At 36.8% G+C, this 241,773-nt stretch overlaps 1 protein-coding gene across 1 annotated transcript; it reads right to left on the bottom strand.

The window, feature by feature from the left end:
- Positions 1-2,678: 2,678 nt before the first annotated feature.
- Positions 2,679-226,970, bottom strand: LOC150084233 (intraflagellar transport protein 81 homolog). The gene is made up of 15 exons (XM_090375125.1): positions 226,849-226,970; positions 196,739-196,888; positions 175,836-175,936; positions 157,094-157,274; positions 154,494-154,649; positions 134,784-134,894; positions 126,821-126,905; positions 115,148-115,311; positions 111,827-111,922; positions 98,170-98,316; positions 87,801-87,950; positions 62,563-62,781; positions 45,150-45,236; positions 19,384-19,541; positions 2,679-2,952 (listed from the first exon to the last, which is right to left on the bottom strand). Exons 2-15 carry the CDS (start codon positions 196,880-196,882, stop codon positions 2,727-2,729), a joined length of 2,025 nt encoding a protein of 674 aa, XP_090231251.1. The 5' UTR covers positions 196,883-196,888; positions 226,849-226,970; the 3' UTR covers positions 2,679-2,726.
- Between the last annotated feature and the right edge of the window lie 14,803 nt (positions 226,971-241,773).

Here is a 241,773-nt window from a genome sequence, read left to right as displayed (position 1 = left end):
AAAAAGGGTGACAAATCCCTCCCATCTAATTATCATCCCATTGCAATTACCTCTACTCTTTCTCAAGTAATGCAGAAATAAATTAACTGCCAACTCTTAAACTACCTAGAAACCTTCTGTCCGATCAAATATCTCCAGTATGGATGCCATCAGTGTTGATTCACTGGTGATATTTTGGCTTATGTTACCCATTTATGGACAATTTCAACGGAAAAGTTCGGTGAAACATAAGCAGTTGCTCTTGATATCTCAAAGGCTTTTGATAGTGTTTGGCATAAAGGTCTTCTAAACTAGCTTCCATCTTATGGTTTGCCAACTGTTTTTTGTAATTGGTTATCCAGTTTTCTGTCTGATCGCTCACTGAGGGTAATGGTAGATGACTCTCTGTCTTCTAACTTCTCCACTAATGCCGGTGTCCTCCAAGGTCCAGTTCTTTCCCCCACTCTTTTCCTCTTGTATATTAATGACCTTCTTCCATTGACTGGAAATCCTATCCATAGTTTTGCCGATGATAGCACATTGCATTCTACTTTCCATTTTGAGAAACCTTGCCCTGCTGAATCAGCTTCGACTTCTCGAAAATCTGCTACCAATTCCTTAAATGCCGATCTCCAGATAATTCTCCAGTTGGGCAAAGACAACTTAGTTGATTTCAATCCTTCTAAAACTCAGTCTTGTCTTATATCTTGCAAAAAGGATTCTTCTGCTCCTATGCTTATCTTTAGTGACACTCCGATTTCTAGGCAAAATGTTATATCTCTTTTGGGGATTACCCTGACTTGTAATCTCTCTTGGCACAAGCACACTGCAAATATTGCTTCCTCTGCATCTAAAAAACTTGGTTTTCTCTTTCGCTCTTGGTGTTACTTTTCTTCCAAACAGCTGTTCACTCTGTACAAATCGCAAATCTGCCCTACCATGGAATATTGTTCCCACATCTGGGGCAGTGTCCCCAAAACCTCTCTCAGGCTTCTAGATTCCATTCAGAAGAGGACAGTTAGGTTAATGACTCCTCTCTAACAGAGTCTCTCCACTCTGTCTCATAGATGTACTGTTTCTGCTGCATGCCTTTTCTACAGATACTTCCATGGGCACTGTTTTTCTGAATTGGCTTCTTCTATAATTACCGCTCTCTCTTTCAAAACAGTCCAAACATGTGCTGCCAACATCCATTTACTGTCCAACTTCAAACTCACAGAACCAACTTTTCATCTTCTTCGTTTATTCATTCAACTGCCATTTTCTGGAAAAACCTTCTTTAATACATATTTCCTGAAAATTAGTCTACAGAAGTTCAAGTCTAATGTCAACAAATATCTTCTTTCGTCTTCTCAACCTGCAACCCAAGCACTGTACTAAGTATTATAGGTTCTAATAACTCTCGTGTTTGCGGTTTTCATAAAAAAATAAAATAATAAAATAAAACATCTGTGAAATATATGACTGTTAGACTTTCAATAAATAGATTCTAAGCTGTATACAAGTAAAATGCTTTCATGTCAAGTAATTTGATCGAACAACTGTGGTTACTAGGGCACACCATCATGTCAGGTAAACATGCTAGTCCAACTCACAAGTTCCATTTAATATCTGGAAATTTAAAATCCCCCAAGATAAGACCTGATTTGCTTGCCCACTCAATTTTTCAGTATAGTTATTCATTATACTCATCACAATCATTTGGCCTATATTTTTTTGAAAATGCCAGTGCACACTCACAGATAGGTGGATGAATAATTCTTGGTGATTGCTTTTTCTTTGATTACATTAACATTTCATTTTTATGAGGAAAAAAGTAACAGCACTTTCCAAACACACAGTACACATCCCCATAACATGTACATTACATCTATAACTTAAAAGAAATCATCTGTTTATTGAAAATACCAGTACAATTGAATTTATTTATAAGGAATCTCATCCATTTTGAAAAGAAATTTTGGAATCAGAAGGAATAACTAAAAATGGCTGGCTTCAAAATTCAAATGGTTTCATCCATAAATATTTGGGTTCCTTTCTTTTTTTTTTTTTTTTTAATAAAAAGTGATAAAACACTAAACTTTAGTTAAACACAGCCCCAAAGGTGTGAATTAAACAGAAAACTTATTCAGTTTACAAATCGCTTTTATTCTGCAATACCTGATTTATTCCACCATCCCCATGACTGTTATAGTATGTTATATGAGTCTGATATCCAAAATGCCAATACTGATATTAAATCACTTCAAAAGTTTGATGGTCTGACAATTTAAGATGTGCAGTCACAAATCATATTATTTACAAAGTAAAATATACATTGCACTTGCTGACTGTACTATTAGCCAATGAAATGTATATTTTCTTTTATGAAAAGTACTGCATACTACAATATTTTTCTTTCCTTTTTCCAGTATAAGCATATCCATTGTTCATACAACTTTTTTAACATTATAAAAGATGGAAACAATATACCAGTACTCTTATTCCATATCAATATAAAGCAATATCCCTACTGTTTTTTACAGCTGAAAGGTACCAAACTCATGGGAATGGCATACTGGTCATATAAGAAAATGAAAAATTTTCTCTACTAAAAAACCTCTCTCTACAGTATAAAATATTAATTCAGGTTTTTAGGCTAAAAGCTGCCCTTGCAAATCTGAATATTTTATAAATAAACTATAGAGTTAGAATTAGAACTGATGTATTGCCAATACTACTTATGAATGACAAGATTCTGAATCATATTAGAGAACAAGTCTCTCAGAGCTAGATGAAGTGGCTGGTGCATCTCTATTATTTGCATGTTGCTGTTGCCAGCAGTGCCATTTACAGTCCAGAAGCTGCTGCATGTCACTCCACATCTTCATCTGGTGCTGGTTAGATATATGACCCTCTTTTGCTTCTTTCTGTTGTTCTCGTAGTACCTTAGCATAACTTTCTTGTTCTTGGATTCTCTTATTATACTGCTCTCTGTAAGAGAGAAAAAAAATCGTCTTCATAATCCTAAGTTTCTGTAATAACAAATTATTTTATTTACAGTCCAATTTTTCAATCATTTTAAACTAGAATAAAAACCCTATAGAAAACAAGTATATAATTTGGGGTAGCTCTCTTCATCTGGAATTCCTTTTCCTAGTCTTTTTGAGAAATGCCAATTAAAATTGACAGGAGGTGAGAGTAACATTAAATAAAATGTATAGCCAGTTTACTGTATATTGCCTAATTTGTTTTATTTGTTTTATAGCATGGATATTTAACCTGAAATCTTCCCAATATTTTTATTGATTTTATTCTATAGGGAGTGATTACAAAGAAATGAGTTAGAATGCATGCGATCACTTTTATCTCTACCTACAAACGGGTTATGATTCTGCAGCTTGGGGCAATATCACTATCATGATTCTGCAACTATTTATGCACAACAGGTATCCAATGATAAGCCATCATCCTGCTAGAAGTTACTGTCACCATAAAAGGCCATTTGGTCTGTGAATAAATTTAAGTATTGTCCAAAGCTATCAATTAATATCAGAAATCGGTGTGTCCTCCAGTATGAAATGTTTTTGCCAAGCATGATGAGTCGGGGTTAAATATTTTTGCCATACCCTGGTCCTATCCTTTAGTACTCCAGAATCACATCACATCAGATTTTCTCAAAAAGCACATATGAACTAACTACACTAATGTATTATGGGCCTTCAACTTTTCTCCTTTAAATACTTCTCATGATCAGCTGTAAATGACTTCCGAAAGTCATCCATTCTAACTACTGATTTTAACTCTTTCTATTTTTATATTCACCAACATTGATAAATAAACACAAAAAGTGTGAACTTTTCCCTAAGGGATATCATTTAATTTTCATTCCATTTTAGCACTTCAGTTTGTCACGCAATATGAATTAAAGAGGTGAGCCTCAAATTGGCGAACTTCAATGTCTACTGGATGTCTGAGCATTTCAGAGAGAAAGCATGTCTTGTGGACATCTTGGGAAAGGGACCCTTTGCTTGTTAAGCATGTTCCTGTTGTCTGCACACTGTTATTTTTAGAGCTGATAGAGATCACAATTATGATATGCTGCTACAATTTAGTTTTGGTAATTGATTGCAATTCTTACAGATGTTAATACTAGAGATGTGCAAGAATTGCAGCTGACTGAGATGATATTTAGTTTCATGATGAAAGATTATGTAGCTCCTTTTTATGAACTGCAGCTTAGAGTTCCTCTGGGTGTCCTTTCAGTCACCACTTTAGTTGCTAGTATGACTGCCCTTTTTGTAACCTTATCAACCAGTCAACCTAGTAAGTCGTGTTATGAACTCATTTGGTGTGTGGAGGGGAAAGCTCTCTAGATTTGTTTAGCTTCTTGTTACCAGGGCAGAATAGCATAACACTTGTTTTGTTTTCTGATCTTGTGATCTCCTTTCCAATTCTGGGATGAGAAGTGAATGCAAAGGAGTAATATGTCACGTTCATACCTTTGTTCAAGATTAATGTAGCAACAGAGTGTAATACAGGTTCTTTCATAAAACTTTAGAGGTTAGCCATTCTTCTTTAAATTGTTGATGTGAAGGCCATTTTGCTCTCTCACTTTTTTTGTTCTTTTTCTCTGACCACTAGAAAGCCATTCCATTAACTCTGGAACAACTCACAATGGCAAGACAATTTTTTCCACAGTTTCTCTATTCAAAATTTGAAGTGTCTCTATTGAATGTGGTTAAAATATATTAAAATATGGTAATAACTTGTATTTTACTTCGCTGATTGCCAGTGGATTAATATCTAATGGTAAACACTTCATCTTCCAGGAGTCTGGCTTTAGTTCCAGAGGACCAAGCCTTTGGAGCACTATATGATGCTGTTGAAGAGCTTAATGTTGTTGAAGTAGTTAGTCAAAATGCAGCATGGTGCCTCTGCCCTTGACAACTGTTGTTACCAAGCCTAACAAGCATAGCTGTTCTCCACTTTCCGGGTGAAGTTGATGTTAGTGTCTATGTTGTTAACACAAGAGTAAAAGTTTCCTAATTTCTACCTCCTAAGACTAGACCATTCAGATATTATCAACGTATTGATGTCATCTTAGATGCATACAGGAAGTCCTCATTCATCACCTCATTGATCACTGGTGTTAATCATTGCCACTTGTCTATCTCATGCACACCATGGTTGTGATAGCTCAAATAAGGTGAGCTATCACAGACCATGATGAAATTTGTTATAAATTTCATTGGACCTTTAGCATTACTTTCAGTTATTTAAATATCAGTATTAGTAGTAGCCATATAGTTCAAGGAAGCCAAAGGCTTTTGATATACCAGCTAACAAAAAAAAAATAAAGTAGATAAGAAAATAGACAAATTATGTGCTTTTCCCCTCACATAAGTAACTATCCAGCAAATCTTTGAATATTTTCAAACTGTCAGCCTCAACTACCTGGAAAGCAACTTGTTTCGCTAATAAACTCGCTAACTAAAAGAAAACTTTCTACAATGTAGTCTAAACCTCTCTACCAGGAATTTCAATTTATGGCCTCTAGTTCTAAATTTCTTTATAACAGTGAAAATTATGCCTTCAATTCAATTTTACTAATTGCTCTCAGAGCAATTAGTAAACCTTGATCAGGTCCCTTATGGTTGCCAAGCAATGTAGTCCACATAATCAAAATCTTTCATCATTAAAAATATCTTCAGGCGTTTTAATACACTTCTTACTATTATTAACAAAGTTAATATAAATTTTCTAATAAAGTTCACAAGTAAGTGTGAAAACTACACCCTGCTTAATTATGACATCTAAAACAACCTGCAACAGCAACTGATAATTTTGTGTTAGAAAAGAAAGACAAAAAGCATGACTTAACTGAAGCAAAAGCTGAATATTATTTGTAGGTTTTAACCTGTTAGATACTGCATAAGATTTATCCATACCAAAACTCTGATGAGGTCTGGTTGCAAAAAAAAAAAAAGAAAAAAAAAAAAAAAGAACAAGCCATTTAAAGGTACACAGTATGTTACATTTCAGGTGCATTAGCAAATGGGAATAATTCATGATATGGTAATAATTCATGATTTATAACAGAGTAAGTCAACCCATTTACATGAAAATTTGTTACAAAGTTTCCCAAAATATTCTAAGTAAGCATTGAAATTCTGAAATGGATCAGAGCTCTTGTTCCAAATTTATAGTAATATTTCAATAGGAGAAACTGGGAATGGAATACTATGAAATCAGAATTGAACTTAGAACTATCCCAGAGGCCAACAGAATATATGTTGAACATTTGGTGGCAATCCACATTTTTCCTGTCAGGAGATAAAGGCTGTAAAATCATAACTGAACCTGAAATATCCCAATGACCAACAGAACACTTGTTGAAAATTTGGCCTCAATAAGACTTTTTGTTACAGAATAATATGTGAAATAATACACTTTCATTTATGTAGTTTGGGTGGGTTATGATTGAACTTTTAAGTCACTTTTCACTCTGTATATTTCACTATCTCTTCAGAAGCAATATACACCAATGATAGGAGCACAGTAAATAAATTTGATGAATTTGAAATCCTGGTCAAGACATCAAATGCGAACATTGTTGGGATATCAGAGCCTTGGTGTCACTCAAATATGCAGAATTTGAATATGTGGAGTACAATGTGCACAGAATGGACAAAGTATTTTTGTTTTTCAGGTGGTCTCCAGGGTTTCCCCTATATGCCGCAGTTTCGACTGTAAGGCCTATGTGTGGGCGATATGTGTGGGTGTGTTGTGTGTGTGGTTCTGTTGAACGTTGAGTGCTGGCACCTGGGGAATTTGTGGCCAGGGGACACCTGGTCCCCCGGCTCCATCCCTTGCCATGTGGAGGCATGCCAAGGACTACACCAGACTCGTATTGGAGCTTTCAGGAATTACCTGAAAAACCCCGAGGGTACTTTTGCGAACTGAAACAGGAATAAGTGGGAGAAGTAGGGGAGAAAGGGAGAGGAAAGTAAACAGAGGATAGAAAGTTGAGAAAAAGGAAGAGACTCCCCAGAAAATGAAAATTAGATGTTTAGGAAAGGTAACAGAAAAGAGGACAACCAGGAAACTAATCACATTAAACAAACTTAGTATTCATAACAAAACTCATGTTATGGATAAAAAAAAGTATGTTAAATCACGAATAACATACAATAAAAAATTCTTTTCTATTTCAAAGCATTTAAAATATTAGCTAAATAGTTAAGAATCTTATAGAAAAGCATCATAATGACTATAGTCAAATGTGAAAGTATATACAATTTAATTAGTAACGAGAAGAGACAATTGGAGGAAACCAACACAACTGTCATTGGCCCTTATGACAAAATATATAATCAGATAGTTAAATAACTAAGACCAACTCAGATGTCAAGTTATGATCACACACCATGCTATTGCAGTGGCAGAGATACATTTTTTAATGGTCTTAACAAAACATTAAAATGGCTATAATAGCACTCACTGCGAACGAAGTGGCAGGCTTGACATTTTTAAAAAAGTCTTAGTTAAAATTATCACCAATCAGTACAAGAAATTGGTAGTACAACTACACTCAGTATCAGTTCTTATTTTAGATAGTATACAGTCATTTTCTATAAACATCAATGATAGGTCAAAGTACAATTCTGTTTGATATAAGTCTCAACCAAAACTCCAAACCAGGAAAGGTAAGGAAGTCACGTGCTGACGACTGCAATGGGAATAAAGTCCAATTAGTCACAGTCCATTATAAAACCATGCATTAGAAGCTGAGGGAACAATATCACTTAAATGCAGTTCTTGAGAGACAAACCAACAATAACTTAGACATCAAACAGTTTTCAAGTCAATGTAGTAGAGACCAGCACCAGTGAACAGCCTGTAGCAATGTGAAACAAGCACAAATCAATATATTTGTGTTTCTGAACCATAAGACACAACATTGGATCTTACAAGTATATAATCTGATCTTGGCGGTAAAGCTGCCACCTAATTTATAGGTAACAACTGACAGTCTTATATACATGCCAGCCGTGAGCAAATAGTGTACAGCCAGGAAACGAAAATTGCTACCTTACAATTTCATTTAATTATCAACTAAATTACAGTAATTACCATAAAAGTTGCAACAATTCAAAACAAGTAATCAAACTCAGCAAATCCATGATGCCGAGAAACTTTTTCCATACAGAAGAGTTTAGCTATTAGACTAAATATCTAATTATTACTCAAAATAAGTTTTCTCCTTTTAAATAGTTGATCAGCATAATGGGCTAGAGCAAGACTCTTTATTTTCCACTAATTGATACATATTCTCAGGGCTATATACCTCAGTAATAATTTGCATTTGATTCCTCAAGCCAACATAAAAATTACACTCGAAAAGCATATGTTTCATCTAGGCCACACAGGCACAAAGGAGAGGCTTGCCAAAGCATGTAATTTATGATTAACTCTCCCATGTCTATCAGTAAGAATAAGGTGTTGAGTCCAGGACAGAGCCAATTAGTTTGTTTACAACTTCCAAAGACATGGGGAAAATATTTATAAGTTACTCTCCCCAAAGGGATGTAAAGAAAGGACAAAATGTCAAAATGTGCTTATGTTTCATGGCGATCTCCAGGGTTCTCCCCATTAGCTGCTGTAGCATCTGCATAAGACGTGCCAATGCGGGCAGTGTGCTAAGTGTGGATGTGTAGGGTGTGTGTTTGTTCTGTTGAGTGCTTGCTGGCTCCTGGCATCTTTGCAGGCATGGAGTATAGAATGAGTTTGTTCACTGCCCCCTGCCTCCCATCCTTCACCACGTGGAGGGGCATACCGTCAGTGCAATGTGGAGGTGCACATTGCACTGATGGTATGCTCAGGAAGAGGAGCCTCCCCCTGGGTCCCAAAAAAAAAAAGTGTGAAAGTGAAAGGAAGATTGTAAGTCAATGGGAGAAGTCAGGTTGCAGAGAGGGGAGGAGTAAAGTTTTAAGCAGTAGGGGATGGAGAAGAGTCATCCCTTGAGAAAAGTAAAGTTAGGATTGTGGAATCCTTTGGTTGCGATCAGGATTCTTCAGCTTGATATCATGCTGTAGTCTTCGTCATTGTTAGCGAGCATCCAATTCGGTGTCCATCTGCATCTGGGTTCTGTTTAGAGTAGTAAAGATTCTTCTCCTGCATTTGAAGATGCTGTCTGCTGTCTGCCCGCTCCCTTTTCCATTAATTTGTCATTTCTTCAATTATTCTCTTGTCTTCTTTAATTGACATGTTCAGGTTTACTGCATAGTCTCCGTTTCTTGCAGGGAGGCTCTGCATACAGAAAGGACAGACAGGATGGGAGGGGTTATGTTCTTAGTTAAGATGCACATAAAATCTAAGGTAGAGCATCCAGTTGACTTTGGTGGCCAATGCAATGTTAGTCAGCTTAGGGTGACATAAGCACTGGGAAAACAAAAATGAGAGTAGGGGTGTATTATAAGCCTAATGCCACTGATGAGTCCAATGAACAAATGCACAGAGAAATAGAGTGGGCAAATAAATCAGAATGTTGTATAATGGGAGATTTTAACTTCCCAGATATTGACTGGTACTTGTGGGTTGGACACACACAGTAGCATCTTTTGTGGATTTATTACTACTCATGATCTGATAATCAGCAGTGATTATTCATGCATTAAGAATCTGCAGATGAAAGAACCACTAAGTGCTAATGATCACAGAGTATTGATGTGGGATTTACTTAAAGATGTAAATACCAACAAGATTAAAGGGAAGGGTCAGTTTTGAAATTCTATACAGTGGAACCAACTGATAACTTCAGCAAATTCTAAATGGGAAGCATTCAAGGAATTAATCATTTCATACCAAATAAGATGAAAGAAAGGTTGGCAAGGTGGTTAATGACAGTAATCAGGGTAACCTGCTGGAAGAGAAAAAGAAATAATTGTAGACTACATGAGGTTGACTTCTGTGATGGGGAAGATCATGGAGTTTGTGATTATGGACACAATAAAGAACCATCTCAATAAGAATGGAATCTCAAAGTAATCTCAGAATGTAAGCTTGATGGGGCAGTCTTGCTCAATTAATCTAGTAAATTACTATGTTGAAATATTAGAGATGGACACAAGAAAGAACTAATACATTATATACCAAGATTAAATTAAACTTTTGATATGGTGTCCCACAACAGGTTACTGTATAAATTGGAGTAAGATGAAATCACAGGGAAGATGCTTAGTGAATCAGGGACTGATCCACTAAGCACCACTGTCAGGAACTTTATGCTCAGCAGGTGAGATTTTTCCTCCAAGGACAGGCTCTGTGGTGTGAGTCTCTTCACTGAATTTAAAAATTTTGTAAAAAAATAAAAATTTGTATATAAATTCATTAAATATTAATATGCTCTTATTTTTGAAATGACCAACATTACAGTGGAATTATTCTCAAAATTAATAAATTTATTTAAAAGATATTTAAAAAAAATGTATAAATACTTATTGTTATTTCTAAATAAATGAACAGGGTTTAGTTAATTGATAAAAAACTTCTTAAAGTACTGTTATTTTGAAATTCGACTTGATGAAATAATAGCAATAGCAAATGGACAGTAGTCACCTGAAATAATCCACTTAGTTGTGTGGAGTTTAAGGCGAAATTCAATTAAGTACTTAAAATAGTTCATAAAAATATTAGAAATAGTTCATTAAAAATATTAAAAATAGTTCATTAAAAATATATAAATAGAGTAGAGACTATTAAAACCTGTAATTGGAAGTTGCCCAGAGGAGGAAGAAGTGCACCGCCCCATCCCCTGGTTATCCTATATAAAATTGTTAAAACTGTGAAGAACTAATAGATGAAGCCAATAGTCATGATGAATAACTTTCGTAACAACGTCTTCGGTTGGCTATAATGAAGGAATGAGAAAGAGATCACATATTTAAAGAAATCCTAAGTTCCCATGATGCATTTCAGGACACGTTGGAAATTGACATGTGTAAGGTTCCAAATGGGGGAAAGGTTTGTTGGGAGTTTTGTGTTTAAAATGTCTAACTTGGTGTTATGGGACAATATTCTATAACAAGTGTCTCCTGTTAGAAAATTTTATAGCTTGTTCTTAATTTAATAATTGTAATAGCCTAATCAACTAGAGGATTGTAATTATCTGATTTCACATGCTGTGTAAGTTCAGTGCTGGATAAATACGGCACAACTAAAACTGCTAACACATGGGCACTCGCTTTGCAGGTGTCTAGTCTCCAGAAGCTGCAATTTGCAGAACTTTAGCCTTTCTTTATAAGAGCACCCCACTTGTTCCCTTCACCATTCTTCTTTCCCTTCTCTGTACTCATTCTAGCAACTCTACATCCTTCCTAAAATGAGGCCTCCAGACCTTTATGCAGTACTGAAGGTGTGGCTTAATCATTCCCTTATACAAGGGGATATTATTTACATGACCTACACTGGCAGCTGTCTACACTGCTCAGAAAACTTCATATCTAATTGCTACCCATATTCAGTACTTTGCATTTGCCAATGTTAAACTTCAATTGCCACTCTTCATCCCATCTACCCAACTTTTCCAGATTCTGTTGCAGCAGCATACAGTCATTACTGTTATTAACAACCCTGCCAAACTTAGTATCATCTGCAAACTTTGACAATAAACTTGATATACCTTCATCAATATCACTGATCAACAAAAAAATATACAAAACAAAAATTGGCCCAACACTGAACCCTGAGGGACACCAATAATAACATTAGTCCATGTAGAGCAGTACCCACTGACCACCACTCTCTGTCTTCTCCTACTCAACCATCCTTTTATCCATTGTAGCAACTTTTCCTTAATACTATACTCTAATTTGTATAGTAGTCTTCCATGTGTCACAGTATCAAGAGCTTTTCTGAAATCCAAGTAATGATATAAAAATTATTTTTTGCATCTACTTCCTTTGTGACCACATCACAGTATCCAATCAAACTGGTCAAACAAGACTTCCCCTTGACAAACCCAATGCTGTGTCTGAAATATTGCTGCAGTCTTGTCTAAATGATCCTGCAATGCTTCTTTAACCAGTGACTACATTATTTTCTCTGGAACAGAAGTCAAACTAACAGATCTGTAATTACTTGTGTCACCCATTTGATCCCCCTTTGTGAATTGGGGATACATTCGCACATCTCCAGTCCGTGGGGACTTTCCCTGAGTCCTAGGATACTCTCATAATTATGACTATGGGTTTGGTTACTTCCTTTGCTGCCTCCTTTAATACAACTGGATAGATCCCATCCACCCCAGTTGCCTTTCTTATGTGTAACTTCAACAATTTCCACTACACTTTGCTCTCAGTTATTACAAAATCATTCAACTCCCCATCAGAGTCTGATAAACATCTGGCCCTCTCCTCCTTGAATAACTCCTCATGTGTGAATGTAGATGCAAAATACTCATTTAGTTCGGCGGCTATATGAGAATGATCATCTACAGTCAAACCATTGATATCAAGCGGACCAATCTGATTCATCCCTTCCTTTTAAAGTTTATATAAGTAAAGAAGTCTTTGCTGTTTTTCTTTGCATCCTTTGCCAAAGATTTTTCATAATCTGCCATCACTTGCCTAACCTCCTTTGTGACTTGATTACAGACTAGCTTCTATCTACCATAGGCTTCTGTGTCACTTGACAATTTATGTGCATCTCATTTTCTCTGCCACGAGTCTCATTAGTTCATCTGACATTCATTTGAGCCTGAACTTAGAGCAGTACTTCTTAGTTTGAATAAAAAGCCTAGTAGCTTCCAAGATTACTTCCTTGAATGCTTCCAATTTTCAATTTGCTGTTGATAACATCATCAGTTGGTCCCACTGTACAGAACCTAAAAAAGTATCTGAGACCACCATAGTCACTTTGTGAAAGCAAAAACCCTTCCTTTTACCCCTGATGGTAGTTACATCTTTAAGTAAATTGCACATCAGTACACTGTGATCACTGCTACCTAGTGGTTCCTTTATCTGTAAATTCTTAATGCATGAATAATCACTGCTGATAATCAGATCAAGAGTGTTACTCCCTCTCGTTGCTTCTCTAGCTGCTACTGTAGAAAACAATCATCCAATAAATCAACAAAAGCCTTGCTAGTGTGCGAGTGACCAACCCACAAGCTCCAGTCTATATCTGGGAAATTAAAATCCCACATTATAAAACATTCTGATTTACTGGCCCACTCTATTTCTCTGTATAACTGCTTTTTTTTGTACTCATCACAGTCATTAGTCCTATAACAAACTCCTACCCTCGTTTTTGCTTTCCCAGTACTTATGTCACAACAAACTGACTCAACATTGCACTGTCCATCAATGTCAACTGGTCTATCCTTTTTGTACACATTGTACTCCCCAAATAACAATTCGGCATCCCTTATATCTGAGTGGCACCAAGTCTCTGATATCCCAACAACATCCACCTTGAATGTCTTAACCAGCACTTCAAATTCATCAAATTTGTTTACTATACTCATAGAATTGGTGTACATGCAAGTATACATATAAATGCACCTGTTCTTACTCTTAGTTACTCTAACACAGCCTGTGTATTTACTTGTTTCATGATCCCCAGCAGTTCCTGAAATCCCCCACAACTGGCTTTCTAGGCTGCTGCACATTCCAATAGAAGCAGTGCAAGAATCATTTCCACCTCTGCCTGCAGCTACTGTTAACCTATTAGTCTGTGATCCCTTCCCCAAAGCTAGCAGTTTTCCGACCCACCTATCATTGCTTCAATAGCATCAGCAAATATTCTTGCACCCTTTCTATTTAAATGTATCCCATTCCTGTAGAAGCAATCTCTCCTGTTAACAAACACGGACTTTTACACGCTGAGAAACATTCTACCCCATGAGCCCTGGACAATCTCTCCAGGGCCGAATTGACTGACAAGGCTCTCATCATATATACTCCCTCCTATTGTGTCTCTGCAGGATTGCACACACTTTCAAATTTGACCCTAACTCGCGACTTTTTTTCAGCATCGACCTGTACTTGCTTAGTAAATCCGCAGATCTCCTATACTTATTGTCATTAGTGCCAACATGTACAATGATATCTCCTTTTGTGCCCTTAAAAATGATATCTGCTCTAAAACGTCACCAACTTTTGCCCCTGGCAGACATATCCTGGTCCTATTCCATCTATCCTTTTTGCACAATATATTTCCCGTTTCCCTGACAATTAACTTGCCAACAATAACTAACTCCTGTGGAAACAGTGCATTCTGCCCTGAAGGGTGCCACTGTGTTGCGTGGTGCATAAGAGTGTGCTCTGGCGTTGAGTTGGGCAGCTGAGAACTTGATGGGCCCTCCCATTTTAATTCCTTCGAGGGCATCCACCTGACTCTTCAAGCTCTCATAGAAGCCCATCAGAACGCTGAGTTGGCACCTAATTTCTTCACATTCTCTGCACCTAGCACACATGCACACACAAAGACATCCTCCATAACTAGACCATGTGCTGTTCGAGAGAGAGATCCACAAACATGTCGCATTTTGCACATTTTTTTAGACTGTGATGCATTGGAGAATCATCCCCTACGGTTCTCCTGTGAATCACAGCACTTTCGCTACTTTGCGAAAGTTGCTTTGCTGCTCTAGTCTGGGGCATGATTTCCATTTAAATACAATTTAGTTAACAATAAAAATTAAAAGGATTTATAAATTTAATTGATTAACTGCCAATACTATATTAAGCTAACAGATAGCGTAATACACAGTCCTATGTATTATGCTATCTAGTTTTACGTTATGTCTTACGCTATCTAGTTTTACATCATGCCTTAAGCTATCAAGTTCGAGATATACGTAATGCTAGTCTGAATCAATACTACACAATTGTGGCAAGTTTTGAATGGTACAAGTTTTATCGATACTAAGTAGTAATAACCCACAAAATCTCTATCTAAGTTCAAAATAAACTAATTATTTTAACTAGTAATATAAAGCTACTTCTAGAAAATAAATTAATACGTCAATTTAGTCAATAAAATGAGAAAATATTTAAGAAAAACTTCTCTATTTGCTGGAGACATAAAAACGTCGCCTGCACCAAGCTAATCACATTCCCACTCCAAGTGTATTCCAACTTCAAGTGTTCCCACTCCAAGTGTATTATTATCTATAATAGCTTTAGTACTAATCAAGCCAGCACCGAACTCACGCAGCATGTGCAATCACATAATCACAATCCTCTAGTTGATTTGGCTATTACAATTATTAGATTAAGAACAAGCTATCAAATTTTCCAACAGGAGGCAATTGTTATAGAATAGTGTCCCATAACACCAAGTTAGACGTTTTAAACACAAAACCACCAACAAACCTTTCCCCCATTTGGAACCTTACACACGTCAAGTTCTATGTCCTGAATTGCAACATAGGAACTAACGATTTCTTTAAATATGCAATCTCTTTCTCATTCCTTCGTTATCACCAACCAAAGATGTTACCAAAGTCAATCGTCATGACTATTGGCTTCATCTATTAGTTCTTCACAGTTTTAACAATTTTATATAGGACAATCAGGGGATGGGGTAGTTCACTTCTTCCTCCTCTGGGCAACTTCTAATTACAGGTTTTAATAGTCTCTACTCTATTTATATATTTTTAAGTACTTAATTGAATTTCCTCAACTTTCACCTTAAATACCACACAACTAAGCAGATTATTTGAGGTGAGTACTGCCAATTAAGCTTTTGCTATTATTTCATTAAGTCAAAATTTAAAATAATAGTACTTTAAAAAGTTTCTATCAATTAACTAAATGTCACATAGCAAGATATTTTAAGATTACCACAACACCAGGGCATTATCGTACAAAACCAGGATAAGGGAGAAAAGGAAAATCAGGACATTATCGTACAAAAAGCTGATAAGGGAGACACTATCACGATCCTAGATAAAAATGCGTACGCAGACAAAATGCAACACATTCTCTCTGACACAAATACCTATAAAGTTTATAATACATACAATAGCACCAGATTAAAGAATAAACTTGATGGCATCTTAAAGAGGCTAAGAGCCAATAAAGAAATTAACTTACACACGTTAAAACAAATCGGTGTGTTTGTTGTTGTTTGTTATTTGGTTTTTAGGAATACAAAACTCCCTAAGGCCATATTGCTCCGGGATATGCGGTGATCATTCCCTGACCTTTCCGCATCCTCCATATTTGGTGGTGACGGGCTTGGACCCCAGTCTAATCAAGAAGCATGTGCTACGCACTGCTGCTCCTTCCCACCTGACTATGGAGGCGCCTTACAACAAATCGGTATATGGAGCAATGTTCTTCCACACGTTTGGCATTAAAAAACTTCACAAACTGGCCACCCCTTACGACTAATCATTTCTTTCAGTAAATCCGCCTTTGCTAATCTGTCAACCTTCCTAGTTAAAATTATATCACTCTTTATGAAAATTTCAAAGTTTAGAGTTTGTAACACCAGCCAGGCCTTCACATAACACATAAATACCACTACAATTTCTGGAAATGACATCTTAGCCTCTTTTGATGTCATTTCTTTATATATTAATGTACACCTAGATTTAATGTTACAAGCCTTACGGCCGACCGGGCTAGCCGGGTGGGTAAAGTACCTGCCTGGCAACTCTAAGGTCATGGGTTCGAATCCCGCCTCGGGCTTGGATCAAAGTACTGCAAAAACCTTGGGAGGTGCATTATGGCCACAGATGCCAATGCGCCAACAGCTATCAAAAAAAAAAAAAAAAAAAAACAAGCCTTACGAGACCTTTTAATGGCTGACAACACCTTAGCAAAACACACTACTCTTAACATTAACAGTATCCTAGAGATCACTTCAGTTTTACTTGATGCCAAACACTTCCGGTTTGAAGACAAAATATTTAAACAAACGTTTGGGCTTCACATGCGATTAGGAATCTCAGTCCCCTTCTCAGAAATTTACCTAGCTACTTTCGAACACCAAGTACTCCAATATTTTCCTCCAGGTGTCAAGCTTTATATGCTTTATGCTGATGATGTGCTATTAATAGCAGACAAGTCCACTATTGACAGTCTTTTTATTAAATTTAATGCAATACATGAAAGACTTAAATATACTCTTGAAATAGAAGCTGACAACCAGATCAATTTTCTCAACCTTACAATATACAAAACAGGTACTAAACTAGGAACAAAAATATATAGAAAAGATACCCATACAGGGAAATATCTACAGTTTCAATTACATCACCCACTCAGTACAAAAAAGTCTGTACTTTACAACCAGGTCTATAACACTATTAAATACAGTTCTTCACACTTAGCCACGGAATTACAATATCTCACGAAAGTTTACAGCCAGAAAATACCCTTTACAATTGATTCAGCACACAATCTCTGCTATAGAAAATAAGATCCATAATCCACGTAATCACAACACCAACCAGGACAACAGACAAAACACATTTCATCCTCCCCTATCACAGTCAACTCGCTAGACAGCTTCGTTGAGCATTCGCCAATACAGACATGACATTAATATTTTCATCATACAACAAACTTGGGACCATGTTTAACAAGTACAAAGAAACACATAAATATTCTATATGTGACAGTAATGACATCGTTTACTTGATTAAATGCCGGCCTGATTGTAATGCTTGCTATATCAGAGTACCACCACTAAATACGGCACAACTAAAACTTCTAACACACGGGCATATTATCACTATAATAGCTTTAGTACTAATCAAGTCAACACTGAACTCATGCAGCATGTACAATCACATAATCACAATCCTCTAATTGATTTGGCTATTACAATTATTAAATTAAGAACAAGCTATAAAATTTTCCAACACGAGGCGCTTGTTATAGAATGGTGTCGCCGTAACACCATGTTAGACGTTTTAAATACAAAACTCCCAACAAACCTTTCCTCCATTTGGAACCTTACACATGTCAAGTTCTCACGTCCTGAAATGCATCATGGGAATTTAGGATTTCTTTAAATATGCGATCTATTTCTCATTCCTTCATTATTGCCAACCGAAGTCATTGTTATGAAAGTCATCCATCATGACTATTGGCTTCATCTTTTAGTTCTTCACAGTTTTAACAATTTTATATAGGGCAACCAGGGGATGGGGTGGTGCATTTCCACCACCCCAACTTCTAATTACAGGTTTTAATAGTCTCTACTCTATTTATATATTTTTAATATTTTAATGAACTATTTTAAGTACTTAATTGAATTTCCCCAACTTCCGCCTTAAACACCACACAACTAAGTGGATTATTTCAGGTGAGTACTGTCAATTAAGCTTTTGCTATTATTTCATCAATGAACAGGGTTTCTGTTTCAACATAGGTGTTGACACAGTTTAATAAAAAATGCTTCATTGAGTTATATTTTTTGTCTTGTTGTTATGAGGAATAATAAAAACACAAGCTTTGATTTATTGTTAACTTTAGAAATGCCATCATTATCTGAGTCTCATTTTTTATTTAAATAACATCACCAAGGAGGTGAATCCAGTAATCAATAAAAACACAAGGCAAAAACAAAACTGTTGTGAGCCTTGGAGGACTCTCATGAGATAGTGAGCAGCAAAACCTGAAATAGCTGTAATAGTGTTGTCTCAAGTTTTTAATGAATAACAGATTCATTTCCTCCTTCTCCTTGGTGATGTTATTCAATTATAAACAATATTTTTAATTTTCAGTTGACTCATGGATAATAATGTTGTTTCTAAAGTGAGCAATAAGCCCAAGCTTGTTACACTGTTAACAGGGGAAATGTAGCTTCTTTATGGCAGCAAGACAGAAAAAAAAAAAAAAAAAAAAAAAAAAAAAAGTCTTTTTTTTTTTTTTTTTTTTTTTTTTTTTTTCAATCAAACTATTTCAGAAGTCAGATTTGCAGATCTATAGTCATCAGTTCATTACTTCATTGTGCTTTCTTCATTTTAAAACCTGTTAATTTCTTCTCTATGGCTCTCCACACAAATTCATTTAATGCTGAATAACTGTTAGCCAAACTAACAATTTTTTGTTCCTTTAAAACTGTGTTGTTGTATGAAAATAAATGCAAAGAATCTGTTCAACTACAGCTATCTGCATAGAGTCATCTATACTGATCTCCACATAACTGCCTTACATGAAGAAAGAAGCTATACTAATACAAGCAAACAAATGATGTATTAAAATGCTTTCAATTCATTTCAAATAAAAGAAAGTGAAAAATTACAGCTTTGTGCATTTACTTAATATGTGTTTGATTTGATAGTTGCAATTTAAAATATTATTTCTCTAACTATGAGCTTAATATTCTATAAAATATGCTGTAAAAGAAATTTATTAATTTCATCTTTCAAAATATGCCACTGACAATTATAGCACATACCGCAGCGATTTCTTCTTTTCTTGTGAGTCGCTAGATACATAGGACTTCATTTCATCAATTACCCTCTGATTTTGAATTTCCAAGGTTTCCACCATAGAGTTCAAATAATGGCAACGGGATTCTGAACTTGCAATTTCTTCTTTGTAGTTATTTACTTCCTGAAATAAAATAACAAAAATATTTTGCAGTGCTTTCAGATTTTGTATGGCAATAAACTGAAAAGTGAATAATAAACTGAATATTAGCATTTGAATTAAAAAATTTATCCTTCATTTACTGCAGTTACCACTTATTTGTACATAAGGATAAGAAAAAATGTCAGGTACAATTATACTGAAATGTATTGCATACTGAAATAGGGATATTCAATACAAAATTTGAGCAGCTGAAAATTCTAGAAAGTATATACAGTATACAAGGTGAATTAGACACTGCTTTTCTATAATTTAATAAGAAGCTAAACAGACAAAACATTTTGATTACTACCACTACAGGCATCCCTCAATTTACACCCTTAATTGTTTCCTTGGAAACTAGATGTTGAGTGATGAGATGCATATAAAATGGATTACTTTCCTCACAAACACAATGCTTTAAGTGGATAACTCAATCCTGGACATCCAAATCAGATCACATTTTGTTATTACTCTATTTTAAACACTTATTCACAGCATAAATATAATATTATCTACACCCTCCTCATGTCCATTAAAATGCAGTATTTATATTGTGAGAAGAGCATCAGTATTAACAATTATTACAGGGAATGGACAAATGATGCAGTTAAAGTTTTTTGACATGAATAACATGTATACTGGGGGTACCCTAGGGAACTCAGGATGTCACGAAAAGTGAAACGCCTAACTGCTGTTATATCTCCGAAACTAGTAGACAAAAGTATAATAAATTTATACTTATTTTGTCGGGTATGTAATGCTATCTACATTTTGCAATTACAAATTTAAGTTACAAATATGCAAGAAAAAATTAGAAATTTTGATATCTAATATCATTTTTTTCGAAAAAACTAAAAAGTTTACATTTTGGTCATTTGCCACTGCACCTTGGTTACTTTCACTCTCAACAGCAGTGACGCAACAAGTACAATACATGTGCCCAAGAAAACTCAATTGAGCAACAAAATTGTTGCGCCACCACAACAACACTGCTCTACAAGGATATATAAATAGATTTCAAATCGGTTTTTAGTTTTCGAGAGTTGAACGACTCATTAAAGTAGCTACTTCGTTCGGTTACTTCGCATTTGTCAAGCAGTACGATTGTGTTGTTGGCCTATCCATCTGTAACTTGTTTGAACCAGTTTCAAGCAGTATGAAGCAGACTTATCAAGTGTCAGTGAGATGATGGCATCTGTTCTGAAGATCCTTTACTCAGTTACTTTGCATTTGTTGAGCAGTGCGGTTGTGTTTCATTTAGTTAATAACGTTATGTGAAATTATCCGTGAATAACGTCGTGTGAAATGAAAAAATACAATTTAAGTTTAATAAAATCAGTTTTATTTTATTCGGTATTTTCAATTCACATGACATTATTCATGGATCCACCTTCGGCTCCATGGAGCTAACGTCGGTTTTTTTTGGCTGATGTTGAAAAAAAAATTTAACAACAAATCATTTGTCCATTCCCTGTAATAATTTGTCCAATCCTTTATTAAATTTATTCAAATTACCCATCTCTATAACACCAGACATAAGTTTGTTCTAACAGTCAATTACTCTTTGGCTGAAAGCAAATTTCCTCACATCAACCCTGCAATTATGCTCCTACAGAATTACATAAAAGAATATCAAATAGTGTTTATATTGTTCCTATATCAGCAAGTATTTTGTTGCTATGAGCACACAGCTATGGTTGCATGAATACATGACAGCTTTGTCATTGAATTTACTCCCCTCTTCTCTTCTATTTAAATATATTCCATCCCTAAAGAGAGAGAGAGAGAGAGATTGTACAAAGCTCATAGGATGGAATTTTTCCAGGAATGGCCAGCACTTGTTAATAATAGCAACAGGATTGCATTACAGAGAGCTGTTTTAACAGGAATGGAATACACTAAAATAAAAAGAGATGCAAGAATGTTTTATGATGCCATCATAGCAGCGTTAGGTGTATCAAAAAACTACTAGTTTCGCAGGATACATGGAATAATCCTTTAATAGTAAACAAGGTAGAGATGACGATTATAAGGCCCAACCCTGTTACTGGGGTTAGGTCTCATGGGATAAGCAATTAGTATTAGCATTATTAATGGCAAATGTAATCAAGCTTATAACAGCATCAGACAAAAACTACCTACATCATTTGTTCATCTCCTCTAATAATTTGTCTAATTTTTCCTTAAATTTATTAAAACCACCACAAAACCTATATTTATTTAAACAACCAACAAAACCTAAATTTATTCAAACCACCACTTCCACAAAACGATATAAAAGTTTGTTCCAACAATCAAAAACAGAAAGCTGAAAGCAAATTTAAGCACATCTATCTTGCAACCAACCATTTGCAATTTAACATAATGTCCCCTTATGTGAACTGTCAGAGAAAGAGGAAGGATGCAGTCAGCATTTAGTCTACTCAATCCATTTAAAGCATTAATACCGTAGTCAGGTCTCCATCCAGGTGCTTCATTTCCAGATGCTGAAATTTACCTAACTAAAGTTTTTTTGAATAGAGAACCCTTTTGTGCACTTGACTAATCTTCAAGGCACTCCCTCAAGACAGAATGTGCTTGTTCCACAGGAGGTAGTTATTGTAGTTGATTCTATTGTCAAGGAAACAGAAAATATACTGTACAAAAACAACAGGTGAAATAGTACCAGGGTATGTCTGCCAGGAGCAAACGTATAGACGTAGATCAGATATTGGTGATATTGCTGTACATGTGAGCACTAATGATATTATGAGTAAAAGATCTGGGGCCTTACTTAACAAGTACAGGGCAATGTTGGGGAAAGTCATCAGTTAGGATTAAATTTTAAAGGGTTTGCAATCCTGCCAAGACACGTCAAAGGTAAAGGAGGAAGTACATGTTGAGAGCCTTGTCAATCAGTTTGGTCCTGGAGAGACTGTGCAAAAATCATGGATTAGAATTTTTCACAGCATGGTCTGTGCTTGCTAACAGGAGAGTTACAGAGATGAGATGCAAGAATATTAGCTGTGCTATTGAGGCAGTAATAGGGATATAAAACTGGGGCGGGCAGGAAACTGCTAGCTTGGGGGATATACACACTAACAGATTAAGAGCCACACAAAAAGTAAAAGTGATTCTTGCACCGCTTCTATTGGGACATGCAGCAGCCTAGAAAGAAAGGTGTCAAGGATTTTAAACCCTGCTGTGGGTCATCAGGGAACAAGTAAATACATGGGCTGTATTAGGGTAACTAAGAGTAAGAACAGGTACATATATACTTGCATGTACAAATATTTATTTATTTATCTATGAACAAGTAAATATATAGGCTGTAGGCTAACTAAGAGTAAGAACAGGTACATGTACAAATATTTATTTATCTATTTTACAAATAAATAAGAGCACTGCAAATAAATTTTGTTTTTGAAGTACTGATTGAGTCATCAAATGCAGACTTTGTAAGGATATCAAAGCATGGTGTCATTCAGACATAAGCAATATAGCAGTTGAATATGGGGAATACAATGTATACAGGAAGGGCAGACAGAACAGGAGTTGGGGGAGGATTATGTTCTTAGTTAAGAAGCATATTAAATCTATGGCAGTGCAATGTTGAATCAGTCTGGTGTGACATAAGCGAAAAAATACAATGCTTGATTTCAAAGGCTATGTTTTCATTTCTTTGGATAAATAAATCATTGTTTATGCTTAAACTATTGTTTTGTTGACCTTGATTTAACATTACTATGGTCAAATTTCATTGTTATGAGTGTAACCCCTGTTTTGAACATTATGTCTATGGGAAATAAATTCCTGCTTTACGAGTTTTTGCTTTACAAGCCCACGCTAGGAACAAATTAACTCAAAGTTGGGAACTACCTGAATAAATAAATATAATTAATGAAAGAAAATAAATAAAAATAAATAATGCAAACATCATATATATATATATAAAGTGTTTTTTTTGGGATGGTACGCAATGGTACGGCGTACCGGCACCTTTATTAACAGTGACGTGTGACATTTGGATGCAGTGCACTTCGAAATTTGTAATATTCCGTAAATTTTTTTAACATTTACCTACTATTCAAATAAGCCTAATATTTGCATTTTTTACTGTCTATTGTTAAGATATTTTCTATATAAAACTGTATAACCATTTTTATAATTCTAAATTACTTAGTTGGACCCCTGTTTAACAAAATCCTTTTATAGAAAATTATTTTGAACTCCCCTAGGAAGTTACATTTAAAATAGTTTCTGTTGAAGTGAAGAAAATTTTCACATAGCGAACGGATTAGGAGAGAATTAACTTGGTACGAACTGTTCGCATTTCTGGCCTTCAGGCAATTTAGGCAAATAGTGCTGCTGCGTGAATTAAGAGAGCTAAAAGGTACCACTAAGTTGTAGAATTACCATTCTACAACTTAGTGGTACCTAGTAAAACCTATCCGACCACCTGTCACACATACAGAGAAGTCGTGCTAGTCAAGAGTGAGCAGATCAAGGTGTATTCCCAATGAGCTCTGGCCCACCTTCAATTGCATTGGTGTCCAACCTTTTCCTGTACAGGGGCCATATTCAAAAAAATTCAAAGTTCTTTAGTGTGTTACATTTTCTATATCTTGTTGCATGTAAAAGTAAAATTGAAAATATTCGAAAATTTTTAAGTACAATACATAATTACATTTACTGAAAAAAACATTTAATGAGAAAAATTTTTTTGATAATTAATGAATTTTAAAATGCTGTTTTAGTTCACTTTCCTCGCGGGCCGTAGGTTGGACACCACTGTGAATAAACCGTAAGCGCCCCGTTCAAGAATTAGAAAAGTGATTTTCTTTTACCCTGACAAATAATCACCTGTTGTTTTGCGGAAGTGCATTAGCTACATTTTCAGTTAAATTTTCCCTATCTCTGTTTACATGGTCACAGTACCTGAATATCCGAATGATACCGACATTTTGGATAGTTTCAAAAAAAAGAAAAAGAAAAGAAAAGAAAAAAAAAAAATTCAAATTTAAGAACTAGTGACAATACCGATGATGAGAGAAGGAAAACGAGGACAACAAAGGTATCAATCCTTCTAATTGTTGGCATTTGGTGAAAATGAAGTTAGAAAATTGTCAATTAGGTTTCATTTAAATGAAAGAGATGAAATTCGTGGATACCTAATTGATAAGAAGGTTTCGGAAGAATTGAAGTACAGTCGATTCCGGTTAATTGGGACACATAGGGACAGATCACTTTGGCCCAATTAAGCGAAATTTTAATGAGCTGAAAAGCACATTCTAAGCGGAGGCAAAAAGGTATGAATAAAATAAAGGGAATTGTGGTATTTAAAGAAAGCATACTGTATTTAAGTTATATTGGTGCAAACAAAATGTACTTATGTACATATAATGTACATATGTAAAATGAAGATACAGTACAGAATAATGTCCATGTCAAGCAAAGGTTACACATTAGTTAAGGGTTCTTACTTTGAAAAATATTATGAAGTGTACCCTGACGTGTTCTCTTTATGGACTGCAATTGAACAAAGTCGGCGCAGGTATCTAATGCTGATGAAGGACTGCCTTCATTGCCTTCCTGCATGAAATAACATCTCAATTCAGTGATACATTTCCTGGCATCCTGGTTAGTCACTCGCTTAGGTATATCATCGTGATAATTTTCTTGGTCTTTTGGTATCTCTGAGTGTTTGCCAGAATTTGTTCAATAATCGTTTCCTCATAATCTTCATCGTGGCATTGAAAGTTATTGTCAATCGTTAAAAATTCTTCACAATTTTGGACCTATTGCAGTTCCAAAGCCATTTCATTTTCTGTACAGCTTATCGTGTCTGAATCACAATTAGTCATGAAACCGCATTTAGCAAAACAATTCCGAATTGTTTTGCTGCTTATTCCTCACCGGCTATTGGCAATAAGTTGTACAGCTTTTAACATTCAAACTTTTGCACTAATCTCTATTGATTTCGAAGATGATGTCAGCAGATTTTCCTCAATTGCTTCAAGGATGTGATTAACCAGCTTTCCGCGATAATAGGTCTTCAATTTTTTTATAATTTCCGTGTCCATAGGCTGTATCAGGGATGTGGTGTTAGGGGGTAAAAATTCCAGTTCAATATTTTTAAACCAGCTACATTAGTGTGCGGTGCAGTTGTCCAATGTCAACAAATTTTTCTGGACTTCCATTGCAGTTCCGCATCCCAGTTCATTAGCCATTGCGTAAAAATATGTGGTCATCCACGCCTTCTTTATTGGCATAATACGAAACTGGCAAACTTCCTATTGTAAGCACCTTGAAACAAGGAGGTTTGGCACTTTTACCAATAACCAAAAGTTTGAGTTTATCATTTCCTGACATATTTGAGCAGCACAACACTGTTACACGATCCATTGCTTTCTTTGAACCGGACAGTGTTATGTATTGATAGCTGAGGGAACCATCCGGCATAGCACGATAATACAGACCTGTTTTATCGGCGTTGTAAATGTCATCCCCACTAAATTTTTTAAGCAACTCTGGCAGTTTTTCACATTTCCATTGCTCAGCACTCTTAGCATCAGCACTGTCCTTCTCGCCATGTGCTTTTTTGTAACTAAATCATGTCTATACTTCCATCGAGACAACCAACCATCCGTCGCATTGAAATTTACGTGACCTAGCTTTTTGGCCAACTCTTCTGACTTGGTTTTTAGCATACGGCCGCTTACACACACTCCTTGCTCAGATACAGTGGAAAACCATTGATTCAAAGCATCTTCGCCTTCCCTCTTTCGCTTATGAGATGTTTGCTTTAAATCCACGTGCAATGTCCACTCTTCTCTAAGTTTTTCTTGTTGCTGTAGCGGTCGTGAAATTATAGATTTTGGCACCTTTATCTCCGCTAGCTGATGATGACTGATGTTAGGAGGTTGACTTTATCTTGTCAAGAATAGCGATTTTTTCTGAAAGCGACAAATCTTTACGTGGCATCTTGACAGGGGTCTTAAATGTACTGAAAAAAAGGGGAGGGGGAACCAAAATCAGTGCACTATTTGGTACAGTTTTTAATCTATTCTAACCCACAAGATGTATACATATGTACCTAGTGTGATCGTAAACAACTGCAAGCAAAATTTCTTCAGAATCCGATTACCAAGACACAGAACAAACGTAAAACAACCACTGTACAGCACGACTTCGCAATAACTGATTCGGCTGCTGCCTGCATGATCTTTGTTACGAACCATCTAAATTAGTTTATTGTTCAATAAACTATATTTAGATGTTTGTGCGCGCCATCTAAATATAATTTATTGTTCAATCAAGACCTTCAATCAAGACTTGCCCCAATTAAGCGGTGAGTTGGCTCAAATAAGCGGAACAAATTCAGGCTAAATATTTGTTTTTTTTTCTGTTCTTCATAATTTGCCCCACATAAGCGGCTGCCCTGATTAACCGGTGCCCCAATTAACCGGAATGCACTGTATTTGATGAATGCTCTGAGTACGATAACAATTTCATTGAATGAATGTGAACGAGGATTTTCACAAATGAATCTAATCGCCAGCCCAACCAGCGCTTCATTGATGACAAAAACAGTTTCTTTACTACTGTTTCTTAAAACTGTAGGCCCACCGCTGACCCGCTTCGATCCAGCAAAATATGTCAATTCGTGGCTGTTTCAGAAAAGTCATTCAAAGAGGAAGAAAAGAAGTCAGCATAGGGTGTCGGATGAGAACTTAATAAAAATTTGGAATATTCTATAAAAACTTTATTATGAAATTATTTTTACTTATTTTACTCACATTTTACTTATTTTTTTATATACTTGAATAATAAATTTATGCTTAATAAACTGTATTAATATACTTAATTTGTTGTTCTTATTCTAAAAACATTACTATTAAAGTAACAATATCAGGAAAAAAAAAATTTTAGAGTACTTGTCATATCCTTTTAATTTTCACTTTTTCCTGATAGCAAAGAATGAGTACCGGCACCTATTTTTTTTACAAAAAAAAGCACTGTATATATATATATATATATATATATATATATATTGTTTTTGGTGTTTGCCTATAGGTATTAGGGTGTTTACGGTTCAAGTGATCAGGTTAGTCCATAAAGGCTATCTTAATTCTGTAGGGGCTATAAACATAAAAAAGTAAAGTAAAGTTCATTACAATTAGCTAATGATTTTTCATTGCCTGCAGCTACCATCTAATCAAAATTAATGATTATGTTTATAACTATTCTTATTCTAAATTACAATACAATTTTAATATTATTATGCAATTTAATTTAATACATTCCATCACGTGGTCATCAATCCCCCCACTTCTTCGGGAGCTTTGAGTGGATCGATGGCCCATTTGATGTAATGTCTCATACATACCCGTTTCTGTTGTCACTATACCAGTTTAGCTAATCTTTAGTTTAAGCATGGTTATATTAATTATATTTAAATTTTGGCTAATCTTTAGTTTAAGAATGGTTATATTAATTATATTTAAATTTTGTTAGTGTTCTATGCAGCAAACTGGGATAGTGGACACAAAGCCCTATGGGCATGTATCCGAATATGTGAAGGTTCTTACTTACCGTTACTAGTCCAGTAGAGGTTGTAGTTTAGAAAGGGGGAACTGCCCACCTTCTAAATGTTTTATATGTAGCAAAGTTTTGCCGCGCAGTTGCACTTACTGTAATCAATGGCGTGATGGTGTATTAGCTTCGGGCCCTGTTATCCTATGCTAATGCTTGGGGGCGGGTCAAGTGGTTGGGTGCAACTTTGGTGATTGGGTGGTTGTTATGTTGTTAATTCTATATGTAATATGTTAACTTTGGATTTTATACACATATCACATAATGTATTTACCTATGTATTTACATTTTCTTTTGCCATACCACGGACTGTGCTGGTATAGCTTTTCTAAGGCATAACACTATGCCTTATAAAAGCACGTATATGTCCTATGGTATGGCTATTTACATATTTACAGCCTCTTACTAAGTGATGTTTTGTCAGTATTTTAATCTGGGGGTTATTTTTTGGATTCAGGTTGTAGTGCAGTCAGACGACGAGCTTCATTTGAGTGCAATAAACCTGTTTTAAAATTTTGGAGATAAAATAATTTATTGTTTTGGCATTTCTAGGGTATTTTCAATGGATGTATGTGGGTTGACATTAGGGTGGTTTGTTCTTAGGTAAGCATGTATGGCTGTTTTTATATGATGCCTCCTGTAATGGGTGGGTATTTTGTTTATGATAAGCATTTTTGTGAGTTTTTGAATGGCTTCTTTTGTGCTATTTATATTGTTGCATATTTTTAACAACCTGTTCGTTTGATTTCTTATGGTATTTCCATGTATGTGTTTGGCTATATTGCTTTCCCAGTGTGTGAGCTTTATTGTAGTGAAGTTGAAGAGGTCTCTCTTATCATAGTGACGTGCATATACTATGTTTTGGTTGATAGTAATTTCACTGTATAAATAGACAGCTTGCTGGTTGTTATGCGGGTTGTAGAGATAAAACGAAAATTGAGATATAACTAAATTAAATATACAAGGTAAAAGCTAAGCCAAATCTTCAAGGTAAAAATTCCTTACTTATAGATATCACGGGCTAACTTATGGATAAAGAGCCTTATAAAAATTACACAACTAAATATAACCATGGACACAAAAGCAAATAAGAATAACATGCATAAGTTGCATAAATTGCACCCTGGGACTTGAAATGACCACACAGATCCCGTATTTCCTTAATAACGGTCATATTGCATCCAATGCAGCCACACCACTAGGAAACAACACTATACACAAGGAAACAAAAAACCACAATTGACCATACAACGATAAAAATGGTACATACATACACCAGCAAAGACAGCTTAAATTCAATAAATGTAATAGCAGACTATGTAAAACTTGTCCATACATGCACAATATATACCAAGCAAACACCGATAATGCACCAACATTCTGTCACACAAAGAACGTCATTTACCTAATCACATGCAAGGATTGCGGTATACAATACATAGGACAAACTAGTACAGAGCTCCACATTCGTATGAACCTTCACTGCTCTCAAATTAATAAATACAAGGAAAGCATCACGAAAGACAGTATATCAAATAAAACAGATAAATTCAACAATGAAATCGAATATAAACATTTCCAAAAACATAAATTCACCAACACATCCATTGCCGTCCTGGACATAATAGCAAATAAAGCCAAAAGAGCAATCATGGAAGACACGTTCATAATGCTATATAAATCCTTATACCCTTATGGACTAAACAATCGGTCTAACGGTAGAAACTTCACATACAATAGCCCCGGACAATGCACCTACACCGTTTTTCAGCTCAATAAAATTTGGAGTATCAATGGGATTAAGTACCAAAAAATTCTGCAAGAACATAACGAAAACCACTATAAAAAACCACAAAACATTAAAGACTTTGAAAAACTTATCACAGACACCGAACCCATAAATATAAAAAACATCCACAATACCCTATTTGCTATTAAACTAAGCAAGCTAAAAGCATTAAATAAGATTTACCAAAAGCACAAAACACAGAACAAACACCTCAACAATGCACTAGAAGACATATTTAAATTCAGAATTGGCATAGACTATGACCACAAACCCAAATTAGTATACTGCATTATCAAATTTCTAAACAAATCATACGACCATATCAAATTCAGTGACATTATCAATAAAAATAAGGATTACCTACCAATTAAAAATAGTTTACCAATTCAATAAATGTTATCCAGTTATATTAAAGGAGGCAGCAAAGGAAGTAAGCAAACCCTTAGCCATAATTATGAGAGCTTCCTTGGACTCAGGGGAGGTACCCATAGACTGGAAATGTGCAAATGTGACCCCAATTCACAAAGGAGGATCAAAGGCTGACACAAGTAATTATAGACCTGTGAGCTTAACTTCTGTTCCAGGAAAATTAATGGAGGCACTGGTTAAAGAAGCACTGCAGGATCATTTAGACAAGACTTCAGTTATAGCTCAGACACAGCATGGTTTTGTTAAGGGGAAGTCTTGCCTGACCAACTTGATTGGATATTATGATGCAGTCACAAAAGAACTGGATGCAGGGAATAACTTTGATATTATATACTTGGATCTTAGAAAGGCTTTTGATACTGTTGCACATGGAAGACTGCTACACAAATTGGAGCAGTGTGACATTGGAGGCAAATTGCTGCTATGGATAAAGGGGTGGTTGAGGGGGAGAAGACAGAGAGTGGTAATCAATGGACACTGCTCATCGTGGACTAATGTTATTAGTGGAGTCCCTCAGGGCTCAGTGTTGGGTCCATTATTGTTTTCTGTATTTATAAATGATATTGATGATGGTATATCAAGCTTAATGTCCAAGTTTGCAGATGATACAAAGGTTGGCAGGGTTGTCAAGGACACTACTGACACTATGCTGCTGCAACAGGATCTGGAAAGGTTGAGCAGATGGGCTGAGAGGTGGCAAATGAAATTTAACATTGACAAATGTAAAGTACTACACATGGGAAACAGCAACCCCAGAGCAACGTATCAACTCTGTGGTACTACACTGACAGTGGTAGAGAACGAAAGGGACTTGGGGGTGGTTGTGCAGGCAGATATGAAGTTCTCTGAGCAGTGCAGATGGGCTGCAAGAGTAGCTCATGGAGTATTGTCAATGATATACAGGAACTTTTCTAGCAGGGATAAGGAGGTGATTATTCCATTGTATAAGGCAATGGTCAGGCCACATCTAGAGTACTGTATACAGGTCTGGAGGCCTCATTTCAAGAAGGATGTAGAGCTGCTGGAACGAGTACAGAGAAGGGCAACAAGATTAGTGAATGGAACAAAGGGGTGCTCTTACGAAGAAAGGCTTATGTTTTGCAAATTACAGTGTCTGGAGACTAGGCACCAGCGAGGTGATCTGATAGAGGTGTATAAAGCCTTGAATGGTTTAAGCATGCTCAATGCTGATGGGATTCTTCCTCTAGCTCAGAAAAATCACCTGAGAGGGCATAAATTCAAATTGAGGAAAGACAGATGTAGGATAGACGTGAGGAAATTTGCCTTTAGCCAGCGGGTGGTTGGTTGGTGGAACAGACTTCCATCCCTTGTGGTGGAGGTTGATAGCCTAAATAAGTTTAAGGCTCAGCTGGACAGGTATTTGGAACGAACAGAGGGGTGAAGTGGAAGTGGGTTTTTTTTTTTTTTTTTTTTTTTGGCTGATGCTGCATAAGCTTGCTTTCTTGCATCAAATGCCTCTACTAATAATAATAATAATATCCAAATTAAAGTTAGAAACAGCTACACCAAGCCCATAGGATTAACAATATGCAACTACAAAAACACTATTAGCAATATGAATGAAGTAGACCAACCCTGTTTCTGCTAGGAAAGTAAATATAAAGACTACATAAATGTGTATTACAACCATATAATCACAGGCAACCCCAACATTATTGAAGACAGCATACTAAAAGAGACCATGAAAAAAAGTACTAAATTCAGACCCCAACGTCCCAGTCAGTTTGAAAAACATACGAAAATCAATACACACAAATCTACTACAATTCGCATTTAAAGCTGCATATAAACACAGCGAACCAATAGAATCTTTTCAAAGCTGGATTTGCACCACCACTGAAAACACCGGTTTCAGAGAAAACATAGCATTGCAAAAATATGATAAGCAAGGTAAACCTGGAAACTTCAACCGCAAAGTAAAAGAATTGCAAAATAAATTTGTGATCACAAGCACAGATAAAGCAAACAACAATTTCAGCATTATCTGTAAAAAATTCTACATAGAAACTATTAAAGAGGAATTGAATCACAATGACACATACAAATATATAAACACTAATCCAAACAGCATCAGCAAGAAAATATTGGCTATGCACAAAAAGCTCAAAATAAAAATAGACAGGACACAATACCCATACATATATTGGATACCTAAGTTTCACAAGGTACCTACCGGAAAAAGATTTATTACATCAGGCAAGAATAGTTACATAAAGTACTCTAGTAAGATAATGGAAGAAAAATTAAAAGACATAACCAAAGAAATCAAGAACTCCAGAATCATCACCGACAACAAAAACTATTTAGAATATATCAAAAACCAAAACAATAACATCAAAAGTATATACACGTACGATTTTAAAAACCTATTCACAAGCATTTCTCAAGACAACCTAACCATAGTACTCCAGCAATACTATGAAAAATATCACATAATTATTAAATGCAACAAACAATATTGGAATGACCTCATCAAACTCAGTATAAAAGGAAACTACGTACTCATGGGAGACAAAATATACATTCAATGCAGGGGGATAACTATGGGTTCTAGCAGCTCTTGCTCCATAGCTAACCTTTACCTGCACCACTATGAAAGCAGAATAAAAGATAATGTTACATTTTACAGATACAGAGATGATGTCCTAGTGATAAATAATGACAACTTTGGAAAAGTGGCACAGGAAATTTACCCAACAGACCTGGCTATCGAATGCACAAACCCACATAACAACTAACAAGCCGTCTATTTAGACAGCAAAATTACTATCAACCAAAACAAAGTATACATTTTTTCTGGGCATCCTGTATACATATGTGCAGCTAACCTGTGGATTTATTTATTTTACTGTGAGTATTATCCACAAACATAATTATATCAGTTGACTTTAGTATTCAAAAGTTCATCCAGTTGATATGAATGGCCAGTGCAATAGTATATACACATCACTATGATAAGAGAGACCTCTTCAACAGGCGTCTCCCTAGCCAGGTGGGAAGGAGCAGTACTGCATAGCACACACTTCTTGATTAGACCAGGGTTCGAGCCCGTCACCACCAAATACGGAGGATGCGGAAAGGCCAGGGAATGACCACCGCATATCCCCGGAGCAATATGGCCTTAGTTGCTAATGCTGCTAAAAACCAAATAACAAACAAACAAACAAACAACAAACCTCTTCAACTTCACTACAATAAAGCTCACACACTGGAAAAGCAATATAGCCAAACATATACATGGAAATACCATAAGAAATCAAATGAACAGGTTGTTAAAAATATGCAACAATATAAATAGCACAAAAGAAGCCATTCAAAAACTCACAAAAATGCTTATGATAAACAAAATACCCACCCATTACAGGAGGCATCATATAAAAACAGCCATACATGATTACCTAAGAACAAACCACCCTAATGTCAACCCACATACATTCATTGAAAATACCCTAGAAATGCCAAAACAATAAATTATTTTATCTCCAAAATTTTAAAACAGGTTTATTGCGCTCAAATGAAGCTCGTCGTCTGACTGCACTACAACCTGAATCCAAAAAATAACCCCCAGATTAAAATACTGACAAAACATCACTTAGTAAGAGGCTGTAAATATGTAAATAGCCATACTAGCACAGTCCGTGGTATGGCAAAAGAAAATGTAAAAAGAAAATGTAAATACATAGGTAAATACATTATGTGATATGTGTATAAAATCCAAAGTTAACATATTACATATAGAATTAACAACATAACAACCACCCAATCACCAAAGTTGCACCCAACCACTTAACCCCCCCACCCACAAGCATTAGCATAGGATAACAGGGCCCGAAGCTAATACACCATCACGCCATTGATTACAGTAAGTGCGACTACGCGGCAAAACTTTGCTACATATAAAACATTTAGAAGGTGGGCAGTTCCCCCTTTCTAAACTACAACCTCTACTGGACTAGTAACGGTAAGTAAGAACCTTCACATATTCGGATACATACCCTTAGGGCTTTGTGTCCACTATCCCAGTTTGCTGCATAGAACGCTAACAAAATTTAAATATAATTAATATAACCATTCTTAAACTAAAGATTAGCCAAAATTTAAATATAATTAATATAACCATGCTTAAACTAAAGATTAGAACTGGTATAGTGACAACAGAAACGGGTATGTATGAGACATTACAGCAAATGGGCCATCGATCTGCTCAAAGCCTCCAAAGAAGTAGGGGATGACCACGTGATGGAATGTATTAAATTAAATTGCATAATAATAAAATTGTATTGTAATTTAGAATAAGAATAGTTATAAATATAATCATTAATTTTGATTAGATGGTAGCTGCAGGTAATGAAAAATCATCAGCCAATTGTAATGAAATTTTCCTTACCATTAGGTTAAAAGCAATAAAAATAAAATATAATATGTTTATAGGCCCTACAGAATTAAGATAGCCTTTATGAACTAACCTGATCACCTGAACTGTAAACACCCTAATACCTATAGGCAAACACCATTTACCTAAAACATTCCACAAGTAATTGTACAATTAGATAATTATAATTACAGGCACGTATTACGTCCAATTGGCTTATATACAATGGCATTAACGATGCACTAATGATCACTTAAAAGAAAGAAGTTAAAATCTAACTAGATTAGCATTAAATATAAGTAACACTATGAAAAAAATAAAAATAAAATAAAAAAAAAAAAAAAAAATAAAAAAAAAAAAAAAAATATATATATATATATATATATATATAATGTGATGTAAAAGTTAGGCAAAAGTAATAAAAATAAATAAATATGAATATGAAGCTATCATTAGAGGCAGCAAATGCACATCCTCCACATGAAGCCTAATTATATCTGATAATTAAAATAAATATGATATTTAAAATAAAAAAAACATCAACCAGTAGCATTAGCATTAGTAGAGGCATATGATGCAAGAAAGCAAGCTTATTCAGCATCAGCCAAAAAAAAAAAAAAAAACCCTCTCCCATTTCACCCCTCCGTTCGTTCGAAATACCTGTCCAGTTGAGCTTTAAATTTGTTTAGGCTATCAACTTCAACAACAAGTGATGGAAGTCGGTTCCACCAACCAACCACCCACTGGCCAAAGGCAAATTTCCGCACATCTATCCGACATCCGTCCTTCCTCAATTTGAATTTATGCCCTCTGAGGCGATTATTCTGAGAAAGATGAAGAATCCCATTGGCATTGAGCATGCTCAAACCATTCAAAGCCTTATACACCTCTATCAGATCACCTCGCCGGTGCCTAGTCTCCAGACTCTGTAATTTGCAAAACTTAAGCCTTTCTTCGTAAGAGCAACCCTTTGTTCCATTTACTAATCTTGTTGCCCTTCTCTGTACCAGTTCCAGCAGCTCTACATCCTTCTTGAAATGAGGCCTCCAGACCTGTATACAGTACTCAAGATGTGGCCTAACCATTGCCTTATACAAGGGAATAATCACCTCCTTATCCCTGCTAGAAAAATTCCTGTATATCATTGACAAGACACCATGAGCTACTCTTGCAGCTCGTCTGCACTGCTCAGAGAACTTCATATCTGCCTGCACAATTACCCCCAGGTCCTTTTCATTCTCCACCACTGTCAGTGTAGTACCGCAGAGTTGATACATTGCTCTGGGGTTACTGTTACCCATATGTAGTACTTTACATTTGTCAATGTTAAACTTCATTTGCCACCTTTCAGCCCATCTGTTCAACCTTTCCAGATCCTGTTGCAGCAGCATAGCGTCAGTAGTGTCCTTAACGACCCTGCCAACCTTTGTATCATCTGCAAACTTAGACATTAAACTTGATATCCCATCATCAATATCATTCATAAACACCGAAAACAACAATGGACCCAACACTGAACCTTGAGGAACTCCACTAATAACATTAGTCCACGTTGAGCAGTGTCCATTGATTACCACTCTCTGTCTTCTGCCACTCAACCATCCCCTTATCCATAGCAGCAATTTGCCTCCAATGCCACACTGCTCCAATTTGTGCAGCAGTCTTCCATGTGCAACAGTATCAAAAGCCTTTCTAAGATCCAAATATATAATATCAAAGTTATTCCCTGCATCCAGTTCTTTTGTGACTACATCATAGTATCCAATCAAATTGGTCAGGCAAGACCTGCCCTTAACAAAACCATGCTGCGTCTGAGCTATAACTGAATTCTTGTCTAGATGATCCTGCAGTGCTTCTTTAACCAGTGCCTCCATTAATTTACCTGGAACAGAAGTTAAACTAACAGGTCTATAATTACTTGTGTCAGCCTTTGATCCTCCTTTGTGAATTGGGGTTACATTTGCACATCTCCAGTCTATGGGTACCTCCCCTGAGTCCAAAGAAGCTCTCATAATTATGGCTAGGGGTTTGCATACTTCCTTTGCTGCCTCCTTTAATATAACTGGATAGATCCCATCCACCCCAGGTGCCTTTTTTATGTTTATCCTCAACAATCTCTCCTCCACTTTCCTCTCAGTTATTACAAAATCATCCAGCTCACTGCCAATGTTTACTTTACCTACATCATTCTCCTTCCTGAATAACTCCTCATGCGTGAATGTAGATGCAAAATACTCGTTTAGATTGTTAGCCACCTGAGCAGGATCCTCAACTGTTGAACCATCAATATCCAGTGGACCAATCTGATTCATCCCTTTCCTTCTCGAGTTCAAGTATGTAAAGAACTCCTTTCTGTTTTTCTTTGCATCCTTTGCCAAGGATTTTTCATAGTCTGCCTTTGCCTGCCTAATCTCCTTTGTGACTTGGTTACAGACCAACTTATATCTATCATAGGCTTCCATGTCACCCATTAATTTGTATGTATCCCATGCATTTTTCTTCTCAGCCACATGTCTCATTAGTCCATCTGACAACCATTTAGGCCTAAACCTTGAACAATATTTCTTAGTTGGTATGTAAAGCCTGGTAGCCACCAAGATTAGTTCCTTGAATGCTTCCCATTTTGAGTTTGCTGTTGGTAACATCATCAGTTGGTCCCACTGTATAGAATTTAAATACTGTCTCAGACCATCATAGTCGCCTTTACGAAAACAAAAACCCTTCCCTTTACCTCTGATGGTAGTTACCTCCTTGAGTAAATCCCACTTCAACACACTGTGATCACTGCCACCTAGTGGTTCATTTATCTGCAGGTTCTTAATGCATGAAGAATCACTACTGATAATCAGATCAAGAGTATTGCTCCCTCTTGTTGCCTCACGAACATGCTGATGTAGAAAACAATCATCCAATAAATCCACAAAAGCCTTGCTAGTGTGCGAGTGACCAACCCACAAATTCCAGTCAATATCTGGGAAATTAAAATCCCCCATTATAAGACTCTCTGATTTACTGGCCCACTCTATTTCCCTGTACAATATATTATTATACTCATCAGAGTCATTAGGCCTATAGCACACTCCTACTCTCAATTTTGATTTCCCTATGCTTATGTCACACCAAACTGACTCGACACTGCCCTGTCCATCGATGTCAACTGGCTTCACTTCCTTTGACTTTATGTGTTTCTTAATTAATAGCATAACCCCTCCTCCCCTCCTGTCCTGTCTATCCTTTCTATATACATTGTATTCCCCAAATTCCAGTTCCGCATTACTTATATCTGTGTGACACCACGTCTCTGATATCCCAACAATATCTGCCTTTGATGTTTTGAGCAATACCTCAAATTCATCAAATTTATTTACCAAACTCCTAGCATTGGTGTACACGCAGGTATACATGCACCTGTTTCTATTCTTAGCTACCCTAACACAACCCATGTGTTTACTTGTAACGCAATGACTACCAGCAGTCTCTGAAATATCCTGCATCTTGTTTTTCAGACTTCTGCTCATTTGAATAGAAGCAGTGCAAGAATCACTTCCACCTCTGCCAGTGGCTACTGTTAATCTATTAGTCCTTGTATCCCCCCCAACTAGCAGTTTTCCGACCCACCTAACACTGCCTCGACAGCATCAGCAAAAATTCTTGCACCCTTTCTATTTAAGTGTATCCCATCCCTGTAGAAGCAATCTCTCCTGTTAACAAATACAGTCCAGGCTGAAAAAAATTCTACCCCTTGAGCCTTGCACAATCCCTCCAGGGCCGAATTGATCGACAAGGCTCTCATCATATACTCCCTCCTATCGTGTCTGGGCAGAATTGCAGACACTTTCAAGTTCAACCCTAATTCACGGCTTTTTTTCAACAGTGACCTGTACTTGCTAAGTAATTCCGCCGGTCTCCTACTCTTAATATCATTAGTGCCAACGTGTACAACTATATCACCTTTTGTGCCCTTAAAAGATGATATCCGCTCTACAACATCATCAACCTTTGCCCCTGGCAGACATACCCTGGTCCTATTCCACCTATCCTTTTTACAAAGCATGTTCCCCATTTCCCTGACAATAGAGTCACCAACAACTACTAGTTCCTGTGGGACCAGCACATTCTGCCTAGGGGGCTGCCCCTGTGTTGCCTGATGACCAAGTGCAAGCTCTGGCGTTGATGTGGGCAGCTGAGAGCTTGATGGGCCCCTCAATTTATTTCCTTCGAGGGCATCCACCCTGTCCTTCAAGGTCTCATAAAGGCCCATAACAACGCTGAGTTGTCGCCTGATTTCCTTACACTCCTTACATCGTGCACACACACAAAGACATCCCCCTTGGCAGTATCATGTCCCGTACCCGACTGCTCCGCAAACATCAAGCAAACAGTGCATTTTAATAGACTGTGATTCAGAGGGCAACTGCCCCCCTCAGTTCTCCCCTGAACCACAGCACTCCCATTAGCTTGAGCCTTTTGCTTTGCTGCTCTGGTCAGAGTCATGATTCCAATTTAATTCAATAAAATTTAAAACAAAAATTAAATCCTTAAGTTATATCCCAAAACAGTTATGTTTTATATATATATATATATATATTTTTTTTTTTTTTCGGTATCTAGTGTTCCCTTTATACAACTTCCGTATCACGTGTACCACTATAGTTATGTATTAATTATTTGTTACGATTAAGTCGTTATATATATTTATAGAGTTAAAAATACAATTTAATTGACAATAAAGTTTATCAAGATTAATAGATTTACTGATTAATTGACAATATTATATTATGCAGTATACTACACTAAGCTTATGCTATCGTGTAAAAATGGCGGGAATTCACGAACGGTATTTCTACGGACTCGTAAGTATTGATTAGCTTCGAAATCTCGCTATCTCAATTTAGAATAAACTAAGGATCCTGACTAGGTCTATAATCTACTTATAGAAGATAATTTGATATAACAATTGGTTAAAAAATCGACTAAATTTGGTTAAAAGACCTCTCAATCAATTTGTGACACGTGGATTTGATACCGTTACCGATACTAAGTAATATCTACAAAATCTCTGTCTAAGTTAAACTTTAAACTAAGTATCGTAACTAGGAATATAAAGCTACTCTAGAAAATAAGTTAATATGACAATTTAAACTAATAAAGCAGAAAATAAATCAGGAAAAACTTCTCTGTTTGAAGAGCTTTAAGGAGCAATGTCTGCACAGGCTAACCTCGCACCCAGACGACTGGCTAACCCAGTAGTACGGCAACAAAGTAGTACGGCTTCTCCATTTTTTGCCATACTACTGGTTGATGTTTTTTTATTTTAAATATCATATTTATTTTAATTATCAGATATATATATATATATATACATACATACATACATATACATACACAGGGTGTCCACAAAAAATGTATACACACTGTATCAGCCCATAACTCAGTAACCTTTTTTCTTTTTCAGTTGCAAGTTGGTGGTAGGTAATAATGGAGAAGATCAGACTTACATTTGAACAGCGGAAATTTGTGCTGAAGTGGTATTGGAAGTTGGAATATATCAACGAAGTCCAGAGAGAGTTTAGGAGTGAATACCACACTGAACCACCAACACGTCTCACAATTTTGCATATTCGTGTTAAGTTTGAAACAGATGGCACTGTGCAAAATGTAAACAGGCAACGATCAGGAAGATCTCACACATCCACGAGCCTCATGAAATCACAAGAAGTGCTGGAACTTTTCCAACAAACACCAAGGAAATCTTTCAGACAAGCTGCTTGTGAAACAGCAATCCCCAAAATCAGTGTGCATACCATTTTAAAGTGTGAAAAATGGAACAGGTACATTCCAAGATTAGTGAACCCTGATCACAGGGTTCATTTTCCGAGTGGTTTTTAAGAAAATCTGCAGAGGATGCTCTGTTTGCTAATAAGATCGTTTGGAGTGATGAGGCAACATTCAAGTTGAATGGTACAATTAATCGCCACAGTTGTTGTACTGGGCAACCGAGAATCCACACGTCACTGAGAAACAACATTTGAATTTCCTGGGCATTACAGTGTGGTGGCACCTCCGTAGCCAGGTGGGAAAGAGCAGCAGTACATAGCACGCGCTTCTTGATCAGACCGGGGTTCGAGCCCGTCACCACCAAATATGGAGGATGCAGAAAGGTCAGGGAATGACCACCGCATATCCCAGAGCAATATGGCCTTAGTTGCTAATGCTCCTAAAAACCAAATAACAAACAAACAAACATACAGTGTGGTGTGGATTATCATCCTTGGGTTTGATTGGACCATTCTTTTTTGATGCTACTATTACTGGTGCTATTTACCTTGCTTCCTCACCTTGATGTTTACCTTCCTCACCTTGCTTCAGGAATCAATTGTTCCACATTTGTGGGCTATTTAAGGATGATAATGAATTTTATTTTCAATACGATGGGGCACTCCCCATTTTCATCGCAATGTTAGTTCTTATCTTGATGAAACTTTCCCAAACAGATGGATTGGATGAAGAGGCAGTGTTGAGTTCCCTCCATGTTCTCCAGATCACCTTGGGAGTTTTATTTATGGGGATACCTCAAAGATAAAGTTTATGCCACAAAACCAGCAACAATCACTGAATTACGGCAAGCTATTGAATCAGAATCAGAATGAAGCAGAATGATATTGCAACAATATCAAGAGATATCTTAAGTGATGTACGTAATTCAGTTTCTCGACAATGTCAACAATGCCTGGATGAGAATGGAGAACAATTTGAACACTTGCTTTAATGCATATTTTTTTCTCATTTTTCTTCATTATAAGATTATAAAATTGAATTTATGAAAATAAACATAGAAGTTATTAACAATAAAAGTATGTATACATTTTTTCTGGAGACCCTGTATATATATATGTGCAGCTAACCTGTGGATTTATTTATTTTACTGTGAGTATTATCCACAAACATAATTATATCGGTTGACTTAAGTATTCAAAAGGTCATCCAGTTGATATGAGTGGCCAGTGCAATGTTGAGTCAGAAACGAGTGTTTGAAAAAAACACAGATTTGACTTAAATTCATAAAAAAATAACATTGTAGAAAATAAATATTTCTAGTAAATTTTACAAAAAAATTGTAAAAGTCAGCAAGTACGGAAAATTTTTGTTTCAAAAGGAGTATTTGCTTCATATACCTGCCATTATAATATACTGTACTTCACTACTGTGCTTATTTTCTTTCCTCCATAACAGCATAATGCTCTTGTCTGGAGAGGTCTGGTGGGTTTAATACTGTTCGAGAATGGGAAGGTCTTAAAAGCCTCTTCAATTGGAGCTTTAGTTAGCTGATCTCAGACTGGCAGGGTAGGATCTTCTCTGTGAACCCCGAGGGCCTTTTAAGGAACATGGGGGTTTCACAACTCAACTGACTCTTAAGAGTTTCCAGATTATACGATTACATACTGTTTTTTAATATATTAGGATTTCACAAAAAAACTGGGTTTACAAAAGAGTCCATGGCCCAAAACAATTATTGAAGAGCACTGCTCTAGTACAGTGGTGTCCAATCTTTTCCCATACAGGGGCCATATCCAAAGTTAAATTTGTTTTGCAGGCTCACTGAGTGATTCGAGAAAAAATTGTTACATTTTCCATATCTGGTTACATGTTAAAGAAAGTTTCTATTTTCATGTTACTGTTTTTTATTTTCAGGCTATATATAAAAAATGCAAATTCCCAACAATTTACGTGCAACAAATCTATGTCAGCATTTATTTTTTAGATTTTTTTAAAAATTAATAAAAATATGACTTACTTTTTTTTTAAATACTTTACTTTTGTTTTTTTTTTTTTTTTAAAATACTTTACTTTTTCTTTTAAATTGTCTCTTGAGAAAATTTACAACCTGAAAAGGATCACTGCTTTTCAATATTATATAATGATACACCTGAAATTGAAATTATTTGAAAATTTTATTAAGTACAATACACAATAACATTTACTGAACAAAACTTAACATTTAATGAGATCACTGAGGCCGGATATTTTTTGATAATTGTTCATAATTTGGTTGAAAATTTGTGACACCAATTCTCAATACGGAATGGAGATGCTCATCTGTTATTCTGTTTCTTTTTAAATAGTTATTTGTTTTCATGCTTGAAAAAACTTGCTCACAAAAATACGTTGATCAGAACGAAATAGCCATTTTCATTGTATTTTATTTTATTAGAGGAAAATCTTCAGATGGCAGAGCCTTGTACAATTCAAGTAGTTTATTTTCGCAGTCAATATACTGTACTTATTTTTGAACCATGCTTTGGCTTGAAGATCAATAATTTCAAGTTGCAAGCTGGGATTATATTTTTCAGCCATAGAAATAAATGGGTTCTCAAACAAGCTTATGTCTTTTTCATGGGATCTTATATCAGCAAATCGACTTTCAGATTCATCAAAAAGTAACTGTAATAACGAGAGGCAACGATTCTTTGGAAATATGTTTCTCCTTTAACTCGGTACAACATTCAAAGTGAACTAAATTGTCTTGCTCAATTTGGTATTAAAATAATAACGACTTATTCTGAAATTAAAAAATAAATCAGACCAATTTTCCTTTCCCTTGTAATTTTAAATTAAGAGCATTTAAATGACTAGAAATTTCTATATGAATTGCAAGATCAAACAGCCACTTCATATTTGATAGTTGTTTTATTGGTTTCCCTTTTTCTGTCATAAAAATATCAATTTCATGGTGTAGTTTAAAAAATTAATGTAATACTTTGCTACGACTAAGTCTAAGTCATCCCACTGCACAATATAAAATTATTGTATTCAACTCTGTATCCATCTTTGTATTCAGCTTCAATTTCTGAAAGAAACTGTTGAAACAATTGGTGATTAACGCCATGTGATCTTATAAAATTTACAGTTGAAATAACCACATTCATAACATATTCAAGATCTAATATTTTCCCATAAAGAGTTTCTTGATACACGATGCAGTGAATTCCATTGGAGTTTCAGCTCTGATATCTTTCATTTTCTTGGTTATTCTACCCATAAGCCCAATGTTTTTACCAATCATAGTTTCTGCACTGCCAGTTGAGACTCCTACCAGGTTTTTAATATTTAATCCTAACTTTTCAATAGATTGGCAAAACATTTTCACCTGCAGTTGTTCCGTGCATAGTCTATAGATCAGCTAAATCTTCAACTGGTACAAAATTATCATTAATTCCACGAATGAGGATAAGGAGTTGGGCTGTGTCATTTACATCAGTACTGTCATCCAGTGGCATACTAAAATATTTAATTTATTTTGTTTTCCAAAAGTTGTTCGAAAATTTTTTTTCCAATATCTTCTGCTCTTCACATAATTGTTTGTCGAGACAAAGTAATGTCTTGTGTCATTGTTTGTTTCTCCGTACACATTTTTCCACAACTTTTAACAAATTCATCATCGCTGAATGGTTTTCTTCCAAAAGTAATCAAATGTGCAACTTGACAACTGGCACTTGCAGCAGATAAATTTCTTGACTCATACGTTTTCAGTGTGTTTTGTTGTTTTCTTAATTCGTTTTGTAACTCCAAACACTTTTCTCTTTGCAACACTCCTTTATGTTGATCATAAGATTTATGCTTGGAATCACAGTGTCATTTTAAATTACTGTATATTCTTTAAAAACTCACACAATCTCCTTACACACCAAACATACTGCTTTTTCGTGGTAAACAATGAAGAAATAGTCTTCAGTCCACCTTTGATTAAAAACACGACACTCCAAATCGACTTTCCTCTTTTGGAAATTTCTATGATTTTTTTAATTCAATACAAATTAATAACAATTCAATACAATGAACAAGTTATATCAAAATAGTAGAATTTCATAATATAAAAAGATTGATATGTACATAACTGTATTTAGCATACATATGACTGCACTGAACCACGTGCACACGTTTTATGCAGTCAAGTTCAATGCTTGCATGCCTATACACCCAGTGATGTGACTCTAAAATGCTGTTTTAGTTCATTTTCTGCGCAGTCCATATAAAAATTATTTGCGGGCCATTGGTTGGACACCACTGCTCTAGTATGTTACTATATTTGAAAATTCCATAATTTTTGCTTTTAAATAATCCATTATTCCATATCGCCAGTTGATTTCTGGGAATATGGAGTATACATATAGATACTGCATAAATATATGTACATTTTTTCCTAGCTCTGATGACAGGTTCAAGCTCTAATAAAAATGAAGCATCGGTATGTATCTTTTTCTACTTAATTACATACCACGTATTAAACATAGGTTAATCTTCTTCTTTTTTTTAATTGTAAGAGAAAAACTGTTCCACTTACAATGTCATATTTCTTATGTCATATAAAGATCATAACAAGCCATATCTAAGACTGGTTCCTTACCTGTTCTAACTTTGACAAATTGCTTTCTAAACCAGCTGCACAAGAATCATAGGCTGACTTCTTTTGTTCATATTCAAAAGTTATATCCTGGATATTAAAGTAATAAATTATCAAATAAAGCTCACAGTGAATCTACAGATACAAATATAAGTACAATTCTGTCAATTTTCTTATAAATGCAAATTATATGATAAAAAGCCACCTGAAAAAACAAGTAAAAGCTTAACAACAAAGGGTCAGTTTTCTCAGGTATAAATAAGGGCAGAGGTAATGAAAATTTTATTTAATTCTTCTAATGTATGAAAATAAAATGAAAATAGATGACGAGACTATAAAATTCATCATCCTTTGAAAAAGAAAAGTAAATTAAATCTTCTATTAACCCTTTTGCAAGTGGGTTTGTTTCTGAAGAGTATGCATATGAAGTGGAATGAACTTTTTCAAGGAATGTGGGAGTTTTTAAAAATGGAAAAATTATGTACAGGCATACCTCGGTTAACGTTACCTCTGATAACGAAGCCTCGATATAACGAAGTCGGCAATTTCAAGCCCCATTTAACATAAAAAAATATTCCAATTTAAGACCAACGCCCGACAATCATTCGATTGGTGACTGACGGCGACTCGTTACGTATTCCCGGGCTACGGGCGTGTCTGTTATAACAGTTTTGCACGTCAATCGCATAATTTAGTTGTTGTTTACATGATTGACGTTGTTTCAGTGTGGCGCATTGCAATAATCGACGTAGGTTCTTTGTAGCATTACATAACGTAGATTTTGTAAATTTTAATAGAAATATTTTTGTTTTAGTTAATTATAATGTCAGAATCAAAGAAAAGAAAAGCAATTTCTTTGGAAACTAAACTAAATATCGTACGACGTGTTGAAAGCGGCGAAAGAAAATCCGATGTGGCACATTCTTTAGGATTAGCGCAATCAACTTTAACAACCATACTAAGTCAATCAGAAAAAATAAAACAGTCTGCTCAGAATTGTACAGATGTTACAGCGGCAAAATTAACTCGCTTAAGGAATCCAATTTTAGAAAAAAATGGAGAAAATGTTAAGTTTGTGGATAGATGATATGTCACAACGTCATATGCCTTTAAGTCAAATGGTGATTCAAGAAAAAGCATTATTTTTGTTTAATCACCCGAAATCTAAACAAACTGAAGAAATTACGGAAACCTTTAGGGCTTCTCATGGTTGGTTCGAGAAATTTAAAAAAAAAAACGGGCCAGGATTCATAGTGTAAAATTAACAGGAAAAGCTGCAAATAGGTTTCCAGAAAAACTAAAGGAAATAATTGAACGTGAAAATTTTCCACCAAATTTGGTGTTCAATGTTGACGAAAGCGGTTTGTTCTGGAAACGGCTACCAACAAAAAGCTTCATTTCTATTGAAGAAAAATCAGCTGCTGGGTTCAAAGCAGCCAAAGACCGTTTAACGTTACCCTTTGGATCAAATGCCTCTGGCGATTATAAATTAAAATTGTTATTAGTTTACCATTCAGAAAATCCGAGGGCGTTAAAAGGTAACATAAAAATGAATTTACCTGTAATATGGAAAGCAAATAGAAAAGCGTGGGTTACCAAGGAGTTATTTACTGATTGGTTTGTTAACCACTTTTGTCCTGGAGTAAAAAGGTATTGTCAAAAAAAAAACAACTTTGAAGAAAAAGCTCTTTTGTTGTTAGACAATGCTCCAGGACATCCTACTGATCTTAACACGTTGGACACATGCATTCCTGTCAAAGTTGTGTTTCTTCCAGCAAACACAACTTTCCTGATTCAACCATTGGATCAGGGAGTAATAGCATCATTTAAAGCTTATTATCTGCGTCGAATTTTAAGCAATTTACCTGAACTAGAGGATAAAGAGGAAATGACAGTTAAAACTTTTTGGAAAAACTACACCATTAAAAACGCAATTGAAAACATTGATAGTTCTTGGAAAGAAGTCACTAAGAAATGCTTAAATGGAGTTTGGCGCAAAATATGGCCAGAAGTTGTACTAGAAGAAGAAAATAACATCCAAGAAATTAGAAATGAAGTTATCCAGATGGCTCAATCAATAGGTTTCGAAAATGTCGATGAAGAGGATGTTAGAAATTTATTGAATGCAGAAGATGATGGTTTTTCAGTGGAAGATTTAGAAAACCTTGTTAGCAACGAAGACAAAGATAATGAAGGCCAAGTTAAAGAAGTTCCTGCCGAAAAAGTGTTAACAACCAAAGATTTAAAAAAAGGTGCTTAAATGACATTGAAAACGTTTTAAATTTTTTTAGTGAAAATGATCCTGATTTAGGAAGAAGTGTTATAGTTAAGCGATCAGTGTTAAATGCAATAACTCCGTATAGGCAATTGTTAAATGAAAGAGAAAAAAAGCATAAACAATCAACTTTAACCTCATATTTTAAAATGTGATTTCACTTTGTATGTAAGTTGACTGTTTATTTAATAAAACTTTTCTTTGTTCGAAAAAAAGCTTTTCATTTTCTTTAAGTAGGAACGTATCCCTATTCTGGCCATAGTATTTTTACCTCTGAAAACGAAGTTTCGCTTAACGAAGTAATTTCGTGGAACGCATCCTATTCGTTAATCGAGGTATGCCTGTATATAACTAAGTGGTAAATATTTTAAAATATTTTTTATTCCTGTGTTCAATTTGCAGCTGAACATTAGACTGGGGATTATTGTCAAAAATAAAATCAAAATCAAAACTTTGTTTAAAAAATTTAAAAAATCATAAAAAAATTATTAAATCATAAAAATATAAACTCATTACTTATTTTTTTCTTTGGAGTAATATCCTATACATTTATATATGTATTATTTAATTCAGATTCATTAATTATAGTTCAGTTTCCGAGAATTTCTACAATTTCAGCTGGTCTAAGCCAACATCATTTGTTTAAGGGTCCGCCTATGTTTTTGATAATTGCAAAAATATTGATTTTCGAAAGTATTGTAAAAATAAAAATGGCTAAGTTATTTGTAAACACAGTTGACAGATAGCAGGATATCTCTGTAGAGTTTCAAGGGAATCTGTATATATATATATATATATATATATATTTCCAAGTATAACAAAGCAAATATTAAATGTTATAATAAATATAAATATTATAATAAATATTAAGTAGTAACATAACCAATTAATGCCATCTAGGACGATTAAACATTACATCGGTCTGTATGAATATGAGTTAAGTTAATAATGGTTAGAGTTTTTTTAAAAGTAAAATATGATATACTAGCTTATCAGGTAAACCATAAACCATGGCGGGTACCCAACGTGACCTGGAAAAAATCAATCTATGCCATGACATAAGCAATAAATATATATAAAAATACCATTAAAATGTTAGCTATGGCAATAAGATACATTGCAAGGGACTTTTTCGAGGGCTAACCCTTACAATGTATCAACCATAATTAACGAGCTATCCGTTTCTGTAGTCATCGTCCAGCATAACTATGTCCTAATATACGTAGAATAGTATTAAGTTAGAGCCAAAAGTATAAATATTGTAGTAGTTAGAGCCAAAAGTATAAAATTTTGTAGTAAGTTAGACCCAAATAGTAGTAATAAAATTTGTTAATTAATCCCAAAATTTATCAGTTAACTGGCAAGATGACTGTTAGCCCGACGGATAGCCAAAATATTAAATTAAATTAAAATTATAGAAAGAGCTATAATTATTGTTAGGCATATGTGCGTAGTTGATAGTAAATGCTGCCACGGTAGTCTCATCAAATTAATAAAAATAATAACAGTGTGAGCTATAGCTAACAAAGGCGAACGGAACAAAGGTATAAGAATAGATATAGTACCTCAATCCCCCTCGAATACTCTAATAGTTCATGAGGTATGAAAAAATAGGGATAAGAAAGTGAAAGTTAAACAGCAAAGAAAAAGCAAAATAATTAACATAGGATGTACCTTATAGTAAGGTATCCTGGTTAGAATGATTTAAGATTAAAATTAGAATGCTTACCACCGTATGGCCAAGGTACTAGAAAACCACATGTATTGGCGCGTGTAGCATATATAACTACCGATCGCAGCCCACCCTAGGAAATGTAATAGTTAAGTTAAGTGATAAAATAAGTATAATTACATACAGCGCCCTCATTCTGTAGGAACTTATTCTGTAACTTACAGGAACTTATTCTGTAAACTTCTATTATTACTTCGAGATATACTTATTTGACGGCTTTTCTATGTGTAATACTATACAGTATATTAAATAACAGCAGAGGGCGCTGTATGTAATTATACTTATTTTATCACTTAACTTAACTATTACATTTCCTAGGGGGGGGCTGCGATCGGTAGTTATATATGCTACACGCGCCAATACATGTGGTTTTCTAGTACCTTGGCCATACGGCGGTAAGCATTCTAATTTTAATCTTAAATCATTCTAACCAGGATACCTTACTATAAGGTACATCCTATGTTAATTATTTTGCTTTTTCTTTGCTGTTTAACTTTCACTTTCTTATCCCTATTTTTTCATACCTCATGAACTATTAGAGTATTCGAGGGGGATTGAGGTACTATATCTATTCTTATACCTTTGTTCCGTTCGCCTTTGTTAGCTATAGCTCACACTGTTATTATTTTTATTAATTTGATGAGACTACCGTGGCAGCATTTACTATCAACTACGCACATATGCCTAACAATAATTATAGCTCTTTCTATAATTTTAATTTAATTTAATATTTTGGCTATCCGTCGGGCTAACAGTCATCTTGCCAGTTAACTGCTAAATTTTGGGATTAATTAACAAATTTTATTACTACTATTTGGCTCTAACTTACTACAAAATTTTATACTTTTGGCTCTAACTACTACAATATTTATACTTTTGGCTCTAACTTAATACTATTCTACGTATATTAGGACATAGTTATGCTGGACGATGACTACAGAAACGGATAGCTCGTTAATTATGGTTGATACATTGTAAGGGTTAGCCCTCGAAAAAGTCCCTTGCAATGTATCTTATTGCCATAACTAACATTTTAATGGTATTTTTATATATATTTATTGCTTATGTCATGGCATAGATTGATTTTTTCCAGGTCACGTTGGGTACCCGCCATGGTTTATGGTTTACCTGATAAGCTAGTATATCATATTTTACTTTTAAAAAAACTCTAACCATTATTAACTTAACTCATATATATATATATATATATTCAGGTGTAATTTGTTGAAACCATGTTGAAATAAACTTCAAAACAAATATATATATATATATATACAGCCACTCCCCGATTAACATAAGGGTTGCGCTCTGGGGAACATTATGTAAGTCGGAATTTCCCTAAATAAGCATTTAGGGAAATTCCACTCGCAACTGTGTGCTGAATTTGATAGAAGCAAAAAAGAAATGTTCGATGAACATGTAAATAGAATTATTCAATTTTTTTATCTCATGTGCAGGAAAAATTACAAAAGTGTACAAAATTACAAAAATTTCAAAATTATAAAATTACTAAAAGAGAGAGGAGACAGGCATAACGTCAGCAAGTTTACCTTTCAAGCATCGTTGCCAGAATTAACTCTCCAGCTGATAAGCACGCCTCTACGGAAGTTGAGGGCTGTGAAAATTCAGAAGGGGTTTTCTCCAACATATCACAAAATTTCTCTGCAGCTGCAAAATTGGTACTGGCTACTTCACCGCATACTTTAATGTTTAGGAAACCAGTGTGATGCTTGAACCTATTAAACCACCCATTGCTTGCCACGAACTTGGCTTGGGGTTTGTTATCTTCATAAATACTTCTTGCTTGAATGGCCATTAGATTCAGGGGCACTTGCTTCTGAATCTGATTTTCCATCCATATTATTAATAGCTTTTCCATCTTTGATATAGCACCTGAACGCTGTTTTGTGATCACTGTTGGGGTGGACTACCTCCAGTGTGAAATATGTTGATCCTTTAACACATTCTTTTATATGTGCACTGTCCCTTAAAATAGTATTCACTGTTGAAGAAGCGAGATGACAAATTTTGTCCTGCTTCATATTTCTTAATTAATCATCTTCATTTCTAAATAAATTTTGTTTCGTTTCCTGGCACTGCCACCACTTGCACTTTCCACTGGTTGCTTTCCATTCATCATTTTAATAAGTAAATAGGAATGAAGAGAAGATTCTAAAAATTTATTTAAGTTTTTTATATGATTGAAGATTTCAGTGAAGGGGGAACACATTTCACCATACTAACGTAAAAGCACACAATTCCAGCTATCAGGATTATTGCAAATGCAATAATATTGAGTTTACTATCTGTTTATAATTAGATGCACTAACAGAAAAGCCCAATAAACCAGAAAGTGCAAATTGTTTTTATTGTTTTATGGTAGTGACCTCCAGAAATGTGTTTTAGAAAAATATCACAAAGGTGTTCAAAACTGATTCTTATAATGGAACATATGATAATGATGAAAGTATAGCGCAATTTCCATTATAAAAATTACCTTTTAGAGAGATAAATAGCTTAGTTATATAGCAAAAATTTCAACTTCGAGGTCTTGAAATGATTTACCAAAAAAAAAAAAAAAACATGCTTTCGTTTATTCCTAAGGGATGCAAAATACATTTCCACGATTTTTTTAAGTTTGCACCGGCTGGCAAAAACTTACATAAAGTTGAATTTCCATAAGTCGAGTATTATGTAAGTCGGGAAGTGGCTGTATATATCAATTCATACTCTTTTGATCCCTTGAATAGTTTCTCTGGCTCTTCCTTTAATTTATTCAAACTACCCACCTCACCAACACAACAATCAATTATTCACTGGTTGAAGGCAAACTTCTGCACAACTACCTTGGAACCATCCTTCCTCAATTTGAATTTAAGCCACTTCATGTGTTTTGTCCAAGCAAGAGGAAGGATTTCACCAGCACTGAGCTTACTCAACCCATTCAAACCTTTAATGCCTCAATCAGATCTCCTTAAAAGTGCCTAGTCTCCAGAGAACTGAAGCTTAACTGGCAAGAGTGCCCTTTTGGTCCTCTCACTAATCTCATTGCTCTTCTCTATACCTGTTCCAAGAGATCCACATCCTTCCTAAAATGAGGCTTTCAGACCTGTATGCAGTACTCAAAATATAACCTAACCATTGCCTTTTACAACAGGATAATCAACTCCTTATCCCTACTAAAAAAAATTCCTGTATATCACTGAAACTGCATGAGCTGTCTTAGCAGTCCATTTGCACTACTTAGAGAACTTCATATCTGACTGCACAATTATTCACAGGTCTTTTTTGGTCCTCCACTACCCTGAGTGACCCTACACAGTTGGTATGTTTATCTGAGATTACTGCCACCCATATGCAGTATTCCTGCACTTGTCAATCTTACACTTCAATGCCACCTCTTAGCTCATCTGCATTATTTTTCTACACCTTGTTGCAATAGTATACCATGATTACTGTCATTAGCCACTCTACCTATCATCTGCAAACTTATACAATTAAGCCTGAATGTGTCTTCATCAGTATCATTAATAAATATAAAATACAACAGTGGGCCTAGAACTGAACCCTGGGGACTCCACTAATATTATCTGTCCAAGAAAAGCAGTGCCATTAGAAACAACTCTTTGTCTTCTCCCATTCAGCAATCCCTTTATCCATAGCAGCAACTTGGCCTTAATGCCACACTGATTTAATTTTTGCAGCAGTTTGTTTGTTATTTGGTTTTTAGGAGCATTAGCAACTAAGGCCATATTGCTCCAGGGATATGCGGTGGTTATTCCCTGACCTTTCCACATCCTCCGTATTTGGTGGTCACGGGCTCGAACCCTGGTCTAATCAAGAAGCGTGTGCTACACACTGCTGCTCCTGCCCACCTGGCTACGGAGGCGCTGTTTTTGCAGCAGTCTTTTATATTCTTGTTTATACTCCAGCACAACTACCACATCAGTGGAGGTTACAAAAAATCAATTAAACAATCAATATAAATGTTAATCATATTTGGCAGTCATGGGCTTGAACCCCAGTCCACTCAAAGAGCATGTGCTATCAAAAGCTTTTCTGAAATCAACATATATGATGTGAAAACTATTTTTTGCATCCAGTTCCTTTGTTAATTATAGTATTCAATTAGATTGATCAAATATTGTCCCTTCACAAACCCATGCTATTACTACAGTATAACTGTATTTCTGTCTAGAAGTAATCTACATTACTTATTTAAATTGTGATCCACTATTTTTTTCTGGAACAGAAATTAAGCTATCAGGTCTGTAATTACTTGTGTCACCTTTTGATCCCTCTTTATGAAATGGGTATAGAATTGTGGGTTGGACAGCTGGATTGGATAACTGGATTCACCCTAGGTGCGTTTTTAACATTTGGCTTCAACAATTTCTCTTCCACTTTTCTCTTGGTTATCACAAAATCATTCAATTTTAGTGATACACTTCTGGCATCCCCATCCCTAAAAAATTCCTTGTGTGAATGCGGTTACAAAATACCTATTCAGTTTGTCACGACCTGAGAAGGTTCATCAAGTGTTAAACCATTCATAGTGGACAAATGTGGGTCATTCCCTTCCTTCAATTGTTTATATGATTAAAAACGTCTTTGTAGTTTACCTTTGCATTCTTTGCCAGAGCCTTCTCATAATCTGACTTAGCTTGCCTAACCTCCTTTGTGACTTGGCTGTGGGCACCTCTGTAGCCAGGTGGGAAGGAGCAACAGTGCGTAGCACATGCTTCTTGATTAGACCGGGGTTCGAGCCCGTCACCACCAAATACAGAGGATGCGGAAAGGTCAGGGAATGACCACCGCATATTCCTGGAGCAATATGGCCTTAGTTGCTAAGGCTCCTAAAAACCAAACAACAACAACAGTGACTTGGCTGTAGACTAGTTTATATTTACTGTAGGCATCTTTATCACTCAATAATTTATATGCATCCCTCACATACTTCTCTGCAATGAGTTTCATCAGTACATCTGACATCTATTTTTTTTTTTTTTTTTTTTTATGAGAACCCCAAACACGAGAGGTATTATAACCTATAGTACTTAGTACCGTGCTTGGGTTGGAGATTGAGAAGACGAAAGAAGATATTTGTTGACATTGGACTTGAACTTCTGTCGATTGTAATTTTCAGGAAATACGTATGAAGGAAGGTTGTTCCAGAAAACGGCAGTTGAATGAATAAATGAGGAAGATGAAAAGTTAGTTCTGTGGGTTTGAAGTTGGACAGTAAATGGATGTTGCCTGGTGGCGGCACGTGTTCGGACTGTTTTGAAAGAGAGAGAGCGGGAATTATAGAAGCCAATTCAGAAGAACAGTGCCCATGGAAGTATCTGTAGAAGAGGCATGCAGCAGAAACAGTGCGTCTATGAGACAGCGAGTGGAGAGACTCTGTTAGAGATGAATCATTAATTAACCTAACTGCCCTCTTCTGAATGGAATCAAGAAGCCTGAGAGAGGTTTTGGGGGCACCACCCCAGATGTGGGAACAATATTCCATGGCAGGGCGGATTTGCGATTTATACAGAGTGAGCAGCTGTTTGGGAGAAAAGTAACGCCGAGAGCGAAAGAGAAAACCAAGTTTTTTAGATGCAGAGGAAGCAATATTTGTAATGTGCTTGTGCCAAGAGAGATTAGAAGTCAGGGTAATCCCCAAAAGAGATATATCATTTTGCCTAGAAATCGGAGTGTCACTAAAGATAAGCATAGGAGCAGAAGAATCCTTCTTGCGAGATATAAGACAAGATTGAGTTTTAGAAGGGTTGAAATCAACTAAGTTGTCTTTGTCCCACTGGAGAATTACCTGAAGATTGGCATTTAAGGAATTGGCAGCAGATTTTCGAGAACTTGAAGCTGATTTAGCTGGACAAGGTTTCTCAAAATGGAAAGTTGAATGCAATGTGCTATCATCGGCAAAACTATGGATAGGATTTCCAGTCAATGGAAGAAGGTCATTGATATACAAGAGGAAAAGAGTGGGGGAAAGAACTGAACCTTGGGGGACACCGGCATTAGTGGAGAAGTTAGAAGACACAGAGCCATCTACCATCACCCTCAGTGAGCGATCAGAGAGAAAACTGGATAACCAATTACTAAAAACAGTTGGCAAACCATAAGATGGAAGCTTGTTTAGAAGACCTTTATGCCAAACACGATCAAAAGCCTTTGAGATGTCAAGAGCAACTACTTGTGTTTCACCGAACCTTTCCATTGAATTAGTCCATAAATGGGTAACATAAGCCAGAATATCACCAGTGGATCGACACTGACGGAATCCATACTGGCGATCGTTGATCAGACGGAAGGTTTCTAGGTAGTTTAAGAGTTGGCGGTTAATTGATTTCTCCATTACTTTAGAAAGAGTAGAAGTAATTGCAATGGGACGATAATTGGATGGGAGGGATTTGTCACCCTTTTTAGGAACTGGCTGGATATGAGCAAATTTCCAAGCAGAAGGAAAAACACCTTTGGAATAAGAAAGTGAAAAAAGGTGGCAAAGAATAGGAGTAAGTTCAGGAGCACAGGTTTTGAGAACAAGTGGAGAAATACCATCAGGACCTGGAGCTTTCTTAGCATCAAGATTCATCGAAATCCTTCCGATATCCTTTTGATGGAAGACCACAGGAGGCATTGAATGGAGTGTGTTAGGAATGGTGGGAGGTGTTTTACCAAGATCATTAATACATGAGCTCAAAGAAAAATGGGATGCTAGCAGGTCAGCTTTATCCTTGGCTGAAGTGACAACAGAACCATCTGGTTTGGACAGAGGGCAAAAGTTGCGGCCAATAGCTTTGGCAAGAGACCAGAATGCTCGACTACCATTAGGGCAAGAAGCAAGTTTTCTACTCTTAGCCTGTTCAAACTCTAGTTTGGACTGATTAATAACTGCTTTACAATTGTTGCGAGCTTTGGTGTAGGCAGAAAATGAAACTGAAGAATTAGAAACAAGCCAATTACGATATGCAACGTTCTTCTCTTGGACAGCCTTATCACATTTATTGGAAAACCAAGGTTTAGATAAAGGATGAGATTTTAAAGTGGAGTGTGGGATAAAGGATTCCATTCTTGCAAGAATAATTTCACTGACACGATCTGAGCAAACGTTGACATCAGAAGTTTTGAAACAGTAATCAGACCAAGGAAAAGAAGAAAAGAAGTCTCGCAGGTCATCCCATTTTGCATTCTTGTAATGCCAAAACAACATGAGATAAAGGTTCCATTGGAGAAGAGGCAATCACCAAGTTGTGATCTGAAGTGCCTAAAGGACCTCTCACTTCAACCTTGTACTTAGAAGGGTTGTTTGTGAGAAAAAGATCAAGCGTATTGGCTGTGTGATTAGGATTTTCCGGTATTCTTGTAGGTAAATGAACAATCTGTGCTAGGTCATTAGTAATTACAAAAGCCTCAGCATCTCGACCTGCTGGGTCGGTGTGACTAGAAAACGGAAGCCAGCTGGAGTTGTGAACGTTAAAATCACCAAGGAAAATTACCTCACTGTTAGGAAAGTTGGACTGGAGAAAGTCAAGTTGCAAAGAGAGGAAGTCAAAGAGCTCCAAGTGATTAGTGGAGTTGGGAGAACGGTAGAGACAACAGATGAATTTGACACAATGAGGTAGAGAGATTTTAAGCCAGAGAAGATCAAAGAGAGGAGATTCCAAATTGCCAAGTCTCTGACAGGGAATATCAGAACGGACATATGCACAAGTACCACCTTTGAGGCGAAAGGAATCATACAGCAAATAATTTGGACATCTGAGATGAGCAGTAGTTGAATCAACTGATAACTGAGATTCAGTCAGAAAAAATACATGGGGTTTGGAAGACTGCAAGTGGAAATGGACATCGTTGAGATTAGAATTGAGACCACGTATATTTGTGAAATGAATTAGGAAGTCTTTGGGAGGTTTAGATCTTTTCGCAGATAAGCTTGCTCTATTATTTTGACAATTCATGGTGTATTCAATAGTAAGAAAAAGTGGGTGGGACATGCTGTATGAAGTAATGAAATTTTTGGATATGGCGTACATGTGGTAAGAATATACCAAGATCCTTGACATAACGTGGCCTCGACAATGCTCCCCGCATACACACTACTCGGACTCCCTCCAGTCACTATCTGGCAGAGTAGAGGTAGCAAGATTACACACTAGCTGATCCGGAAGCTTCCTAGAGAGTTACCAATAGGTTCAGTCCGGTGTACTAACTAGCGGCCGGCCTGCGAACACCGTTTTAGAGCTGTACCCTCGAAATGTAAGGAATATTGGATCTCGCCACGACATTCATCGTAACCTCAAAAATCATCAATCATACTGCATGATGGAAGAGATAGGGAAGGGTTGGCCGGAACTTAGCTCTAGAGACTAAACATGGGTTCCACCACTTCAAGCCTCCAATAAGCAAAGTGGTGGTATTTCACCGGTTGATGAGAGTCATCTACCACCTAGTACTGCCTGGGAACATAGAGGGGCGGCGTTCCTCCATGTGGTGTGGGCGCCACACCTCGACCCCTGCTTACGTTGGTTCACACCTGGGTGGTCACCCACCATGTACTTGTGCATGAAGGTTATACCCAGGATTACTAACAGTCCCACCATCGTGAAGGTGCAAGCAGAGGATTTGGCTGTCATAGACCGTCCGGACTTCGCCGAAATTGGGTCCACTTTGACTTGAGTGTAAAAATCCTGCGGAAAAATCCTTTGACAAGGATTTTTCCGCAGACATCTATTTGGGGGCTAAGATTTGAACAGTATCTCTTAATTGGTATAAAATGACTAGTGACTGCTATGATTACCTCCTGAATGCTTCCCATTTAGAATTTGTTGTTGATAATTTCATCAGTTGGTCCCACTACACAGAATTTAAAAACTCTCTGAAACCATATATTCACCTTTATCAAAGCAAAAGCCCTTCACTTTTCCTTGACAGTAGTTACAGTAGACTTTCTAAATAATGGCACCTTTGGAGATTCAAGGTGCCGTTATTTAAATTTTTCTGTTATCCAGAAAGTTTTATTTTTAAGGTATAACTTTAATGTATTTAACTGCACATAAAAAAACATAAACATATTGATGATCCAATGTTATATTCTGCCTTTAATACACATCTGCTTATGCCCTGTTCTATTTTCTTTATTATATCACGTTTAGTCTGCGCGATAGCACAGTGGTATCAACACCATCCTCCCGACACCGGGTGAAAAAGGCCCGGGTTTGAATCCCGCCAATAAAGCGAGCAACTTTTATAGGCTTTTTTCACTCTGGAGCTGAATTAATGGGTCTCAGGCATAGATGGCAAGGATTTTTCCGCAGAATCAGGGGTTTTTCGTCCAGAAAAGCATGGTAATCGAACAGAGAACAGATGCAATTTACAGACACAATACACATGGATATATGAATTAACTTTCCGGGTGACTCTAATGTAATACTTTGGATTATATCAAGTTTGTCACTAAGCTTTAATGTTGTTCTTCTCTGCATGAGGTTTATTAACTTGAGGAGCCATAGTGAGGGGCTTTTAATTTAAAATAAATGTAAAACAGCGGTATAATCCGTGATATCAGTACAGAATTTACTTTCAAAATGGCAAACATAAACAATACAGTAATCACATGACTTGCTGTTTTCCTTTTGACACTGCAAGACATCTGCGTTGTATGTATACAACAGATCTCAATGTGCTGTTATTTCAACAGTCTACTGTATATCTTTTAAATAAATCCTACCTCAATACACTATGATCACTACCCCTCTAGGTGGTAGTGATCTTTTATCTGCAGAATCTTAATACATAAAAGGTCACTGCTGATAATCACATCAAGTGTATTGCTTTTTCTCATTGCCTCTCTAACATGCTGGCTGTCAGATAGGAAATAGTCCTCCAATAAATTCGCAAATGTTTTGCTACTGTGATGTGTGTGTGTGTGTGCGTGCATGCATTCATACTCCTTTTGTCCCTTACATGAAAAACATACACTATCCAGTCAAAATATTATGACCACTCCATGTTTTAGCAATTTCCTGGCTCTCTCTCTGTCTGGTGGCACAGGTTATGCCCTGTTCTATTTTCTTTATTATATCACGTTTAGTCTGCACGATAGCACAGTGGTATCAACACCATCCTCCCGACACCGGGTGAAAAAGGCCCGGGTTTGAATCCCGCCAATAAAGCGAGCAACTTTTATAGGCTTTTTTCACTCCGGAGCTGAATTAATGGGTCTCAGGCATAGATGGCAAGGATTTTTCCGCAGAATCAGGGGTTTTTCGGGCAAATGTGATATTGTAGGTTCGGGTATGCAGTCCATACAAATTACTTGATCAATATGGGCAAGGAAGTAATCTGATGGACTTCAAAAAAAAGGGATGATCGCCAGGTACCAGCTGAAGGGTGGCAGTATTACAGAAACTGTAAATCTTTTGGGCTGTTTGCTAAGTGTTCTAGTTAAGGTGTTCCAAAAGTGGATGGATATTGGACAAAGCAGCAATCACTATGCCAATGGCAGGAGCTAACATCTCACCGATCGTCATTTTGAATGTAGGCTGTTTTGCCTCATGTGAGCTGACAGACGAAAAACAGTGGAACAGCTGACCATGGACTGTAACCAAGGGATGACCAATAGTGTTTCCAAGACAGTGATACAATGAACCCATTTCTGTATAGGCTACTGGAGTAAGCATCAGGTCAAGATACCTGTGCTTACAACCACCCATCACCAATGATGCCTAAAGCTTGCACCTCAATGGCTTTGTTAGACCACTGATGACTGGGAAAAAGTTGCCTTTTCCAATGAATCACATTTCCTGTTATTCAGCATGGACAGTAGATGGAGGGTACAGTGACAAGCTGAGGAAAAGAATCAATCTGATGTCTGCATCCAACAGAAATAGACAGGTGGCAGCAGTGTTTTGGTATGAGGGATATCTTCCTGGGAATCTCTTAGAGCCTTCATAACCCTAGACCACACTCTGAATGCTAAAAACTATTGGGACTGATTGGGTACTAATCCTCCCCTCTCGTAGTGACTGTCCTCCTGGATGGCACAAGTTTGTTCCAGCAGGATAATACGTTCTGTCACATTGCTGGAATTGTTCAAGAGTGATTTGCTGAACACAAAAAAATAACTTCCAGGTGCTATCTTGGCTAATGAATTTACCAGATATGAATCCCAAATAACATCTCTGGGATTATGTGGATCAACAGATCTGACGGTTGGATCCTCCACCACAAACTATCACCATCTACAGGATGCAATCTGGGCAACATGTTACAACATGAATCCTAATTTTTCAAGGATGTAAGGGCATTTTGTGAAAAACAGTCCAAAATGCCAATTCTATTTGAATCAATAAAGGTGCAAAATCATCAACAATAATACAAACCTTTTTTATTTCATGCATTGATTGAGAGGATTGTATACAGGCATAAATCTTTTTAACAACCTTTATAAACTTGATTAAGATACACCCATTTTTGATACAAGTCTCCTCAATGATTATTTCAGCAACAGCAATAAATGTTGATTAACATCTTGAAATTTTATTGTCACTTAGCAATGAAGGACATCCAATTCCTTTTTTCATCACAAATGCTATCTGTTTTACAAAAACAGGCCAGTAATTATGAAATAGTTGGTTTATTTTGTAGTTGTACATTCAGATATTGTTCTCAAATTAGTATTATATTGGCAACATGATGCAAGGAAGGAAAGCTTGTTTAGCAGTAGCCAAAAAAAAAAAAAAAAAGAAAAACTTTATTTTTTCCCCATTCCTTCCAATAATTTGTCCAAACTTTCCTTAAATTTATTCAAACTACCCACTACCACAACACTAGATTAAAGTTTATTCCAACAATTGATTACTCCTTGGCTGAAACAAATTTCCGCACATCTATTTACCAACTATCTTTTCTAATGTAAATTTATGCCTGATATGAGAAAGGATGCCATTAGTATTCAGTTTACCTAACCCTCTTAAAGCCTTACACACTAATGAAATATTTAGGGCTATAAGCCTCAAACAACAAAAGAAGTATACAACGATGCCCCTTATGCAGACTTTGGTTTATAATTGACTGCATACAAAAATTATGCAAAGCAGTCACTTATAATTGCTGTCTCATATTGTGTAAATAACTCATGGGTTGTTACCATTTATATCCTGGGGTACCTACCTACCTACTGATGAGGGATCAATTAGTCCCAAAACAGTTGCCTGGTGCTCACTGAGAATAAATAGCAATAAATTTCTCTATTAAAAAAGTATTACTTATTCAAAGAATAAGAGTTAGACAAATCACGAAGGATTTCCAATGAATTTCCAATTTTAACCTTGAGATGCTGTACAATGATGTCCCTTATACAGACTTCAGTTTGTAGCTAATTGCGAAATGATGCAAAGCACTAACTTATATTTCAGAGACTGTAATTTACAGATCCCTAGTTGTCCCTGGTAAGAATACTGCTTTGTGCCCCCAACAAAACTTGCTGCTCTTCTCTACACCCTTTACAACAAATCTGTGTAATTCCTAATGAGGGTTACAAACCTGTATGCAGTATTCCAGATGTGGCCTAATTACTGTCTTATGCAATGGGGTAATCACTTCTTTACCCCTACAGGCATATCTTTAATTAATTGGAACTCACAAATATGCTGACTACTTGTGAGTTACAATTGATATCTGGAAAGTTAAAATGCTCCATGGTAAGGCATTGTAATTTGCTGGTACACTCTGTCTGTGCAGCTATTCATTATACTCATCACAGTCACTTGGCCTATAAAAAACTTCAACTCCCTTTTTTTGTTATTCAAAGGTTTATGTGACAACAAACTGACTCAATATTATCAATTTGGCTTTGAGGTTCACATATGATCTTGAACAAAATATATTATTTGACTATAAACACTTGTTCACAGATGAGTCTATCATAACAAGGCATATATCATGATGGGCAGCTTGGACAAACATAGCATGATTGTCCAAGTTCATCGTGAACAAACCAATATGTTCTATAATGGTAGTGGTTACACCTGACAACCACAGTTCTACAGACAGAAATATACTGCCAATGTGGTTTTGTGAGAATTGTGTATGATTACCAAAATGAGAGAAATTATCACTTTCATTTTTGATCATGAATTTTGAATTGCCATATGTATATTCCCACTTCAGAATAATCTTTCAAAAAAGGCTATTCTAAATGCTTGTCATTATGTGTACTGTTTTCATTATTATTATCCTTAAGAAAATAACATAAAACAACTATATATTCTAAATTTACTTTCGTTAACAATATTATAATGAGTTAAGGCATTAAGCATGTTACTTGAATTTACTTGAATTTAATTATAATGAGTTAAGGCATTAAGCATGTTACTTGATTTTCAAACAATAAGAATTACAACCTGACAATGCTGCCTCAGTGGTCGAAGCTCCTTTATAATGGGTGCCAGTCTTGCTTTCTTCTCGGCTATTCGAGCATTAAGTCTCCTAACCATAGATGACATTTCTTCAAGGGTATGACCTTTCTGCTCATCTAATTCTGCTTTCATACTTGACACTTTTTCTAGTTCTTCTTGTGTAGAATGAAAACCTCCAATTCCCTTTTGTTCTTCTAAGGTAGCCTTAGATAAAAAAAAAAACATACTGTTTTTCAAACTGCATAAATATTTGCTTAAGTATTTAAAACAGATTTAAATATTAACCTTGTTTAACTCATTACAATAAAAAGTTTTCATTTAAACAGAATACAACAACTAAAAAAGTATTCATCCTGTGATAAAAATAAGTTCTAAGAACTAAATGGAGCCTACTTTCTGCTTCTTTCAAACATAGTGAATAATGAAATTTATTTGTTTCCTTTTGTTTCTCGTGGACTGATATAAAATTACCCCCAATCCAAATCACCTAGGACTCATTCTTATATACTGTAAATTTCGTGTGTATCAGATCATAAACACAAGTTATAAAAGGACTATGGCTGAGTGGCTACCATCTTGTTTCAAGATATTATACATGATCCTCCACCCCCCCCCCTCGATATACATATATAACATGACATACACAATAAATAATAACATGCATACTAATACATAACAATATAATTAGCATTAGTAGAGGCATATGATGCAAGAAAGCAAGCTTATGCAGCATCAGCCAAAAAAAAAAAAAAAAAAAAACCCCTTCCACTTCACCTCTCCGTTCATTCAAAATACCTGTCCAGCTGAGCCTTAAATTTATTTAGGCTATCAACTTCCACAACAAGGGATGGAAGTCTGTTCCACTACCAACCAACTACCTGTTGGCTAAAGGCAAATTTCCACACATCTATCTTTCCTCAATTTGAATTTATGCCCTCTCAGGTGATTATTCTGAGCAAGAGGCAGTATCCCATCAGCATTGAACATGCTCAAACCGTTCAAGGCTTTGTACACCTCTATCAGATCACCTCGCTGGTGCCTAGTCTCCAGACACTGTAATTTGCAAAACTTAACATTAGCATTAGCATTACTAGAGGCATATGATGCAAGAAAGCAAGCTTATTCAGCATCAGCCAAAAAAAAAAAAAAAAACAACCACTACTCCCATTTCACCCCTCCATTCGTTCGAAATACCTGTCCAGCTGAGCCTTAAATTTGTTTAGGCTATCAACTTCAACAACAAGCGATGGGAGTCTATTCCACAAACCAACTGCCCGCCTGCTGGCTAAAGGCAAATTTCCGCACATCTATCCGACATCTGTCCTTCCTCAATTTGAATTTATGCCCTCTCAGGTGATTATTCTGAGCAAGAGGAAGAATCCCATCGGCATTGAGCATGCTCAAGCCATTCAAAGCCTTATACACCTCTATCAGATCACCTCGCCGATACCTAGTCTCCAGGCTCTGTAATTTGCAAAACTTAAGCCTTTCTTCGTAAGAGCAACCCTTTGTTCCATTCACTAATCTTGTTGCCCTTCTCTGTACTCGTTCCAGCAGCTCTACATCCTTCTTGAAATGAGGCCTCCAGACCTGTATACAGTACTCAAGGTGTGGCCTGACCAATGCCTTATACAAGGGAATAATCACATCCCTGTCCCTGCTAGAAAAATTCCTGTATATCATTGACAAGACACAATGAGCTGAATGCTTCCCATTTTGAATTTGCTGTTGGTAACATCATCAGTTGGTCCCACTTTATAGAATTTAAATACTGTCTCAGACCATCATAGTCGCCTTTACGAAAGCAATAACCCTCCCTTTACCTCTGATGGTAGTTACCTCCTTGAGTAAATCCCACTTCAGCACACTGTGATCACTGCCACCCAGTGGTTCCTTTATCTGCAGATTCCTAATGCATGAAGAATCACTACTGATAATCAGATCAAGAGTATTACTCCCTCTAGTTGCCTCCCGAACATGCTGGTGTAGAAAACAATCATCCAATAAATCCACAAAAGCTTTGCTAGTGTGTGAGTGACCAACCCACAAATTCCAGTCAATATCTGGGAAATTAAAATCCCCCATTATAAGACTCTCTGATTTACTGGCCCACTCTATTTCCCTGTACAGTTCCTTATTATACTCATCAGAGTCATTAGGCCTATAGCACACTCCTACTCTCAATTTTGATTTACCTATGCTTATGTCACACCAAACTGACTCGACACTGCCCTGTCCATCAATGTCGACTGGCTTCACTTCCTTGGATTTTATGTGTTTTTTAACTAATAGCATAACCCCTCCTCTCCTCCTGTCCTGTCTATCCTTTCTATACACATTGTACTCCCCAAATTCCAGTTCTGCATTCCTTATATCTGTGTGACACCACGTCTCTGATATCCCAACAATATCTGCCTTTGATGTTTTGAGCAATACCTCAAATTCATCAAATTTATTTACTAAACTCCTAGCATTGGTGTACACGCAAGTATACATGCACCTGTTTCTATTCTTAGCTACCCTAACACAACCCATGTGTTTATTTGTACCGCAATGACTTCCAGCAGTCTCTGAAATATACTGCATCTTGTTTTTCAGGCTTCTGCTCATTCCAATAGAAGCAGTGCAAGAATCTCTTTCACCTCTGCCAGTGGCTACTGTTAATCCATTAGTCTTTGTCTCCCCCCAAGCTAGCAGTTTTCCGACCCACCTAACACTGCCTCGATAGCATCAGCAAATATTCTTGCACCCTTTCTATTTAAGTGTATCCTATCCCTATAGAAGCAATCTCTCCTGTTAACAAGTACATTCCAGGCTGAAAAAAATTCTACCCTTAAGCCTTTCTTCGTAAGAGCAACCCTTCATTCCGTTCACTAACCTTGTTGCCCTTCTTTGTACTCGTTCCAGCAGCTCTACATCCTTCTTGAAATGAGGCCTCCAGACCCGTATACAGTACTCAAGGTGCGGCCTGCCCATTGCCTTATACAAGGGAATAATCACCTCCCTATCCCCGCTAGAAAAATTCCTGTATATCATTGATAAGACACCATGAGCTACTCTTGCAGCACATCTGCACTGCTCAGAGAACTTAATATCTGCCTGCACAATTACCCCCAGGTTCTTTTCATTCTCTACCACTGTCAGTGTAGTACCACAGAGTTGATACGTTGCTCTGGGGTTGCTGTTTCCCATATGTAGTACTTTACATTTGTCAATGTTAAACTTCATTTGCCACCTCTCAGCCCATCTGCTCAACCTTTCCAGATCCTGTTGCAGCAGCATAGCGTCAGTAGCGTCCGTAACAACCCTGCCAACCTTTGTATTGTCTGCAAACTTGGATATTAAGCTTGATATACCATCATAAATATTATTTATAAATACAGAAAACAACAATGGATAAACTACCAACTTCCACTACTGTTTATCAGTGAAAGATAGCAGTGAAAGATAAATCATATTGTGGAGAGACTTCACCAAAAGTTACCTTGGTAGTGCACTACTGTAAATAGAAAGCACTGCTTCAATAGAAAAGTATACCGCTAATTTTTCCATTGAAGCAATGCTTTTCAGCATTAGCATTAGTAGAGGTATTTGATGCAAGAAAGCAAGCTTATGCAGCATCAGCCAAAAAAAACCACTTCCACTTCACCCCTCTGTTCGTTCGAAATACCTGTCCAACTGAGCCTTAAACTTATTTAGGCTATCAACTTCCACGACAAGGGATGGAAGTCTGTTCCGCCAACCAACCACCCGCTGGCTAAAGGCAAATTTCCTCACGTCTATCCTACATCTGTCTTTCCTCAATTTCAATTTATGCCCTCTCAGGTGATTATTCTGAGCAAGAGGAAGAATCCCATCAGCATTGAGCATGATCAAACCATTCAAGGCTTTATACACCTCTATCAGATCACCTCGCTGGTGCCTAGTCTCCAGACACTGTAATTTGCAAAACTTAAGCCTTTCTTTGTAAGAGCACCCCTTTGTTCCATTCACTAATCTTGTTGCCCTTCTATGTACTTGTTCCCGCATCTCTACATCCTTCTTGAAATGAGGCCTCCAGACCTGTATACAGTACTCTAGGTGCGGTCTGACCATTGCCTTATACAAGGGAATAATCACCTCCTTATCCCTGCTAGAAAAATTCCTATATATCATTGACAATACACCATGAGCTACTCTTGCAGCCCGTCTGCACTGTTCAGAGAACTTCATATCTGCCTGCACAACCACCCCCAGGTCCCTTTGATTCTCTACCACTGTCAGTGTAGTACCACAGAGTTGATATGTTGCTCTGGGGTTGCTGTTTAACACATGTAGTACTTTACATTTGTCAATGTTAAACTTCATTTGCCACCTCTCAGCCCATCTGCTCAGCCTTTCCAGATCCTGTTGCAGCAGCATAGTGTCAGTAGTGTCCTTGACAACCCTGCCAACCTTCGTATTGTCTGCAAACTTGGACATTAAGCTTGAAATACCATCATCAATATCATTTATAAATACAGAAAACAATAATGGACCCAATACTGAACCCTGAGGGACTCCACTAATAACATTAGTCCACGATGAGCAGTGTCCATTGATTCCCACTCTGTCTTCTCCCCCTCAACCAACCCTTTATCCATAGCAGCAATTTGCCTCCAATGCCACACTGCTCCAATTTGTGCAGCAGTCTTCCATGTGCAACAGTGTCAAAAGCCTTCTAAGATCCAAGTATATAATATCAAAGTTATTCCCTATCCAGATCTTTTGTGACTGCGTCATAGTATCCAATCAAATTGGTCAGGCAAGACTTCCCCTTAACAAAACCTGCTGTGTCCGAGCTATAACTGAAATCTTGTCTAGATGATCCTGCAGTGCTTCTTTAACCAGTGCTTCCATTAATTTTCCAGGAACAGAAGTTAAACTAATAGGTCTATAATTACTTGTGTGCCCTTTGATCCTCCTTTGTGAATTGGGGTCACCTTTGCACATCTAAAGTCCATAGGTACTTCCCCTGAGTCCAAGGAAGCTCTCATAATTATGGCTAAGGGTTTTCTTACTTCTTTTGCTGCCTCCTTTAATATAACTGGATAGATCCCATCCACCCTAGGTGCCTTTCTTGTGTTTATCTTCAACAATTTCTCCTCCACTTTACTCTCAGTTATTACAAGATTCTCTAGCTTACTGCCAGAGTTGAATACACCTCTGGCATTCCCCTCGCTGAATAACTCCTCATGTGTGAATGTCGATGCAAAATATTCATTTAGTTTGTTAGCTACCTGAGCAGGATCATCAACAGTTGACCCATCAATATCAAGTGGACCAATCTGATTCATCCCCTTCCTTCTAGAGTTTACATAAGTAAAGAACTCTTTGCTGTTTTTCTTTGCATCCCTTGCCAAAGATTTCTCGTAATCTGCCTTCGCCTGCCTAACCTCCTTTGTAACTTGGTTACAGATCAACTTGTGTCTATCATAGGCTTCTGTGTTACGTGTTAATTTGTATGTATCCCATGCATTTTTCTTCTCGGCCATATGTCTCATTAGTTCATCTGACATCCACTGAGGCCTAAACCTTGAACAATATTTCTTAGTTGGTATGTAAAGCCTCGTAGCTTCCAAGATAAGTTCTTTGAATGCTTCCCATTTTGAATTTGCTGTTGGTAACATCATCAGTTGGTCCCACTGTATAGAATTTAAATACTGTCTCAGTCCATCGTAGTCGCCTTTACGAAAGCAATAACCCTTCCCTTTACCCCTAATGGTAGTTACCTCTTTGAGTAAATCCCACTTCAGCACACTGTGATCACTGCCACCTAGTGGTTCCTTTATCTGCTGATTCTTAATGCATGAAGAATCACTACTGATAATCAAATCAAGAGTATTAATCCCTCTAGTTGACTCCCGAACATGCTGATGTAGAAAACAATCATCCAATAAATCCACAAAAGCTTTGCTAGTGTGTGAGTGACCAGCCCCCAAATTCCAGTCAATATCTGGGAAATTAAAATCCCCCATTATAAGACTCTCTGATTTACTGGCCCACTCTATTTCCCTGTACAGTTTCTTATTATACTCATTAGAGTCATTAGGCCTATAGCACACTCCTACTCTCAATTTTGATCTCCCTATGCTTATGTCACACCAAACTTACTCGACACTGCACTGTCCAGCGATGTCGACTGGCTTCACTTCCTTGGATTTTATGTATTTCTTAACTAATAGCATAACCCCTCCTCCCTTCCTATCCTGTCTATCCTTTCTGTAGACATTGTACTCCCCAAATTGTTCTGCATTCCTTATATCTGTGTGACACCACGTCTCTGAAATCCCAACAATATGTACCCTAACACAACCCATGTGTTTACTGGTACCCCAATGATTCCCAGCAGTCTCTGAAATATCCTGCATCTTATTTTCCAGGCTGCGGCTCATTCCAATAGAAGCAGTGCAAGAATCACTTTCACCTCTTCCAGTGACTACTGTTAATCTATTAGTCCTCGTAAACCCCAATCTAGCAGTTTTCCGACCCACCTAACACTGCCTCGATAGCATCAGCAAACATTCTTGCACCCTTTCTATTTAAGTGTATCCCATCCCTGTAGAAACAGTCTCTCCTGTTAACAAGTACAGACTAGGGTGAAAAAAATTCTACCCCTTGAGCCTTGCACAATCTTTCCAGGGCCGAATTGATCGACAGGGCTCTCATCATATACTCCCTCCTATCGAGTCTGGGCAGAATTGCAGACACTTTAAAATTCAACCCTAATTCACGGCTTTTTTTCAACAGTGACCTGTAATTGTTAAGTAATTCCGTCGGTCTCCTACTCTTAATATCATTAATGCCAACGTGTACATCTATATCACCTTTGGTGCCCTTAAAAGATGATATCCTCTCTACAAAGTCATCAACCTTTGCCCCTGGCAGACATACCCTGGTCCTGTTCCACCTATCCTTTTTACAAAGCATGTTTTCCGTTTCCCTGAATATAGAGTCACCAACAACTACTAGTTCCTTTGGGACCAGCGCATTCTGCCTTGGGGGCTGACGCTGTGTTGCGTGATGACCAAGAGCAAGCTCTGGCATTGGTGTGGGCAGCTGAGAGCTTGACGGGTCCTCACTTTTAATCGTTCGAGGGCATCCACCCTGTCCTTCAAGCTCTCATATAGGCCCATAACAACGCTGAGTTGTCGCCTGATTTCCTTACACTCCTTGCATCGCGCACACACAAAGACATCCCCCATGGCAATATCATGTCCCGTACCCGTCTGCTCCACAAAAATCAAGCAAGTAGTGCATTTTAATGGGCTGTGATTCAGAGGGCAACTGCCCCCCTTAGTTCTCCCCTGAGCCACAGCACTCCCATTAGCTTGAGCCTTTTGCTTTGCTGCTCTGGTCTGAGTCATGATTTCGATTTAATTTCAATAAAATTTCAATTTCAGTACAAAATTAAAACCCTAAACTTGTATCCCAACACAGTTATAATGCTATATTTATGTTTCAGTATCGAGTGTTATCTACGAAATCCCTTTATATAACTTCCGTATCAAGTTAAGTATTAATTATTTATTTTTTACTAATTATTTATGTTACGTAACCTAAGTCGTTATATGTATAGTTAAAAGTACAATTTAATTGACAATGAAGTTCAACAAGATTAATTATCTGATTAATTGACAATATTATGTACTATACTATACTATATTAAGCTTATGCTATCTAGTTCGAGATATTTTGTATCGTGTAACAATGGCGGCAATTTATGAATGGTAAACACGTGGGTTTGATACCCTTTCCGATACTAAGTAATACCTACAAAATCTCTATCTAAGTTACTTTAAACTAAGTATCGTAAATAGGAATATAAAGCTACTCTAGAAAATAAGTTAATATGCCAATTTAAGCTAATAAAACAGAAAATAAATCAGAAAAAACTTCTCTGTTCCAGGAGCGGCAAAAATCTACGTCCACCTTTTTATTTAAAGTAGTGCAATACTGAGGCAACTTGTTTGTTAAGTCCCTCCACAATGTGAATTTGATGCACTAAGTAGCAAACCTAGTTTATTTATTGCTATGTACCAAATGAAGCAATGCCACAGTTGCCCAGTAATGCTTAGCAGTTTTTGTAACATGAGGCTTTTGTTCTAAATTTTATGTTCGTTTCTTAATTCACTTAATTTGATATTGCTGCAGAGCAAAATTAAATTAATTTAATAAAAACATTTCTCTGCATGACACATCAATATTAATTCTAATAACTGCATGTTTATTTAATTATTTACATATTTTCCATTAGTTGTATAACTGAAAGATAGCTTCTTAAAAGTCCATTTTTGACAGTTGCTTGATTGCATTTGTCATATCTACTATAACTTCGGCTTCAACAGAAAATTATCATCTGTTTAATGAGTTCTTCAGTTTAGGAAATAAATATAAATCACATGGCCTGTCAGGGAATAGGGAGAATGCTATAAGACAGTAAGAATTTGTTTGGAAAGGTATGAAGAAATTATTGTTGCAAAATGAGCAGTAGTTCTATCATGGGGTAATTTCCAATTTTCTTTGCTCACAGATCAGTCTCTGTTCTGTGATCGGGTTTCTGAACTCTGAGAATCACCTTTCCAGCTGATGGAACAGAACAATTACATTGGCAGGAAAGGCAATATTCAGCAATCCTTTTAGGATTCCAAAGAAATAATAATGATGGATTATTTTCCAACAGGTCACACTGTAATAGGAGAGTACTATGCTAACCTATTACATCAGTTACATAATTATATCAAGACCAAAAAACAATGCTAACAAAAGGTCATGTTTCACCAAGATAACATACTTGCTCACACATGAGCAACTGCAATAACTCTAATGTATCAGTGGTGTTGGTATGAACTGCTGCCATATCCATGTTATTCAACACATCTGATCTTTTGTTTCCTAAATTTAAATTTTATTTGGATGGACAAATATTAAAAAAAAAAACAGCTAATATAATGTAATTTTTTATTATATTAGTTGTAGAAGTATTTTTTTTCAGACCCTGTTGAATTAATCTAGAAGAGTGGGATAACTGCATTGCAATATCATTAGAATGCGTGTGCAACTCTGAGGAAACTATACTGAAAAGTAATACACAATTACCAGTGTGAATTCACTGCTGCATAATGAGGCTATTAACTTTTCAATATGCACTCATATAACTATAAGATAAAAAATATAGTACAGTAGAAGATCATTCATCCAGAATGGTCAAAGACTGGCATTTTCAGACTGCAGCATCTGGAGACTAGACACCTGTGAGTTAACCAGATTGGGGTGTTTAAGGCTTTGAATGGATTTAGCAAGCAAAATGCTGATGGGATTCTTCCTCTTGTTCAGATCACACACATGAGTGGGCACAAATTCAAACTGAGAGAGAACGATTGCAGAATAGATGCATGCAAGTTTGCCTTTAGCTAACAGGTGGTTGATTGTTGGAACAAACTTCGATCTGTTGTGGTGGAAGTTGATAATTTAAATAAATTCAAGGAAAAACTAGATAAACTATGGAGGGAATGAACAGGTAAGATGGGAGGTGTCTTTTTTTATTTATCTAATGCTATATAAGCTTATTTTCTTGCATAATTTGCCACTGCTAATTAGTATTGGTATTAGTATTAGCAATGGCCACATGGTGCAAGGAAGCCTATGGCTTATTCTGCAAAAGCCAAAAAAAATAAATAAATAATAAGAATCAAAATAAAATAATAATAAGAAAAAATTTTAAATATAATAATAAGAAGAATTAAAAAATATTAATAAGAAGAAAATTTAAAAAATAATAAGAAGAAGAAGAAAATTTAAAAAATAGTAATACACTGATGAGCCAAAACATTATGACCACCTACCCAATATGATGGTCCTTCACGTGCAGTCAAAACTGCTCGTACCCGGTGAGGCATGGATGCTACAAGATTTCTAAATGTATCTTGTGGTATTTGGTACCAAAATGTAACCGGCAGATCCTTTAACTCCTGTAAAGTCAGTGGATGAGAAGCCGCAGATGAGTTGCTATTTCAACACAAACCACAGATGCTCGATGGGATTGATGTCTGGAGAATTTGGAGGCCAGGGAAATACCTGGAAGTCTTCCTCACGTTCCCGAACCAGCCTTGAACAATCCAGGCGGTGTGGCATGGCGCATTGTCCTGCTGAAAGATGGCACTGCCAGAGGGGAAGACCGTTGCCATGAAAGGGTGTACCTGATCAGCAATGATATTTAGGTAGGTGGTAGAAGACAGAGTGCCCAGCACATGGATGACTGGACCCAGGGTATGCTAGCAGAACATTAGCATTAGTAGAGGCATATGATGCAAAAAAGCAAGTTTATGCAGCATCAGCCAAAAATAAACGCTCCCATTTCACCCCTCCGTTCGTTCCAAATACCTGTCCTGCTGGCTAAAGGCAAACTTCCACACATCTATCCTACATCTGTTTGAATTTATGCCCTCTCAGGTGATTATTCTGAGCAAGAGGAAGAATCCCATCAGCATTCAGCTTGCTCAACCCATTCAAGGCCTTACACACCTCAATCAGGTCACCTCGCAGGTGCCTACTCTCCAGGTGCTGCAATTTGCAGAACTTAAGCCTTTCTTGGTAAGAGCACCCCTTTGTTCCCCTCACCAATCTTGTTGCTCTTCTTTGTACTCATTCTAACAACTCTACATCCTTCTTAAAATGCGGCCTCCAGATCTGTATACAGTACTCAAGGTGTGGCCTTGAGTACTCTATACAGGTCTGGCCACTGGCTTGTTTTTGTCCCACGGTGCATCCAGGCACCATCACTTCCCCAGGTAAATGACGCACACATACCCAGCTGTCCACATAGTGTAGCAGGAAATGTGATTCATCAGACCAGTCGACCTTCCAATCACTCAAGGTCCAGTTTTGATGCTTGTATGCCCATTGTAGGCGCTGTCGCCAACAAACCGTGGTTAGCATGGACACTCGGAGTGGCCTGCAGCTCCGCAGCCTCATTTTCAGCAGGGTTCAATGTACTGTGTATTGTGACACATTACTCCTGTCACCAGTATTTCAATTACTAGTGAGTTGTACCACAGTCGCCCTTCTGTTGCTACGTACAACCCAGAGAGCCTTCGCTTACCTCGAGCATCGATGAGGTGTGGTTGTCCAACACCTCGCCAGCAGTTCGTGGATTCTCCCTCCTCGGACCACTTTCAGTAGTTACTAACCACTGCTGACCATTAGCAACCCTCCAGTCATGCTGTTTTGGATATGCTCTGACCCAGTCATCTGGCCATTACAATTTGGCCTTTGTCAAACTCGCTTAAGTCCACTGCCTTTCCCATCTGAAGAATAAGAGTAACACTGATTAAGAGAGCTCAGTATCAGGTGTTTTTTATACAGTGTCCCAACCCACACACGTGTCGTAGTTTACCTGCAGTTGCTTCGATTTACAAAACAACTCTCTGGTCATAATGTTTTGGCTCATTGGTGTAAAAGAAGAAAATTTAACAAATAATAATAAGTAAATTTAAATAATAATAATTAATAAGAGAAAAGGAAATAGACAAAGTATGCATTTCCCTCCTCCCATAGGTAATTATCCAGCTGACCTTTGAATTTCCCCAAACTATCAGCCTTTACCACCCATGCTACTGCTAATATTTAAATTACTGGCTAATGCTAATCTTAATCCCTACTTTTCACACCAAACACAATTTTTTTTTTTTTTTTTGTACAAGGTATGATCAGAATAACAGAAATAAAATAAACTTAGAAAAAATTGAATTTAATGCAAAAAAAACGATGAATCATCCTATGATGTAAAGAAATATTCACTGTAACCTTGGATGGAAAATCAAGCAGTAACATTTGTGTTTATCCAGAAGTGATGAAAATAAAGTACAAAAAGCACAATAATTCTAGTAAACTAATTATTTAATAATATATCAAATGGATAATCTTATGGCATGAATGTAACAAATATATCAGAGGTTTCAATACAGTATCCACAGAAAATTAACTCATAATACATTTGTTTATGAAGGCACTAAAAAATATAATATTGTACCAATAAAAAATATGATTATTTTATTTACTGTAAAGTATTCACTCATCAGAGAAATATATAATTTTTCATCGTTATAAATAATCAGAATTAGCTGTAACCGATAATGTAAGCAAGGAGAGGATGATGCAGCAGATGTTTTCTTGAAAAAATCTATCAGCTTTGTCTCCTTACTTCAATTACTGTTCTTTCACAAAGTTGTCTTCTCTATACAGCTGCATTATTTCCTCTTCAGTCATAAATGAGTTTTTTCCATAAAATTAATCAGATCATAAAAACAGGAAATAGCATCTTCCAAGTTCATTATCTCATTTTCATCAACTGGCAACATCACTGTCATTTCCATCTTCACTGTCATTTACTGTGGAACTTTGAACAGCATTGACAATTTGAACAGTAGAACAGCACTGACAATCTGAACAGTACTGCACAGTACTGTTCTGAACAGAACAGCACTGAACAGCATTGGCCAAGATTTTTGAAGCTCTGGCGAATGCTGTTTTTATATATATTTAGTCGTTTTATTGACTTAATTGTTATACTATATTATTTTCTACAAGTAGCTTTATAGTCCTAGTCAAGCTCCTTGGTTTATTTGAATTTAGACAGAAATTCTGAAAGTTAATACTTAGTGTCCGTAGCTCTTACCAATCATAACTTGCCGGCATTGTACGATAGAGAATAGCATAACATAAATTCCGAACATAAGGTTTAACATAAAACTAAATAGCAAAAAAGTAGCACTGTGTTAGAAATCTGTTAGATTAGTATAGTATTATCAATTAATCAGTAAAATTTATTAATCTTATTAAATTTCATTGTTAATTAAATTATACTTAAATGGAATCATGACCCAGACTAGCAAGAGTGCTGTGGCTCGGGGGAGAAATGAAGGGAGCGATTCTCCAATGTATCACAGTCTAAAAAAATGTGCGAAATGTGATATGTTTGCAGACCTGTCTAGAACAGGACATGATCTAGCCAAAGGCAGATAAGAATATCTTTGTGTGCTAGGTGCAGAGACTCTGAAAAAATTAGGTGCTAATTCAGCATTCTTATGGGCATCTATGAGAGTATGAGGAATAGGGTAGATGCCCTCGAAGAAATTGATATGAAGGCCCATCAAGCCTTCAGCTGCCCAACTCAATGCCAGAGCTCGCTCACTCCTGTACATCAGGCAACACAGCAGCAATCTCCAAGACAGAATGCACTGGTCCCACAGGAAGTAGTTATTGTTGGTGACTTTATTGTCAGGGAGACGGGGGGAATATATTATGCAAAAAGGAAAGTTGGAACAGGACCAGGTATGTCTGCCAGGGGAGAAAGTTGATAACATTGAAGAGCAGATATCATCTTTTAAGGGTACAAAAGGTGATATTGTTGTACACATTGGCACTAATAACCTTAAGAGTAAGAGATCTGCAAATATACTTAACAAGTACAGGTCAATGCTCAAAAAAAGTTGGGAGTGAGGGTTAAATTTGAAAGTATCTGCAATTCTGCCTAGACACAATAGGAGGGAGTATATGATGAAAGCCTTGTCAATCAATTCGGCCCTGGGGAGAATGTGCAAAGCTTATGAGGTAGAATTTTTTTGCTAACAGGAAAGACTGCTTCTACAGGGATGGGATACACTTAAATAGAAAGGGTGCAAGAATATTCGCTGATGCTATCAAGGAATTGTCAGGTGGGTCAGAAAACTGCTAGCTTTGGGGGAGTCACAGACTAAAAGATTAACTGTAGCCACAGGCAGAGATGAAAGTGATTATTGCATTGCTTCTATTGTAATGAGCAGCAGCCTAGAGAGCAAGTTGCTGGGGATTTCAAGAGCTGCTGGGAATCATCATGGAACAAGTAAATACATGGGCTGTGTTTAGGTAACTAAGAGTAAGAACAGGTGCATGTATACTTGCATGTACACCAATGCTAGAAGTATAGTAAATAAATTTGATGAATATGAAGTGCTGATCAAGGCATTAGAGGCAGATATTGCTGGGATATCAGAGACATGGTGTCACACAGATATAACCAGTGCAGAATTTAAATTTGGGAGTACAATGTGTACAGAAAGGTTAGACAGGGTAGGAAGGGAGGAAGGGTTATGCTGTGAGTTAAGAAACATAAATCTAAGGAAGTGCATCCAGTTGACATTGGTGGATAGTGCAACATTGAGTGTGACATAAACACTGGGAAAGGGAAAATGAGAGTGGGAGTGTGTTATAGGCCTAATGACTCTGATCAGTACAATGAACAGTTGTGCAGAGAAACAGAGTGGGCCAGTATATCAGAATATCATTTAATGGGGGATTATACCTTTCTAGATATTGACAGGAACATGTGGATTTGTCACTCGTATGCTAGCAAGACTTCTGTGGATTTACTGAAGAAAATCCACATTATTTTCTACAGCAACGTGGTCGAGGGGCAACCAGAGGGAGTAATACTATTGATCTGATTATCAGCAGTGATTATTCATGCATTAGGAATTTGCAGACACTACTTGGTGACAGCGATCACAGTGTACTGATGTGGGAATTACATAAAGATGAAACTACCATCAAGGGTAAAGGGAACAGTTTTTGTTTTCATAAAGGTGACTACAGTGACTACAGTGTCTCAGGGTGTTTTTAAACTCTATACAGTGGGATCAACTGATGACATTACCAACAGTGAATTATAAATGGGAAGCCTTCATAGACTTAATCTTGGAGGCTACTAGACTTTTGATTTCAACTAAGAAATACTGTTCAAGATTCAGGTCTAAATGGATGTCAGATGAATTAATGAGGTTTGTGGCAGAGAAGAAAAATGCATGGGATGGATATAAATTATCAGGCGACACAGAAGCCTGCGGCACATATAAAATAGTCTGTAATCAAGTCAAAAAGGCAGGCAAAAGCAGATTACGAGAAATCTTTGGCAAAAGATGCAAAGAAGAACAGCAAAGGGTTCTTTACTTATGCAAACCTAGAAGGAAAGGGATGAATCAGATTGGTTCACTTAACATAGATGGTTTGACTATTGATGATCCTGCTCAAGTAGCTGATAAACTGAATGAGTATTTTGAATCTACATTCACACATGAGAAGTTATTCAAGGAGGGAATACCAGAAATTTATCAAACTCTAACAGGGAGCTAAGTGATTCTGTAATAACTGAGAGTAAAGTGGAGGAGAAATTGTTGAAGTTAAACATAAAAAAGCACCTAAAGCAGATGGAATCTATCCAGTTATATTGAAGGAGGCATCAAGGGAAGTAAACAAACCCTTAGCCATAATTATGGGAGCATTCTTAGAGTCAGGGGAGGTCCCCATGGACTGGAGATGTGCAAATGAATCACAAAATCACAAAGAGTGTGCAAAGGGTGAAACAAATAATTATAGACCTGTTAATTTAACTTCTGTTCCGGGGAAAATAATAATCGAGTCACTGGTTAAAGAGGTGATACAAGATCACCTAGATAAGACTGTAGTAATAGTTCAGACACAGCATGGGTTTGCTAAGGGCAGGTGTTGTCTGACCAATTTGACTGGACACTATAATGTGGTTGCAAAGGAACTGAAGGCAAAAAATAACTTTGATATCATATACTCAGATTTCTGGAAAGCTTTTGATAATGTTGCATATGGAAGATTGCAGTACAAATTGGAAAGGTATGGCATTTAGGGAAAGTTGCTGCAATGGATAAAGGGATGGTTGAGTGGGAGGCAGCAGAGAGTGGTAATAAATGGACACTGCTCTACATGGACTAATGTTACTGGTGGAGTCCCCCATGCTGGGGGACTCCACTAGTAACATGACAGCTCATGCTGGGCCCATTGTTGTTTTGTGTATTTATCAATGATATCCATGAATGTATATGAGGATTAAAGTTCACGTTTGCAGATGATACAAAGGTTGGCAGGGTTGTTAATGATAATAAAACAGTATGCTAGTGCAATAGGATCTAGAAAAGTTGAACAGATGGCTGAGAAATGGCAACTGAATTTTAACATTGACAAATACAAAGTAATGCATATGGGTAGCAGTAACCCAAGAGAAACATACCTACTGTGTGGTACTACACTCGGGGAGGTGGAGAATGAAAAAGACCTGGGGGTAATTGTGCAGTCAGATATGAAGTTCTCTGAGCAGTGCAGACGGGCTGCCAGAGCAGGTCATGGAGTTTTGTCAATGATATATAGGAATTTTGCTGGCAGAGACATGGAGGTGATTATCCCTTTGTATAAGGCAATGGTCAGGCCACACCTTGAGTACTGCATACAGGTCTGGAAGCCTCATTTTAGGAAGGATGTAGAGTTGCTAGAACAAGTACAGAGAAGCACAACAAATTTGTGAGAGGAACAAAGGAGTGTGCTTACCAAGAAAAGCTTAAGTTCTGCAAGTTGCAGCATCTGGAGACTAGGTACCTGCGAGGTGATCTGATTGAGTTGTATAAGGCCAAAAGTGGTTTGAGCAGGCTCAATGCTGTTGGGATACTTCTGCTTGCTCAGATTAAGAACCTGAGGGGGCATAGATTGAAACTGAGGAAAGACAGTTGTAGAATAGATGTGTGGAAGTTGCCTTTAGCCAGCGGGCAGTTGATTGCTGGAACAGACTTCCATCTGTTGTTTTTGTGGAAGTTGATAGCTTAAATAAATTTAAGGCTGAACAAGACAAACATTTGGAGTGACTGAATGGGTGAAATGGGAAAGGTTTTTTTTTTTTTTTTTTTTTGTTTGGTTGATGCTGTATAAGCTTGCTTTCTTGCATCATATGCCTCAACTAATGCTAATGCTAATTTACAAATCAATGAACAGCTCCAGTCAATCCATTGTTCTACTTCATTTGCACTTATTTTTGGAACAGTACCACTTAATTTCTTTACATAACTCATTATATCAATAAGCTTAGCAGTTTTAAAAGAATACTTCAAATTCATGAAAATCAGTATCACAAGTCTCATCAATGAACATCATCACCAAAAAAATATTGTGCTAACACTGCTTGGAATAATATCAGAATATTATTTCAAGAATGTGCTATATGCCACACTTCTTCCTTCAATGTGACAAACTCATTAGTTTTCTCATCAATTCTACATTTAAAATCTCTGATTATGCCCAGATCCATTGGCTGGATGAAAGATGTACAATTTGGTGGAAAATACATAAATTCAGTGGACACTGATAAGGTTTCTGCTCATGGATTTGCCATACAGTTATCACGCAACAACAAGATTTTTGTATGACGAGAAAGCCAATGTTCTCAGTATTTTCCCTGGCTTCGGGGAAAGAAAAATGGTGATTAAACTAATCACTAAGTGATGATTTGTAGTAATTAATAATCACAATAAATGAGTAGTGGAAAATACATAATAAATCTATTGTAAATTGACATAACTTCTGCTCATGGCTGAGCCATGCGGTTACCAAGGAACAACAAGATTCCTGTATTATCAGAAATCCAAGATTCTTGTTATGTTTCCTGGCCTTGGGCAAAAACAATGATTAAGATCTCTTTAGTGATCTACATACATCTATTCACTCAAGAAATTAAAGAAAATATTTAATACTCTTGAAAGCACTGGATTTTGCACTCTTTCCTATCACAAGAAGCTTGCACTCATGTGTACCTGCAGCATTAGAACACATTAATACTGTTATCTGTTTATTTCTCTTCCTCTACCCCCCTTTCTGAACTCCTTCAAGCCTGATGGTGATGTTTCATCATTAGAAACTACAGAATGCCATGGGAGATGATGGCAAAAAAAACCTATATAATCAACATTACTGATTACTGTAAACTAAGGTTATGTTGTTCGCACCATTTTCAAGAAATCACAGTTCCTATTCCTATGCAGCTACATGATCACAAAACTTGTTTTTTTTGCCAGAAACTTTTGAGATGGCAAATTCCATGACACTTTTTGAAACAATGAAACAGAATAACCACAGTCATTATGTGTCTTCTCTCTCAACTGATGCAACCATCATAAAATACTATCTAAATCATTCTAATGTGATTCTTTTCTTTGAGCAATGCTTGAAACAGAGTCGGCAAAAAAAAAAATTAACTTGGCAAACACTTGCAAAGTTCAGACACACTGACACCATAATCATTAAAAAACCTTCACTTTTTGTTAGATGGCAAGAACATTTATTTTTCTTTTCATTTCACTACCACTTTACTTGGCTTCAAGAACTTTTAGACACATTTGCTTCCTTCTTTTAATTTTCATTATAGGAATGATCAATAATTTTGGTACTTGGATCTTTTTCTTGGTTGAAATTTTGGAAAAACAATATCTTATACTTCAATAATAATAAATAAATAAATAAATAAATAAATACAGGGGCAAAAGTTGATGACGTTGTAGAGCGGATATTATCTTTTAAGGGCACAAAAGGTGATATTGTTGTACACGTTAGCATTAATGATATTAAGAGTAGGAGTCCAACAGAATTACTTAACAAGGACAGGTCACTGTTGAAAAAAAGCCGTGAATTAGGGTTGAATTTGAAAGTGTCTGCAATTCTACCCGGACACGATAGGAGGGAGTATATGATGAGAGCCTTGTCAATCAATTCGGCCCTGGAAAGATTCTACCCCTTGTGCAAGGCTCAAGAGGTGGAATTTTTTTCAGCCTGGTCTGTACTTGTTAACACGAGAAACTGCTTCTACAGGGATGGGATACACTTAAATAGAAAGGGCGCAAGAATATTTGCTGATGCTATCGAGGCAGTGTTAAGTGGGTTGGAAAACTGCTAGCTTGGGGGGGGGATACAAGGACTAATAGATTAACAGTAGCCACTGGCAGAGGTGAAAATGATTCTTCACTGCTTCTATCGGAATGAGCAGCAGCCTGGAAAACAGGATGCAGTGTATTTCAGAGACTGCTGAGAGTCATTGCAGTACAAGTAAGCACATAGGTTGTGTTAGGGTAGCTAAGAATAGAAACAGGTGCATGTGTACTTGATGTACACCAATGCTAAGATTTTGGTAAATAAATTTGATGAATTTGAGGTATTTCTCAGAATATCAAAGACAGATATTGTTGGGATATCAGAGACATGGTGTCACACAGATATAAGGAATGCAGAACTGGAATTTGGGGAGTACAATGTGAACAGGAATAATAGACAGGATAGGAAGGGGGGAGGGGTTATGCTATTAGTTAAGAAACACATAAAATCTAAGGAAGTGAAGCCAATCGACATTGCTGGACAGTGCAGTCTCAAGTCAGTTTGGTGTGACATAAGCATTGGGAGGTCAAAACTGAGAGTGGGAGTGTGTTATAGGCTAATGACTTTGGTGAGTATAATAAGAAACTGTACAAGGAAATAGAGTGGGCTAGTATATCAGAGAGTCTTATAATGGGGGATTTTAATTTCCCAGATATTGACTGGTATTTGTGGGTTGGTCACTCACACTCTAGCAAGGCTTTTCTGGATTTATTGGAAGATTGTTTTCTACATCAGCATGTTTCAGGGGGGGGGGGGCAACTAGAGGGAGCAATACTCTTGATCTGATTATCAGTAGTGATTCTTCATGCATTAAGAATCTGCAGATAAAGGAACCACTAGGTGGCAATAATTACAGTGTGCTGAAGAGAGATTTACTCAAAGAGGTAACTACCATCTGGGGTAAAGGGAAGGGTTTTTGCTTTCATAAAGGCGACTACGGTGGTCTGACACAGCATTTAAATTCTATAAGATAGGGCCAACTGATGATGTTACCAACAGCAAATTCAAAATGGGAAGCATTCAAAGAATTTATCTTGGAAGCTACTAGGCTTTACATACCAACTAAGAAATACTGTTAAAGGTTTAGGCCTAAATGGATGTGAGATGAACTAATGAGACATATGGCAGAGAACAAACATGTATGGGATACATATAAATTAATGGGTGACATGGAAGCCTATGATAGATATAAGCTGGTCTGTAACCAAGTCACAAAGGAGATTAGGCAGACAAAGGCAGATTATGAGAAATCCTTGGCAAAGGATGCAAAGAAAAACAGAAAAGAGTTCTTTACCTTACTCTGGAAGGAAAGGGGTGAATCAGATTGGTCCACTGGATATTGATGGTTCAACTGTTGATGATGCTGCTCAGGTGGATAACAAACTAAATGAGTATTTTGCATCTACATTCACCCATGAGGAGTTATTCAGGGAGGGAAATGCCAGAAGTGAGTTAAAATCTGACAGTGAACTAGATGATTTTGTAACCACTGAGTGGAAAGTGGAGAAGAAATTGTTGAAGATAAACATAAAAAGGCGCCCGGAGTGGATGGGATCTATCTAGTTATATTAAAGGAGGCAGCAAAGGAAGTAAGCAAACCCTTAGCCATAATTATGAGAGCTTCTTTGGACTCTGGGGAGGTACCCATGGACTGGAGATGTGCAAATGTGACCACAATTCACAAAGGAAGATCATACGGCGACACAAGTAATTATAGACCTGTTAGTTTAACTTCTGTTCCAGGAAAATTAATGGAGGCATTGGTTAAAAAAGCACTGCAGGATCATCTAGAGAAGACTTCAGTTATAGCTAGGACCCAGCATGGTTTTGTTAAGGAAAATTCTTGCCTGACCAATTCGATTGGATACTATGATATGGTCAAAAAGGAACTGGATGCAGAGAATAACTTTGATATCGTATATTTGGATCTTAGAAAGGCTTTTGATACTGTTGCACAAGGAAGACTGCTGAACGAATTGGAGCAGTGCTATGGATAAAGTGATGGTTGAGTGGGAGAAGACAAGAGAGTGGTAATCAATGGACACTGCTCATCGTGGACTAATGTTATTAATGGAGTTCCTCAGGGTTCAGTGTTGGGTCCATTGTTGTTTTCTGTATTTATAAATGATATCAATGATGGTACATCAAGCTAATGTCCAAGTTTGCAGATGATACGAAGGTTGGCAGGGTTGTTAAGGACACTACTGACGCTATGCTCCTGCAACAGGATCTGGAAAGGTTGAGGAGATGGGCTGAGAGGTGGCAAATGAAGTTTACCATTGACAAATGTAAAGTACTATATATGGGAAGCAGCAACCCCAGAGCAACGTATCAACTCTGTGGTACTACACTGACAGTGGTAGAGAATGAAAAGGACCTGGGGGTTATTGTGCAGACAGATATGAAGTTCACTGAGCAGTGCAGACATGCTGCAAGAGTAGCTCATGGTGTATTGTCAATGATATACAGGAATTTTTCTAGCAGGAATAAGGAGATGATTATTCCCTTGTATAAGGCAATGGTCAGGCCACACCTTGAGTACTGTATTCAGGTCTGGAGGCCTCGTTTTAAGAAGGATGTAGAGGTGTTGGAACGAGTACAAAGAAGGGCAACAAGATTAGTGAATGGAAAAAAGGGTTGCTCTTACGAAGAAAGGCTTAAATTTTGCAAATTACAGTGTCTGGAGACTAGGCACCTGCGAGGTGATCTGATCGAGGTGTATAAAGCTTTGAATGGTTTGAGCATGCTCAATGCTGATGGGATTCTTCCTCCTGCTCAGAATAATCACCTGAGAGGGCATAAATTCAAATTGAGAAAAGACAGGTGTAGGATAGATGTGTGGAAGTTTGCCTTTAGCCAGTGGGTAGTTGGTTGGTGGATCCATCCTTTGTTGTGGAAGTTGATAGCCTAAATAAATTTAAGGCTGAGCTGGGCAGGTATTTGGAACGAACAGAGGGGTGAAATGGGAGTGGGTTTTTTTTTTTTTTTTTTGGGTGATGCTGCATAAGGTGCTTTCTTGCATCATATGCCTCTACTAATACTGATGCTGCATGAGCTTGCTCTCTTGCATCATATGCCTCTACTAATGTGCTAATTACTAGGGTTTGGGTTTTCATGTATTATCATATTCATTTTTCATTTACATAAAGGCATGAAACTTTGTGTGTCCGTGTTGCATGGTCTGAGGATTGTAAAGAAGCATGTTTATAATTTCATATTTCATCATATTTTACACATTAGGTCATAATTTCAAAAAATATATGAAATATCATATTTTACACTTGTTGACATAAAACTTTCATATTTCATCTTACGATAATCGACAAATTGATTTAAAATATATTTCGAAAATACCATGGGAATTTTCATTTAATCATTTCACATTCCAGCGTGGGCAGGAACGAGCGGTTAAATACCAAAGTTATTTTTATTGGCTCTTTAGTCACTCACAATGACACCGTAATGTAATTTTGGCTTTAATTTAAAACTTTACTTCACTTTTCGCCTTATACTGAGTTCAACGAATTATTCGTTCAACTTATTTTATACAGTAGAAACTTCAGCTGTTGGTGAAATGAAGCCAAAATCGAGCAAAACTGAGCTTCTTAGAAAATGGATTTCTTTTGTAGAAGAGTATGAGTCTAAAGACCAAATGGATGGAAAAATAATATATTGCAATGCGTGCAATAAAGTGGTACAGAAATTAATTAATATATATAATATTGGTGTAGATACACCATAGATAACTCTTAAAGAACTATGATAGTTGCTTGAAAGGCATCATTTCGTCCGTATCTCATATTGGGTTCTTCATTCACAACGAGTTGCCCATGTATTGCACTACCTTGAATAAGTAATGCTTCATGAATAGAGAAGATTATTGTTACTTATTCTCAGTAAGTACCATCACCCAGACAGCACCATTTCAAAGCTAGTTGGCTTTTCATTGGTGGATGGTGGTAAGACAAGTAACAACAGTCTTCTCTATTAGTGAGGCGTTACTTATTCGAGGTAGTAGTGGCATGTGATGCAAGAAAGCAAATGTATGAGCTTATGCAGCATCAGCCAAAAAAAAAAAAAAAAATTACAAAACAATCTCCTCTGAATATTTGTCCAGTTCTTCCTTAAATTTATTTAAGCAATCAACTTTCACAATGACAGATGGAAGTTTGTTCCAGCAATTAACCACCCGCTGGCTAAAGGCAAATTTCCGCACATCTATTCTACATCTGTCCTTCCTCAATTTCAATTTATGCCCCCTTAGATTCGTAATCTGAACAACTGGAAGAATCCCATCAGAATTCAGCGTGCTCAACTCATTCAAGGCCTTATGTGCCTCAATCAGATCACCTCACAGGTGCCTAGTTTCCAGCTGCTGCAATTTGCAGAACTTAAGCCTCTCCTGGTAAGAGGATCCCTTCATTCCCCTCACCAACCTTGTTGCCCTTCTCTGCACACGCTCAAGCAAATCTACATCTGTCCTAAAATGAGGCCTCCAGACCTGCACGCAGTACTCAAGGCGTGACCTGACCATTGCCTTATACAGAGGGACAATCACCTACTTTTCCCTGCTAGCAAAATTCCTGTATATCATTGACAATACCCCATGACCTGCCTTGGCAGCCTGTCTGCATTGCTCAGAAAACTTCATATCTGACTGCACAATTACTCCCAGGTCTTTTTCATTTTCTACCACCTTAAGTGTAGTACCACACAGTTGGTACGTTTCTCTAACATATTGTAACATACATTACAGTACGTTTCCATGTATTGCACTACATGGGCAACTCGTTTTGAAGGAAGTGCACAATATGAGATACAGACAAAATGATGCCGTTCACACTACTATTGTAGTTGTTCTTTAAGAGTTATGTATGGTGTATCTACACCAATATTATGTAGAATTTTAAACTCTTAAATATTATGCCTTGTTGCATTTTGTTTATTTAAGTAAATTAATTACCTGGTAATAGATCTATTATAATTTTTATTTTTGGATGCTTTGATATATGGACATTCCAAATTTAATGCTTGTGCATATTTAATTTTTTCATATAAATCAGAAAATAATAATAATTTTTATAAATAATCTTATATAAATACATCTTTAAGGTTCTGGGCACAAAAGTATCCCAATTAGAAGAGCAAATCGTTACTGCTTTGCATGAAGCGAACATAAGGAGAAGGAGAATTTCAGGGCTGCTTGCTGCAGAAAACCAAAAAACACCAGATCCATTCTTTGCCAATTTATGCCAAACAATGGTTGCTGCAAACATTCCTTGGAACAAAGTGAACAATCCGATCTTCAAAAGCTTCTTGGAAAAATACTGCTCCCGAAAAATTCCTGATGAATCAACATTATGGAAAAATTAATTTGAGGACTGCTATAAATCAGTATGCTCTCTGATTTTATTAAATAATTTATTATTAATAAAATCCAAAAGACTGAATGCTGTATAGGCTATATTTTAATTAATTAATTTATTTATTTACTTATTACTTGCAGTGTCTAAACAATATTCAGGAAGATATTGGAAGCAGCTGTGTGTTGGGTTCAGTTGATGAAACCACAGATTGTGAAGGATATAGCTAATTTTATTGTTGGAAAGCTTGATTCAGATGAACCATCTAAATCGTAACTCCTTACATCAAAGGTTCTGGATAAAACTAATCATGCAACTGTTGCTAGATTCACATTTCGCAGTGATGCATCTGTATCATGGCAGCCAGTGCCATATTGCCATTTTTGAATAAAGTCCCTCTGTACTGTTTTGTTTCCGTTGTTGTGTCAGTGTTGTTTCCTTCATCATTTCTGTACTTCATGAGGTTCCTTTGGTATGCTTTTCACATATGCAAAATTTCCCAAGTTTTAGAGGATATGGCCATTAATCATTAATTAATCAATCATCATTAATTTTGCCCCGATCACATCGTGTGATGTTGAGAGGTCTTTCTCTGCTTACAAGCGAATATTAGCAGATGACAGAAGGAAATTAACTCCAAAACATTTGGAGTGGATACAGGTATCACAATGCGATGGAAAGTACTTAGCAACTTAAGTGTTAGTAGCCTAGTACCTTAGTACCTTAGTACCCTAGTACCTTATATTATCATTTATACGGTAAGTAAAGGTAAATTATTTACTCATATTTAAGGTCATATTTAGTTAAATTTAATGACATATTTTCAAAATGTTTTGACATTTTTAAGGTCATAAAAATCCAAACCCTACTAATTACACATATGAATTGATCATTTAAGGTATCTGGTTGTACCCCAAGTTACAGTAGTAGCAGTAGTTTAAAACCAACCACTGGCTCTCTTTGGATATATGAAAGAATATTAATCTTTAATATCAAAATTCTCACTAATTTTAATTAATTATAATTAAATGTAGTTCTAATTAATAGAAATAAGTATACACAGTGAAATTATGCAATATAGAAATGTACCAAGTTATCTGATACTGAAGATTCCTTCTGCTGCAGTATTTCCACTGTTCGAGTTAAGACTCCACACTCTGCTTTCAGTTCAGCCATCTCCTGTCGTTTCTTTTTATACACAGTACTTTTACTTCTCAATTTGTTCACATATCTTTTGAACTAAAGAAAAATATAAACAAATATTACTACACACACACACATATGTATACATTAATTTTAGTAAAATCAGCTTAAGTAGTAGTATTAATACTAGAAGTAATGGCAAATGATGCAAGAAAGCAAACTTAAACACTATCAACCAAAAAAAAAAAAAAAAACACACACAGTTCACTCATCTGTACTCTCCAAGAATTTGTCTGGTTCTTCCTGAATCCACTTCTACAACAAAAGATTGAAGCATGTTTCAACAATCAACCACCCGAAGGCATACTTCACACATCTATCCTGCAACCATCCTTCCTCAATTTGAATTTATGCCAAATCATGTGTGTAGTCTCAGCAAGTAGAAGAATGCCATTAACATTCAGCTTACTCAATCCACTCAAGGCTTTAAACACCCCAATAAGATCTCCCCTCAGGTGCCTAGTCTTGAGATTTACAGAACTGAAGCCTTTCTAGGTAAGAGTACCCATTTTTGTTCCCTTTACCAGTCTGGTTTCTCTTTTCTGCACCCATTTCAGCAGATATACATCATTCCTAAAGTGACGCCTCCCAAACTGTATACTGTAGTCGAGATGCAGCCTAACCATGGCCTTATACAAAGGGATAATCACCTCCTTATCTTTGCTAGCAAAGTTTCTGTACATCATTGACAAAACCCCGTGTTTGTTTGTATTGAGGTTTAATGGCGCATGGACTACGGGGGGGGTCATAATGCGCCAGTGACAAAACCCCGTGTGCTGTCCTGGCAGCATGTCTGCACTGCTCAAAGAATTTCATGTCTGACTACACAATTACCCCACTTCTTTTTCATTCTCCACTACCCTGAGCATAGTACCACACAGTTGTTATTTGGTTTTTAGGAGCATTAGCAACTAAGGCCATATTGCTCCGGTGCAGTGGTCATTTCCGCATCCTCTGTATTTGGTGGTGACGAGCTCGAACCCCGGTCTAATCAAGAAGCGTGTGCTACGCACTGCTGCTCCTTCCCACCTGGCTACGGAGGCGCCACACAGTTGATAAGTTACTCTGGGTTTACTGCTACTCATATGTGATACCTTGCATTTGTCAATATTAAACTTCAACTGCCATTTCTCAGCCCATCGACCCAATTTTCCTAGATCTTTTTGCAATACCTCACACTGATGACTGTCGTTAACCACCCTGCCAACCTTTGTATCATCTGCAATCTTAGACAAAAAGCTTGATATACTTTCATAAATACTGAATAATGAAATAATGGGGGCAGCACTGAACCCTGGAGAACTCCACTAATAACATTAGTCCACAAGCACAATTGATAACTACTCTCTATCTTCTTCCACTTAACCATCCCTTTATCCATAGCAGTAATTTGTCCTTAATGCCAGATTGCTCCATTTTGTACAGCAGTCTTTTATGTGCAACAGTACCAAAATATTTCCTGAAATCCAAGTATATGATGTCAAAATTATTTTTTGCATCCAGTTCCTTGGTCACTGCATCATACTAACCTACCAGCTTGGTTAGACAAGACTGCCCCTTGAAAAAATCCATGCTGTGATTGCAGTATAATTGTGTATATCCAAATAGTCCTGCATTACTTCTTTAACTAGTGATTCCATTATTTTCCATGGAACAGATGTTAAGCAATGGGTCTGTAATTACTCATGTCACCTTTGGATCCCCTGACATACCATATGAACTGGCATACCTTATGAAATGCTTCACTAATGACCAAAGTGGTCAATGCTAGGATTACAACTGAATAGTTGTAATCCTAGCTTGCTTTAAGCCATTTTCAATCCATCACATAACAAACAATAAATACAAGGGCTTACCAAACCCTCCTGTGATCTTCAGACACTTGAATATCTTTTGACTTCTTTTCTTGAAGAAAACATCATCTTGAATGAGTCCATCTGCCATTTACGAATTATATAGTACAGGTCAACATAGAAAAAAGTCAAGAGTTAGGGTTAAATTTGAAAGTGTCTGCAATTATGCCTAGACACAATAGGAGAGAGCATATGATGAAAGCTTTATCAATCAATTCTGCCCTAGAAAGACAGTGCAAGTCTCATAGGGCAAAATTTTTCTCAGCATGGTCTGTGCTTGTTAACAGGAGAGACTGCTTCTACAGAGATGGGATACATTTAAATAGAAAGGGTGCAAGAATATTTGCTGATGCTATCAAGGGAGAGTTAGGTGGGTCAGAAAACTGCTAGCATGGGGGGGAGTTCACAGAATAATATATTAACAGTAGCCACAGGAAGAGGTGAAAGTGATTATTGCACCGCTTCTATTGGAATGAGCAGCAGTGGGGAAAGCAAGTTGCTGTGGACTTCAAGAACTGTTGGGAGTCATCATGGAACAAGTAAATACATGGTCTGTGTTAGAGTAACTATGAGTAAGAACAGGTGCATGTACACCAATGCTAGGAGTATAGTAAATAAATTTGATGAATTTGAAGTGCTGGTCAAGACACCAAAGGCAGATATAATTAGGATATCAGAGATGTGGTGCCACACAGAGATAAGGTATGCAGAATTGAAATTTGGGGAGTACAATGTATACAGAAGGGATAAGAAAGTAGGAGGAGTTGTTATGCTGTTAGTTAAGAAACACATAAAACTTAAGGTAGTACATCATGTTGACATGGATGGACAGTGCAATGCTGAGTCAGTTTGGTGTGACATAAGCACTGGGAAAGCAAAAAAAAAAAAAGAGTAGGAGTGTGTTATGAGCCTAATGACTCTGATGAATACAATGAACAACTGTACAGAGAAATAGAGTGGGCTAGTAAATCAATGTCTTATAATGGGGGGAGATTTTAACTTCCCAGATATTGACTGGAACTTGTGGGTTGGACACTTGCACACTAGCAAGACTTTTGTGGATTTAATGGATGATTGTTCAACAGGCAACCAGAAGGAGTAATACTCTTGATCTGATAATCCGCAGTGATTACTCATGCATTAAGAATTTTGCAGATAAAAGAACCACTAAGTGCCAATGATCACAAAAAGTGCCAATGATCACAGTGTATTGATGTAGGATTTACTTAAAGATGTAACACCATAAGAGGTAAAGAGAAGATTTTTTGCTTTCGTTAAGTTGATTGCAGGGGCCTCAGACAAATTTCAAAGAAATGCATGGGATGCATATAAATTATCAAGCGACACTGAAACCTATGGTAGACATAAACTAGTCTGTAATCTAGACACAAAGAAGGTTAGACAAACGAAGACAGAATACATGAAATCTTTGGCAAAGGATGTAAAGAAAAACAGCAGAGACTTCTTTACTTACGAAAACTCTAGAAGGAAGGGGATGAATCAGATTGGTTCACTCGATATCGATGATTTGATTGTTGACGATCCTGCTCATGTTGCTGACAAATTGAATAAGTATTTTACATCTACATTCACACATGAGCACTTTTTTAGGGAAGGGGATGCCAGACGTTTAACAAGCTATAAAAGGAAGCTAAATGACTTTACAATAACTGAGGGGAAAGTGGAAGAGAAATTATTGAAGTTAAACATAAGACACCTTGGTGGATGGAAGCTATCCATACAGGAGGCAGCAAAGGAAGAAAGCAAACCCTTAGACATACTTATGAGAGCATTCTTGAAGAAGAAGAATGCTCTCATAAGACTCAGGAGAAGTCCCCAAGGACTAGAGATGTGCAAATGTATCCCCATTTCACAAAAGTGGATCAAAGGATAATGTTGGAAATCTCAACAGTGTGAGTGCCCAAAACATAATGGAATCACTGGTTAAAGAAGCATTAGCATTAGTAGAGGCATATGATGCAAGAAAGCAAGCTTATGCAGCATCAGCCAAAAAAAAAAAAAAAAACACTACCATTTCACCCCTCCGTTCGTTCGAAATACCTGTCCAGCTGAGCCTTAAATTTATTTAGGCTATCAACTTCCACAACAAGGGATGGAAATCTGTTCCACCAACCACCCACTGGCTAAAGGAAAATTTCCGCACAGCTATCCTACATCTGTCTTTCCTCAATCTGAATTTATGCCCTCTCAGGTGATTATTCTGAGCAAGAGGAAGAATCCCATCGGCATTGAGCATGCTCAAACCATTCAAGGCTTTATACACCTCTATCAGATCACCTCGCTGGTGCCTAGTCTCCAGACACTGTAATTTGCAAAACTTAAGCCTTTCTTGTTGCCCTTCTCTATACTCGTTCCAGCAGCTCTACATCCTTCTTGAAATGAGGCCTCCAGACCTGTATACAGGTACTCAAGGTGTGGCCTGACCATTGCCTTATACAAGGGAATAATCACCTCCTTCTCCCTGCTAGAAAAATTCCTGTATATCATTGACAAGACACCATGAGCTACTTTTGCAGCCATCTGCACTGCTCAGAGAACTTCATATCTGCCTGCACAACCACCCCCAGGTCCCTTTCATTCTCTACCACTGTCAGTGTAGTACCACAGAGTTGATACATTGCTCTGGGGTTGCTGCTTCCCATATGTAGTACTTTACATTTGTCAATGTTAAACTTCATTTGCCACCTCTCAGCCCATCTGCTCAACCTTTCCAGATCCTGTTGCAGGAGCATAGCGTCAGTAGTGTCCTTAACAACCCTGCCAACCTTTGTATCATCTGCAAACTTGGACATTAAGCTTGATATACCATTATCAATATCTTTTATAAATACAGAAAACAATAGTGGACCCAACACTGAACCCTGAGGGACTCCACTAATAACATTAGTCCACGATGAGCAGTATCCATTGATTACCACTCTCTGTCTTCTCCCACTCAACCATCCCTTTATCCATAGCAGCAATTTGCATTACAAGATCACCTAGAAAAGACGGCAGTTATAGTTCAGACAGAGCATGGATTTGTTAAGGGGAAGTTTTTCTGACCAATCTGATTGGATACTACGATGTGGTAACAAAGGAACTGGATGCAAAAAATAATTTTGATATCATACACTTTGATTTCAAGATAGCTTTTGATATCATTGCACACAGAAGGCTGCTGTACAAATTGCAGCAGTATGACATTAAGGGAAAGTTGCAGTTATGGATAAAAGCTTGGTTGAGCAGGAGAATACAGAGAGTGGTAATGAATCAACACTACTAGTCGTCAACTAATTTTATTAGTGGAGTCCCCCAGGGTTCAGTATTGGAACCATTTTTGTTTTCTATATTTATCAATGATATTAATGAAGGTATAACAGGCTTAACATCCATGTTTGCAGATGATACAAAGGTTGGCAGGGTTGTTAATCAAGTAACAATAGTATATAGCTGCATGTCTGCAACAGGATCTAGAAAAGTCGGGCAGATGGGCTGAGAGGTAGCAACTGAAGTTTAACATTGACAAATGCAAATTACTGCATACAGGTAGCAGTAATGTCAGAGTAATGTACCAACTGTGCAGTTCTACATTCAGGATCGTGTAGAATGAAAAAGACCTTGTGGTAATTGTGCCATCAGATAAGAAGTTTTTGTGAGCATTGCAGACAGACTGCCAGAGCAGCTCATGGGGCTTTGTCAATACAAGAAGTTACAGGAATTTTGGAATTTTTTGGAATACAGGAATTTTGCGAGCAGGGATAAGGAGGTGATTATCCCATTGTATAAGGCAGGGGTCCCCAACCTACGGCCCTCCAGATGATTTCATCCAGCCCACGAGACAATTTCAACTGCCTCGTCGAAATTTATTCTATCGAAATCTTTTTTGGTTGCTACATATCGTATATAAGGATATTTTTAATCGAAATATAATGTAAATGCATCTAAATATAATTTTGCAACATTGTTGCAACTCTGTGCACTTCCACTTGGCAGCAGCGTTTCTTGCAATGTCGGAAATCACAACAGTGTGAGTGCCCGAGGCTATAAGTTTATAGCCTCGGGTATTTCTGGCAAACACGAGCATTATGTCAAAAAGTGAAATTGTAAAGTTAAAATAAGCGCCTATTAAAACAATTGCTAAACACTAATCTAAATATTAATCAAGTAAGCATTAGTGAAAGAATTATATGCAATGTGTTCTTTGCTGTTTGCAATGTAAATACGAGTACGCGTATTAATCTTTCTCCTGGTCAGCTGTTCTCATTCAGACCGCAGTCATTGGGCCACTGCAATAATTATCATATGCTCCAGGTCAAGCGATCTGGTGCGAATTGGTTGCAATTTATTAGTGCTATTTATATAAATGCATATTATTTTTATTTAACTTTGAATTTTTAATTTTAATTTTAGTGAACCAAGATGTCAAGGAAAAGAAAAATTGATTCCGAATGTAGTGTCTTCACTGAACTTTTGTCGATTAATTTATTTTTTTATAAGGGACAATAACCAATGTACCTGCCTTATATGTAAGGAAGCAGTTTCTGTGTTGAAAGAATATAATATGAAATGGCATTATACAACAAAATATGCCTCAACTTACAATAAACTTCAAGGAGAGTTGCAAAACAAGAAATTACAAGAGCTGAGCTTTGATTTCAAGAGGCAACAACAACAGATGATATGTTTAACTAATCAGAATTTAAATTTAATTAGAGCTCGTTTGCAAGCATCTCAGATCATTGCTGAAGAAGGGAGGGCTTTTACTGATGGCGAGTTTGTGAAACAAGAGTGCCTATCAATTGCAGAAGAAATATGTCCTGATCAAGTTAAGCACTTTGCTGCTATACGTTTATCAGCATCAACTTTAGCAAGAAGAATTGAAGACTTGTTTGCTAATGTTAAAGATCAGCTGAAACAAAAAGTTACAGATTTTATAAATTTTTGATTGCAATTGATGAAAGTGAACATATTACCAACACAGCACAATTACTCATTTACATAAGTGGTATAAATCAAAATTTTGAAGTCACAGAAGAACTGGCTGCACTTGAAAGCTTGAAGAATAGAACCTCTGGTGAAAACATTTTTATAGCATATCAAAAGTGTTTGAAGACCTGCAGCTTGACTGGGAATTGTTGACAGCAATTACGACCGATGGTGCAAAGAATATGGTTGGAAAAAATATTGGTTTCATTGGCCATGTTAATAAATATTTTGATTCCAAAAACATCGAAAGACCTATGCAATTTCATTGTGTTATTCAACAACAATCGTTGTGCAGTAAATTTTTGTACTCAAACTCAATCATGTCGACTATAATTAGTATTGTGAATTTTATACGCAAAAATGGCCTGAACCATCGTCAGTTTAAAATTTTCTTGTAGGAAATCGAAAGCGAATGTGGCAATTTGTTGTATCATACGGAGGTACAATGGTTGTATCACGGTAATGTGTTAAAAAGATTTTTTCAACTCAGAACCAACATAATCATGAACGAAAAATTAAAACCAGTCCCAGAACTAACAGACTCTATGGGGACTTACATTTTTAACAGATATTTGTGAACATTTGAATACATTGAATAAAAAACTCCAAAGTCGCAATCAACTTGTAAATTACTTGTACTACAATATTAAAGCATTTCAGACAAAATAAGAATTATTTAAAAATCAAATTGAACAAAATAATTTTTCCCATTTTTTGTGTTGTGAAAATTGTGATTTTTTCTAATGAAAATTTTGTCCAAAATCTTGAATTATTGATGGAACCGTTTGTTGATTTTGAAAACAATAGAAACTTAATTACATTACTTCAGAATCCATTTGATGTAAATGTTTAACAAATAGGTAAAGATCTACAATTAGAAATTACAGATATTCAAAGTAACGATAACCTGAAAACATTATTGAAAAATGAAACATTAATAAAATTTTATAAAACTTTGACAGAAAATGAATTTCCAGAATTTAAAAAATCAGCAAGAAGAATAATTTCTAATTTTGGTAGCACTTACCTATGTGAACAAATATATTCAAAATTGAAATATATAAAATCCAAAAATCGATCAAAAATGACAGATGAACATTTGGAAGATTTTTTAAGATTGGGAACTTCTACTATTAAACCGAACATTTCAATTATTGCTAAATCAAAACAACTACAAACATCTCATTGATTTGCTATTTCTGTAATATCAAATGTGATTATAACAATAAAACTTTATTTTTGATATGACTATGGCTTTATATGGCTGGTATTGAATAAAATTGGCAGGCCTAAAATTCTTCTTCCTAGCATCAACAAAAGAAAATTCAAGTTTTTTGGTCATATAGTAAGAAGGAAAAACTTTTTATTGAAGAATATAATGGAAGGAAAAACCGAGGGGAAGAGGTGCAGAGGAAGACCTGCAACTAGGTGGAAGGATGGGATCAGTGAACTTCTGGGCATGACACTTTGGAATGCTGCTCATATAGCACATGATTGATGCAGTCGGAGGAATTTGTTGGTGGCCACAACAGCTCCTCAGGGAGCTATGCAACTGGAAGAAGAATGGCTTTATTTACAATAAATATCCCGTGTTTATAATTTTTTATAGTTTTTCTATCTTGTACAGCCCGTTTGACCTGGTGAAGTGGCTAAAACTGCGTTTTTGGTTTATAGTGTTTTTAGTCATCAAAATTGCACCGACTCTGGCTTGCCATTTGTTATGAATTTTCTATGTGGCCCTCCGATGAAAAATGCCTGGTATAAGGCAATGGTCAGGCCACACCTTGAGTACTGCATACAGCTCTTTAGGCCTCATTTTAGGAAGGATGTAGAGCTATTGGAATGAGTACAGAAAAGGACAATGAGATTGGTGAGGGGAACAAACTGTTGCTCTTACCAAGAAAGGCTTAAGTTCTGCAAATTACAATGTCTGGAGACTAGGCACCTGCGAGATGATCTATTTGAGGTGTATTAGGCCTTAAATGGTTTAAGCAAGCTCAATGCTGATGGGAATCTTTCTCTTGCTCAGATTGCACCTGAGAGGGAATAAATTCAAACTGAGGAAAGACAGTTTTAGGACAGATATGCAGAAATTTGCCTTTAGCCAGTAGGTGGTTGATTGCTGGAACAAACTTCCATCTGTCATTGTGGAAATTGAAATCTTAAATAAATTCAAGGAAGAACTTGACAAACTTTTGGACCGAATCAATGGGTGAAATGGGAGGTTTTTTTTTTTATTATTATTTTGGCTGTGCTGTATGAGCTTGCTTTCTTGTGTCATATGCCTCTAATGCTAATATGACTTTACCTGGACAACTGATTGTGTTTGCTTTAGACCAATCTTAACACAGCCTACATCCCCATTTCCAGATTATCTCATCAGTTCATGTCAGAACTAGAGGCTAAATGTTTTTGACACTGGAAAGCATCAGTCATCCTGTCAGCAAACACCACCCAAAACTATTACAACAGATCACCACACTTTAAGTCAACAAGTTCCTTCTCAGTTTCTAATTTACCTTTTTCTCAAAAGTAGGTATGAAATATGTTGCATGATCTGAACATTTCTGATAATCCATATTTGGATGACTGATGTTCACTGTATATGAAAACATTCTCACTTTAAGGTTCCAGACATTGCATCATTTACAGTATATGGTAACATCTGTCTTTTGTAATAATTTTTGATTGTGCTGAATGAGAAGCACCACTTGATGACACAACTATTGCTTCTGATAGTTGCACAATTTGAAGTGAAAATTGTTTAGTGAAATGCCAAATTATCATACAACAGAGGGAAAAAAATTATTTTGTGAATAATCACTCATAAATGTGGAAAACACAGTAGGCGTGATACTAATTTCTTTTGCCATATATTTAAAACTTCCAATTTTTTTACTCTGAACAAATTTTCCGACAGCCATATTTGCAATATGGATTACACAGTGCCACTAATTTTGATGTTAAAATTTTTCACATTAATTGTTAACCAGAGAATATTATACATAAGTATACTTTGAAAATAATTTGTTGGACTAAATTTTTCATCAAAACGATTTTGTTCAAATAAAACTTAAAAAGCACTAATAATAAGGGAAGTCACCTGAACCTGGAAATATTTTCATTATAGGGATATATTTGTTAAAACAGTATTCACTGTAACAAGTGAATCCTGTTTTAACTAAAGATTTTACTAAAACATCTAAAAAAAAAAAACTTTCATACTGTGTCAAAAAAAAAATATATATATTATGCTTTTGTTGATATCTGAAAGGTTTTGTTCATTTCCAATCAATATTTTTGTTTTTCAACTGATTTTCACATTCAGATAATCGTATCCAAGGTAACTGCTATATTCTGAATTCATAAATAGCACTTAAATCAAAATAAAATATTAATAATAATAAAATTGCCTCTTCCCCTTTAAGAACTTCTTCACCATCAAATCCTCTAGTTTGTGTTTTCTTCTCTTGTATATCTTCCAGCAATTGAGTCAATTCTCCTCTACTTTCATTCAACTGCTCTGCAGCTGTTTCTTTCTTTCTGGATATAATGGCTGCCTACAAAAGGAATTACAGTAATAATAAAAACTTGACCATAAAGAATAACTGCACTTTTTTGTAATAAATAAAAATTTAACTTGATAATAAATAATTGCGTCATTCTTTTCTAATTCTGAAAAGCCATTTTATAACATTTCCAAGCCTTCTCAGCTAATATTTCCTGTTCTACATGAATATAACTCATCCCTTTTAAAAATCTGCCAGTCATCTTATATTTAAAAAAATATAAAATTACCCACACAGCATTACCACCAAGCAGTCAATGACTGCTTAAGTGGTAATGCTGAATCAGAGACTGCAATAATAATATCTAACAAACAAAATAAACAATAATCAAACAAATATTAAGAATGGTTTTTTTTTTTTGTTATACGGTTATAGTTTCTTACTTAGTTAATGTTTAAAAATAACTACTGTTCTTTTTTGCACCAGAGAATAAATATCAAAAAGTTAAGTTCAAAGATTAGGGCTTCAATTCTCCATTAGAATTTACAAACATCAATTTTTCTTCCAATTTCTTCTAACATGTTACACAAGGCCCAACACAGCCAAGGTCATAAGAGAGAGTGCAGGAGCACATGTTCTTTGAGTAGACTGTGGTTCAAGCCTGTGACTGCTAAATACAATTAACAATTGTATAAATGAGTTATTGTAAACTGCTCTGACCTGATGGTTGTGCCAGAGTATACACAACATATTTGATGTTACAATGCTAAAGTTTCAAGCTATGCAATTTCTTTCTTAATGAACACCTCACAACCATGAAAGACACCACTTCCTATCTCTTAAAATTGTGTATAATGTGTAATATTTAGCGAAGGCTTTAATTATAAATATGGTTCAGATTTTTATGTATTATCATATTCATTTTTCGTTTACATAAAGGCACGAAACTTAGTGTGTCCATGTTACATGGTCTGAGGATCCTAAAGAAGCATGTTTGTAATTTCACATTTCATCATATTTTACACATTAGGTCATAATTTCAAAAAAATATCATATTTAATAGCATATTTTATACTTGTCGACATAAAATTTTCATATTTCGTCTTACAATAATCGACAAATTATTTATCAAATTGATTTAAAATATATTTCTAAAAAACCGTGGGAATTTACATTTAATCATTTCACATTCCAGCGTTGGCGGGCATGAGCGGCTAAATCCCAAAGTTATTTTGATTGGCTCTTTAGTCACTCACAACTACACCGTTGTATAATCTTAGCTATAACTTAAAACTTTACAGTAGTTTCGCCGTATAGTGAGTTCACCGAATTATTCGTTCAACTTATTTTATACAGTAGAAACTTCAACTGTTGGCAAAATGAAGCCAAAATCAAGCAAAACTGAGCTTTTTAGAAAATGGATTTCTTCTGTGGTTAAAGAAGGGTCCAAAGACACATACCAAATGGATGGGAAAATAATATATTGCAATGCGTGCAATAAAGAGGTACGTAAATTAATTAATAAATATAATATCGGTGTAGATATACCATAGATAACTCTTAAAGAACAACTACAACAGTAGTGTGAAAGGCACCATTTCATCTGTATCTCATATCGTGCTCTTCCCTTCACAACGAGTTGCCCATGTATTGCACTACCTCGAATAAGTGATGCTTCACTAATAGTGAAGACTATTGTTACTTATTCTCAGTGAGTACCACCACTCAGGCGGCACCATTTCAAAGCTATTTGGCTTTTCATCGGTGGGTGGTGGTAAGACAAGTAACAATAGTCTTCTCTATTAGTGAAGCGTTACTTATTCGAGGTAGTGCATTACATGTGCATTACTTGTTTTGAAGGAAGAGCACAATATGAAATACAGACAAAATGATGCCTTTCACTCTACTGTCGTAGTTGTTCTTTAAGAGTTATCTATGATGTATCTACACCAATATTATATAGAATCTTAAACTCTTAAATATTATGCCTTGTTGCATTTAGTTTATTTAAGAAAATTAATTAATTACCTGGTAATAGATCTATCATAATTTTTATTTTTGGATGCTTCCATATACGGACATTCCAAATTTAATGCTCGTCCATATTTAGTTTTTTCACACAATTTTTCATATAAATCGGAAAATAATAATAATTTTTCTAAATATTCTTAAATAAATATATAAATACATTTTTAAGGTATAGTGCACGAAAGTATCCCAATTACAACAGTATAACATTACTGCTTTGCATGAAGCAAGGAGAAGGAGAATTTCAGGGGTGTGTACTACACGGCAGCTGCTTACTGCAGAAAACCAAAAAACATCAGATCCACTCTTTGCCGATTTATGCCAAGCAATGGTTGCCACAAACATTCCTTGGAACAAAGTGAACAATCCGGTCTTCAAAAGCTTCTTGGAAAAATACTGCTCCCAAAAAATTCCTGACGAATCAATGTTACGGAAAAATTACCTTGAGGACTGCTATAAATCGGTATGCTCTCATTGATTTTAATAAATAATTTATTATTTAATAAAATCCAAAAGACTGAATGCTGTGTAAGCTATATTCTAATTAATTAATTTATTTATTTATTTATTTATTTACTTACTTACTTGCAGTGTCTAAACAATATTCACAAAGATATTTTAATCAGCTGTATGTGGGGTTCAGTTGATGAAACCACGGATTGTGAAGGCAGATATATAGCTAATTTTATTGTCGGAAAGCTTGATTCAGATGAACCATCTAAATCGTATCTCCTTGCATCAAAGGTTCTGGATAAAACTAATCATGCAACTGTTGCTAGATTTCTTAAATACCGTATCTCTGTGATCAACTAAAAGCTGCTACATTGGAATGGGAGTCTATGCGGTTAAAATTAAACTTATTATTTATTATTTAATTATTTAAAATTGTAAATGTATAATTTATAACATGATAAATTAAATTAATATACAATTACTTATTTGTTTCAGGTATTTTGTGGCTGGACTGTAAAAACTGATCGTTTTCTTCTTTTATTAATGGATTCAGCAGCCTGCATGCTCAAAGCCGGGAAAACATTGGAGGTATTTTTTCCGAGCATGATACATCTTATTTGTTTAGCCCGTGGTTTTCGCTGTGTAGCAGAACAAGTACATTCGGAATTTAAAGATGTTGACAAGCTGATATCACTGACTAAAAAAGTTTTCCTTAATTAAGGTGCCCTCAAGAGTACAGCTCTTAAAATAACTGCACCCTGATCTGCCCCTTCCACCTGAGCCAGTAATCACAAGATGGAGAACCTGGCTCGACGCTGTGTCGTATTATGGCCGACATTTTACAGCAATCAAGGAGGTTATTTACCGTTTTAAATAAAACTTACTACATGGTATTTAAAGCCATAAATAATTTTATTTTTATTTACAGGTAATTGACAACTTGGTACCCGAGGAAGCTAAATCCATATCTGAAGGACAGGAAATTTTTGCTAAGGAGAAGGTATCCTACAATATCGCTTATATTTTAGCATTAAATCAGCTCACACACCAACCATAAGAATAAGTATTTACTGTAACTAAAATATTTACAAATTAAAATAAATAAATATTTACAAAAACTGCTATTATATTAAATTAAATTATATACATGTAAAAAACATTAAAACTGTGATAAAATCCTTGAGATAAAATACACTAAAATAAACCAGATTAAAAGCGATAAAAACAATAAAAATCTCTGGAGCTTTCAGAAGCATCGGCTTCCTTCCTCAGCAGTAACAAAACTTCCTGCAGCATGTCCATATATAACAGGCTCACGGTACTTATACACATGGTGCAGTCGGCGCATCGTCTGAACTGGAAGCGGAAATAGCTCGGGAACGTGTTAAGCAAAACCGTTCATCCGTACTTAGGATGATACTTTCAAACAGATGATGCATACCTCTGTCCCTATTCATAATATTGTGGTCAGATGAACAGATTCGTAGGCTCTCGAGCCATTTACGGTTCCAGAACCCATGCGCTCGATCCACGATAACCGCATCCTCTGGGGAGATTTGATGCTGCCCACATAACATTCCCCACAATCTGGGCATTTTATCCTGTATACTACTCCACTACTCATGTGGGCGAGACAAAACGACGGCTCAAGGATCGTCTGGGGGAGCATGCAAATGCTATAAAAACCGCTGATTACAATAAGTCTGCTGTGGCCGAACATTTTTGGGAGAAGCAGCATCAAATCTCCCAAGAGGATGTGGTTATCGTGGATAGAGCGCATGGGTTCTGGAACTGTAAATGGCCCGAGAGCCTACGAATCTGTTCATCCGACCACAATATTATGAATAGGGACAGAGGTATGCATCCTCTGTTTGAAAGTATCATCCTAAGTATGGATGAACGGTTTTGCTTAACACGTTCCCGAGCTATTTCCGATTCCAGTTCAGACCATGCGCCGACTGCACCACGTGTATAAGTACCGTGAGCCTGTTATATATGGACGTGCTGCAGGAAGTTTTGTTACTGCTGAGGAAGGAAGCTGATGCTTCTGAAAGCTCCAGAGATTTTTATCGTTTTTATCGCAAGGATTTTATCACAGTTTTAATGTTTTTTACATGTATATAATTTAATTTAATATAATAGCAGTTTTTGTAAATATTTATTTATTTTAATTTGTAAATATTTTAGTTACAGTAAATACTTATTCTTATGGTTGGTGTGTGAGCTGATTTAATGCTAAAATATGAATTTGCCCAACCTCAGAGGCCTTTTTCAGGATAATATCGCTTATATTGACAGTAATTTCTCTTCCCTATCTTCCTCGATTACTAAACTGGAGGCGAAAGATATGCCTCTAATTAAAGCTATGGAGATTGTTCGAAAACTAGAGGACAAGATGAAACAAGTTCTGGGGGAAATTGGAGAGAAAATTGTTAATAAACTAGATGCAGTTTTCGCTAGAAACCCCGCTTATCCCACCATATGCAAAATTTCCCAAGTTTTAGAGTATATGACCGTTGAAGGACTTCCTCTAGCTCCCAATGTCATTACGGCATTAATTTTGCCCCGATCACATCTTTTGATGTTGAGAGGTCCTTCTCTGCTTACAAGCAAATATTAGCAGATGATAGAAGGAGATTAACTCCAAAACATTTGCAGTGGATACAGGTATCGCAATGCGATGGAAAGTACTTAGCAACTCTTAAGTGTTAGTAGCCTAGTACCTTAGCCTAAACATTTTGGTTTTTGTATGTTTAAAAAAATTTATTTTAATGTTTATATTTCAAAAAAAAACAAAAAACTTGTAAATTGTGATATTTTCATTATATTACTTGTTAGAAATTTGTATAACCAGTCGTTGTACAACTTTAAAAGAATAAAAAAAGTAAATATTATCATTTATACAGTAAATTATTTAGTCATATTTGGTTAAATTTAATGACATATTTTCATTGTGTGTTGACATTTTTAAGGTCATAAAAATCCAAACCCTAATTATAAATCACGAGGGACAATATGACAAAGAGAAAGACTATACAGGAGTCATGTAAAATTAAAGTTTTTTTACATGCTAACTATAAGTTAACATAAAAACTTTAAACTCACAGCTAAGATAAAAGCATTTTATAATTACAAAGAGACAAGGCAACTTGTTTAGGCGCATTATAGCCATAGTAGCTTATGCGCCATTAAACGCCCATAACAACAGCAACTTGTTAGAAAAATGGGAAATACAAGTACACAAAACACTTAATGCTCTGATATGCTTATCAACAAACTACAGTTAATAACAGATGCAAAACTGGTAGAGGTGAAGGCTACCAATAATAGGAAACTGAAGATAATAGTTATATATATAAAGACAAGAAGAATTTGTTATCATCTTTCATAATAACAAGTAAAAAATTGACAAAAGAGATACTTCCTAGTGAATATGTTATTCTACTATATAAAATTTCCATTCAATTCCCCCAACTATTAAAAAATCTAAATTTTATGGCCTAATTCTACGTTTTTGTTTTCCTCTTCATCATACCACTTGAATATTAACATAGCATATTAACTTAGTATATAAGCACGTGTATGCTAAGTAAACAAAGATGTTAATAAAGATGTAGTTTCACACATTAATATAATAGTTTTAAATGAAATACACACCATGATTAGAGTTTATCATCATTCAAATGGACTATCAGCCTTTCATTCACTAGTTGTCTCCATGCTATCAGATTTCTGTTAAATTTTAGCTAGTGAAATTTTAAATTTACTAGCTAAAATTTAGCTAGTGAATTTCTGTTAAATTTTAGTTAGTCAGGATAAGCTCTTTTTCCTCTAATGCTTGCCTGACATCATCAATTTGCCTTTCTCTTAGCCTGCTTCTGTGTCTTAACCATTCTGTTTAGCTAACCTTTCTTCTCCAATCCCATCCAGTGTACTTATGATAGTATGCATCCATACCATCTTAAGTTCACTTCAGTTCCTTTGAATGTTAGTTACCCAAAAAAAAACTGTTTCTTCAGGGCATTTGCACTAATTTGTGAGTTTTTTTGTTGTTGTTTTTTTTGTTAGATTTTACTGGTGTTACAATTTTAATTAGTGTGTAATTCTTATTTATCAAGGTATAGTGTATGATATTATTATCATTATTACATACATTATTTTTATTTTAATAATGATTAACAGAAGTGTGAGCCCAAATGCTACAACACAGGACTACATAACTCATATGGGGGATGCTTACAGGTAACTCCCGTATAAGTCATTAGTATACATCTTTTATGGTCTCTGGCATATACTGCAAGGTCAGTTTCATAGGTAATCCCAGTTCATTTAATGATTCTCTTCTATGTCCTCAATGTGCAGTGTGAGGCAAACTGAAGCTAAATCTTGATGCACTCTCAGATGAGGTTGTAATGAACTGAAAGCAAGTTGATGCTTTACAGATGAAGGAATCTGAGGCATTGCCTAAGAGTTTACTGGATTCAAAAACCAGTAAACTGCTAGGCAATGCACACATACCTCAGAAAAGAATATATTTTCATTAAAAGGGGGGGGGAATCTATTATAAGGAAAAACAGTAATTTTTTTGCAATAAAAATAGGTGGATTAGAATCAGGGAACTGAGACATACTCATTTGGAGAAAAAATTGATGATGATGATGCAGCAAACAAATTATCACTTTTTAACAATTCTAAAAGAGAGTATTATTATTTATGTGTAATTAACAATATTAATTGCAAACAAACCAATGTCCTGGGGGATAAATATAGAGGCATGCTGAAAAAATAAAGGTGCTTAGGATATTATATATGTTTGAAATTATGCCCAGCCACGACAAGGAGAGACTATTTACTGAAAGCTTTAAGGATTAACTGAAAAATTAAGATACTGCAAAGCTTTTCGGGGAAAATTTTTAATTTTAATCAGAAAGGCCTGCCTTTGTGGTTAGAAAAAATCTTTTACTTTTTTTTAGAAATGGAATAAACTCACACTCAAAAAAATTAAAATTAAAATTAATAAAATAAAATTAACATTTACACACATCTCAAAGATACTTGTATGAGGTTACATAAGTCAATAATCCTTCTGACACTGGAAATATGTGTTGAGGAAAGTACATCTCAAATGAAGCTAAAGCTAGGACAGCAAACTTAAAAAACTTTAAAGGATATGTTAGGGAAGTAAACAATAATAGTAAGCATTGTGTTTATAGCAGTTTTTGGACAATAGCTAATAAAGTTAATGAATTATAACTCTTAGGACAACTAATGCTGACATATTAGGGCTAATAAAAACTTGGTGCCACCCAAAATAAGGGATGGTGAGTTCTCCTAGAGCATATACAATATAAAGCAGGGTTTCTCAACTGGAGTTCTGCAGAACCCTAGGGTTTCGCGAGGTATCATTAGGGGTTCCAAGAGAGATCATGATTGAAAAAAAAAAAAAAAAAAAAACGTTGTTTTTTGAACTTCGTGCACCACATGATGCTAGAGCTCGCAGTGATGGACAATGACTGAGCATCCCCGTTAGCAATTTTGTTAGAGGTCTTTCAGCCCCATATGGCAATGCACAGTAGAATCGTGTTCATTTGGTTCAGTCTGTTCTCAGTTTTTGACACGAGATAGGGGAGATTACTGATAATTGGTGAGCGCTGTATTGCAAGGACAGGAGGAAGGTAGGCCGATGACGTCAGCCTCTTCCTCTCAAATTACCTCCATAACTGCTGTTGTTGAGGTTGCAAAACGTGGTGTGTAGGTTAGAAACAAATTTATCATGAAGTTTCATATATTTTTTTGATTTTCTAGTGTAAATATTTATTATGCCCTGCTGTTTTATATTTTATTAGCATTTGTATTTTACAAACACGTGTGATGATCCAATGTGGCAATTTTTGAAGACGAGGTTTTGAAGAAGAGATTTTTGCCCAGAAGTGTAAGATGGAAGAGGGTTCTAGGCCTATGGACAATTCTGATAAAATTAATGATGAAGAATTACAATCTTCTGAGTCATTTCACTGCCCTAGTGCAACAAGGGACACAAAAAAGTCCATCTTTACAATGAAAGCTACTTATCAATGGGTTGTACATCAGCTGGTAATCAAAGTTGTCCTATTCGATTGTGCTTCATCTGTGGCAAACAACTTACAAATGCAGCAATGGCTCCAGCAAAATTGAAAAGGCACTTCACTACAAATCACAGCCATTTGAAGTAAAAGTGCTGATTATTTTAAATGGCTATTTGAATCTCCAAACAGAGTAAAGCTTTTGTTAAAAAAAGTCACATCCAGTGAAAAGGCTCAGGAAGCAAGTTATTTAGTAGCAGAACATATTGCCCAGGAAAGGAAAAATCACACAGTTGGTGAGAACCTAATAATGCCAGCATGTAAAATTATGAGTAAAATGCTAGAACAAGATGCAGTATGTGAAATTGAAAAGGATCCACTTTCAAACAGTACGATGTCAAAGTATTGATGATATATCACATGATGCTGAAGAGGTTTTGTGTAATAAACTGAAAAACAGCAGCTTCTCTATCCAGCATGATGAATCAACAGATTTCACCAATAAATGTCATGCTGTAGCACTTTTAAGATTTGTAAATGGTGAAATTCAAGAAAACTTTCCTTGCTGCAAAGAACTGCCCAAAACAGGCAAAGGCCAAGATATATTTAATGTTTTGTCTTCGTATCTGGAAACATAAGGTCTGTCTTGGAGGAACTGTGTTGGCATCTCATCTGTACTGATGGTGCCCTCAATGGTTGGCTCCACGAGAGGTTTCATCCCTCTTGTAAAAAAAAAAAAAATCCTGATGTCACAACACACTGCTTTCTTCACAGAGCAGTGCTGGTGTCAAAAACTCTTGGAGATGAAATGAAAAAAGTTCTGGATGATGCTGCAAAAATGGTTAACTTTATTAAACAAAGCCTAGTTCACTAGAGAATGTTTAAAAACTGTGTGAAAACCTGGACAAAGAACACATAAATCTCCTGCTATGTAAAAGTTGGCTTAGCAGAGGACAGGGTGTTTGAGCTGAAAGGTGAATTTCATGAGTACTTTCAAGAAATAGTAGGCCAAATTTTGCTGAGTGCTTTGAAGATGAAGAATGGCTGCAGAAACTAGCCTAATTAGCAGACATTTCTCATCACATGAACCAGTTGAACAAGTCTCTGCAAGGCCCTGGAGAAAATGTTCCGACTCAAGTGACAAGATTCTTGGATTTGAAAGGAAACTGAATCTTTGGAAAAATCATGTTGCAAAAGGAAACCTTGAAATGTTTCCACTGCTGCCTGGGCTTGAGAGTATGAGGATGGATATCAGCAAGTCTCAAGGTTTATGGAAAACCACCTGGAAGAACTGCAGAACAAAACTGAACAGTATTTTCCCTCCATTTCAACACAACTGTATGACTGGGTGAAGACGCTTTCTCTGAATCTTCTGCTCAGCCTGAGAACTTGACTTTTTGTTGTTGTTGTCTTTGTTATTGGGTTTTAGGAACATCAGCAACTAAGGCCACATTGCTCCATGTATATTGTCTGTAAATTATGTGTGTTCTGAGGTCAATTTTCTTTTTGCTGGAAGAAAAACCCGAGTTTCCAAGAGAAAAAAACATGCTACCTTCACCTGAGACCAACTAACTCAACCATTTTGTGAAAAAGACCCATAAAAATTTCTCCCGTCATCGACAGGATTCGAACTCGGGTCTTTTCCACCCGGTGTGGGGAGGACGACAATCCTACCATCTGTGCTATCCATGAGGGTGAGAACTTGATTTTGAGAGAAGAGGAAGAACTTTGTAAGCTGCAGTCTGATCGTATACTCAAGATGAGATTTACTGATCTGCCCCCAGACAAATTCTGGATTTCTTTGAAAGAAAAGTATCCTGCCATTCACAGGAAAGGCAATGAACATTTTGCTGCAGTTTTCGACTTCTTAAATGTGTGAGCAAGCTTTTTCTTGTTTAAAAAGCATCAAGAGCAAGGACAGAAATTGTCTCATTTCAGTTTCAGATGAAATCTGTGTGTGCTTATCTCAAGTATGACCCAGAATTGAGTATTTGTGCAGCAAAAAACAAAAAGATGTAAATTTCATTCTTTATTTTTAGTTTCAAAAATAACACTTTTTATGCATATATAGGCCTATAAAAGATATCAAGGAACCAACACATGTATAATAATTTTGTAAATGCTAGGCCTATATTTCAGCCTGATCATGTCACTCAGTAAGAAAATATTTTTTCAAAGTATTGTATAAAATTGTCTTAGGCTATATTTTTATTCATATTGCTTTGGCTTATGGTTTTAGTAGCTTTACTGTTCAACATTGTCAATAAATGTTCATGTTGTAAATAACATTAATTAAAATCAATTTACAACCTTTATTTAAATTAAACCTACCGAGCTAACCTTTAGAAAAATTAAATTTATTATGTTTGCCTTATGAGTTTTTAAAATTTATGAAAATAAAATAAAGATTAATTTGAAGAAAGCTAAGCTAAGCTTAACTGCCTGTTTTTTTTTTTTTTTTTTTCAAAAAAGATTGTTTAAAAGTCATTTTAAGTTTTAATTAGGAGGGGAAAAAAACTACTCTTGCACATACCATACCTCATTAGCATCTTGTATAGTAGAATTTTGTGATAAGACTTTTAGGCCTACTGGGATAAGATAAAAAAAATCAAATGTGAAATTAAAAAAAGGAAAAACTGAAGTTTCCTCTACCTGCACTACTGACTTGCATTAGAGTTGATATCTTTTGTAGGGAACCACACAAAAAGAGTGTGACTAATACGTTGGCCAAAATAAACAGATCCACGGAAAAATATGATTCTCTACTTAAAAGAGCATTGACGATTATTATTGGATTATTATATCTACTACAACTTACTTATCACACTAACATACCGTGAGCGACAGATATACTTTCATGCAGGGGTTCCCTGAGACCTTAAAATTATTTCAAGAGTTCCTCCAGGGTAAAAAGGTTGAGAAAGACTGATATGAAGTATAGACAAAATAGAAGTGTGGAGAGAGTGCAACACATTATTTGTCAAAAGAAACCTATGTGCATCAAGAGCATTTCTAGATTTGGAAACTAATAAATGTTGTGTATGTATACACTCTGTGTAATGTAAATTAAAGAGAAAATGAGAGTGGAGGATTATTAACAGTAGCTGTCAGTTAGAATTAATAAAAAATCAATAAGCGATAAACATCATACACTTTGATTACTATGAAACCACAAAAATCAGCTTTGTGTACATTTACTACTGAGAGTCTTTTTAGACATCCTTGTCCCAAAAAATAAACTGGAATGGTTACAATAATAAATAGATTTAACAAACATTTTTCACTGCCCCTCCCCTTGGCTTTCAATGTGATTGTATTTAACTGTGTATATTTTTTTTTTTTTTTATGAAAACCCCAAACACGAAAGGTATCAAAACCTATAGTACTTAGTACCGTGCATGGGTTGAAGGAGAAGTATGGGGGGAGGGAGATGCCGGAAACTTTGCTCTAGAGACTAAACATGGGTTTCACCACTTCAAGCCTCCAATAAGCAAAGTGGTGGTATTTCACCGGTTGATGAAAGTCATCTACCACCTAAAATACCTAAAAGTTGCAATTAAGTTTTATAGGTTACATTCGGGATTGAACCTGGAGAATCATACCAAATAATCTGCCATATGTAGATCACAGCTTATTTAAGAGAAGAGCATACATCATTGGATGCACACCTCCATGCATTTTTGCCATAATAACATAGACTTGTAAAAACAAAGTCTGTGAAATTTTGAAAGTGCCCTCAATATACACTTTTCCGATTCTTTTAGTAAAAATGCATTTCTTTGTCTTCCAAAGAAATGAATTCTGCATGACGCTTGGCCACTGTCACCAAACAAATTTTCTGTCTTGAGTTCATTACAGAAATAGGTTTGGAAACTATTAGGAATCACTAATGATTCTATGTTTGACATAGAATTATAGACTATGACTATATAAAGACTATATAAATACACACACACACAAGCACACACAGGGAGGTAGGCAACTTAATAAGTATATTATTATAAACATTAACAATCCATTAATAACACAGTGTACTTAAATTTTAGATGATAGTGGGGGTAGAATGATACTATTTCATTTCTTAATTATATTATGCCATCCTAGAAATACTTATTAGGAAAAGATAAATGTGCTGAAATGGAACAATTATATATTTTTCTCATTTTATTAAACTAATTATAAAAGGCAATTAATCAACATACAGTCCTGCCAAATTTAGAAATCAAAAAGGAAAAATTTTAATGCAATTTAGCTTTCAGCCAGAAGATACTGGTAAGCATGAAAAGTGCCTTTTTTTTTTATGTAAATTGTTAGGTTGTATTAATTATACTGATAAAGAAATTTAGAAACAACTGGTACTAGATAATTCAACTGCTGTTACTTGACTATAGTATTTAGGGGTTAATAAAATTAATTAAATTCATATCATGAAATTAATTATTATTATTATTATCTACATACAAATAGTGGGCATATATTCTACTTAAGTTTAATACAGGTTCCTTTAAAAAGTGAAACTTTAATGCGAAAAATTTTCTGATTCACTGTTTCAGAATTTTAATTTTAAAGAAACAACTTTATGACTTTTATAATGGATTATATATACTCTCTCTCCTTGGGAATTAATAAATTATACCATCATATTTTGTAAAATTGACACTATTAAATATTGTTACTGTTAATGCAACTGTTTACAAGAATAAAAGCAAAGTGGAGCCTGATAATACATAATTTAATTATATACTCATTGTAGGAACATTTTTGTTAGAGGAAACTTGCTGGAATAAAAAACAACACTTTCCTCATTTTATAAAATGAAAGGATTCTCCCCCCCCCACCAATGGTGTATAATACCTGATACCATTAGAAAAAATGATAGTCACATAAAAGAAAGCAATCATCACACTTAATACAAATACCAAACATCTGGTAAAATTAGAAAGTTAATTGATTTAAACATTGTATAATCTTTGTTTTTAATATACAGTATATAGACAATTAAAACACTGCCTTCTTACCTGCTGTCTAAAGAGAGAGAGCTTATCATCGATAGGATCACTATTCATCATTCTTTTTTCTATGAGTTGATTAATTTCTGAATTAATAATCTGAATCTATGAAAATATTTAAAAAATCAAGCTGTTATTCAACATGAATACCTGAATAATTCTTATGCATAAGGTGTGCTGGGGGGGCACTACCATATAAAAAAAACAAGATTTAAAACTATTCTTACAGCAAACTTAACATTGGAGAATCTAGGGATATGGCATATACCAGCAACACAGCTATATAACTTAGATATTGATTAGACTAACCATTGATTAAATATTGTATATACTTAATGTAAATGCATTTAACAGCTCTTATAATCATGTATTGTAAAAGATTTTAAATATTCACAACATTGAATATAGACTAATCAGGTGATGCCATCCTCATTAGTAATCTAAACATCGCTTGTACTCTTCAGTTGTCAGGTTTGAACCAGCAGTTTTTTAAATAATAAAAATGTTTATGATGTAACAAAATTAAAGCATTATTAAAGCAACAAAATATTAAAATTGCTGCAATCCAACCAATAATTCTAAAAAGGCACTAACTGCAACCTGCATACAAACAAAAAAAAATTTTTTTTTAATAAATCTGCATAATAAAAAAATAACATAAAAATAATAAAGTTAACAATCAATGGCCACACATGCCCAAAAAGGTATGAATCACAGAATCCCATATTAGTATGGCATAAATGCTGCCTGAAATCACACAACAGCTCTTTCCCCCACACCACCAATCACCAACATGAGAGTAAATAAGACACCTAAGAAAGAAAAATAACACAAAAGAAATACACACAGCTACTAAGGAAACATAACACAAAAGTAAGTTTTTTTTTCTGTTAGTAAGCAAACTGTCCACAGGTTGGGGGGAACAGTAGGGGGGGTCCTATGTGTGATTTCGAGAAGCAGTTGCACTTGATACCAAGAGTTAATAAGCTCTTGCTTGTTAACTTTTGATATTCTGATTTCACTGAGGTGTAGAAGGCTCTGAGAAGTGAAAGTTAAATGAATGAGGTGAAATTTTCACTGTTATAAATGATTCCAGAACAAGTGGGCATAAATTCAAATTATTGTTGGGGAGGGGAATGGTTTAGACTGGACTACAGGAAGTTTAGCATTAGCACTAGCATTAGTAGAGGCATATGATGCAAGAAAGCAAGCTTCTTCTTCTTCTTCTTCTTTGGTCCTTAGCTGGCAGCTGGGGGAGGCGGTTGGCCACGCAACCAGTATGCTGCTGTAGGTGCCGCAGGGTTTCGGACTTGCTCTGTGATGTTCTTCCATACCTTACGATCCATGGCGTCAGTCCTGGCCTGGTTAAGGTCGAGACGTCAGCTCTTCAAGTCATCTTCCACTTGCTTGGCCCACGTTTTCCTAGGCGCGGTCCGTTGGATGCTCCATTGGGTGGGTCGTTGTCTCCAAAGGAGTGTGGATGGTATTCTGTTCGTGCCCATTCTACATACGTGGCCAAACCATCTGAGCCTTCGCTTCTGGATTTGGTCGGCAATGGTTGGTTGCTGTTGGCATCTGGCGCGGATGGTATCATTAGTGATGCGGTCGCGAAGAGAGATGCCCAAGATCTGCCGCAGGCATCACATTTGGAATACCTCAAGTTTGTTCAAATCTAACTTGAGACAAATCCATGTTTCCGATCCGTAAAGAAGAATGGGCAGGATCAAAGTCCGGAAGAGTCGGATTTTAGTCTTTGTGGAAATGTTGGTCCTCTTCCACAGACACCATTTGAGCGAGGCGAACGCAGTGGCCGCCTGTCCAATTCTGCTGTGAATTTCCATGGTGGATGCAACTTTCTTCTCCTGGACCAGCGACCCAAGGTATTTAAAGTCCTGCACTTGCTCGATCTGGACGCCTTCGAGATAGATGGTGGCTTGCGACCCATCTGTTGTCAGGGCCTTTGTCTTACCAGCATTGATCTTCAAACCGTATGGCCGGGCAATGCGGGCAATGTCGTAGAGGATTTCCGTGGCTTCAGCGTCGTTACCGGCAAGGATAGCACTATCATCAGCAAACATCAGGTCAGTCACATAGTGATCCTTGTCATATTGTATGCCCTGTCTGTTTCTGAATGCTTGCCTCATAATGGCGTCGACCACGATGTTGAAAAGCAACGGGGAGGCTACATCCCCTTGGCGGACTCCAGTTTGGATGGTAAATTCCTCAGATAAATCGTTCTGGATGCGCACCTGGCTGGTTAAACCGTTGTATGCAGTTTGGAGGAGTGTGATGACTTTTCGAGGTACATGTTCAACCTCTAGTAGTTTCCATAAGGCAGGCCGGTGAACACAGTCGAAAGCAGACTTAAAGTCAATGAAAACAATGACGGTTCGCTGTCCACACCGGATCCTCTCCTCCATCAGCTGACGAATGGCAAAGATTTGATCACAGCATCCTCGCCCGGGTCTAAATCCTGCCTGTTCTTCTCGACTGGTTTGCTCGCGATGTTTTTGCAGTCTTGACTGGATAATCTTCATAAAGACCTTTCCAATGATGGAAAGGAGGCTGATGCCACGGTAGTTCTTGCAGTCCCGGTTATCACCTTTCTTGTGGATCGGTACGATAATGGCTTTCCTCCATGTTAACGGAATTTGTTCAGTGCACCAGATGGTTTTGAGGAGTGAGTGTAGTCGGCGAAGCAGTACATCTCCCCCGGCTTTGATCGCTTCTGTGGTGACTTGGTCCACTCCTGGTGCCTTGCCATCCTTCAGGGATTGTATGGCTGCTTTCACTTCTTCTACTGTAGGCTCAACATCGACCATGGAGACCTCAGGGGGGTCGATCGAGAGTGCTGTTGCTGGTGGTCCCTGAGGTGGGTCGTGATTATACAGAGCTTTGAAGAATTCACTCCACCGTTGCAGGCGTTCGGATGGTGATCGCACGAAGGTCCTATCAGCATTCTTGATGTTGTCACTAGTCAGCAAGCTTATTCAGCATCAGCCAAAAAAAAAAAAAAAATTGTTGAAAAAAAAAAGAAAAGAAGTTTTCTTTTATTCAGCAAGTTGTTAAGTACTAGAATAAGTTGCCTCCATTGGAGGTACAGGCTGACAGCTTGGAGAAATTCAAAGCTCAGCTGGATAGATACTATGTGAAGAGGGAGTCAGATAGGTGATTTATTATTATTATTATTTTTTTATTTATTTATTATTTTTTTATTTATTTATTATTTTTTTTTTTTGCCCATGTAGAAAATCCCAGAGCTTTCTTGCACCATACAACTAGTATAAACTGTTGTTTTACTTTTTATATTATTAGTTCTTCCTACCTTACCTTAGAGTTAAGATGATCTAAATCAGACTGTCCCATAGCAGGTTCAGAGACCACTCTCTGAAGATCTTTCACATAATTCTGTCTTGAATGTACTTCTTTTGGCAATTTTTCTTTCACTAGATATGTATTAACCTTTACTTCCTCCTCCAGTTTTTGAAGAAGTCCTGATATTAATAAAATACACAGAAAGGAAACATTAATTTTAGCAAATGCTGCAATGTGCTTTTTACTAGCTATTGAATTTATCATCAAGGCAGAAAAGAGATTGCACAAAACTGATCAAGAAATAGAAATTACAACAATGTAAATATATCCAAATCACTGTTTTTGTAGTAATTCTTGTAGTAATCCTATATTAATGAAATACAGCATTTAAAATCTTTAAATCTTTTTTTTTTTTCATCTATTTTTTTAAAAATAAATTTTCCTTTTTACTTATTCAAGAATATAAGTTGGATAATGCCACTCTAATATAAGCTGTCTAAATAGCAGCATATATTAGATAATAGCATCTTAATAACATCAATACTATCTTAATAAATACCATTATTATTATGACACACAAATGCATTCAAAATGAACCAAAGTGGTGTGCCATACAAGCAATCATTCTTAAGTGGTCAACCAACAAGCAATAAATGCAAACACACATGAAATTAGCAACTACTCAATACTGGCACAATGATTGAGTGCTTCACAGCAATGCTTGGCACAGAGTGGATTTTTTTTTTTTTTTTTGTTTGTGCTGATGTTAGTTTATGTACATGAATAAAGTTTTAATAAAATTTTAAGATTTGTTCCGATTTATAGCATAGCACAAAAGTAAGTGTTCACTTTTAGCAATTTTTATTATCTTAATAAATACCATTATTAATCTTATCTCTCTATACATTAAAAAAGTTTTCCTCCTAGTGATATTTATTTGAGCCAATGAGAGAAAAGGGCAGCGCAATTACGTCACTACAAATGTGCAGGTAAATAATTACATAGGATTATGTGACCAGCAATGGCGGTTAGCTGTGATGACTGCTTTTATATGTGCTCTTGCTAAATAGTTTATACATATGGTTTTAAGGTGTTTATTTTAAATTCTTTTGTGAAACTCAAGTATAGCGTGATAAGGTTCATGAGGTTTGACTATTTATAATAATGGAAACGTAATATTTACACTAATTTATGATAATTCAGTTTTGGCCGTTAGAGCATTCTTTGTTCTAACTGCCAATTCCAGTTGCCTATGCTTTAGCACAGCACTGGTATTTGAAAGTTTGAAGAGCTGGTTTTTAAATTCTACAAGTTATGAATGCAGGAGACTTTAATTAGGTGGAGGAGTTTGTCACACTGATTAGTTGTATCTAATTTTGGGACAAAATATCACCTTGTTGGAAAAAATTTTTAAAGACTTTGAGTTTTAATTAGTAAATGCCTATACAGCCATATAAAAGCACCACTGCTGGAGAAAGACATGGTGAGCTACTCCACTATTTTTCACCGGAAAATTTTAGGAATGTCAGAATTTTAGAATCTCAGAAACATCATGGAAAGCCAAAATCACCAAGCTACAATTGAGTATTTTGGTCACATGATGCGATCCAATCCATTGTGAAAATCGATAATGCTAGGAGGGGTCAGTGGAGCAAGGAGAACAGGTCAGCAAAGAACGCGTTGACTCAAAACCATCAAGAGCGGCACTGGCATGAGTATGAAGGACTTGAAGAAGCTGTTCAGCTATGACTGAACAGATGAAAACAACAAACAATAATGTTATTATTATATAAATAATAACAAAACTATACAAATATTTACAAAAAACTAAAATATTTACAATCATACCTCTATTATATCTGGACAATGGTTTCCTTCATCAGCTGACATTAATATACAAAAAACGTTACAATGGAACATCAAATGATGCCAAGTGTGGTCATGTATTAGATAGTGAAGCACGTGCATGAGGTTGGTGAACATTAAATGGAAGGAACACAAATGGGTTACTGGGCAGAATCAGACACTTGCTGTTGACAATGTAGAGTGCGTAATAGGATGCATGCCAACGTTTGTCGCATTGCAAGACAATGCCTCCATAATAACGTTCACGAACCTCATGCATATGCTTCACTGTCTAATACATGACAACACCCGGCATCATTTGATGTTCCATTATAATGTTCTTTGTATATTAATGTCAGCTGATGAAGGGACCCATAGTCCCGACATAGTTTGTATATTTTTAAATAGTTTAGCATTTTGTAAATATTTTAGTTCTGCTCTTTGGGATGCAACAATATTCCTCCTGCACTATGGAATCCGAAGCAAAAGGCTTCCTAAGTGGCCTATGTAAACGCAGGTATATAATTACATAGTGATATTTATTCCACCTTGAGAATGCCGTGTGGTGGAGGTGGGGTAGCCAATGGGAGAAGAGGGATGCAGGTCACAGGGTACAAGTGAGCAGTTCAATTACATCACTACAAATGCACAGGTAAATAATTACATAGGTCATTTCCTGATTAGATAACGATCAGCATGTTTCAACAGGTGTCTTTTACATAGAAACGATTTGACTTACTCCATCATACCTCTACACTTTACGTAGAAAAGCATGCGTGGGGGTTGGCAAGCAAAGTGAGCAGGGGCAAAGCCCCCTAGTTATTATTATAATTAAACCCTCTTCATTGCATGGAGGAGAAATAAAAATGAACACATAATTAAGTTTAGGGCAAAAAACCTCTAGCTATGAGAGGTATAAAAAGTCATTATATATGTTGAGCATAACCTCCTTTTGTGCACAGTTTTAAGCAAACAGGGTTTGCTACCTAATGCACTGATTTCACATTATGGAGGCAACTCGTGGCAAAATGTCTCCACAATAAGAGACATACACTAAATGGTAAACCCAGTTTGTTCACAGCTATACACAGAAAGAGCCTATGCTTGATACATACAACAATGACAGTACTGTATACTGAGAAACACTAACAGTTTGACTTTATTTAAATTTAAGTTAAATTCAGATAAAGCATAAATATATTCGTATCGCAACCTTCAGAGTTAATAAGCTAAAACTTATTTAATGACATACATACTTTTAGATGGATCTTAAGAAAATTTGAAAATGAAATCCCACACTTTGGAGCAGAGCTTCTTTGCATGAGTAGGAAAAATGCAAAATGGACCCTGAAATGTCTTTGATTTGGAGTGAGGGTTATAGAAATACCCTACTGGTTGGAAAAGATGTTTCCTAATAGTTCTTCTGCTGTTGTTTTTACAATTCCAATACTGAGTTCTCTTCTTGGGAAAATTGTGATGTGGTAAGTTTGAGTAAAAGGATGGGGTAATAGGTTGTGTTCTATATTGGTTATTATTACTATATCTATTCTAAAATTATTTTTCATTTCCATTATTTGGCCTTTAAGGAGGAGTGAAAACATTTTTTGTTCCATTCCATGATGAATTGGATATCCACTCACTAGCTGCAGTGTTGCCTCATCTGAGCAATTCAATGTATCCTTTAATATGAGTTTTTTTTAAAACTTTCACGGCCTCAATGCATATATGCATATAAATGGTGCTAAGGGTGTTGTGCTGCAACACACAAATGCATTCAAAATGCACTCAAGTGGTGGGCCATACAAGCAAGCATTCATAAGTGGTCAACCAACAAGTGCCATAAACATAAAGGCACGTGAAGTTAACAACTACTCAGTATTGGCACACTGATTAAATGCTTTGTGATAATACTTGAATTCTTGGCACAAAGTGGGTTTTTTTTTGCTTGTGCTGATGTTAGTTTATGTACACAAATAAAGTTTTAATAAAATTTTAAGATTTGTCCTGATTTATAGCTCAGCACAAAAATAAATGTTCACTTTTGGCAATGAATTCAAAATTTTAATTTTTGACCATTAGTACAATTTTTTTGAATGCTGAATTTTTTTTTTTTTTTTTTATCATTCTGAAAATTATGACACATTGAATGAGTTCTCTGATATTTAGATGGCAGTGAGAGTGTTAATCTTCAGTATGACTGGCCTGTGTATTGTTTTTTTTATTTATAATTTGGTATGTTCTGCCTTTATGTTTCTTTTTTGGTGGAAAAGGATCTTTTCACTGACTCTAGATTTTCTTACCCCAACCAGGATGGAACAGAAGTGCTATTGTATAAAACCTGATGTCATGGTTGAGAATGGGTTTAACTCGGCTTAGTTCAAGGTAAAGATCCAAAAAATGCACTTTGTTTTTTTTTCCTCGCCTGCAAATCTAAGTACACATGAAACCAACTCCATCCTTTCAAAAAGTTGCCCTTGTATTGCACCTTTTTGAACAAACAGTATTTCCGAAAAGAGAAGAGAAGTATTTTTCTTTAGTCATATCTTTAAATGAGACATTTTCTTTGTGGGTGATTCCATAAAGAAATAAACCATTCTAATACTTTATATGTCACAAAAAATCTATATAATAATTTGCTTATGTCCCTCTCTCTGGAATCCTCTTTGAACTTGAATAACTCAAAGAATAAACAAGCTTTTGATCTGATTCCTTTTTTGAAATAAGGTTTATTTAGCAGTAAAATTGAGGGGGAAAAATATTCCAAAAAATTTTCTGACCAATTTTCAAATCCTGAGAATTAATTTAGCTCCCAGTGAAACTAACTTGCCATTTACTTTGAAGAAAAGACACTTTCTTAAATTTTGTCATCACAATCAACAAATCTCAGGGTCAAACTTTCAACCAGGTCCAGGTAATTTTTCTGCAATAATTGCAATGTTTTTAAAGGATGATATAGTATGACTATATCATCCTTTAAAAACTGCATTTTTACCTTAAGTCTGTCTCACTGACACTTTGCTAGCAGCAAAGGGAGCCGAGGGTAAGGTTTTGTAATTATTCAATATTAATCTTTACTTCTCTGAAACAGTTTTGACAAAATATTCGCCATGGGTATTCTAGTAATTTTGAACATTATGTTACATGCCCTTTTCTAAGTTCTTATTCATATGCAGAGTAAAAATAGTAATTACATTTTCCTTTCTCAAACTGGTGATGTTGTGTCATAAGAAGCAGCTCTAATCCAGTGGATAGCATTTTCACAACCTATTGTTTTCTGATACCTGCCCTCACATGTTCCATTAATCCCTATATTTGTAAAACCTTAGTAACTTGTAATGTAGTGTCATTGTAGTAATTGTAGTAAATAAGCAGACCAAAGGTTATAACCATCGAAAGTTATGCCAGTTAGCATTTTTTTTTTTTTTTTTTAGCTAAAAAATTAGAAAGGCAGTAGCAATATTTAGAAATGTAATAGGGTAGCACATAATATGTACAAAATCTTTAATGGCATGTGTGTTGATACTCTTACCTCTTAGTTTGTGTGGTAATTTTAATTTTTAATTAAATTTATACTAGAATCATGCCTCAAACAAGAGCATCAAAGCAAAAAGCTCAAAGCAGCAGGAATACTTTGGCTCAGGAGAGAACCATCAATGGCAGTTGCCTTGCAAATTATAACTACATTTGTTGTACCAATTATCTTGTTTTTTTGTGAGTTATCCATAGTGGGACATGATATGGCTAAGAGGGAATCTCACATTCTTTTATAAAGAATGTGAGATCCTAGGCATACTGATGGGCTTATATAAGGAGTTGAGGAACAGGGTTGATGTCCTCAAAGAAATTAAAAAGAGGGATGCTTCATGTACTTGAAAGTCATCCAACTCATGTGACACAAGAAACAATGAGAAACAATAAAAGATCTTTCAAAATGTAAAGCTATCAAAATGAGTTGCCCTATGCTGCACTACTAACACTTCTCTAAAAAGAGAAGTATGTTACTTATTAGTATTGTGCCCCCCAAGACAGTTGTTTCAGAGTTTGTTGGCACTTCATTTCTGCCTGTGCTATAAAATAAAGATGAGAGTTCTACCACAGCTAAACTATACTGTTTACAGACAAGCTTATAACAGAATTTGTGGCATTTCTTATTTACACATTTTGGCATCTCTTATCTTGTGAGTAAAACCATTACTAGGTTTTCAGATGCTATATTGATGAGGTGCCTACCCTCCCACCAATGGGGAGGTACCACATTAGTACAGTTTAACTATAGTAGAACTTGCAACCTTATTTTATAGCATAATCAGAAAAAAGATGCTAAGTCTTATGAAAGGCATAGATAAGGCCTTTAATACCTTTTTTCAGAGAAGCATTACTTATTAATAATGCAACATAGAGAAACTAGGTAGCAGCCTTATCTATGCCTTTCATAAGACTTAGCATCTTTTTTCTGATTATGCTATAAAATAAGGATGCAAGTTCTACTATAGTTAAACTGTAAAGATGTCCAGTCCTGTATGATACAAATAAATTAAAAACTTTTATTTTATTTGAAAATTTTAATAAATTAACTAAATTAAGTAAATTTTATTATTTTAGTATGTGATTTCTTCTACATTGTGATTTCCCATGCATCTGTGTACATCTTCAAAGCAACATCCAACACGATGGCTTTTAACAAACTATTTGTCCCTATCTCTCTCTCTCTCTCTCTCTGGGGACACTTGGAACACAATACTAATAACTTGTGACCTCTGCCTCCAAATCTGGGAGAGGAATACACTCCCTCTGAAAAACAACCAGCCATTACAAGCACATTCCAATTCTCTCATTAAAGTCAATATATACACAGATGGCTCTAAACTGATATAAGATTTGGAGCAACAGCAGCTATTCCAAGCTCCATCTCAACAACTTCTGATGGAATGTATTCTTCATACCACAGAACTCCAAATAATATAGGTCTACAACAAGAAGTCAACAATACTCACCATCTAAACAGCAGATTCAAATTGCGCTCAACAAACTTATCAATAGAAACCAAATTTCATATTCTGCTGGATTTCTAAACAGTTGACTATAACGAAAACAACCTTCAAAGTCCATGTGTTAATTACAGCACATTATACAGACTGGCTGCAAGAGCAATTGCAGTAGGTTTGGCAAGATCAAACCTGAAACAAACAAGTCCAAATTAAGCCTTCAATCTAGGAATCCAGCATATAATCAGATGGGCACAGAGAAGCTTCAAATAGGCATGTATTCTTACCAGACTACAAATTAGAAAAATGTGCTTGATATTCCCATTTACTCAAAGCAGAAGATCCACCATAGTGTATCAAATGGTATGCCCTCTACTTTCCATACACGTATAATCCTTGACTGTCCACTTTTCAGAAAAGCATGCCAGACAGCAGTCTTATGACTAACTAGATCTGTGACATGCCTACTTATCTTACATAATGGGAACAATGTCCCTAACATTTTTTTCTTTTTTTTAAGCCTGATAAACTTTCCATGTATTATAATTAAACAGTGTTAATTTAAAGCAGTAAATTCTTAGTGGAAGACAAATTTTGTATCAGTAAGTGCCATGTATAATCATCGATCACTTAGTCTATATGATTTTTGGTTACAAGGTTATTTTAAGGATAAAGTGTACTGTAACAACATTGTAACCTTGACAGAAGTAAAAGATAGTGACAAAGCATGTTGGCAAACATTCTAAAGAAGATGTTTCAAGTGACAATAAACACTGTAGTTTTAGCATATTATTGACATCAGTGGATGTGATATGATTACCTATACAAACATCGGCATTCTGTTTATGACCAAAATATATTTGTTGCATTGTAGAATAACCCTTACACAGTGTACAGAACATTTTAATTTTGAAATTTTTTTTTCATTCCACTCCTTTTCACACTGCTTGAATATTGTTCATTCTAAGTTTCAGCTCTCTAGTTGTTTCTCACATACATGTTTTTCGAAGCAGTGTATCATTCTAGGGTGTAGGTTGTGTAGCTGAACTGTGATCAGCTGCACAATCCTCAGAGTAGAGCCCTGATCTCAAGGGAACACAACAGGAAAAGAGAGAATACTCTATGCAACAATAAAAAAAAAAATGCTGCACCACACTTACAATGGCATGCCACTGCTTCAGAGTGATGCAGTTTAATTATATCTAACCTGTATATTTGTAGGACATTTTTTAAATTTATTGTTGTTTTATTTTCATCACAAAGAAAAAAAAGATCCCAGAATGCAATATAGTGTAATTGAACAAAAAGTAAAAAAAAAAAAAAAAAAAAAAACTAAAGTAATTTTAGAACATACAAACAAAGAAGTTAAATTTAAAATATGGCTTATTGCATTTTTTAATCCCAGGGGCTCACATCTGGTGAGTATGGGCTTGGCACACCCAGGGCCCTGAGCTGGATATCATCATTCTTCTCTTTCTTGGTGAGGCCCTTCTACTTCTCTCTCTCTCTTTGGGTAACTCAGGATTTTTTTTTTTTCAGCTGGTGCAGCAAAAGCCTCAGGCTTCCTTGCTAAGAAATAATGTCTGTGCTCTTCTTCTTTTTTTTTTTTTTTTTTTTTTCTGTTCTCTTACACTACTAGAAGTATTTATCCTCTTTGCTTTAAGATATACAATTATTTATTATATACAGTATTTCTTTGATTCTAAGACACTTTTTTCCTCCCTATAAACCTCTCTAAAAACGGGATGCATCTTACAATCGCAGATTTTTCGAATTTTTTCCACACTTTGCACACGGCACCACACGTTTTGTTTTTAAGCGGTAACCTCACCTCCATTCTCCGGTTCCATTGGAGAATAACGTGGTGTGGGTGATTTCACGTGCTTTTGAAATATGAAGCCACTGTTATTTCATTATAGTGGAGCTCACTCAGCAAAAACTAGGAAGTTTTGTTTGTATCTTCGAAAGTATGTAAGAAGTCGAGTTACTGTATTTTGTTCATTTTGATCCCTTATTGTACATTAAAATGTTGTCAAAAAGATTGCACTATGAAGCCACATTGAAATGAAAAGTTATTGTGTATGCAAAAGAACATAGAAATAGAGCTACAGGTCAACATTTTGACATTAGTAAAGTAAACGTTCGTCGTTGGAGAAACGATCGCAATTCCATATTTTCATGCAAAGCAACAACCAACTGCTTTACAGAGCCTAAGAAAGGAAGATTTGCACAAGTCGATGAAGATGTGATATGTTTTGTAATGGAGACACGCACAAAAGGATTATCCATCACTCGACAAGGCATGCAACTGAAAGTCGGAGAAATTGCCAAGTCCCTCGGAATAGAAAAAATAATTTTTAAAGGCAGTCGCAGCTGGTGCAACAGACTCATGTTGTAGCAGATTATTGTTAAGCCGCTGAACATCTATCTATCAAAAAATTGCAGCAGACTTTCAACAGAAGCTGATTAACTTTCAGCAACAGGTAATGAAATTAAGGAAAAAAAGAAACTGAGTTTAGTCAAATTGGAAATGCTGATGAAACCCCAGTCTTCTTCGATATGCCTCGAAATTCACCATCAACACTGAAGGTGCTAAAGAAATCAAGATTATAAGCATGGGCCACAAAAAGCAGCATACCACAGTGATGCTATGCATCACTGCTGATGGTCGAAGTTGCCACCATATTTAATTTTAAATCGAAAAACCATACCGAAGAATGAAATCTTCCCCAAAGATGTTATTGTGTGTTGTGCATGCACAAAAAAATGGATGGATATCAGTAAAGCTTACAGAAGACTGGCTAAATGTTGTGTGGAATAGATGCCCACCTAGCATGATGCATTTCGTGGGCATTTGTCCAAACGGGTCAAAAATAAAATTGTGAAAAAACGTGGTGACTTGTTTGTGATTCCTGGTGGCATGACTAGCCAAATGCAGCCACTTGACGTTTCAATAAACAAACCATTTAAGGATTACTTGAGAAAGGAATATGAATCCTGGCTGTTGACTGACAACCTTCCGCTGACACCTTCCAGAAAAATTAAGAAAGCACTGGCATCGAAATTGGCAGAATGGCTATCAACAGCTTGGAAGCTAATCCCAGAAAGAATAGTGCAGCACTCATTTAAAAAATGTTGCATCACCAATGCTCTCGATGGCTCAGAAGATGATATATTATGGGATAATGCAGATAACGATGGCGCAGAAGAATCAGACTCTGAATGTGAAGTAGACTCTGATATTGATTCACATGCAGATATCGACAGCACAGAAGATTCAGAAGGAAGTGATGAATAACATACCTACTAATAAATACTATTGTTGTTAGTAAATATATTTCTATTATAATAAAAATATTTGTTAGATATATTTTAGCATTTTATTTTATCATTTTTTTTTTTTTTAAGTATCAAAGCTTTTTACTGTTGGTGGTACTGAAATCAAAGTGCATCTTACAATCGAAGAAATATTGTACACATTTTTACTTTGTAAGACTGTCATATCCTTCTGTACTTAACTAACTAATTTTTAATATGATTTCCCTCACAAATAGATCTTATCTAGCTAAGACTCATCTTAGCAATGGATAAGAATTTATTGTAAATATGTTTGACTACCATTAGCAATAATAATTCGCTTTATTATAAAATAATAATATTTAATGACAGTCAAAATGTGATAGCCTGACTTATTCTTTTGAAGAGAGAGAACATATATAATCCATTGTAAAATTCAGAGAAGTGTGTTGTTTAAATTTCAAATTAAAACATATTTCACATACAGGTCTCACTTTTCAAATGCAGCTGCATTAACTGGAAGTTGTACACATGTGTTTGCTGTTATTGTGAATCAAATTGTTTACATGGAATTAATTTTATCAACCCTAAATATTACAGATAAGTAGCAGCAATTCAATCTTTGATATTTCCAATTATTTGATAGAACTTTACAAGTAAGCTTAACGTACACCAAAGTATATATTGCAATTCTTCTTAATGTGCCCATTCCATAAAACTTGTTATTATTATCACTCATTTTTAGAATGTTAGTCAGGTATGAACCCTGTTTGTGGGCACATTTTCACAACAAATCTGCCCATGAACACACTTTTAAATAGATATAATACATGATGATGAGATCATATCTAGTATCATATGAATTGATGTATGTACTATGACCAAAGTGGTCAAGGCATTCCAACGTACCAACTGTAAGGTTGTTTAATAGATAACACTTATTCAAACTATTACTTTTGAACCAAGATGATAAAAATTGCACATATGTAATCTGGATGTAATGTATGTATGAAGATGTAGCTCAATACCACAAATAATTTTTTCCCTGTCACATATGCTGATTCACACATTACAGCACAGAATACTACTTACATTTTTAAATTTCACATATTTAAATTACACCTTGCAAATCAATTTCCTCCTAAACTCTACATTTACCACCTACAAAATAAAATAAAGATCATATCAGAAGTTAATTTACAGTATGACTTTAAAAAAATCTCAAAAAATCTCTTATACACAAGAAAACATGCTACTATTTCTTTCTGAGCTCAAATTGTTAAGAAAAATTATTAATATTATTATTAGCCATATGGTGCAAAAAAGCCTGAGGCTTATGCTGCACTAGCCAAAAAAAATTCTCGAGTTACCCTGAATGAGAGAGCAAGCGAGCGAGAGAGAGAGAGAGTCAGAATTAGAAGGAATCACCAAGAAAGAGAAGAATGATGATATCCAGCTCAGGACCCTGGGTGTGCCAAGCTCATACTCACCAGATGTGAGCCCCTGGGGTTAATTTATGCTTTTTTATTCAGTAAAAGTGTTGAAATAAAGATAGCCTTACCTTCTGGAGTTGCTCCAAGACTTGCATGTCTCATTTCCTTCAGTTGCTGACTTAATCTTTGAATTTTCTGGTCTGCATGTGTCAGCTAAAAATATTAAAAAATTGGCTTTCAGTATAGGAAAAACACTGCATATCATAGAAGTGATTTTAAAATAAATTTAAATTATAATTTACAGAATGTGCTTACCCCAGCAAAAGAAGAGAAAACTTTGATTAACCAGTGCTCTGGTTAATCAAAGCCAGTTTGAGCAGCATGCATATATATAAAGTGTGGCACTTAATAACAAAGGAATAATAAATTTTTTTTTTTTTAATTTAAATTTATTCACTTTGTTGTAATGGTAATTTATTTTAATGCTTATATAGAATATTCTAGTATTCATCCACCAAAAGGGAGAGAAGATCTAAAACATTTTTGAAATTTTAAGATGATAAATAAAGACTGCCTTTGTAAAAAATGAATAAAATGATTAGAGAAAGAAAGTGATTGGAAAACTATCAACATCACTGATGATAAGTCACCTTTCAATCATAAATTTTTCCTAAATAAATTACATTTTATTTAGGAAAACAAAAACTAGAAACCAGTGAGATTATGTGTTCTTTACTGGACTAGAGCTCTCGCAAACTGGAAAGAATTTTGCAAAGAAATGACATAATGGAGTGGAAACAGAGGTTGTGTAATTTCTATAGAGAAAGGATGGTAAAATATAGACCTCAGAAAATTTAGAATGAAATTCAGCTGCTGACACTTCATCTCTTCAGGGAAAGCTACAAGGCACTCCAACAAGAATGTAATTCTTGTTGGAGTGCCTTGTAGCTCAATAAGCCCTCAACACAGAAACATCCAAGGCTGTAGCCCCCACACTATGACACTCCATAAGAAAATGCCTTCCTGACCAGCAAAGTTGTAAAAATAAACTAAAAATGCACAAATATAAATCCCCAAGGACAGTAGCTCTGGTGGAAACAGAGCATCTAATAATTCTATTTCAAACCACAAATATAAAAGACTGTCTAAAACAACTAAAATATAAATTATCATATTTACTGCCGACTACAAGTTCATTCGTATTTGGCAATCTGGCTCAGAATTGTTTTGTTTGTTTGTTATTTGGTTTTTAGGAGCATTAGCAACTAAGGCCATATTGCTCCGGGGATATGCGGTGGTCATTCCCTGACCTTTCCGCATCCTCCGTATTTGGTGGTGACGGGTTCGAACCCCGGTCTAATCAAGAAGCGTGTGTGCTACGCACTGCTGCTCCTTCCCACCTGGCTACGGAGGCGCCTCTGGCCCAGAATGCCACATATAAGTTAACTCGGACTGGTGTGACTTGCCTTTCAGGTGCAGCTACGAGTAATTTGTAGCAAATATGTGCAACTGATGGATAGTGAGCTTCTGGGATAAGAATGAAAAATCAACCATGGAATCAGAAAACAGAATTTATTCACAAAAAAAATATATTTTATTCACACAAAGAGCTAGCTTCTCTTGGCACACTGGACAATAATAGTGTGTTCTGCAGCATTTGTTATTTCTTGTACATATTTGATACGGCTTAGTTGGCATGGTTTTTTTTCAGTTGGTGGTATAGCCAACTGAAATTCTAAATAATGAATTTTACATTCAGACCTAATCTTTTTTGGAAAGTTTAGAATTTTTTCTCCAATCAAAGATTCAATATAACTTTTCCGCCAAATTACGGGTTCCACCATAAAATGTCTGAAATTCAGAGAAACCCATAACTTGACGGAAAAGGATGTATGCATTATGCATATATATTTCTATAATATGTATGCAATATTTTTCGGCCATCTGATGGTTTTTCTTAGCACCGAATAATACGAGAGCATTTGATCCGATCAATTTATGAAACAGAACCGTACGACTTGTCAAAAAGCTCTTCAAATTCCGAGTCACTCGTATTAGCATAGCGATCAAGCTCTTCTTTGGTCAGTGGTCTCTTCTTATCCATGTTTTAGGTTCTTTTTTTTTTTTTTTTTTTTTTTGTAAAAAAAAAAAAAAAAAAAAAACACGTAACAAAGTACTAAATACAACGTACACGACAAAGTCTATGTCACTGCAGCAGATTTACACACAGCACTGACAAGTAACAGCACGTCTAATTTAATCGAGTTAACTTGTAGTTGGCTGATGCAAAGAATTTTCTGTTACATACGCCAACTATGAGATAATTTGCGAGGCTTATTTTTACAATAATAAGCTTTTTTATGAGTTTTGGTGATGAATATATATTATAATTTGAGTTTTGAATAATTTAACATGCCTAACTCAAACTGGCGTCGGAGACCAGTTTACCTTGGCAGTCAATGTGTTAACTGAAATAAACCTTGGCAGTCAACGTGTTAACTGAAATAATAAAAAATATAAATTAACTGAAATGATAAAAAATATAAATTATCTGAAATGATATACATATCATTTCAGTTAATTTATATTTTAATTTTGGTTAATTTATAGGTCTAAGATAACTAAAATACAAAACAAAATTATTTATTCTCTATCCCCACCAGAGGAACTGTCCTTGGGTATTTATAATTCATAATTGTGCATTTTTATTCCATTTTTACAGATTTGGTGGTCAGGAAAATGTTTGCATTTGATTTTTTTTTGTTTTGTTTGGTTTTTATGAGCATTAGCAACTAAGGCCATATTGCTCCGGGATATGCAGTAGTCATTCCCTGACCTTTCCACATCCTCCATATTTGGTGGTGACGGGCTCAAACCCCAGTCTAATCAAGAAGTGTGTGCTACGTACTGCTACTCCTTCCCACCTCGCTACAGAGACGCCATTTGCATTTGAGTTATTGGGTTAAACTCTGTAGGCACTACAACAGCTCATCTCAAATGTTTCTTGGTTGAGAGGGCTACTGAAACACTGTTCTTCCTTTGCATGCTGGTATGCCTTGTAGCTTTCCCTAAAGCAATGAGGCATTGGTACCCAAATTTCATTCTATATTTTCTCAGGTATATATTTTGCCATTCTTTCTTTATGAAGATTGCACAACCTCCCTTTCAACTCCATTAGATCAATTTTTTTTTCAGTTTGTGAAAGCTCTAGTCCAATAAAGGAGAAATATCATATAGCCAGTTTTCAGGATATTTCACTTATGTCTCTGCTAGTCAATAATGTAATTTATTTACTTAGGAAAAGGCCTAACTGATTAGATACTAATGATGTGGTTACAAAGGAACTGGATGCAAAAAATAATTTTGATATCATATACTTGGATTTCATGAAAGCTTTTGACACTGTTGTGCATGGAAGTCTACTGTATAAATTGGAGCAGTATGGTATTAAGGATAAGTTCCTACAATGGATAAAAGGGTGTTTGAGTGGGAGAAGACAAAGAGTGGTAATCAATGGATGCTGCTCTTCATGGACTAATGTTATTAGTAGAGTCCCCCAGAGTTCAGTGCTGGGCCCACTGTTGTTTTGTATATTTATCAATGATATTGATAAGGTATATCAGGCTTAATGTTGAAGTTTGCAGATGATACAAAGGTTGGCAGGGTTGTTAAAGACAGTATGCTACTGTAATAGGATCTAGAAAATTTGGGCAGATGGGCTGAGAAGTGGCAACTAAAGTTTAACATTGACAAATGCAAAGTACTGCATATAGGTAGAAATAACCCCAGAGAAATGTACAAACTGTGTGGTACTACAGTTACGGTGGTAGAAAATGAAAAAGATCTGGGAGTAATTGTGCAGTCAGATATGAAGTTTTCTGAGCAATGCAGACAGGCAGACAGGCAGCCAGAGCAGGTTATGGGGTATTGTCAATAATATACAGGAATTTTACTAGTAGGAAAAAGGAGGTAATTATCCCTTTGTATAAGGCAATGGTCATGCCATGCCTTGAGTACTGCATACAGGTCTGGAGGCTTCATTTTAGGAAGGATATAGAGTTGCTTGCATGTGTACAGAGAATGGCAACAAGATTGGTGAGGGGAATGAATGGGGTCCTCTTACCAAGAAAGGCTTAAGTTCTGTAAATTGTAGGGGCTGGAGACTAGGCACCTGTGAGGTAATCTAATTGAGGTGTATAAGGTCTTGAATGGGTTGGGAATGCTAAATTCTGATGGGATTCTTCTGATTGCTCAGATTACGAACCTGAGGTGGCATAAATTCAAATTGAGGAAAGACAGTTGTAGAACAGATGTGCTGAAATTTGCATTTAGCCAGTGGGTGGTTAATTGCTGGAATGCCGACTGGGCTAGCCGGTTAGGTAAAGTGCCTGCCTGGCAACCCAAAGGTCGCGGGTTCGATTTCCACCTCGGGCTGGATATCACGATGGTGCCGAACCAACCGGTTGGTTGGATATCCCGGCCACGATACACGAAGGAAGCAAGAAAAAACTGGTTCCTTCGTGTATTGATCAAATCATACGAAATAAAATAAATAAAAAAAATTGCTGGAATAAACTTCCGTCTGTTGTTGTGGAAGTTGACAGCTTAAATAAATTCAAGGAGGAAATGGAGAAACTTTTAGAGGGAATGGATGTGTGAAATTGTTTTTTTTTTTTTTTGGTTTGTTTTTTTTTGGGCTGATGCTACATAAGCTCATATGCTTGCTTTCTTCCATCATATGCCTCCATTACTAATACTACTACATAACTTGTATATTTTCAAGCCATACTTGTGCACCTTTCCAGGATTATACTGTCAGAATATGAACACGCAAAGGAATCATTATTTGATCCACTGTAATCATTTCTCCTGAAACCTCGGGTGCAGTGAAATTTCTTTCAAGCTTTGATAGCAAATTCCTAACCTTCCATAGTCACGTGGTTCCTATTTCCTGGCTGTCAGCAAAATGTATATCTCAGCAACAGCTGACAGTGATTTTGTCCCATAATCTTAAGAACAAAATTATTTTTGTAGAATTGGTTTGTACTCCAATAAAGTACATTTTTTGGCTATTTTATAATTCCCATATACTTTACAACCCCCAAAAATTTCTTTATTTCTACAGCATCTATTTTTCAAATTCTGTATACAGGATTTTCTACCAAACTGTCTGTTCATAAGCACCTGCTGGTCATTGGCATTTGTCTGATCAACAGTCATATATGTCGTCAGTGATGATCAGATTGAATATATCAATTGACTGGGATGACCGTAACCATAGGCATTTACTAAAAGCAAGGATAGGGTGTCTGCAAAGGGAAAACTTTTAAGGTGTGAGCCATCAACTTTCTGCCATGTTCTGAGATGGCAATGCTGTACCCTTAATGAGGGTACTGCACTGTCACATTTATCCAAAGTGAAGCTTCACTTTGGATGAAAAGATCCAATTCATTTTCATCATCTGATGTAGTTGGCTAAGTAGAATTTGAATGTGATGCCCTATACTCATCTGAGCTAGAGTCAAAGGATATGTCACTTTCTCTACTACATGATGGTCCATTCTTCTTTCTCATTTTTTCCTTCAACTTCCGTTTTCTGACACAACCTCCCTTCATACGCATTTTCTAAAAATTACAATCTACATAAATTCAAGTCTAATGTGAAAAAGTATCTTTTTTCATCTTCTCAACATTCAACCCATGCATGGTACTAAGTACTTTTTTTTTTTTTTTTTTTTTATTTTGTCCTCACCTTTTTCCCATTATATATATGAGGTCAGCATGTTTACTGTTTTGGCATGAAATTTTTACGGCCAGATGCCCTTCCTGATGCCAACCCTCACCCTTTATCCGGGCTGGGGATATGCGGTGGTCATTCCCTAACCTACCACATCCTCCATATTTGGTGGTCACGGGCTTGAACCCCGGTCTAATCAAGAAGCGTGTGCTACACACTGCTGCTCCAGCCCACCTGGCTAAAGAGGCACCCATAAAATAAATACGGTATTAATATGAAAAGGTATCAAGACCATTCTGATTTTGATTGATGATTTAATGCAGTTAGCTGAATAAAATGTTGAGGGCTTTCATCCAAGTTTAATATTTGTAATTCTAATATTATAGTTGTATAATTAGCATCAATCAAAAATATAATGAAAGTATGAGTACCAGAATGAGTCAAAGGAAATGGCTTAAAATAAATACTTAGCGAAAAAATTTTAAATTAAAAAATTTTTACAATGGGATTTAAATTCATTTTTGCATTCAACCAATATAATTTTCAAAAAATATATATATTTGCTATGATTTATTTTCTATGCAAGATTACCTATATATTTCTTTTAATTTACTATTTATATGTAAACAATTTAATGATATATATATTTATTCTGCATTTCTCTAATTTAATATAACTGACCAATTAATCTGATTTTTTTTTTAAATGAACTTTTATATTTGTGTATGCCTATTCTGTCTACTCATTAGTTCAATATATATGAGCAAATAAGCTATGAATATTTCAACAATGAATCCAAGAAGCCATAAATAGTATTAAAAAATTACAGGAAACCATATTTTACCTAAAATTTCAAGAACTTGCAAGCATAAATCAGAGTATGACTGGACAATACCAAGTATACTACTTTCATATTACAAATACATTTCTATTGCAAATGCAAATGTTTAATTATATTCAGTTATAATGTATTTGCTATTTATATTCTCTATAAGTAGAATAAGAGCTATATTTCAATTTCAGTTGGTGGTTTATTAGGGATAATGCCTTAGAAAGAGGGCCAAATTTGTTTAAAATGCACTTAATAAGTAAAACTAAGTACTATAGGTTCTAATATCTCTCATGCTTGAAGTTTTCATTAAAAAAAAATATATATATATATATATGTGTATATATAAAGGGGAGAACAAAATGACAGAGATAGAGAATGATAGAAGATAAAAAAATGTAAAATAAGAGATAAATAATTACATAATTGACAAAATAAGAATGTTGCCACACAACTTACAAAATCAGCCTCTCGTCAGGTGAGAACGGCCAGGATTGCAAGCAAAATAGCAACATGTGTCTTCATTTCTGATGTAAATCACAAGCCAAAGGGTAAAAAGCATAACCTTTGGCTTGTGATTTACATCAGATGTGAAGACACATGTTGCTATTTTGCTTGCAATCCTGACTGTTGACACCTGACAAGAGGCAAGTTTTGTAATTGCGTGGCAACATTCCTTATTTTGCTAATTTTGTAATTATTTATCTCTTATTATTTTAATTATACATTTTTGTTACCTTCTATCACTCTCTATCTTCCCTCATTTTTTTCCTCACTTTATTGTCCATGATCTGCATAGGTTTAGCAGTTGCTGCCTTTGACTGCACTAGACTACTTCCCCATTTTCCTGTCATCTTTTTTCCATTTTTCTACCTTGTTTCCACTTTCTCAATATTCCATTCAACAAATATATATATAAAATATAAAGAACGGTTATCATGATCACTAATTCACCATTTACAGCATGGCATGTTTAAAGTTTGCATTTTCTGTCTTGCTTTGCCATATACTAATTTCTCCCAGTGAATTCATCATACTTACCCTTGGTTTGAAAATTTGCTGAATTTTTATACACCAAACTGTCACGTACAGCAAAATGTCATTCACTAAACTGTCTCATACATCAAATTGTTGCATAAACCGAACTGTTATGCACCAAACCATTGCAAACAGCAAATTGTCGTGCACCAAACTGTCATGCAATGAACTGTCTTACAGGAAATTGACATGATCCCAAATAAATTCATGATATGATCTGCTAAGGATGCCATTCCTACCGAGAAGTGCATATTGTATATCTCAGAGTAGTGTATATTGAGTAGTAAAGGTTATCTAAATAGGAAAATAAGAAAGCTGCTGTTATATAGTTATATTTTGATTATTAAAGTTAAAAAACTATAATATCATTAATATTAGTACTTATTAATTAATTACACTAATTAATAAGTACTAATTATCTCAATGGTAAAATTTTCAAAGATTATTTTTATAATCAGTCACAGTAACTAATATTGAAATTCACCTACAGCATTCTTTTGCTCCATTTTTTGTCTGGAAAGGCTATCAGCTCGATCTTGTTCTTCCCGAAGATTTCGTGCAACAGTCAACATGGCATCTTTGGTAGGATGTGACTCCACCTAGAAATTGCAAATGTGTAGAATAGTTTTATAATGAACAATAATCATTCTAACAACTGAGACCATGATGACATTTAAGGCCCTATACTATTAAATTATTCTTTGTTAATTTTAGTTATTTTTCAAAATCAACCTTAGCATTAGTAGAGGCATACAATGCAAAAAAGCAAGCTCATACAGCATCAACCAAAAAAAAAAAAAAAAAACCCTTCCCATTTCACCCATTCAGTCACTCCAAATGTTTGTCTAGTTCAGCCTTAAATTTATTCAAGCTATCAACTTCCACACTAAAATATGGAAGTCTGTTCCACCAATCAACTACCCACTGGCTAAAGGCAAATTTCCGCACACCTATTCTATAACTGTCTTTGCTCAATTTGAATCTGTACCCCCTCAGATTCTTAATCTGAGCAAGAGGAAAAATCCCGTCAGCATTCAGCTTTCTCAACCCATTCAAGGCCTTAATACACCTCACATGGGCCTACTCTCCAGGCACTGCAATTTTCAGAATTTAAGCCTTTCTTGGTAAGAGCACCCCCATTGTTCCCCTCACCAATCTTGTAGCCCTTCTTTGTACTCATTCTAACAATTCTCCACATTCTTCCAAAAATGAGGCCTCCAAACCTGTACACAGTACTCAAGGTGTGGCCTGACCATTGCCTTGTACAATAGGATAATCACCTCCCTGTCCCTGCTAGCAATATTCCTATATATCATTGACAAGACTCCTTCCCTGGTGGCCTGTTTTCACTGCTCAGTGAACTTCATACCTAACTGCACAATTACCCCCAGGTCTTTTTCATTTTCCTCTTCCCGGAGTGTAGTACCACATGGTTCATATGTTTCTCTTAGGTTGTTGCTGCCCATATGCAGTACTTTGCATTTGTCAATGTTATACTTCAGTTACCACTTCTCAGCCCATTTGCCAATTTATCTAGATCCAGTTGGAGTAGCATACTGTATTTACTGTTGTTAACAACCCTGCCAACCTTTGCATCATCTGCAAACTTGGACATTAAACCTGATATACCTTCACCAATATCATTGATGAATACACAAAACAACAATGGGCTCAGCAGCAAATCCTGGGGAACTCCACTAATAACATTTGTCCACGAAGAATAGTGTCCATTGATTACCACTCTCTGTCATCTCCCAATCAACCATACCTTTATCCACTGTATTAACTTATCCTTAATTCCATACTGCTCCAATTTGTACAGCAATCTTCAATGTGCAACAGTATCAATTGTTATTGTTATTTGGTTTTTTTTAGGAGCATTAGCAACTAAGGCTATATTGCTCCAGGGATATGCGGTGGTCATTCCCCGACCTTTCCGCATCTTCCGTATTTGTTGGGCATGGGCTTGAACCCCGGTCTAACCAAGAAGTGTGTGCTATGCACTGCTGCTCCTGCCCACCTGGCTACGGAGGCACCTGAACAGTAACAAAAGCTTTGCTGAAATCCAAGTATATTATATCAAAATTATTTTTTGCATCCAGTTCCTTTGTGACCACATTATAGTAGCCAATAAAATTGGTCAGACAAGACCTCCCTTTAACAAACCCATGCTGTCTTAACTATTACTGTAGTCTTCTCTAGATGATCCTACAATACTTCTTTAACCAGTGACTCCATTATATATTTTCCCTGGAACACAAGTTAAACTAACAGGTCTGTAGTTACTTGTGTCACCTTTTGAACCCCCTCTGTTAATTGGTAATACATTTGCACACCTCCAGTCCATAAGTACCTCCCCTGAGTACAAGGAAGCTCTCATAATTATGGCTAAGAGTTTGCTTACTTCCTTTGCTGCCTCCTTTAATATAACTGGATAGATCCTGTCCACCACAGATGCTTTCCTTGTGTTTAACTTCAACAATTTCTCCTCCACTTTGCTCTCAGTTATTACAAAATCACTTAGTTCCCTGTTTAGAGTTTGATTAACTTCTGGCATTCCCCTCCTTGAATAACTCCTCATGTGTGAATGAAGATGCAAAATACTCATTCAGTCTATCAGCTACCTCAACATGATCATCAATAGTCAACCCATCTATGTTAAGTGGCCCAATCTGATTCATCCCTTTCCTTCTAGAATTCACATAAGTAAAGAAATGTTTGCTGTTTTTCTTTGCATCCTTTTTCCAAAGATTTCTTGTAATCTGCCTTCCCCTGTCTCACCTCCTTTGTGACTTGATTACAGACTAATTTATATGTGCCATAGGCTTCTGTGTCGCCTGACATGCATCCCATACATGCATACAAAGTATGGGATGCATACTTTATATGCATCCCATACATTTTTCTTCTCTGCCACGAGCCTCATTAATTCAACTTACATCCATTTAGACCTAAACTTTGAACAGTACTTCTTAGTTGGAATGAAAAACCTAGTAGCCTCCAAGATTAAGTCCCTGAAGGGCTTCACATTTAGAATTCAACGTTGGTAAAATCATCAGTTGTTCCCACTGTATAGAATTCAAAAACTGTCTGAGACTCCTGTAGTCACCTTTACAAAAACAAAAGCCCTTCCCTTTACCCTTGATGGTAATTACATCTTTAAGTAAATCCCACATCAGTACATTGTGATCACTATCACCCAGTGGTTCCTTTATTTGCAAATTCTTAATGCATGAATAATCACTGCTGATTATCAGTTCAAGGGTATTACTCCTTCTGCTTTCTTCTCAAACATTTTGCTCTAGAAAACAGTCATCCAATAAACCTACAAAAGTCTTGCTATTGTGTGAGTGACCAACCCACAAGTTTCAGTCAATATATGGAAAGTTAAAATCGCCCATTGCAAGACTTTCTGATTTACTGGCCCACTCTATTTCTCTGCACAACTGCTCATTATACTCATCAGATTCATTAGGCCTAAAACACACACCTATTCTTTTCCCTTATGTCACACCAAACTGACACAACATTGCACTGTCCAATGTCAATTGGATGAACTTCCTTAGATTTTATGTGTTTCTTAATTAACAGCATAACCACTTTTCTCTTCATGTCCTGTCTATCCTTTCCGTACACATTGTACTCCCCAAATTCCAATTCTGCACTGCTTAAATCTGTGTGACACCACATCTCTAATATCCAAACAATATTTGCCTTTGATGTCGACCAGCACTTCAAACTCATCAAATTTATTAACTATACTCCTAGCATTGATGTACATGCAAGTATGCATGCATCTGTTTCTATGGAAGCAAACAAATAATTTTTTGCTGAAATAGAGATTGAGCTTACAGGTCCATAATTACTCACTTTGTTCTTTAATACCCCTTTGTAAACAGGAAAGACATTTGTGCATCTCCAGAGACCTGTAACAATCGCTCCTCTGAATCAAAAGATACTCTCATAATTATAGACAAAGGCCTGCTTACCTCTTTTGCTGCTTCTTTTAATATAACTGAATAGATCCCATCAGCCCCTGGGTGTCTTGTTTATTTTTTCTTTAACAATTTCTCTTCCACTTTCTTCTCACTTTCTTGGTTTACTTCTGATATTCCCATTCCTGAAAATTTCAAGAGTAAATATAGATGCAAAATATTTATTTTATTTGCCAGCAACCTGAATATAATCATCAATAGTTATGCCATTCATAACTAGTGGGACATGATTCATCCCTTTCCTTCTAGTGTCAACATAAGCAAAAAAATTTCTGATACTTTTCTTTGCATTCTTAGACAAAGACTTCTTATAATCTGCCTTAGCTTGACAATTTAAACTTGTAGCATCCAAATGTTGCTCCACTGTATCAAATGTCCCATTGTGCACCACAAAAATGCTCCCTGTACCATTAAACTACTGCCACCAGCCTGCAATGCTGAACACCAGGCAGGATAGTTCTGTGGACTCGTTGTTTTCTACATATTTCTGATCCCCTTGTGAAACAATTGGAACCAGGATTCACCAGACTAAGCAATTCTCTTCCAATTCCTCACTGTCCAATGTAGACATTCTGAGTGCAATATAATTGTCCCTTCTTGTTATTTTGACAGGAGTGAAATACAGTTCAGTCCACAGCTGTGATACCCCATCTGTAACAAGATACAACAAATTGTATCTTCTGAAAATCCTCTGTGGTTACCACTGTTATAGTGGGTTGTTATTTGACTGACTTTAGCCTTTCTATTACTCTGCACAAGTTTCATTGGCGTTCATTGGCCTGTCATATCAATAAGCTGTTTTGAACCATGAATGGATGTTATTTGATTATTGGAAAATCCCAATATACAGTCATATGTTGAAACTCCAAACAGGGTTGCAGTTTCAGTGAGTGATGGGTGGAGAGTGTGTGTCTAAACATTAAAACAGAAATATGGCCAAATAACTGCAAAATAATACAATTTTTTGATTCAAAGAGGTAAAGGCCAAAATATCTAAAACCAACAGGGACAAATTTGGAAGCCACTGAGGAGAGACAGGATAAAATTTGAGTAAATGAGGTGATTCAAATTTGTTTAGGTTTTAAATATTTTGAACTTTGCCCTTTTTACCTCAAAATTATATTATTTCAGTTTCTTTACTACAATACTATATTATTTCATTTTGGGTGGTTTCACCTGTGAGATTTTTTCAATAGTCTCACAGGTGAAATCACCCTTATCGTTGTTCACATAGAGCAGGGTACTTTATCATATAGACTGGCCTGACTCAAGTGAACAAAGTGAAATGAAATTAGAGGAGCATGCAAGACCTCATATACAAATGTTTTGCATCTACAGTCGAAGCTCGATACTATAACGACCCTGTAGGGGAATGAGAAAAACAGTCATTATATCAGAAGAATGTTATATCGATTGTTCATAAAATCAGCAACAAAACAAGTAAAAACTTGAACATTTAATGTAATTCTACTAATACAATATAGTATAATCTTATTTATAATATGTACTACAGTATTAAACAAGAAAATTATGATTGTAAATTTTTCATTGATTGCAGAGTGCAGTAAGGTTACAATTGTTTGTTATTGTTATTTGGTTTTTTTTAGGAACATTAGCAACTAAGGCCATATTGCTCCGGGAATATGCAGTGGTCATTCCCTGACCTTTCTGCATTCTCCGTATTTGGTGGTCACGGGCTCGAACCCCGGGCTAATCAAGAAGCGTGTGCTACGCACTGCCACTCCTACCCACCTGGCTACGGAGGCGCAAGGTTACAATTAAATTGTAAATTTAACTAATAGGCTACAAACCTATCAAGACCTAACAAGTGAATTGTTTCATACTTTAAAATAATCTGTAAAAACATGCTGTATCAATGGTAGAGCATGTTTTAAAAGAGAATTATGAAGGTGCACAATAGCAGTTATTTGACTTTCGTAGTTAGGCTGCGCTTGAAAAAAATCGACGTAAAAGTTATAATCCCTGATGAACATCTTTCACTGAAACTTCTTGTTCAACCACAGTAGGGTCCTCATCTTCGTCACTACAAATTTCATCAGAAGATTCCATTACACCTGCGATGAGTTGATCTTAATTTGTGCATATCCGAAAACATCAATGCCCATATCCACTTCTGCATAATCTTTGAAGTTTAAGTTTTCCTGTAAGTTTAGGTGATGACACATGATCAAATATTGCTTCCCTATTATTAGACTGTTCTTCACACATTGCATCATTCAAGGAGGTAAATCCAGCATGTTTGAAGCAGCAGCAGCTGGTGATCACTTTTTCATCAACTTTGTCCCATTCTGAAACACAAATACATTGCTTACAGGATGTCGATTTCACATTGACTTTGCTTTCAAGGCATAGCACAATTTTGTTTAATGGCATTCTTCGGTAGCTTTTCTTAAACGATTTTCCTTCCATTCATTTGTAGTATCAATGACATGATACTGGACATGATACTGCCATGGGGGATGTCTTTGTGTGTGCACGATGCAAGGAGTATATCGATATCAGGCAACAACTCAGCGTTCTTGTGGGCCTATATGAGAGCTTTTGAAGGACAGGGTGGATGCCCTCGAAGAAACTAAATTGAGGGGCCCATCAAGCTCTCAGCTGCCCACATCAACGACAGAGCTTGCACTTGGGCATTACGTGACACAGAGGCAACCCCCAAGGCAGAATGCGCTGGTCCCGAAGGAACTAGTAGTTGTTGGTGACTCTATTGTCAGGGAAACGGGGAACATGCTTTGTAAAAAGGATAGGTGGAACAGGACCAGGGTATGTCTGCCAGGGGCAAAGGTTGATGACGTTGTAGAGCGAATATCATCTTTTAAGGGCACAAAAGGTGATACAGTTGTACACGTTGGCACTAATGATATTAAGAGTAGGAGACCGGCAGAATCACTTAACAAGTACAGGTCACTGTTGAACAAAAGCCGAGAATTAGGGTTGAATTTGAAAGTGTCTGCAATTCTGCCCAGACACGATAGGAGGGAGTATATGATGAGAGCCTTGTCGATCAATTCAGCCCTGGAAAGATTGTGCAAGGCTCAAGGGGTAGAATTTTTTTCAGCCTGGACTGTACTTGTTAACAGGAGAGATTGCTTCTACAGGGATGGGATACACTTAAATAGAAAGGGTGCAAGAATATTTGCTGATGCTATCGAGGCAGTGTTAGGTGGGTCGGAAAACTGCTAGCTTGGGGGGAGACAGAGACCAATAGATTGACAGTAGCCACTGGCAGAGGTGAAAGAGATTCTTGCACTGCTTCTATTAGAATGAGCAGAAGTCTGAAAAACAAGATGCTTGATATTTCAGAGACTGCTGGGAGCCATTGCGTTACAAGTAAACACATGGGTTGTGTTAGAGTAGCTAAGAATAGAAACAGGTGCAGGTATACTTGCGTGTACACCAATGCTAGGAGTTTAGTAAACAAATTTGATGAATTTGAGGTATTGCTCAAAACATCAAAGGCAGATATTGTTGGGATATCAGAGATGTGGTGTCACACAGATATAAGGGATGCAGAACTGGAATTTGGGGAGTACAACGTCTACAGAAAGGATAGACAGGATAGGAAAGGGGAGGGGTTATGCTATTAGTTAAGAAACACATAAAAACCAGGGAAGTGAAGCCAGTCGACATCGCTGGACAGTGCAGTGTTGAGTCAGTTTGGTGTGACATAAGCATTGGGAGATCAAAATTGAGAGTAGGAGTGTGCTATAGGCCTAATGACTCTGATGAGTATAATAAGAAACTGTAAAGGGAAATAGAGTGATCCAGTAAATCAGAGACTCTTATAATGGGAGATTTTAATTTCCCAGATATTGACTGGAATTTGGGGGCTGGTCACTCACACACAAGCAGGGCTTTTGTGGATTTATTGGATGATTGTTTTCTACATCAGCATGTTCGGGAGGCAACTAGAGGGAGTAATACTCTTGATTTGATTATCAGCAGTGATTCTTCATGCATTAAGAATCTGCAGATAAATGAACCACTAGGTGGCAGTGATCACAGTGTGCTGAAGTGGGATTTACTCAAAGAGGTAATTATCATTAGGGGTAAAGGGAAGGGTTATTGCTTCCGTAAAGGCGACTACGATGGACTGAGACAGTATTTAAATTCTATACAGTGGGACCAACTGATGATGTTACCAACAGCAAATTCAAAATGGGAAGCATTCAAAGAACTTATCTTGGAAGCTACTAGGCTTTACATACCAACTAAAAAATATTGTTCAAGGTTTAGGCCAAAATGGACGTCAGATGAACTAATGAGGCATATGGCAGAGAAGAAAAATGCATGGGATACTTACAAATTAACACATGACACAGAAGCCTATGATAGATACAAGTTGATATGCAACCAAGTTACAAAGGAGGTTAGGCAGGCGAAGGCAGATTATGAGAAATCCTTGGCAAGGGATGCATAAAAAAAACAGCAAAGAGTTCTTTACTTATGTAAACTCTAGAAGGAAGGGGATGAATCAGATTGGTCCACTTGATATTGATGGGTCAACTGTTGATAATCCTGCTCAGGTAGCTAACAAACTAAATCAATATTTTGCATCGACATTCACACATGAGGAGTTATTCAGCGAGGGGAATGCCAGAGGTGTATTCAACTCTAGCAGTAAGCTACAGAATCTTGAAATAACTGGGAGTAAAGTGGAGGAGAAATTGTTGAAGATAAACACAAGAAAGGCACCTGGGGTGGATGGGATCTATCCAGTTATATTAAAGGAGGCAGCAAAGGAAGTAAGCAAACCCTTAGCCATAATTATGAGAGCTTCCTTGGACTCAGGGGAGGTACCCATAGACTGGAAATGTGCAAATGTGACCCCAATTCACAAAGGAGGATCAAAGGCTGACACAAGTAATTATAGACCTGTGAGCTTAACTTCTGTTCCAGGAAAATTAATGGAGGCACTGGTTAAAGAAGCACTGCAGGATCATTTAGACAAGACTTCAGTTATAGCTCGGACACAGCATGGTTTTGTTAAGGGGAAGTCTTGCCTGACCAATTTGATTGGATACTATGATGCAGTCACAAAAGACTGGTGCAGGGAATACCTTTGATATTATATACTTGGATCTTAGAAAGGCTTTTGATACCGTTGCACATGGAAGACTGCTACACAAATTGGAGCAGTGTGACACTGGAGGCAAATTGCTGCTATGGATAAAGGGGTGGTTGAGGGGGAGAAGACAGAGAGTGGTAATCAATGGACACTGCTCATCGTGGATTAATGTTATTAGTGGAGTCCCTCAGGGCTCAGTGTTGGGTCCATTATTGTTTTCTGTATTTATAAATGATACTGATGATGGTATATCAAGCTTAATGTCCAAGTTTGCAGACGATACAAAGGTTGGCAGGGTTGTCAAGGACACTACTGACACTATGCTGCTGCAACAGGATCTGGAAAGGTTGAGCAGATGGGCTGAGAGGTGGCAAATGAAGTTTAACATTGACAAATGTAAAGTACTACACATGGGAAACAGCAACCCCAGAGCAACGCATCAACTCTGTGGTACTACACTGACAGTGGTAGAGAATGAAAGGGACTTGGGGGTGGTTGTGCAGGCGGATATGAAGTTCTCTGAGCAGTGCAGACAGGCTGCAAGAGTAGCTCATGGAGTATTGTCAATGATATATAGAAATTTTTCCAGCAGGGATAAGGAGGTGATTATTCCCTTGTATAAGGTCAGGCCACACACCTAGAGTACTGTATACAGGTCTGGAGGCCTCATTTCAAGAAGGATGTAGAGCTGCTGGAACGAGTACAGAGAAGGGCAACAAGATTAGTGAATGGAACAAAGGGGTGCTCTTACGAAGAAAGGCTTAAGTTTTGCAAATTACAGTGTCTGGAGACTAGGCACCAGCGAGGTGATCTGATAGAGGTGTATAAAGTCTTGAATGGGTTGAGCATGCTCAATGCTGATGGGATTCTTCCTTTAGCTCAGAATAATCACCTGAGAGGGCATAAATTCAAATTGAGGAAAGACAGATGTAGGATAGATGTGCGGAAATTTGCCTTTAGCCAGCGGGTAGTTGGTTGGTGGAACAGACTTCCATCCCTTGTCGTGGAGGTTGATAGCCTAAATAAGTTTAAGGCTCAGCTGGACAGGTATTTTGAACGATCAGACGATCAGAGGGGTGAAGTGGAAGTGGTTTTTTTTTTTTTTTTTTGGCTGATGCTGCATAAGCTTGCTTTCTTGCATCAAATGCCTGTACTAATGCTAATGCTAATGCTAATGACCATGGCTGCATTTTTGCTACATTTCTTTGAAAGACAGGTCATGACGAGTCTTGACCTGTCTTTCAAAGAATTTTTGAATTTTTGGAACTATCCATCTGAACTTTTAAATTCTTCCATATCCATTTGATGAGCAAATGATTCAACCTTAGCTTTAAAAACATTACCATCTACGGCAGGGGTTCCCAACGTTTTTCAAGCATTGACCCTTTACAAGAAAAAAAAATTTCCATCGATCCCCCTTTAAAACTTAATTATTACTATTACTCTAAAACGATATGTGTATACAGGTCGACCATCACTAATCCGGCAGCGTTGGGACCTGTGGTGTGCCGGATTAGTGAGTTTGCCAGATGGTTATTTGTGGTTATTTTAGCACATACATTTTACCCAACAGCTAACCACCTTTAACACGTGATTGTCAAGCTAGTTTAAGGAAAAAATTCCCCAGGGGCCAAAAAATATTTAGGAAATAATTTGATTAGTAATTCTAAAATAAATATTGTAATGTCAGTGTTGTCGTTTTTTCATTTAAAATATATATATAAAAAAAAAGAAGTCTTTTTTTATGTCGCATATATGTGGCCAACGTGGCCACATATGTTGGTTACTTTATTTCTTGAGAAGCCGTGTCGGCTACATACGTGTGACGCTATTACGGCATAAATATTACGGCATGAATATAAATATGAATATAAATATTTATGCTCACTGCACGTGCATAAATATGCACGTGCAGCGAGCACTGCAATAAAACTAATTACGATAAAATAAACTTTGAAATATTGCAATAAGTTTGTCAGTACTGTTAGAGATTTTGTGAAAACAAGTTCGTTAGCGTGTTGTATTATCCATCATATTGTGTTGTGTTTTTCCGCAAGTTTGTATAAGTGTGTTGTAAAAAAAAAAAAATCTAAAAAGGAATGGCTAAAAGAAAATTACTAAGATAAGAGGAACTGAGAGAAATTGCTGGAATTTACAATTAAGCAGAGTTAAACTTCTCACAGACACACCGCTGTTGAGTTTTTTCAGAAGTTCAACTTTATCTGTTATGGACAACGTACGGTGTTTGCACTTTACACCACGAGAGGCACTTCCTTTATGGACTGGAACCACGGCTGGGGCTAAATGTGAGCAGGTTATAATAATAAATGCAGAAAAACAAGTGGGAATGGCTTGCCAGTGTTTACGAGTTCACACCAACAGCTGATGCTGCAACCAACACCACCAAAACAGTAGCAGCAGGTCGGTACGCTGACCCGGGAAATTTGAAATTACGTTCACAGAAATTATGTCCAAATTAGCAGTGGAACCGGATTACCAGTGGCCGGATTAGTGATGATCGACCTGTACTATATAAAAAGCGTTAAATTTAGATTTTGTTCAGATGGAAGGACAATCTATGTACAAGTAGAATTTTAAACTTTTTTTTTTAGTCTTCAACACAAAATTTTTGACTTTTTTTAATTCCTAATTATCTTCAATGGAAACAAACAGAATTCTTAAAGTGGGCATTTTCCTCTATATAGCACCCAAAACACATATTGTTAAAAATTTCAAGATAATTATGATAAGGGTTTGGATTTTTTAATCAGTGGTGTATTATATTAGCTCTAATAAAATTTTGTTTGACTGATTGAAATAAGCAAAATGTTCAAATAATAATTCGTTGTACAAAATAATATTACATACAAGTATGAAGTCAGTAATAGTAAATAGGAAACGTAAAAAAATATTTATGAATAATAGTACCAAAAAGTATATAAAAATAAAAGAAAATAATATCATATTTATATTATTAATGAGATGGGCTTGATGTTTAGTTAGATATAATGTTTGAAATGTTTGGTTCAAAATTACTTAATATTATTCATAAATCTCCACATTCTGATATATTTAATCTACTACTTTTTCTTAATAAATTATTCAGGTGGCTAAAACCTGCCTCCACTAAATAAGAATAAATGTTTTAATCCTGGGCATTTTTGCCGTATATTTTTTGAATTCCAAAATTTTGCATATCCATTTGTTTTGAACACAACTTTTAACTCGAGATCTTCTCTAATTTCAATTAATTCTTCTTGTAAAGAAATATCAATTCCAGTTATGTCTCATTCAAATGGCTCAACAATCCATGATGGTACATCCAAGTTTTTGAGATCTTTAAAGCGAACATTCATATCTTCTTTCAATTTTTTTCAAATAATTGGTATATAATAGTATATCGTCAGCAGAAATTTTATCTTTTTCGAGAATAAACAGTTGTCTTAAATTTTCAAAATAACGAAAATCTGATTGGTTTAGTGTGGATAAAAAAAGATCAATTTTAGAATGAAACCCAAGAATAATTGTCCATGCTTGAATAAGATTAATATCTTTTCCTTGCAACTTATTTTGGATATTGTTAAATTGGGAAAACATATCTGCTAAGTAAAATATATGCCTTTTTAAATCTAATAATTGCATTCCCATAAGTTCATCAATTTGAAGGAGAAATTCTACAACTGTATCAAAAATTTCAACTAATCTCTGTAAATAATTGCCTTTGGACAGCCAGTGCACATCTGAGTGAAACAACAAATTATTATATATTTTGTCATTGCTATCACACAATTGTGCAAAAAGATGATCATTTAAAGATTTCAATTTTATAATATTCATAGTTTTCATGCGCAAATCTAGAACATCATGAAGTTTTTCATTAACTTTTTTTGCAACTAAATGTCTGTGCAAAACACAATGCACTGTTCAAACGTTCTGGACTTTTTTTTCTTCAGATGAGCTAAAATTCCTCTATATTTACCAATCACTGCAGGTGCTCCATTACAAGCCACCACAATTAACATTGGAAACAGGTATTTAATATTTGTCTAAAAATTTTTCAAAACAATCAAAAATAATTTCACCTGTGGTGTAAGTCTCTATTTTCTCAGCAGTAAGAAATTCTTCTGTTATTTCTTCTTTTCTTGGGTTATAATAGTGAACATAAATCATCAATATGCTCATTCTTCCGAAAGTTGCTGTTATTGTTATGGGAGTTTAATGGTGCATAAGCTACTATAGCTATAATGCGCCTTCCGAAAGTTGCCTCATCTAACTGAATAGCGAATTTATTTGTTTGTAGATCAAATAATAAAGACTTTTTAATATCCTCGGCCATTTCATCGATGCAACGTTGCACTGTGTTATTACTCAGCGGAATATTTTTTAATATCAGATCTGGGTCTATCTTCATTACAGTACTTATTACCTCTCTTACTGCAGGTAAAATTAATTTTTCACCAACTGTATGAGGATATCCTCTTTTTGCAATTAAAAGTGATATGTTGTAAGATCTTTCCATTCCACCTTCAACATTTTTAGAAGTGGATGATTTAAAAAATTACTTAAGTCCCATCTCTGAAAGTAAAATAAATTTTTCTTTTAAATTTTTCAAATACTTTAAATTATTTTCTTTTTTATTAGAATGCATTCTTTCAATGTGCTCTTTCATCTTTGATGGCTTCATAGCATCGTTAGTAAATGTTTTTTCACAGATGAGGCATAGAGGCATTGTATCATTTCCCAGCATAGAAATAAACCCTAAGCTTAAATTTTCTTGGGAATACTGCCGGCACTTTCTTTTTGGTACTGACATATTTATTAAATTCCTTTATTAAATTAAATTTATTAAATAAAAATAATCAAAAATAATGAAGCAATCACATCTGATAAATAATTATTATATATATACTTAAATCTATTCGCACAAATTAATATATTTTTATAAACTGCATCTAACATAAAATAAATATAAAACTAATGTATGTTTAAATTTTTACCTTACTCGTTGCACTCTAAATACATACTATAACTCTGGTCACTGAAACAAGAGAAATTGCACTTGATGGTCACGTAGTGTTCAAGTGAACAGTAGGTGACCTAAAGGACCCGTATACCATTGTACAACATGCTAGTTGCACAAAAACACTAAACCAGACTTCTGAACAATACGAAAATTTTAAAATAAATGAATTTAGTTAAGAAAAATGTATAAAAAAAATTAAATATAATAATACAACATAGTTCTTATTTAATCAACCCTCAGTCAACCACTAGCCGACCGGGCTAGCCGAGTGGGTAAAGTACCTGCCCGGCAACCCAAAGGTCGCGGGTTCGATTCCCGCCTCGGGCTTGGATCAAAGTACTGCAAAAACCTTGGGAGGTGCAATATGGCCACAGAAGCCGATGCGCCAACAACTACCAAATCAAATCAAAAAAAATCAGTCAACCACTAATAGTTCATTGATCCCCAAAAGACCCCTAAAGGTTCACCGACTCCTTTCAAATTATCATCGACCCCGTTGGGAACCCCTAATCTACGGGAACATTTTCTGCACACATTATCATCATTAGCAATTTCAAAAGTACCTTTTCAAGATCTGGATACTTCGCCTTTCATGCTTGAATCCTACCCAGTGCAGCAGATTTCTCTAAACTTTCAATCTTTCAGAATAGTTCCTAAGAGTACTCTATTCACTATTTGGCAACCTGTTTGGCAATGTTAGTCTTAGAATGCACAATCCTAGCATTATCCACTTTCTTGGAGTGAATAACCAATAAAAACACTCTCTGACTAATGAAATGAACTTATAGCTGATATTCATTTCATTACCACGATGCAAGAAAAAAGTATGGGAAATCTTTACAAATGATTTCTTGGCACACTATGGTCACAGATATCAATGTACCTAATAAATCCCCAAACACACAAACAAATGATTTCTCATGGTCAGGCTGCAATTACTTCAATATATTTGAAGCATTTTGTCATTTTTAAATGTGAATATTGTAATAAAAAAGTAAAAATTCAGATTAAGAGGTAGAAATTTATGGTCTTTATAGAGAAATACTTTTATTTTCAAGGTTGTCATGCAGAATGTAAAACAGAATCAGGTTAATGAGAAATTGGCTGGGACCAACCACATAGCACATTATAATGTGTTGGGACATTAAAAAGAGGGTTGCTATAAAGAGCTTTGACTGTATTCAAGATGAAGGTGTTCAAGACTCCCCTCTGTCTGAGCATTTCTCAGAGGGGAACATGGTACGTGCACTTGATCCTAGTCAAGTTTATGTAGTTGATAATGGATATCAGTCACATCACTGCCATTAGATGGAATCACTTTAAGTGATTCAGATGTTGGTTGGAATCAATTTACATAAATCCATGTTCACAATGACTGCACGATCCTACACCACCCATTATAAACTTTTATTGAATAAAATAATAAAAAATAAATTAGAGTTGTTAAGATAATAATAATAAAATGAAACGAAATAAAATAAGTAAAATGAAGTGTGCAATTACACCAGATAAAACTGATAAAATAAGATACCTGTCTGTACAATAAAAATAAAACAACGGATAAAAGCAATAAAACACCGAAGCTTTCAGAGGTGTCTGCCTCCTTTTTCAACAGTGAAGCTTAACGTACAGTATATCTTTAAATATCAGCAGGCTCAATGATTCACAGCACATGCTCCTACAGGAGCATGGACAATATTTTCCATATGAGCACTGGAATTGGAAATGGCTCAGGAGCATGCCAGGCAGAACTGTTCATCCTGTTCAAGAACCACCGCCTCTGAGAGGGGGATGAATGCAGACTCCCCTGTCTGTTAATAGCTGGAACCGGAAATGGCTCGGGAGTGTGCCAGGCGGAACTGTTTATCCTGTTCAAGAACCACTGCCTCGAAGAGGGGATGAACGGTTCTGCCTGGCATGCTCTGGAGCCATTTCTGGTTCCAGTGCGATTATGGAGAATACTGCCCGTGTTCCTGTAGAAACACATGTCTGATATTTAAGGATGTACTGTATATTAAGCTTCACTGTTGAAAAAGGAGGTGGACGCCTCTGAGAGCTTCAGTGTTTTATCACTTTTATCAGTGTTTTATTGCTTTTATCCAGTGTTTTATTTTATTTTATTTTATTTTATTGTATTTTATTTTTATTATACAGACAGGTATCTTATTCTATCAGTTTTATCCGGTGTAATTGCCCCATTCATTTTACTTATTTTATTTCATTTTATTATTATTATCATCTTAACAACTCTAATTTATTTTATTTTATTCAATAAAAGTTTATAACAGTTGGTGTAGGATCATGCAGTCATTGTGAACATGAACATTCCCAACCCCAGAGGCCTATTTGAAGAATACATAATTCCAACCAATGGCAATATATTACTACTACCCTACTTGCTTCAACTATAACTGAAGCCTTAGAATCAAATATTTTTTTAGAAAGTTATCACTCAGTATGGTTGATAGTGTAATAGGACATTCACGAGCAATAACCAGTAAATCCTTTTATTTTTTTTTGGGAATGAAACTATTCTATGGTGGACATTCATTCACTTGCTCCTAAATCCAGAATGTTATTGTTATGATAATTTGGAAGATTTTTGCTTAACAAACATTGCACATGCTAAAGAAGTAGTAATGATCTGTAGTAAAGGAATAGTTTTAAGAACTTAATTATGCAGATTTGATTTTTGGTTGTTTAATATTTAGAAGGTTAAAAAGTTAAACATAAAGGGGTAGAATTTTTTTCAGCCTGGACTGTACTTGTTAACAGGAGAGATTGCTTCTACAGGGATGGCATACACTTAAATAGAAAGGGTGCAAGAATTTTTGCTGATGCTGTCGAGGCAGTGTTAGGTGGGTCGGAAAACTGCTAGTTGGGGGGGATACAAGGACTAATAGATTAACAGTAGCCAGTGGCAGAGGTGGAAGTGATTCTTGCACTGCTTCTATTGAAATGAGCAGAAGTCTGAAAAACAAGATGCAGGATATTTCAGAGACTGCTGGTAGTCATTGCGGTACAAGTAAACACATGGGTTGTGTTAGGGTAGCTAAGAATAGAAACAGGTGCATGTATACCTGCGTGTACACCAATGCTAGGAGTTTGGTAAATAAATTTGATGAATTTGAGGTATTGCTCAAAACATCAAAGGCAGATATTGTTGGGATATCAGAGACGTGGTGTCACACAGATATAAGTAATGCGGAACTGGAATTTGGGGAATACAATGTGTATAGAAAGGATAGACAGGACAGGAGGGGAGGAGGGGTTATGCTATTAATTAAGAAACACATAAAGTCCAAGGAAGTGAAGCCAGTCGACATCGATGGACAGGGCAGTGTCGAGTCAGTTTGGTGTGACATAAGCATAGGGAAATCAAAATTGAGAGTAGGAGTGTGCTATAGGCCTAATGACTCTGATGAGTATAATAAGATATTGTACAGGGAAATAGAGTGGGCCAGTAAATCAGAGAGTCTTATAATGGGGGACTTTAATTTCCCAGATATTGACTGGAATTTGTGGGTTGGTCACTCGCACACTAGCAAGGCTTTTGTGGATTTATTGGATGATTGTTTTCTACATCAGCATGTTCGTGAGGCAACAAGAGGGAGCAATACTCTTGATCTGATTATCAGTAGTGATTCTTCATGCATTAAGAACCTGCAGATAAATGAACCACTAGGTGGCAGTGATCACAGTGTGTTGAAGTGGGATTTACTCAAGGAGGTAACTACCATCAGAGGTAAAGGGAAGGGTTTTTGTTTTCGTAAAGGCGACTATGATGGTCTGAGACAGTATTTAAATTCTATACAGTGGGACCAACTGATGATGTTACCAACAGCAAACTCAAAATGGGAAGCATTCAAGGAACTAATCTTGGAGGCTACCAGGCTTTACATACCAACTAAGAAATATTGTTCAAGGTTTAGGCCTAAATGGTTGTCAGATGAACTAATGAGACATGTGGCAGAGAAGAAAAATGCATGGGATACATACAAATTAATGGGTGACATGGAAGCCTATGATAGATATAAGTTGGTCTGTAACCAAGTCACAAAGGAGATTAGGCAGGCAAAGGCAGACTATGAAAAATCCTTGGCAAAGGATGCAAAGAAAAACAGAAAAGAGTTCTTTACATACTTGAACTCGAAAAGGAAAGGGATGAATCGGATTGGTCCACTGGATATTGATGGTTCAACAGTTGAGGATCCTGCTCAGGTGGCTAACAATCTAAACGAGTATTTTGCATCTACATTCACGCATGAGGAGTTATTCAGGAAGGAGAATGATGTAGGTAAAGTAAACATTGGCAGTGAGCTGGATGATTTTGTAATAACTGAGAGGAAAGTGGAGGAGAGATTGTTGAGGATAAACATAAAAAAGGCACCTGGGGTGGATGGGATCTATCCAGTTATATTAAAGGAGGCAGCAAAGGAAGTATGCAAACCCCTAGCCATAATTATGAGAGCTTCTTTGGACTCAGGGGAGGTGCCCATAGACTGGAGATGTGCAAATGTAACCCCAATTCACAAAGGAGGATCAAAGGCTGACACAAGTAATTATAGACCTGTTAGTTTAACTTCTGTTCCAGGTAAATTAATGGAGGCACTGGTTAAAGAAGCACTGCAGGCTCATCTAGACAAGAATTCAGTTATAGCTCAGACGCAGCATGGTTTTGTTAAGGGCAGGTCTTGCCTGACCAATTTGATTGGATACTATGATGTAGTCACAAAAGAACTGGATGCAGGGAATAACTTTGATATTATATATTTGGATCTTAGAAAGGCTTTTGATACTGTTGCACATGGAAGACTGCTGCACAAATTGGAGCAGTGTGGCATTGGAGGCAAATTGCTGCTATGGATAAGGGGATGGTTGAGTGGCAGAAGACAGAGAGTGGTAATCAATGGACACTGCTCAACGTGGACTAATGTTATTAGTGGAGTTCCTCAAGGTTCAGTGTTGGGTCCGTTGTTGTTTTCGGTGTTTATGAATGATATTGATGATGGGATATCAAGTTTAATGTCCAAGTTTGCAGATGATACAAAGGTTGGCAGGGTCGTTAAGGACAATACTGACGCTATGCTGCTGCAACAGGATCTGGAAAGGTTGAACAGATGGGCTGAGAGGTGGCAAATGAGGTTTAACATCGACAAATGTAAAGTGCTGCATATGGGAAACAGTAACCCCAGAGCAACGTATCAACTCTGCGGTACTACACTGACAGTGGTGGAGAATGAAAAGGACCTGGGGGTAATTGTGCAGGCAGATATGAAGTTCTCTGAGCAGTGCAGACGAGCTGCAAGAGTAGCTCATGGTGTCTTGTCAATGATATACAGGAATTTCTCTAGCAGGGATAAGGAGGTGATTATTCCCTTGTATAAGGCAATGGTAAGGCCACATCTTGAGTACTGTATACAGGTCTGGAGGCCTCATTTCAAGAAGGATGTAGAGCTGCTGGAACGGGTACAGAGAAGGGCAACAAGATTAGTAAATGGAACAAAGGGTTGCTCTTACGAAGAAAGGCTTAAGTTTTGCAAATTACAGAGTTTGGAGACTAGGCACCGGCGAGGTGATCTGATAGAGGTGTATAAGGCTTTGAATGGTTTGAGCATGCTCAATGCCAATGGGATTCTTCATCTTTCTCAGAATAATCACCTCAGAGGGCATAAATTCAAATTGAGGAAGGACGGATGTCGGATAGATGTGCGGAAATTTGCCTTTGGCCAGCGGGTGGTTGGTTGGTGGAACCGACTTCCATCACTTGTTGTTGAAGTTGATAGCCTAAACAAATTTAAAGCTCAACTGGACAGGTATTTCGAACGAACGGAGGGGTGAAATGGGAGTGGGTTTTTTTTTTTTTTTTTTTTTGGCTGATGCTGAATAAGCTTGCTTTCTTGCATCATATGCCTCTGCTAATGCTAATGCTAATGCTAAAAGTTGGCAGTTGCCAATGTGAATATTGCTATAAATTTAAATTAAGCAGTAGTGGAAAGTTTATACACAAAACCATAAGATAAGTTTGAATATTTTATTTGTTTAGGTTCTGAAATTCCATATGATTACCATAAATTAAAATATTTACCTTCATCTTTAATCTCTCTATTTTTTTAGATAACTGATCTCGCTCCTCTTCCATATGTTCCAAATCCTTACGAATCTCAACTGTAGAAAAACCACTATTTTTAAGTGCCTCATACTGCTTGTGAATTTCCTTAAATTCTTCAATATGCTGCTCATACTGAAATGTACAGATAGGCAGAAGCACATAAGTTAAAATTCAATAATTACCAAACTGCATTATCACTTCATATTAAAATATATCTAATGATCAAGATCCTTAATCCACTAGATATACAGCACTCATTAAAACATCCTCATATTATTAAAATGAAGACTAATCAAAGGAAATCTGTTATATATATCTCATAATTTTAATGCACAGATGTTAGCCAGAACATCAGAACTGTCTACCACAACCAATACAAAAATATTTTAGTACAATACTAAATAACATTTATTGTAAATGCAATTTAATATTACTCTATATAATTCCATAGGAGTATAAATAATATAATAGAAATTTTTTTTTTAGGTTCTTTAGAAGTTTTTATTAAGTCTGAAAACTATAACAATAGTATTGCACATACTTCTGTCATATAACCTGGGAATAGGGTAGTATTATTATACTCTTGTCTCTTTTTTTTTTGTATGGTATTTTTTAAGATAAATTAAGAATAAAATCAAGGCTCAGACAGACTACAGCGGCAAAACAAAAAACTAAAAGTAGCAGAAATGGCTCAGAAGAGGGCTGCCAATGGCTATATACAGTGCTCTACTTGTTTTTTATTTCCTTGTCCTCTCTAGAGGGACACAATATGAACAAAGGGGATATCTTTATATCTTTATGTTTTTTCAATGCAAAAAAAAAGTGTGAAGAGATTAAGCACAAATTCAGCGGATCTATATAAGGGCTTCAAGAACAGGGTTTATGCCCTCAAAGGAATTGAAATGAAGGAGCCATCAAGCACTGAGTTATCCAGCTAAATACTACAACCAATGCTTGTGCATCAGACAATACAACAACATCCTCAAAGGCAAAGAGCTCTGGTCCCACAAGAAGGAGCTGTTGTCAGGGAAATGGGAAATATCTTGTGGACAAAGGAAAGGTTGAACAAGACAAGGATATGTCTACCAGGAGAAAATGTTAATGATGTTGTAGAGCAGATATAATTTTTAAGGGCATAAAAGGTGGTTTGTTGTACATTGGTATTAATGATATTTAATAGTAAATCTGGGGATACACTTACCAGGTATAAGACAAGTGTGAGAAAAAGTTGCAACTGGAGGTTAAATCTGACTGTCCACAAGCAAATGACGAGAGCCTTGTCAATCAGTTCAGCCCTAGAGATTGCACAAGGCTCATTACATAAAACTTTTCTCAGCATGGTCACTGCTTAAGCATTAACAGGAGACACTGTTTTTACATGGATGGGATACACTTAAATAAAAGGGATGCAATAAAATTTGCTGAAGATATTGAGTCAGTGTTAGATGGATCAGAAAATTGTTGGTATATACAAACTAATAGATTAACAGCAGCCAAAAGCAAAGGTGAAAGTGATTCTTGCATTGCTTCTATTTGCACATGCAGCAACCTGGAATTCAAGGCATTGGGGATTACAAGGCCTGTTGGGAGTCCTCGTGGGACAAGCAAATACTTGGGCTATGTTTCAGTTATGGCTACTAAAAAAAGCAGGAAGGCTTTGGCTCAGAAGAGAATCAATCAATGGTGGTTCTTTTGAGAATCACAGCTACAGTTAATGTGCTACATGTTGACTGTAGCTGTGATTCGCTATTAACTGTAGCGGGACATGATGTGTCCAAAGTGGATATCTTTGCTGTACATTCATTTCAGAGTGTGAGGCGCAAGCAATTCTCACTTGAAAATAAAAATTCATAAAAGACAGTCAATAAATAAAAAAAAGGATTAAAATAAAAAATTTTAACAAAAATATGAGTAGTTTAAGAAGGCCAAAGTTAGCAATCAAAACCAAATGCAGCCAATTAGTTCCCAAAAAATGGGAGAAACAGAAACACAACAAAAATGAACACAGTGATAAAGATTGGGAGAAAAAGTTGCAATAAAAATGAGAGTATCAGGTGGGCCAATATCTGGATTTTCTTTATGGCCATAACTGCCCATTAATAAAGATTCCAATTACAAACAAACAGACACTATCTTGTTGAAACCATGTTTTAGGGAGTTTGCCAGGTGATAACATTTCCACAAGTGTTACATGATAGAAATGTATTGCTCACTGACAATCACCTCATAAATAAAACGATGTTGTCTCTTTTGCAAAATTACACACACTCAAACTCTTCAGGGGCATAAAGTATATTTGAAAACTATGATACGTAATGCACCTATCCAAAAGCACCTGATAAAAACCCTAGAAAAAAGTCCCTATCCCCAGAAAAAGTTCCTTGTTAATAAATCTAAACAGGTGAACTATTTACCAGGCAAACAAATGCTTAGCAAGTAAGTTATGGAAAATTCACATTGTTAAAGACAATCCTATAATCCTACTTCAAAATAATAATTTATTTATTCTTTTATATGACATTTTTATATGAATTTCTACAGTGTTCCTCCTCAAATTTAATAATAATACTACTCACATTTTCATAAAGATCCATTATATCAGAATCTCCTTCAATATCAGGTGATAATTCTACTTTGACTAAAAACTGAGCCAAATAGGCTCGTTTTTTCAGTTCGGGGATCCGGTGCAGTAACCATTCTAAGATATGATGAATTACACTCTTTTCTCCTGACACAATACCTTGACGAAAAGTGCTCCTTAAAAATAAGTCAAAAAATAAAACAAAAATTAACAAAATTAAACAAAGAATTTAAAAAGTATTACAACTGGAAAAAAGTGATACAAAGGGTATCACTTTTGTTTTGCAAAAAAAAAAAAAAAAAATAAATAAAATATATATATATATATATTCAAAAATGGTTATATACAGACAGAGAATATGTAAACAAAATTTAAGCTTTCAATAAGCAAAACTTATATACTGTACTATTTCTGCATTCTAGGAAAATACATTTTGAAAAATAAACATATCATACTCTAAGAAGCTGAGAAATAAAACATGCAGAAGGCACAGTTATATTTTGCCATTGCTTAGAGGATATAAAACATATTCTCTAATACCTAACAAAATAACATAACATGACAACAGGATTGGGAAAAAAAAAAAAAAAAAAATTAATACAGTAACATCTAATGCAAATTGGAGTTTTTGGAATGGAAAACAAAAACTTTCCACTTCTCTATCAGATTCAAAATAAAAACAGAAAAAGAAAAGGTTAAAGCTTCCCTTCATTTAAATTAAAACACAACAAGTACAAAGTATAAAGCACAAAAAGATGTTCTACAATTCAACATTATGAATAATGATAGTTAAGTATTATCATTATTCTAATGAGTATTCAACATCTAAAAATTTGGATGCCCATTGTGATACCTTATTAGAAATCCTAGTTTTCTATTATAGAGGTTTACTTTTGTAGGGAGGTCTTTGCATGATGCTAAAACATTTTCTTAATCATATGAGGATGAAAATATTAGTAATTTGAAATGAAAATAAACAAACCAAAAAATATCAATGCCCTAAAAGTTGGGTTTTTTTTTTTTTTTTGGTAGTTGTTGGCGCATGGGCTTCTGTGGCCATAATGCACCTCCCAAGGTTTTTGCAGTACTTTGATCCAAGCCCGAGGCAGGAATCGAACCCGCGACCTGTGGGTTGCCAGGCAGGCACTTTACCAACCCGGCTAGCCCGGTCGGCTCCTAAAAGTTGTGTTTGTTTGCTCTTTTAATTTTGCGCAAAGGCAAATAAGTCCACAAAAAGACACACACACACACACACACACACACACACAATGTAAACTGTGGGAGTGCATATCACAAATTATGATTTTTTTTTTAATACAATTATAAGAAAAGTAAATGACTGATCATATATTAAGGATTCCTTATGTGCTGTGATATAATGACTAGATGATAAGTATAGATGAAAATTAAGCTATGCTATACTTATCATCTAGAAAAGTGAAATGTTAATGAACCTCTGGTGCTCCCACCAAGAATAGGTGGGAAGAGAACAAAATTTATCTATTTTATTTTATTTTTTTATGAAAACCCTAAATGTGAAAAGTATTAGAACCCATAGTATAAGTACCATGCATGATTTGAAGCCTAAGAAAACAATAGATACTTGTTAAAATTAGACTTGAATATCTGTAAATTGCAATTTTTTGAAAATACTTGCAAAGGAAGGTTGTTCCAGAAACAGAAGTAGAAGGGATAAATGAGGAAGAGAAAAAAAGTGAGTTAGACAGCGAATGGATATTGACCGCTTGCAGTATGTGTTTGGACGGGTCTGAAACAGAGTGGGAGATTTACAGATGCCAATGAACAGTGCCCATGGATGTATGTTAATTAACATACATCCATCGATGTAGCATGGATGTAGTAGTAGTAATAGTAATGGAGGCATGTGATGCATGAGCAAGAAAGCAAGCATTATGTAGCATCATCCAAAAAAAAACCAATTTCACACATCCATTCCCACTAAAAGTTTGTCCAGTTACTCCTTGAATATATTTAAGCTATCAAATTTCACAACGATATGTTAACTAACTATGTTAGTTAACGTATGCAGTGCATCACATTTCACCTTGGGGGGACACCAGCACTAGTGGAGAAGTTAGAAAACAGAGTGCATCTACTATTCCTGCAGTGAGTATTCAGAGAGAAAACTGGACACCCGATTGCAAAAAAAAAAAAAAAAATCGGAGCAATCCAAAAGATGGGAGCTTGTTTAAAAAACCTTTATGCCAAACACAATCAAAAGCCTTAAAAAATGGAAGGAGCAACTGCTTGAGTTTCTCCGAATTTTTCCATTGAATTTATACAACGTTGATGTGACATATGCCAACATATCACCAGTGAATCAACACTGATGGAATCCATGCTAGCATTGACTGATCAGATGGAAGGTTTCAAAATAGTTTAAGAGTTGGCACTTGATGGATTTCTCTATTATGGTAGAACGTCAGTTATCCAGAATAATTTGAAAGGCTGATCAAAGGCTTTTTTTAAAATTAAAATAGTAAAATAAGTGGCAGTTATAGTGATCACGTTTGCAAATTGAATTTTGATTCTAATAAGCGAAAGATCGAGTTTATTACCTGTTTATAACAGATTGCACAAACAAAAAACCCCACTAACCCAAAACCTTCCAAAGTTTTTATTGTTTTATAGTTGCGAACTCTAGAATTCTATGGTGACCTTTAGTAATGTGCTTTAGAAAAATATCACAGACTACTGGATTGTCTCGGAAACCATGAGTGAATTTCAGATTAATTTAGCTCCAGATTTGGTAAGAATAATATTGGCTCGAAACTGTGCGATTTATTATTTTTTTCAATTTTTTATGGTAAAATGTGAACGAAAAGAAAACACGTAGTCTTAACGTTGCAATAAAAATCGGAAATTATTAATAGAATTAGAAAAGGCGAAAATTTAGCAAATCTCTCAAAGAGTTTAATGTGGGGACTTCAACAATTTACGACATCAAGAAAAATTCCAATGCTATAACAGAATTTGTGTCGATTATGGACAGCAAAGAAGGATCTAGAAGCAAAAATACGATGTCGAAACCTGAAAATGCCGCTTTAGTTGTGGTTTCTCCAGAAGCAAAGTTTAGGTGAACCAGTGTCTGGTCCAATGTTGTGTGAAAAAGCAGGTTTAATTGAAAATTAAGAGGTAATGAAGATCTTAAGGCAAGCACAGGTTGGCTGAAAAACTTTAAACTGAGACACGGTATACGTGAACTAGACATTCAAGGCAAGAAACTTTCTGCAGACGAATCAGCAGTGGTATTTTTTAAAAGTAAGTTTGCTTCAGATATAGCAAATTACAAGAAAGAAAACAATTATAATGTTGATGAGATGGGCTTATTATGGAAAGCATTACCCAGAAAAACCCTATCCACTAAAAGAGAAATGCCTGCAGCAGGTTTTAAGATGAGGAAAGAATGAGTTACAATTGCTATGTGTTCATATGCTACTGGGATGCACAGACTGTTTGTGCTCATCATCAAGTCAAAAAACCGAAAGCATTTAAAAATATTTCTAATTTTCCTGTTTTGTATAAAACTCATAAAAATGCCTGGATGGGTGTTTCTTTTTTCCAAGATTGGTTTATAATTTTTTTTATTTAATTAATCTTATTTTTTAAATTTAATTGTATTAAATAAATTTAACTTTACATTCGATTATCCGGAAAATTTGGCTATCTGGAATCTGACATCAATTATTCTGGATAACTGACGCTCTACTGTACTTTGAAAAGAGCAGATAATCAGAAGGGAGGGATCGGCCATCCTTTTTAGGAACTGACTGGATATGAGCAAATTTTCAAGCAGAAGGAAAAACACCACTAGAATAAGAAAGTGTAAAAAGGAGCAAGCTCAGGAGCACAGGTTTTGAGAACAAGCAGAGAAAAGCTTTCTTGATATAAAGCTTGTTCAGAATTCTTCTTTTATCCTTCTGTCAGAATACTATGGGGAATAGAGTGGAGTGCATTAGGTAAGACAGGAGAGAGATTACCAAGATCACTGATACAAGAGTTAGAAGAAAAATAAGATGCTAGTAAGTCAGATTTGTCTTTAGCTGAGGATGCAATGGAACCAACAGATTGTAAGAGAGGTAGCACTGGTGGATAGAAATTGCAGCCAATAGCTTTGGAAAGAGATCAGAATGCTTGACTAGAGACATTTGGACAAGAAGCAAATTTTCTACTTGTATCCTGTTCAAAATCAATCATTACTGATGAACATTAATATCTACAAGTTGTAATTTTTAAGAAACACATACAAAAGGTTTCAAAAAATGTAACTAGGTTAAAAATGACAGGTAAAAAAAAAAAAAGGTCTGGTGAATATGGAGTTGAAGCATATCAGGATAGTTGATATCAGCACATGTTCATAGTTGATATCTTTTATATCAAGATTTATTTTATATCAAGCAACACAGAAAAAGTATGTATATCATTAAGAAATGTAGTAAATCATATTTTAAATTATTTAATTCATTTGTATAGTCTAAAAGTACTTCAAGTTTATACTCTCCCTGCAGAACTTTTATCTTCTGGAACCTTTTCCAGAAAAAGAAAATAAAATGTATAGCATTGAAACGTGTGAAATAACTAAAACAGTTAATTAAAGCTACTTATAAAAGTAGGCATTGAAATTATAAAATATTAAAAGATAAATCTTTATTAAAATATCTTCATATTAAGTTGCATTTCAGTATGTTTTTTCAAATTAATAATAATATGAGTATTATCATTATGATTATTAATAACCCTCATCTAAATTTAGAGCAAAAGCTTTTGACATACAAGAGCTATAAAATTCACTGATCACATATTTCAAAGCAAGTCACTGTAAGTCACTACAGTATTGTACCTACATTTCATATAAAAAGTAATGCCCACTACAGAGAAATATGTTTTAAGGAGACAAGATTTTTTTGAACCAAAAAATGGAACAATTCATTCCATTTGTGTAGCATATGCTCATATTATACACTGTGCTGCCACTTTATTAGGTACATATTATACACTGTGCTGCCACTTTATTAGTAGCGTGTTGAGTCTCCTTTAGCCTTCAAAACAGTCTGAATCCGTATAGGCATGGATTGAACAAGATGCTGAAAACATTGTGCAGGAATGGAGTACCATGCAAACATGAGTGTGTCACACAGTTCCTTGAGATTCAACAGAGGTGTAGGCCTGCAGTGAACAGCCCTTTCCAGCTCATTCCAAAAATGTTCAATAGGATTGAGATCTGCAGACTAAGCAGGCCACTGCAGAAAAGAAAAATCATTGTCATGTTCCTGGAACCATTCCATAGTGATTCGGGCTTTGTGCACCGCAGCATTATCCTGCTGGAAGTAACCATCTGACTGAGGATAAACTGTCAACATGAACTGATGTATTTGGTCAGCAATGATGTTTAGGTACGATGTGGCATTCAGACGTGAATCTATGGGTATCAATGGACCCAACGTGTCCCCACACCTTGCACAGCAGTAGACAGGGCCACGGATTCATGTTGTTTTCGCCAAATTCTGAGCTTTTCGTCAACATGATGCACCAGGAACTTCGACTCGTCAGACCAAGCAACTGTTTTCCAATCCTCGATAGTCCAGTGCTGGTGTTGCTGTGCCCATAGGAGGTGTGCTCTCTTGTTCTTCATTGATAACAAAGGTACGCGATGTGGGTGTCGGCTGTTGTAGCCCATTCGCAACAAATTGCAACTAGTGGTCCATTGCAATATTTTGTTCTGCGCACTAAGGTAGTATTCCAACATAATGTGCGACACTGTGGCCCATCTGTTTGCTTGCACAATTCTAGCCATCCTCCTCTCACTTCTCTCATCAACAAGTGATTTTCTTCCACAGAAGTGCCATTGAGAGGATGTTTTCTGTTTGTTGCACCATTCTCGAAATACCCTTGAAACTGTAATGCATGAAAAATTCAGAACTGTGTTTCAGAGATGCTTTGTGCAGCACATCTTGTACCTACTACCATGCTACGTTCGAAGTCCATTAGATGACTCCTTTCCCCCATTCTTGCTATGGTTTGTATGCTTAACTGATACCAGAAAGGTTGTTCTGCATCTATATCCACACAACTGTAGTCATGTGACTTGCAATGTTGTGGGACAAACCATTTCTGTGAACAGCAAGGGTGTACCAAATAAAGTGGCAGCATAGTGTATACGGTTCTGGATAGTAGCATAACAAATTTTTGTGAGACCACAGTACAAAATTTGATTATAAGCAGCCCTGTATTTATAACTCTTTATTAGGCCACTAGATAAAACTTCATCATTTATTTCTGGGCCAGTCCCAAAGAAATGCATTTTTTCAACTGTGTAGTCTGGTGAGTTTGGCACACTAAGGGTCCTAAGCTGGATATTCTTCTCTTCTTGGTGATTCTTATTTGACTCTTGTAAGAACAAGAGTGAAAAGACAGTCACTGCCAAAAAAAAGAGGTTAAGAAATTTTTTTCCTTTTTTTTTTATTTTTTGGGAGTGAACGATATCTGCCTTCTCTCCTCCGAGGCTACTTTTCACACTCAAATTGTGGACAGTTTGGGAAGGCAATGTGAAACCATCGTAACTATTTTATTTCTAGATATGGCATACAATTCATGATTTCGTGAGATCTAGTAGTGAGTCAAATCAACTAGTATAACTTGTACAGATCAACTTGTAGCTGTTGTAGGTGCCAGTTCTTTTGATTGTTCTGTAACATTCTCATGCCATCTATTTCGCCTCTGTTGATGTTGTAGAGCGGATATCATCTTTTGAGGGCACAAAAGGTGATATAGTTGTACACGTTGGCAGTAATGATATCAAGAGTAGGAGACCAGCAGAATTACTTAACAAATACAGGTCACTATTCAAAAAAAGCTGTGAATTATGGTTGAATTTTAAAATGTCTGCAATTCTGCCCAGACACGATAGGAGGGAGTATATGATGGAAGCCTTGTCGATCAGTTCAGCCCTGGAAAGATTGTGCAAGGCTCAAGGGGTAGAATTTTTTTCGGCCTGGACTCTACTTGTTAACAGGAGAGACTGCTTCTACAGGGATGGGATACACTTAAATAGAAAGGGTACAAGAATATTTGCTGATGCTATCGAGGCAGTGTTAGGTGGATCGGAAAACTGCTAGCTTGGGGGGATACAAAGACTAATAGATTAACAGTAGCCACTGGCAGAGGTGAAAGTGATTCTTGCACTGCTTCTATTGGAATGAGCAGAAGCCTGAAAAACAAGATGCAGGATATTTCAGAAAATGCTGGGAGTCATTGCGGTACAAGTAAACACATGGGTTGCGTTAGGGTAACTAAGAATAGAAACAGGTGCATGCATACTTGCGTGTACACCAATGCTAGGAGTTTGGTAAATAAATTTGATGAATTTAAGGTATTGCTCAAAGCATCAAAGGCGGATATTGTTGGGATATCCGAGACGTGGTGTCACACAGATATAAGGAATGCAGAACTGGAATTTGGGGAGTACAATGTCTACAGAAAGGATAGAAGGAAGGGAGGAGGGGTTATACTATTAGTTAAGAAACACATAAAATCCAAGGAAGTGAAGCCAGTCGACATTGCTGGACAGTTCAGTCGAGTCAGTTTGGTGTGACATAAGCACTGGGAGATCAAAATTGAGAGTAGGAGTATGCTATAGGCCTAATGACTCTGATGAGTATAATAAGAAACTGTACAGAAACTGTACAGGATAAACACAAGAAAGGCACCTGGGGTGGATGGGATCTATCCAGTTATATTAAAGGAGGCAGCAAAGGAAGTAAGCAAACCCTTAGCCATAATAATGAGAGCTTCCTCGGACTCAGGGGAGGTACCCACAGACTGGAGAGGTGCAAATGTGACCCCAATTCACAAAGGAGGATCAAAGGCCGACACATGTAATTATAGACCTGTGAGTTTAACTTCTGTTCCAGGAAAATTAATGGAGGCACTGGTTAAAGAAGCATTGCAGGATCATCTAGACAAGAATTCAGTTATAGCTCAGACACAGCATGGTTTTGTTAAGGGGAAGTCTTGCCTGACCAATTTGATTGGATACTATGATGCAGTCACAAAATAAGTGGATGCAGGGAATAACTTTGATATTATATACTTGGATCTTAGAAAGGCTTTTGATACTGTTGCACATGGAAGACTGCTGCACAAATTGGAGCAGTGTGGCATTGGAGGCAAATTGCTGCTATGGATAAAGGGGTGGTTGAGGGGGAGAAGACGGAGAGTGGTAATCAATGGACACTGCTCATCGTGGACTAATTTTATCAGTGGAGTCTCTCAGGGTTCAGTGTTGGGTCCATTATTGTTTTCGGTATTTATAAATGATATTGATGATGGTATATCAAGCTTAATGTCCAGGTTTGCAGATGATACAAAGGTTGGCAGGGTTGTTAAGGACACTACTGACACTATGCTGCTGCAACAGGATCTGGAAAGGTTGAGCAGATGGGCTGAGAGGTGGCAAATGAAGTTTAACATTGACAAATGTAAAGTACTACATATGGGAAACAGCAATCGCAGAGCAACATATCAACTGTGTGGTACTACACTGACAGTGGTAGAGAATGAAAAGGACCTGGGGGTAATTGTGCAGGCAGATATGAAGTTCTCTGAGCAGTGCAGACAGGGTGCAAGAGTAGCTCATAGTGTCTTGTCAATGATATACAGGAATTTTTCTAGCAGGGATAAGGAGGTGATTATTCCCTTATATAAGGCAATGGTCAGGCCACACCTTGAGTACTGTATAAAGGTCTGGAGGCCTCATTTCAAGAAGGATGTAGAGCTGCTGGAACGAGTACAGAGAAGGGCAACAAGATTAGTGAATGGAACAAAGGGGTACTCTTACGAAGAAAGGCTTGAGTTTTGCAAATTGCAGTGTCTGGAGACTAGGCACCAGCAAGGTGATCTGATAGAGGTGTATAAAGCCTTGAATGGTTTGAGCATGCTCAATGCTGATGGGATTCTTCCTCTTGCTCAGAATAATCGCCTGAGAGGGCATAAATTCAAATGGAGGAAAGACAGATGTAGGATAGACTTGCGGAAATTTGCCTTTAGCCAGCGGGTAGTTGGTTGGTGGAACAGACTTCCATCCCTTGTCGTGGAAGTTGATAGCCTAAATAAATTTAAGGCTCAGCTGGACAGATATTTCGAACGAACGAAGGGGTGAAGTGGATGTGGGTTTTTTTTTTTGGCTGATGCTGCATAAGCTTGCTTGCTTTCTTGCATCATATGCCTCTACTAATGCTAATGCTAATTAGACTGGCCAGCTCTATATTTATCCATCTCGGTAACCTGCTCATTCTATATTTTCTTAATGATATACATGCATTGATGAGTTTTGTGTTTATTGCTTTAAGGGCATTCCATAATTCTAATGTATTAACCCTCCCTCTGCAATCTTCCTAGTTGATAGTGACAATATAGCAGCTACTAAAGCTGTCATAACCTCCTTTCAAAAATTAAAACCCATTTCTTTGTCTTTACAACTGCAACCTCTCCTCACTCCCCTCGTCATCATCCAACTTAGAACTCCATGTTCGATTGATTAATGGTTCATGTACTGTCAGCCCTATAATGTTATCTAATTCATGAATAATGATCAGGTCTAGAATATTCTTACCCCTAGTATTTTCTGTAACATGCTGACACAAATAATAATCATCTCATTCATTTAAAAATTTTGTTTCCCATGGTTTCCCTCCCACTTACTCCAATCAATAGGGTCAAATTGAAATCACCCACAATAAGGCACTCACACTTGCTTGCCTATTCCATCTACATGTAGAGACTCTCATCATACCTTTCACAATCTTCTAGTATGTAGATTACTCTCACTATCCTATACCTTTGCTCCCAATAACTCACATCACATACATTCTATGCTGGCAAGCATAACTTCTGAATCTGTGAAAGCACTTTTCGTACTCAGGCTGTTTTTACTAAAAAGCATTACCCCATTACCCATTCTATTTTTCCTATCCTTCCTAAATACATTATATACATCACAGTGAAACTCAACATCCTCATTTTCTGGGTGGCACCAGATCTCTGTTAGCCCTATTATTTCAGTGTTGGTTTCAATGCCAACCAACAGTTTCAATGCATTCATTTTATTGACAACACTCCTGTACATTACTGTGAACACAGATAAGATTAAGGGAGGCTATATATGCTCAGTTAAAATGTGCAGTTTAAATGTAAAAAAAACTGAATGAAAAACTGAACTGAGCATTCTCCTATACATGGCACAAGTTTCACATCAGTTTTGTCATTTCATTCAGTGATTTTGTGAGTTCAGGGTTGCCATAAGTAAAAGAAAAGGGATCATTTGTCTGCTTGCTGCATCGGCTTTATTAATATCAGAAAAGAACAGGAAGTGCTTTTTTCACTCAGTTACTGTAAAAAACATGTTCCATGTCCCACAGTACTGGCAAACCTCTGTAACACTCAATAAAATTCAGAATCGCCTCCTTTTTCTTTGCCGACTCCATGGTGAAAGCTGGGTGTGAACTGAGAAAACTGTGCATTTTCCTGAAATAACTGCACATTTGACTGCGTGAATCACAACTTGTTTGCTCAGTTCTATGAACTGAGCAAATACACAAGTTACTCAGTTTTTCCTTCAGTTATGATGTCACACAGTTAAACTGTGCATTTTAACTGAGTGTACAAGGGCCTTAAGTATTATTCTACAGTTTACTACCCTGACACGTCCCTTGAAGTCATTTAAGCTTGTTTTCCTAGCTTTAGATTCTTGCTCATTTGAAACATTAACCTCAGAACATCTTGCCAATATCAGATGTTGTGGCAACAAACAAGAACTCTTGAGATATGTACAATCATTAATTTTACTTGATGATAATGTTGATGGTGGTAAGAATCAAGGCAGAACCAAAAGGAATGACATTGGTACAAATATATATAACAACGACAGAACCTGAGAGGAGATTGAGGACATTTATGAGCAAGGAAAAATATAACTGAGAGAGAGAGAGAGATCAGGCAGACAAATTTTTGATTATGATGGCAGACTGGAATGTTGATTGGAAAAGGAAAGGACAATATAATGTAGTGTAATGTTAGCTGGATAGGCAGAATCAGAGAGTACAAAGATTGGTGGAGTTTTCTGAGCAGAATTCTCCAATGATAACAAATACTTTATTTGGACAGCATAAAATAAAAAAGACATATGTATATATTAAAAATGCCTGGGGTTAGAAGCAGATTAAAAATGGACTATATATCTTTGTTCAGAACAGATATGGGAACAATGGGCAGAACTCTCATGCGCACTCAGGACTAGACATATATTTCAATCATAATATTGTGATAGTAGTTAAAAAAAAAAAAAGGTAAACTACAGTCATTATCAACCCACTGCAGGATGGAAGCCTCCTCAACAATTCATGCTGAGGGAAAGTAGATGTGGAATTAAAGTTTAAAAGAATTAGAGGGGCAAAGAAAGATAGAAAGTGAAATGTGGAAAGAATAAGAACACAAGGAAGGATATTACAGAGGTGAAATTACTGAAGGCTATTACTGGAAAAAAATGATCAAATGGATAATCAAAGTATAAATGGTAAATGGGTAAGTTTAAGAGACAATAAAAAATTTTTTTGAAGAGGAAATAAAATACAGGCAGGGGATAAGACAAGGAAACCATGGATTATAGTGGATGTGATAAGTGAAACAGAGACAAATAGGAAATGGAAAAATACTAATAATGATGATGGGAGGAGATTAGCATTAGCAGAGGCATATGATGCAAGAAAACAAGCTTATACAGCAACAGGCAAAAAAAACCTTCCATTTCATCCATCCATTTGCTCCAAAAGTTTGTCCAGTTCTTCCTTGAATTTATTTAAGCTATCAACTTCTACAACAGATGGAAGTTTGTTCCAGCAATCAACTACCCACTGGCTAAAAGCAAATTTCCACACATCTATTCTACAACTGCTTCTATTGAAATGAGCAGCAGCCTGTAAAACAAGATGCAGGATATTTCAGAGACTGCTGGGAGTCATCGCGGAACAAGTAAACACATAGGTTGTGTTAGGGCAGCTAAGAATAAGAACAAGTGCATGTATACTTGCATGTACACCAATGCTAGGAGTTTGGTAAATAAATTAGATGAATTTGAGGTACTGCTCAAAACATCAAAGGCAAAAGCAAAGGGTTGCTCTTAAGAAGAAAGGCTTAAGTTTTGCAAATTACAGTGTCTGGAGACTAGGCACTGGCGAGGTGATCTGATAGAGGTGTATAAGGCCTTGAATGGTTTGAGCATGCTCAATGCCGATGGGATGATTCTTCTTGCTGAGAATGATCATCTGAGAGGGCATAAATTCAAATTGAGGAAAGACAGATGTAGGATAGATGTGCGGAAATTTGCCTTTAGCCAGCGGGTAGTTGGTTGGTGGAACAGACTTCCATCACTTGTTGTTGAAGTTGATAGCCTAAACAAATTTAAGGCTCAGCTGGACAGGTATTTCGAATGAATGGAGGGGTGAAATGGGAGTGGTGTTTTTTTTTTTTTTTTTGGCTGATGCTGAATAAGCTTGCTTTCTTGCATCATATACCTCTTCTAATGCTAATGCTAACTGTTTTTCCTCAATTTGAGTTTATGGTCCCTCAGGTTCATAATCTGAGAAAGAGGAAGAATCCCATCAGCACTGAGCCTGCTCAAACCATTCAAGGTCTTATATACCTCAATCAGATCACCTCACAAGTGCTAGTCTCCAGATGCTGCAATTTGCAGAATTTAAGCTTAGAACTCAGAACTTAGTAAGAGCAACTCATTGTTCCCGTCACCAATCTCGTTCCAGAAGCTCTACATCTTTCCTAAAATGAGGCCTCCAGAACTGTATGCGGTGCTCAAAGTGTGGCCTGACCATTGCCTTATACAATGGGATAATTACCTGCTTATCCCAGCTAGCAAAATTCCTGTATATCAACATGCTCTCATGTTGCTTTCTTTGGAGAAAGCAACATGAGAGCATGGGACTGGGATGTTGGTGTTTGGCAAGCTGGAGGCAGTATGTTATGGTTTAGGACTGTTTTCGTTGCATGCCTTGGGTTCTCTGATCACTTTTAATCAACAACTTGATGGGAACACCTACCTTTCTATTGTCATTGACCGGGAACACTCTTTTATGATAACAGTGTATCCAGACAAAGCATCATACCACAAAGCCTGGTAGGTTGCTTATTGGTTTCAGGAACATAACAATGACTTCTGCATCCTCCCATGGCTGTCCAAATCACCCAATCTCAATCCAACTGAGCACATTTGAGACCAACTGGAAAAGGATATTTGATACTACAACAATCAACCTGATAATGCATGGGCATTAGAGGACACATTGTGCAACACATGGGTAGCACAACCACAGGACACCTTGTGGAGTCCCTATCAAGATGTGTCCCTATCACAAGAAGGCAAAATGTCAGCAAGTTTTACCTTTCGAGCACTGTTGCCAGAATTAACTCTCCAGCTGATAAATATGCACAAGGCTGCGGAAGTTGTGGGCTGTGGAGATTTAGAAGGGGCTTTTTCCAACACATCACAAAATTTCTCTGCAACTGCAGAATCAGCACAGGCGGCTTCACCGCATACTTTAATGTTTTGGAAACCAGCACCATGCTTGAACCTATTAAACCACCCGTTGCTTGCCTTGAACTTGGCTTGGGATTCGCTGTACTTAACCTTAATATCTTTAATAAACACTTCTTGCTTTTGCTTGAATTGGTCCCTTTCCCTTCACCATTGTAATAAGTAAATAGGAATGAAGGACAGATTCTGAAAATTTATTTATGTTTTTATATGATTGAAGAGTTCAGTGAAGGGGAACACATTTCACCATAATGTAAAAACCCACAGAATTTCAGTTACTGGTATTATCGCAAATGAGATTGACTTTACTACCCATTTATAATAGATTGCACTAATAGAAAAGCCCAATAAACCAGAAAGTGAAAATTGTTTTTATTGTTTTATGGTAGTGACCTCCAGAAATGTGTTTTAGAAAAATATCACAAAGGCATTCAAAATTTATTCTTATAATAGAACATATGATAACGATGAAAGTGTAGTGCAATGTCCATTATAAAAACGACCTTTCAGAGAGATAAATAGCCTAGTTAGCATTAGCATTAGTAGAGGCATATGATGCAAGAAAGCAAGCTTATTCAGCATCAGCCAAAAAAAAAAAAAAAAACCCACTCCCATTTCACCCCTCTGTTCATTCGAAATACCTGTCCAGTTGAGCTTTAAATTTGTTTAGGCTATCAACTTCTACAACAAGTGATGGAAGTCGGTTCCACCAACCAACCACCCGCTGGCCAAAGGCAAATTTCCGCACATCTATCCGACATCCGTCTTTCCTCAATTTGAATTTATGCCCTCTGAGGTGATTATTCTGAGCAAGATGAAGAATCCCATTGGCATTGAGCATGCTCAAACCATTCAAAGCCTTATACACCTCTATCAGATCACCTCGCCGGTGCCTAGTCTCCAGACTCTGTAATTTGCAAAACTTAAGCCTTTCTTCGTAAGAGCAACCCTTTGTTCCATTCACTAATCTTGTTGCCCTTCTCTGTACCCATTCCAGCAGTTCTACATCCTTCTTGAAATGAGGCCTCCAGACCTGTATACAGTACTCAAGATGTGGCCTAACCATTGCCTTATACAAGGGAATAATCACCTCCTTATCCCTGCTAGAAAAATTCCTGTATATCATTGACAAGACACCATGAGCTACTCTTGCAGCTCGTCTGCACTGCTCAGAGAACTTCATATCTGCCTGCACAATTACTCCCAGGTCCTTTTCATTCTCCACCACTGTCAGTGTAGTACCGCAGAGTTGATACGTTGCTCTGGGGTTACTGTTTCCCATATGTAGTACTTTACATTTGTCAATGTTAAACTTCATTTGCCACCTCTCTGCCCATCTGTTCAACCTTTCCAGATCCTGTTGCAGCAGCATAGCGTCAGTAGTGTCCTTAACGACCCTGCCAACCTTTGTATCATCTGCAAACTTGGACATTAAACTTGATATCCCATCATCAATATCATTCATAAACACCGAAAACAACAACGGACCCAACACTGAACCTTGAGGAACTCCACTAATAACATTAGTCCACGTTGAGCAGTGTCCATTGATTACCACTCTCTGTCTTCTGCCACTCAACCAACCCCTTATCCATAGCAGCAATTTGCCTCCAATGCCACACTGCTCCAATTTGTGCAGCAGTCTTCCATGTGCAACAGTATCAAAAGCCTTTCTAAGATCCAAATATATAATATCAAAGTTATTCCCTGCATCCAGTTCTTTTGTAACTACATCATAGTATCCAATCAAATTGGTCAGGGAAGACCTGCCCTTAACAAAACCATGCTGCGTCTGAGGTATAACTGAATTCTTGTCTAGATGATCCTGCAGTGCTTCTTTAACCAGTGCCTCCATTAATTTACCTGGAACAGAAGTTAAACTAACAGGTCTATAATTACTTGTGTCAGCCTTTGATCCTCCTTTGTGAATTGGGGTTACATTTGCACATCTCCAGTCTATGGGTACCTCCCCTGAGTCCAAAGAAGCTCTCATAATTATGGCTAGGGGTTCGCATACTTCCTTTGCTGCCTCCTTTAATATAACTGGATAGATCCCATCCACCCCAGGTGCCTTTTTTATGTTTATCCTCAACAATCTCTCCTCCACTTTCCTCTCAGTTATTACAAAATCATCCAGCTCACTGCCAATGTTTACTTTACCTACATCATTCTCCTTCCTGAATAACTCCTCATGCGTGAATGTAGATGCAAAATACTCGTTTAGATTGTTAGCCACCTGAGCAGGATCCTCAACTGTTGAACCATCAATATCCAGTGGACCAATCTGATTCATCCCTTTCCTTCTCGAGTTCAAATATGTAAAGAACTCTTTTCTGTTTTTCTTTGCATCCTTTGCCAAGGATGCAAAGAAAATTTGATGAATTTGAGGTATTGCTCAAAACATCAAAGGCAGATATAGTTATATAGCAAAAATTAGCAAAGAATTACCAAAAAAAAAACAAAAAAAAAAAAAAACAATGTGCTATTGTTCACATTACAATATTTTCATGATACCTCCATTTATTCCTAGGGAATGCAAAATACGTTTCTGTGATTTTTATTTTTAAGTTTGCATCGGCCGGCAAAAACTTATGTAAAGTCAAATTTCTGTAAGTCAAGTATTACGTAAGCTGGGGAGTGGCTGTACTCTATAATAATCTTGTATGCAAAACGTTTTTGCTTTTTGCTCTTAATTTACTTGTTTTTGACTTCTGACACCAATTAATACCTTTCATACTGTAAAAATATTTTTATATGTGAGTTATCACACCTTTTACTAACTGTGCCTACAAGGTGCTAATAAGTACAAAAATACCTGTATGGTAACAGCATGTATTTCAAATCAACAGCATGTATCCATAGGAAGCAGTTTTTTTGTTTTTTAAGTGTAGGCATAATACTGAACCAACTTGCAATAACAATAATCATGAATGTGTGTCATTCAGCATAAAAGTAAAAATCACATATCATTATGAAATGTAATTATGCATCTTACGAAGGTACTGCACGGGGATAACAGTAATCCCAGAATAACCTACCAACTGAGTGGCACTAAACTTGAGGTGGTGAACAAAGAGACCTAAGGATGATTTTACAGTCCAACACAAAGTTCTTTTAGCAGTGCAGACAGGCTGCAAGGGCAGCTCATGGGATTCTATCAATGATAATCAAAAATTTTGCCACCAGGAACATGGAGATGATTATTCCATTGCATAAAGCAATGTTTAGAATACACCTTGAGTACTACAAACAGGTCTGGAAGCTTCATTTTATGAAGGGTGTAGATCTGAGGAATGGGTATAGTGAAGAGTAACAAGATTAGTCAAGAACACAAAAGGGTATCTTATCACAAAAGATTTCAGTTTTAAATTGCGGTGCTTAGATATGCACCTGCAACAAGACCTGATTGAAATGTTTAAGGACTTAAATGGACTAAGTAAACTAAATGATGATGGCATTGTTACTTCATCTCAGACAACATGCATAAAGGGACAAACTTAGATTTAAAAAGGAAGGTTGCAGGATAGATGTACGAAAATTTCCTCTCGGCCAGAGAGTAATGCACATCGAGTGTTGTGGAAGTTGACAATCTGAATTATTTTAAAGAAGAACTAGTTAGATTATTAGAAAATGATGATGTGGATAGTTTTTTTTTTTATTTTACTTGGCTGATGCTTTATAAGTTTGCTTACTTGCATCATATGCTACTACTAATAATGCTCTGTCCTTCGGAACAAATTAAGAATGGTTGTATAATACAAGATACCACTCTATATAAAACATGACTCAATTTTATATAAATGTAAAAATTCACTTTTTTGCCACAAAAAAAAAAAAATTACAAAAATTACAAAAAATTTAAAAAATTACAATACTTCAGTACAAAAATTTAGAGGGGTTTGCATATTATATTAAAAAATACACAGCACATCTGTAGGCACCACTCAAATAATAAAAGTATAAAAACAAAATTATGACAGTCACTGGCAAAGCAGTAAAGTCCAAATGAAGTGACATTAAAAGTTCCAATTCAAACTGCATGGTAATAATATAATCATTCCATCGATTTTATGATAAGATGTGAAAAAAAAATTTAACATAAAATTAATGCCATACTTTTAAGACAGTGTTTCTCAAACTGGGATCTGTAAGACCTTAAGGTCCAGAGAAGTATTTAGTTGGGGGGGAATCCAATGTCCATTTATCACAAATATTTCACTAGTAAGAAAAGTTAAACATAAAAACAGTTTTCTTAATTAAATTTATATGAAATCAATTATTAAAACTTTTAATTTCAGAACTTTTAATTTTTCAAATATAAAACAAATTTTTCAAGTTGAACTATCCATGAAAAAGTGAGTCCTCAGGTCATTAAACTAGGCATTTTGTAGGGAGGGAAGACTGGCTGAGGCATATAAGACACTGAGGGGGAGAAGAAACAACTGAACAACAACAACATTTCACATTGAAAAAGGAGTCAAAAACCAGAAGGCAAAAATATAAACTAGTGGGAGCAAACTAATAATTTCAGCTAAGGAAACTTATGTTTATCACTGTATTCTCAGCCACTAAACTAAACCTCTTTCTGGATGATTGAGGTCAACAGTTTGGTGAAATTTAAGGGGAAGCCAGATTGGTATGTTCTAACAGCGGGAAGGACATGATAAAAGGAAAAGAGTTAAAGATATATATATATATTTTTTTTTTTTTGGCTGATGCAACAAAAGCCTAGCTTCCTTGTATCTTTTGGCCTTTACTAATATTAAAGTTTGAGAATCACTGTCATAAGCCATTCATAGCATACATTACCTGATAATTAAAATTATAATCTGATATCACATTTGAATTAGTACCCAATTTATCCTACAAATAAGTAAACTAGCCATAAAGCTGTGCATTTCAAGTTAAAATCCAATGTCTCAACACAAGGAATGCAGGAAGTAACATTCACAATATAATATTATGCTACACAGTTCAGCAGTATCTAAATATACAGACTGCCTCCTTGTCAACATGATGAAAAGTTTTATGGAATACCTTTTCAATGGTGTGAAAAGTGCTATACCAGTAACCATCTCACATACATCAAGCAAAGCAAATTAATTACTACACTTACAAATCAACATCAGCAGGTGGTTTATATTTCAGAACCCGAAGAAATCCTAAAATTCGAACCGCTAACTGTTCAGGATCTTCTGCACGAACATCTGTTTTCATCTGCAAGTAAAATTGCATTATATATGGTAAGTAAATGAATCTTTTAAACATAGATTTGGCTGAAGTATAATTTTAAATATTTTTGTATATATTATAAAATATTAAAGCAATGAAGAGAAATAGATTTTACACACTTTCATAGATTCCTTTCCTGCATATCACAGATTAGATTAAATAAAACCACTTATGTCAGCACAAGTGGTACTTTACTGCAAATCAATATTAAAACTGAGCTAAATAATACACAATTTAGACAGTTATACAGAAGATACAAAGCAAATGCAAAAAATTCTGCAATATCCCACAAAACACAAAAAAATTAATATGAATACATATCTGAAAATTTTAGAGGTATTATGCATGAAACATTCAAAGTTATATCCTTAACCCAGGATGAAGGGAAAGAAGGTGTGAATGTGCCAAAATAGTAGTATATAAAACACTGATATGCCTCTGCTTGTATTCTCCTATCCCTCACCCCCACTTTAAGTAATAGTAATAGTGGCATGTGATACCCTTTAAAAGTTTGTCCAATTCCTTCTTGAATTTATTTAAGCTTTCAACTTCCACAATGACAGATGGAAGTTTGTTCCAGCAATTAACCACCTGATGGCTAAAGGCAAATTTCCGCATATCTATTCTACAACTGTCTTTCCTCAATTTGAATTTATGCCTCCTTAGGTTCGTTATCTGAGCAAGTGGAAGAATCCCATCAAAATTCAGTGCGCTCAACCAATTCAAGGCCTTATACACCTCAATCAGATCACCTCGCAGGTGCCTAGTCTCCAGCCGCTGAAATTTGCAGAACTTAAGCCTCTCTTGGTAAGAGGATCCCTTCATTCCCCCACAAATCTTGTTGCCCTTTTCTGTACACACTCAAGCAAATCTACATCGTTCCTAAAATGAGGCCTCCAGACCTGTATGCAGTACTCAAGACATGGCCTGACCATTTCCTTATACAAAGGGATAATCACCTCCTTTTGCCTGCTAGCAAAATTCTTGTATATCATCGACAATACCACATGACCTGCCTTGGCAGCCTGTCTGCATTGCTCAGAAAACTTCATATCTGACTGCACAATTACACCCAGGTCTTTTTCATTTTCTACCACCCTAAGTGTAGTACGACAGATTGGTACGTTCCTCTGGAGTTACTTCTACCCATATGCAGCACTTTGCATTTGTTAATGTTAAACTGGAGTTGCCCCTTCTCAGCCCATTTGCCCAAATTTTCTAAATCCTGTTGCAGTAGCACACTGCCATTACTGTCATTAACAACCCTGCCAACCTTTGTATCATCTGCAAACTTCGACACTAAGCATGATATACCTTCATCAATATCATTGATAAATATACAAAACAACAGTGGACCCAACACCGAACCCTGTGGGATGTCACTAATAACATTAGTCCACAAAGAGCAGCGTCCATTGATTACCACCCTTTGTCTTCTCTCAATCAACCACACTTTTATCCATTGTAGCAACTTACCCTTAATACCATTCTGCTCCAATTTATACATTGTAGCAACTTACCCTTAATACCATTCTACTCCAATTTATACAGTAGCCTTTCATGTACAACAGTGTCAAAAGCTTTCCTAAAATCCAAGTATATGATATCAAAATTATTTTTTCCATCCAGTTCCTTTGTAACCACATCATAGTATCCAATCAAATTTGTCAGACAAGACTTTCCCTTAACAAACCCATGCTGTGTCTGAATTATTGCTGCAGTCTTGACTAGATGATCCTGCAATGCATCTTTAACCAGTAACTCCATTATTTTACCCGGAACAGAAGTTAAACTAACTGGTCTGTAATTACTTGTGTCACCCCTTCGATTCCCCTTTGTGAATTGGGGACACATTTGCACATCTCCAGTCTGTGGGAACCTCCCCTGAGTCCAAGGATACTCTCATAATTATGACTAAGGGTTTGCTTACTTCCTTTGCCACCTCCTTTAATATAACTGGGGCACCTCTGTAGCCAGGTGGGAAGGAGCAGCAGTGCGTAGCACACACTTCTTGGGTTCGAGCCCGTCACCACCAAATACAGAGGATGCGGAAAGGTACGCATATCCTGGAGCAATATGGCCTTAGTTGCTAATGCTCCTAAAAATCAATATAACTGGATATATCCCATCCACCCCAGGTGCCTTTCTTATGTTTAACTTCAACAATTTCTCCTCCACTTTGTTCTCAGTTATTACAAAATCATTAAGCACTCTGTTACAATTTGATAACCTTGTAGCATTTTCAAACCTTAATAACTCCTCATGTGTGAATGTAGATGGAAAATATTCATTCAGTTTGTTTGCTATCTGAGCAGGATCATCAACAGTCGAACCATCGATATCAAGTGGACCAATCTGATTCATCCTCTTCCTTTTATAGTTTGTATAAGTAAAGAAATCCTTGCTGTTTATCTTAGCATCCTTTGCCAAAGATTTGTCGTCATCTGCCTTTGCTTGCTTAATCTCCTTTGTGACTCGATTATAGGCTAGCTTATATCTGTCATAGGCTTCTATGTCACCTGATAATTTATATGCATCCCATGCATTTTTCGTCACTGCCACGAGTCTCATTAGTTCATTTAACAACCTTTTAATCCTAAACCTTGAACAATAATTCTTAATAGGTATGAAAAGTCTAATAGCTTCCATGATTAATTCCTTGAATGCTTCACCCTTAGAATTTGCTTTTGGTAACATCATTAGCTGGTCCCACTGTACAGAATTTAAGAACTGTCTGTAGTCACTTTTATGGAAGGAAAAACCTTTTCCTTTACTCCTGATGGTAATTATATCTTTAAGTAAATCCCACATCAATACGCTGTGATCACTGCCACTATTTGCAGATAAAGGAATCCAGTGGTTCCTTTATCTGCAAATTCTTAATACACGAATGATCACTGCTCATAACCAGATCAAGAGTTACCCTCTCTGGTTGCCTCTCGAACATGCTGCTGCAGAAAACAATTATCCAATAAATCCACAAAAGTCTTGCTAGTGTGCGAATGACCAACCCACAAGTTCCAGTCAATATCTGGTAAGTTAAAATCCCCCTTTATAAGGCATTCTGATTTACTAGCCCACGCTATTTCTCTGTACAATTGTTCACTGTACTCAATCGAGTCATTATGCCTATAACACACTCCTCTTCTAATTTTTTTCCCAGTGATTATGTCACACCAAACTGACTCAACATTGCACTGTGCATCTATGTCAACTGGATTCATTACCTTTGATTTTATGTTTTTCTTAATTAACAGCATAAGCCCTCCTCCCCAAATTCCAATTCTGCATTCCTAATATCTGTGTGACACCATGTCTCTGATATCCCAACAATATCCGCCTTGGATGTCTTGACCAACACTTCAAATTCATCAAATTTATTTACTATACTTCTAGCATTTGTGTACATGCAAGTATTCATGCACCTATTCTTATTGTTAGTTACCCTAACACATCCCATGTATTCATTTGTTTCATGATGACTGCCATCATGAAACCCCCAGCACCCCTCACTCCAGGCCGCTGCTCATTCTAATGGAAGTAGTACAAGAATCACCTTCATATCTGCTTGGAGCTACTTTTAACCTTTTAGTCTGTGAATCCCCCCCCCCCCAAGGTAGCAGTTTTCTGACACACATAATACTGCCTTGATAGCATCAGCAAACACTGTTGCACCCTTTCTATTTAAGTGTATCCCATCACTGTAGAAGCAGTCTCTCCTGTTAACACATTATGGCACATCTATTCCATATACAATATTAGTTGTTCATGATGGCTGTTTGTTTGTTATTTGGTTTTTAGGAGCATTATCAACTAAGGCCATATTGCTCCGGGGATATGCGGTGGTCATTCCCTGACCTTTCCGCATCCTCCGTATTTGGTGGTCACGGGCTTGAACCCCTGTCTAATCAAAAAGCGTGTGCTACGCCCTGCTGCTCCTACCCACCTGGCTACAGAGGTGCCTACATGATGGTTCATTCAATGACAACTGTTTGGTTTAATAGCAATGACTACATTTTTTACTATCCAGCATACAGATATGCACCTCAAATGCATATCTGTATGCTAGAAAATCAAATGTAAAGTCACTTTAAAAAAAGATGATTATAATATGAAAGTATAGTTTAGTCCTAGTATAGTTTTTAGTGTTACAAGTCAAGCAGCACCAGCGGTTCCCCTCAACTCCACGTTGTGTACTTTGCATCACAGAACACACTGCCAAGGTCAGACAGTGTGTGTTATTTTGTGTGGCCTGCATAGTGTGTTGTTGCATTATGTCGGTCTATTGTTCATCCCCAAGGCCCACAGTTGTTGGCCTCAGCCATGGGCCCTTGGAAAATCAAGGTTTCCCTACTGTCCATCCACTCCACGAGGAGGTGTGCTGGAAGTAGGGTGTAAGGTCTCTGGCTGGAGCAAACCTTGGAATCACCTGATATTTCCAGGGAGGGGCCCCTAAAAATAAAAAATAGAAGTTTTTATTGGAAGAGAGCATGGAGTGATAGTATAAGTTATGGAGTACAGGTGAAAACAGAAGTGAATGATAGAAAGACTTCCACCAGGAATTTGGAAGTTAAAGGGATAGAGGGGGGGCCCTGGGGAAGATGGATTCCTGGTGGTAGGGCCCAAGTGTTTGGGGTGGGAAGTGGGGCAATGTCCAGTGTGTTTCAGGGTTAATTCGGCAATTTCAAGTTACAGAATCGCACACTGGCCAGACCAGCTGCAGCCAGTGCAGCCAGGGGTGCGGCAAAGAAGACAAAGCACAGCATTTACTCTCACATTTGCTCGGTTTCACTCAAAAACTCTCTCTTACAGACCAACAAGATCACAGCACCCTGAATATGAAGAGTGACACAATTTTTTTTTTTTTTATCACAGATCACAAGCATTCATTTGCCCATCACATAGTTTTCACAGATGGCTGAAACAGACATACCACAGTTACACACTGTAACCTGCAAAGGAGTATCTAGAGAAATTTAAAGAAATCTAAAGAAAACTGAAGCAAATCTAAAGAATATCCAAAGAAATTTATTTTTATTTATTTTTATTTTTATTATATACACATATTCAGAGTGCAACAGTCAAAACAGATAATTAGGACATTCTCATGTACTCTTACTTACACCACACACACAATCACTCATTATGCACTTAATGCAGACAGCCCATACACTTTTTTTTTTCTGTATATTAAGAACACCATTTATTGTCCTACTTAGGGGTCCCAGAGAGTGGAGAAGTCCTGACTTGTGCAAGCCCCTTACACGTGTAATCATTCACTCATGCTCTGTTGCCCTGTACAATCATACTTGGCTAATCACAGGCACCAGAAAAAAAGACTGGGAACTAGGAGAAGGGAGCAATGGTGGGAAGAAGGGTGGGAATTTATTGCTTATGGTTGGGTATTTATCATTTGCTGCCAGGTGCCAACACTGAACACCCAGCATAACAACACACACACACCTACATACCATACACTTGCTTTATGCCTTTTCAGATGCTACAGCGATATATAGAGGAAACCCTGAAAACCACAATTAAAACAAAAACACATTGGCCTTGGGTATTTATCAGGAATGGGAAACATCCCTGTCATATAATCAATTTATTCCCACATTTCCCTCAAGACAAACCCGGAGGGAAATGCCCATCCAATATAAGCACAGAATATTATAGAACTGGAGGTAGCCACCGAAAGTTGGGGAGAGGAAGGTGGGTATGGGATGATTTTTTTTTGATAGTGAATTTCTTTAGTGCTCCTATTTGTCCTCCCCCCATGGTTATCTTGTTGATACTTCTCTCATGACAAACTTAACTAGTGACCAAACACACAAGTTGCTATAAGTTAATGTGTAATCATGTATTGTCGCTGGAAGTAGAAGAGAGAGGGTTGTACCTAAATGTAATAGTTTCATCTTAGTCAGGATGATAGTTTACCCCTCTGCAGAAAAAAATCATTCAATTCCCAAGGGTCTCTCATCACACTTGGGTCTTCCAGCCCCAAGTATGATGAGAAACCCTGCCAGTACAAATATACAAAATTCATTTAATATTTGGATCAACAGGCCTAAGAAGGGGCAAACAAGGTTTCTCATGCCATGTTCACCAATTTGGACAAATTTAATTTATATGAATTTAGAATTTCAAGGTTGTTCTGGTGTAGTTTCCTTCCCAAGTCAAGACAAGGGCAGAAGGCAGGAAGGGTTGTTTTTAAAAAAGTGCAAGGTGCACCCAATGCACTGTAATATTTTCTGTTTTGCAAGAGCTTTTACATTGTAATTTAGTTTCTTACAGGTGCCTCTGACAAGCACACAGACAATCTTTCAGAGCACGAATCTCAATCAAGCATACTCTAGTAGAGCTCACATCTGGTGAGTATGAGCTTGGCACACCCAGGGTCCTGAGATGGATATCATCATTCTTCCCTTTCTTGGTGATTCCTTTCTACCTCTCTCTCTCTCAGGGTAACTCATGAATTTTTTTGGCTGGTGCAGCATAAGCTTCAGTCTTCCTTGCACCATATGGCTAATAATAATGTAAATACTTTCACACACACACACACACACACACACACAAACACAGAAATTTCCCATTTCATACAACTCATTTATACTCACTGCCAAACTTTGATACATCACCCTCACACACATACAGTCTAAGCATTCTGATTAATTAGGGAAAGATGACATCATTCACTCTGATAGGCTTCAAAATCTTTGGTCGGTAAGTCACATTTGGTATATCATCCAATTGTCTTGCAACGACTGACTAACTGGTTAAAATAAATTTATTAAAATAAATAAGATAAAACAGAAATAAAATAAGATAAAAGCATTAAAATACAATAAGATAAAAGCGTTAAAATACACAGTAGCTTTCAAAGCAAAGTGCCGCTTCATCAGCTAGTCTGTGAATGGTGTACTTCAGTATATATTGATGGTTACAATAGCACAAATCAGCTGGGCATGATCATGTATCACGAATCTGGTGTCAGTAGAGCGGAATTATGTACACGTGATGATGATGCCAGCACTCATCGTACTGCAACACAGTACATTCTATAATAGGGTGTAAGTGTACTCCCCTCGTGCGATTCACAGTACTATTATTGGTGGCTATGTGCAGTGCTTCAAGCCATGAGCGCTGTTGGTAATCACGTGAATAGCTGACGATTTCAATATCCCGTTGGGAATCAAGATTGTGCTGCTCAACCCAATAATGCTTGGCGACTGTGGAGCATTCAAAATTAGCAGTTCACAGAGCCACCTCATGCTCAGAAACCCAATCTTTCAATCTTCTACCAGACTCACCTACATAACACCCCCCACAATCTGGACATGTAATACGGTATACGGAACCACTCCGTAGGAAAGGAGGAACAGGTGTTTTCACCTTAGAAATAATAGATTGCAATTTCCTCCATGGAAGTTGCACACATCGTATATTATGGAGACACAAAATTCTAACAAGAAGTTCAGATACGCCTGGATAATAGGGGATGTAGGTGGTAGAGATAAATTGATTGACGTGAGGTGGGTTAGATTTCATAACAAATTCCTGAGCCTGAAGCTCACATCTATCTAGAACATGATGTGGATAGCTGCAATTTGAAAGCTCCGCCCTAATTTTAGAAATCTCCAATTGCCTATTACCAGTTGAACTAGAGTGCATCCAAGCTTGGGAGAATAAATTACAAGCAGTGCTACGTAAATGACCAGGGGCGCGCAGAGCCATAATTGGTAAATTGGCATGCGCACACTGGCTTCCGAAAAACAGAAGTTACCAAACACGAATCCACGCATTTAGTATTGGAATCGTCGACTATTCACGTGATTACCACCAGTGCTCATGGCTTGAAGCACTACACATAGCCACCAATAACAGTACTATGAATCGCACGAGGGGAGTACGCTTATACCCTATTATAGAATGTACTGTATTGCAGTGCGATGAGCGTTGGCGATCATCACGTGTACGTAATTCTGCTCTACCAACAAGAGACTCGTGATACATGATCATGCCCAGCCGACTTGTGCTATGGTAACCATCAATATATACTGAAGTACACCATTCACAGACTAGCTGATGAAGAGGCACTTCGCTTCGAAAGCTACTATGTATTTTAATGCTTTTATTATATTATATTTTAACAGTTTTATCTTATTGTATTTTAACACTTTTATCTTATTTTATCACTTTTATCTTATTTTATTTTAACGCTTTTATCTTATTTTATTTTTATGTATATATCATTTTTATTTTTATTTTAATAAATTTCTTTTAACCAGTTAGTCGGTAGTCGCAAGAAACTTGGATGATATAATGGAACACAATGCACAAGGCCTGTTTTCTAATCACATTTGGTAGTTTACTATGTCATATCTGGTAGAGAAGGGGGAATGGGAAACGTGCTGAAGTCAGATTCCAGTTTCTATTGTGGAATCAGTTACTACTGTGGTGTTTATGGCCCGATGCAGGATTTTCTGCGAGTACTCAATCAGCGCTTTGTACTACAGCTCTTCAATTATGACGAAATGTTCATAGTTTCTTGGCAATAAACAGGAAATTTTAGTGATAAACCTGTTTTTATGGTCATCATAAAGGGGCAGCCATAAAGGACATGGCTCCAGTCCTAGTTTCTTCCACAATTGCAATGGGGTTCATCAACTAGTCCAAAGCCAAAAAGTTTTGTGCTGAAAGAGTCATGTCCGGTAAAAATAAACGTGGTGTACATTCCTAGTGCATGCCAGGTCAGGGGTTTAGGGTATACCTGGTCAAACCAGGGTATAAACCTTTTGTTTGTCTTCCCCTTTGTTGCCTGGTCCAAGCTGTCCTGCCACATTTGATTTAATTTTGTGGCTATTGTTTTCTTTCCTGCTTGACAGGATTTTCCAGATTTAGGGTAATACCCATGAAATCAGTGGGTATACACCTTTTAATAACCTCTAAATCCAGTGGTAGGATACCATCCAATACTTGCAGAGAAGGGTTACTCATGGTGCAGCATACTCAGGTTATTGTTAAGAGTAGAATTCTATATATGCTATCTATTTTTTGTTTGTTCTTGACTATGGTTGCTCTAGGGAACAAGATCTACAACCACAAATTATTACAGGTAGAAAGATTGCTTTTTATATGAGAGAGGGTTTTCTTTTTGAGGCTCCAGTCAGCATCTGATACAGGTGATCATGACTGCATAATTTCCAATCTTTTTGGTCAAATAAGTAAGATGGGGATAAAATTTAATTTATTGTCAAATATTACCCCCGGATACTTTAGTTTAGTGGTCATTTTGAATGACGTGCCAGATAATCTGATCACAGAGGGTATCCTGGTGTGAAGCTAATACACTTAGTTTTTGCAGCAGAAATTGCGAGTTTGTTAACACTGGTCCATTACAGTAGTGACTGCAAAGCAAAATTAGCTCTTTCTTCCATATATGCTCTAGTGTTTGCTGGTATTAGGAATAAAGTCATCTGCAAAGGCAACTTTTTCTACAGGATCTATTCTTGTGTTAAATTCATCCAGTACTGAGTTTCAAAAGAAGGGACCCAGCACTGAGCCTTGGTGGCATCCTTTACAGTGTGCACGAATGCTTGGAATATAGTATGCACTGTAACAAGTCTATTGTTTAAGTAATCCAAAATAATGTGATATAAATTGTGAGGCACATTTGCCTGGTGCAGCCTTCTAAGAATGCTGGACCACCAAAGTGCATCAAAGGCACCTTCAAAATCCACTGAGATAGCCAGCAAATATTTTTCTTGTACTATGTTTGCTTTACTAGTAACAGTACATGGCATCTATTATTGAGTAGTTCTGTTTAAAGCTGAATTGTTTGTCTGGATGCATATTTGTTGCATTGTAGTAATTATTAAAGAAGACGAGAATTAACCTTTCTTAGCAAAATGCTTGAAAGATTCAGCTGGCGGCTTTTCTTGGTTCTTAAGGATAACTCTGAGGTTAACCTGTTTCCAGGTATCTGGAAATTTGCCTGTTGTGCAACAGCTATTAAACAGCTAAAGGATAAGATTTGGGTACACTGTTGCTAGTTTTTTAATTACTTCAACCTCAATGAAGTCATGGCCTGGGTTTTCCTTGATCCTGTAAATAGCAGATTTCAATTCTTCTAATGTGAAGAGGCGTTCCGTCACATCAGTTTGGCAGTTAGAATTTTTTGCACAGATTTCTGTCAGGAACTGGCTATCCCTCCCAGGATAAGAACACATTCAGAATGTTGTCCATGGTGTCCTCCCACATGTTGGTTGGGGACCCATCTGGTATAGTAGTTTGAATGGTTTCACCTCTTGGGAGCTTGTTTGTTACAATCCAGTAGACCACACTCCAGGGGTCAGCATTTCTGGATGTCCCAACCAAGGTGCACCAAGATTCCTTCTTTCTCAGTCCAATCTGTCCTGTGTAAGTGTTATCTAGGTTTCTGTATTGTTCTGTGAGTGCTTCTATTTCTTGTTGGGGACCAGTTGAGGCTTGATCTTTGGAAAGCCTTTCTTGCCCTGTGTACCCTAAGCCCGAGGATCTGAAGCTCAGGGCACCACTACAGGTCAGCATATTTTCTATGGCATTTCTTCCTTGTGGAGGAATTGCAGGTTGGTTGGTTGGTTGGTTTAAATGGAAGTTTATTGGCACAAGGGCAACTAAGGCCAAATTGTGCCTGTCAGAGTAATTGTGTAAATTATTATTTTATTATTATTTTTTTTTCAGTCATTTGTCAGATAAGTTCATATAAATGAATTTGTTTTAAAAAACTAAATAAATCGGATAGATTTGCGTCATCACTGAGAATATGGTTCATCTCTAATGAATTGTTTTGGGTTAAAACCGATTTAAAATTTGTTAATCGGGCAGCATGATTGTAAGGACACTCGAGGAGAATGTGCTTTACTGTAAGTAGGGTGGAACAATGACGACAGTGAGGAGGTTCATCCCTTGTCAACAAATGGAGGTGAGTCAGATGGGAATGCCCAATGCGTGTCCTTGCAAGGACAACCTCTTCCCGTCTATTTAATCGTGAACTAGATTTCCAGTATTGTGGCTTTTTCTTTATTTGGAAAAGCTTATTGTGGGTTTGCTGCTGCCATACTGATGTCCATTGGTCAATACATAACTGCTTTATGATAAGTTTACAGTCCATATAAGGAATCAACGCAAGTGAAGGTACGGGGTTGACTGGATTTTTTGCTGCTTGATCTGCTTTCTCATTTCCCTGGATTCCAGCATGCCCAGGAATCCAGCAGAACTGTACCTCTGTATTATATTTTGCGAGATTAATTAGCTGAGCTCTGATTTCTTTTAGAATAGGATGAGAGTTCGGACATTTATGTTGTAAAGAAGTTACTGCACTCAAGGAATCAGTATAGATTATAATTTCTTCATTAGACCTGTTGTTGACGTGTTTGATGGCCATTTTTACTGCATGGAGTTCAGCAGTGTAAATACTGCAACTTGGGAAGAGTTTTTCGGAGATTGCACAAGTGGGAAGAACTACTGCAGCACCTACATTTGTATCAGATTTAGATCCATCAGTATATATTTGAAGACAGTGAGTGTTTGCTGATGCATGAGTTGAATGTAGCTGCTGTATATTTTGATTGTCCAACACCTGTTTTCCCCACTTTTGAAAGTATTCATCGAATAAAGGTTTAAAAGTGGACCATGGAGGTTCAATTTCTCCAGTGTCTGGGTGGATATTGTCGAGTGGGACACTCCAATTCTGTGCAACATCCTTCAATCTAATTCCAGCAGGTTTATTTTCATTTGGTTTATTTCTGTATAGATTTTGGAAAGACGGAGTAAACATGTAAGGCCAGATGGGATGTGAGGGCATACTCCGCACTTTGGCAGCGTATGTAAGCAGCAGCATCTGTCTCCGTAACGATAATGGAGGTTCATGTGCATCAATGTAAAGACTCTGGACTGGCGACGTTCGGAAAGCACCTAGAGCTATTCTAAGTGCATTATGTTGAATGGTATTTAGGAACTGTAATGCTGATTTTCTAGCTGAGTCATATACGGGTGCGCCATAGTCTAGTCTGGATCGGATTAAAGTTTTATACAGGTGAAGAAGGGAGAGTCGGTCAGCTCCCCATGACATCGCAGAAAGCACTCTAAGAATATTCATTTTCTTCAAACAAGTAGTTCGTACGTGCTGTATGTGTTTCAGGAAGTTTAATTTCTTATCTAATATTAAACCTAGGAATTTAACATTGTCATTAACTGGTATAGCATGATTTCCTAGGTGCAATTCAGGGTCAGGGTGCAGTTTTCGCTTCTTGCAGAAGTGTATAGCGACAGTTTTCTCTGGTGACAGTCTGTAACCATTTTGTGACATCCATGTTTGTATTTTATTTATTGATAGTTGGAGTTTCCTTTCAATAGAGTACATATTTTGTGAGTGACTGGATATAGTGAGGTCATCGGCATAAAGATAAGTTTCGACTGAATTCGGTATGGTTGTTGTTAGAGTGTGTATCCTAACTGCGAAGAGTGTGGCACTAAGGACTGACCCTTGTGGGACTCCTTCCTCCTGTATGTAGATTTTGGACAGTGTACCTCGATAACAGACCTGGAGAGTTCGATATTCAAGAAAGCTCTGGATTAATGCTGGTAAATGTCCTTTTAATCCTAGGGCATGCAGGTCACAAAGGATGCCATGACGCCACGTAGTTTCAAAGGCTTTCTCTATATCTAGGCTCACCATAACCAAATGTTCGTTTTTTATGAATGTATTTCGCACATTTGCCTCAGCCTTTATCATAAGGTCTAAAGTAGATCTGTTTTTACGAAATCCAAACTGATCGTTGTTCACAATAGTTTGAGTTTCCAGATACCACGTGAGGCGACGATGTACCATTTTTTCCAGAGTCTTACCTAGGCAACTAGTAAGTGAGATTGGTCTATAATTATGCGGGTCTGATTGGTCTTTTCCTGGTTTTGGAATGGGTAGAACTACAGAATGGCACCAGGAGAGGGGAAAGTAATTTGCGACAATATTCGGTTGAACAGTTTTAGCAGGGAGTAACGAGTTCTCTCATTTAGATTTTTTAACATTAAGTAGTATATGCCGTCTGGACCAGGTGAACTATTGGCTGATTTTTTTAAAGATTCTTCTAATTCATATATGGTAAGTGGTTCATTATAAGAGAGGGCTGACTTCGTTCCGAATTTTATTTTATATTTTTCAGCTACTGATTTGGCTTTTAGGAAAGTTGGATCATATGAGGTTGATGCAGAATGGTGAGCAAAAGATTCCGCGAGGATGTTTGAAATATTCTCGGGAAGGGTTACCTCTTGTCCTTTATAGACGATGATTGAGGAGGGAGTTGATGGAGACTTTCCGGTAAGGCATCTTATTTTCCGCCAGATCAGTCCAGCACTTGAGTCTTTAGTGACAGATGAAACAAAACGAATCCAAGACTCTTTTTTAGCTTTTCGCCGGATGTAGCGGGCCTGGGCTTTAAGTTTCTTGAAGATAATCAGATTGGCAGTGGTTGGATTTTTCCGGAACTGATTCCATGCCTTGTTCTTTTCCCTCTTAGCAGTGTTACATGCCGAATTCCACCAGTAAATTTTGTGTTTGGATTCATTAGTTGAAGTTTTAGGAATGGAAGTAGCAGTTGCCGCCAAAATTTGTTCTGTGATGTGTTTAACGGCATCATCTATGGAGTGATGGTGGATAATATCATCATCTAGTGTAATGCTTGATGCATATTTATTCCAGTCAGCTTTTGAGAATTTCCACTTAGTTCGACCACTTACTGGTAAGTTTCTTCTTGTGCAGAGCTTACAGATTATAGGAAAATGGTCACTGTTTAATGGATTTTCTGAAACTCTCCACTCGAAGTCTGGAAATAACATTGGTGAGCATAATGACAGATCTATAGCAGAAGTTGAACCTGTTGGAAAATGGACATAGGTGTCAGAGCCTGTGTTCAGCAGTGTGATGTTTTCTTCAAACAGGCCTCTGAGGTTGGGTATATTCATACTGTAGATTTTAGTGTTTTGCACCAACCTTACGTAAAAATAAAAACACAAAGGAAACTGGACTTTTAATAACTGTGTTTATAATAAATTATAATAACCTGTATTTACAATAAATTTAACTTTACGATAAACTATACATATAAAATATTAAAATCTGCTACGTTAAGAACAATAAAATGCATTAAAATATACTAAGTTAAAAGCGATAAAAAACCATAGCTTTCAAAGGCTCCAGCCTTCTTCTTCACCGCTGAAGAAGAAGGCTGGAGCCTTTGAAAGCTATGGTTTTTTTATCGCTTTTAACTTAGTATATTTTAATGCATTTTATTGTTCTTAATGTAGCAGATTTTAATATTTTATATGTATAGTTTATCGTAAAGTTAAATTTATTGTAAATACAGGTTATTATAATTTATTATAAACACAGTTATTAAAAGTCCAGTTTCCTTTGTGTTTTTATTTTTACGTAAGGTTGGTGCAAAACACTAAAATCTACAGTAGTGTGATGTTTTGCTTTACAAGAAAAGCCTCTATCGTGCGTCCCCGGTTGTCTGTATATAAAGATCCCCATAACTGGTGATGCGCATTAAAATCACCCAATATGCAGAAAGGAGAAGGCAGTTGTAAGATAAGATCATCTAGTTCAGTTATCGAGCAGTTCTGATTTGGTGAGATATATATGGATACAAGAGTAAGCGTTTTTCCAAGAGCGAGGCGTACTGCAACTACTTCTAAAGTGCTTTGTACAGGAATACGTCTGGACGGGATTTTGCTGTCAACCAATATAGCTACACCACCATGTGACCCATGGGCAGAGATCCTGTCTTGTCTGAACAATGTATAGTTTTTAACTGAAAGTGTCACTTGTGGAGAGAGATTTGTTTCTTGTAGGCAGATGCCTACTGGATGATGCTGATTTATCAAGTCAAGAATATCGTCTATGTTGCTACGGAGGCCTCTACAATTCCATTGAATCAACTGATCCATTATTTAGCTTTTGAAGTAGAAAGTATTTCTGACTGCTTTTTAGAGCCAATCTGTTTATGGCGGTCCAGTTTTATTTTATCTTTTTTCGGGAAAACGGGTCGTGCAGTATCCATGTCTTCCTCAGCATGTATTTCTAAGACGGTTTCATCATTGTTGGTAGTGTTATCGGTTTCCATATCTGCGGTTAAAGTATTTTGCTGTTTAAGATTTCTCAGACTTTCAGTATCTGAACGTGATGGAGTAATAGTTGGTGGTACGGTGACTGGGGTATTATTTGCTTGGTCTTTTACTTGTTCTTTAGGAAACTCCTGCGGATTCGCTAGAATAGCCCGAGCCCAGGCGGAAATGGATGTAGCTGGTGGTATGGACACTTCAGTTTGGGTTCCTTCTGATTTGTATTTTTGTGTTGCAGCTGCATATGAGAGTTTCGGTACTGTGGGCAAAACTTGTTTCCTTGCTTCTTGATAAGTCACTTTGTTTTCTATTTTGTATTTCTGTATCTTCTTTCCAATTTTCCAGGTTTCACAAATTTTTGAGTAAGCTGGATGGCTACCATTACAGTTTGGACATACTGGTGTTTGTGCTGGGCAGTCTGTCTGAGTGTGTTCCTTGGATCCACAGTTGGGGCACACTGAAACCCCTCTACACACAGTTTGAGCATGGCCAAATTTTTGGCACTTGAAGCACCTGAGCGGATTTGGGATATAAGGTCGGATATGACAGTTTAGATATCCAGCCTTGACTGTAGCTGGAAGGACTGGCGTTGAAAAGGTCAGTATAACACTACGTGTCGGAACCAGTTCACCATCTTTTTTGATTTTAATTCGCTTTGCCTGTATAACTTTTTGATCTTGTAGCTCTTGGACTAACTCCTCTTCAGTAACATTTAATAAGTCCCACTCAGAGAGCACTCCTTTGGATGAGTTTAGGGTGGCATGTGGAGTTACTGTGACAGGAATATTCGCAAATTTTGAGATTCTTAGTAGGGCTTCAGAGTGCCTACTATTCATGGTCTCTATAAGTAGATCTCCGGAGCGGAGTCTTTTCACCATTTTAGGTGGTCCGGCAGCATTCTCGAGACATTTCTCGATAAGAAATGGAGAAAGTGCACCTATTGGTTGACTTGTTTGGGAATGTATTATAAGAAACAGAGGTGATTCCTTTTTGGAAACTTCTGTTCTTTGTCTCTTAGGATGGGAGGTGTCAAAATCAGTTTGGTCTGTCCTTGGACAGGTTGAGGCACGAGGCTCAACAGATGGATAACTATCTTTGAGATCCATGTCAGCTCCTTTTAGCCCCTGGCAGAGAGACTTTTCTGCCAAGGTTACCGGCCCCGCCACGGGGAGGCAGGAGCAGTGCCGCTAGAGTGACCAAGCGGTGTAAGTTAGTTTGTTAGTTTAAGGAAAGAAAAAAGAAAGGTGGTTTTCCTTTCTGTAACTTACTTACAATTTGTAAGAGTAAGTTAACAATAAATAGCTTTAAACGTAAGAGAAACTTTCCAAATTAACAAGAACTGTTGCAGTAAGAAAACGCTTTGTAAATAGCTCAGAGAATCGCTCGATCACAATAACGCTTGGCACCCGGGGCCGAGGAATTGCAGGCTTTAAGTAATTCTCCTAGTATAAGATTTCCTATTGATGGCCACAAATTGTTGAACATTTATTATTATTATTATTATTATTATTATTAGCTATATGGTGCAAGGAAGCCTGAGGTTTATGCTGCACCAGGCAAAAAAAAAAAAAAAAAAATTTTCCAAGTTATCCTAAGAGAGAGAGAGAGAGAGACTAAAGGGAATCACCAAGAAGAGAAGAATGATGATATCCGGCTCAGGACCCTGGGTGTGCCAAGCCCATATACACCAGATGTGAGCTATGGCCATTAATAGGTGTTTGAAGGAAAGCAGTACATTTCATTGTGCTTAAAGGCTACATTGACCACAAGCTTGCCATTACGATGTTGAAGATAAAATTCTTGTTCAGTACAAGATGATCCACAGATAAGTAGCCAACAAATTAATGCTACTCTATGGCTTCCCCAAAAATGACTATTGCATTCTTTGTTGTCACAGCAGTTGTACCCAATTCATCTCAAGAAAGCATGACAACTGATTACAGCAAATTTCCCTTAATGACAACAGTTCTATCAATGGTCCTCCATCATCATGCCCAAGATCCTGATTTTGTTGGATATTCTTTACTGATGAAATGAGCTTTGTACTTGCATAATATCGAATTATCAACTTATACAACTTTTATGGTAGTATAGGAGGGAAAAAATTCACACTGGCATGGTAACAGCACATCAAGAGTAATTCTTTATTAAAATTGGTGGGATATAGTCAGTGATAACTTAATCAGAAGACATGTTCTTTCATAATGATTTATTGGCATGCTTACTGACACTTTCTGGAAGATATTTTACCAGGATAACTTCAAGGTTCCTTTCTACACAAGATGTAACACGTTGTTCGTGCATGGTGGTGCTCCCATCCAATTCAACAGCCAAGCAAGATCTCAGCTTGATGCTGCCTATCCAACTGCATGGGCAAGCGCCTCCGTAGCCAGGTTGGAAGAAGCAGCAGTGCGTAGCACACGCTTCTTGATTAGACCGGGGTTCGAGCCCATCACCACCAAATACGGAGGATGCGGAAAGGTCAGGGAATGACCACCGCATATCCCGGAGCAATATGGCCTTAGTTGCTAATGCTCCTAAAAACAAACAAACAAACCAACTGCATGGATAGATCAGGAAAGCCCTGCTGCTGGCCAGCTAATTGAAGGCCACTGCAAAACAATCCACATTCTATTAATTTGAACACAATCAAATAATGCACAGTAGGAATGCTTGAGTGTGTTCAATAGTCACTAATTGAACAAACTAATGTCTACATTTGAGTGCAAAATTTGAATAATTATTGTAAATCAGCATCTGAATCTTAAAAATTAGGGCTTGTTATATTTCCGACTTTTTGAAAGGTTAATGTAATAACAAAACAACTATACAGTGAAATAGAGTGTGGTCCAGTAAATCAGAATGTCGTATATACAGGAACTCCCCGACTTACGTAATACTCAACTTATGGAAATTCGACTTTATGTAAGTTTTTGCCGGCCAGTGCAAACTTAAAAAATTCATGGAAACGCATTCTGCATCCCACAGGAATAAATGGAGGAGGTATCATGCAAATATTGTAATGTGAACCCACAACACTGTTTTTTGTTTTTTTTTGTAATTCGTTCCAAGTCCTTGGAAATTGAAAATTTAGCTATATTACTTATATATCTTTCTAAAAGGTCATATTTATAATGGTAATTGCACTACCCTTTCATCGTTATCATATGTTCCCGTTATAAGAATCAATTTTGAAAACCTTTGTGATATTTTTCTAAAGCACATTTCTGGAGGTGACAACCAAAAAACAATAAAAACAATTTGCAATTTCCGAATTATTGGGCTTTTCTGTTAGTGCATCTAATTATATATGGACAGTAAACTTGATCTTATTGCATTTGCGATGATACCGATAACTGCAATTATGTGATTTTTACCCTATTATGGTGAAATAATAGGATAAAAATCCCCTATTATTCGCCAGCACTGAAATCTTCAATCATATAAAAAACAACTTTTCAGAAACTTCTCTTCATTCCTATTTCTTATTATAATGATGAAGGGAAAGCGACCAACAATTACAATGATGAAGGGAAAGCGAGAAGAAGAAGAATAAAAATGCATGGGATGAATATAAATTATCAGGAGATAGAGAAGAAAATGGTAGATAAAACTAGTCTGTAATCAAAAAGGAGGTTAGGCAAGCTAAGGCAGATTACAAGAAGTCTCCGTCAAAGAATGCCAAGAAAAGCAGCAAAGATTTTTTACATATATTAAGAGCAGTAGGATGCAGTAGAATCATCACTTCAGGTCGATGGCTAGCTGTTTATGTTCCTACTCAGTAACAAACTAAATAAGTATTTTGCATCTACATTCACACAAAAGGAGTTCTTTAGGATGGCTGACGCCAGAAGTTCTTAAAATCTAACAGGGAGCTAACTGATTTTGTGATAACAGAGGGAAAAGAAACTATTGAAACTTAATATAAAAACAGGGTTCCTGGGGTGGATGAGATTTATCTAATTATATTAAGGAGGCAGCAAATGGGGTAAGCAAAACCCTTAGCCATAATTATAAGAGCATCTTTGGATTCAGGGGAGGACCCTAGGGACTGGAGATGTGAGAATGTTACCCCCAATTCACAAAGGGAATCAACAGGTGACATCAGTTAATACAGACCTGTTAGATTAACTTCTGTTCCAGGGAAAATAATGGAGTAACTGGTTAAAGACGTAATGCAGGACCATCTAGACAGGATTGCAATTATACTGCAGTCACAGCATGCATTTGTTAAGGGGCAATCTTCTTTGACTAAATTGATTGGATATTATAATACAATAACAAAGGAGCTGGATACAAAATATAATTTTGATATCATATACTTGGTTTCAGGAAAGCTTTTGATCTGTTGCACATAGAAAACTGTTGTACAAATTGGATCGGTGTGGCATTAAGGGCAGGTTACTGCACTGAATAAAGGGATGGTTCAGTGGAAGAAGACAGAGTGGTGGTTATTAATGGATACTGCTTGTCATGGACTAATATTATTAGTGGAGGCCCCAGGGTTTAGTGCTGGACCAATGTTGTTTTCTATATTCATTAATGATATTGACAAAGGTAAAAAAAATATCATGCTTAATGTATACATTTTCAGATGATACAAATCATCTGAAATATGCTTAATTCTAAGTTTTCAGATGATACAAATTGGCAGAGTGGTTAATGATCATTAGCTATTGCAACAAGAGCTAGAAAAATCAGACAGATGGAGGACTAAGAAATGGCAACTGAAGTTTAACATTGACAAATAGAAGTTACTGCATATGGGTAGCAGCAATCCCAGATTAAAGTACTAACTCTGCAGTACTACACACAGGATAGTGGGAAATGTGCAGCGAGATATGAAGTTCTCTGAGCAAACAGGCTGCCAGAACAGCTCGTGTGGTTTTGTCAATGGCATGCAGTGATTAGCCCATTATTCAAGGCAAGACAATGATTAGGACACATCTTGAGTACTGCATACAGGTTTAGAGGCCTCATTTTAGTAGGGATGTAGATCTGCTGGAATGGGTACAGAGAAGGGCAATAAGATTAGTGAAGGAAAAAAAGGGTGGTATTACCAAGAAAGGCTTCAGTTCTGCAAATTACAGCATGTGGACATTAGGCACCTGCAAGATGGTCGATTAAGGTGATTAAGGTTTTGAATGGATTGAGCAAGCTCAATGCTTATGGCATTCTTCCTCTTGTTCAGACTACACACGAGGGGGTATAAATTGAAGAAGGATGATTGCAGGATATGTGTGTGGAAGTTTGCCTTCAGACAGTAGATAGTTGATTTTTGCAACAAACTTCCATCTGTTATTGTAGAGATGGATAGTTTGAATAAATTTAAGGAAGAACTAGAAAAATTATTGAAGGGGATGGACAGATGATGTGGAAAGTTTTTCTTTAGCTGATCCTTTATAATCTTGTTTTCATGCATCATTTACCATTACTAAAACTGAAATTAAATGAATTACTAAAACTGAAATGACTCTGAAATGAAGCATTTTCATAAATGCTTATATAACTCTTTTATTTTAGACCCTAAAAAACATCCTGGATTTTTTTTTTTTTTTTCACATACTACTGAAACACCCTGTGTGCAAAAAGATTTCTAATACTTTATTTCTTCTGGCAACTCACCTTTGTATCAATTTCAGCAAAAACATCATTCAAAAGCTGAAGAAGTTGTTCACTCCTTAAGGAATCAAAACTGATAAGGTTAAATTTCCTATTAAATGGTTCTTTATTAAGTTCCTGTACAATAAATTTTATCTGCTCGCCCATTGTTATCTGAAATATATAAATATAGATCACATTAACAGTAAATTTAGGTTGAACAGATATTATAAGAAGTACACATACACTTTATTCAAAATTTAAGAAATGTAAGCAATTTATGTTTCAAATATTAACACTTCTTTGCATACAGAATAATTAGAATCATTATAATTAACTGTTTTGCTGTGACCCCTACCTTGGGAGGATATGTTAACAGCAAAAAACAAGACAGTGAAAGTAAGATAAGTCATAAGCCTGGATTTAAAGAAAGCTTTTGATGCTGTTGCACATAAATGATTGCGATACAAATTAGAGCAGTGCGACATTAAGAGCAAGTTGCTGCTTTGGATAAAGGAATGGTTGAGTGAAAGAAGACAGAGAATGGTAATCAATGAACATTGCGCTACATGGACTAATGCAGTGGCGCAGCTAAGTTTTTTGCCCTTAGGCAAGAAATCATTTTGGGCCTCTTATTTTTATTAAAATAAATTTTAATTAGGTATGATATAAAAAAAAAAGCCTGGAAAAAAAAAAATACGTTCAAGGGGTGGTGATGTGCATTCCATCTCCTACCCAAATGTCAACCTCACCTTCTCGGTGCGAACTAACCCTTTTCCACAGACGAGGCTCTGGCGACCGAGTCACAGTGGTATAACTTTCACATCACATACAGACGAAATGCTATACCTGAAGCCTGTCTAGAGGCTATAAGGTGGCAGCCCCCACCACTAAACTTTAACCTAACCGGGGGACATTCTAAATACTCAAAATAAGCTCAAGGGAAAAAAACTGGATGGATCTCAAGGGTAACGACCTAGGCAATGGATATAGGACTACGATTAAGGAACTTAAAGTAGCAACTTGGAACGTTAGGGGAATAAATCACAAATTAGATGAATTGACCATGGAACTAGAAAATAGAAATATTGACATAGCAGTCATTACCGAAACAAAAAAGAAGAACAAAGGATCCAAAGAAATAGGTAATTTCATAATGATATACTCCGACGTACCAAGTGAAATGTGGACATCATCAAGAGTTGCTGTTATAATAAAGAAAGAATGGGAAAACAAAATATTAGACTCTTGGATATCACCCAGAATATTGAAATTAAGACAAAAAATTCTATCTTATAGCATTAGTAGAGGCATATAATGCAAGAAAGCAAGCTTATTCAGCATCAGCCAAAAAAAAAAAAAAAAACCTTCCACTTCACCTCTCCATTCGTTCAAAATACCTGTCCAGCTGAGCCTTAAATTTATTTAGGCTATCAACTTCCACAACAAGGGATGGAAGTCTGTTCCACGAACCAACTACCCGCTGGTTAAAGGCAAATTTCCGCACATCCTACATCTGTCTTTCCTCAATTTGAATTTATGCCCTCTCAGGTGATTATTCTGAGCAAGATGCAGTATCCCATCAGCATTGAGCATGCTCAAGCCATTCAAGGCTTTGTACACCTCTATCAGATCACCTCGCTGGTGCCTAGTCTCCAGACACTGTAATTTGCAAAACTTAGCCTTTCTTCGTAAGCGCAACCCTTCGTTCGATCACTAACCTTGTTGCCCTTCTCTGTACTCGTTCCAGCAGCTCTACATCCTTCTTGAAATGAGGCCACCAGACTTGTATACAGTACTCAAGGTGCAGCCTGACCATTGCCTTATACAAGGGAATAATCACCTCCTTATCCCTGCTAGAAAAATTCCTGTATATCATTGACAAGACACCATGAGCTACTCTTGCAGCCCATCTGCACTGCTCAGAGAACTTCATATCCGCCTGCACAATTACCCCCAGGTCCTTTTCATTCTCTACCACTGCCAGTGTAGTACCACAGAGTTGATACGTTGCTCTGGGGTTGCTGTTTCCCATATGTAGTACTTTACATTTGTCAATGTTAAACTTCATTTGCCAGCTCTCAGCTCATCTGCTCAACCTTTCCAGATCCTGTTGCAGCAGCATAGCGTCAATAGTGTCCTTAACAACCCTGCCAACCTTTGTATCGTCTGCAAACTTGGACATTAAGCTTGATATACCATCATCAATATTATTTATAAATACAGAAAACAACAATGGACCCAACACTGAACCCTGAGGGACTCCACTAATAACATTAGTCCACGATGAGCAGTGTCCATTGATTACCACTCTCTGTCTTCAGCCACTCAACCATCCCTTTATCCATAGCAGAAATTTGCCTCCAATGCCACACTGCTCCAATTTGTGCAGCAGTCTTCCATGTGCAACAGTATCAAAAGCCTTTCTAAGATCCAAATATATAATATCAAAGTTATTCCCTGCATCCAATTCTTTTGTGACTACATCATAGTATCCAATCAAATTGGTCAGGCAAGACCTTCCCTTAACAAAACCATGCTGTGTCTGAGCTATAACTGAATTCTTGTCAAGATGATCCTGCAGTGCTTCTTTAACCAGTGCCCCCTTAATTTTCCTGGAACAGAAGTTAAACTCACAGGTCTATAATTACTTGTGTCAGCCTTTGATCCTCCTTTGTGAATTGGGGTTACATTTGCACATCTCCAGTCTGTGGGTACCTCCCCTGAGTCCAAGGAAACTCTCATAATTATGGCTAACAGATTGCTTACTTCCTTTGCCACCTCCTTTAATACAACAGGATAGATCCCATCCACCCCAGGTGCCTTTCTTGTATTTATCTTCAACAATTTCTCCTCCACTTTACTCTCAATTATTACAAGATCATCTAGCTCACTGCCAGTGTTTACTTCATCTATGGCATTCCCCTTCCTGAATAACTCCTCATGTGTGAATGTAGATGAAAAATATTGCTTTAGTTTGTTAGCTACCTGAGCAGGATCATGAACAGTTGAACCATCAATATCAAGTGGACCAATCTGATTCATCCCCTTCCTTCTAGAGTTTACATAAGTAAAGAACTCCTTGCTGTTTTTCTTTGCATCCCTTGCCAAAGATTTCTCGTAATTTGCCTTCACCTGCCTAACCTCCTTTGTAACTTTGTTACAGATCAACTTATATCTATCATAGACTTCTGTGTCACATGTTAATTTATATGTATCCCATGCATATTTCTTCTCTGCCATATGTCTTATTAGTTCATCTGACACGTCCATTTTGGCCTGAACCTTGAACAATATTTCTTAGTTGGTATGTAAAGCCTAGTAGCTTCCAAGATAAGTTCTTTGAATGCTTCCCATTTTGAGTTTGCTGTTGGTAACATCATCAGTTGGTCCCACTGTATAAAATTTAAATACTGTCTCAGACCATCGTAGTCGCCATTACGAAAGCAATAACCCTTCCCTTTACCGCACCTAGTGGGTAAAGGTGGCGATTCATTGCCACCTAGTGGTTCCTGTATCTGCAGATTCTTAATGCATGAAGAATCACTACTGATAATCAAATCAAGAGTATTGTTCCCTCTAGTTGCCTCCCGAACATGCTGATTTAGAAAACAATCATCCAATAAATCCACAAAAGCCTTGCTAATGTGTGAGTGACCAACCTACAAATTCCAGTCAATATCTGGGAAATTAAAATCCCCCATTATAAGACTCTCTGATTTACTGGCCCACTCTATTTCCCTGTACAGTTTCTTATTATACTCATCAGAGTCATTAGGACTATAGCACACTCCTACTCTCAATTTTGATCTCCCAATGCTTATGTCACACCAAACTGACTCGACACTGCACTGTCCAGCGATGTCGACTGGCTTCACTTCCTTGGATTTTATGTGTTTCTTAACTAATAGCATAACCCCTCCTCCCTTCCTATCCTGTCTATCCTTTCTGTAGACGTTGTACTCCCCAAATTTCAGTTCTGCATTACTTATATCTGTGTGACACAACTTCTCTGATATCCCAACAATATCCGCCTTTGATGCTTTGAGCAGTACCTCAAAATCATCAAATTTATTTACCAAACTTCTAGCATTGGTGTACACGCAAGTATACATGCACCTGTTCTTTTTCTTAGATACCCTAACACCACCCATGTGTTTACTTGTACCCCAATGATTCCCAGCAGTCTCTGAAATATCCTGCATCTTATTTTCCAGGCTACTGCTCATTCCAATAGAAGCAGTGCAAGAATCACTTTCACCTCTTCCAGTGGCTACTGTTATCTATTAGACCTTGTTTCCCCCCAAGCTAGCAGTTTTCCGACCCACCTAACACTGCCTCGATAGCATCAGCAAATATTCTTGCACCCTTTCTATTTAAGAGTATCCCATCCCTGTAGAAGCAGTCTCTCCTGTTAACAAGTACAGACCAGGCTTAAAAAAATTCTACCCCTTGAACCTTGCACAAACGTTCCAGGGCCGAATTGATCGACAGGGCTTTCATCATATACTCCCTTCTATCGCGTCCGGGTATAATTGCAAGACACTTTCAAATTCAACCCTAATTCACGGCTTTTTTTCAACAGTGACTTGTACTTGTCAAGTAATTCCACCGGTCTCCTACTGTTAATATCATTAGTGCCAATGTGTACAACTATATCACTTTTTGTGCCCTTAAATATACAATAACAATCATTGGCAACTACGCACCAGTAGAAGGCAACATTGATGAAACCGCAGAATTTTATGATGAATTACAACATATCATAAACCAAACTAACAAAAATGAGTATCTCATACTAGCAGAAGATTTTAATGCAAGGGTTGGTGCTCAATCAGTAGACAAATGTATAAGATCAGAAGGCGAACCTGTGGTCAACAATAATGGAAGATGCCTGATAGATTTCTGCATTTTTAATAAACTTAAAATTACAAATACTTTTTTCAGACACAAGAATATCCATAAATTCACATGGGAAGCAAGAAACACAAAGTCTATAATAGATTATATTATCATTAATGAAAATTTAAATGACAAAATTAGAGACACTAGAGTATTCAGAGGCAGTGAAATTGACAGTGTTCACTACCTAGTAGAAAGCACTTTCAAAATAAAAAGAAGAAAATACCAACAAAAACTACTAAGAAATTAAAAATACATTCGTTGGAAGATGAAAGCACTAAATTCCTGTATGAAAGTCGATTAAAGGATAAACTCAAATCAGATGAAAGATAATTTTGAGGAAATCTGGTCAAACATGAAAAAATCAATTCTTGGAGCTGCTGAAGAAAGTCCTGGATATAAACCTATAAAAAATAAAAACTGGCTAAGAACTTGGAATGAAGAAGTGAAATAAACAATCAGTGAGAAAAAAAAGACCTATAAACTGTTCCTACAAACTAAAGACCTACATCTACACATAAAATATAAAAAGCTTAGAGCAGAAGTCAGAAAACTAACCAGAAGAATCCAACGAGATAACTGGGATAAATTTGTTAAATCTTTAGAACGTGATATCACAGGCCCACAGAGAAGAGGTTTTAAAATTTTTAAGAAATTACAACTAAACACAAATGATCAAATAAAAACCAACTCCATCTCCCAAGCAGATGGAAGCAACACTATTCCAAACTATGGTATAACCCAGGCACTAGGGAATTGGAAGATGAAGAAAATATAACAAAGGAAGAACTAGAGTTAATATTACAAAAATCAAAAAACCGAAAAAGCGAAGGCATAGACAATTTGAATGTAGAACTATTTAAATATGGGGGCACCTTACTAAAAAACACACTACTAAAATTATTTAACATCATATGGCATAAGCAACAGATACCCAAAGACTGGGAGACAGGAATAGTAATCAATTTACACAAAAAAAGGCTCCAGAAATAACCCTAACAACTACAGAGGGATAGCACTGCTGTCAACTGCTGCAAAGCTATACTCTAATATACTAAAGAATACACTTAATAAATAGAGTGAACAAATTTTAGAAGAAGAACGTGGGTTCAGAAAAGGGAGATGCACAATAGATGCCATTTTCTCACTAGAACAAATTTTGGAGAAAAGAAGAGAATTCAATCTACCAACATTTCTGCTGTTTATTGATTATGAAAAAGCATGACAATGTAAACTGGGAAAAACTTTGGCAGATTCTACGTGAAGAAAATATCCCAACCTAACTCCAGAAAGCGATCCAAAGCCTATATAAAAACTCCAAGTCTATAAAATATTCTAATGTCAAACTCAAACAAGAATGTGGACTATCACCAAATTTATTTAATATCTACATCAATAAAATTCTTAAAGAATGGAAACAAACAATTAACAACGGAATACAATTGAACAACAGGAATAAAATCCAAACTATATTATATGCTGATGGCCAAGTAATAATTGCAAAATCCGAAGATGAACTACAGATAGCAGCAAATGAACTTAATAAAATAGGTAAAAAGTATGAGATGAAAATCTTCAGCTCAAAAACAAAATCAATGGAATTATGTGGAAAAAACATACAAAGAGTCAAAATTGTTATTGATGATAAAATAATAGAACAAATATCTGACTTCACCTATTTGGTAAATTTAATATCAAATGAAGGGAAAGACATCCACACTAAACTACAAAAATATAATAAAATGAATGGAACAATTAAATGCCAATTTGGAAAACAAATGACAACTGAAACAAAATTATGACTGCACAACATCACTTCAAAACCAGTCCTCTTCTACAGCTGTGAGACTTGGGTCATAAATAAGAAAGATGCACACAAACTAGAAGCAGCACAAATGAGATTTTTAAGACCATTATTAGACTTTACAAGACTAGACCACCAAAGAAATTTAGATATCCACGAGAAATTAAAAGTAGATAACATAGTAAATGACATAAAACAGTATCAGGAAAAATGGATCAGCCACATAGAAAGAATGAACCCAGACTGGATCCCAAAATTAGCTTTTAACTACAAATCTACAGGCAAGAGAGATGGTCAACCAAGACAACAATGGCAAGATCAGGACCACCTCCAAGAGCTACAACGGAACAGGTTTTAAAAGACCTAAGCTGGACCAAGTTCATGATGATGAAAAAAAAATAAAGAAAATGATTCATTGAATCATTTTAATAACACAAATATGTATTTTATTTATGATTTCTTTATTATTTTACAAACATCAAAAACATGAAAATTAATGTTATAATATGATACTACTTATTAAATACAATTTGACAACATAAATTATATAAAAAATTATATTTGACAACGAAAAAAGTCAAAATGTTACTTTTCACACTTTTATATTTGCAAAATCATTAATAATATCTTTTAAATCCATTTTACTGGCATATTTATGCTCAATAGAAAACACTGCAAGATTACACAGTCTACTTTGACCAATAGCATTTCTTTTATAATCTTTTATTATTCGTACTTTACTAAGTGATCTTTTGGCAGAGTCAGCTGACATGGACAGGGTAAAAAATAACATAAATAAAGTAAAAATTTCTGAAAAGTCACTTTCTAGGGCACTATTTTGAAATTAACAAATACAAAAATTGTCTGTTAATAAATCTTGTTTAATAAGTGTAATTAAATTACAATATTGAATTAGCAGTTGGGGAGAGAGTAGAATACTTTTTCATGAGATTTTCACACTTACTTAATATATCAGCATTTTGGCATAAATTAATAATATCTTTATTATTAATTAATTATTTTTTTTCTGTTCTAGTATTACAAAATGATTTTTTACTAACTTCATACTTTTGAAATGATTTTTAATTTGTATTATAATTTTGTCTAAAACATAGCAAAAAACACTGATTTTAAAAAACTGATCTCTATTATCAAACAAAAAATCTGAAGTTAATTCATAGTACTGTCTTTTAATTCTAAGTTGTCGTTTGTCTTCAAATTTGGGATCTACCCTGAACTCTTTGACAATTTGCTCAGATTCGTATTTAATTTGTTCGTATGAATTTTGAATGTTTTGTAAATTTTTTCTGACTCGATCCAATACAGAAGTGCATTCATCGAGGTCCATATCATGTTTCTATAGTTTTTAAAGCATAATTAATTTTACACATCACATTATTATTATTATCCATATGATGCAAGGAAACCTGAGGCTTATGCTGCACCAGGAAAAAAAAAAAGTTCCCGAGTAACCCTGAGAGAGAGAGAGAGAGAGAGAATCAAAAGTAGAAGGGAATCACCAAGAAAGAGAAGAATGATGACATCCAGCTCAGGACCCTGGGTGTGCCAAGCCCATACTCACCAGATGTGAGCCCCTGGGGTTATTCAAAAATATACAAATGAAAATGAAATCAAATGCCATCATTTGCTTCATCTCAGTTCTAAGTACTTTCTCACAATCTGCTTCTTTAGTTGATTTAAGATTAATTTCTGTCAAAGCTTTTATAATATTGGCAAAAACGTACTTTCACAGCTGTTATAGACTGTAATCTACAAGACCAGTGAGTAGGGTTCAGTTTTTTTAATGTAACTTCAGATTCTCCAGTAAATTTAGAAAGAACATCCCATCTTTTTGTACTATTTCCAAAAAAATTATATAAATTTTGAAGAATGTCAAAAAATGATGAAACTTTACGCTACAGGGAAGCATTCAAGGAATTAATCATGGATGCTACTAAAAGTTTTATACCTATTAAGAAATATTGTTCAAGGTTTAGTAAATGGTTATCAAATGAACTAATGAGACTCATGACAGAGAAGAAAAATGCATGGGATGCATATAAATTATCAAGCAACTCAGAAACCTATGGCAGATATAAGCTAGTCTGTAATCAGGTCACAAAGGAGATTAGGCAGGCGAAGGCAGATGACAAGAAATCTTTGGCAAAAGATGCTAAGAAAAACAGCAAAGATTTCTTTACTTATATAAACTCTAAAAGGAAGGGGATGAATCTGATTGGTCCACTTGATATCGATGGTTCAACTGTTGATGATCCTGCTCAGATAGCAAACAAACTGAATGAGTATTTTGCATCTACATTCACACATGAGGAGTTATTAAAGTTTGAAAATGCCAGAAGGTTATCAAATTGTAGCAAGGTGCTTAATGATTTTGTAATAACTGAGAGCAAAGTGGAGGAGAAATTGTTGAAGTTAAACATAAGAAAGGCACCTGGGGTGGATGGGATCTATCCAGTTATATTAAATGAGGCAGCAAAGCAACAAAGCAAACCCTTAGCCATAATTATGAGAGAATCCTTGGACTCAGGGGAGGTTCCCACAGACTAGAGATGTGCAAATGTATCCCCAATTCACAAAGGGGAGATCGAAGGGTGACATGAGTAATTGCAGACTAGTTAGTTTTGTTTGTTTGTTTGTTATTTGGTTTTTAGGAGCATTAGCAACTAAGGCCATATTGCTCCGGGATATGCGGTGGTCATTCCCTGACCTTTCCGCATCCTCCGTATTTGGTGGTGACGGGCTCGAACCCCGGTCTAATCAAGAAGCGTGTGCTACGCACTGCTGCTCCTTCCCACCTGGCTACGGAGGCGCCTAGACTAGTTAGTTTAACTTCTGTTCCAGGTAAAATAATGGAGTCACTGGTTAAAGATGCATTGCAGGATCATCTAGACAAGACTGCAGCAATAATTCAGACACAGCATGGGTTTGTTATGGGAAAGTCTTGTCTGACAAATTTGATAGGATATTATGATGTGGTTACAAAGGACTGGATGATAAAATAATTTTGATATCATATATCTGGATTTCAGGAAAGCTTTTGACACTGTTGTGCATGGAAGACTATTGTAGAAATTGGAGCAGAATGGTATAAAGGGTAAGTTGCCACAATGGATAAAAGGATGGTTGAGTGGGAAATGACAGAGGATGGTAATTAATGGGTGCTGCTCTTCGTGGACTAATGTTATTAGTGGAGTCCCACAGGGTTTGGTGTTGAGTCCTCTGTTGTTTTGTATATTTATCAATGATATTGATGAAGGTATATCAGGCTTAGTGTCAAAGTTTGAAGATGATACAAAGGTTGGCAGGGTTGTTAATGACAGTAATGACAGTGCGCTACTGCAACAGGATCTAGATAATTTGGCCAGATGGGCTAAGAAGTGGCAACTGAAGTTTAACCTTGACAAATGCAAAGTACTGTATATGGGTAGAAGTAACCCCAGAAAAATGTACCGACTGTGTTGCACTACACTTAAGGTGGTAGAAAATGAAACAGAACTGGGAATAATTGTGCAGTCAGATATGAAGTTTTCTGAGCAATGCAGACAGGTTGCCAGGGCAGGTCATGGGGTTTTGTCAATGATACATAGGAATTTTGCTAGCAGGGAGAAGGAGGTGGTCCCTCTGTATAAGGCAATGGTCAGGCCGCGCCTTGAGTACTGCATACAGGTCTGGAGGCCTCATTTTAGGAAGGATGTAGATTTGCTTGAGTGTGTACAGAGAAGGGCAACAAGATTGGTGAGGGGAAAGAAGGGATCCTCTTACCAAGAAAGGCTTAAGTTCTGCAAATTGCAGTGGCTGGAGACTAGGCACCTGTGCGGTGATCTGATTGAGGTATATAAGGCCTTGAATGGGTTGAGCACACTGAATTCTGATGGGATCCTTCCACTTGTTCAGATTACGAACCTAAGGGGGCATAAATTCAAATTAAGAAAAGACAGATGTAGAATAGATGTGCGGAAATTTGCCTTTAGCCAGCGGGTGGTTAATTGCGGAACAAACTTCCATCTGTTGTTGTGGAAGTTGATAGGTTAAATAAATTTAAGGAGGAACTGGACAGGCATTTGGAGGGGATGGTGTAATTTTTTTTTTTTTTTTTTTTTGGGTGATTCTGCATAAGCTCATACACTTGCTTTCTTGCATCACATGCCACTACTACTACTATCATTAATAACTAAATTTAAATTGTGACTTGCAAAGTGAATGTACTCTGCTCTGCATTTAATTGGATCCTTTTAATGCATGACTACACACCATTATAAACCCCACCCATGGCATTAGCCCCATCATATCCCTGACCATAACATTTTTCAATGGGAATATTTAGTTTGTGTAATATTTTCATTATAAGTCATCATTTCCGTGGAATGATCATTCGTGTCATAGAATTCTAAAAATGTTTCACAAATTTCAAAATTTTTGGATTTTTCATTTTCATTGCAAATTATGTGAACATGCTGTACAATAACACTTAATTGATCTTTTTTGTGAGACCTTCATTCTGATCATTCCACGGAAATGATCATTCCACGGAAATGATCAGTAATATCTAAAATTAGTGAATAGAATGGTGCTGAATTAATTTTGAGTGTTAATTCTTTTGCTAATTTGGTACCTAAACAATCTATTAACTCATTTTGGATGGTGGGGATTAAATAAGTTACTGAACCAGATAGCTTATTAATAATTTGTTTCATTAGGGAAGTAAATAGACTTGCAATAAAAAATTGCCGTTGTAATCTTCCAAAAATCCTTCCCGATGGCCGCAAAATGCTCAAGAATTTTCAGCCAACATAAGCGTTATCTGAAATAACTATTCTAGTACCATTTTCCAAAATGAAGATCTGTATCTTACTTTTTCCTCAAGATGTTGTGTTCCAAAAGAACACAACATCAATCATTGTGTTCTTTTGCCACATTTTATGTATAGCACGTGCCTTGCTATGATGTTGAGAAACACTTAGTTTTTATCCAAAAAGATAGATTTTTTCAATCTCGTAGTCCGGAACACCACTGACTTTTAATATTTGAAAACAGCTAGCATGGTTGGCAATATGCAGCATCTAAAATTCATGAGTAGCACAGCCACATACAAGGAACTGGACCATACGTTGAAGTAGAATAGTGGTACGTGTCACTAAAACTTCTATTTTGTTGTTCAGGATCCCTTGGAAATGGTCCTTTAGGTCTCTGAGGTGACAAACTCATAATGTTTCTTTTTTGTTTCTTCAGAAATGTTGATGTCCACGTATTCTCCAAGATTGCTTGAGAGAATAAATGGTGCTGTGTATTCAACACTAATTTCCGACTAAGCCATATCTATGATTGCTGAATTGTTTTCATGTAATGAACCTGCTTGATTTAAATGATCTGCAAATATATTTACACCAGCAGCATTCTTTTCCACATTTTCCGATTCAATACTGGTCTTTTCTTTACCTTCTTCTGGACATAATTCATTACTGTGTTTTGTAAAGAAATGATCTAATTTAGGTAATTTATTGACTGTTTGTTCTGTTGCTTTCTTCATTGTTCTTTTTTGGGCTCCTCTTTCTCTTTCCCTTTTTCTTTTCATCCATTTTTAAACTAAAACTTTTGTTAATTTAATTTTAAACTTTATATTTTAAATATAAATAGTAATAATAAACAAATAAATTTTTGTATGTCAATTGCTGTTTTGATAATGACTTGAACCTGAACAAACTTGAATTGAAATTAATCAACTAACAACTTTTGACCGCCGTATATGGCTAAATGTTCATATACATGGGGTTTATCCCCAGCCTGTCCTCCTGTCAAGTTGAGGAATCCCGAACACCATACAACATGACGCATACACATACAGTAACCGGACAGGCTGATCACTATACAAAGTTGTATTTGTAAAAGCAAAATAAAGACTGCTGCTGCCGCCTGGGTTTATCATGTTTTGGCGATAAGATATAAGAATTCCTTTCTTATTCTAGATGTATCACATTGTTGAAGAGTTCAGTAAGAAAAATATTTTCATTACATGTTGCGTCTGTCTATAGGCCCTAGCGTAGTAGGGGCAGCCCCTACTTGCATCTGTTTATGGGCCTCTTAGTCTTTGCCTACTTTTGCTATATGGTAGCCATGCCCCTGGACTAATGTAATTAGTGGAGTTTCCCAGGGTTCGGTGTTGTGCTCATTATTCTTTTCTATATTTATCAATGACACTGATAAAGGCATATCAAGATTTTTGTCCAAGTTTGCAGATGATACAAAGGTTGACAAGGTGGTTAATTACAGCAATGATGGTATACTACCACAACAGGATCTATAAAAGTTAGGCAGATGGGCTGAGAGGTGGCAACTGAAGTTTAATATTTACAAATGCAAAGTACTATATGTCAGCAGCAGTAAGCCAAGAGTAATGCCAACTATGTGGTACTATACTAAGGGTAGTGGAAAATGAAAAAAACCTGGGGGTAATTGTGCAGTCAGATATGAAGTTCTCTGAGCAATGCAGACAAGCTGCCAGGCCACCTCATGAGCTTTTGTCAATGATATACAGAAATTTTGCTAGCAAGGATAAGGAGGTGATAAGAAGATAAAGAAAACAGTTTGTAAGAGTAATGCTCAGTGGTTTAAGTCAAAGAAGTAGATGCTTTCCTTCTATGTGAAGAATATGGCCCTTTGAGAATTGGATTTTGTGAACGTTCATGAACTTGATCTTGAAAATGGTGTATTAAAATGACAGATGAGTTTACTGTCCTTGTTGTCAGAAAAACAAGGCCAATTAATGTGAATGTTAGAAATGAGGATTATAATTCTGTTGGTTGCAGTACACTTGTGAGGAGTGATCACTCATGCCATCAATGAAGTTAGCAGAGCAAGTAGGGTGTTTATTAATGTGGAATTGTAAACCCTTCACCAGCTTTGTTGAAAAGGACTTCAAAGAGACAGTTGTATGAGAATGTCATCACCATCCCAGGCAATAGGTATCAGAGTTTTTTTTGGTCTGAGTGTCTTCATTCAAATGGTACTGTAGTCCAACCCAGGCATTTCATCTCCAAGCACTCTCTGAAAGAAAAATGGTACTTCAGGTATATATCAGAAAAAAAAAGGGAAATGATCCTTGTGAATGTTTCATGAGTAAGCGTGGAGGCAGTTTAGAGAATTGTTTTTTTGAAAAAAAAAATGTCGCAAACAGAGCACAAGATTACTTGAAATTAGTGCTGAGACCTAAGATGAGAAAATATATTAGTAGTGTTATTATAAATTCTGTGAGGTCAATCAGCAGCGTTTTATCAGCAGTTATGTTATTAGAGTTCAACTTATATAAATCATTAAATTTTAGCAGCAGAAATATATAAATCTCCCCCGATAGTATTCTCCACCTTGTCGCAGTGGGGGGTCTTGTGTGTCCCGATGACCCAGAGAGCTAAGTCGACGGTAGCTTAGCTACTGGTAGGGCCTCCCAAGCCGGACAGGTCAAAGGGTAGGGGCCAGACTAAGAGAGATACCCTGGCCCTCCAGGTTGGGGGTTGCTGCAATGGGCTAGCTCCTCGTTCATTGTAAAAAATACACAAATGCTAAACAACCTACAAGTGAAAATGAAAATGGACTGCACTTTCGAAAACGACTCGGCAAACGGAAAAGGACTATGATTTTGGGATGCTGGAATATTCAAGGCCTTTCAACTAAAAGAAACTTTCTTTCAGATGAACTGCAAAAATTCAAGTTAGACATCGTCATGTTATCAGAGACAAAGAAAAAGGGATGTGGAGAGGAAATAATGGGAGAATACTACCATTTTTGGAGTGGAGTTGATAAGAGTGAAAGAGCAAGAGCAGGAGTTTCTATTGCTGTTAAAAAGAAATTGAGACACAACATCAAAAACTGGCAATTTATTAATGAAAGAATGATCTCATTGGAACTAAAAATGTATGGGAGAGAAATATGTATTGTGGGAATATATGCCCCGACTAATGACACCGCCGATACCTTGAAGGATGAATTTTGGGAGAATCTGAGAGAACTAATAGAAAAAATTCCTAAGAACAAAGAGCTATTTCTAATGGGAGATTGCAATGCAAGAGTAGGAACTGAACAAAATTGCAAAGTTATTGGAAGATTTGGAGAGAAAGAGAGGAATGACAACGGAGATAGACTATGCAATCTTTGTGAACAGTTCGACTTGAGAATCAACAACACATTTTTCCAACACAAGGATATCCATAAATATACTTGGTCACAGGAGACAAGACAAATTAGATCAGTTATAGATTACATTATTTCAAAACATTCAGGGACATATGTATTGAAAGATGTCAGAGTTTATAGAGGAAGCTGAATGTGGATCTGACCATTTTCTTGTTAAAACAACACTGAGGTGGAACTGGATTAAGAAAATGTGTGAACAACCAATGCAAGGAAGGAGAAATGCTACAAGTGGATCAATATAACATTGACCTACTCCAGGACGACAGCATTAAAAACAACTTCACCCAGAGACTGGATGCTGCAATTAACATAGAGATAAAAGGTAATACTGAAGAAATTTACGAATATTTAAAAAATACTGTTAAAAAAATAGTTCATGAAATCCTAGGCAAAAAAGAAGAGCCAAGGACCAAAAAAGACCTGGATTACAGAGAAAGTAAGAGCTGCTGTAGAGGAAAAGAAGCTTGCATATCAGAAATGGCTGGGTGATAGGAATGATGCATATGGGAACATTTATGTTGAAAAAAAGAAAATAGCCAATCAGGTGGTAGTAGAAGCGAAAAATGAAGAATGGGAAAGGAAATGCGCAACTATTAATAGCAAATTGGGCTTCAAGCAATCAGCAGAATCGTGGAAAGTCCTTAAAGACTTGAGAAAACAGAATAAACACAATGCTGGTTTGCAATTAATACCTTTGAAAGACTGGACGGAGTACTATGAAGGACTTTTAAAAGAAGACCAGGAAGAGTTCAAGACGATGGAGGATTTTGGTGTAGAAGACTCGGGCTTAAAAGTTTCTGTTAGGGAAGTGGAACTCCTGCTAAAGGAAGGAAGAAATGGCAAATCACCTGGACCTGGAGGAGTTTACATGGAACTTCTGAAATATGGAGGAAGAGGGGTGGATGTTCTGATACAAAAACTGTTAAATAGCATACTGAGAGCAGAAATACCGAAAGAAATGATAACAGGATATATTACATCAATTTATAAGAAGGGCGATCGGAAAAGCTGTTCAAATTACAGAGGAATATGCGTCCTGAACCCGCTGTTAAAGATCCTTGGAAAATGGATCAAGAACCATTTAGAAGCTCGAATCGAGGTATCAGAAGAACAAAGTGGTTTTTCAGGTGGGAAGTCATGTATAGATCATAATCTCAACAGTAAGACAGATCCTTGAAAAATGCCAATCAAAAGGGAAAAAAATCTTTATGATTTTCATTTACCTTGAAAAGGCATATGGCAGTGTTCCAAGAAAACTCTTATGGGAAGCACTGAAAGAGGCAAATATTGATGGACAACTGATTAACATTATTAAGGCAATTTACAGGAATAATAGATGCAGAATTAAAGTGGGATCAGCTTTGTCACCTGAATTCCACACTTCAAAAGGCTTATTACAAGGTTGTTGCATGTCACCAACACTTTTCAAAATTTATATCGACATCTGCCTAAGATCCTGGTAAAAAAAAATGTAATAAAATGGGATTGCCGATTAATAAGAACACCTATATTCACAATTTACTTTTTGCAGATGATCAGGTGGTAATAACACAAGACTTAGAAGATGCAAAGTATGCATGTCATCAATTGTTTGAGGAATATAAACAATGGGGTCTAAAAATCAATTTTAGCAAGACTGAAATGATCTCTTCAGGGCCAGGACACATTCTAAATATTGCAGGTTTTAAAATCAAACAAGTTGATAAATTCAAATATTTGGGATCAATCTTACAAAGTGATGGATCATCCCAAGCAGAGATCAATAAGAGAATTACAGATGGCAGAAAGGCTATCGTCATGTTAAACTCTGTTCTGTGGAGCAAAAATATCCTAAATAAAACAAAGAAACTTATATTTCAAACGATTGTACAAAGCCTTCTATTGTATGGAGTGGAAACCTGGACATTGAATAGGCAAGCAGAAAACAAATTACTCTCCACAGAAATGGATTTTTGGAGACGCTCAGCAGGAACTTCTAGAAGAGACAGAAAACGGAATGAAGACATAAGGGAAAAAATGGAAGTGAAAAAGACTATTATTGACACCATCAAAGAAAAGCGTCTAACATGGTATGAACATGTAAAACGGATGCAAGAAAACAGATATCCAAAGGCTATCCTGGAATGGATACCTCCTGGAAGAAGGAGAAGAGGAAGACCTAGGAGGACATGGATGGATGGAGTACGGGAGTGCATGACAGCCCGAGGCTTAACCGACCAAGACACCTTGAATCGCACATTATGGCGGGAAAAAATTCCTAATAAGAAATAACTTGTAGGCTGAGGAAACCCATTGTAAACGGAAACACTCCTCTTGATGATGATGAAATATATAAATCTATTTCAACCTTGTAAATTGTATATGTAAATGCACAAGCTACTTTAAGAAATCTGACTTTAATGAATCTGAAGAAAAAAAAAGGACAATATCAGAACTATTAAGCAAATACCAGTACTTTTTTTCCATGAAATATATTTTAATTATGTAAGGTCAAATGAAGAGAGGAAGGATGCAATTAGTCTAGGGCTTCACAGGTGCCTCCTTCGTTGCTTTTGTTTTCTCTCTCTCTCATTAAATGTCTAAATTCAAGAGAGAGATGATCCAAAGTGAAGAGAAATCACGTCCAGATTTTTGGAGGTTGAAAAGAAGAGAGGAGAGGCAATTAGTTTGTATGGGGCACAGCTGGTTCCTCTCAGTCGCTTTTTGTTGTTTTATCTCACTTTTCCGAAGAGAGGATTTAAGTGAAAAAGGTAATATCCGGTTGTTGTTGTTATTTGGTTTTTAGGAGCATTAGAAGCTCAAGGCCATATTGCTCCGGGGATATGTGGTGGTCATTTCCTGACCTTTCCACATCCTCCGTATTTAGCGGTCACGGGCTCGAACCCTGGTCTAATAAAGAAGCGTGTGCTACGCACTGCTGCTACTACCCACCTGGCTACGGAGGCACCGTAATATCCGGATTTCAAAGTCAAGATGAGGGATCTTCTCCTTGTGTTTCAAAAAAAAAAAAAAACCTGTTTAATCTCAAACAAGAATTTAAAACGGTATGCAATCAGATTCATAGTTCCACAGATAACTTTCAAATAGAAGTTTATCTGTTAATCATAAAAATATCACATATGGAAACCAAGGAGCTATTAGAAATCACATTGTTGTAACTTTGTTGATTAGGAACACAGTTTCTAGTAAAAAAACAACACGGTGAAGGACTATTCTTGTGCTCATGCCTCTTAAAATTCATAGTGTTTTAAGTCATTGTGCTTCGGAAGGCAACTTAGGCCTAGTTATTCTCAAAAGAAGAGACCAAAAAGGGAGATAGATTAAGTAATGCCAATACAAAGATAAAGGAGAAATAAGGTTCTCAAAGCTGTTGATAATAGTTTAGGTCTGAAGGAAAAAAATAGAAATAAAACCTGATAGTTCTTTTTCATTAACGAGGATGTGAAAGAAATCAATACTAGAATGGAAAGTTTCAATTAATGTAAGTTAGGAATTGCAAGAAGTATCTACTTTAGGAGGTGAACTACTTCAGAAGAATCAGGAGTCGGTCTTGACTCACAGCAGATGTCATCGTTTTGGGACAACTCTTTTAGTGCCATTCATGTGACATGCAGTGCGTCAATTCTAATGAACAGAAGTGTTTTGTGTAATAAAGAAAAGATTTGTGCAGTGCTTCGACTTTTAGGATTTGAAGATTGGTGTAGTGTTCACACAGATGCTGCCTTCATTAACTTTGACCGTGAAGGTAACATAAGAAGCTGTCATGAGGAATAATTTTTCTCCAGGGAAGGAGGAAGATTACAGGTGAAACAGGACTGTAGGCAATCTACAGTTCACTCAAGATATGTATATATATATATACTCAAATTTAGGTATATTGATTTCTGTAAAATTTATGTGTAATGTAAACATTTAATTGGAATAGATAACTTTGATTAATGTGAACTGTTCTATAGGAATATGGTATCTATAGAAATGTATTAAGTTTATTTTGAGACATATTAGGAATATTGCTTTTGAGATTTTGTATAACTTCTGTATGCTTTTATCATTTATGTATGTAATGACTAAAAGACAGTGAAAGAGAGAGAGATGTATTTGTGTTGAAGAAACATTGATCCAGATAATGAGAAACTGTATCCAAAGGGGTACAAACCCCAAAAGGTATTGAGGAATACTAGAGCTGTAGTAATCAAGCCAAATAATAAGTGTGAGGAAAGTGGAAGAAATTGTTGAACCAATGAAAACTGCAAACAAATGAAAGAAAAAGACAGTTTATCTTTTGTCATGGTTATGCATTATATGATTAATACTTTTTTATATGTGATGGTGATAACAATGATTCAATAATGATGATTATTTCTGTTTTTATTGTAGTATTTTAATAGTATTGTATGGAACGTTCATCTCCATTCTCCTTTAACATTATTATTTGAATTTTTTTCGATGTTTTAATATTTGTAGTGTTGTTGTAATATTAGTGGTATTAAGGTTAATTGTCTATAAAGGAAGAAATTATCTTACTAGAGTACACCTTTCTCTTTCATTGCATGGGAGAAGAAAGGGAGAGGACTTCCCCTCGTACTTTCTTCTGGCCGACGCAGTAAGGAGTGTTATGTTTTAATTTATTCCTATTAATTGTTTCTAAAACTCCCCCACCCCTTTTTATATATTTCTTATTACAAAATTAACCTTCTTTTAGTAATCCCCTACTCCTTCATTAAGTCCATTTACCAGATATTTCTACAGAATCTTTTACTTCTAATATTCAATTATCAACTCCATTATAACGAAACATAGCAGTACATAAAACTCTCACAAAGCTCTACTGAGCTGTCTCTTAAAATAACTTATATTATAAACAGAGAAGCCTTACACTACTAGCTTGGACATAAATTACATGCCTTTAGTGATATTCACGCGTATGGGTATCAGCAGTAGTGCCAAATATGGAACTGCTCTTAGTACTTCGGGAAGTCACCGGACATAGATTGAGAGAGATGGGGGACATTGTGATCATTCCTTTTCCATCACGTTCCGTCCAGGTGCAAGAGACGAGCACTGAAGAGTCCAATCAGATGTTAGATTTATGTAAACTATGGAGGATCTTCTCCCTTTAAAAACTGGGTCCTGGGAGACCCAAAGAGAGTTCATAAGAGTAGAATAGAGCCGAGAGAAGACAGTGTCGGAGGTGTCGTCGAAGCAGTTTTTGGCCATAGTGCGCGAAAAATGTTGTGATAATATTTCTTTGTGGTATGGTGTCTGTGTCGTCGCCAAGGAGAAGGCTGCCGCCCATTTCGTCTGGATGAAGGTGCCCATGAGAGGACAGCAAGGGAGCAAGAGAGGAGAATGGGGTAAGTGAGAATTCCCTTTTCATAAGAGTGAAAGGATTGTGAGGAAATGATACTGAACAGAAAATATCCATGTTAATTCTTACCCATAAGAAACAATGATTTCTTCCTAAGAATATATATTTCTTCTTAATGTTATGCCTAGTATATCTTGTGTTTCTTAGTATTCTGGTAACTTAATAGATATGGTTAATATTTCCAATAACATGTTTTCAATGTAAAGCAATGACAATGGCTATTTATGTGAAATTACTATAATATGGGCTCAAACAAGTGACCACTATGACTAATTATTATGATGACTTACTCTCATAAATGTAGCATACGTTATATTAGAATGTTCATGTCTTTAATCTTCTTGTATGGAAGGTGTGATGTATGTTTGTTTATTAATTTGTTATATTAAATGTTTTGTTTGAAATAATTGTCTCTCTCTTGCTAACTCTCCATTTACACCAGAGAAAAACCAGTTGTAGAATCAAGAAAGGTTTTTGCGGTGTTAGAGATTTTAAGCTAATTAGCATAACTGAGGTCTCTAATGTAAAACACTATGCTAATCCAAATCACGATATTTTATTGGTGGGGTGATTCCCCCTTTTAAAATATGCAGGATATACAAGATTGTTGTCTTATTTTACCACCAGACGGATATATTAAGCTAGAGGAATGTTCAGAACTTAAGTGCACTGGTAGTGAAAAATATTAGGAGCACTTAAACACTCAATCTCCATTTAGCAACACTGGTGCCGTAACCCCGTAATACCGGCCACAAATAATCCTCCCCCTTACAATTACTTGGGTGTCAGAGTTTTGCAATGGCCACTCTAAAGTCGAGGCTCTCCAAGCTCAAATTCAATGGTACTAGGATAACTAAACTACATAAACCAAGCAAAGGATTTTAAAAAAAGTTTGCCCATATTTCATTCAAAAAGTGCTTTGTACAAACATGTACACCCCCCCTCAAAAACTAAGTGTATCCCCAAGGAGGTGCACTTTGGGAGCTCTGCACTAATCCAATTTTACAAGAGAGTCCAGTTATGCAGTGTACAGAGTACTCCAACTGGGACACTGAACAATGAAATGAAGTTCTGTTCTCTTATGATTAAGTTCAGCTTGAATAGTGATTCTTGAAATATTACATCTGGAGAGGTCATGGTGTATCACACCAACCCTCCAAACATGCCAGATTTGCCAAGATGCAGTGCTGCAGTTGCTTCAGGATTCCAAAGTAGCAATGCAATTACTGTTGCTCCAGTTCCATTCCCCCATAACCTTACTTTAGGACCTATAAACATATGTGTGCCAGGGCCACAGTATTGCCTTCAAAATATAGGGAAATGCACAGTTTCAATGGTTGAAGAAGGGGAAGGATAATGGTGTGGGGGATGCATTACTGTTAATTTCTGTATGTTCCTCCATATCTTCAAGGGTAGAACCTTGACTCATTGACAATATAAAGGTAAAACCTTTGAGTATTGTGTAAGGCCATTCCAGGGTGCAAATGGGTCCCCAAATTGGTTTCCTTTTTATGGATCATAGCATACTTAAATGCTGGGATTAAGCTGACTGATGAACTTCTGGAAAGTGAGGCAGCCAGAGAATGGAGCAGCCTTCTGGAAGCACAGACCTAAAACCCAGGGAACATTTCTGGGATGCTTTGGGGATCTTAAGTTAGAAGTTTCCAACCATCCCCCCTTTAAGAACCCTACATAAGATTAAATAATTCCTTGATGCCATTATTTATATTCCTTGAGGAATAATGGCATTTACTGCCTGATGCTGAATAACCATGATGATGACATAAGGTGCGAGAATTATGCAGAGATGAAGAGTAATGCCACCCCTATTAATCCTTTGATTCCTTATAGGTATGAAATTTTTATTATTTTCATGAATTGTTTATTTTTCCATGACCTGTATATTTATTGTGTTTTTAGTATTAGCAGCCACAAATGTTGCAAGAAAACATACATATAGAACATTAGCAAAAAAAAAAAAAGACACCTCTTGTTTCACCTACTCATTCCCTCCAATAGTTTGCCTAGTTCTTTCTTGAATTTATTTAAACTACTAACTTCCATAACAACAAATGGAAGTTGTTCAACAATCAACCACCACTGGCTAAAGGCAAACTTCCTCACATCTATTCTGCAACTGTCCTTCCTCAATTTCAATTTGTGTCCCCTCATGTGTGTGGTCTGAGCTAGCGGAACAATCCCATCAGCACTGAGCTTGCTCAATCCATTCAAAGCCTTACACACTTCAATCCGATCACCTTGCATGTTCCTAGTCTCTACACACTGCAATTAAGGAACTTAATTGCAGTGTGTTTGCAGAACTGAAACCTTTCTTGGTAAGAGCATCTCTTTGTTCCACTCACCAATCTCGTTGCCCCTTCTTTGTTCTATATGACTGCACAATTGCCTCAGGTCTTTTTCATTTTCCACTACCCTGAGCGTAGTACTACACAGTTGGTACATTACTCTAGGGTTACTGCTACCCATATGGAGTACTTTTCATTTATCAATGTTAAACTTCAATTTTGGTGGACTTTATTTTTGATTTTGCTTTTTTTATGTTTTTGGTGGAATTTATTAATGATGACTACACATTTTATTAAAATCCTAGTAGGTGGTGATGAGATATATCTACAAATGTGCAACTTCCTTGCACAAAGTATATGTATCAAGCAATACATATAACAAAAGTTCATTTTTTTTTTAATACTTCACTACAGCCTCAAAGTGGCTAGAGGAGTTTGGCAGCCAATACAGTTGAACCAATTAAATTACTGATGGACTGTGCAGTTTTTGTAGAAGCTCACAGGCTCAATCTCACAAAGCATTTTTGCATTTACATGCATTTCCCAAGAGCCACAGAACCATTAAATGCATACATGTAAACAAAACATATACACATATGGAATAGCAAAAATGTTCCTGGACTGACATAATTAAACATAACTAAACCTAGACACAACCACTCTCAAAGTACACTCTTTAAACAGTAATGCATTTTTGCCACCACTGGTACAATTTCTGGCAGAGGTTATTAAACTTTTCTGGCTGCATAGCACAAAGAACATCTTGGGTTGCATCAATAACATCTTGTTCACTATGGAAGCAACAGAGATGAAGAGTAATGTCACCCCTATTAATCCTTTGATTCCTTATAGGTATGAAATTTTTATTATTTTCATGAACTGTTTATTCTTCCATGACCTGTATATTTATAAACATTGTAAACATTTTAGCCTTGTAAACATTTTATTACCAGAAACAGAAAAAAAATCACATGGTGAGAAGTCAAGTGATTAAGGGAGGAGATGTGATAACATCACAGTACCGTGTTTAGTGAGCTCTTGTTGCACAAGAAAGAGAAAAAGTGAATAGATAAATATCCATTTATTATTCACTAATCAACAAGAAATAACACTCAGAAATAAGTGACCCACCCGGGACATCGATGGCAAGAGGAACTTACAAAGGTGGTGCATTGTAGGTACAAAAACAATTTTTTGCTGCTCACTATTCTGAATGCTTTTGCATTGCCTCTCACAGCTGAGAGGCAATTCAACAAAAAGCATCTTATCTTTCCTTATTCACAGAGGCACTTTGAGGAATGACTTTGCAGTGCACAATAACATGACAGTTAATGAAAAACTTCTAACATCACTTTTGCTGTCAGCCTGTTTTGTCAAAATTTTAATGACTGCAGTGATGAGGCAATTTCCAAGTAGTCCATGCTTTGTCAGAGTCATAGAGAAAATACCTTATCATCCCCAGCCATGACGGATTCTAGGAACAATGGTTCTTTATCAAATATCAACACAAACTGTCGTCCATTCATTGCACTGATCATCAGTAACTGCAGTGCTGGACCAAGGTATTTTTGTGCCCCGGGCAGAAAGATTTTTCGGCGCCCCTTTTACTAAGGATATATATATATTTTTTTTTTTTCTTTTTTTTTTTTTTTCATGATTTGTAAAATTTGGCACCCCTTAAAGAATGTGCCCCAGGCAAGATCCCTGCTTGCCCGTGCCTTAATCTGGCACTGAGTAATTGTCCAAGGCCCAATACACCAAACAAACTAACATGTTCAAATCATCATTTAAAATTCCTCAACAGCTTCTGTATGAAATGTTCAAAGTTTGTACATCAATAGTCACACAGCAGTTCTAACACATGCTATTTGACTATTTCAATTTTTTCAGGCATAAGAGCAGTTAAAGGTCTCCCAGAACAGCATAGCCTCCTAACCTTTCTTTTCCCTCTTTGAATCTATAATTCACAGTAACACAAGGTGGATAATCCTCTTCAATACAACAGCCACATTATTTCCAATGTTGCAAAAATGTCAAATATCTTCTCAGATTTGATATTTTTTTTAACTTGGAAATAATAATAAAATAAATGTACTTCAAATGCACACAGAACAAAACATGTATTGAATGATTAAAAAACTACATGTAAATCCTGACTGACACTTGCAATCTGATGACAGAAAACTGTGCTACATACATATGTACGCATAAACAAAAAAATACTATGCCGACCACAAGAACAGCAGCTACCAGCTTCAGAGAAATTCATCACAATGCTGTGATAAAATCTCATAACTGCATAAGTCCACTGACCCATTATGCCAAGTGTCAACACTGCCACCTGTATGCAGTAGTCAAGATGTGGCCTGACCATTGCATTATACAATCAGATAATCACCTCCTATCTGTGCTAGCAAAATTGCTGTATATCATTGACAAAACCCCTGGGCTACTTGATAGTGGTGAACCAACATTTGGCATCCAAATGTTGCTTATATATATAATGGATATATACAGGGTGTCTCAAAAATATTGGTACAAATGTTTAGGGGAGGTAGGTAACATCTAAAGGAATGTGAATCGCATAGGAACCCATAACTAGAAATGTCACTGCAAGTTGGTAGACAGCGCTGTTCATCAGTTCGCGAGAGGGAAAATTTCTGGTTTACTCATTCAAGCAGTAGTCGCCGCACAAAGAGCATGCATCGATATACAAACTGTGAGCTGGCAGACATGCACTTAGTGTATGGATTAGCAGAGAGCAATGGCCGAGCCGCTCAACAAATTTATGGAGAACGCTTCCCAGACAGACATGTACCGGACCAGCGTTTTTTTGCACATGTGCATCAAAATTTGTGTGATTGTGGGTCATTTAGAAGTAACAGGAGTAGTGCAGGCAGACCACATTCGACGCGAACTCCCGCAATGGAAGAAAGTGTGTTGAATGCCGTCCAAAATAATCCTACTACCAGCACACGTGCCGTTGCCTCTGCCTTAGGAGTGTCTCGTTGCATTGTACAGTATGTCTGGCACGACGGTTCCTTACACCCCTTTCATTTCCAAAGGGTTCAGTTACTGCTCCCCCCAAGATCATCCTGCACGTGTAGCTTTTGCACAGTGGTTTCTCCAAGAAAGTGTTCGGCTTGAATTTTCCAGCCTATGTTTTGTTCACGGATGAGGCTTATTTCACTCGGGAAGGCTTATTCAATCAGCACAATGCTCATATGTGGGCTCACGACACAACATCGCTTCGCAATAAATGTGTGGGCAGTTATGATCGGTGACTGCTTAGTCGGCCCATACCTGTTACCATCCTGCATGAACTCGGCTAAATATAGGATCTTTCTTGAACAAGTTCTACCAGAGTTACTTGACGATGTTCCAGCAAATGTGAGACGCAACATTTGGTTTCAACGTGATGGGGCGCCTGCCCATTATGGAATGTGTGTTCGTGGCCATTTGAACAGGCATTTTGGGCATCGATGGATTGGCTGTGGTGGACCCGTTGCCTGGCCCCCATGCTCACCTGATTTATCGAGCCTTGATTTCTTTCTGTGGAGGGGTTCTCAAATCTATCGTGTATGAATCGCCTGCGGAGACGGAAATGGATCTCGTCTGCGCTGCTGCTACTGTCAAAGAAACTCCAGATGTGTTCAACCGTGTCCGCAAATCCATGCTGCGTCGGTGTCACGCATGCATCGCGTGTCATGGTGGAACCTTCAAGCATCTGTTGTAACATCATGAAATGCATCCATCTCGTACTCCATTGTTAATATTATGTCAAATGAATGTTTGCCACTAATTACAGTCTTGTGTCATTTCTGCTTCTTGTGCCTCTGCTACTACTTTCCCGTGACGTTTCCGGTTATGGGTTCCTATGTGATTCACATTCCTTTAGATGTTACCTACCTCCCCTAAACGTTTGTACCAATATTTTTGAGACACCCTGTATATATAGATCCATTCTACAAATGAGTTCTTTCAACAGGACAATTCCATATCACAAGGCCAGAACCGTGTATAACTGGTTACAGGTACAGGACAGTGAATTTGGCTTACTGAGATGACTTTCCCAGTCACCAATCTCAATCCAATTGTGAAGCTATGGGATGAGCTGGAAAGAACACTTTGGGTTAGATCTGCAACCACCCAATTTGCAACGATTGTGGGAAGAAATTATGTCATCATGAACTGGCACACCTATGGCAAGTTTTCAGCACCTTATTAATCCTTGACACAATGAATCCAGGTTGATCTGTGGTCGTTGTTGTTATTTAGAAGCATTAGCAACTAAGGCCATATTGCTCTGAGGATATGCGGTGGTCAATCCCTGACCCTCCCGCATCCTCCGTATTTGGTGGTGACGGGCTCGAACCCCGGTCTAATCAAGAAGCGTGTGCTACACACTTTTGCTCCTTCCCACCTGGCTACGGAGGCACCTGGTTCTGATCTGTGGGCTAAAGGAAAAACTATTAAGTACACCTATTAAAGGAGCTACTAGCTTATACCCCTATAAAATAATAATTAGTAAATATGTAATGCCACGTAAAATGGCATTACATCTTACAATTCAGCAGCTGATTTTCCAGAAAATTGAATAAACTGGAATCTGGGGCAGTCAGCCAGTAAAACTGCATAGCAGAGCACAATCACACCCCATCTCGTTAATTTATTATGCAAACTGTAAAGAGACAAGGACTTATAAGTTTCCTGTTTGGCACTAACCCTTGAGAATGCACTTGGCATTATCTGCATAATGCCCAGTGCACACTCTCAAGGGCTGGGTGCATAAAAGCATATAATAGAAACAATTGCTGTTTCTCACCCATACTTTTGAGCTATTTTACCAATTTATCTTAAAGCTTATTATAAACACTTAATTTAATTTGTGGTTGTTATGTTATTATATTTAACAATATGCTAACTTAATTTTTAATTTTTATGAAAATGTACATGTAGAGATATATATACACACAATGGAGCTCCTGAAATTCTTTCCATCACTATATTACCCATTATAGCTTTTGACTCAGACTGTTTAAAAGTATTTGAGTTTCCTCTTAGCTATCCTCCTGTTTGCTCTCTCTTACATTATACATCATATTGTATATTAATTAAACATTAACCTGCTTCATTAAAAACAAGACATCTGACTATGTTGCATCTTTCATGTTAATTTCATATTTTTTCCAAAGTGCTTTTGGTGATTTTTCCTGTGAATACAAGTAATATTAGATTCATCCTTTGGAGGGGGGACATTTTCCCTACCCCCATAGCTATTTTAGTCTCAATGTCTTGGTTCCTGTCTTGGGTGCAGTACCGTCATGGTAACATCTCAACATGGCCACTTACACATTCATTATGAGGTGACCTCCCATTGATGCTGATCCTCAAGATTAGCATCACTGGGATTCAATAACCACTGTCTAAGTCCCAGGCTAATGCAGTAGGAATGTTTGCCTTGCATTATTACCAGTGGAAATTTGGTAGATTCTGGGTTGGGGAACTCAACTCAAACATATTACTTTGACATACTGGGTGGTTCTGAGATAGCTTTCCCAGGTCAATCAGCTAGTGATCTGGCCTACAAGGATCAAACCATACCTAATGTCATACCTTAACTGTCATGGTCCAAGGAGGAGGAGGATTCACACTGGTTTTGGTGCAAGTATAATGCTATGCTTCATCGTTAACCCTGAATTGGAATTGGTTTTATAACTGCATCAGTAAACAAGGCTATAATGTGCCAAAAAGTAGCTCTGGCTTCTACTTTCAAGTATATTTATTGCTTACCGGGTAGTTCAGCAAGAATAGTTTCGGGACCATTAATTAGTCTGATTAAAGGTAAGGGGAAAAACACTGTCTGATGAGATGCTATTATCGAAATGTACTACTGTAGTTTTTATACATTTATTTTAGCATTAGCATTAGTAGAGGCGTTTGATGCAAGAAAGCAAGCTTATGCAGCATCAGCCAAAAAAAAATAATAATAAATAAATAAATAAAAAATAACCACTTCCACTTCACCCCTCTGTTCGTTCGAAGTTGATAGCCTAAACTTATTTAGGCTATCAACTTCCACGACAAGGGATGGAAGTCTATTCCACCAACCAACCACCCGCTGGCTAAAGGCAAATTTCCTCACGTCTATCCTACATCTGTCTTTTCTCAATTTGAATTTATGCCCTCTCAGATGATTATTCTGAGCAAAAGGAAGAATCCCATCAACATTGAGCATGCTCAAACCATTCAAGGCTTTATACACCTCTATCAGATCAACTCGCTGGTACCTAGTCCCCAGACACTGTAATTTGCAAAACTTAAGCCTTTCTTCGTAAGAGCACCCCTTTGTTCCATTCACTAATCTTGTTGCCCTTCTCTGTACTCGTTCCAGCATCTCTACATCCTTCTTGAAATGAGGCCTCCAGACCTGTATACAGTACTCTAAGTGTGGCCTGACCATTGCCTTATACAAGGGAATAATCACCTCCTTATCCCTGCTAGAAAAATTCCTATATATCATCGACAATACACCATGAGCTACTCTTGCAGTCCGTCTGCACTGCTCAGAAAACTTCATATCTGCCTGCACAACCAACCCCAGGTCCCTTTCATTCCCTACCACTGTCAGTATAGTACCACAGAGTTGATACGTTGCTCTTAGGTTGCTATTTCCCATATGTAGTACTTTACATTTGTCAATGTTAAACTTCATTTGCCACCTCTCAGCCCATCTGCTCAACCTTTCCAGATCCTGTTGCAGTAGCATAGTGTCAGTAGTGTCCTTGACAACCCTGCCAACCTTCGTATCATCTGCAAACTTGGACATTAAGCTTGATATACCATCATCAATATCATTTATAAATACAGAAAACAATAATGGACCCAATACTGAACCCTGAGGGACTCCACTAATAACATTAGTCCACGATGAGCAGTGTCCATTGATTACCACTCTGTCTTCTCCCCCTCAACCACCCCTTTATCCATAGCAGCAATTTGCCTCCAATGCCACACTGCTCCAATTTGTGAATTGGAGCAGTGTGGCATTGGTTCAAGACGAATCTCGCATCATAATAACATCCTATGTAAAAATACCGCCCGCTGGCCATTCATTACATAATCCTTTTTTTAAAATCGGATTTCAGTTAACTCGGTAATACCTATATTTGTAATGAAATTCAACAAATGCATGCAGTAAAATTACTCACTCTTAGTAATTTTGCTGCTTGTATTGCCACTTGTAATTACACCCAAACAAATATGAATGACTAACTCAGGAGCAGGACGTCCCGAAGGGTGAGAAGTACTGTACTACACCCAGGCACCAACGTTCAATGGGCATCTGAAAACCTGAAACTTTACATAAGAACATTTTAAAGGGGGGGTTGTAGTTCATACCCTAGGAACGCCCCTGGACTAACTGAAGAAAAGCATCAGTACAGTGTGTGCGAATAGCGTGCTTGAAGCTAACATCAAGAATTGGTGCAAAATTAATGCGTATGGTTTCAATATGTAAAAACGCGATTGGCCAGAAACGCTTACCCACCCTTTTGTTCTGCGAAATCCTAACGCTTACAATTTTAACATGTTTATATCGCTTGTTGTATTTGCAAGTTAGCTTGCTGATGCTATACTTCCGAGTTAATCAGATATCAGACAACACATCAACGGCATTCCTTACGTAGAAACCAACTTAAATATGCTAATACTCTGCACTAAAAATCTTCGAATTACAAAAAATTATCACAACACCCTCTACATCACAGAGTAGTAACATACATCTTACTTCTCTGTGCTCTAAATACACAACAATATTTTCCAATGGAACAAAAACTATACTTTTATTCCCGATAAAAGATTTTTGTTCTGTATCTTCCATTTATGTTTCTATAGATTTTTATTACAAATCATTCCATAAAAAAACTGATAGCTTTTATTCGACTGGGACTGCAGTAATTCTGATGGTATTTTCAATCATGGTCAGATCACCATTACAGTTAGTAGAGGCATGCGATGCAAGAAAGTAAGCTTATGCAGCATTAGCCAAAAAAACCCCCTCCCATTTCACCCTACCATTCGTTCCAAATGTCTGTCCAACTCAGGGTTAAATTTATTTAGGCTATCAACTTCCACAACAAAAGATGGAAGCCTGTTCCACCAATCAACTACACGCTGGCTAAAAGCAAATTTGCGCACATCTACTCTACAACTGTCTTTCCTCAAAATAAATCTGCGTCCCCTCAGCTTCTTAATCTGGGCAAGATTAAGAACCATCAGCATTCGGCTTGCTCAAGCCATTCAAGTCCTTATACCCCTCAATCAGATCACCTAGATTAGACCTAGTCTCCAGCAGCTGCAATTGCACAACTTATGACTTTCATGGTAAGAGCACCACTTTCTTTCTTCCTCACCGATCTTGTTGCCCTTCTTTGTACTGGTTCTAGCAACTCTACATCCTTCCTTAAAGGAGATCTCCAGACCTATACACAGTGTGCTAGTGGCATGACCATTGCCTTGTATAACGGGATAATCACCTCCCTGTCCTTGCTAGCAAAATTCTTATATATCATTGACAAGACTCCATGACCTGCCCTGGCAGCCCTTCAGCACTGCTCAGCGAACTTCATATTCAACTGCACAAATACCCCAGGTCCTTTTCACTTTACACCTCACTGAGTGTAGTACCACACGTTTGGTACGTTTCTCTTGCCTTATTGCTACTTATAGGCAGTACTTCTGCATTTGTCAATGTTAAACTTCACTTGCCACTTCTCATCCCATTTGTTCAACTTATCTAGATCCAGTTGGAGTAGCATACTGTCTTTACTGTCGTTAACAACCCTGCCAACCTTTGTATCATCTGCAAACTTGGACAATCATCCTGATATACCTTCATCAATATCATTGATAGATATACAAAACAACAATGCGCCCAACACCAAACCCTAGGGAACTCGACTAATAACATTTGTCCATGAAGAGCAGTGTCCATTTATTACCACTATATGTCGTCTCCCACACAACCATCCCTTTAATAATTGTAGCAACTTATCCTTAATGTCATATCACTTCAATTTGTACAGCAGTCTTCCATGTGCAACATTATCAAAAGCTTTCCAGAAATCTGAGTATATGATATCAAAGTTATTTTTTGCATCCAGTTCCTTTGCAACCACATTATAGCATCCAATCAAATTGGTCAGACAAGACGGGCCCTTAACAAACCCGTGCTGTGTCTGAACTATTACTCCAGTCTTGTCTAGGTGATCCTGTATAACCTCTTTAACCAGTGATTCCTTTATTTTTCACCGAACACAAAATAAACTCACAGGCTTATAAAAACCCGCTTTGTGAATTAGTGATACATTTGCACAGCTCCAGTCCATGGGCACCATCCCTGAGTCCACGGAAGCTCTCATAATTTTGGCTAAGGGTTGTTTACTTCCATTGCTACCTGCTTTATTAAAACTAGATAGATTCCATCCACCGCAGTTGCCTTTTTTTTTATTTAACTTCAACAATATCTCCTCCACTTTGCTCTCAGTTATTACAAAATCATTCAGCTCCCTGTTGAGTTTGATAAAATTCTGGCACTCCCCTCTGTGAATCACTCCTCAGGTGAATGTAGATGCAAAATACTCATTCAGTTTATCAGCTACCTGAGCATGATCAGCAATAGTCAACCGATCGATCTGTGTTAATTGGTGCAATCTAATTCACCCCTTTCCTTCTAGAGTTTACATAAGTAAAGAACTCTTTGCTGTTTTTCTTTCCATCCTTTGCCTATGATTTCTCGTAAACTGCCTTCACCTGGCTAACCTCCTTTATGAATTAATAACAGAATAGTTTATATCTGCCATAAGCTTCAACAATATCTAATCAAAAATAGTTATTAACGTTTGAAAATGCCAGAAGGTTATCAAATTGTAGCAGGGTGCTTAATGATTTTATAATAACTGAGAACAAAGCGGAGGAGAAAAGGTTGCAGTTAAACATAAGAAAGGCACCTGGGGTGGACGAGATCTATCCAGTTATATTAAAGGAGGCGGCAAAGGAAGTAAGCAATCCCTTAGCCATAATTATAAGATCATCCTTGGATTCAGGGAAGGTCCCCACGGACTGGATATGTGCAGATGTATCTCCAATTCACAAAGGGGGATCGAAGGGTGACACGAGTAATTACAGACCTGTTAGTTTAACTTCTGTTCCGGGTAAAATAATGGAGTCACTGTTTAAAGATGCATTGCACGATCATCTAGACAAGACGGTAGCAATAATTCAGATACAACAGGGGATTTGTTAAGGGAAAGTCTTGGCTGACAAATTTGATTGAGTATTATGATGTGATTACAGAGGAACTGGATGCAAAAAATAATTTTGGCATCATATACTTTGATTTCAGGAAAGCTTTTGACACTGTCGCGAATAGAAGACTACTGCACAAATTGAAGCAGAATGGTATTGAGGGTAAGTTGCTACAATACAAAAATTGAATGGGAGAAGACAATGGATGGTAATCAATGGGTGCTGCTTTTCTTGGGCTGATGTTATTAGTGGAATCCCACAGGGTTCGATGTTGTATCCATTGTTGTTTTCTATATTTATCAATGATATTGATGAAGATATATCAGGCTTAGTGTCGAAGTTTGCAGATGATACAAAGGTTGGCAGGGTTGTTAATGACAGTAATGGCAGTGTGCAACTGCAACAGGATCTAGAAAATTCGGCCAGATGGGCTGAGACTGAAATTTAACTGAAGTTTAACATTGACAAATCCAAAGTACTGCTTATCGGTAGAAGTAAACTCAGAGAAACGAACCAGTTGTGTGGTACTATACTTAAGGTGGTAGAAAATGAAAAAGACCTGGGAGTAATTGTGCAGTCAGATACGAAGTTTTCTGAGCAATGCAGATAGGCTGCAAGATCAGGTAAGTAGGTTTTGTCAGTGATATACAAGAATTTTGCTAGCAGGCAAAAGGAGGTGATTATCCCTTTGTATAAGGCAATGGTCAGGCCACGTCTTGAGTACTGCATACAGGTCTGGAGGCCTCATTTTAGGAAGGATGTAGATTTGCTTGAGTGTGTATAGAAAAGGGCAACAAGATTTGTGGGGGAATGAAGGGATCCTCTTACCAAGAGAGGCTTAAGATCTGCAAATTGCAGCAGCTGGAGACTAGGCACCTGCGAGGTGATCTGATTGAGGTGCATAAGGCCTTGAATGGGTGGAACACACTGAATTCTGATGGGATTCTTCCAATTGTTCAGATTACGAACATAAAGGGGCATAAATTCAAATTGAGGAAAGACAGTTGTAGAATATATGTCCTTCAGCCAGCGAGTAGTCGATTGGTGGAACAGACTTCCATCTGTCGTTGTGGAAGTTGAAAGGTTAAATAAATTTAAGGAGGAACTGGACAAACATTTAGAGGGAATTGTTTTGAACATAAAGGGGCATAAATTCAAATTGAGGAAAGACAGTTGAAGAATAGATGTCCTTCAGCCAGCGAGTAGTCCATTGGTGGAACAGACTTCCATCTGTCGTTGTGGAAGTTGAAAGGTTAAATAAATTTAAGGAGGAATTGGACAAACATTTAGAGGGAATTGTTTTGTAATTTTTTTTTTTTTTTTTTGGCTGATGTGTATAAGCTCATACACTTGCTTTCTGCATCATATGCCACCACTACTACTACTTCTTCTGTGTCACCTGATACTTTATATGTATCCAATATATTTTTCTTCCCTGCCATGAGCCTCATTAGTTCATCAGACATCCATTTAGGTCTAAACCTTAAACAGTATTTCTTAGTTGGAATGAAAAGCCTAGTAGCCTGCAAAATGAACTCCCTGAATGCTTCCCATTTAGAATTCAACTTTGGTAACATCCTCGGTTGATCCCAATGCACTGAACTTAAAAACTGTCTGAGACCGCTGTAGTCACCTTTATGAAAGCAATAGCCCTTCCCTTTATCCTTGATGGTAGTTACATCTTTAAATAATTCCCGTATCAGTACATTGTGATCACTATCACCCAGTGGTTCCTTTATCAGCAAATCCTTAATGCATGAATAATCACTTCTGATAATCAAATCAAGAGTATTACTTCTTCTGGTTGCCTCTCGAACATGTTGTTAGAGATAACAGTCATCCAATAAATCCACAAACGTCTTGCTAGCGTGAGAGTGACTAACCCACAAGATCCAGTCAATATCTGGAAAGTTAAAATCCCACATTATAAGACATTCTGATTTACTGACCTACTCTATTTCTCTGCACAATTGCTCATTATACTCATCAGATTCATTAGGCCTATAACACACACACCTACTCTCATTTTTCCTTTCCCAGTGCTTATGTCATACCAAACAGACTCAACAATGCATTGTCAACCAACATCGATTGGATGCACTTCCTTCGATTTTATGTTTCTTAACTAACAGCATAACTCCTCCTCCTTTCCTATCCTGTCTATCCTTTCTGTACACATTGTACTCCCCAAATTCCAATTCTGCATTACCTATGTCTGTGTGACACCACGTGTCTGATTTCCCAACAATATCTCATTGATGTCTTGACTAGCACTTCAAGCTCACCAAATTTATTTACTATACTCCTAGCATTGGTGTACTTGCAAGTATACATGCACCTGTTTCTACTCTTAGTTACACTAACACAGCCCATGCATTTATTTGTTGCACTATGACTTACAGTAGTCCTGGAAATGTGCATTGCCTTGCTTTCCAGGCTGCTGTTCTAATAGAAGCAGTGAAAGAGTCACTTTTGCCTCTGCCTGAGGCTACTGGTAACCTTTTAGTCTTTGTATTCCCCCAAGCTAGCAGTTTTCCCACCCACCTAACACTGCCTCGATAGCATCAGCAAATATTCTTGCACCCTTTCTATTTAAGTGTACCCCAACCCTGTAGAAGCAGTCTCTCCTGTCAACAAGCACAGAGTTCCAGTAAGCCGAGGCTATGCGGAGGAGCAGAACTTTTTCCCTCAATTATTTTAGGTTCAGTACTACAGATTGTAGCGAGATTTCAAAGCAGTAGTTGAAATATTAATATCAAAATTCGTACGCTTTACCTGAATTCGTTTTCTATCGTGGAGAAGCATACTGCTCTCACCGAAGACCGATCGCTGAGTATTCGGAGATAAGGTAGAACTTAGAGACCAATAACATAATTCCAATGTTCAGCCAAAGTTGCTAATATCTTTTTAAAGTGCATAGCATCACCTGAACAGGAGAACCAGCTACACATTTAAAAATGTCAAACGTCACCAGGACAGCTGTTTGGAAGCTACTTGCCATCAGCTCATGGTAGGTCTTTATTATTTCAAAGCCTGCTGAACTGTATAAAAAATATTGTCGAAATGAACAGTCCAGCGATGTAAAAAAATAAGAGTTCTATTTTATAAACCTTACCACTGTTATGTTTACCTCTAAGCACTAGACTTCCTGCGCGTTTGTCCTATACGTCGAAATCCAAAAAAACGAAATGAAACAGATTTACTCTAAGCTCTTCCAGCATTGGCAAAGATCTTGGGAGCAAACAGCCAAAGGTGAAACAACTAAAAGATTTCTTCCACAAGTTATGATAACTGCACCAAAACCTCCTCCGTGGTACTCACCAGGCCTTCACGTCTCGTTCTTCCTCACTGGTCATGGATCGTTTCGGGCCATGACCAGTGAGGAAGAACGCTGCATGCCCTGGGTCTCACCGATTCTCCTCTCTGCACATGTGGTGACAATGAAGACTGGATTCACCTCATACATAATTACCCTCTTTATGATTTACCCAGAAGTCTCCTAATTACCAGAACTGGAAATATACCCAATGGGCAGGAACATCTCTACATAATTGCTGAAACCAACTACAAAGCCTTCACTACTTTTGCCCAGACTGCATTTGAAATACGTCAAATTCACCTTCAGCAAACTGTTCAGCGCACCCCCATCTTATAATGAACCCAAAACTCAATTCACAGAACATATCCTGAATGGAATCAAAGAAAACACCAACAGGATATTGATCTTTATCCTGACCTAACAGGAATCTCTCGACGTTCACAAAGGAAGCCATCTGACAAACCCACCAACCCAAAAAAAAGGACTTTTCTACAGTAGACACAAGAACTCCAAGCAATCCTTGAGCTTCGTGAATCCATTTGCCTCCTCTCATCCCCTAAGAGAAGATTATCCAAGTCCTCTACCCAGTGTGGGACACGGCTCATTGTCTACAAGTCACCCTTGGCTGAAGAAGATTGAATTGCTGACACCTGGCTCTTGCCCAATGTGGGACCCACTCACTTGCTGGCACCTTTTCTCTTCGAGGTGTAGGACAATACTGATTTTCCTACTTGTGTAGGAACTCACATAAATACTCCTCTGGGAGTGGGACTGGCATTTGACTTATCAAATGCAGGGTCATGCTATTAGGCAACCTGACTTTGTGGGTCACTTGACCTCACAATCTTTTCTCTTCTTCCTGAGGTAGGGTGAGCTCCCCTTTGGGGTAGCCCACCCTTCCTCGCTCTCTTTCTTCTGCGTAGCTTCTTTCTTCTCCTCAATCTCTCACCCCTTCTCCTTTTTCAAAAAAAAAAAAGAAAAAAAAATTATATATTTTTTATTTTTATTTATGTATTTTTTATTTATTTATTTTTTTTATTATTCTTTTATTTTATTTATTTCTTTTATTTTTTTATTTATTATTATTTTTTTATCTTTATTTTTTATCTTATTTTATTTATTTATTATTATTATTTATTATTATTTTTATTTCTTTTTTTATTTTATTTTATTTATTTCTTTTTTTTTATTTTATTTTATTTATTTATTTATTTTTTTATTATTTTTTTTTATTTCTTTTTTTTATTTTACTTTATTTATTTATTTTATTTATTTATTTATTTTTTTTTTTTTTTTTTTTTTTTTGGCCCTCCCTGGAAGCTCAGGCTAATCCCAGGGTCGGCCAGCCAGAGTTCTCTTCCCACACATACCTGGTCCGGCTCCCAGTGCCAGTGACGGTAACTAGCAGTCTGTGGTGTTCCACAGACCCTAGGCTAAGCGGCCAGATGAACAACATAACCCGCACTAAGCAAACATGAACATACACTAACATATGCTATCTGGCCTTGACAGTACTGTCTTACTTCACAAGAGATTCAAATGCGGAGTTGTGCGAAAGCACCGGTGCCGCCTGTCAAAAAACACTATGTCACTATGTCACTATATGTCGAAATGGAATTCGCGCGCGCACGTCGTTGTGAAGGCTGCCTTATCTTGTGCTCCTCAAGTTTATAGTTTTTATGCGAGTTACACCAACTTTTTTGCAGCGACCTGACTGATTATACTGTGCATTTCTAGTGCAAGATTGTGTCCCTAAACCTGTAGTCAATTTATTGTTTTGCCTACAGGAAAAATGTTCTACCTTATCGCCGAATCTTATCTACCTTACCTACCTTATCGTTCTACTTATCCTACCGAATCAATATTAGTGACTGAGTTAGCCTCACTAGCGTAATAAAAAAAAACTATTTATTAGAGTCACCAGGAAAGTTATTTCATATACACGTGTCTATTGTGTGTGTAAATTTCGTGAGTTCTCTAGTCGATTTGTTTGCTTTGCTGGGCGAAAAACCCCGGGTTCCGGGAGAAAAATCTTGATCTCTATGCCTGAGACTGACAAACTCAGCCATGTAGTGAAAATGCCAATAAACCTTTCTTGAGTCATCGACGGGATTCTAACCTGGGCCTTTTCCTCCTCGCTGTGGGGAGGACAGTGACGATACTACTGTGCTACTCGCGCAGACAGACAATATATAGAGGTGATCAGGTAAATTAGAGGGTATTTTAAGCTACCATCACGAAAGCCATGAGTGCATACATACCATTTAGACAATAGAGCTGGCAAAGAATTTAATGGAAGATGAATTACAAGCCAGCTAGTTTTATGTAAAAAAAATGAATATAATATGTGATAGTTATAGAGTGAAGGCCTAGCTAACCACCCTGTCCAACGTAGGAACAGGAAGATACATGGACTGTAAAGTGTAAAGTGTTTGATGTCTAATAGTCCCAGGGGTTTCTCCTATCTCCGCGTTTTGTACTCTGTTTGTGTATCACAGAACTCTGTGAAAGCCAGAGGTTTAAAAAGTGTAAAGTGTAATGATGGTCTGTGTAGTGTCATGTTATGTTGTTCTTCTGACCATTTAGCTGTTGGGCCCCTTGCTCACACTTAGCCCTGAGGAGGAAGGTCAGGAAGTAGGGGGATCGCTTAAGTACCTTGGCAGGCCCTGCCACCAAATTTCCGAAGATTTCGGAGGCAAGGGCCTAAAAAACAATAAAAAATAATAATAATAAATAAATAAAAATAATAAAATAATAAAAACAATAAAAATAAAATAATATAATAAAAATAAATAAAAATAAAATAATATTATAAAAAAATAAATATAAATAGATAAAGTAAAAAAAAATGCGAGACAAGTTAGAGTAGGGATAGAGTCTGAAGGAGGGGACAGGTAGAAGCATGGGGATGATAGGGATGACAGTCCCAACTTGTTCAGTAGGGACAAGCTCCACCAGGAGAAAAGAGGGTAGGGAACAGAAAACCGTCTCCACCACCCTGACCAAGCGATGAGGATAAAAAGTGAACTGGGCAAGAGTGCCCCGTTCAGGTCGCCAATGCCAACAGTCACTGTCAGGTAATGGATCCATTATCCCAGACAAGAAGTACTTTCAGGAGACTGGTATTTGGTGTTATATTTGCTTCCTCCGGGTGTTTCTTGAGCTTTGGTGCTATTTTGCCACTTCTGGGTGTTTCTTAGGTCTTCCTTGGCTTATCAATGGCCACTGTCTGGAGAGGTCAGGTCCAGTTTAATTGCTTCTAATAGGACTAAGTCACAGTTAGGTGTTGATTTTCGGCTTGGATGGGCGACCGGTCTAGCCGGGTGGGTAAAGTGCCTGCCTGGCAACTCAAAGGTTCCGTGTTCGAATCCCGCCTCGAGCTTGGATCAGAGTAGAAAATGCAAAAACTCTCAGAGGTGCAATATGGCTACAGAAGCCTATGCGTCAACAACTAAAAAAAAATGGCTTGGATCCTCCAATCACTTTTAATCAACAGCTAGATGGAAATGCCTACTTTCTTACGCCAACTCCGGCGTCTACCAACAAAACATCGCACCATGCACAAGGACCGGCAGGTTGCTAACTGGTTTCAGGAACGTGGCAATGAATGCTCCATTCTCCCATGACTGTCCAAGTCAGCCAATCTCATCCGATTTAAGCGTGTCTGGACCTATTGGAAAAGGACATTCGATGCTATAACCATCCACCTGACAATCTTCGGGAATTACCGGACACTGAATCTGTGCAACGCAGAGGTATTACTATCACAGGAAACCCTGCAAAATATTGTGAAGACCATACCAAAATATGCACGGGGCTGTATTTCAGTAATTTTTTACTGTCATTTATCAATTACAGTAAAGAATGCATTTTAGGCCATATTCATAAGGTGAAAGTAAAATCAAATAAACAAATTTTTTATGTACTACTTTTCATTTGTCAATCTTCAACTGCCATTTCTAAGCCCATCTGCTTAATTTGTTTATATCTTATTGCAGCGGCTTACTCTGATTACTGTCATTAACCACCCTACCAACCTTTGTGTCATCTGCAAACTTGGACATTAAACTTGATATGCCTTCATCAATATCATTGATAAATATAGAAAACAACAATGGGCCCAACACCGAACCCTGGCGGATTCCACTTATAACATTAGTCCACGAAAAGCAATGTACTTTGATTGCCACTCTCTGTCTTCTCCCACTCCGCCATCCCTTTATCCATTGCAACAACTAGCCCTTCATGCCGCACTACTACAATTTGTACAGCAGTCTTTTTTTGTGCAGCAGTATCAAAAGCTTTCCTGAAACTAAGTATGTATATGGTAACAGAATTATATTTTTCATCCAGTTCCTCTGTCTGTTTCATAGTATTCAATCTAATTGGCCGGTCAAAATCTCTTTTTAACAAGCCCATGTTACTGATGTGTTACTCCTCTCCTGTCTAGATGGTCCTGCATCACTTATTTAACAAGTGACTTCATTATTTTCTCTGGAACAGAATTTAAACTAACTGGTCTGTAACTGTCCATGCAACACTTTGGTCAACCCCTTTGTGAATTGGGAATACATCTGCACATCTCCAGTCGATAGGGACTTCTCCCGAATACAAAGATGCTCCTATAATTATTGCTAAGGGCAATATTTCCGCTTTGTTATTATTATTATTATTATTGCTCTTATATTATTTCTCTCTGACTGGGGTTCTACCTCGTGACGGGTATTTTTACCAAGTACACAGGGTGGTTGTTGTTATTTCTGGTGTTACTATTGGTCAAGGAACTCTCTGACTGTCCTACAGGTGTTCATGATTGCAACTTTATGGAGTTCCTTGTAGGTGTTCGCTGGGAGACCTATTGCTGCTAGGCTGTTATGTAGGGAGTTTGGCACCATATCTGTGGTTGACACAATGATCAGAATGATCGTTACTTGTTGCATATGCCACATCTGTTTGGTCTCCTGTCTTAGGTTCTCGTACTTCCTGATTTTTCCCCATTGGTTTTCTGCAGGTTGCCAGTGTGAGGTTCCACTATGTCAATCAGATAAGTAGTCTTTCCCTTCTTGTCCACAAGGGTTGGAGTCTCTAGTACTGCCTGGGTTTCGCACTTGTAGTACGGTACACTTTCTTCAATCAATTGGTAGCAAGGAATTCTAGCTTCTGATGTATTATCCTGGCTAGCTGGTCGTGTCTATGAGTGTACTCAGTCTGGATAATCACCTTGCATCCCGCGGTGATGTGTTAGATCGTTTCTGAGGCCAGAAGGCACGTCGACATGTGTCATTGAACACTCCAGGCTGCTTGGCTATGTATCTATAGTGGCTATGCTCCTTCGTTTGCATCCTTTCTGCTGTTCGGCCATTATGTTCTGACTCTCTAAGTGGTCTGACTAGTTATGCAGCTGGTCAGGATCTTGTACATCGTTGGGAGGCATGTGATTCGCCGGAAATTGCCGGGTTTCTTGTATCTTCATCTTTAGGCTTCAGATATGTGACTCCTTTAGTGAGAAATTTCGGGATTGCTTCCGGGTGCCTTATCATTAGAGTGAACTGCTCTGCTAGGTGCTTGTGTGTGCAGGTGAGCTTCTTGTACCAGTAGTTGTGGATGTTATCATTGTGTGTGCATGTGAGCTTCTTGTACCAGTAGTTGTGAATGTTATCAATTCCTGGGGTTCTCCAGATGTGGGTGTTCCTGGTCGATTGTTTTACTTCTTCTCGAATCTCCCACTCTCTCATCTCTTGTATGTCCTTCGTTTTCTTCTGTTCTACTTCTATCCCGGGTGCTCTGCTGTTATGTCTTACTTCACTGCTCCAGGTATTTCCCCAGAACTCTTCGATCGTCTTCTTCTCAGGTGGTCCGTTTCCTGTTCTCTCATGTTCACCCAGTTTCCTGTAGAAGGCTCTTTGGTCCTCATCGAAGATTCGGTTGTATATTTTCCTCTGGGAGCTCTCTTTGTATCGGTGTAGTCACTTGCTCAGTGCGAGGAGGTTCTGCTTCAGTGTGTCCAAGTATTCTCCTATTTTTTGATTTCTGGTCTCATATCTGCTGTGGGCACTGTCTCTCTTGAGGCTGCTCTTTACCTTTCCAATCAATTTTTTACTTCTATTACCCTGTTAGTACTGGGCCAACTGACCTATCTTGACTCTTAATTCTTCTATCTTCTGCTGAAGTCTTCTTTCCCAAGTTGGCAGTTCCTTCTGATTTTGGTTCTTCTGCTGTCTCTCGTTTCTTTTCCATTAATCCTAGTGGCTGCTATGGCAGCACATTATACGCTGTTTGGATAGCCTCCAACGTTGAACCATTGTTATCAAGGTAATGTGGCATTATTTGCCTATTGAGGTGGTCTGTTACTCTCCACGGTATTTTATTTGGCCCCTGCTTAGGTATCACGTGGGTTCTTGTGGGGTCAATTCCTTCGAATTCTGTTAGGGCCTTCTTCCACTCGTCTTCTATTCTGGATAGCATGACTTCGTCTCTTTCCACTTCAGCTACTCTGGGTTGTATTTCTTCTTGTCCTCTTTGTATTTCCTCTTTTATTGTATTTCTTTTTTGCTCCTCTTGGTGGTATTTCTTCTTTGCTCCTCTTGGTGGTATTTCTTCTTTCCTCCTCTTTGTATTTCCTCGTTGTATTTCTTCTTGCTACTCTAGTTCCATGGTATGTTGTTCCTCCTCTGTTTCCATATTGACAATATTCTTTGTGGCAGATCGCTGACATCCTGCTTTGTTTTTTCCAAGATGGCAGGAGCTATTATGTTCTTCATGACGATGGTTCTTCTTTGGTCTCCTAATCGCTGTTTGGTGACCTGAATATCCAGGTATCGTTCCAACCACTTGGTATGTAGTCGCGATCTGTACATTGTCATATTAGTTTCTTGCTGTCACCCGTAAGGCTACCACAAGAGAAGGGCAAGACCATCCAGCCCCACCAACTGGAAGTGTTTCCTGCGCAACTGCGCTAGTGACCACCCAGGAAGGAAGAAAACGCCAACGCATGAAGTGGAGCATTGAAATGAATACATACATCATGCGAGCATACTATGAAATAACCAGGCTAGAGACCGATATGACAATATACAGATAGCGACTACATACCAAGTGGTTGGAACGATACCTGGATATTCAGGTCACCGAACAGCGATTATCAGACCAAAGAAGAACCATCGTCACAAAGAACATAATAGCTCCTGCCATCTTGGAAAAAATTCAAGCAGGATGTCAGCGATCTACTACAAAGCACAAAGAATATTGTCAATATGGAAACAGAGGAGGAACAGCATACCATGGAACCAAAGGAGCAAGAAGAAATACAACGAGGAAATACAAAGAGGAGCAAAGAAGAAATACAACCAAGAGGAGCAAAGAAGAAATACAACCAAGAGGAGCAAAGAAGAAATACAATAAAAGAGGAAAGCGCCACTTGCTCCACTGTCTAGCTCAGGAGACTGTCTCCAACTTTTCGAACAGACCCATCTGCCTAAGGCCTGAACGCGAGTGACTTTATCCTGCGCCACACTCGATGCAGTATGAATAATATTTATCTGCGACATCATCCATCTATGGAGGTAGACTTGTTTAGCTTCTGCTTATGTCCAGTGGTTTATTTATCGCTAGTGACACCAGATGGCGCCACTATCTGCCTCAGCCGTCACTCCGACCTTGGGGAAGGTAAATCCAATGGGGCAACTTTCGCAATGTTTTTTTTTTTTATCATTTAATGATAAAAAAATCATTTTAAAAAAATGATCATTTTATCATTATTATATCGGGCTCCCAGCATAATAAAGCCGCGTTCGCTTCCACCAATGCGGAATTTGAACCCGGATCCATCAGGCTGGTAATCCAGTGTCTTAACCACTGGGCCATCACACCCCTTATCATTGTGCCCATTATTATTAGTTGCACTTTCCAAAAAAAAAAAAAAATTCCCGAGTTATCCTGAGAGAGAGAGAGAGAGAGAGAGAGAGAGAGAGAGTCAAAAGTAGAAGGGAATCACCAAGAAGAGAAGAATGATGATATTCAGCTCAGGACTCTGGGTGTATATATGCAAAGCCCATACTCACCAGATGTGAGCCCTTGGGGTAGATTTTCTTTAGCTTCAACAATTTCTCTCCCACTTTCTTCTCCGTCAGTGATCCTGATCATATCTATTAACAGAAAACTGATTAGTGTAAACAAATAGCTTAAAAACGCGTTATAATTTTGTTGCTTCAGTGCTTTTGTCTAGCAATTAAACCTAACTAGATTAACGTTATCCATTTTCTCAATTTTCTGCTTATTGTGACTGTGGTTTACTGTTTTTAATACTGTAAGTTGTCACTTGTCATAAACTACTTGTCTTGTATTGTAATGGTCTTGTTCAGGCCTCGGAATGGACCAGAGTGCACTATGGAAAATTTACCATCTCGTTTAGGTTCGTCGCACGTACTGGTAATGTTATGTACATGCTCGATCATTAAAAATAAGATATTTTATTAGTGAGTTCTGTTTCGTAAGTTCTTCCATTTCGACTCCTGGCCTGGATTCACCGCTCATGGGGACCTCCTCAATCCACTCGAGATCTATAACCGATCTTAGGCGGAGTGAACAGAGTTTTTTCCGTGAGTGATTGCGATTTTTTCAATTGGCAAATCATCTAGTTCAGTACGTGACTCTTCCTTTTACAGACATACATAATGGTCTGCGTGGGTAGCACAGTGGTACCGCCACCGTCCTCCCCACACCGGGTGGAAAAGGCCCGGGTTCGAATCCCGTCGATGACGGGAGGAACTTTAGTGGGCTTTTTTTCACTCCGTGGCTGAGTTAGTCGGTCTCAGGCGTAGATAGCAAGGTTTTTCCCCTCAGAAACTG

This window comes from Mastigoproctus giganteus, chromosome 6, assembly GCF_048544385.1.
Source record: "Mastigoproctus giganteus isolate SK-2022 chromosome 6, ASM4854438v1, whole genome shotgun sequence".
NCBI classification, from domain to species: domain Eukaryota; kingdom Metazoa; phylum Arthropoda; class Arachnida; order Uropygi; family Thelyphonidae; genus Mastigoproctus; species Mastigoproctus giganteus.
The sequence above is the reverse complement of the archived record's forward strand: the minus strand, read 5'-3'. Positions and strand labels throughout refer to the sequence as shown.

What these genes read in the sequence shown, in the direction of transcription:
- LOC150084233 (XM_090375125.1), bottom strand. Translation starts at nt 196,882, where the DNA reads ATGGGCGAGCAGATAAAATTTATTGTACAGGAACTTAATAAAGAACCA. An exon ending in TCTCTCTCTTTAGACAGCAG is followed by an intron (nt 98,317 to 111,826) that starts GTAAGAAGGCAG and finishes TTCCTTTTGTAG; the next exon opens with GCAGCCATTATATCCAGAAA. An exon ending in GAAAAGAAGAAATCGCTGCG is followed by an intron (nt 2,953 to 19,383) that starts GTATGTGCTATA and finishes TCTCTCTTACAG; the next exon opens with AGAGCAGTATAATAAGAGAA.